This window comes from Rana temporaria, chromosome 12 (genome assembly GCF_905171775.1).
Source record: "Rana temporaria chromosome 12, aRanTem1.1, whole genome shotgun sequence".
NCBI classification, from domain to species: Eukaryota; Metazoa; Chordata; class Amphibia; order Anura; family Ranidae; genus Rana; species Rana temporaria.
In genome coordinates, this window is record NC_053500.1 from 70,740,595 (window position 1) to 71,028,952 (window position 288,358).

The following is a 288,358-nucleotide window of genomic DNA, read 5'->3' on the forward strand; positions in this document are numbered from 1 at the left end:
CCTATTGCCCTATTCTCTCCACCCGACCCGCCTTCTATTGACCACTTCTCTCCCCCCCCCCCCCCACCTTCTATTGCCTTATTATTTTACCCCATACCTCTCCTATTGCTTTCTTCTCTCCCCCACTCTCCTATTGCCCCCTTTTTCTATCAACCCTGTCCTATGCCCCCCTTCTCTAACCCCATCACCTTCTATTGCCCTCTCCCCCCCCCCTCTCTCTATTTTATATCGTACTATTCTGTCCCCCCCTCCACCGCCTCCTATCGCCCCCTTCTATCATGTGTCTCTCTATCACCCTCTATATTCACCTTTTTCTAACAATTATTTTGTACTTCATCAAAATTAAATAAGAAAAATTCTTTTTGACTATATCGGTATCACCCCCTTCGCTTTTTTCTTTTCCTCTTCTAACACATTCTTTTTAATTAGATGAAAAATAGTCCTTCATAAATCTTTCTCTACCGCCCTCTCTTTATTTGTGTTATTGTTTTTAAAATGAAATATCGAAGTGATCAATAAAATGTGTATAAATGAATAATATTTTTGTTGTTTAATCTAAATAAAAATCATTTTTATATACTTAATTTGATTCTTAATATTTTTTTTAATATGAATAATTAATTCTAAATAAATAATATACTTAAAAAAAAGGGGAAAATCTTATATATATATATATATATATATATATATATATATATATATATATATATATATATATATATATATATAATGAGATCTCTTGTGTTTAAAACTTAGTAGAGTAATTTTTCGTGTTGCACACATGTGGTATCTCCATACTCAGGAGAAGCAGCAGAATGTATTTTGGGGTGCAATTCCACATATAACCATGGCATGTGTGAGCAATATATCATTTATTTGTCATAATATCCCCGCAACTTGTGTCAAAATATAAAATATTCCATGGACTCGACATGCCTCTCAGCAAATAGCTTGGGGTGTCTACTTTCCAAAATGGTGTAATTTGGGGGGGGGGGGGGTTGTGCTATTTTGGCATTTTATGGCCTTCGAAACTGTGATAGGTAGTGAGGAATAAAATCAAAAATTTACGGTGCTTGGTTTTTGGTTGGTTTTTGGGGCCCCGTACGCGGCTAGGCTCCCAAAAAGTCCCAAACATGTGGTATCCCCGTACTCAGGAGAAGCAGCAGAATGTATTTTAGGGTGCAACTCCACATATAACCATGGCATGGCAATACTACCCAACTGGAACTTTCTTTCTGGCTCTTGGTGGGCTTTTATTCATCTGCAGTTGGAGGCTTTTAAAAGGGGAGGTCCTTGGAGTCCCTATCCTGTTACGTTTCTTGTTTGATCTACATATTGCTTTGGGTGTTTTTGGTGCTGTGATGGCAGCTACTTGCTTTAGCAAGTTTGAAATTTACTTGGTAGTGGGAGATCACTGAAGCATTTATGAAGAATTGTTACAGAAACACTGGTGTTACTGATTCATATTTATTACATCGAATATCGCATTGGAATTGTAATATTTGGACTTTATTGCAATATTTATGCTTTATGTTTTTTGAGGTGCTTCACTATTTTTTTGGTACATAAAATGCACTTACACTTATGAAGTATCCTTTCCCAGTTGATGCCTATTATGGAGAATTCATCGGGTGGAGCCATTCTGCACGAGCTGGCTGGTGCAGACCACCACTGTGCTTGTTATTGTTTGTGTTTCGCTGGTTGGATACTTCATAAGTGTAAGTTCATTTTATGCTTTTAATAAATGCTTGCTTTTAAACGTATTACACTACGAAGATTTCCTCTTTCTAAATATGTTGGGAGAGATTATAAGTTTACTATTCCATTTTGTCTGCTGTTTGAAACACTGATAGATCTTCTGGATATTCACTAGTCATGTGTTTAGGGATTCCGTTCTTGAATTGACATTAATGGATCGCTATAGTCAAATCGATATATCAGTTTTTCATTCACTTATTGATTTGAATATTGTCACACGTATCATCACAATTGAATTGAGTTATATTTAATCTATTTACTTCTTTCAAGAATTTTTGCACATATCGTTTTGATGATTTAGAGAAGTGCACTAGAACATTTTTAAAATACTTAAGAAGAATGTGTTGCCCCGGTTGCTAGTCATGTTTCAAATGATTGTCCCTTGGTGTCCCACCAGCAGGGCCGTCTTTAACCACTTCCATACAGGGCACTTATACACCTTCCCGCCCAGACAAATTTTTAGCTTTCAGCGCTGTTGCACTTTGAATGACAATTGCGCGGTCCTGCTACACTGTACCCAAATGAAATTTTTATAATTTTGTACCCACAAATAGAGCTTTCTTTTGGTGGTATTAGATCACCTCTGGGATATTTATTTTCTGCAAAAATAATGACCAAAAATTTAGAAAAAAATATTTTTTTTTGTTTCTGTTATAAAACATTGTAAATAAGTACGTTTTCTCCTTCACTGATGGGCACTGATGTGGTGGCATTGATGGGCACTAATATGCAGCACTGATGGGCGGCACATATGGGCACTTATAGGTGGCACGGATGGGCATAGATGGACACTATCGTATGTGTTATACTAATGGATGCCAATCAGTGCCAAACAATGCCTGCCAATCAGTGATGCCCATTGTGGGCACTGATTGGCATCCATTTTTTTGTGTCCTCATCCCTGGTGGTCTAGGGTGGCATACCATTTTTTTTTTAAATCCCTGGTGGTCCAGTGGGCATCCTCGGGGGGGCTGTGCTGATAATCGATCAGCACAACCCCCCCCTGTCACAGGAGCAGCCGATCGGCTCTCCTGTACTCGCGTCCGACAGACGCGAGTGAGGAAAAGCCGATTACCGGCTTTTCCTGTTTACATCGTGATCAGCCGTGATTGGACACGGCTGATCACGTGGTCAAGAGTCTCCGTGAGAGACTCTTTACCTTGATCGCTGTTGCGGGGTGTCAGACTGACACCCTGCAACAACGATCGCCGCGATGCGCGTCCCCCGGGGGCGCGCAGCTGCTCAGAATCCTGAGGACGTCATATGACGTCCAGTCAGGATTCTACAACCACTTTGCCGACGTCAATTTGTCATTGGCGGGCGGCAAGTGGTTAATATTGATTGAACCCTGGGCAAATATTTTATTGGGCCCTCTTCCTTCCATGCAATTTAGTTCTCCATCTGTTTTGAGACATATCAAAAAATAGCAGTCTACCGACTCAGATCAGGCAGCGATTGCGATTGGTTGCCAGAGGTTACAGTGTATCATTACTGCTCACTGACTGGCTGCTAGAGGTTACAGCACACATTATGGATCACTGACTATTTGCTAGAGGTTACAGCACATAACTTGTGCTTGTTTGGTTGCTAGAGATTACTCTACATCAATACTGCTCACTGGTTGCAAAAGGTTACTAGACATCCTTATCACTCATTAATTGGTTGCTGCACATTATTACTGTTTACTGAATGTTTTCTAAAGGTTACAGCACATCATCTCCTCACTGCCTGCGCAGCATTGACTGGGGAGGTGAGGGGACCCATCAATAGAATAGACAAAAACAATTAGGGATTCTAGGACTTCTGCTGGGGGGGGGGGGGGGGGTTGATGGGATCAGTGGCAGTGGTGGGGGGTGGGATTAGTTATGAGGCCAAACACTGTTGCAAATTCTGTATCATGTAGAGCAAAGCTGGAAATCTTTGGCAAGTATATAGTGGTGGATTCAAGTCTACTAGACTTGACGAATGGCGTTACATGCAATTATCTCAGTTTGTGTGCACTCTACCAAAAACCTTAAGGTCTTTCAAAGACCTCATCCCTATTGAGCACATCTTTGCCTCAAATAAAGCACCCTCCAGGGGCTTCTCTCAATTCTATGTTGCCCTTCAAGAGTTGGAATACACTGATTACCTGCCGTATTTAACAGCCTAGGTGCAGGACCTTCAACACTCTCAGAGACTCACCGGGACAAAATACTTCAATTAGCTCACATGTCCTCAAAATCTTCCAAGATGACTGAAATGAACTTCAAACTGCTAGCCCAAACTGTTGCCTTATTACCCACCTACTTGTTGGCGGAGTTGTGATTTGGAGGTCACCTATGCTTATATTTAGTGGACATGTCCTTTTTTGCAATCATAAATGACAGACATCAGATCTCTCCCCTGCCATATCTCCAGGGTCCTAATGCCTGATTTTCAGGGTTGGGCTTTCTAGCAGCTCTCTTCTCAGTGCTCAAAGCTGCCCAGCTGTCAGTTAATTACCAGCCACTCATTGTTTCCACCGTGACTCATCTGGTTACCATTACGCTGATCCCTGGCTTCCTGACTGTGTGGGTTTTTTACTGCACTTCTGTCATAGTCCGACATTAGGCAAAGGCCATGAATTCAGAAGATGCAGGCAATCCCCCTCGTTGTAATATTTTTTGCAGATTGAATAAGCAGGACCACTGATTGGATCAGTTTGCCATAGCGTTACAGACACTCCTGTTTCAAACTGCTTACCTGGATCCTCCCACTCTGGCTGCTTCGTAACAACCAGTATTGCAAGCCATTGCAATGTCTGGTTTCACGCTGCTTCCCCAGAGTTTTGGGGGCGATCCAGTTCAATGGAGAGGGTTTCTCAACCAGGTTGGAATATATTTTGAGATGCTGCCACAGGAGTTCCCTATGGACAGGCGCAAAAGTAGGCTTCATTATTTCTTTGCTTTCTGATAGAGCCTTGGCTTGGGCAAACCCTCTATGGGGGATGCAAAAATCCATTGTCTAGAATTTCCCTGAGTTTGTGGCCTCCCTTTAAAAGGGTATTTGGCGCTCCCGCTCGCTCCACTTCTGCTGCCAAAGGCCTCATGTCCATCAGAGTACGAGAACTGTTGCCGATTACGTCATTGAATTCCATACTCTGGCAGCAGAGGTTGGTTGGAACAATGAAGCCCTCGTGGCTGCTTTTTCTCATGGTCTCTGAGGTAATATTAAACATGATAGCCCTAGACATACCCAAGAATCTTGAGGAGTTGATCACGTTTGCCATGCTCATTGATTCCAGACTCCAAGAGAGACTTTCCTTTAAGGGCGTTTGCAGAGAGATTGTGCCTTTACTGTGGGCAGGCAGGTCACTTATTGAAGTCTTGTCCCAACCGTCCAGGACGACGCCCGCACCTGAGGTTCTGTAGGGGACAGACCTCAGGTGGTGTTTTTGCATGCCCAGCTGCCCTTCAGGAACCATGAATCAGATGTGCAGTAAAAAAAAATACACCATTTAATAAAATAGCCAGAGTTCGGTAACCAGGACAGGTAGTCGGAACAAGCCAGAGAAACTGGAGTCCAGAGATCATCAAAGTCGGGTGCAGCAAACAGGATCAGAAACCAGCAGGGAAGTCAGCCAAGCAAAAATCTTTCACAGGAAAACACAGCAGAGAATATCCAGATATGTTGACCAACGCAAAGACACTGAAGATCTGATCCAAGGAGTTTATATAACCATCAGCTCTAGCTGAGGAGCAGGAAACGAAGACCAGATGAGTCACTGTAGAAGAGACTTTTGCAATTAACCGCAGCTGAGCACAGAGCTCTGAGAATAAATGACCCCTCCACCTCAGAGGACCACCAGGTTTGAGGGGGGAAAAAATCTATGGAAGGCATGGTAGACAACAGAAGCATGTACATCTGAAGATGAGACCCAAGAACGTTAGTCCGGACCGTATCCCTTCCAATGAACCAGGTACTGTATGCACCCACGGGAATCAATGATAGATTGTATCTCATATTCCTCATGGTTCTCAACCTGAACTGGGTGAGGACGTGGTACCAAAGTGGTGAAATGGTTGCATACCAAAAGGTTTTAATAAGGAGACACCAAATACAAATATTAGAAGGAAGGGCTAAAGCGTACGCCACTGGGTTGATCCTACAAAGAATAAACCGCCGTGCCAGTTTTAAAGAGGGAACACAGAGTCAGAGGTTGCGAGATGACAGCCAGACCCTGTTCCAAACTTGGTAGGAAGGTGCAGGTAGGAGTCTGCGGTCAGAATGGAGTCTGTACCCATCATTGGCACATTGATTGCAATGACACTTGAGCCTGTACCCAAGTGGCACGAAGACCACGGAGATGCTCCTCCAATGCAGGAAGGCTCCGAGGAACAAATGAATCAGACAACATGAATGGTTGGAAACTATAATTTGCCATGAATGGAGACAATCTGGAAGCAGTATTGATGGCACCATTGTGAGCAAACTCCGCCCAAGGTAAGAGGTATGACCAGTTGTTATGGTGGTCAGAAATTTTGCAACAAAAAATTGCTAAAAGGACTGGTTGGCTCGTTCTGCTGCCCCATTGGACTGCAGGTGATACGCAGAGAAGAAAATTCCCAACTGTAAACGCCAAAACCTGCACACAAACTAACTACCCCTGTCTAAGATGATAACCTTGGGTAGCCCATGTAAACGAAAGATCTTCCAAGCAAAAATGGAAGCCAGTTCTTTAGATGAGGGCAACTTCTTAAGAGGAATACAATGAGACATTTTCAAGAACCTATCAACCACCATAAAGAGAATTTTGTTACCCTGAGAGTTGGGTAACTCCACAATGATATATATGTCCCCGGCCTCTCTCCATTGGATATGGGTTGTAGGGGGCCTACTGGAAAGTGTCATGGTGTCTTACTCTGAGCACACACACGGAACAAGAAGCTATGAATGCGGCTACATCAGTGTGTAGACTAGGCCACCAAAATTGTTGGGAATAGCCCAAATGAGTTGATTCTTCCCCGAGTGTGGCCAGCAGCCTTGGGAGAATGGGAAGTCTGGAGCACGGCAGTGCAGAGACTCTCAGGGACAAAGCAGCGTCACAAGGTTTCTCAGGAGGAGAATGAATCTGAGCGGCAAGAATTCTGTCACCCAAAGGTGACGCGAGACTGGTACGAACCATAGCCAGAATACAATGGGGAGGAATTACAGGAACCGATGCCATCTTGGAAGCGGAGGAAAACTGTCACGATAATGTGTGTCAGCCCTTACATTCTTAGTACTGGATAAGAATGAAACTATGTAATTGAAGCTTGACAAGAAAAGAGCCCATCGCACCCTTCTGGGAGAGAGGCATTTAGCCTCAGACAAGAATTGAGATTCTTATGGTCAGTCAGAATAAGAACCAGGACAGTGGTACCTTCGAGGAAATGCCTCCATTCTTTAAGGGCTAAAATGATCGCTAACAACTCTCTGTCCCCAATCTCATAATTGCATTCTGCAGGAGACAATTTCTTGAAAAAGTAATCACAAGGATGCATAGCGCTCTTAGTGGTAGGATGTTGATACAGCAGGGCACCAGTCTCAGATGCATCAACCTCAAGGGTGAAAGGTACAGTAGGATCAGGATGTACAGGCACAGAAACAAAAGCAGCCTTGAGACTCTCAAAAAGGTATTAATGGAACACATGACCAGAAAAGATGGTAACCCACAGAACTGGTCGCTATCAGTCAGGGTTTGACCAGAGACGAAAAGTTACAAACTTCCGATAATTGGCAAAGCCAAGAAAACGTGGCAATGGTCGTAAACCCACAGGTCGGGGGCCCACTGTAGAACTGCTGAAAATCTGGACAGTATGCCTTCCAATGAACAAGGTACATTGCAAAACCAGCAGTGGAATTTAACCTCTTCACAATGAAACTGTCACTTCTCCACATTATAATATAGGTTATTATCTCTCAACCTCTGAAGCACACGACAGACATCTGTGCTGTGCATCTCTAGGGAATTGGAAAACATGTGGATCTCGTCAAGATAAACCACCACACATAGCTAGCTGCAACAAATGAGAGGATATTGTTGATAAATTCCTGGAAAACTTCTGGAGCATTGCAAAGACCAAAACTGCATTACAATGTATTTATAATAGCCAGTTCTAGTATTAAAAACACAGTTTTCCCATCCGTCGCCCTCCTTCATCCTCACAAGATTGTATGCCCCTCTCAAATCTAGCTTTATGAAAACCGTTGCTCACTTGAGGCGGTCAAATAACTCTGTATTCAATGAAATCGAATAAGCATTCTTAATCGTAAAGCGATTGAGACCCCTATAAATCAATACAAGGTCTCAGTTCACCAATCTTCTTTTTCACAAGGAAGAAACCAGCACCAGCAGGAGACGAGGATTTACAGATGAATCCTCGAGTGTATCGGCAACATACTCCCCCATGGCTTTGTCCTCCGAGACAAAGGATAAACCCCGCCACGAGGGGGTATGGCACCAGGTTGAAGGTCAATTGCGCAATCATATGACCAGTGTGGAGGCAAACTATTGGCTTGAGCTTTGTCAAAGACATTGCTAAATTTGTGGTACTCCTCCAGCAGGGAGGAGAGAAGAAGAGGCGCACAAGACCTTAGCCACTTTCTGAAAACATGTCTTCCTGCATTGTGGTGACCAGGAAATAACCTTGGCATGAAGCCAATCAAAAGAGGGGGTTGTGCCTCTAACCAAGGATAACCAATAACCACTGGGAAATGACTTGAATGAATGAATGAATGAAAAACTTATAAAGCGCGGCGCATGCGAACTGAATCGCTTCTGTGGTGAAAAGCCCCTATGGCCAAGGTCAAGGGAGCAGTCTCATGAGCCACACGAGCTGTAGAGGTCTTTCATCAATAGCCTCAATGGCTGCAGTGGAATCGAGTGCTTAAGCACAAAGGCACCATCAATGAACAGGACTGCAGCCCCAGGGTCATTTAGAGCCTGTGTCTCGATGGACGACTCAGACCAAGAAAGGGTCACCGGAAACCAGGGGCTTATCTTTCTGGGTAACTGGGGAAGAAACAATGCCATCAAAGGTCTGTCCCCTACAGGACCTCAGGTACAAGCGTTCTGGACAGGTAGGACAAAACTTCCGGAAGTGACCTGCTTGGCCACAATAAAGACACAATCTCTCCCTCCTCCTAAAGGCCCTTTCATCTGCAGAGAGAGACGTGTGAAGCCCAATTGCATGGGTTCTACCTCACTGGCAGACTTGGCACCATGAGGTAAGGGGAGGCACAGGTGGGATTGCAAAGCTTGGAGCAAAATGTACAGGAGGCTTCCACAAGCGCTCCTTAATAGGAAGGTCTCTCGGAGTCTGGAGTCAATGGCAAACGTGATCAACCTCTCCAACTCCGTGGGTATGTCTCAGGCTGCTATCTCATCTTTGATGGTATCCAAGAGACCATGAGAAAAATCAGCCACAAGTGCCTCATTGTTCCAACCTATATAAAAAGAGATTTAAATACTATAAAAACAAGTAATTGTAAAAATAGAAAAAATCACAAACAGCGCTGATAGTAGTAGGTTCTAGCGTAAATCCCAAAAAGGAACCACTTCTACACTCAGTGCAGACTAGAAGAGTGTGTCAGTAAGATAGGGAAAAAGTCCATTGAAAAAGCGTCCAACATAAGGAGGATTAGCAAACACCTTCCACCCAAATTCCTTAGAAGACACCACGTAGGACAAAATAAGCCCCCCCTGGGGTACGCACTCACCAAAAAGCAATAAATGAAAGGCGATGTAAAAGTTACTCCAGACTGGTACTGCTCTTCATACAGGTTAATCAGAAGCATCTGTTATGAGTCTCCCAATCAAACCAAAAAAAACACAGAGAAATGCCATAGCGTAATTCCGTTTTTAATGATAATGAAAAAAAGAGCCCCACAACACAGATTCCCCTCAATCAATGCACGTACATGTAAATAAAATCAATATCGCATCATAGTCACCATCTCCAAGGACCGGAGTAGCGTCGTACTGGCCTGGTGTAATCTCGTGGGAGACAAACTGTCCTGGTTCCAGCCGAGGCTGGTGAAGCGCATAGGTCACTTCCTGAGCGTCGTGATAAGCCACGCCCTGACGCGTTTCGTCATAGACTACAGACGCTAATACAAATAGGCAGACCCATTAAACAACGCTCCAATCGCCGTGTAGTGGAGGGCGGGCAATGGTGCTTGTCCCGCCCTACCACTAATCACTGCCAGCGTATGGGAGCGAGCAAAAACGGGCTCCACACAGTGTTGTGTCTCATACCCCACTACAGCACAACTACTCAACAGAACAGAGGAGCAGAGTGTGGAGTGATAGCGGACATCAAAACACATCACATTATTAAAATGTATACCAATTATGCAAAACGGAATATCTCTCAATTGCACAGCTATACATATAAAAAATACATGTTCATATAAGGCATACTCATGGAACAGGAAGTAGCATACAATCACACTTATAAAAAACATGTATAAATCAATTAAGCATAAATATATAAAAGCCAAATAATCGATAAATATATCTATATAAATAGAAAACATACATATATATATAAAAATATCAAGATAAAAAACGGCTGTATACTGTATAACACAAAATAATCATGTTACAGATATATATAGCACACTATGTATTAGTTCACATGCTACAGCCAAAATAGCAAACAGGCTCCATCTTGTGGTGGTTTAGTATATCTACAAGCAACTTCCAATATCAAGAAAAAGCAAATCGAAACAAGTAATTTGCAAGATGCCCCACCACAGAGAGCCAACTAATGGTCAAAAAACACAGCTAAAAAAAGACCATAAATGGGCGGTAAAACTATCCCATAGAGTCAGTCAATAAAAAACGAACAAATCAGACATAACTCATAAATCAATAATCCAAAGCATTCTCTCAATAATCACTAATGAAACAATTGATATCTAAATCAATATTAAGGCCCCTTGGGGCTAGGGTATCGGCCGAGACTATCCATTGGGTCTCTCTTTTTGATAAGTCTCTGACCAAATTAGAGCCTCTCCATGTAGGTTTCAGATGATCGATGCCCCAAAACTTCAAACCCCTAGGGTCTTGATTATGGAAAAGTTTAAAGTGTAATGAGACGTTATGATCCTTGAAACCCAACAGGATATTAGCAATATGCTCTCCAATACGTACTTTAAGTTGGCGTTTAGTACGCCCAATATAAAGTAACCCACAAGGGCACTGGAGAGCATATACTACATGTGTGGTATTACAAGTGATAAACTCACTAATCGTGAATTCTTTATTATTGGCACCAGATGTAAACTTCTTTACTCCTCTCATGGGACGTGTAATTTCCCGGCATGCTCTGCACTTACGGCATGCATAAAAGCCATCACAGTCCCAGAAACTTGATGGCCTAGTAGGTGGGTCAAGTACCTTACAGACTAATTTGTCAGAAAAGCTCTGGGCCCTTCTGTAAATAAAGCCTGGTTTATCTGGTAACACTGCCATAAGAACTTTGTCCATCAACAGGACATGCCAGTGGTTAGAGAAAATTGCCTCTATCTCTTTATACTGGGCATGATACCCAGATATAAAGTTCCATTCGTGACTATTGGGAGATCTTGTCACTGTTCTATCTAGAAGTAGATGGTCTCTGGGTTGTAAAGCTAATTCTCTTATAATTGAATCCAACCTATCTTTTTTATAGCCTTTCTCTAGAAATTTTCCTTTTATGATTTCGGCCTGAGCCAGGAAGTCAGTAGTGTTGGTACAGTTCCTCCTTACTCGAGTAAGTTGACCTTTGGGAATATTTTTCAGCCACATCGGATGGTGTCCACTGCTAACAGGCAGGTAGCTATTCGAATCAGTTGGCTTGAAAAATACCTTTGTTGACAATCCCAAATCAGTCCTGGAAATTTCCAGATCTAGAAAGTTGACCTTATCCTGACTAATGGTACTAGTGAGTACAATATTTTTAGTGTTGGAGTTCAGTTCATCTAAAAATGTTTGTAAGGAGGTGAGTGGGCCGTCCCAAATAAACAACAGATCGTCGATATATCTCTTATAAAATAAAAGCGATGGACGTGGGACTGAAAAAATAACTTTGTCCTCCCACTCACCCATAAACATATTAGCTATGCTTGGAGCAAAGCGGGCTCCCATTGCTACTCCCCGGCATTGGGAGTAGAACTCTCCTCCATACCAAAAAAAGTTATGTCCGAGGCAAAAATCCAATGCATTTCTTAAAAAGACTTTTTTATGATGGGAGAGGTCTTCACGTTGACTGAGGCTCCAGTTGAGTGCTAGGAGAGCATCATCATGCTGGATCACCGTGTACAGAGATGTAACATCAGCTGTTACAAGGTGTACCTCCTCCTTACTGGTAAAATCAATGGTTTGCAATAACTGTAGGAGACTTTTAGTATCCTTCAAATATGCGCGAGTGTGTATGACGCTTTCTTGTAGATACAAGTCCAAGTATTGGCCCAGTCGTGATGTCAAAGACCCTATCCCATTGACAATGGGTCTACCTGGGGGACATTGTGTGCTCTTATGTATCTTCGGTAGCGTATAGATAGTGGGAATTCTGTTGAAACTTGGTACCAAGTATTTTTTCTCACGACTATTCAAAACTCTCGATTTAAAACCCATGTTAATAAGGTGTTCCAAATCGATCTCGTATGGGGGTGATGGATCTTTATCCAATTTGACATAGGTACTAGTGTCACTCAACATTTCAGTCAACTGATTATCATAAAATACTTTGTCCAAGATAACCACTCCCCCTCCTTTATCTGCGGGACGTATTATTAAATTCTTTTTATCTTCCAACATTTTGATACCATCCAAAATATATTGGGGGTTGACATTTTTCTTGGGGACTATATGTTGTAAGTCCCTCAAAACAAGTCCTTTGAAGACCTCTATCTGATGATTGCCTTTATTCAGAGGGTTGAAAAGGGACTTATTGCGCAAGCCACTATCCAACACTACTGAGGATGCCCCAAACGCAGATTCAGAATTTTTGTTGAGAAAATATTTTTTCATATTTATTTTGCGTACGTATTTGTGGATGTCAATAAATACGTCAAATTTATTGATGGGTCTTTTAGGACCACATTTAAGACCCAAATGTAAAATGTTTGTCTCCTTAGGGGATAGTGCAGTATTGCTTAAATTAAAAAATATTTAGACTCGCCTTCTTTTTCTGGACCTTTCGTCCCGATCTACAACCTCTCGTTCTTCCATCCTTGTATTGGGGTAATATACATAATCCTGTTCCCAGGAGGGAGGCTGTTCCCTCCATTGTTGTTCTACATAGCCTGTTGTCTGTTGGTGGTACGGGGGTGGTCTGCCTCTCCAATGAGATGCACCCCATACTCGTCTCTGACCCCCCCTGCCCCTCCCTAAAAAAGGCTTAGGGGATTGGTGGCGGCTTCTATCTTCCCATAATGGTTCAAAGCGATTTTGAACTGGGACGCGATATTGTCTTTCGCTTGATGTACTTGGATGGTCAGAGTTCTGAGGATCCCTAACTGTATTACCTTTTGCCTGATTGGCATTGGGCCGGAAGGGAGGAATCTGATTTCTAGGAGGTTTGGGAGGAAGGGCCGTCCTCACATATGGAGGTCGCAGCTAAGAATACATTAGGGGCCACACCCACCCAGAATCCCAGTGAAACTGTGAGGACGGCCCTTCCTCCCAAACCTCCTAGAAATCAGATTCCTCCCTTCCGGCCTAATGCCAATCAGGCAAAAGGTAATACAGTTAGGGATCCTCAGAACTCTGACCATCCAAGTACATCAAGCGATAGACAATATCGCGTCCCAGTTCAAAATCGCTTTGAACCATTATGGGAAGATAGAAGCCGCCACCAATTCCCTAAGCCTTTTTTAGGGAGGGGCAGGGGGGGTCAGAGACGAGTACGGGGTGCATCTCATTGGAGAGGCAGACCACCCCCGTACCACCAACAGACAACAGGCTATGTAGAACAACAATGGAGGGAACAGCCTCCCTCCTGGGAACAGGATTATGTATATTACCCCAATACAAGGATGGAAGAACGACAGGTTGTAGATCGGGACGAAAGGTCCAGAAAAAGAAGGCGAGTCTAAATATTTTTTAATTTAAGCAATACTGCACTATCCCCTAAGGCAGGGGTGGGGAACCTTTTTTCTGCCAAGGGCCATTTGGATTTTTGTAACATCATTCGGGGGCCGTACAAAATTATCAACTTAAAAATTAGCCTGTTATATTTGGTCAAACATTTTTTCAGGGGGGGCGCTTCGGCAGCAGCGATACACAGTCGCATTTAACCCTTTCTTCGACCGCTAGCGGGGATTAAACGTGCCCCCCCCCCTTGCATCACTGGACCCCTTTATATTACACAGCACCCTGCATCACTGGACCCCTTTACATTACACAGCACCCTGCATCACTGGACCCCTTTACATTACACAGCACCCTGCATCACTGGACCCCTTTACATTACACAGCACCCTGCATCACTGGACTCCTTTACATTACACAGCACCCTGCATCACTGGACCCCTTTACATTACACAGCACCTTGCACCTCTGGACCCCTTTACATTACACAGCACCCTGCATCACTGGACCCTTTTACATTACACAACACACTGCATCACTGGACCCCTTTTTATTACACAGCACCCTGCATCACTGGACCCCTTTATATTACACAGCACCCTGCATCACTGGATCCCTTTACATTACACAGCACCCTGTACCTAGGGACCCTTTACATTACACAGCACCCTGCATCACTGGACCCTTTACACTACACAGCACCCTGCATCACTAAACCCCTTTACATTACACAGCACCCTGCACTGTGCAGGACATTAATACATGAGTTACCATGATCATTGACCAGTGCAGGACATTTACCTAGGGTTGCCACCTGTACAGGATTGACCCGGACAGTACGGGGTTTGAATCATGTGTCCGGGTCTCCTTCCGCCTTCAACCCGGACACATGATTCAAACTGTACTGTGGCTTAGCTGGTGGAGGAACACTAGTAGTTAAAGTTGGTAGGGGAAAGTTCTTATCTTTATACAGCAGTTTGGACAATTTAATCTGAGCCCCAATGTCCTCTTCTATACAGATACACTGAGTAATGTAATTGCCGGGATCAGCCAGCAGCACAAGGATTACTCTGCAGGGACTATTTGATGATTTTCGGGCTCAGGCGGAGTAATCCTTGTGCAGAGGTTCTCGGCAATTACATTACTCAGACAGGGTATCTGTATAGAAGAGGACGTGGGGAGATTAGATTGTCGGGACTTAGAACTGCTGAATAAAGAAAAGAACTTTCCCCTAATGACATTGTGATTTTTTTTTTAATATGCAGCATGGGGGGAGGGGGTAAATGTCCTGCACTGGTCATGGTAACTCACAGTGCAGGACATTAATACATGAGTTACTATGACCAGTGCAACTGTGTAGGTAGGACATTTACCCCCCTCCCCCTGCCGCCATGCTGAATGTTAAATAAATCACAGAAAGTCATCACAGTTAATAGTCTTCAGACTGTACAGAATGATGCAGTCTGAAGATTATTAACTTTGATGACTGTCTGTGATTTTTTTAATATGCAGCATAGCGGCGGGGGGAGGGGGTAAATGTCCTGCACAGTGCACAGAACATTAATACATAAGTTACCATGACCAGTGCAGGACATTTACCCCCCCCCCCCCCCCGACATGCTGCATTTTTTAATATGCAGCATGTGGGGGGGGGGTAAATGTCCTGCACTGGTTATGGTAACTTATGTATTAATGTCCTGTGCACTGTGCAGGACATTTACCCCCTCCCCCCGCCGCTATGCTGCATATTAAAAAGAAATACGCCGTATGTCATGATCCAGTCAGCATATTTATGGCTTACTTGCTGCTGTAGAAATGGTTCCTCGTCGGTGGCGCTGGCTCGTCCTCTCTATGCTCCTCCCAGCCATGAATGGTAATCCCCGCCTGCCGTGAGTGACGTCACGCCGCCGCCGGGCGGGGCTGTAAACCAAGGGGAGCAGCTCATCAGCTGCAGTGCAATCATCCTATTGGCTGGAGGCTGGCGCCAGCTAACGGGGGCGGGCCGCAGGAGCGGAGTAAATGTATTGCTAAACACACCGACAATGAATGAATGATCGCCATGATCATTCATTTATTGTCAGTGTGTTTAGCAATACATTTACTCCGCTCCTGCGGCCCGCTCCCGTTAGCCGGCGCCAGCCTTCAGCCAATAGGATGTGACAATCGGCGGCGCTGTTTTACAAACCCATGGGGGGCCGGATGGAATTCTTTGGCCCGCGGGCCGCAGGTTCCCCACCCCTGCCCTAAGGAGACAAACATTTTACATTTGGGTCTTAAATGTGGTCTTAAAAGACCCATCAATAAATTTGACGTATTTATTGACATCCACAAATACGTACGCAAAATAAATATGAAAAAATATTTTCTCAACAAAAATTCTGAATCTGCGTTTGGGGCATCCTCAGTAGTGTTGGATAGTGGCTTGCGCAATAAGTCCCTTTTCAACCCTCTGAATAAAGGCAATCATCAGATAGAGGTCTTCAAAGGACTTGTTTTGAGGGACTTACAACATATAGTCCCCAAGAAAAATGTCAACCCCCAATATATTTTGGATGGTATCAAAATGTTGGAAGATAAAAAGAATTTAATAATACGTCCCGCAGATAAAGGAGGGGGGGTGGTTATCTTGGACAAAGTATTTTATGATAATCAGTTGACTGAAATGTTGAGTGACACTAGTACCTATGTCAAATTGGATAAAGATCCATCACCCCCATACGAGATCGATTTGGAACACCTTATTAACATGGGTTTTAAATCGAGAGTTTTGAATAGTCGTGAGAAAAAATACTTGGTACCAAGTTTCAACAGAATTCCCACTATCTATACGCTACCGAAGATACATAAGAGCACACAATGTCCCCCAGGTAGACCCATTGTCAATGGGATAGGGTCTTTGACATCACGACTGGGCCAATACTTGGACTTGTATCTACAAGAAAGCGTCATACACACTCGCGCATATTTGAAGGATACTAAAAGTCTCCTACAGTTATTGCAAACCATTGATTTTACCAGTAAGGAGGAGGTACACCTTGTAACAGCTGATGTTACATCTCTGTACACGGTGATCCAGCATGATGATGCTCTCCTAGCACTCAACTGGAGCCTCAGTCAACGTGAAGACCTCTCCCATCATAAAAAAGTCTTTTTAAGAAATGCATTGGATTTTTGCCTCGGACATAACTTTTTTTGGTATGGAGGAGAGTTCTACTCCCAATGCCGGGGAGTAGCAATGGGAGCCCGCTTTGCTCCAAGCATAGCTAATATGTTTATGGGTGAGTGGGAGGACAAAGTTATTTTTTCAGTCCCACGTCCATCGCTTTTATTTTATTAGAGATATATCGACGATCTGTTGTTTATTTGGGACGGCCCACTCACCTCCTTACAAACATTTTTAGATGAACTGAACTCCAACACTAAAAATATTGTACTCACTAGTACCATTAGTCAGGATAAGGTCAACTTTCTAGATCTGGAAATTTCCAGGACTGATTTGGGATTGTCAACAAAGGTATTTTTCAAGCCAACTGATTCGGATAGCTACCTGCCTGTTAGCAGTGGACACCATCCGATGTGGCTGAAAAATATTCCCAAAGGTCAACTTACTCGAGTAAGGAGGAACTGTACCAACACTACTGACTTCCTGGCTCAGGCCGAAATCATAAAAGGAAAATTTCTAGAGAAAGGCTATAAAAAAGATAGGTTGGATTCAATTATAAGAGAATTAGCTTTACAACCCAGAGACCATCTACTTCTAGATAGAACAGTGACAAGATCTCCCAATAGTCACGAATGGAACTTTATATCTGGGTATCATGCCCAGTATAAAGAGATAGAGGCAATTTTCTCTAACCACTGGCATGTCCTGTTGATGGACAAAGTTCTTATGGCAGTGTTACCAGATAAACCAGGCTTTATTTACAGAAGGGCCCAGAGCTTTTCTGACAAATTAGTCTGTAAGGTACTTGACCCACCTACTAGGCCATCAAGTTTCTGGGACTGTGATGGCTTTTATGCATGCCGTAAGTGCAGAGCATGCCGGGAAATTACACGTCCCATGAGAGGAGTAAAGAAGTTTACATCTGGTGCCAATAATAAAGAATTCACGATTAGTGAGTTTATCACTTGTAATACCACACATGTAGTATATGCTCTCCAGTGCCCTTGTGGGTTACTTTATATTGGGCGTACTAAACGCCAACTTAAAGTACGTATTGGAGAGCATATTGCTAATATCCTGTTGGGTTTCAAGGATCATAACGTCTCATTACACTTTAAACTTTTCCATAATCAAGACCCTAGGGGTTTGAAGTTTTGGGGCATCGATCATCTGAAACCTACATGGAGAGGCTCTAATCTAATACATAGTGTGCTATATATATCTGTAACATGATTATTTTGTGTTATACAGTATACAGCCGTTTTTTATCTTGATATTTTTATATATATATATATATATATATATATATATATATATGTATGTTTTCTATTTATATAGATATATTTATCGATTATTTGGCTTTTATATATTTATGCTTAATTGATTTATACATGTTTTTTATGAGTGTGATTGTATGCTACTTCCTGTTCCATGAGTATGCCTTATATGAACATGTATTTTTTATATGTATAGCTGTGCAATTGAGAGATATTCCGTTTTGCATAATTGGTATACATTTTAATAATGTGATGTGTTTTGATGTCCGCTATCACTCCACACTCTGTTCTGTTGAGTAGTTGTGCTGTAGTGGGGTATGAGACACAACACTGTATGGAGCCTGTTTTTGCACGCTCCCATACGCTGGCAGTGATTAGTGGTAGGGCGGGACAAGCACCATTGCCCGCCCTCCACTACACGGCGATTGGAGCGTTGTTTAATGGGTCTGCCTATTTGTATTAGCGTCTGTAGTCGTGAAGCCACGCCCTCTGTCAAAGTCCTATGACGAAACGTGTCATGGCGTGGCTTATCACGACGCTCAGGAAATGACCTATGCGCTTCACCAGCCTCGGCTGGAACCAGGACAGTTTGTCTCCCACGAGATTACACCAGGCCAGTACGACGCTACTCCGGTCCTTGGAGATGGTGACTATGATGCGATATTGATTTTATTTACATGTACGTGCATTGATTGAGGGGAATCTGTGTTGTGGGGCTCTTTTTTTCATTATCATTAAAAACGGAATTACGCTATGGCATTTCTCTGTGTTTTTTTGGTTTGATTGGGAGACTTATAACAGATGCTTCTGATTACCCTGTATGAAGAGCAGTACTAGTCTGGAGTAACTTTTACATTGCCTTGCATTTATTGCTTTTTGGTGAGTGCGTACCCCAGAGGGGGCTTATTTTGTCCCACGTGGTGTCTTCTAAGGAATTCGGGTGGAAGGTGTTTGCTATGTTTCCTCCTTATGTTGGACGCTATTTCAATGGAGTTTTTCCCTATCTTACTGACACACTCTTCTAGTCTGCACTGAGTGTAGAAGTGGTTCCTTTTTGGGATTTACGCTAGAACCTACTACTATCAGCGCTGTTTGTGATTTTTTCTATTTTTACAATTACTTGTTTTTATAGTATTTAAATCTCTTTTTATATGTTTGTATTTATTTAAACGACTGCTTTTTTTAATTTAATTATATACTGTGATACACAGATGTTCATGTTATTGAAAGCTATCTGTTATTGATTATTGTGCAGTCTCTGTCCATTTGCGGCGCCGGAAGGTGTATTATAGGCCCACAATACACTTCTTTCCATTGTTCCAACCTGGTTGAGAAATTCTCTGCATTAAACTGTATCACCCCCAAATCTCTGGGAGAGTGGAGCGGAACTAGACATGTCTCTTATAGGAGGTAAAATTCGAGGTGGGTGCCTGCACAGCAGGGAAGGCCTGCAACACGGGTTGTACTGGAAGAGCCTCAGTGGGAGGTTCATCCAATCTTAAAAAAAAAAAAATTACCAACAAGTGGATTGCCTGAATCTCCTGAATTCATGGCCTTAGTCTGATTCATGGTTCCTGACTGTAGGCAGAGACAGAAGTGCAGTAAAAATCACACCATTTAATAAAAATGTTTTAAATGGTATCAACAGAGCAAATGTAGTAAAAAAAAAAAAAAAAAAGCCAGAGTTCGGTAACCAGGACAAGCCAGAGAAACAGAAGTCCAGAGATCAGGAAAGTTGGGTGCAGCAAACAGGATCAGGCCAAGTCAGCCAAGAAAAAGTCTTTCACAGGAAAACACAACAGAGAGTCCAGATATATTGACCATGGCAAAGGCACTAAAGATCTAATCCAAGGAGTTTATATAACCAGCAGCTCTAGCTGACAAATAGGAAATGAAGACCAGGTGAGTCACTGTGGAAGGAAGAGACTTTGGCAATTAACCGTCAGCTGAGCACAGAGCTCTGAGAAGAAAGAGCTGAGCCCAGTCTTGACACTTGGTCCGAGTAGTCCATCGATACACAGGCTCTAATTGATTCTGGGGCTGCAGGCCTGAAAGTGCCTTTGTGTCTAAGCATTTGATTCTGCTGCAGCTTTGTGCCACTTCATTTGCTATTGAGCCTATTGATGGAAGACCTTTACAGCCTGCCCATGTGACTGCTCCATTGACCATGGCCGTAGGGGCTCTTCACCATGAGATAATCCAATTTTAAAGTGGAGGTTCACCCGGAAATGTTATTTTTAACATTAGATTCATGCTCATTTTGTCAAGGGGAATCGGGTAGTTTTTTAAAAAAATGAAGCAGTACTTACCGTTTTAGAGAGCGATCTTCTCCGCCGCTTCCGGGTATGGGCTGCGGGACTGGGCGTTCCTATTTGATTGACAGTCTTCCGACGGTCGCATCTATCGCGTCAATTTTTTTTCGAAAGTAGCCGAACGTCGGTGCGCAGGCGCCGTATAGAGCCGCACCAACGTTCGGCTTCTTTCGGCTACTCGTGACGCGATGTATGCGACCGTCGGAAGACTGTCAAATAGGAACGCCCAGTCCCGAAGACCAGACCCGGAGCGGTGGAGAAGATCGCTCTCTAAAACAGTAAGTACTGCTTTGTTTTTAAAAAAAATACCCGATTCCCCTTGACAAAATGAGCATGAATCTAATGTTAAAAAAAAAATTTCGGGTGAACTCCCGCTTTAAGTAATTTCCCCCACCTCATTGCCCGGTGGTCATTGGTTACAGATTCACAAACTTTCTTGAATGGCATCGTGCTGAGGTTCTCTCTTGGTCACCACCATGCAGTAAAACATGTTTTCAGAAAGTAATAAGGTCATGTTCTCATCTCCACTCTCCTCTTTGAGAGAGGATTACCGTAAATTTAGTGAGGTATTTGACAAAAGGTCAGGCTGGTATTTTGCCTCCAAACCGGTCTTATGATTGCACAATTGACCTTCAACCTGGTGCCATTCCTCCTCATGGCTGGGTCTACACTTTGAGGATAAAGCCATGGAGGACTATGTTGCCGATTCACTTCCCTGGGGGTTCATCTGCAAATCCTTGTCTCCTGACGGTGCTGGGTTCTTCTTTGATAAGAACGCTTATCCAATCCCATTGATTATGGAATTATTTGATCACCTCAAGGGAGCAATGGTCTTTACTAAGCTCGATTAAGAGGGGCATACAATCTCGTGAGGATTAGGGAGGGGCGACAAATGGAAAACTGCATTGAATAATAGGACTAGACATTAAGAATACCTCATAAAGCCGTTTGGTCTCTGCAACGCTCCTGCAGTTTTTCAGGAATTCATCAAGGATGTCCTCCGAGATATGTTGCAGGAATGTTTAGTGGTTTACCCTAATGATATGCTCATATATTCAAGATCCTTAGAGAACCACCACACAGATTTCTCCTGTGTGCTACAGAGGCAGAGAGAAAATAACCTGCATTATAAAGGCTGCCTTTGTTTCAGCTCCTGTGCTGGCACATCCTGATCCTAAGTTACCCTTCATTCTTGAAGTTGATGCGTCTGAGACTGGAGTAGGCACCCTCTTGTCTCAATGTTCTACCTCAGAGCGCCATGCATCCTTGTGGCTACTTTTGTCTCCTGCAGAATGCAATTGCGCGATTATGGGCCGAGAATTGTTAGCCATAATTTTAGCTCTTAAAAGAATGTAGGCATCTCCTCAAGGGCACCCACTGTGCCAGTCCTCATTTTGACTGACCGTAAGATTCTCACATTTTTGTCCGAGGCAAAACACTCATCTCCCAGAAGGGCACGATGGGTCCTTTTTCTGTCAAGCTTCAATTACATTCTCTTACCCGGTACTAAGAATTTTTCCCCCTCTTCCAAGATGGAGTCGGTTCCTACTCCTGTAATACCTGCGGTATCGCATTTCAGCCACTATTTGCACTAGTCTCATTTCACCTTTGGGTGAGAGAATGCTTGCTGCTCAGATCCATTCTCCTCCTGAAAAACCTTGTGTCCGCTGCTTTGTCCCCAAGAATCTTCACACTGCTTTGCTCCAGACCTACCATTTTCCCAAGGCAGCTGGGCACCCAGGGAAGAATCAACTCATATGGTCTATGTCTCAACATTTCTGGTGGCCTAGTCTTTGTACTGATGGAACCGCCTTCATAGCCGCTCGTTCAATGTGTGTTCAGAGTAAAACACCACAGGACCTTGGACCCACTTATCTATTGATTTTTATTGTGGAGTTACCAGGACAACAGTTATTCTTATGGTAGTTGACCGGTTTTTGAAAATGTATCGTCTCCTGCAAAAGAAGTTGCCTACATCCAAAGAACTGGCATACATTTTCACTCAGGAGGTCTTTTGGTTACCTAAGGTTATCATCTCGGACAGGGGCCGCCATTTTGTGTCCAGGTTTTGGCAAGCTTTTTTTGCACAGCTTTCCTTCTCCGCGTATCATTCGCTGGTCCAATGGGGCAGCAGAACGAGCCAACCAAGCCTTAGAGCAGTTCTTATGTTGCTATATTTCTGACCATCATAAAAACTGGTCAGACCTTGGGCGGAGTTTTCTCACACTAGCGCCATCAATGCCGCTTCCTGATTGTCTTCGTTTAAGGCAAATTATGTGTTCCAGCCTTCCATGTTGCCTGGCACATGTGTTCCTCAGGCAAATTCATGAATTAGAGGAGCATCTCCATTTCACTTGGGTGCAGGTCCAAGAGTCCATGTGACTCGCTAATAAAAAGGTACAGACTCGATTAGAAGGGTGGCGCTCGGGCGTGACCGGATGCAGGTGTGCGGTGTGTGGAGTGAAGCAGGCATGTGAGATGGGGCGGTGAGATGTGAGTTGCCTTCTCTATGTCCTTACTACCCTCAGTATGCCGCCAGGATTTCTTTGCTGACCCCCCTGCATAAATCGTATATGCTCGGCGAAATTACCGAACCCTTGCTGAACCCCTGCTGAACCCCCTGTACAATGCTGGAAGCTGATACGGGAATCCTGAACTCTTACACCTGCCTGTCTGTGGAGCGGAGGTGTCGGAGCTGCGGGGGTGTCCCTGGGAGTCCCCGGAGTGGCGTGCTGGCTGCCCGGGGGGGGGTCCCCCACCAGACCTGTACATCCATCGGTGGATCTGCCTGTAGCTTGAGTTCTGTGCATCGCGACTGGGGGCTGTGATTGGAAGGTGGTGGTCAGCTGACCGGACCACGTGAGCGGCCCAGCGAATCCTGGCGCTTTCCCGTCAGAGGCCGAGGGAGAGGGTTGCGGGGGATCTCAGAGGGTCTCCCCCCGCTCTCCCAGTATAACCAACATAACATTTGCTACAATACTCGCTACAATACACAGCATACAGCGTTTCTCGGAGAGCCCAGGATTTTGCTACATTAGGAGCATCGGCAGCGGAGGAGTCCAGGCCTAAAGAGGGAAGAAAAGATTCTGTGAGTAGCCTGCAACCTGATCGGTGCTATGGGGGAGAATCCGTAGAAAATAACCTGGACAGGACGGAGTGAGTAATCTAAAATAGCACTGATGTTCTATGCTTGGAATTGTGTAACATTTCATGACTGACTACATTAATTGAGTAAAAAATTTTCTTGAAAGAAAAATTTGGCACCAAGCACTTTATGGTGGCTATTACCCCCCTATATAAGGAGGTGCGAGGGAAGGAGCTGCTTTTCTCCTCTTCTCCTCAGAGCATCTAGCACAAAGAGCAAGAGGGTTCCCCCCTTGCTACCTCAGGGACTTTAGCTGCTGCTTTGCTTATAGCTCCCTTTTTTTTTTTTTTTTACTGACCTTCTTTGGACAATTCAATATGATGTTAATAGACGGTTAATATACGGCCAATATATACCGGCAAGTTCCATCTGAGGACGCTAAGAGGGAACTTCCTATAAAGTTTCTTGGGCTCAATATCAGGTACCCCATTTGCCTATTTATTGGACTGTTTATCTCCCCATGTCCCCCCTGGTCAGCATTTATAGGGGGAGGAATAGGAGGAATAGCTTAAAGACTCTGCCTTACAAATATTTAGCGCTCAGCGCCTGGAACAGGGAGCGCCGCTCTTGTCCCCACTATCCTCATATTACTGAATTTTGCTGGTTTATACCACTGCCTATGTTCCACTCATCCTGTACAAATTGGTTTTCTCTACCTATTGTGCTCAGCATTTATAGAGACGGCATTAAGACTAAGGTAGAGGGAATAGATCTTCTTTTGAATAACCTTCACAGCAGAGATTAAGAGACTCGGAACGGAGCAGTGTATTTTTACACCTCTCACTCCCCTCCCCTTTTCTATTCTTTTTGCTGGTCAGTGACTTGCTTTTGCATTTCCTTAAAGAATGGCAGCAGCCACAAAAAAGGGACAGTCGAATCAGGAGAGCAGTGGCCCGCAAATAACATGAGCCGCTAAAGACAAGGAAAAAGTTGCACAGGCAGCAGCAGCTGCAGCTAAATCGGAAACTGTCTTACACACTTCAGTAAAATCTCCCGGAAAATCAACCCAGCACTCACAAACACAGGTCAAAAACCAAACAGGGGTGGCAACGGACAGGAAAAGTATTGGCCAGGGGACATTAGCTCCCAAGAGCAAAAAACACCCTGTGGTAGAGCCCCAAGGGGGGGCGGCATTGGAAAAAACCTCGACAGAAATTCCTTTGGCAGGCATAGCAGATGACCCCAGGCGGGAGGAAGAGCCAACACTGAAGGAGATATTAAATGCTATAAATGTATGTAAGGGGTCACTGAATAATTTAACTGAACGGATGAATGAAATAAAGGAAGAACTAGTGACAATGGGCCAGGAAGTGCAAAAGACAGTACAAAGGATAACATCAGCGGAAGAGAGAGTGAGTCAAGTTGAAGATGAGGTGTACTCTTTAAAACAACAGATGCAAGAATTAAAGGAACAAAATGGATGGCAGGCGTCTAAACTTGATGAAATTGAAAATAGGTTACGCAGAAATAATATCCGGGTGGTGGGTCTCCCGGAACGCAGTGAGGGTACTAACCCCATAGCGTTCTTTGAGAAATGGTTCGGAGACGTTTTTGGGGAAAATTCCTTCTCACCATTCTTTGCAATTGAAAGGGCCCACAGAGTCCCGTTCAGAACACATTTCAAGGATGCACACCCTCGGCCTTTACTTTTGAAGTTTCTTAATTTTACAGACAAGGTGTCAGTAATGCAAAAAGCAAGGGAGAAGGGGGACATTTTTTACAATGGATCAAGAATCTCACTATTTCCGGACTTCTCCCCAGAACTCAGTAAACGTAGGGCGGAGTTTACACCTATCAAACGTAATCTTATAAAAAATAAAATTAAATATGCTCTATTGTACCCTGCACGTCTAAGAGTAATGACAGCAGAAGGTCCTCGACTCTTTGACTCTCCAGGAAAAGCAGCACAGTGGCTGGAAGAGAATAAAGCACAGTAGATTCTGAACGGACGGATTGGATAACTTGGAAAAGACTGTACTAAGGGTTTGGGGGGGGGGGGGGGGTGGAGAAAGGGGAAAGAGAAAAGATAAATAATTTCTTTCTTTTTTTTGGGTGGGGGGGTGGGAGAAATGGGAGGTCACTATTGAGGTCACTATTGAGGTCATTTTTGAAACACTAGGGAAGTATGATATAGGAAAAGGAAACACATATTTTGTTAAGAGTAAAATAGGGTATTAAAAGGTATAACTCAGGATATGGATAGATATGGACAGGAATTAAGGGGGTGGGGGGGGGGAGGATGGGAGGGAATCTCCCTCTGTCCCTCCCCCCTTTTGTTTTCATCTCCCTCCCTTCTTTTTTTTTTTTTTTTTTCTCTTCTTTTCTCTTTTTGTGTTTTTTTTTTTTTCCAGAAAATCCAAGTTTATTATAATGTATAAACAGGTACACAAGTATTTGTAACAATGGGTCAACATTCCCCATACATTCTTTGGCAAAAAAAAAAAACGATCATGGTTATCCAGATCTACTCCATTCCCTCTCAACAGGTGAATCCCCCGGCATGAGCATACAGAAATATACATTCCGCCCCTGTGCATCAAAAAGCATAAAGAAAAAAAAGCAAAGCAAAAGGACCTTCTATATGGATCGTACATCTGCTAGGTCCCAATTGGCTCCCCCCCCCGTCCTTCCCCTCTCATTCATACCCCCTGCTTTGACGCCCCTGTACTCAAACTGTGCATGTTTCACCATCTTCCAGCCACCTGTCCCATACTTGAGAAAATTTTTGCGGTCTCCCTCTATGTGTATAAATCATTTTCCTATAAGGGAGAATAGCTTTTACATCCTTTTTCCAATCCCTCAGCGTCGGCGCCTCTGTTTGCATCCATACCTTGGCCACTGCCTTCCTAGCCAGGAATAACGTTTCAGTCATAAAGATTGCTTGGTACTTTTCTATGTCCACCTCGGGCAACAGTCCCAACAAACACAGCTTTGGGTCCATTCCCACCGGGGATCCCATGTTATCATGCAAAAATTGAGTCACCTGCAGCCAGTATGCTTGTACATCCGAACAGTGCCATATCATATGGTAGAAAGACCCCTCCTCAACCGCGCACATGGGACACCTAGGGCTCCTATTGGTCCGAAACTTCGCCACTCTCTGTGGTGTGATGTATGCCTGGTGTATTATATACAGTTGAGTTAACCTGTCTGATAGTTTAGGGGACGCAGCTTTAACCCCCTCCAGCACCTCTTCCCATTCCGTGTCCTCTATGGGGCCTACGTCTCTCTCCCACTTTAATTTGGCTGTCTGCGCTATCTTGCTCGTCCTACGTCTCCTAATGACATAATAACAGTTGGAGGTGAGCCCAGTGGATTCCCTCCCAAAGATCACGTCTAACACCTGTGGGGCACTCACATCTATACCTGTTGGGCCCAGCTGGGCTCTAAGTGCGTGCCTGAGTTGTAGGTATCTAAAATGGAGTTGCGGGGGAAGGGAAAATTCCTCCCTGAGTCTATTGTATGGCTTTGGGCCCGTGTCCAACATGACCTGGGAGAGATACAGTATCCCATACGCAGCCCATACCCCTGCATCTGGGACCGTGTCTAACTCTGGCAAGGAACTATTTTTCCACAGCGGGGTATGTGTATGTATGTGACTCTCTCCTTGTTTTTTAAGGCCGACATCCCATACCTTTTGATGGTGCGCTAGCATTTCCGCCTCAAATCTGGTGGTCCTACATCCCCCATGACCTCTTCTAAAGATTGCCTGTATAGGAGTGTGTAAAGGGCTATCCGGCTTATTACATACTAGGGACCTATACCTCTGCGACTGACGTGTTAAAATAGTAGAAATGCGACAATTGCGACGCTATGTAATAATCCTGCAAGTCAGGGAGTGAACACCCCCCTTCTGTATTCGGATTTTGTAGTATACTCCATGCTAGCTTATGCCTGCCTGCTCCCCACACAAAAGAATTTAAGATAGCTTCTAGTTGTTTAAAAGTCTTAAGGGGTATATACAGGGGAGCATGCCAAACCATGTATAGAATTTTGGGCAGTAGGATCATCTTGATCAGGTTTATTCGTCCCATCACCCCTAGTGGTAGTTTCGCCCATGCCTGTGTTCTTGCTTTAACCACCGCAAATAGCGGTTCCACGTTCAAAGGGACATAATCTTTAAGATTCCTTGTGACCATTACCCCTAGGTATTTCACTTCAGCTACTCTCTGTAGTGGCAAGTCATGGGACACTGCGGGGGGGGGGAACTGATCCAGAGGGAGAATTTTGGATTTATCCCAATTAATCCGTAGGCCTGAGAATCTCCCTACCTCTTCTATAATAGTCAGTGCTGCTCTTAATGAGGGGCCCTGGTCCTCCAGATATAAAATTGTGTCGTCCGCATATAGGCCGATCTTTTCCCAGGTGTCTCCCTTCCTGAGTCCCACCACCTCCGAGCTATGTCTGATGGCAATCGCCAATGGCTCCGCTGCCAGCGCGTATAACAGCGGAGACAGGGGGCATCCCTGTCTCGTACCTCTCTCCAGGGAAATCTGTTCTGATAGCCACCCATTTACGAACACCCTTGCCTTGGGGGTCTGGTATAGTAACTGCACCCATTTAATAAATCGCGGACCAAAACCATAGCACTTCAGACATTCCCACAGGTACCGCCACTCGACTGAATCGAATGCCTTGGCTGTATCCAAAGCAACTACCACCCGGGTTCCTACATTGTCATGCTGCGCTTGAATGTTCATAAATAGCCTCCTGATGTTCATTGCTGTGTTCTTCCCTGGCATAAACCCCGTTTGGTCCCCGTGAATCAGTGATAGTATCACCGTATTTAATCTAGATGCCAGTATCTTAGCTAAGATTTTAATGTCCACCGGGAGTAAAGATATTGGCCTATAAGATTCTGGGTAGTGATGATCCTTGCCCGGTTTAGGAAGAACAATTATCTGTGCTTCCTGCATAGAGGAGGGGAGGGTTCCCAATTCAAATATAGAAAGGTATAATGCTCTCAATCTGGGGATTAGTGTTTCTGAGTACGTAGTATAAAACTCTAGCGGGAGGCCGTCTAGACCGGGAGCTTTGGACTTGGCCATCTGCGATAATGCCGTGGCTATGTCCTGGGTGGTGATTGGGGCTTCCAGCATCTGCACTTGTACCCGGCTCAGCTTTGAAAATTGCAGTGTGTGCAAATAGGCTTGTATTTCCTGTGGCGTGTGTGTACTTTGGGATCTGTATAGTTCCTCATAGAAATGTCTGAACCTGTCAGCCACCACTGGGGGGTCCGCAACAATCGAGCCATCCGGCTCTTTCAGTGAGACCACCACTGGTGGCCTATCCTCTAGGTGTGCCAAATACGCCAGCATCTTCCCTGCTTTCTCCCCATGCTCATAAATTCTAGCCTTACTGAAAAATATACGCTGTTTGGCCTTTTCCATATGTAGCTGCGTTACCATCCTGGTCTGCATTCTTACCTTGGTCAAATTCTCTATAGTGGGCTGATTATTAAAGACAGTCTCTAGATCCTGTAGCGCGCCTTCCGCACTATTCATAACCACTTTGGAGGTCTGTTTAAGCCTGCGTATCCTAATGTCTAGAACTTTACTTGCCTGAGTCTTGAACACATCCCATCGGGAATTGATATCTGTGTAACCCTGGCCCTCCGGAAGTATGAACTGTAGTTCCCTCTCTATGCTCTCATGGTCAGTGAGGGCTGTCAACCAAAAGGGGTTGAGCCTCCACCCCCTCACAGGGGCCCTGTCTGGCAGTGATACCTGTACCCAACATGGCGAGTGGTCGGACAGAGCCCTAGGAGCAAACCCGCCCCCCCCCACCCTCGGCAGCAGGGTTGCCGAAACCAACACGTAATCAATGCGAGACATAGTAGCATGGCTGGTTGAATGGCATGTATATGCCCTACTCTTGGGGTTCCTTTGTCTCCACACATCCACGACCGCAAATTCTTTCATCAAACGTCCCAGTCTGGTCAGACCGGGGGGCCCCACATGTCCTCCCGGCATTTCTGGTCTGTCCAGGCTAGGGTCCATGACCATATTGAAATCCCCCATCCATACAGCCGGCACCGTCGGGTGCTTAGCCATGAATGCCAACCCCTGCGTGACAACTTCCGAGCTGTATGGAGGAGGGATATAACATGCTATCAGCAACATATGCATTCCCCCTATACGTGCATATAAGAATAAATACTTCCCCTGCTGATCCGACTCCAGTGTAAGTAATTCAAAAGGGGTGGCCTTTGACACTAGCAATGAGACTCCCCTGGAGAAACTGGAATGGGTACTATGATAGGCCCATCCAATCCACGGGCGCTTCAGTGCAGACTGTAAATGACCGGTGACATGTGTTTCTGTTAAGGCAATAATGTTCGCTTTTTGCGCTTTAAGATATGCTAGGGCCGCCGTACGCTTAATTTTGTTTCTCACCCCCCTCACATTCCACGTCAGAAATTTAATAGAGGTCATGGTACCATGAAATTTAGCTTACGGGGTCGGATCTGCAGCACACCCATCCCATTCACCTGTGTATTTTCCATAAATCTTTGGACATCCCATTTTCCTGTTTTAACATATTTACTTTGCCATTTCCCTGCTATAAACCACATACTCCAATACAACAACCGTTCAGGGTCCCAACAGTGGCCCTGGTGTTTCTCAACTCCCCTCCCCCCACCCAGCCCAGCACCTCCCCAACATGGTGTGAGCATACATTTCCCAACCAACAGAACCCATATGAATAAAAAAAAGAATACTTCTTCCAGCAGATAAATCTGACTGGAGGCACGGTTCTTAGGTCCTGTGTGTATCATGGCTAAACCATTATACACTCGTCTTAACGGGACGATTGTTCACTGAGCAATTCGTGGATTCGAAACGGGGAAAACTCAACATATCCCCAATTGTTCCAGGTCCTTTGCTCCTCTGGCTCATCAAATCCAGCGCTTTTTGCCTTCCCCACCGCTTTATGAAATCCGTTGCAGGATCTTGCTCTTTTCCACCGTAGCAAAACAGCATGTCTGTGAGGGGCCATCCGTCCCCCCCCGAAAAACGAAATTAAAAAGGGATTTACACCCCCCCCCCGGAGCCCCGGGGGGGAGGCATCGCATGTTCATAGGCCAACACCAATATCATCTCCCACTCTTCCCTGTGCCTCATGTCCATGTCCCACAAACAAAATTAACTCCCCCCTTCCCCATGGGAGATGAGGGACAAACAGATAGCCAGGTCACAGTCTATGGGTCACTTAAGTCCCAGCAGCGTATCCCTTCTGTACAGTTTCACACAGGATACGGGGGGGGGGGGTCCACCATTCTCCTCTCCTCGTGCAGCCTGTCCCCAACCCCCCCGTGCGTTACTCACAAGTTGCCGATACATGCCTCACTCCTGTCTCCCCTTCCGATCCAGCCATTCAGCTGCTGCTGCCGGGGTGTCGAAAAACAGTACACGACCATCTTCTTCCACTCGCAGTCTGGCGGGAAATAACATGGCATACTTTAAGTGCAGCACACGTAGGCGGCGTTTCGCATCTTGAAAGTGAGACCTCTTTTTCTGTACTTCTGCAGAGAAGTCCGGGAACACTGCTATCTGTACATTCTCCACCCGCATGTTCCCCTTCTCTCGGGACAGTCGCATAATTTTATCCCTGTCACGGAAGTTCAGGAACTTAGCAATAAATGTGCGAGGAGGTGCCCCTTCAGGAGGGGGCTTTGCTGGAATCCTGTGCGCTCTCTCCACCGCAAACATGGCGGAAAATGCCTCTCTGCCATACACTTTTATCAGTAGCTGTTCCAGGTATTCCGCCGGGTCTCTGCCCTCTGTTCTCTCTGGTATCCCTATAAAGCGCAGATTACAGCGGCGGAGTCTGTTCTCCATTTCGTCTTGGTGCGCGTGTAATTGTTGTAATTGGCGCTGCACCCCCTCCGCCGCCCGTTGCATGGGATACAGCACATCTTCTGCAGCTCCTATGCGTTCTTCCGTCTCCTTCACCCGCTCACGGACCGCAGACAGATCTTGCCTCATGAGTGAAATGTCAATTTTCACTTCGTCGATCTTAGTCGTCAGCGTTCCCTGCAGCACCGCTATTGCCTCCAGCACTTTAGCTGTCTCTGCCGCATGGCGATTTTCTCCCGAGGCCTCGCCGGCGCCATCTTTGGCCTGCTCCTCTCCCCCATCGTGGCGGTATTTAGCCAGTTTGTCTGCCGCAGCATTTGTTTTCTTCGGTGGGGACATATCTCCTACTTATCCCTGCGCCTCCAGACGGATTTCTAGGGAGTTTAGTAGCTAAAATAGTCAGCCAGGATCCTATACAGGAGTTTCAGCCAGAGGAGCTCCTTCTACCCACGTCCTACTCCATCGCTTGCCAGGCCACGCCCCCCCCTCTTTTTGTGTTTATGTGTTTTTTTGGGGGTGGGGGTCAGAGAAGGGACTATGTGAGATCACAGTAGATATGGATGGTAAGGGGAATGCAAGGGAAGGATGGGTGAGAGAGGTCACAAGTACAGCCCTAAGGGTAGGCCTAGCTAGGCAAGGGGGGGGGGGGTAGGGAGGGGGGGGGGGGGGGCAAAGTTGTATCAGAACACGAGTATCACGTACCACTTATTAAGCATTAGGGAAGGAAAAGTACTTGATTGCACATTTAAATGTTTTTCTTTTCTAGGTATATTCAAAATAGTATATACTCCTGTCTTTGCTTTCTTGCTCTTCAGTGGGGGGGTTTTTCTCTTTTTTTTTTTTTTCCTCTGCTCGACTTGCTTTCTCTCCGGCTACAACGTCAAAATGCATCTATGGTTTTTCTCGCATAGCTTCTCTGATGGGTTGGGAAACTGAGGCTCCCATCGGGAAGCTTTACATTTGTGTAGACCCTATCAATGAAGCCGGGTATGAGACCTAAAATGATAAACATAGGTTCCTGGAATGTCTGGGGGATGGGGGACCCAGTGAAAAAAGCCGCAATTTTTACTACCTTGGAGGGGTATGGGGTGGAGGTGATATGCATTCAAGAGACTCATTTGACTAAAGAAACAAAGATAAAATTGGTCAATAAAAAAAAATATCAAAGCCAGTACCATTCTGTTCACTCCTCTTATTCTAGAGGAGTGAGCATAATGGTAAAAACAGGCGTATCATTTACATGTATAGAGTCAAGAATAGATGAACTGGGCCGCTATGTCTTTTTGCACTGTTTGATAGAGAATGTACCGTATGTTTTGGCCAATATTTATATACCTCCCCCCTTTAAGATGGAGGTTTTATATAAGTTAACAGATTTTGTGGTAAACAAGATAAATATACCAATATTAGTGGTTGGAGATTTAAATAACGTACTAAATAGAACGATGGATAGGTTCCCACCGGGGACTCGGAGCCCGGGGCCAGGAGAAGGGCATTTAAGTCAATTTTTGGAAGAGGTCGGGTGGTGGGACATTTGGAGGGTGAAATATCCAGACCTGCGGCAGTATTCCTGTTTTTCAAGTACATACTCTACACTGTCAAGAATAGATATGGCCCTGGGGAACTGTGCAAGTTTACAAGCAGTTAGTAAAATATCCTATTATCCAAGAGGGGTATCCGATCACTCCCCTCTGGTGCTATCACTGAGTACAGGGAAAAAATGTTCTCCAAGCAATTGGAAAATCAGTCCCTTCTGGCTAGAAGTGATAGGGAAGCCAGAAGAAATTAGTATCAAATTAAGGGAATTCCTGGATTTCAACGCGGGGACGGCACCAGAGGGAGTGGTGTGGGATGCCCTAAAGGCGTTCCTTAGGGGTATATTGATCCAGCAGGTAGCTAAGATCAAGAGGAACTCTAGGGAATGGGAGGAGAAAATCAGGGGAGAGGTTCTAGAGGCAGAAAAGCAATATGTGGAAAATCCAACGCCGACTAAACAACGGCTATGGTTGGAGAAGCAACAGGAATATAAGTTGGTGATCAATAAGAAAGTGGAAAATAAGCGCCTATTTCAGGAGCAGAGCACTTTCTCGGAGGGGGAGAGTGTGGGTCATACTTTGGCCCTCCTAGCGAAAACGAATATGGCACCTTCTAGTGTTCCTGCAGTTAGGACGGTAGGAGGTGGGATATCATCCATAACATCTGAAATAGTGGACACATTTGCAGTATATTATAAAGATCTATATAGGTCAAAAAAGGGGGAAGTCAAAGTACAAATGGAAGAATTCTTTAGAGAAATAGGAATCCCAGTTCTATCAGAGGAGGACAGGAATGCTATGGAATCTCCAATTACATTAGTGGAACTACAGCAGGCAGTTAAAGCACTTTCCAATCAAAAGTCCCCAGGGCCAGATGGCCTGCCAGCGGAGATCTACAAGCAATACGGTGAGGTGCTGCTCCCGGAACTACTAAAAACACTAAACTGGGCGATAGAAGGAGGAAGGTTACCTCCCTCAATGCTAGAAGCAATTATTATAGTGCTCCAAAAGGAAGGGAAGGATCAACTAGACACATCATCTTATAGACCGATATCTTTGCTTTGCTCAGATGTGAAAATCTTAGCTAAGGTATTGGCAATGAGAATAAATAAATATATTCAGAAATTAATACACCCAGATCAATCTGGATTTATTCCAAATCGGTCCACGAGCATAAATATAAGAAGGCTGTATTTAAACCTACAGACCCCGGCAGAGAATACGGGAGATAGATCTATCCTAGCATTGGACGCCACTAAGGCGTTTGATAGTTTGGAGTGGGACTATCTCTGGTACGCTCTGGAGAAGTTTGGGTTTGGCCCATCTTTTATTAAATGGATAAAGCTATTATACAATTCCCCAAGGGCCAAAATAAAAATAAACAAACAATGAAGTTTCACAGTCGTTTGAATTGGAAAGGGGAACGAGACAGGGATGTCCATTGTCCCCCCTCCTTTTCGCCCTGGCAATTGAGCCCCTGGCGACTGCAATTAGAGCTAGACAGGAAATACAGGGGTTCCAGAGAGGCGTAGAGGAGGAGAAAGTCGCGCTTTACGCGGACGATATCCTCCTTTTCCTGGGCAACTCTACAACCTCCCTCAAAACTGCAGTTCAAACAGTAGAAGCGTTCGGACGATTTTCGGGCCTGGTAATAAATTGGGAAAAATCAACACTTTTACCTGTGGACCCGGTAAGCAATATTGATGGGATAGGAATCCCTCAATTAAAAATCAGGGAGAAGATGGAGTACTTGGGAATTGTGGTAACACGTAACCCAGAACAATTTATAAACAACAATCTAGCACCACTTCTGGTCAAGTTTAAACGTAAAGCGGAAATATGGGGACATTTGCCATTGTCGGTTGCTGGTCGTAGCAATCTCATTAAAATGATCTGGTTGCCACAGTTGCTTTATATACTTCACAACTCCCCAGTATGGATTGACAATCAATGGTTTAAGAAGATAGAGACCCTCTTTAGGACTTTCATTTGGAAAAAGGGAAAAGCAAGGATCAGTCTCCGAACGCTGCAACTACCAACAAATAGGGGAGGGTTAGCGGTTCCGCACCCCCACAGTTATTATTTGGCGGCACAGTTGCAGCATTTGGGGGGCTGTGGTACAGAGGGGGGAGGAAATGCAAGCGGGAAAATGATGCTAAGAGGGTCCCCACACAGTTCTGTAATAGAGGCCTTAGAGGCCAACTCGTTCGTGGTAAAAAGCCCAACAGTAAAAATGATGGTAAGAGTGTGGCAAGCAGGAAAAGTAGCTTTGGGCTATCAAGGATTAACAGAATACTCTCCATTATGGGAAAATAAGAATTTAAAAGACATTTTGGTCATGGGGAAACTAAAAGAATGGGATAAACGTGGGATAACCAAAGTGGCACAATTGTATACAGGTTGCACATTAAAACCCTTCTCAGAGTTAAGTAGGGAATATGGTATTCCAAATAAAATAAAGAAAAAACTGCGCTAATATAAAAATAAGTGCCAAGCTGCTACAAACAAACAAACAAAGCCAGCAAGATAATAAACAAAAATGTAGCGCTAACAAACTCAAAATTATATAGTACCAAGTGAGGTAACAACTCTCATAATGTAAGAGCATAAATATAAACAATTGGCATAGATAAAAGTGACTAAAACAATGCTCAATGTAAAACAAAAAATATAAACGTATCAAAGTCTATATTATAAAGATGAGTGAACATCAGATGGAATGATTGATGCAGGAAAACAGGTGAGCTGCAATCCAGTGATTAAGATGCAACAGGTGTGCAAGTTGTCTGTAGAACCCCGTGAAGATCACAATCACATCAAAGTATGAAATGGGTAAAACACGCTTACCAGATGGTGTTGGACTCTACTACCTTACAGCAAAGAGTCAGCCAGACATTGTGGTCTTTGGAAGCCGGGACCACTAGAAACCGGACTTGGATCCTATGCGGGGCTGGAACTCCAATGGAATGGACAACAGGAACCAGCAGTGCTTGAATGATGTATTTGCGTCAATGCCACAGGCTCTGAATACGATCTTTGGACCATCGATCAGGAAATGCAGGCAGAGGACGTAGTTAGAGCTCCAAATGAAGCCATGGGGTGGATGATAGAAAAGGAAAAAAGAACTCCAATGGTGCAGGTCAATTAAAACCAATAGGTTTATTTATAAAAGTCATAAAAATGACAAAGATAAAAGTGATCACGTACAGGGGTAGCAATGTGGGGTGCTCAGAGGCAATACCCGACGCGTTTCGGCTCAGTAAGCCTTCAACAGGGGCATAAAGATGCACCCCCACATTGCTTGCTTAAATACACATAGTGGTTACAAGGCCCTCCCCCAATAGGGTGGTGCCAAGAGACAGGATATGATGTAACAAGTATGCATTGTAACAAACATATAAATAAATAAAAAACACAATAAATCTCCAATCTAATATGCATAAAATACCGATATCACATGCAACACATACAGTAAATCTCAACATAATGCATATATCATATTAGTCGGAGCTAATATTCTGCAACACTTTATAGTTCAGCAAGAGACAGCATGACTTATACTGTGTCACCAAACAGGAAATTCTCTAATTAGTGTCTAGGGGGACACTGCACCATCGCGGTATATTGTGAATGATTCACAATCGATGAAGCACCACGATAGAGCATTACAGACTGCCACCTATATATGGTAATCCTCATACTGGAAACTATAAAGTTCCCCATAGGTGAATTCACAAATGAAGACAATGCATACTATGACATGATGTAACTTTGAATGATATGCAACATTTTAAAAATCAGCAGAACCAAACATAGCTCATAGTTGTGTCACCAGACAGGGAAACTTCCTGAATGTTAAGGGACACTGCACTACCATGTTGCGTTATGGCCTTTATATAATCGATATAGTGTAAAAACAGTCCGTCAGCAACCTGTCATCAGTGGATGACAGTGCTGATATATGGAATTAAAGTCCCCCATGGATGGATGAATAAATGGGGAACAACCCCGCAATAACTCAGATCGGTGCAGCGCTGGTACATACAAACCGCGCAAGCACCAATCAGACGAGGGGGGGGCGTGGCCAGGAGCCGCGCCGGCCAGTGAGCAGATGCCTCCCGATAGCCTATCAGACGTGAGAAAATACACGTACCAATAGGGCATCAGGGGGCGTGCCTTGTAGTCATAGTGTCCGACAGAGAGCTAGGGACCTAGCCATGCCGACCGGAGGGTGGGTGTACATCACGCAGCCGCGGCCTCCAAACTGCGTAAGCAGTGGGGCCGACAGCATGTGGCGTGACGAATCACCGCCAACCAATCGGAGGGGCCATGATAGATCACACAAACTCACAAGCTGTAGCAGCCCAGGGCTGTCACACACACCCAGTGAGCAGACTCGCAACAAGACTCCAAAACGGAGTCATATATGCCAAGTGCTGAAAAAATCAGACACTTAGATATATGTCTCTAAATTAGGGTGGGATATCAACCAATAGGGCATGTAGAAAAATACTATGAGTAAATTCCCATAGAACGGGAAGTGTCAGAAAGATTTTTTACATACAATACAAAGGTGGCCTCGAATGTCCCGCCCAGACTGGGACAGCGCAGGCCACCAAATGACTCAGTGTTAAATCAGAAGACTAATAAGAGTAATCTTTACGGCGGAGAGACAACATGGATAAAAAGTTATCAACCACATTAAGTCTGCACTAGTAAATGTTGAAAATGAATAGACCTGAACCTAACAAAAATCTAAAGATAAAAAATATAAAAATATATATGAAATTCTTTCCATGAATCCATAGCAGATGGAATTACACATGGAAAAGAGTATGAAATATAGCACATATGGGGTAATATAAAGAATATATAAAGAATATCAAAAATATTCAAAAAATTATTATATAGAGTGGATACAAGAACTCAAAGTGCTCACCCCTGGTTGATGTAACAATTGACGTCCCATTCGACGTTCATACCATATGGGGTATAGCACTTGAGCTCGTGTATCCAAAAAGTCTCAAGTCTTGAGACACCCCTGATTCTGGAATCACCTCTCCAATGGGGAACGAATCTATCAATCACCTGAAATAATGATCCCTTAGGATCAGAGTGATGGTGTTCGAGATAGTGCCGTGACACCGTATGTTTGGGACAACCCTTTTTAATCTTTGCTATATGCTCATTAACCCTGATAGAAAAATTCCTTATAGTCCGTCCCACATATTGGGATTTGCAAGGACATGTTATGAGATAAACAATATAGCTTGTAAAGCAAGTTGTAAACTGCTTCATTGTATATATACGACCTGTCACTGTTGAAGAGAATGAATCCATTTTACGTCTGACTGTAGTATTAGTGACACAAACGTTGCAGGAACGGCATGGATAAAATCCATTAGCCTCGGGAAAGAAAGATACCTTTTTTGGGGGATCAATAGTGTTAGGGGCTATGTCACTTTGAACCGAGCGGGCACCCCTGAAAATGATGCCAGCTCTGTTCGGTAGTGATGGCCCCAAAATCCTGTCATTAAGAAGAACTTTCCAGTGGCGATTTAAGATTTTACTAATCTCATTATGTTGAATGGAATAACTGGTGAAAAAGGACCACTTAAAACTCTCCTGTTTGGCCATCTTGGGTTTAACCTGTAAAAGGGAAGCCCTGTCCGTGGCAGAAACAGAATTAATGGCATCATCGACCAGTGCAGGTCGATACCCTTTGTCAAGAAATCTAGTTTTTAACATATCACTCTGAAGATAGAAGTCACTGTCCCTGGTGCAATTCCTCCTAAGGCGGAGGAACTGGCTCCGTGGGACAGATTCTAACCATCTCTGGTGGTGACAGCTATCGACCGGAATGTATCCATTCCGGTCGGTAGGTTTAAAATACGTCTTGAATTCCAATCTGTCATGGGTGGTGGTGATCTCCAGATCCAGGAAATGAATTGAAGTGGGACTGGCCTCATAAGACAATACGATCCCCCGGTCGTTATCATTCAGCTGGATCATGAAAGCATCTAGAGATTCCCTATCACCCTTCCAGAGGAAGAGGACGTCGTCTATATACCTGGCCCATAAAAGGAGCTCAGGTCTCCTGAAAGCATAGACGACGTCCTCTTCCCACTGGGCCATGAATAAATTGGCTAGGCTGGGGGCATATTTAGCCCCCATCGCCACGCCCCTAATTTGAGAATAGAAAACCCCTTGGAACCAAAAATAATTGTGCTTAGTAGCAAATAACAGAAGTTCCATAATAAAATTTCTCTGCAGAATAGAAAGCAGGGAGTTTCTAGTCAAAAAAGACTCGACAGCAGCCAACCCTAAATGATGTGGTATGCATGTGTACAATGCTGCCACATCAGCAGTGACCAATAGGATGTCACCCTGATGTCGAATCTTTTCCAATAGTCTGATCGTGTCTCCTGTGTCTTTAAGATACGAGGGAACTAGCTTTACTAAAGGTTGGAGATAGTGGTCTATATATTTTCCTATTCTCGAAGTCACAGAATCGATCCCGCTGACGATGGGTCGTCCAGGGGGATTGGTCGGATTCTTATGAACCTTCGGCAGGTAATATATAATGGGGACTTTCGGAGCCAATGGTACCAAAAAATCCAATTCTTTCTTATTGAGGATATTTAAAGAAGAACCCTCCTTGACAATATCTACCAAAAGTTTCTTATATTTGGTAGTAGGGTCATTAGGCAAGATGGCGTAAGTTGTCCTATCTTCAAGTAGTCTATTCATTTCTGCAATATATGCAGCTTTATCAAGTATGACAATCCCCCCCCCCTTGTCGGCGGGGCGGATAACTAAATTATTTCTGAGGCATAATGCTTTTAAACCTGCCTCAATGGATGGATCTTGAAAGAATTTCTTGGGAGGTAGTTTATCTAAATCCTCCAATACTAAACTCCTGAATACATTTATAGATGAAGATGTACTGGGAGGATTGTATAAAGATGGATTTGACAATCCAGAATGGATGACATTGTCAGTGGGACTGGTGGTATGAATATTAGTTGGTCCAGTGGGCATGGGACCCATCAGGCTAGAACCCACTGGATTTTGACTAGGTGTCCCCAAAAAATGTCTTTGAATATTCAATTTTCTTACAAATTTTTGTATATCGATAAAGGTATTAAACTTGTTTAATTTCCTGGGCGGAACGAATTTTAACCCTTTGCCTAATACTTGTTGTTCGTGTTCGGAAAGTGTAACAGAACTTAGATTAAAAATACCTGCATCTATTTTGTCCTTTTTCTTTTTGCGCTGTAAGCGCCGCCCCCCTCTGCACCCTCGTTTTGTCTTAAATTTCTGGGTGTGTGAGGTGTGGGTCCGTGAAAATCCTGATCATAAGACTGTTCCGGGCCCTCAGAATGGTAATTGTAAGGCATTCTATGATACTCATCGGAGTCATTCCTATTAGAATGGGAATACGGTTCGTATTGTGTATCATAGGTCCTATCTGTATTAGAAGGAATAGGATAGCCTTGTTTCCTTATGGGAGTGTGATGGGAGGGGCCTTCGCTGTTGGGCCTTCCTCGACCATCATACCACCCATTTTGTGGGCCATTGGAATGGGTGTAATTCCTATCCCCATAATTTTGGCCACCACCACGGTGGGACGGGGCTCTCCCTCTATTGGGGTTTCTACCACGTCCTCCCTCACGGTTAGGTGGAACAAAATTCTTTCTGTTGCCATTATAATTAGAATGGTATACAGTAGATGTCTGTGGAGGAATAGCAGAGGGTGGTTGGAAAACCAATCTCCTATCAGGGATGGTGCCTGTGGTAGACGGAACCTCCATAGCCTGAGGGTTCTCTGCAGAATTGCCATTACTGGCCATCTTTTTTTGCCAGTTAAAAACCAATTGGGCAGTATAATCTTGTACGTCCCTATTATACTTTTTTTGTTTTTTATTTCTCTGGTCTTTTTCTTCTTTTTCAAGATGTGTTTTTAAACCAGTGGACAAGGTGATGTATTCAGAATTTGTGCTAGATGGTGCTAGCTTATCCCTGATCTCTCTTATTTCCTTATCTAATAGAGAGAGTCTTGCCTGCTTTCTCTCTACCAGGAAAGAGATCAGTTTAAAGCCTGCATCATTGAAATATTTGTACCATAAATCAATGTCGACTTCGCCCTGTTGTGGAAATAAATCCCACCTAAGGCCTCTAGGAACCATCTGTTCCTTGATATATTGGTCTAGGAAAGCAATATCCCATTGGAGATGCACCTCTGAGACCATTACATTCTTTAGGCGTATGAATAAACCACTTATCTCACTATCTCCAGTACTGGAGGTAAAGACCCCTTGGGGGTTAAAGGACCTTGATGCCCTATATTCAAAGACATCCATTGTAATCACAAAGGAATGAGAAGCAGCAGTGATAATGTGTCAGAACAAAAAAAACGTATTTTAAACCTACCGACCGGAATGGATACATTCCGGTCGATAGCTGTCACCACCAGAGATGGTTAGAATCTGTCCCACGGAGCCAGTTCCTCCGCCTTAGGAGGAATTGCACCAGGGACAGTGACTTCTATCTTCAGAGTGATATGTTAAAAACTAGATTTCTTGACAAAGGGTATCGACCTGCACTGGTCGATGATGCCATTAATTCTGTTTCTGCCACGGACAGGGCTTCCCTTTTACAGGTTAAACCCAAGATGGCCAAACAGGAGAGTTTTAAGTGGTCCTTTTTCACCAGTTATTCCATTCAACATAATGAGATTAGTAAAATCTTAAATCGCCACTGGAAAGTTCTTCTTAATGACAGGATTTTGGGGCCATCACTACCGAACAGAGCTGGCATCATTTTCAGGGGTGCCCGCTCGGTTCAAAGTGACATAGCCCCTAACACTATTGATCCCCCAAAAAAGGTATCTTTCTTTCCCGAGGCTAATGGATTTTATCCATGCCGTTCCTGCAACGTTTGTGTCACTAATACTACAGTCAGACGTAAAATGGATTCATTCTCTTCAACAGTGACAGGTCGTATATATACAATGAAGCAGTTTACAACTTGCTTTACAAGCTATATTGTTTATCTCATAACATGTCCTTGCAAATCCCAATATGTGGGACGGACTATAAGGAATTTTTCTATCAGGGTTAATGAGCATATAGCAAAGATTAAAAAGGGTTGTCCCAAACATACGGTGTCACGGCACTATCTCGAACACCATCACTCTGATCCTAAGGGATCATTATTTCAGGTGATTGATAGATTCGTTCCCCATTGGAGAGGTGATTCCAGAATCAGGGGTGTCTCAAGACTTGAGACTTTTTGGATACACGAGCTCAAGTGCTATACCCCATATGGTATGAACGTCGAATGGGACGTCAATTGTTACATCAACCAGGGGTGAGCACTTTGAGTTCTTGTATCCACTCTATATAATAATTTTTTGAATATTTTTGATATTCTTTATATATTCTTTATATTACCCCATATGTGCTATATTTCATACTCTTTTTCCATGTGTAATTCCATCTGCTATGGATTCATGGAAAGAATTTCATATATATTTTTATATTTTTTATCTTTAGATTTTTGTTAGGTTCAGGTCTATTCATTTTCAACATTTACTAGTGCAGACTTAATGTGGTTGATAACTTTTTATCCATGTTGTCTCTCCGCCGTAAAGATTACTCTTATTAGTCTTCTGATTTAACACTGAGTCATTTGGTGGCCTGCGCTGTCCCAGTCTGGGCGGGACATTCGAGGCCACCTTTGTATTGTATGTAAAAAATCTTTCTGACACTTCCCGTTCTATGGGAATTTACTCATAGTATTTTTCTACATGCCCTATTGGTTGATATCCCACCCTAATTTAGAGACATATATCTAAGTGTCTGATTTTTTCAGCACTTGGCATATATGACTCCGTTTTGGAGTCTTGTTGCGAGTCTGCTCACTGGGTGTGTGTGACAGCCCTGGGCTGCTACAGCTTGTGAGTTTGTGTGATCTATCATGGCCCCTCCGATTGGTTGGCGGTGATTCGTCACGCCACATGCTGTCGGCCCCACTGCTTACGCAGTTTGGAGGCCGCGGCTGCGTGATGTACACCCACCCTCCGGTCGGCATGGCTAGGTCCCTAGCTCTCTGTCGGACACTATGACTACAAGGCACGCCCCCTGATGCCCTATTGGTACGTGTATTTTCTCACGTCTGATAGGCTATCGGGAGGCATCTGCTCACTGGCCGGCGCGGCTCCTGGCCACGCCCCCCCCTCGTCTGATTGGTGCTTGCGCGGTTTGTATGTACCAGCGCTGCACCGATCTGAGTTATTGCGGGGTTGTTCCCCATTTATTCATCCATCCATGGGGGACTTTAATTCCATATATCAGCACTGTCATCCACTGATGACAGGTTGCTGACGGACTGTTTTTACACTATATCGATTATATAAAGGCCATAACGCAACATGGTAGTGCAGTGTCCCTTAACATTCAGGAAGTTTCCCTGTCTGGTGACACAACTATGAGCTATGTTTGGTTCTGCTGATTTTTAAAATGTTGCATATCATTCAAAGTTACATCATGTCATAGTATGCATTGTCTTCATTTGTGAATTCACCTATGGGGAACTTTATAGTTTCCAGTATGAGGATTACCATATATAGGTGGCAGTCTGTAATGCTCTATCGTGGTGCTTCATCGATTGTGAATCATTCACAATATACCGCGATGGTGCAGTGTCCCCCTAGACACTAATTAGAGAATTTCCTGTTTGGTGACACAGTATAAGTCATGCTGTCTCTTGCTGAACTATAAAGTGTTGCAGAATATTAGCTCCGACTAATATGATATATGCATTATGTTGAGATTTACTGTATGTGTTGCATGTGATATCGGTATTTTATGCATATTAGATTGGAGATTTATTGTGTTTTTTATTTATTTATATGTTTGTTACAATGCATACTTGTTACATCATATCCTGTCTCTTGGCACCACCCTATTGGGGGAGGGCCTTGTAACCACTATGTGTATTTAAGCAAGCAATGTGGGGGTGCATCTTTATGCCCCTGTTGAAGGCTTACTGAGCCGAAACGCGTCGGGTATTGCCTCTGAGCACCCCACATTGCTACCCCTGTACGTGATCACTTTTATCTTTGTCATTTTTATGACTTTTATAAATAAACCTATTGGTTTTAATTGACCTGCACCATTGGAGTTCTTTTTTCCTTTTCTATCATCCACCCCATGGCTTCATTTGGAGCTCTAACTACGTCCTCTGCCTGCATTTCCTGATCGATGGTCCAAAGATCGTATTCAGAGCCTGTGGCATTGACGCAAATACATCATTCAAGCACTGCTGGTTCCTGTTGTCCATTCCATTGGAGTTCCAGCCCCGCATAGGATCCAAGTCCGGTTTCTAGTGGTCCCAGCTTCCAAAGACCACAATGTCTGGCTGACTCTTTGCTGTAAGGTAGTAGAGTCCAACACCATCTGGTAAGCGTGTTTTACCCATTTCATACTTTGATGTGATTGTGATCTTCACGGGGTTCTACAGACAACTTGCACACCTGTTGCATCTTAATCACTGGATTGCAGCTCACCTGTTTTCCTGCATCAATCATTCCATCTGATGTTCACTCATCTTTATAATATAGACTTTGATACGTTTATATTTTTTGTTTTACATTGAGCATTGTTTTAGTCACTTTTATCTATGCCAATTGTTTATATTTATGCTCTTACATTATGAGAGTTGTTACCTCACTTGGTACTATATAATTTTGAGTTTGTTAGCGCTACATTTTTGTTTATTATAATATGGTATTCCAAATTCCATGTTCTTTACCTACTTGCAGGTTAGACATGCATTACAAGCCCAATTCAAGTTACAGCCGGTAAGATGGCAAAAGCTAACGCATTTTCAAAGACTAATCAAGACAGGGGTCCTGAAAGGTCTTATCTCAGATCTGTACGAACGAATCAGGGATCAGTTGGTAGGAAACGAGAGGCTTTGCAGGAACAAAGGTGGGAAGAGGATATTGGCCCAATAACGAATGAGCAATGGGACATGATATTGGAATTAGGGACAGTGGTTTCACTAGCCCCGTCACAACGGGTCTCCCATCTATTCCTTCTCCACAGGGTTTATTATACCCCCAAGAAACTATTTAGATTCGGATGGAAGTCAGATGATAAATGTCCCAGATGTCAAAACACAGGGGACCTCATCCACATGATGTGGAAATGCCCAAAATTGCATAGATATTGGGTTAAGATTCTGGACATTATAAATGCAACTTTTGGAATTACTCTGGAACTTGAAGCCAGGGTTTGCCTATTAGGATGCATTGAGGAGAGAATGGGGCAGAGGGATATATTAGTAGCAGTCATAAGAAGTCTGTTCCAGGCGAGGAAACTAATAGCACTAAAATGGCAAGCACAAAACCCACCTACAGTAGCAGAATGGCTCAATGCAATGAACAGCACAATAGGGAAAGAGAGGGGAACATGGATTAGACGTGGCAACCTTAAAAAATTTAATGCAATATGGGAGCACTGGTTAGTGAAAATAGGCCGCTCACTCTAATTAAGTATAGACTAGTAAAGAATAATTTAATTTAAGGACAAGAACAGGATTTAAAACGTGGATGCACTTTAAAAGTAAGATAGGGAGGGAGTGGGAGGGCTGGTAAGGATGGAGATTTTTAGTGTTTGTTATAGATCTTTTTGTACGCACATAAAATGCACTCTGTGTAAAATATGAATTTATATTTACTGTCATGTATATGGTTGGAAAACAAAAAAAAAGTACTGGATTAAAAAAAAAAAAAAAAAAAAAAAAAAAAGGTACAGACTCCATGCTGACCGTCGATGCCTACCTTCTACCAAAGTTGGGGAGATAGTCTGACTGTCTTCTCATAACCTCCCATTACATGTTCCCTGAAACCGGCATCAGGGTATATTGAGCCTTTCCGCATTCTCTCTAAGATCAACCCCAGTGGCTTACGCATTAGATCTTTCTTCCAACATGCATATTTCTTATGTATTCCATATTTCCTTACTAAAACCTTTGGTGTGCAAACACTTTACCACCTCGGTACCACATCCCCACCCGGATCACATTGACAACCATGGGGAGTATGAGATACAATCACCAACTCCTGTAGGTTTCTTGGGAGCATACAGTACCTTAGTCATTGGAGAGGTTACGGTCAGGAGAACCGCTCTTGGGTCTCATCCTTGGAAGTACATGCTTCTACCCTCCTCCCTGCCCCCGCTTTACATAGATATTTCCCCTCAAGCCTGGTACCCCTTCGAGGGGGGAGGGGTCATTGAGGAGGGGTACTGTCTGGGCTTCTAGCAGCTTTCTTCTCGGTGCTTAATGCTGCTCAGCTGTCAATTACCAGCCACTCATTGATTCAGTGACTCATCTGGTTACCATTACCTGCCTCATCAGTCCAGTCCCTTCTGGCTATTTAAGCTGCCTTGTTCATTCCTTTGGTGCCTGCACCTTGGTCAACATACCCTGAGTGTCTCTGCCGAGTTCTGTTAGACTTTGCCCAGCTGACGTTCCTGATCTTTGGCTTTCGACTATGCTGATCCCTGGATTTCTGATTACCTGTTTTGGTTTGCGAACCCTGGCTTATTTTTTGACTACCTTCTTGATCTGTCTATTTTTACTATTCATTAAAAGGTGTGATTTTTACTGCATTTTCTGTCTCACTCTGTTCCCGACACTGATGACCCTTGGGTCGTACTCTTCCCAAGAAACCATAACATTTTTAAACATTATTTTACCCCTTATCTACATAATGCTGATAAGGCACTATGCCCCCTATGTTGGAAGAAGCAACACCTTTAAACATATCTGTGTAATGGAAGTCCTCACTTTTGAATTCTGGAACGTTGAGTCCTTCACTAAAATATGAGCATGTTGGCTGACATCCACCCCTCGCTATGCAGAGATCATGTCCTCTGAATAGGGCCGTCTCTGATTCTTATAGTGCAATGCTGATGTGGTTGTTATTTGTATACTAGGATAGTCACCTACTTTCTTATTGTATTATTCATAGTTGGTATATACATCGGACTGGGATTGCATCAATTGACAAGACACCTTACTATCTCCTTCTCTCTACTTTCTTCCGATTTATCTTTCCTCTTCTTTCTATTACCTCCACCTACTCTCTACCTCTCTGTTCTATTACCTATCATAGGGGGTGAAAACACCAGAGATGACTGTAATAACCTGTCGCGACTAGCAACTTCCACTTTGTTATAATACTACTCTGACGGAATGTTTGTCTCCTTGCAGTTTTCTACCACATCTAAATAAATACTTAAAAAAAAAAAAAAAGACAAATAAATGAACACTGTAAGTAATGCCGTTTCCGTTTAATAAATACAGCTGTCAATACAATTTACTTTAATGTAAATATCTACACATATTAAAAAAAAGATGCATCATATTAAACCAGGAATCTGGGGTAATGAAAAATTAAAAAAAAAAAAAAAAAAAACATGGAGAAATAAACAATACAAAAAAAAAAAAAAAACTACAGACCATGACCTTAAGACATTAAAGAGCAGTGTATACTATAGCCTGGATTTGCATTGCTATAATTGCCTGCACACCAGAAAGTGTCTGAATAGTGTGCCAACCACTTATTAAGTATTCTAGGTGGAGTGTTCAAGTTTTTACATAGTCATGTGCTCAGGAAGCACATAGGAGATATCATCCCAAGGATGCCGGTATAATCCTTGCTTCAGCCTCTTTTGGTCCAAATAATGTCCTGTAAATGAAAACTCATTACTATAAAATTCAAAAAGCCACGAAAATTCATAGGTTTTAGATATACAACAGAAGTGGATTTAAAAGTCACCTCCAGCCAAAGATTTTTATTTAGTTTGCTACGGTTTATTTCCCTTAATAGGGAGAACCCCCACCCCAAAGCAGGAAGTAGAAAGAGAAAGGGTTTTAACTTTAGATATTTTTATTGGTATTGGTGTTGGTGTTTGTGCCTTATTTAACAGCAGCCTTTCTCAATACAAAAGGGACCTTTGAAAATACCTTTCCCGGCTCAGGGAACCTCTGCAAAAAATTACTCCATCTACAACTCATGCTCCTTACACGTGTGGCCATTGGTAATTGTGACAGAACCCACTGTCACTGTGTGTTTCAGAGGGGGCTGTGGGCTACCACTTTTACCTACAGGTAAGCCTATAATAAGGCTTACCTTTAGGTAAAAAGAATATCTCCAAACCTGTACAGTTTAGGAGATATTCCCCTCGCAATGAGCCGCTGACTGCAGCGGTGCATGCGCAGGGGGGGTTCCTCAGCCCGGCAGCCGTCGGACCTTGCCGCAAAGAAGTCTACCACGTGCATGCGTGGGAGTGACGACATTGCCGCTCCAGCCACTCGCAGCGCTGGAGCGGCAATACCCGGAAGACACGCCAAGGAAAGATGACATCTCCCTCTGCGTGGACCAGGTAAGTTCCCCACGTCTCGTTCCAAGGTAAGCGTTTCATAATGAGCTAGTATGCGGTGCATACTAGCTCATTATGCCTTTTGCCTTTATTTACCTATATTTTGACATATCTCAAGATGATGATGATGAGTAGCCTCTCACTTACCGATAAATCCCATGCTCCTGCCCAGTACGAATACGCCATTCAGGGCTCCAATTTCTATATATTCATCCGCTTCCTCTCTAATTAGACAAAACAAATGAGTCTGTAATAATTTGCATTGATATATAGAGCACAAGTTGAATCACTCAAAAATCTACAGTGTTTGCATTCAACAATCAGCTTAGCTCAGTTATTTTGTAAAAGCTGTGATATACCAACAACTGAGGCAACATATCTCCTGGCAGCCTGTGTAGCCATCAGGACTCCAACACCGGGATCCTGGTTTCAACTCAACAGTTTTGATTGTTGCCATTAAATTTCACAGAGCAATTTGGTCTTTTCTGTGACCAAAAGTAAATGGTCTGCAAGCTGCCCTGTGTATGACCACCAGTAAATTTGAGGGTGTGTAAATACCGATCAGTAAGTGAGCACTAAAAATGTATAATATGCATTAAAACTAGGGTTGTCCCGATACCACTTTTTTTAGGACTGAGTACAAGTACAGATACTTTTTCGCCGATACCGATACTTTTTTTTAAATGTGTCCCCAAATGCAGCCATGCCCCCCCCCCCCCATATCCAGCCATGTCCCCCCCATATCCAGCCATGTCCCCCCCCCATATGCAGCCATGGCCCCCCATATACAGCCAAGTCTCCCCCCATATCCAGCCATGTCTCCCCCCATATCCAGCCATGTCTCCCCCCATATCCAGCCATGTCCCCCCCCCCATGCAGCCATGTCCCCCCATATCCAGCCATGTCTCCCCCCCATATGCAGCCATGTCTCCCCCCATATCCATGTCCCCTTACCTGCATCCCGCCACATCCCCGCTGCCGCCGACTGGTTAATACTCGCGGGGAACATTACAGCTTTCATTTGAATAGCTGTAATGATTCGCGCTGCGTATAGACACTCCCCCTTGCTCGGGATTGGACAGTTCACCCGAGCAAGGGGGGGGTGTCTTTGCGCGGCGCGAATCATTACAGCTATTGAAATGAAAGCTGTAATGTTCCCCGCCCATATTACCCAGTCGGCGGTAGCGGGGATGCGGCGTAACGACGGCGGCGGTGAAAGTATTCTATTTTGGTATCGGGGGTATTTGCGGGAGTACAAGTACTCCCGCAAATACTCGGAATTGATAACGATACTAGTATCGGGACAACCCTAATTAAAAAAATATTAAAACAATTTAAAGCGGGGGTTCACCCTTAGAGGGCACTTTTCCCCCTTAGATTCCTGCTCGTTATTACTAGGGGAATCGGCTATTTATTTTAAAATATGTGCAGTACTTACCCGTTTACGAGACGCATCCTCTCCGTCGCTTCCGGGTATGGGCTTCGGGAATGGGCGTTCCTTCTTGATTGACAGGCTTCCGAGAGGCTTCCGACGGTCGCATCCATCGCGTCACGATTTTCCGAAAGAAGCCGAACGTCGGTGCGCAGGCGCAGTATAGAGCCGCACCGACGTTCGGCTTCTTTCGGCTACGAGTGACGCGATGGATGCGACCGTCGGAAGCCTCTCGGAAGAATGTCAATCAAGAAGGAACGCCCGCTCCCGAAGACCCATACCCGGAAGCGACGGAAGAAGATGCAGCTCGAAAACGGGTAAGTACTGCTCATATTTTAATATAAATAGCCGATTCCCCTAGACCGAACGAGCAGGAATCTAAGGGGAGATTTTTTTTTTTTTTTTAAATGGGTGAACTCCCGCTTTAAGTGATCAAAATATGGAGGTTAGGTCTTGGCTTCTGTAAAGGTCACCACCGTTTACGACCTTCCATCCACCCACGACAGCTCATCTGACACTCCAACCATCCAACAGACATCCCATTTCCCAGAATAACGAGACTTGCTCCGTTACTCGTTTCAAATGTATGAAACTTTAATGGCTAGTTTCAGTCTTATATACAGTACAACAGGTTATAGTAATCACAGGAACAAAACCACACCCCACCCATACATCACACAATGAGCTTCAATCACATTCTTTTAGATAATTACATAGAGGAGTTAATTATCCCCCAGACGTTACGTCTCCGACAATAAGTCATTCACCTGCACCTGAGAAGTCACATTCCTTCATTAACAGAATTCAAACAAAACACCATCACACAATTTCTTCTCAATCCACACTTTTAGACAGACGGTCCGTCTCCGACAGAAAGGTATTCACACCTTCAATAGGCTTTAAACAGTGTTATCACACAATGAAAGGCCTTTCAAGAGCCAGCCTCATGTCAACAGTCTTCACAGAGAGATGAGTCATAGAATAAACCAACACTTTGCAATATCTCAGATCCTGCAATATGAGCCATCAGTAATGTCCCCTATCCTGCAATTTAGGATATAATTTCTCAGTCACCCTATGGCCCTATCGGACATAAGGTGACCCTAGACATAAGAGTTATTAATGACGCTGGCACAGGAGTACCCCTCATCCTTCCAAAGTCTGTTTGTCCCGGGTCATTCCGTTACAGCTTCTACAGGTTTTCAAGATATCTTACCTAGTGAAAGAGCCACAGTTCCTTAGTAGATCAACAAATGCAACACCGATAAGACCATCAACATTGAGGATGAGATTTGGTTTCTGAAGGGAATAAAAAGCACAGAATTTGCAGATCAGCAACAGACAAACAGTAAAAATAAATGAACGGTTGCTACTATTCAGCAAACCCTGCAACTGTACTAAAATCAGAGTTTGAACCTTTAATAGAGGAGTTTTGGCCAAAGATTTTTTGGCCATTACTTGTTATTTAGAATAAAGTGCACTCTTGTCACCCAGATTCAGCTAAAAGTGGGTTAAAGAAGTATCGCCAAAGCTTTTTTTTGGCTATACGTCTATGGATCACAGGAGTGCAGTTCGCTGTCGGATGATGTCACTGAGCCAACCCTTTCCACCCTCTCCCACAGCTAAGTGTCCCAATGAGCACTGGAGGGGAGAGCAGAGAGCTGCTTGACAGTCACAGCTCTCTGCTCAGAGCAGAGGGGGAAAACTGAGCAATCAGTGGTGTTTGATTGCTCAGTTCTTACTACAGAGGGCAGGGAACAGATACAGAATCAGATCAAAGCTGCATCCACCTAGAGGAGTATATGGTTTGTTTTTTTGAAAAAGCCATACTTTTATATTTTGTTTGCTAATGTCACAAAGCTGGTCAAGGCTCCTCCATAATAATGTTGGGATCCGCCCAGATGCCTGACCAGAGGTGACCGCTAAGAGGTCCTCCACAGTCTGGCACTCCAGTGAGCGCTAGAGGGGCAGAGTAAAGAGCTGTGACTGACAGTCACCAGCTCCCTGCTCAATAAAGACAGAATTGAGCACTAAGCAATCTCTGATCACTCAGTTCTCAGTGCAGAGCAGGCAGGGGACAAGTGCTGCTTCAAGAGGAAGTAAACCCTGATGGGTGTTACAACCTTTACAGGGAAACAAAGAGAAAGTAACGGTACGGCCCGTGGGACCCAGAGGCTCTTGAAGGATGTGGGGTACTCCTGTGTCAGCTTCACCAATGACTCTTTTGTCTAGGGTCATCCTATGTCCACTAGGGGCATAGGATGACTGAAAACTGATATCATGGATTACATGAGATGGGAAAGTAATGATAATTCATGTATTGCAGGATATCTTGAAATATTACAAGTTGTTCATTCTGACCACAACAGGTCAATAGAGTCATTCAATGTGGAGACACATACTGTTAAAGGGGAGGTTCACCCTAAAAACGACTTTCCCTTATTACACTGCCCCCCACATTACAATACGATTATGCCTATTACTTTTTTTTTGATGCTGTACATACCTTCGTACAGCTATTCACCCGTGGCTTCCGGGTTTGCGAGTCCCGCGGGAGTGGGCGTTCCTAACATGGTGGTGATTGACGTTTTGACAAAAAACGAGCTCCCCCCGTCGCGCAAGCCGCGTCACGATTGGCGAAAGGAGCCGAACGGCGAGTCGGCGCTATACTGCGCATCGCCGTTCGGCTCCTTTCGCCAATCGTGACGCGGCTTGCGCGACGGGGGGAGCTTGTTTTTTGTCAAAACGTCAATCACCACCATGTTAGGAACGCCCACTCCCGCGGGACTCGCAATGATATTCCATTCCACCAACCCAAGACGGCTTCCGACACTCCACAATCCAGCAGACAGGATCCATAAGAATTCCCCAGACAAACGAGACACACAGCTCTGTTCTCTGGTTCCAAACAAATAGGTATTTTAATGGTAAAACTCAGGTTTTTATACAGTTAGCAACCACAAAGCATGCTGCAATAATCAAAGGGACAATGACACACTCCACCCACAACATCACACAATGGGTCCTAACGAGTCCCCCTCAATCCACATTTTAGACAGACTTTCTGGTGCCAGGTCTACATGAGTTAATTACTATAGCTGACAACACATTCCTTTAGTGAACATAAGTCAGACAGACGTCTGACCTTTAGAGTGTGTTAACTCACAACACATATCATCAATAGAACTTTCACACAATACAGGGTTAGTTAGCATAGCACCAAGAAATATCTTAGGAGCCAGGCTTCATTAACACAATAGAATGCAATCACAGCAAGCTTTCATCACTACAGCCAGGTAGCTGGAGGTAATTAACATCTTAAAGGGGAGGTTCACCCTAAAAATGACTTTCCCTTATTACACTGCCCCCCCACATTACAATACGATTATGCCTATTACTTTTTTTTTGATGCTGTACATACCTTTGTACAGCTATTCACCCGTGGCTTCCGGGTTGCGAGTCCCGCGGGAGTGGGCGTTCCTAACATGGTGGTGATTGACAAAAAACGAGCTCCCCCCCGTCGCGTAAGCCGCGTCACGATTGGCGAAAGGAGCCGAACGGCGATGCGCAGGCGCAGTATAGCGCCGACTCGCCGTTCGGCTCCTTTCGCCAATCGTGACGTGGCTTACGCGACGGGGGGAGCTCGTTTTTTGTCAATCACCACCATGTTAGGAACGCCCACTCCCGCGGGACTCGCAACCCGGAAGCCACGGGTGAATAGCTGTACAAAGGTATGTACAGCATCAAAAAAAAAGTAATAGGCATAATCGTATTGTAATGTGGGGGGGCAGTGTAATAAGGGAAAGTCATTTTTAGGGTGAACCTCCCCTTTAAGATGTTAATTACCTCCAGCTACCTGGCTGTAGTGATGAAAGCTTGCTGTGATTGCATTCTATTGTGTTAATGAAGCCTGGCTCCTAAGATATTTCTTGGTGCTATGCTAACTAACCCTGTATTGTGTGAAAGTTCTATTGATGATATGTGTTGTGAGTTAACACACTCTAAAGGTCAGACGTCTGTCTGACTTATGTTCACTAAAGGAATGTGTTGTCAGCTATAGTAATTAACTCATGTAGACCTGGCACCAGAAAGTCTGTCTAAAATGTGGATTGAGGGGGACTCGTTAGGACCCATTGTGTGATGTTGTGGGTGGAGTGTGTCATTGTCCCTTTGATTATTGCAGCATGCTTTGTGAGTGAGTGACTTATATAGCGCAACAAATGCAAACTTAATCGCCTCAAGGCGCTTGACATCCAGAGTCGTACCGGTCCTTCAGAAGAGGTGGGTATCGCCAAAGCTTTTTTTTGGCTATACGTCTTTGGATCACAGGAGTGCAGTTCGCTGTCGGATGATGTCACTGAGCCAACCCTTCTTAGTAGGAACAAACAATATGTCTCCTCTCCACGGACAGAACAGTGATCGGTGTGCTCACACACACAAATCCCCGTTCTAGCTCTCGCAGGCACGTGCATCGCGTCCCCACCCGTGCGCACCTCCGGCGGCTCTTAAAAGGAAAAGACGTACTCATACAGCGATTTGCGGAAAAGTGCAACTTTTCCAACGAATATCGTTGTGAGCTGGGCGGCAAGTGGTTAACGTTCATGTGCGTGTAAAGGCAGGTGTTCCAATACTTTTGGTAATCGTGTATTTATTGCCCAGTTAAACTGTACCAATAGATCCTGGGCTTTATCTTGAGCCAAAAGCTGAAGCTACAAAAACTGTGCTGCAAGTAACATGTTATTGGAAAGCACATACCGTATATACTCGAGTATAAGCCAAGTTTTTCTGCAAATGTTTTTGTGCTGAAAATGCTTATACTCAAGTCACCTTTTTGCGCCTGATCTCCCAGACTTGGGGACACGGTACCGGCCGGCCGTAGGTCCCCTGGACCCCACACATGTAGCACCACTCTTCCTCTACAAGTGTGCAAAGTTTGTTGTCCAGGGGACCTACGGCCGGGGAGCACAGATTTTCAAAGTTGGGCACCCCTTCTATAGACTCCCATGTTAAATGGTAATTTCTCCGGTGACTTTGGGGACCTGGTACCGGAAGGTCGTAGGTCCCCTAGACCCGGAATAGCACACATGTAGCGCCATTTCTCCTCTACAAGTGTGCAAAGTTTGTTGTCTGGGGGGGGGGGGACCTACAACCGGGGAGCACTTATATTTGGGTCAGCTTATACTCGAGTATATACAGTATAATCGGAATTTGTCACCCAGTTGGAAAGCAGGGGACAACGTTGCTAAAGTATCTGACAAAAGTAAGTACACCCTCATTATTTTATTATATCTTTTCATTTGACAACACTGAAGAAATACACTTATACAAGCTGTGCATGCACTACTTTACAAACAGTGTACATTTGTTGTCCCCTCAAAATATCTTAACACACAGCCATTAAGGTTTACACCGCTGGCAACATAAGTGAGTACATCCCTAAGTGAAAATGTCCAAATTGGAATCAAAGTGTCAATATTTTGTGTGTCCACAATTATTTTCCAGCACTGCCTTAACCCCCCTTGGGCATGGAGTTCACCAGAGCTTCACAGGTTGCCACTGGAGTCCTCTTCCACTCCTCCATGAGGACATCACAGAGCTGGTGGATTTGAGGATGCACCACAGATGCTCAATAGGGTTTAGGTCTGGAGACATGCTTGGCCAGTCCATCACCTTTACCCTCAGCTTCTTTAGCAAAGCAGTGGTCAGCTTGGAGGTGTGTTTGGGGTCGTTATATTGGAATACTGCCCTACGGCCCAGTCTCCGAAGGGAGGGGATAATGCTCTGCTTCAGTATGTCACAGTACATGTTGACATTCATGGTTCCCTCAATGATCTGTAGCCCCTGGTGCCAGCAGCACTCATGCAGCCTCAGACCATGAAAATCCCACCACCATGCTTGACTATAGGCAAGACACACTTGTCTTTGTACTCCTCTCCTGCTTGCTTCCACACACGCTTGTCACCATCTGAACCAAATAAGTTTATCTTGGTCTCATCAGATCACAGGACATGGTTCCAGTAATCCAAGTCCTTAGTCTGCTTGTCTTCAGCAAACGGTTTGCAGGCTTTCTTGTGCATCATCTTTAGAAGAGACTTCCTTCTGGGACGACAGCCATGCAGATCAATTTGATGCAGTGTGTGGGGTATGGTCTGAACACTGAAAGGCTGATCCCCCACCCCTTCAACCTCTGCAGCAATGCCGACAGCACTCATACATCTATTTACCAAAGACAACCTCTGGCTAGGACGCTGAGCATGTGCACTCAACTTATTTGGTCGACCATGGCGAGGCCTGTTCTGAGTGGAACCTGTCCTGTTAAACTGCTGTATGGTCTTGACCACTGTGCTGCAGCTCAGTTTCAGGATCTTGGCAATCTTTTTATAGATTAGGCCATCTTTATGTAGAGCAACAATTATTTTTTTCTGATCCATTTCCCCCCCCCCCCCCAAGAGTTCTTTGAGGTGAGGTGCCATGTTGAACTTCCAGTGACCAGTATGGGAGAGTGAGAGCGATAACACCAAATTTAAACACATCTGCTCCCTATTTACACCCGAGACCTTGTAACACGAACATATAAAATCGCACCGGGGACCGAAAAATGGCTAATTGGGCTCAATTTAGACATTTTCACTTAGAGGTGTACTCACTTTTGTTGCCAGCGGTTTAGACATTAATGGCTGTGTGTTGAGTTATTTTGAGGGGACAGAAAATGTACACTGTTATACAAGCTGTACACTCACTACATTACATTTTAGCAAAGTGTAATTTATTCAGTGTTTTCACATGAAAATATATAAAAAACAATTTACAAAAATGTGAGGGGTGTACCAACTTGTGAGATACTGAATCTATATAACATTTCTCAGGTGTAGTAGACAGCACATGGTATCCTTCCTAGTGCAAGCAATCAAGCTTTCCCAAAGGCTATAAAGAAAAAGTCCAGGGATTGCTGCACTCAAAATGTATTGAGTTATTGTTAATCAAATTGTTACTAATAAGGAATATTGAGACAAACACTTGGATGAAATGGAATCCCATGGAAGTTATAAAGGAAGACATGAAAAACATGGCTATTAAAAAGAAAGCCAATAGTATTATTAAAAGATTACCATGTGTGTCCCAATTCCATCCACACTCGTTCAGAATTCATAAGATCATTAAAAAAAAAAAAAAATGGCATATACTGAAAGTAAGTTTTCCTCAGATCCCCGAATTTCATAATTTTCATTATATTGTAAAGGTAGGACCATACATAGTAGATTGGTTAGATCTGACCAATCCCGACAAAAAAAGGTAAATGTAACCTTTCTGGGACCACATAGTCATGGATCATATCCATGTTTAAATTGTATCCAATGTAATGCCACTAATGTAGATGAGCACTCACAGCAAGGACATCTGTTACTGAAGGCAACAGCTTGGTGTTGGCCAAGAATAGCTTACCTTTGAAGTGGTGATTTTTTCCACTTCCAGGGCATAGTCTAGCAGAGGAGTAGCTGGGAAGTGCTGCTTTACATAGTCTTTCAAGATCTGGACTCTCATGTCTGGGTTGTTGATCTGAAAGATATTAAAAAACACACACACACACAATATCTCCGATTAGATTAAGGCAATTTGGAAATAAGACGAATAAATATGCAGAAAGACCTTATAAGAGATAACACCACAATCCATTAATATTTCAGGAAGCCATACACATAATACTTGGCACAGAAAGGCCATTTAGTTCTGTGTATAATGTTCTGTTGACCTTCCAGGATGTGACAGAAGATGTGGTGCACATATGGATACTTCCAACCTAAAAGTTTCAGGGCCCACTCACATTTAACAGGCATTACCATGTAAATCGCAGTACAGTGCCACGCTTTTAAATTGTGCCCCAACATAGGCCCCTTTCACACATACAGACCGTTCATTTCAGGTTCAGTCACATTGATTATCAGTTTTCTCATTTGTTTTTCAACAGTTTAGAATCCGTTTTTCATAAAAAAAAAATTATATCCACTACCAATGCAAAAAGAGATGAAAAACTGACCATTTGTCAGCAGTTAACATCCGTTTTTCATCCAATCCGTCTTTTTGTCAGATGTAAAATAGGGCTTTTATCAGGTAAAAAAAAAAAAAAACTGATGTTGAAGGAAGCAGATGAAAACGGATGCAAATGGCTGATCATCCGTTGTCACCTGCTTTTCCATAGGAATGCATTGATGTCCGTTTTTCAGCCGTCAACGGATGGATGAAAAACGCACGAATGGTCCGTATGTGTGAAAGGGGCATTTTTTTTCTCTGTAACCTCAGTTACACTGAAGAAGAATGAACAGAGACAGAGGCAACACAGTTTAGGATGCTTCATAAATGGACAGTCTGATCACGGACTATTCATTAAAAAAAGGAAGGGGCCAGTAAATGGTACATTTACCATCCTCTTCCTCTGTTCTCCACCCCGACAGATCCCCCCGCAGCAAACGTCAGGAGAGGAGGGAAGCTGGCAGTGCTGCAGGGAGGATGAGGGGGGCTAAGGAGCACACAGGGAACAGTCAGAGATGATCGGTGCCACGATGGTGGCAGTTACAAGCACCGATCTCCCGGTATGGATTGCCATTAAGCAGCTGAAACACGCGGAAGGGAGAGGAGGAGAAGAAGCAAGCCACTTAATTGAAAGCCATACAGGAAGATCAGTGCTTGCAACTACCCTCCCCACCGATCATCCCGACTGTCAAATTTTACCTGCTGCAGGAGGTACAAACTAGGGACGGATCATCCATGGGTGTAGTGCGAATCAAAGCACCATAGCCATAGACGTCCTCCCCTTTGCCCCTGCAGGGCGCTCGCTGTGATCACCGAGTCACCGAGACTCGGGTGATCACATATCTGAGTAAGGGGCCAGTCTTGGCCCCTTATCACGTGATCAGCTGTCAGCCAATGACATCTGATCACGTGATGAAAACAAAGTTCGATAGTCATTTTTTTTCTCCTTGCGCTGACAGCATGAGGAAATAAAAAAGCAGATCACCGGCTCCTGTGTACGGGACATCGGTCCCCAGTGGAAGAGGCACATCAGCCTCATTAGTGCACACCAGTGCCACCTGCCAGTGCCAATCAGTGCCCATCACTGGTGCCAGTCAGTGCCTCATCAGTGTCACCTAGCAGTGCTGCCTTTCAGTCTCACCCATCAGTGCCCATCACTGCCACCCATCAATGCCAATTCTCAGTGCCCACCAGTGCCACCTATCAGGGCCCACCAGTGCCGCCCTATCAGTTCCCATCAGTGCAGCCCACCGGGGCCCATCAGTGCAGTCTCATCAGCGTACATCAATGAAGGAGAAAAATTACCCGTTTGCAAAATGTTATAAAAAAAATATATAACGGTTTTGTATGATTTTTTTTTATTCAGTCTTTATTTTATTACATAAAAAAAAAAAAAAATGCAGGAGGTGATCAAATACCACCAAAAGAAAGCTCCATTTGTGGGGGGAAAAAAATATACAAAAATGTATTTGGGTACAGTGTTGTATGATCGCGCAATTGTCATTCAAAGAGTGAGAGCTCTGAAAAAAGGTCTGGGCAAGAGGGGGGTTTAAGTGGGTTGAAACAATGGAAAGGGAACCAGGGGGTAACCAAACACTATTTGGAACACTTTGTCTCGCTGTTCCATTAACGTCTGCATAGATAAAGCAAATTCCAAAATTGCTTATGTGAGATTTATTGTCAGTGCCTTAGTGCACACTTTAGGCTATCAACCCCCTTTTCTTATTGCTAGGGCTGTCCTAAATTAGGATATTTTCAGGCTTTTGTGTGAAAGTTAATCCATACAGTTTGAGGAAGAGTCATCCCTAAAGAGCTTATAGAAGCCCTCTAAAATATGTAACCATACAAAAAGACAGATCTGACTATATTCATGACTGCCAAACAAGTGCAAGTTAAAGTCTGGTGGTCAGTGACACTCATGCCGCGTACACACCATCATTTTTCGGCATGAAAAAAAAAACGTTTTTAAAAAATGTAATTTAAAATGATCGCGTGTGTGCTTCACATAATTTTTCGGGTTCTGAAAAACCACACATTTATTTTTTTTTGAACATGCTGCATTTTTTAACAACGTTTTAAACAATGTCGTTTTTCGGGTTGTAAAAAATGATCGTGTGTGGGCTAAAACGACATTAAAAACCCGCGCATGCTCAGAAGCAAGTTAGGAGACGGGAGCGCTCGTTCTGGTAAAACTACCATTCGTAATGGAGCAAGCACATTCATCACGCTGTAACAGACAGAAAAGCGCGAATCGTCTTTTACCAACAGACTGGATGAACTGGATGGAAATGTGACTTTTTTCAACCTATGTAACAGGAATTCAGATAAAGCAGCCCAAAGGGTGGCGTCATCCGCATGGAACTTCCCCTTTATAGTGTCGTCGTACGTGTTGTACGTCACCACGCTTTGCTAGAGCATTTTTTTTAAACGACCATGTGTGGGCAATGTCGTTTTAATGATGAAGTTGGAAAAACGTCGTTTTTTTCAATGCCGAAAAATGATCGTGTGTACGCGGCATCAGTGTCCATTCATTTTTTAGCGACTAAAAAATCATGCGATTTCCTGCTGTAACTTTGAATGAGTGCAACTTTGCTATGGACTTTGGCTTTGACTGATGTGATCATTTTGTTTGTGCTCTACAAAGTCGCTAGAACGAAAAAATATACAGTGGAACCTTAAATTACGAGCATAATCCATTCCAGGAGAATGCTCGTAAACCAAAGTACTCGCATATCAAAGAGAGTTTCCCCATTGTAGTCAATAGAAACGAAAATAATTTTTTCCGCATTGACTTCAATGGCATGCAATACCGCATGCGGCCAGAGGTGGGGGGAGGGGGCCCGGAGAGCCTCGGAAACAACAGGAAAGATCCAAGGACAGTTCGGCAAACCTCGGAAAGACTCTGTTTACAAGCCTTTCTGAGCTCAGCCGAACTGTCCTCTGGCCGTTTCTGAACGGCGCGGTTTGGCTCTGGCGCCTCCCACCTCAGGCCAAATGGGGTACTGCACACCGCTTTGGCCTGAATCCTGCTCGTTTAAGGAAATATAGTGCTTGCATTGCGAAACGCTTGTTAACCGTGTTACTCGCAATCCGAGGTTCCATTGTATTTAGTTTATTTTGGCTTGTTCATCAGAATGATTCAAATTGGTAGAAAATTGATCGACCGATCTTAATTCCGTGAAGAAATAGCTGGTCATTAAAGAGCAGACCGGCTGCTGCGTCCTTATCAACTGATGACGCATCAGCCGTCAACAGGTTTTCCCACTGACAGCTGAAAGTAAAAAGAATGCCGGTGTTGTGGCGAGAAATGCCCCAGTCGAATAATGCATGTCCGATACTGTGCAGGCGCAGCGCTTGCGCAGTACGGAGCCGCCAAAAGTGTACGAACATCTTAATTTAGGATCAGCTGTACACGGCACCTGCGCACAAAAGACGACATTATGCCACACGCTCCTGATGCTCCTGCAACAAGCGGATGCATTAATGATGGGAGCGTGTGAGAAGCGGATGGCAATAGAAGGGAGCGTATTTTGTAATGATGGGCAGTGCTTTTAAGAGGGGGGCGGAATTAGTCACAAAACTCAAACATATCTCCTAAACAGATCCATCTCTGCTATTCTTCCTACACATGTTACTCTTAACTTGTGTAGGAAGAATAGCTGAATATATTTGTTTAGGAGATGTGTTTGAGTGTTGTGACAAATTCTGCCCCCCTCTTAACAGCACTGCCCATCATTACAAAATACGCTCCCCTTCTGTTGCCATCCGCCCCTCACGCACCCATCATGAATACATCCGCCCCTTGCAGACTTGCACGAGTATTGGGAACGTATTCCAATGTTCGGCAGCTCCGTACTACGCAAGCGATGCGGGCATTATTCGACAAGGGGCATTTCTCGTCAGAACACCGGCAATGACAACGAAAGAAAAAAAAAAACAAGATGCTCCATCTATACCAGGCCCTTCATGTCTGGTATGGATTTAAAAGAGGTTTCTTTTTTCGGGGTCGGCTGTGGTGGCATAATGGACTTCAAATTTACACCGGAGAGGCAATTTTTTTGTTTTTAAATAAAGGAATTGTCAAAAACTGCCTACTGTAATTTTTTACACTACAAGTCGCATGTATATCATGCAGGTGTGACTTTTGAGGGTTTACATTTAAGTCTATGGCCCTTACGTTGCATGCAAGAACTACTTTAGTCGCTGGGACTTTAAAGGAACACCAAATTCACAATTTTTTTTTTTTTTTTTTTTTAATAATAACAAACATGTTATACTTACCTCCATTGTGCAGATCGTTTTGCACAGAGTAGCCCAGATCCGTGTCTTCTGGGGTCCCTCGGCGGCTGTCTCGGCTCCTCCTCGCAAAAGCTTTCCACGTTCATGCGAGCTCCCTCGCATGGTGGAAAGCTTTTGCGAGCGCGCTCCCGTGATACAGCAGCGGCCATAGCTGCCAACTGTATCACTCGGGCCCGCCCCCCGGCGCGCCGCGTCATCTGCTGTGATTAACAGCAGCGCCAGCCGATGGCTGCGCTGCTATCAATCCGCCCAGCCTAGCCAATCAACGGCCAGGCTGGGAACCGAGCAACATGACAAGCACGCGCCCGGGATTTTCGAACGGTGCGGTAAGTAAAACGGGGGGGGGGGGGGGCGGTGCTGTCAAATGTTTTTTTACCTTAATGCATAGGATGCATTAAGGTAAAAAAAAACTTTTACCTTTACAACCCCTTTAAGTCGCATACTCATTGGGAAACATGGGAAGTCGCATTACAAGTCACACAAGTGACAGGGCACTTTCCCCTCTTCCTGCCCAGGCCAATTTTCAGCTTTCAGCGCTGTCATACTATGTAAACAATTGCACTGTCATGCAACCCTGTGTCCAAACTACATTTTTATAATTTTCTTCCCACAAATAGAGCTTTCTTTTGGTGGTATCTGATCACCACTGGGGTTTTATTTTTTTGCTAAACAAACTAAAAAAGCGCACACCTCCTCTGACAGGAGTGCCGCTGATCGGCTCTCCCTGTCAGTGCGAACCGAGGAAAGCCGATTACCGGCACTTCCTGGTTACCACTGTGATAGGACACAGCTGATCACATGGTAAAGAGCCTACATAATAGGCTCGTTACCACGATCCGAGATGCGGTGTGTCACAGTGACTCACCACTGATCGCTGCTCTGCACACCCTCGGGGGCCATCACGAGAGGCTTATCCTGATGACTGTCATATGACACCCAGTCAGGATAACGGAGCCACATTGCGGATGTCAATCTGCAATAGGGTGGGCGGGTAGTGGTTAAACAGGAGTCAAACATAAAATGTCTGTGTACCCAACTAATGAAAAAACTGGTGGTGTCAGGGAAGTTTAAGCCGAGAACTTTCAATTCTGGTTGCAATAGGTTACTCTGCAGCCTGTTCTTTACGTTATGAAATAAAGCAGATTGGCTAAAGAGAAGCACAACACAGGACACTTACAGATTTGACTCGGTGACCAATGCCCATGATCAGTTTTCCTTCCTTCTTCATCTTGTTTACAAACTCCATAGGGATAAGGCCACTGTCAAATGCTTTACTGAACATTCTGGCAGCAGCATCAAGGGCACCTCCAAAACGATCTCCCTATAAAATAAAGTAGGGCAGTGGTCACAAAACATAGGATCTTGGGATACATTCTTTTTAATAACATGTTGGAGTTAGGCTAGCCATACATGTGGATTGATTTAGCCAGGTGGGCTGAACAGAAGAAATCAATTGATTGCCCCATCCATGCTAAACAGTATGGAGGAAATGCCACTGCTGGCTTATTATATTCAGACAGCTGCAGCAATCATGGCTGCCTGAATACCTGATTAGTGACTGTATCCGATAGGATGCACTGTTCTGCCGATAATTTTTCTCCTGTCTTTGTTGATTTTTAAAAAGACTTTTGTTGAGCCAAGTGGTGCCAACAGGGCATCAGCTCGGATTTTGACAAATTTAGCAGGGCTTGGCCAAATTTCAAGCTGTGTATGGCTAGCTTCACGGTTTGCAATAGACTTACAATGGTGAGGAGGCCAGAGGTAAGACTGGAGATGAGGTCTTTACCAGCTCTGGCACATACAATGGTGTTATGGGCTCCAGAAACAGCTGGTCCATGATCTGCGGTTACCATCAGGCACATTTCAATGAAGTGGGAAGCATATTTAGGGACCCTAATGGAAACAAAGATTTAATAAAATTGAAAATTAAATTCCAAGACCTCTGCCAGAAAGTGTAGTCTAATAAAGATCCCTGAATGATAATAGGGGTCTCACCGCCTCTGGAACCAGAGCAGGCCCAACACACCACCGATTCCAATATCTTCCTTGAACACATCTGTGATGGGCATGCCAGCATAGATGAGCTCCTGACCTCTCTCGTCACATATACTGGTCATGAAAGAGGCAGGCTTCCTGATTAATCCCAACTCCTGAAATGAGACACAAACCACAACGATTGTGACAGCTGGATTTACATAAAAATGCAGGCCTTGCAATTACAAAATGACATTTTTAAGCAATCCTTATTAGCTTTTAGGCTGTTCTAATAAAAAAAACAAGCAGCAGAGTGCAGAAAGCATGTGATCATACTTAGTCACATCATACAGTGGGGATCGAAAGTTTAGGCACCCCAGGTAAAAATTTGTATTAATGTGCATAACGAAGCCAAAGAAAGATGGAAAAATCTCCAAAAGGCATCAAATTACAGATAAGACATTCTTATAATATGTCAAAAAAGTTAGATTTTATTTCCATCATTTACACTCTCAAAATTACAGAAAACAAAAAAATGGTGTCTGCAAAAGTTTGGGTACCCTGCAGAGTTAATATCTTGTACTGCCCCCTTTGGCAAGTATCACAGCTTGTAAACGCTTTTTGTAGCCAGCCAAGAGTCTTTCAATTATTGTTTAAGGTATCTTTGCCCATTCTTCCTTACAAAAGTCTTCCAGTTCTTTGAGATTTCTGGGCTGTCTGTCACGCACTGCTCTTTTAAGGTCTATCCATAGATTTTCAATTATGTTGAGGTCAGGAGATTGTGAAGGCCATGGCAAAACCTTCAGTTTACGCCTCTTGATGTAATCCCCCGTGGATTTTGAGGTGTGTTTAGGATCATTATCCATTTGTAGAAGCTATCCTCTCTTTAACTTCAGCTTTTTCGCAGATGGCATCAAGTTACCATCCAACATTTGCTGAAATTTTATTGAATCCATTTTTCTTTCTACTCGTGAAATGTTCCCTGTGCCACTGGCTGCAATACAACCCCAAAGCATGATTGATCCATCCCCATGCTTAACAGTTGGACAGAGGTTCTTTTCATTAAATTCTGTGCCCTTTCTTCTCCAAGAACGTACCTTTGCTCATTCCGGCCAAAAAGTTCTATTTTAACCTCATCGGTCCACAGAACTTGTTTCCAAAATGCATCAGGCTTGTCTATATGTTCATTTGCAAAGTTCAAATGCTGATTTTTGTGGTAAGGACGTAGAAGAGGTTTTCTTCTGATGACTCTTCCATGAAGACCATATTTGTACAAGTATCTCTTTATAGTGAAATAGTGTACCACAACTCCAGTGTCTGCCAGATCTTTCTGGAGGGATCGTGCAGTCTAACGTGGGTTTTGAATTGCTTTTCTCACAATCCTGCAAGCTGTTCTGTCGGATATTTTTCTTGGTCTTCCAGATCTTGATTTAACTTCCACTGTTCCTGATGACTGCCATTTCTTAATTACATTCCAAACAGAGGATATTGACATCTGAAAACGCTTTGCTATCTTCTTATAGCCTTCTCCAGCTTTGTGAGCGTCAACTATTTTCAGTTTCAGTTTTCTAGACAACTGCTTAGAAGAACCCATGGTGCTGATTGTTGGGGCAAGGTCAGATGAGTCTGGGCATTTAAAACCTTTGAGAATGACATCACCTGCTCTTCCCAGACGATGATTGAGAACAATCCATGACACTGGCAGGTCTCAGCGTTGCAAAGGGGGCAGTGCATGCTATAAAATTCTGCAGGGTGCCCAAACTTTTGCAGACGCCATTTTTTTGTTTTCTGAAATTTTGAAAGTGTAAATGATGGAAATAAATCTCTTTTTTTGACGACATATTATAAGAATGTCTAATCTGTAATTTGATGCCTTTTGGAGATTTTTCCATCTTTCCTTGGCTTCGTTATGCACATCAATACAAATTTTTACCTGGGGTAATGCCTCGTACATACGACCGGTTTTCCCGTCGGGAAAACTGCCATGAGCGCTTTTGGCCAAGAAAACTGTCCATGTGTATGCTCCATCGCAGTTTTCCCAGACGAGAAAACTGCCGGAAAATAAAGAAAAGAGAACCGGCTTTCTTTGTTTCCCGGCGGATTTTTTCCCGTTGGGAAAACCGCTCATGTGTATGCTTTTCCGAGGGGAAAAAAAAAATGCATGCTCAGAATCAAGTATGAGAAGGGAGCGCTCGTTCTGGTAAAACTAGCGCTCATAATGGATATATCACATTCATCATGCTGTAACGGACTGAAAAGCACGAAGACTGAAAAACGCGAATCGTCTCTCACCAAACTTTTACTAACATGAGGATCAGCAAAAGCAGCCCAAAGGGTGGCGCCGTTTGAATGGAACTTCCCCTTTATAGACCGGTCGTACGTCACCGCGCTTTGGACGGGCGGTATTTGGCCTGAACGTGTGTATGAAAGGCAGGCTTGAGAGGAATCCCGGTCGTTTTATTTTTTTCTGCCGAGAAAAATGGTCGTGTGTACGAGGCATCAGAGGACTTTTTTAGTGCAGAAATTAACCAAATTAGCTGCCACAAGGCAACTTGGGAAAGCCATTCACCTTTAAGGAATGTAGACAAATTAAGGCCAACGGAATGATTAGTTAACTGATGAGAATTGATTCTTAGCCTTATCATAGCGACAACAGTTTCCCCTAGCAGGTACATGAAACAATCATAGGAATCTTGCTAAGAAATGAGGATTGTACTTAGAAGTAGGGATAAGCTGAGGAATTGGACTCATGTCCGAACATACCTGAGCTCATCCCTACTTGACAACAGAGGACACTGTATATGATCCAGATGGGGCAAGCAGATAAGATGGCTGTACAATGAATACTTGCCCTCGCCCACGAGTAATCCATAGGTACAGTAGGAGGTGGTACTTCTTCTGCTGGCACAATTTCACCCTTAGCAACCAGATCTTCATATACAGACCTTTAAAAAAAAACAGGAAAAAAGTAGAGTTATCTAACTGCTCATTAAAGCGGAGTTCCACCCAACTATACAACTGGGTCTTAAACTAAAAACTCATAACCCACACAATAGCGCCCCCCCCCCCCCCCCCGGCTCCACTGCCGGTTTCCCTTAGTTGCAATGGTGGTGTCTGCACCCCGAAGCCAAAGGATGGATCGGCTTTGGGGGGGGCAGACAACCTGGGCTCCCAGGACAGGTAAGCATCCCTAAGGGCAGCAGCTACAGTAGCATTTATTATTTTTTCCCTTCAGGAGTTCTTCACATTTTAGCCCTACAATTGTACAGGCAAACAGCTGCAGGGCTTGTTTGCAGAAACCTGACATTGCACCTCTAATCCACTGATCGCAGGTGCAGTGCTTTACAGGCTCCTGAAGGAAAAAAAAAATGTAAATGTATTTCCTGCAAAAAATATGTGCATTTATTTTTCCATTTTTTATTATTTGCATCTTTTGTTAGTGTTTTTTTATATGCAAGACGACTCTGAAAAGTGAATCACACACTTGGAGTGGTTTTCAGATTTCACTTTTTAAATTTCATCTTTTAATTTTTGCACTTTGGGTTTTCTGTTAAACTATGTAATTCTCCACATGGAATATGTAATATGTTCCAAAAGGTGAACTTGGCCTTTAAACAAGAACACTTTGTAGTGCATTGTATATATGGGTAATAGAGGTACATCCTCATTAGAGGCATCCCTAAAATGCTACGTAAAATATACATACATCTCATTACCATGATAAAATCACACTCACTGAATAACATCACCAAGTTCATCAAAGCTACGTGGCACATATACTCCAGATTCCTTCAAGGACTTATTCTTGGCAACCGCTGTCTCTGAGGCTTGGTTGGCACAAGCTCCTGCATGCCCAAACTGCACCTGTAATAATAATTTAAAAAAATGGATGAAGAATGAGACCCAGTTTAAGAAAATCAAACCTATGGCATGGTTTGCAAAATAAAGACTAATTCACTTAGCAAACCATAAGACTCAAAGACAACCCATCTCCTAGATGAGTGGCTGTCAACTTATGAGCTAAAGAGGGCCCCAAATGCTGCACCTGACTTCACCAAAGGGCCGCACATAATGTTCAATATATGTAATGCTTAAGAGAACCGTCAGAAACTGCAGAGCAAATAGGAGGAAAAGAGTGTCAGAGAGTGTGGACATGCTAAATTTTTGAATGTAGATATGCTGCAGAAGACAATACAAAACAGGGAACATGTTACACAAGACTAGTAGAGATGAATGCTATTGCTCTAATCAATATTTCCGCTGCAGACTGCTAAGATCTGTGGGCTGCACATCACATACCAAAGGGCCACAGGTTTCAGCACCAAGGTCCTAGGGTTACAAAATGATTGCCTAAGACAGGCAGAAACTCAGCAGCCTGAAATTGTATAAACATGATCAATAAAAATTATTTTTAAGCGGTTGTAAAGGGAGGTGTTTATCCTAATACATTCTATGCATTAAGAAAAAACCTTATGTGGTTATCAGTCCCCCCTAACACTTACCAGAGCCCCATCTCTATCCAGCGATTTTGCAGGAGAGACTCGGCTGCCCAGGACTCTATCTCCTCATTGGCTGTGACAGCAGTGGAGCATCATTGGCTCCCGCTGCTGTCAAAGTCAGTAAGCCAGTGAGGAGAGAGGGGGGCGAGGCCTAGTCGCGGCTGCGTGTCTGAATAGACACAGGGAGCTGTGGCTTGGGTGCCCCCATAGCAAGCTGCTTGCTGTGGGGGTACTCCTCAGGAGAAAGGGACAGGGAGCGCCAAAGAAGGACCCGAGAAGAGGAGGATTGGGGCTGCCCTGTGCAAAACCACTGCACAGAGCAGGTAGGTATAACATATTTGTTATTTTTAAGCAAAAAATAAAAACAGGACTTTAGTATCACTTTAGGATTGAACATCACTCTCTGAGCAATAAACCTGGAGTGTATCTGGCTAAACAACTAAAAACACACAAATGAAATCCAGAATAACTTGCCTTTAGACCCTATTACTCAAACCAAAATACTAAATCCTCAAATTATAGCTGACTCATTTGGAGCTTTTGTAACTTGTAATCTGGTTGCCAACCTCTCAAGACAAAAATCAAGAAATTCTTAAAACTGAAATTTACATATAGATTTTATAACATAGTATGCATGTGTCATACCTGTGGAGTCTCCACATAGAAGCTGGAAATCACTGTAGCAGGCACCATTGCTATCTTCTAGATCCCATGCCAAGCAGCTGCCCTGTTGCAAAGTAGCCACAGGTGGTGCCCACTCAGCAAAGCCGTTCGTAAATGCAAGCCATTCTCTGAATGAGGTGGAGAAGTGGTGCGACGTTGTCACAATCGCTACCACGTTCAATCAGAGAATTCCTTGCATTCAATAGGAGGCATGCAAGGCATTCTGTGAATGGAACCTGTGATCAGCAAGAAACCAAACCCCCCCCCCACTCTTTGGTTACTATGCAGCAGGACAGCTGCTCAGCATTGGGTCTGGAAGACCGCAACAATCACTGTACTAGCAGCATCTGTTACAGTGATTTCTACAGGGGTCCCACAGGTAAGGATAAACCGAACACCCCCCCTGTTCGGTTCGCATCAGAACTTGCGAACACACCAAATGTTCGTGTGAACTTTAGAACCCCGTTAAAGTCTATGGGACTCGAACATTTGAAATCTAAAGTGTTAATTTTAAAGGCTAATATGCAAGTTATTGTTTTAAAAAGTGTTTGGGGACCCGGGTCCTGTCCCAGGGGACATGTATCAATGCAAAAAAACTTTTTAAAAACAGCCGTTTTTTTTCAGGAGCAGTGAATTTAATAATGCTAAAAGTGAAACAATAAAAGTGTAATATTACTTTAAATTTCGTACCTAGGGGGGGGTGTAAAGTCAGCATGTGAAAAAGCGCATGTTTCCCGTACATAGAACTGTCCCTGCACAAAGTGTAATTTCTGAACGGAAAAAAGGCATTTAAAACCGGCTTTGCGGCTCTAATGAATTGTCGGCTCTGGCAATTACAGAGATGATTCATTCATAAAAAATAAAAAAGCTGGGGGTCGCCATTAACAGGCCCTTCAGGTCTGATATGGATATTAAGGGGAACCCCGCCGTCAATTTTAAAAAAAAATTATGTGGTTTTCCCCCCAAATATCCATACCAGACCCTTATCCGAGCACGTTAACCCGGCCGCGGAAAAAGAGGGGGGACAGAGTGCGCCCCCCCCCTCTCCTTAACCGCACCAGGCCACATGCCCTCAACATGGGGAGGATGTCCCCATGTTGATGGGGACAAGGGCCTCATCCCCACAACCCTTGCCCGGTGGTTGTGGGGGTCTGCGGGCGGGGGGCTTATCAGAATCTGGAAGACCCCTTTAATAAAGGGGACCCCCAGATCTTGCCCCCCCCTATGTGAATTGGTAATGGGGTACACTGTACCTCTACCATTTCACGAAGGAAGTGTAAATAGTTAAAAAAAAAAAACACACACAGACACCGTAGAAAAAAATCCTTTATTAATAAAAAAATTAAAAAAATCCAGCGATGTGAATCCACTCTCGGCCCAGGCCCCGCTCCAACGTTGTCTTCCATCCTGCGACGGATGATCTCTCCAGCGACGGACGGGTGATCAGCGGTCCGGTCCAACGATGAGAAGATCCATCCGTCCAGAGCGCAGCAGGCGAGCTCCACTCTCCGCTGGACACAGCCCAGCGGAATGACGCGCTCGAGCTGTGACATTTCTTATATAGGGGAAGCGGCCACCCGTCACGTGACCCCGCCCCCTCTGACGCACCCTCGTACGTCACTGGGAAAGCCCGGTCTTTCCCAGTGACGTACGAGGGTGCGTCAGAGGGGGCGGGGTCACGTGACCGCTTCCCCTATATAAGAAATGTCACAGCTCCAGCGCGTCATTCCGCTGGGCTGTGTCCAGCGGAGAGTGGAGCTCGCCTGCTGCGCTCTGGACGGATGGATCTTCTCATCGCTGGACCGGACCGCTGATCACCCGTCCGTCGCTGGAGAGATCATCCGTCGCAGGATAGAAGACAACGTTGGGGCCTGGGCCGAGAGTGGATTCACATCGCTGGATTTTTTTTTTTTTATTATTAATAAAGGATTTTTTTCTACGGTGTCTGTTTTTTTTTTTTTTTTTTACTATTTACACTTCCTTCGTGAAATGGTAGAGGTACAGTGTACCCCATTACCAATTCACATAGGGGGGGGGGCAAGATCTGGGGGTCCCCTTTATTAAAGGGGTCTTCCAGATTCTGATAAGCCCCCCGCCCGCAGACCCCCACAACCACCGGGCAAGGGTTGTGGGGATGAGGCCCTTGTCCCCATCAACATGGGGACATCCTCCCCATGTTGAGGGCATGTGGCCTGGTGCGGTTCAGGAGAGGGGGGGCCGCACTCTGTCCCCCCTCTTTTCCGCGGCCGGCCAGGTTAACGTGCTCGGATAAGGGTCTGGTGTGGATTTTTGGGGGAACTCCACGCCATTTTTTTTTTTAAATGACCGCGGGGTTCCCCTTAATATCCATATCAGACCTGAAGGGCCTGTTAATGGAATTTGGGGGGACCCCCAGCTTTTTTATTTTTTATGAATGAATCAATCATCTCTGAATTGACAGAGCCGACAATTCATTAGAGCCGCAAAGCCGGTTTTAAAGCGGAGTTCCGGCCGCAATTTCACTTTTTAAATATAAATACCCCTGTAATACACAAGCTTAATGTATTCTAGTAAAGTTAGTCTGTAAACTAAGGTCCGGTTTGTTAGGTTGTTACAGCATTTAGACACTTTATAAAATAGAAATTGACTGGGGCCATCTTAAGTGTGGGCATCATGAAGCCAGACTGTATGACTTCCTGGATTTCAGCCTTGCAGATCTCGCACATGCTCAGTGCTGCACAAGCAGTGTCAGATCAGGTTTCAGCACCTGTGCTGTCCAAGTCACATGATTCTTTGAGACTGGGGAGTGCACAGACTCCTGGAAAGTTACACCCACTACATTCCCAGGAGTCTGTGCGGTGTAGGTTAGGAAGCTTAAGCACCTAGGTGCAGGAAGTGGGAAGATTAACTATTCTGCCTAGCAACAACACTTTGAAGGCATCTAAAAAAAAAAAATTTTTTCGTAAAGGACTAATGACATTTTTTTAAAACTACTGATGTAATGTTATATTTATGGGTGGAACTCCACTTTAAATGCCTTTTTTTCTTTCAGAAATGACACTTTGTGCAGGGACAGTTCTATGTACGGGAAACATGCGCTTTTTCACATGCTGACTTTACACCCCCCCTAGGTACGAAATTTAAAGTAATATTACACTTTTATTGTTTCACTTTTAGCATTATTAAATTTATTGCTCCTGAATAAACGGCCGTTTTTAAAACTTTTTTATGCATTGATACATGTTTCCTGGGACAGGACCCGGGTCCCCAAACACTTTTTAGGACAATAAATTGCATATTAGCCTTTAAAATTAACACTTTAGATTTCTCCCATAGACTTTAACAGGGTGGTCCGCGGCTTTTCGAATTTGCCGCGAACACCCCTAATTGTTCGTTGTTCGCCGAACAGGCAATGTTCGAGTCGAACATGAGTCGAACTCGAAGCTCATCCCTACCCACAGGTTAGGCTCATGCATACTTACAATGGGATCAGAAATAAACTCCAAGCTATTATTGTCTTTATAGCAAAGCTATAGGATACATTAAGGTGAAAAAACAGGAGGGTTTACAACATCTTTCAGGTTAGTCTCATAGGTTACAAAAACTCTTGTAAGACAGAATACCACTTCCTGCAATGATGTCATGAATTGTATTGTATTCTGAGCATGCATGGTCTTGGTCACTAATTTTTTTTACAAGCGAATACTGTACTGATTAAAGAAAACTTGTTTAGTGACTTATTATGAAGCCCTTCTATATTTAAGAGTGGGGGAGAGACTTGCAGCACACTTTTTTTTGAACATGTGACCAGCAGCAGACACAAAGCTCCTCCTGCTTATGTTTCCCTGCAGACAGGCTGGGAAAGTCATGAGACAGCTGTATAATATATATAGATAAATTACCATTACAGTACCATCATCCACAAAGAAAAGGGAGAATGGTAATTAAACTGTGTGGCAGATCCACAAAGAGAGTACGCCGGCGTACTTTCAAATTTCCTGCGTCGTATCTTTGTTTTGAATCCTCAAAACAAGATACGACGGCATCTGGGTTAGATCCGACAGGCGTACGCCTTCAGATCTAAGATGCAATTCTTCGGCGTCCGCTGGGTGGCGTTCCCATCGTTTTCCGCGTCGAGTATGCAAATTAGCTATTTCCGACAATCCACGAATGTACGAGCGGCCGTCGCATTTTTTCACGTCGTCTCTAGTCGGCTTTTTTCGGCGTATAGTTAAAGCTGCTGTTCTGAGGCGTACTCAATGTTAAGTATGGCCGTCATTCCCGCGTATAATTTAAAAAATTTAACTTAGTTTGCGTAAGTCGTCCGTGAATCAGGCTGGACGTAATTTACGCCCTTGCGACGTCATTTAGCGCAATGCTACATCAATTCAATATGACACTTTATTCATATTTATTTGAATTACCTCTGATGAAAACATGGTTGCACAGGTTCCTATACACCAACACACAATGGGCTTTGTCAGCCTGCCTTCTTTAATACCATGACAAATCTTGTATTCCTCTGTACCACCAATCTGTGAGAAAAGCAAGGATGTCAATGAACGTTTACTAAAACTTATTTATAATATATGTGACAAGATATATACACATTTAGGGGTCAATAAGACCAGCGAGCCGCCTGTGTGCTGTGAAAGACAGTACTGATGCCTCATTCCAGGCACATTCCACTCTCTTCCTTTTACTCCCACAGAACATTATTTACATGTTATCAGTGACATTTTAAATACAGTTCTATTCCTCTAGTTCTCAATAACAGAGAACGCAGATTATAGACCTGCCCACCGCATATGATACAACAACCTTGAACTGACCATGTACTCCTTTCCACCTTCATACGGTATCGGTTTCCCTCTCCTCACACATAGGCCCTATACGATACTACACATGTATGTCGCCATATACCAGGGATATGCAATTAGCGGACCTCCAGCTGTTGCAGAACTACAAGTCCCATGAGGCATAGCAAGACTGACAGCCACAAGCATGACACCCAGAGGCAGAGGCATGATGGAACTAGTAGTTTTGCAACAGCTGGAGGTCCGCTAATTGCATATCCCTGCCATATACCATCTAGAATTATATATGGCGGTCTTTGGGCTGTCCATACCCATCAGTTGCTGCATTCTGCATATGCCATGCACTATATCATCTAGCATGTATAATTGTATACGGGTCATTATTTTTATTATTTTTAATAATTTTTATGCTGGTTTAGGTATACTTTTCTGCCATGTGCTATACATGCTACCAATTACATTCCCTAATTTGCATTTTATAAAAAAATGTAACAGGAACCTCACAGTTATGAAATTAGATTCTATGATCCTTCTGGTTGCAAGTATCCCCAGCCAAATTTTTTATCCTTTATTACTGCCCGGTTTAGATCGTAATATGTGAATATCGGTATATTGCCTTTGTGAGCCAAATTTGGTGTCTTTTACAGGGTTTTCAGCACAGGACCTCTGAACCTTGTTGCTTCATGGACCGCCCCTCCTTTTCAGCAATATAAATCTCACCAAGGATGACCGCCCCCCCCCCCCCCATGCCTGATAAAAGAAGCATGCATGCTCTGACCGTGAGTTCAGCCACACCCTCTGCCTGTCACAGCCAAAAGTACGTATGACGTCTCAGCACGCGCTCAGCCGGAGCCTCGGATGCTACCGGCGTGGCTGGGACCAGTAATCACCTGCGTGGAAAGCAGACACCCACGTGGACCCTGTACACTGTTAGCCAGATTCATAAAGAGTTACGCCGGCGTATCAGTATATACGCCGTCGTAACTCGGAATCTACGCCGTCGCAAATTTAAGCGTATTCTGGAAACCAGATACGCTTAAATTAGGCTAAGATACGAGCGGCGTAAGTCTCCTACGCCGTCGTATCTTAGGGTGCATATTTACGCTGGCCGCTAGGTGGCGCTTCCGTTGAGTTCGGCGTAGAATATGCAAATGACTAGATACGCCGATTCACGATCGTATGTGCGCCCGTCGCAGTAAAGTTTCCGTAAGAGGTACGCCTGCGTAAAGATAAAGCTGCCCCCTAGGTGGCCTAGCCAATGTTAAGTATGGCCGTCGTTCCCGCGTCGAAATTTGAAAATTTTACATCGTTTGCGTCAGTCGTCCGTGAATGGGGCTGGACGCAATTTACGTTCACGTCGAAACCAATACGTCCTTGCGGCGTACTTTGGAGCAATGCACACTGGGATATGTACACGGACGGCGCATGCGCCGTTTGTAAAAAAACGCCAATCACGTCGGGTCACCCCCTATTTACATAAAACATGCCCCCCTCATCCTCATTTGAATTAGGCGCACTTACGCCGGCCCCATTTACGCTACATCGCCGTAACTTAGGAGGCAAGTGCTTTGTGAATACAGCACTTGCCTCTTTGATTTACAGCGGCGTGTAGCGTAAATACAATACGCCGCTTCAAAGATGCGCCCGGCTACCTGAATCTATCTATATATGCCTTCATTGCCTCTACCCCATGTGAGTTTATCAGCATATATTAAATTTGGTTTTATTCAATGCTGACCTGCCCTTTTCTTTAGCCGCATTCAACTCTCTACATTTTCCTCCCACAGAACTTTATTTAAAATGTTAGACGCGACATTTCAATACAGTTCTATTCACTGTAGTGGTATTGGGATACAGTAATTTGGGTCTCAACCAGATGTATTGTAATAGTGTAAACAGACACCATTAAAAACACGGCATTTATCCTTGTTTGTGCATTTTATTTGCACTGGCTATACCAGCCATTATAACCCCAAAGCCTCTGGTGTGAACAAACCCCATAAAAAAACTTTTTTTTTTTTGGGTGGGGGTGTGGGCAGAGATCTCACTTCCAAACACCTAATCATAGCCTAAACATTATAAACAAACTAAAAGTAATCCTTAACCCTAACCTGACATAGCCACTAGACAAAGCCCCAAAATTTTACTTACTCCCTGAAGTTCTTTTCTGCAATGGTCACATTTACACACTACTTCGCATAATGCACTTCAAGATGGCCGAGGGGACAGAATTGCCAACACACCAATTATAAATACACGTTTATATAATGGCAATTTCAATATACATTCACTAAAAGGTGAATACCCCATTATGTTGGGCAAGGCACAATAGTCATGGAGAAATGAAATAGAACTCACCTCTCCAAGGACTACAATCATTTTAACTCCTTCTGTATCTTGATAACGTAAAACATGGTCCATAAAGGTGGAACCAGGATACCTAGCAGTGGGAAAATAGGCAGTTAGAGAACCTATTCTGTTTTACATGGTGGTTGTTCTAAATGTCCAGGAGCAGAGATAGAAATCAAACAAAAAAAAAAAAACACAACAGTATTTTTTTTCTAGAGATGCATCAAAATGTTGGTGTATGAAACATATCGGCCAAAAATTGTGTTTTCTGCATTTCGCCGATAAAAAAAAAAAAAATATTGATAATGGTGCCAACGCCGCATGAGCTTTTGACACAATTTTACTGTGCTGATGGTGCGTTTTTCACTCAAAAGCCACATCAAAATTGTAACAGGCGTGTTATTCATGCGATCTTGCTGCAATTTTAATGGGGAAGTGCATTTTTGGTGCAGTTTCTTTTTAATTGACCACAAATGCAGCAAGCAAGATTTTAACACCACATCTGAAGTGCAACACAGACTGGTGTGAAGACATACATAGAATTTAAAGGGATGCATTTTTGAGCTTGTTTTTGCGCTAAAGGTGCAAAAAATTTCCAACAATACATGTATATTAAAAAGTTGAGTATAATACAATATATATATATTTTTTTTTTTACTGTCATTTTCGGTTGTCGGCCAAGTGCATCCTGCATTTTTGGTTTCGGGACCAAAATTTCCATTCAATGCACCTCTCTTTTTTTCATATTGCACAAGTACTGTCTGCAGCTGTTAAGGTTCTCTTTTTTAGATTCTTAGAATGTGTTATAGGAACTGGGAAGGGAGTGGGGGGTGGCAAATGGACTACTATCTTCTTGTGTTCTAAGAGTTTTATTTAGTTTATTTATTTTTAAGGGATCTGCGACTTAGAATGTTTGGATGTTATGCTTAAGGGCCCTTTCAGACGAAGCGGATCAGTAATGATCCGCTCCATGTGTCCGCAAAGCTCAGCGGGGATCCTCTAAAATCTCCGCTGAGCTGGCAGCTGACAGGGCGGTCCCCGCACACTGTGCAGGGACCGCCCTGTGTTTCCTCCGCTCTCCCCTATGGGGGATCGGACGAACACGGACCGTATGTCCGTGTTCATCTGATCCGGCAGACGGAAGAAAAATAGGATTTCTTCCGTCTGCAAATGCGGATCTTTGCGGAGGCGGACAAATTACGGGTGTCAGCGGATGTTCATCCGCTGACACCCGTAATCACATAGGGACCCATGTATGTCCCGTTTTCATCCGCAAACGGACGGATGAAAATGCAGACATACGGTCCGTACGTGTGAAAGGGCCCTCCTAAAGCATTAGCGTACTATAGAACACCTGTTCATGTTTAAAAGTGATTGTAAAGGTTCGTATTACTTTTTTTAAATAACAAACATGTTATACCTACCTGCTTTGTGCAAGCGTCTTGCACAGAGCGGCCCGATCCTTTTTTCTGGAGTCCTGGCTCCTCCTCTTCATCATGTGCCCCTTTGGAGAGGTGCTATCCATGGGGGCACTCCCAAGTCCTGCTGCTGCATCCATTGACACAGACAGCAGGACTCGACTCCGCCCCCTGGCTCCCATGTCATTGGATTTGAATTGACAGCAGCGGGAGCCAGTCTATCCAATGAGGACCCGAGACAGCAGCTGGAGCTGCTGGGCTCATCGTCGACGCTGGAACGATTGGGTTCAGGTAAGTAAAAGGGGGGCTGTTGCAGCACAGGAAGTTTTTCACCTTAATGCATTTGAGACTTTACAACTTCTTTAACTTTTTGGGAAACACCCTAACCTAACAGCAGCTGCCAATAGGACAGTGCAACTTGCAGAAGCCTAATGAATGAACTGTCCAATGTAAGAAAAATGTAGGTGTGCAAAGTAATATACATAATTTAAAACTGAAAAATATTGGAAGCTTTAACATTTAGGTTAAAATATATAAAATATCTGTAATTCATCAAAGAAGTTTTTGTTTTCTTGTTCAATCATTTAAAAGGTTTTACCTGTCGCCACCAATGGCTACTCCTTCATAAACTCCATCAGTGGTCCTGGATATGATGTTGTTGAGCTCATTAGACATACCACCAGAGCGGGATACATAGGCAACACTGCCAGGACGATACAGCTTGGAAGCCAAAATGTTATCCAACATTCCTCCTGTGTTGCCAATCTTGAAGCAACCAGGTTTGATGCCTCCAACCTAAGGACAATAAGGGTAGCTCCAATATTTAACAGGAATTGGAATGACTGCGGATGCTAGCATGACATCTCTGTATTCCAGGGCAAATAAAGTGCATCTAAGCTAAAAAAAAAAAAAATTCAATGGGGACATTTGTTGCAGTGGCAATTGTCTATGGTCTTATGCACATGCCGCAGAAGGATGTACATCTTCAAGAAAAAGTGTACTTTTGTTCCCAGGAGTCCTACATCCTTGCCTCTAGTGTACAAATCCAGGCTAGCAGATGACAAGGTTGAATACAGGTAACCATACATTTGAGCATTTACATATATAGGTATGGATGCACAGTCCTGAACGCAGATAGAATGCATCCAGGGACACTCATCTGTCCCTGTAAGCATGCAACAGCTCAGATGTGCAGTTACATTCCTAGAGCCAATGTGTCTGTCAGTCTGTCATTGATTTGTATAGACTGATGGTCAAAGCTACACACAGACACCTGACGATGTACAGCTCTCTGCACCCGTACACGAGACCCAAGTGGGGATTACCCTTATTTTGGGGAGATTTCCTCTTACTTACTGCTGTGACTACAAGAAAGGAAGTTAAGGTAATTTTCCCCAATGAGACACAGACCACCTAAAACCCTAACAAGGGATGTAAAGCGGTAGTTTCCCCTCAAAACAATTTTTACCCGTAGATTGATGCTCATTTTGTCTAGGGGAATCGGCTAGTGGTTTTAAAATCGAAGCTGTACTTACCGTTGTAGAGAGCGATCTTCTCCGCCGCTTCCGTGTATGGTCTTCGGGACTGGGCGTTCCTATTTTGATTGAGTCTTCCGACAGTCGCATCCATCGTGTCACGAGTAGCCGAAAGAAGCCGAACGTCGGCGCGGCTCTATACGGCGCCTGCGCACCGACGTTCGGCTACTTTCGGAAAATCGTGACGCGATAGATGCGACCGTCGGAAGCCTGTCAATCAAGAAGGAATGCCCAGTGCCGAAGACCATACCCGGAAGCGGCGGAGAAGATCGCTCCCTACAGCGGTAAGTACAGCTTTGATTTTAAAACAACTAGCTGATTCCCCTAGACAAAATGAGCATCAATCTAAGGGTAAAAAAAAATTTGAGGGGGAACTACCGCTTTAAGCAATTCCTACCCTGTCCAAAACTGAAAAAAAAAAAACAACATTTTTGATTTCCTTTCATTAGCCATATTTTCCCCCATTTTGGATACAAACTAAATGCACTTTGGGTTTTTACTTTAATTTCTATGTAAAAATAAACATCCAATACAACTGTGACATTTCTTCAGTTACTTCCCTAGTACTGGCCTAGGCCAAAATGATGTCATACATTCCACAAGTCTTTGTGGACATTATTTCCTTTCATTGCTAAAGAACAGAATCTCTTATTTAGGTATGCAAATTAATCCTAGAGTTAGGCCTCATGCACACGGGCCGTCTGCTTTTAGCAGGAGGAATTGATGTGGGAAGTATACACCAACTTTCCTGAATGCAGTTGCTGAAAGCCTGGTACACATGGGCCGAAACTGGATGACATTTGGCCCGTGTGTGTACATCAGCCTGTCCAACCGGCCAGCTTCTGGCCAACGGGCATGCTGGAAAACCAGAACTTGATCAGCATCCAATCAGCACTGGCAGCCAACGGCTGCGAGCACTGACCGCTGTGTTCTGGCAGGCCCTCTGTGAGAACACAATAGTTCAGTGGGAAGATCACTGTGGTTGAACGGAAAAAAAAAATGGATATTCTGCATCAGGCTTAAGACCTGCATCATATGGGCACTGAGGCCCACATACCATGTACAGGCCACTTATTCCAGTATCCTGAACCTCCAGAGGAAGGCTCTGAGGAAGAGGGGATCTTCCCTCGAAACGGGTCAGCCGTTTGGACATCTTCTTGCTTCTTGAGACATGCCCAGTGGACAAGACTGTTAGGAGCATAATATGGACTGTTATGTGCTTATTTGATGTTGCCGTTTGGGAGTGTATATTTATACTTTTTACATGAATAAAGCAAAATCACAAAGATAATGCGCTAGGCGTGTGCACCCTCTGTTTGTCTTTGCAGCTCATTCCAATGCAACAGGCACGCCACTAAGCGTCCCAGAATGCAGACAGAGTGCATTCTGAACCACTCAACGACACCTCAACGCCTATCACATTACAAGCAGTTGTGTCAGTGCACCCACTATCTCCTATTAGACTTCAATGGGCTGCCCTGCATGCAGGACCTAGAGCTTAGCGGCATTGCAAAAAGTGACATATTCGTGGTATACAGGCCTCAGCGCATGTGTCAAAGTGTGAATTCAGTCATTGCAAAGCATTACATGCTTCCAGACGTGTATTCAAAATCTGCACAAATGTAGTTTGACACCCATGTGCATTGGGCTTTTTTGTCAAGTTAGCAAATGCATCTCATCTAGGCATCAATGACCCTGATCAAATAAATAAAAAAATAAAAACTTTAAAAGTCACGCCAGCAAAAAAAAAATCCACTCAAAAATGCAACTACAAAAAAAGAAAAAAAAAAAAAAAAAAGAAAAGCCCTCTTCACATGATACAATTACTACTCTCTGTATTCATAGCCATTAGCAGCAATCATTGTGTTCTGCTGGCCACATAAGGATCTCTGCAGCCCTGTGGTGGAAGCAAAGAAAATCCCCTATGGGCTGCCTTAGGCCTCACACTTACCCATTTACAGACAAACCAATACTTTATAAAGAAAGATGTGACCACAAATATTTGACAACTTTTGGGTGCTTGAGGCCAGTAAGAGTCAATATTTGGGTCAGGGATTGGGGGGAGGGGGATTTTGGGGGGGACTTTTCGCGGCACTGATACAAACAATCTGGTAAAAGGTATCGATATTTATTTAACAAAGAAAATACATATATAACACAGATGAAATTTTAAGAACAATCCCCACATCATACATCAGAAAGTGATTAACAGACTGTGTTTTAGTGGAATCGATGACCTCGACCGGTTTCGCGGTTTTACCGCTTCTTCAGGAGGAGTTTATGTTCTAAAAGGTATATATAAACAGTTGAAATAAACAAGCAGAGCATACAAAATATATATACATTATGTATAATTCAAAACAGCGCATTGTACAGTAGAGCAAAGCACTCACCCAGGCTGGTCATATGGTCGGACGTGAAACCTGGCAAAAGCCTTCTGTGGCGCGTGGAGGGGGATATTTTTATTTAGACGGGCTCTATTAGGATAAGGAGTAGAATGAATAATATATATATAACAAGGATGGCCAATTAATTATTGAAGTGTGGATCACCAGGGGGTGAGGAAGGTGTGTGAATGACCAAACAGGATGAAAAGAACAAGGAAGGGAGGGAGGTGAAGAATTGGAAAGGGGGGGGGAAAAAGAAGAAGGGAAGAAGAGAAAAGAATGGGAGAAAGGGAAAGGAAAGAAGATAGGGGAAGAGGGCGGGGAAAAACAAGAGGAGGAGCGGAAAAAAGAGTTATTGGAGCGGGACAAGGGGGGAGGGAAAAGTAGGGGGGGGGGGGGAAAGGAAAGGGGAAGAGGGGAAGAAAAAGAGAGGGTTTTTGGTTGGTGGAAGAGAGAAATGAAAAGGAGGGGAAAAAGGGGGAGGCCATGGGGGGGGGGGGGGAGGTGGGGGGTTGATGGTGAAGAGGTAGCGGGATATAGGTGAGAAGAAAAGAGTAAAAAATAAACCTGAAGTGAAAAAAAGTGAGAAAAAAAGGGGGGGGAAGGTGAAAGAAAAAAAAGGGGGGGGGGCAAAAGTATTGGTGAAGTATGAAGGGTGAAAAAGATGAGAAAGGTGAAGAAAAACAAGGGGGAAAAAGAGGGGGAGGACTGGTGAAGAAAAAGAGGGGGTATTGACTGTGATGGGGGATTAGGAAAATTAAAACGGGAAGGGAGATTTTAAAGGGCAATGAAAGAAAAAAGGGGGGGAAAAAATTGAAGATGCCAGTGAGAAGCACCAGCAAATATACATCCAAGGTGCAGTGTTGCATAATAGATGATAAAGAATAAAATTCAGAACAGAAGTGATTGATTAAAAAGATCTATCACCAAGCACTTACTGAAGTTAGGAGTACCCATCACCAGGATAACCAATAAATAATAGGGAAGTTCCCCATAGGGGCCTTACCATCAACATATTGATAGTACACACATTACTGGGGCACAAAGATTGAGGTGGAATCAGCCTTAAATAGTAGCTTTGCATTGCCAGGATAAGGGCAATCGCTGTGCAGTCAGTCCAACTGAAAATTCCAGAGAAGGAAAGATTTATCCATAAAGGCAGTTGCCAAATCAAGGGTAGAGCAGTCTTAGTGACAGGCAGTCAGATGTACTCACCTCGAATGTAAGACATTCACATGTGTCCCCAGGGAGAGCGTCCGTGCTAACTCACAGAAACGGCTGTGTGAGCCGCTTTTGTAGGTATCCCTGGACGGCGTGTGACGTCATCGAATTGCGACGCCGCCGCCGTCCAACGTCCCACCAACCCATGCACGTGAGTGCGTGGGTGTGTAGCTGCTGACCCAATGGCAATGCGCCAGGTCATAGGCTACAAGCTGAGAGCTCCAATTGGTGCTCACGGCCGGGGACGACACACCACGCGCCAATAGGAAGGGGAGAAACCAGGTGCACGATCCAATCAGCCAGCCAGGCTGTCTGAGCTCCAAGAATACGCTGTATTGTAAACAGAGGTACATGGACATTTGCATTGCAGGTAGAGTGATACACATATTCAATACTGAAATTATGAAATAGCGTGGGGTTACCCCATCACAATGCTTGGCTGTTAATTCAGAGTTAAGGGTCTTTTTTTGCCAAAATAGGTTATGGAAAAATCATCACATAGTTACCCTCTAATGTCCCTGTATATATGAATAAAAATATACTTTTTTTGGGGGGCAGATAAACGCCTCCACATTAATGCCACAACCTATTTAGGAATGATTGGCATTTAGGACATCAGTATGTTTTTCCAAAGGGGAGGAAAAACACGGGAAAAAAGGAGGGGGGGGGGGGGGGGAAAGAGAACAAAGGGAGGGGGGGGATGGGGGGGGGGGAGGAAAAATGACCGCCATCTAGGGGACTAGAGGGGGATCTCAATACTAGCGTAGGAAAGATTTGTAGGAGTTCATTTCATTTAATCCTGGAAAAGTTGTGGCATCGAGATGCTCGATCCACAGGCATTCTTTCTGTAAAATAATCCTATTCCAGTCTCCACCCCGTGGATGTTGTGGGATTATTTCCAAGATAAAAAACCTTACAACAGAAAGGTCATATTTATGATATAATCCAATATGACGCCCTACTGTTGTTAATTTCCCTACGTTTGAATCGTAGAGGTGATCACCCAAACGCTGTCGAAATTCCCTAAAGGTCTTGCCTATATAAAAGGCTCCACAAATACAAGTCATGAGATAAACAATGCCCTTCGTGCCACAATTGGCCGAGAATGGGGGGTAAAAATCCTCGCCATTGGGTAACAGAAAATGATCACCCTCCATCACCCATGGGCATCTTGGACAGCTGCCACATCTGTAGGTACCCCTAGGTGATGTGTGCGTTGTGTCTTCCGTAACATAATGACTACTGGTCAGTCGGTCGCGTAATGAATAAGCCCGACGAAATACCAGTTCGGGTTGTTGTTTAACATATTTCCTCAGGATATTGTTTTCAGCGAGGATGTGCCAGTTAGCTTGTAGTATGTTACGTAAGTCATTGTGGTGTGCAGAGTATGTTGTGATGAATCGTACTGATTCATGTATACGTTTTTTAATATTTTTAGAGGGGTCATACAACAAGGATTGCCTAGGTCGAAGGCAAGCCCTATTGTAGGCCTTTTTCAGATTAGTGTGGGTGTATCCACGAGCAAGGAGACGATCTCGTAGTTCATCTGCCTGTCTCTTAAAATCTGTAGGTATTGTACAGTTCCTCCGCAGTCGTAGGTATTGGGCAAATGGAATACTTCGAATGAGGGGCCTAGGATGGGCACTCGAGGCACACAAAAGGGTGTTTCCTGCTGTCGGCTTCCTGTAAAGGTCAGTGTATAGTGTGTCATCCGCCTGTTTGATGACAGTCAGGTCCAAAAAGGGGACCTGGCTCTCATCAAACACCACTGTAAATTTCAAATTAAACTCATTGATATTAAGCATCTGTACAAACTCGAGTAGGGACTCCTTGGAACCTGTCCAAATAATGAACAGGTCATCTATGAATCGATACCATATCAGTATCTTGTCCATAAATCTGCTGTATAATTCGTTTGCATTTAGATAACGTTCCCATGCACCCAAATATAGGTTTGCATAGGCTGGGGCACAGGAGGTGCCCATAGCCACGCCCTGGGTTTGCAAAAACAGTTGATCGTTAAAAATGAAGTGATTCCTGGTTAGGATAAACAATAACAACTGTAAAACAAAATTAACCAGCGGCCAGGAGGTGTTCTCCTGTTCGTAAAGGAAAGAGCCAGCCATCTTGACACCCTGCTCGTGGGGGATGCTCGAGTATAAAGCCTCTACATCCAGAGCCACGAGCAGGGCGCCAGGAGGGACTTGGATTCCCTCGATGTGTCTCAATAAATCCGAAGTGTCTCTAATAAAGGACGGAAGACTGGTCACGTGTGGCATAAGAAAGGCATCAACAAACTTACTGGCATGGTCTGTAAGTGAACCAATGCCTGAAACAATCGGTCGTCCAGGGGGTTTTTGCAAACTTTTGTGGGTTTTTGGGAGGGCATAAAAGGTAGGGAGACGGGGAAATCTGGGGACAAGATACTCGAGAGTGTCCTTGTCTATTAGGCCTTTGTGATAAGCCTCAATACAGATTGTTTTTAATTCAAGAGTAAATGAGTCAATGAGGTTAGGGGAAATACGACAGTACCAATGATGGTTATTTAGTATGGATAGGCACATCTCCTGATAGAACAAGTGTGTCATCAGGACAATATTCCCCCCCTTATCTGACTGTTTTATTATAATTTCGGGGTTCCTTTGTAAGGTTTTTAATCAATTGGGTGGATAACACACCCGTTTCTCATAAAGCAGGGCCCTTCTCCTTTCCCCTTGCCCCTTGCCCCTTTACCCCGGAGCAGGTCCTTGCTTATCCCTTGAGTGCCTCTAAATTCTAAATACTACACCACATCACTGTATATAGTGATTGCCTGGCTGTACCATTGAGTTTTATGGCCTTTTGCCAAGATTTGGTCCCCTACACCCCTATGATGGAGGTTCTCGGCACTGATTGGACTGGTTTCATGTCTACTATCCAAACATCTTGTCTCAATACGGTCATTGACTCATTTACTCTTGAATTAAAAACAATCTGTATTGAGGCTTATCACAAAGGCCTAATAGACAAGGACACTCTCGAGTATCTTGTCCCCAGATTTCCCCGTCTCCCTACCTTTTATGCCCTCCCAAAAACCCACAAAAGTTTGCAAAAACCCCCTGGACGACCGATTGTTTCAGGCATTGGTTCACTTACAGACCATGCCAGTAAGTTTGTTGATGCCTTTCTTATGCCACACGTGACCAGTCTTCCGTCCTTTATTAGAGACACTTCGGATTTATTGAGACACATCGAGGGAATCCAAGTCCCTCCTGGCGCCCTGCTCGTGGCTCTGGATGTAGAGGCTTTATACTCGAGCATCCCCCACGAGCAGGGTGTCAGGATGGCTGGCTCTTTCCTTTACGAACAGGAGAACACCTCCTGGCCGCTGGTTAATTTTGTTTTACAGTTGTTATTGTTTATCCTAACCAGGAATCACTTCATTTTTAACGATCAACTGTTTTTGCAAACCCAGGGCGTGGCTATGGGCACCTCCTGTGCCCCAGCCTATGCAAACCTATATTTGGGTGCATGGGAACGTTATCTAAATGCAAACGAATTATACAGCAGATTTATGGACAAGATACTGATATGGTATCGATTCATAGATGACCTGTTCATTATTTGGACAGGTTCCAAGGAGTCCCTACTCGAGTTTGTACAGATGCTTAATATCAATGAGTTTAATTTGAAATTTACAGTGGTGTTTGATGAGAGCCAGGTCCCCTTTTTGGACCTGACTGTCATCAAACAGGCGGATGACACACTATACACTGACCTTTACAGGAAGCCGACAGCAGGAAACACCCTTTTGTGTGCCTCGAGTGCCCATCCTAGGCCCCTCATTCGAAGTATTCCATTTGCCCAATACCTACGACTGCGGAGGAACTGTACAATACCTACAGATTTTAAGAGACAGGCAGATGAACTACGAGATCGTCTCCTTGCTCGTGGATACACCCACACTAATCTGAAAAAGGCCTACAATAGGGCTTGCCTTCGACCTAGGCAATCCTTGTTGTATGACCCCTCTAAAAATATTAAAAAACGTATACATGAATCAGTACGATTCATCACAACATACTCTGCACACCACAATGACTTACGTAACATACTACAAGCTAACTGGCACATCCTCGCTGAAAACAATATCCTGAGGAAATATGTTAAACAACAACCCGAACTGGTATTTCGTCGGGCTTATTCATTACGCGACCGACTGACCAGTAGTCATTATGTTACGGAAGACACAACGCACACATCACCTAGGGGTACCTACAGATGTGGCAGCTGTCCAAGATGCCCATGGGTGATGGAGGGTGATCATTTTCTGTTACCCAATGGCGAGGATTTTTACCCCCCATTCTCGGCCAATTGTGGCACGAAGGGCATTGTTTATCTCATGACTTGTATTTGTGGAGCCTTTTATATAGGCAAGACCTTTAGGGAATTTCGACAGCGTTTGGGTGATCACCTCTACGATTCAAACGTAGGGAAATTAACAACAGTAGGGCGTCATATTGGATTATATCATAAATATGACCTTTCTGTTGTAAGGTTTTTTATCTTGGAAATAATCCCACAACATCCACGGGGTGGAGACTGGAATAGGATTATTTTACAGAAAGAATGCCTGTGGATCGAGCATCTCGATGCCACAACTTTTCCAGGATTAAATGAAATGAACTCCTACAAATCTTTCCTACGCTAGTATTGAGATCCCCCTCTAGTCCCCTAGATGGCGGTCATTTTTCCTCCCCCCCCCCCCATCCCCCCCTCCCTTTGTTCTCTTTTTCCCCCCCCCCTCCTTTTTTCCCGTGTTTTTCCTCCCCTTTGGAAAAACATACTGATGTCCTAAATGCCAATCATTCCTAAATAGGTTGTGGCATTAATGTGGAGGCGTTTATCTGCCCCCCAAAAAAAGTATATTTTTATTCATATATACAGGGACATTAGAGGGTAACTATGTGATGATTTTTCCATAACCTATTTTGGCAAAAAAAGACCCTTAACTCTGAATTAACAGCCAAGCATTGTGATGGGGTAACCCCACGCTATTTCATAATTTCAGTATTGAATATGTGTATCACTCTACCTGCAATGCAAATGTCCATGTACCTCTGTTTACAATACAGCGTATTCTTGGAGCTCAGACAGCCTGGCTGGCTGATTGGATCGTGCACCTGGTTTCTCCCCTTCCTATTGGCGCGTGGTGTGTCGTCCCCGGCCGTGAGCACCAATTGGAGCTCTCAGCTTGTAGCCTATGACCTGGCGCATTGCCATTGGGTCAGCAGCTACACACCCACGCACTCACGTGCATGGGTTGGTGGGACGTTGGATGGCGGCGGCGTCGCAATTCGATGACGTCACACGCCGTCCAGGGATACCTACAAAAGCGGCTCACACAGCCGTTTCTGTGAGTTAGCACGGACGCTCTCCCTGGGGACACATGTGAATGTCTTACATTCGAGGTGAGTACATCTGACTGCCTGTCACTAAGACTGCTCTACCCTTGATTTGGCAACTGCCTTTATGGATAAATCTTTCCTTCTCTGGAATTTTCAGTTGGACTGACTGCACAGCGATTGCCCTTATCCTGGCAATGCAAAGCTACTATTTAAGGCTGATTCCACCTCAATCTTTGTGCCCCAGTAATGTGTGTACTATCAATATGTTGATGGTAAGGCCCCTATGGGGAACTTCCCTATTATTTATTGGTTATCCTGGTGATGGGTACTCCTAACTTCAGTAAGTGCTTGGTGATAGATCTTTTTAATCAATCACTTCTGTTCTGAATTTTATTCTTTATCATCTATTATGCAACACTGCACCTTGGATGTATATTTGCTGGTGCTTCTCACTGGCATCTTCAATTTTTTCCCCCCCTTTTTTCTTTCATTGCCCTTTAAAATCTCCCTTCCCGTTTTAATTTTCCTAATCCCCCATCACAGTCAATACCCCCTCTTTTTCTTCACCAGTCCTCCCCCTCTTTTTCCCCCTTGTTTTTCTTCACCTTTCTCATCTTTTTCACCCTTCATACTTCACCAATACTTTTGCCCCCCCCCCCCTTTTTTTTCTTTCACCTTCCCCCCCCCTTTTTTTCTCACTTTTTTTCACTTCAGGTTTATTTTTTACTCTTTTCTTCTCACCTATATCCCGCTACCTCTTCACCATCAACCCCCCCCCCCCCCCCCCCCCCCCCATGGCCTCCCCCTTTTTCCCCTCCTTTTCATTTCTCTCTTCCACCAACCAAAAACCCTCTCTTTTTCTTCCCCTCTTCCCCTTTCCTTTCCCCCCCCCCCCCTACTTTTCCCTCCCCCCTTGTCCCGCTCCAATAACTCTTTTTTCCGCTCCTCCTCTTGTTTTTCCTCCCCCTCTTCCCCTATCTTCTTTCCTTTCCCCCCCTTTCCCTTTCTCCCATTCTTTTCTCTTCTTCCCTTCTTCTTTTTCCCCCCCCCTTTCCAATTCTTCACCTCCCTCCCTTCCTTGTTCTTTTCATCCTGTTTGGTCATTCACACACCTTCCTCACCCCCTGGTGATCCACACTTCAATAATTAATTGGCCATCCTTGTTATATATATATTATTCATTCTACTCCTTATCCTAATAGAGCCCGTCTAAATAAAAATATCCCCCTCCACGCGCCACAGAAGGCTTTTGCCAGGTTTCACGTCCGACCATATGACCAGCCTGGGTGAGTGCTTTGCTCTACTGTACAATGCGCTGTTTTGAATTATACATAATGTATATATATTTTGTATGCTCTGCTTGTTTATTTCAACTGTTTATATATACCTTTTAGAACATAAACTCCTCCTGAAGAAGCGGTAAAACCGCGAAACCGGTCGAGGTCATCGATTCCACTAAAACACAGTCTGTTAATCACTTTCTGATGTATGATGTGGGGATTGTTCTTAAAATTTCATCTGTGTTATATATGTATTTTCTTTGTTAAATAAATATCGATACCTTTTACCAGATTGTTTGTATCAGTGCCGCGAAAAGTCCCCCCCAAAATCCCCCTCCCCCCAATCCCTGACCCAAATATTGACTCTTACTGGCCTCAAGCACCCAAAAGTTGTCAAATATTTGTGGTCACATCTTTCTTTATATTCAATGGGATGTAGGCACAATTTTCATCTATTATACCCCCATTTTAAGAGAGGCGACACTCTCCCCTTTTCTCAACAAACCAATACTTACTGTTGCAGGCCCAATAATAGTGACTCCTTTCTCATCAGCAGTTTTAATGAGCTTCCTGGTTAAAGCTTCTGGAATCCCTTCTGCAATGATTGCAATAGTTCGGATCTAAAGACAAAATGAAAATATCAAATTTTAAAGGATAGCTGTCCATATCAATCTACAATACAAAAAAGTTCCTCAACAAGATCACTTTCGCCAGGTTTTCTGTTTTGAGTTTCCCACTTTATCTCAAATCAACTGCAAGAGCAAAGCATGCTTCTAAACAGGTCTACAAACTCAGAGAAGAGGAGGAATAAACCATTACAAGATTAGCCAAGAGCAAACAAGCAAGACTGCCAGTAACCTGAGGATAATTCATGGTCTCCACACTGCTGTCATATGCCGATCTCAGAGAGGCAAAGTTGATGAGCACATCCACTTCTGGGTGTTTCCTCATAGCATCCGCCATATTCTTGAAGACTGGTATCAAGATTTCTTTGTGACCCCAGTAAAACTTCTGCTTATGATCCCCACTGGTAAAAAGAAAGATGCACAAGGTTCAGTTAAACAGACGGAAAAAGTGGTGCAAATGCTCTATATATTAATAAAAAGCCCCCCCCCCTCCATATATTGCTATTATATGGCAAAAATAGATTAGCTCCCTCTGACCATTCATTGCAGCAACATCGACAAAGCCCCCCCTCCCTGTTTTGAAGCCACAGCTTTATATAATGTGTCTGCTACATAGAGGTAGGAAGATATAATACAACTAGAATTTAAGCTAGGAAGTATCATCTACCAAAGAGTTTGGTTTGAACACGGATGTCCGTTAAGAAGCATGGGGTACCTTTTCTTCAGAATCACAATGCTATATTGATCCCAAAGGGAAATGAAGAAATATATTGTCCTTTGTGAATAAAGGACAAAGTTATTTCACTATTAAGGTGCTTGTGAAGATTGTGTTCTCCATTTGTTTGGAGATCTCAGCCTTGGTATTCAAACACCAGGCCAGGAAAAGATGGTGAAGTTCTTGCTCTATCAACCGGTTCCTAGCTGCGCACTACAACAGATAAGAAGAAATAATAGCGTCCTAGTTGCCATTGATGCCATCAATCCATTTCCAACATACAACTTTAAATACTTAAAAGGAGAAGTCCAGCCTGAGCTTTTTAGGCTGGGCTTCTCCTACAGGTCACAGGACTGCAATTAGTTTTCGGCGGAGAGTGGTCTGAAGTCCGCTCTCCGCTGACATCACTGGAATCAGCCGGGGCAGCGTGTCATCATGACTTCCAAGTCGGGATCCGCCAGCTGCCCTGATTGATGGCAGTCTCCCTGCCAATCCATAGCTCAGCACTTCAATGAGCACCGAGAAGTAGAGCAGAAGGGATGCCGACTGACAGTCAGCATCGCACTGCTCAGGGGGGAGCGAGAATCGAGCCATCGGCGGCGTTTGGTGGCTCGGTTCTCAGTGCAGAGACGGTCTGATGCTCCATCCACCTAGGCAAGTATAACTAGCTACAAAAAACAAAACATCCTTCTCTTTTAAAGCAGACATTTTTGTAATCGATCCATCTCTTAAATCTTCTGCCCTAGTTGTTTTAACTTAGAATAGTAAACTTTTTTTCTGCCAGTAAATACCTTATACAGCCTAGGATTATGACATCATGCACAGCTCTCTCGTGAGAGGTTGCCGGGGGGGGGGGGGGGGGGGGGGAGTCATAATAGGGGCAATGAGAGCTGCACAGCTGGCGGTGTGCCTCTGTGTGTCTTTGTAAATCCAGAAATTGAACAAGCAGCAGCTTCAGCTGCCCACACTTAAAGTGGAGTTCCTCCGGTGTCACATTTGGCACCTTTTTCAGGGGGAGGAGGGAGCAGATACCTGTGTAGTAGGCAATGAGCCCCTTCCTGGCATAGATCACTGCGTTGACCTACACCACTCCCTGCGCCTACTGTGCTCCCCCGCTGTCTTCTGGGAGACACACAGGTCCCAAAAGACAGCAGGGACCAGGACGCGCAGCGCGACTCGTTCATGCACAGTAAGGAACCATAAAGTGAAGCCGCACTTCCGGATTCCCTTACCGAGGATGGCAGTGGCAGCAGCTGAGGGACAGATCGGCTTTGACTGCCAACATTGCGGGCACCCAGGACAGGTAAGTGTCCTAATAGTAAAAGTCAGCAGCTGCAGTATTTGTAGCTGCTGGTTTTTAATATTTATTTTTTCGGTGGACCTCCGCTTTAAAATGATTGCAGCCAGACTTAGTGGAAGGAGATTTCTGCAGCATATTTGGCAAGTACAGAATCCCAGTATATATAAAGTAATACGTAAAGTGGTTGGAGAGAAGCTTCAGAATGGCAAAGATGTTTTTATTACAAATTAAGTGAGCAGACTGCAGTTCCTTTAACTGCATCTACTGTGAATTTTAAACCCTTTACATATACCCAATGAAGCCTCAGGTGATACACAGAGATTAAACAAATTCTCCTACATATGTTGTACCTGTTTATCTACGGCCGTCTTTCCTCTCAAAGTGCAGAATTTACACAAGATCTCTTAGCTTTGAAAAGAAGGGGCGGAAAGCTGAAGTTACATTAGTGAAGCCCTGAGAGCCGATTGGAGTGAAGGGACAAACCCTCCTACACACAGGAACATAGCTAAGGCTGTCAATCAGCAGGAGCTTCCTCCCCAGTCACCTTTTTTTCAGTATCGGGAAAACGCAGGTTACAAATCAGTGAAATTCAAAGTTTACTGCAAATCAGCAAATCTTATACCGTTCAGGCCATTCCCCAACAATAATCATCTCTCACTATACATGAACCGCAATAGATGAAAATGCCTACAAAAACTTCACTTCCTGTCTTGGGGACAATAGCGGAACTACTTGCATATAGGCAGTTTGGTACATGTGCAGCATCCAGCCCTCCTGCCAGCAGCCTATCAAAATCTGACAGGCTAAAATACACAGCAGCTGGACACTGTACTCGGCAGTCCCTAAATGCATAAAGCCTTAAATGCCAGAACCACCCAGCACAACGTCCAGGCTGCATGTGTTCTGTCAGATATTGCGACCCATCAGAATTTGTAATGGAAGTGGCGTTTCGTCGTCACCATTTTGCTACACCTCACACTCTACCATAGTAAGGATACACCGAGAAGGAGCTAAGTGGACATCTTGTTACACCTACCAAAGTCTTGCATTTTACACTTTTTTTTTTAAACAGTGGACTGAGTTGATATAGTAAAATATAGTACTTAAAAGGGGAGCTCCACCCTAAAGTGGAACTCACGCTAATCGGAACCCCCCCCCCCCCTCCCTTCGGTGTCGCATTTGACACCTTTCAGGGGGAGGGGGGTGCAGATACCTGTCTAAAGACAGGTATTTGCACCCACTTCCGGCCACAACAGTCTCGGGCAGACTGTGGTCATGACGTCACCTCCCCCCCCGTTGTGTGCTGGGAACACTTGGCTCCCAGTACACAGCGGGAGCCAATCGGCAGGCGCAGCGTGACTCGCGCATGCGCCGTAGGGAACCGAGCAGTGAAGTCGGAGCGCTTCACTTCCTGGTTCCCTCACCGTGGATGGCGGGGGGAGCAGCAGAGTGACGATCGATCGCTCGTCCTCTGCTGCGGACGGCGCTGGACTCCAGGACAGGTAAGTGTACCAATATTAAAAGTCAGCAGCTGCAGTATTTGTAGCTGCTGGCTTCTAATTTTTTTTTTTTTTTTAATGGCACTTCCGCTTTAAAACTCCATCTGGTTTACATGTTGAATTTTAAAAGCAGCGGCAAAGCCTGTTCATTTCACAGGCTTGCTAATCGGACAGAAGTTGGCTGCTTTTAAAATTCAACATGTAAAGATATACACAGAGTTGTAAGTACTGTATTTCACTATATCAACTCAGTTTATTGTTAAAAACAGTGTAAAATGCAAAACAAACATGGGTGTAACAAGATGTCCGCTTGCCCCCTTCTCAGTGTATTTTTATTGTGGTGGAGTGTGGAGTGTAGTAAGCTGGTGGTGATGAAACATCACTTCCGTTACCAATTCTGACGTGTCACCTAAACTGACGGTACACAGGCAGCAAGGCTGGATGCTGCACCTATGCCTCCTAGGCACCCAAAATCTGTGTGCTTAAGGCCCAAAACTTGCCTGGTTGTTAACCTTTTTGTAAAATGCAAAAATAGTGCTCCTACTGCAATCTGTGTCCTTGTTGGAAATATTCAGCCCTCTTCCGGTCTTGGTGATTAAATAGGAAGTATGGGAAAATTGCCTCAACAGGACAGACACGTGGTCAAATCTGGCAGAGGTTCTAACCCTTCTCCACTCTATCAAAAACTAAAATGAAACTACTGCCGATTTCCAATTCAGGCTAAGCATTTAAATATCAAGCATGCACAATTACCATACATGCGTCTTTATGAGGTGTAATGTGAAACTTACGTGAAAGGGTAAACCATAGCAGCCACCGACGGTTCGGAGCGTGAACAGACATAGTCAAAATCCAGCATGCCTTGCACAGCCCGGGTCTGCATACCCCATACAATAGATTTGGTGTGGCGGCTAAATAGCGTAGTGGCCTTTGCTGCAATAGATAAGACACAGATTAGTGAGAGAAGAGTGGTAAAATAGATAAGGGGCAACAGACACATGAATGAAACCCAAGCAGAGAGGTGGCAAGGACAATAAGCACACAGAGATCCAAAGAACATGGGCACCCAACAAAAAGGTATGCATCTACAGAATTTCAGATGGACAATCCATTTTCCTCACCGTTTCTCCACTATCATGTATGCTACATAACTGAAGTTTGAAAGTAATACTTTTTCTGTTAAGTTGCTAATTATCCTTTGTACTAAAGGAGGGAGATGGGAGGGAGGAGATTTACATTGTAGTTCAATTTGATAAACACATTTTAACTAGCACTTGAGTATAAAGAGGCCATGAATGGATGACCTGCTACCCACTGGGGAAAATGCATTGAAAAACCAAAAATCTGGAAGCCAAAAAAAAAAAAAAAAAAGATGGAAAACCTCAGATTATCCACATAAAAAAAAAAAAAAAAACTTTATATGTTGCACAACAAAACATTTAGCAAGTGCATTTTTAACCTCCTAAGGACTTGCTATGGTATACAGTTCACAGTTAAGCTTTCATGATGCTTATGGAACATCCATCCTCTGCCTTCAAGCAGATTTCACATTATTATTATTGCACTGGAGTTGGGAAACACAGAAAAACACTTATTTGGTTCTTATGTGAGAGAAAAAAAAAAAAGGCTGGGTACATTTAAATGTGGGGTGCCACCGCCAATAATAAGACAAAAAAAAATAAAAATGATATACTACAACCACACAGCCATATTGCAGACCTGGTTGTTTTTAAAGGAAAACTGCACAAAGCAAAACAGCTGTATGAGAAGTAGGGTTGCAACAATACCATATTAGATGGAGAACAAGTACCGATACTTTTTTGTTTACATCATGTGACGAATATGTAGCACTGATGACACATGGACTGTGCCAGAATTTTTTTTTTTTTTACAGTGTATTTTTATTTTATGCTTACAAAGCTCAGAGGGGTAGAGGACAGTGTCAGTTTTTTTTTTTTTTTTTTTTTTTATTATTATTTTTACAATTTAACCTTTTAAATATGTATTACAGTTTTATTTTTATTTTTTTATCAGCCCTGTTGAGGGGCTTTGGGGAGACATCAGTGGCCTGAGCAGACCCCCGACATCTCCCTTTTGAGACAGAGAAAAAGACTAAGGACACAGATTCCCCAGTCCCGTTTGCTGCAGCCTCAGCTGCACTGGATATGAATGGAGAGGAGACAAAGGCTGCTCTCCATTCATAAACTCAAGCATCGTAAGCACAGAGTCAGTGATCACGGTAAATGACATATTTACCGGGCTCCTTTCTCCACTCTATCCTGACAGATTGAGGACAAAAGGGGGCGGAGGAGCACAGAGGGGAAGCTGAGCGGAGCACAGAGGGGGACTGGAGGAGGATACAGGGACAGCCAGGAGTGATCGGTGCGTCAGTGGGGGGAGTTACAAGCACCAATCACCTTGTATAGATTTCAGTAGGAGCAGCTGACAGCCGATTTTCCTCCTCTCCCTTCTGTGCATTTCAGCTGCTTTTTTTAAACCTATACCAGGGGGATCAATGCTTGCAACTCCCTCACCGATCACCCCCGAGTCCCCAGGTATCGAATCAAGCATCGGAGCATTTGCCTGAGTAAAAGTACTCGGGCAAATGCTCAGTATTGGCACCGATAGGAGGAGGTTTTCATTTAATAATTGCTGCTTTGAGTCAAGTTGTGTCAGCCCACTACAGACATGACCATTTTTGTTGCGAACTTGAACATTTTGGAGAAATAGTCCTTCCACAAAAAAGTTTGGTAATAGTAAGGCCCCTTTCACATTGAGGGGTTTTTCAGGCGGTACAGCGCTAAAAATAGCGCTGCTATCGCGCCTGAAAAACTCCTTCACTGCAGACTCAATGTGAAAGCCCGAGGGCTTTCACACTGAGGCGATGCGCTGGCGGGAGACAAAAAAAATCTCCTGTCAGCAGCATCTTTGGAGCGGTGAAAGGAGCGGCATGTATACCGCTCCTTCCCATTGAAAACAATGGGAAACCGCGGCAATACCGCCCGCAATGCGCCTCTATAGAGGCGCATTGCGGGCGGTATTAACTCTTTATCGGCCGCTAGCGGGGGTTAATACCGCACCGCTAGCGGCTGATACCCGCGGCAATTCCGGCGGTATAGCGCCGCTATTTTTAGCGGCGTTATACCGCCACCGCAGCTCCCGCCCCAGTCTGAAAGGGGCCTAAGACTTTATTATCATCACAGCAACTCTTTATCAAAAGGCTTAGGTTCCATGCACACTGAAGCTGATAAACTGTAGTTTATTGGCGTTTGGGCTTTTTTTTTTTTTTTTTTTTTTTTAAAGCCCATAAACTGAACTCTATATTAGCCTATGTGCCCATGCACACATTGACGTTTAGTGTTAATGAGCTTTGGAGTTTATTGGCTTTTTTCTGAATGCCCGAAATTTGCGTTCAAACTGACGTTTTTCGTCGGGAAAAAACGAAAAACGCCAGCGCCAGAGTTTTTTTATCCATTGAAGAAGAAAAAAAAAAAAAACTACACTGAAAAACTCTGATTAAAGCTATTGCAAAAACGCTAAAAAAACGTTGAAAGGCTCCCTGCAAAGCTACTGGCATTTTTTGATAGCTTTTTTAGCTTCAGTGTGCATGGAGCCTTAGTTTTAGCAACGTATACAAATGGCATGGCAGGTACCCACTTACACAAAAGACAACAGAGCTTTTCCTGACTAGACTATTTCCATGGCATCCAGGAGCTGTACTAAAATACTCTGGGGGGGGGGGCGTGGCCTAGAGCATGGAGCAGTTGGTATGGTCTCCTCCGCTCCCACTAATCCTGGGTACAGATAGCCCCCACAAAGACCTCTAATCACCTCACAATGGGGAGGAAAGGTAGCGCCGCCTCATATACTTGATAGCAATTTTAATAATAGCTCAGCTGGTCTGTGACCAATTGCAGCAGATCAAGGTAATGTGCTCTGATGTTTTCCACAGATTAATGTGCGTTGCAGATTGACTGACCCCTCCCTGTGGTCTGTATTGTTGCCTTATCTTTTCATAAAATACTGTCCCCTTTCCCTTTTTCCCTTCTACCTTCCTTTTGGCTCCTCTGGTACTCTTATATGAAGATGAGTTCTCCTAGTTCATTCCATCTTATTTAATAAATGGCTGCACCAATTTCCCTGAAAGTATCCTCCTTGAACTGCAGAGGCTTTAATGTCCCTGATAAACATAGCCAGATCTTGTATCTTCGGACCCAAAATTATTTTACTGTAAGAAACCCATTTCTGTTCTGATACAATCCCTTGCTTACTTCATAAACAATATCCCACTTGGTTTCATAGTACCAATCCCTCTGCCAGATCCAACTATAGCCCGCTGCTCACAAAAATCAGGTGGTTGACCGAAGCACGGCGTGTTCTTCAATCCTCTTGGTTCGGTCAAATTAATATATTTTAAAAATGGATATACCGTACTCCCTAAATTATTGTACCTATTTCAGGCTTTACCCATAGCACTTCCTTCCTCCTTTTTTCACACCCTCCATTTCTGCATAAAACATTTAAGTGTCATTACATGAGATAATTTATGAGGGCTTGTTAAGGGGCGGAATTAGGGACAGGGCAGGGTAGGGTAGTGGTTGGGTGGGGCAACTGGTGGCGAGTAACCCTTAAGGCTTGGCTAGTAGCTCAGGTCTTGAAATTTTGAGTCCTGGTCTAGCAAAAGCATTTAAACTACTATATGCAGAAAAAAATTTGATGGGCCCTGGGCATAGTACTGAACATTTGTAGTTTGTTTCACAATTCAGACACTTGCAAAATATTAACAAACGGAAGCAATGTAAAAACATGAAACATTACTTGATATTACAACAAAAGAGATCAGTCCCACAATAACTGAATTACTGGTGGACAGCACTAAAATACTTTGTTCTTTATTGTCCGTTGTGGGAAATGGAAAGATAGAATTATTCAGAGAGTAAGGATATATGCAGCTGCCTTCAAAAGCTGCATAATACCCAACTGTCTAAGAATTACTATCTTCTTGTGTCCCTCAAAAGATTTCAAGAAGGTGGTTATGTACAAAAATCTTATTTTTGCACATACAGTAATGGTAATCTAGATTTTGCATACAGGTGGAGATGGGTGGGGACAAGGCAGCGGAATACACACACTAGGACTGTAAAGACCACAGTGCAAACAGAGCACAGCAAACAACCAGCTCTTAGCTACCAGCCTACCTTTAGCTGGTCCATGTATGGCCGCTGTATCTGTTAAAATGAGATAGTTAGGTTGCACGCCGAAAATTGAAGCTTTAAAAGTGATGCAAAAATGAAGGCCCTGTAAAATGTATCATATGCTTTCCTATAAGCTCATCAAGTTATTTATTTAAAGAGGATCTAACCCTAGGAACAAAACATTAAGTCAGCCACTACAAATACTGTAGCTGCCGACTATAAAATTTTTTTTTTTTTTTTTAAAGTGTATTTTGTGCGTGTACTCGAGAGAGGAGCCGGACTGCAGGAGTTGGGAGTAGGCAGGCCTCCCCCAGAGGCAATCTGCCACCTTTCTCCATGCCCCGGGTGGCAATGGCAGGTGTGTGAGGGGGTCCTCCCACACAGCCCGCCCTACCTGCTCCGCTTTGAAGCCCAAACGGGCAGAGGGACTCCCTATAAGGGAGTGAGAGGATTAGCCCGCTCAACCAGCCCCGTTAGTCCTTCGCCTCTCTTTTTAGAGACCGCGTGGTCAAAGTGCGTGATGTTAACCCAATTTCAAGTGCGTGTAAGTGTGGTGGTTTTTGTGGGAGGGGGGTGGGCGTACTAAGCGCAGGCTTACCTCGCATAGCACACCCACCGGGAGCCGGGCTGAGGCCACCAAACTCAATTCACATGTAGCCGAGACCGGGATCCGAACCCCTAGCTGCAGAGGTGAATGGCTTGTCAGCGCAGTGCCAATCGCGTTGAGCCACCGCAGCTCCACTGCCGACTATTAATAAATGAACACTTACCTGTCCAAGGATCAAGCACTGTCCTCGCCCGAGCCGGTTGCTCACTGGTGTTCAGGTCCCCGATGCTTGCCTCTTTAGTGTGGGAAGCTAGCTATGACTCCTTGTGGCTTCACAGCCAGCTTCTCACCGCACTTTGTAAATAGTCCTGTAGCCTTCTGGGATCTTTGATTCATCCCAGAAGGCTGCAGGCAAAGGGGGCAATCTGGAGATAGATAGAGGAGTCGGAAAAGCACAACTTCCCCTCTTGGGTGGAGTTCTAATTTAAGGAAACCTACACTCTGAGAAATGGAGGGCATTATTATTGACCTCTTCTTCAAAGAATGTTAGTTGTGTTGGTTAATCCAAGCCAAATAGCTTGAATATCACTCAAAGGCTAAATGCCAATAAGGTGCCTCAAAGAACACAAATCAGAGATGACCAGGGAAGTTAAGCTTTTTGTATCCACCCACCATGATATGACAACTTAGGCACCGCTATGACCAATCACAAGAGGTTTTCCCACTTTTCTCTCCATAACTGTAACAGTAAAGCTGGCTATACATGGTTAGTTTTGTTTTTTTCTCAACCAGCCATAAACAACTAGGATGAAGGAACCTCCTCCCGCTGGGATACTATTCTGACAGTGGGACTGGCTGCTGTTGGAATACACTGATCAGTGGCTGCAACCACCTAGCTGCAACTGCTGATCGACAAACATTTTCCAGCATGTCCCATTGACAGAAGTAGATGAAACAATTAACTTCTGGCAGGTGTGGACAGCCACACACCGATCAGAATTTGGGCATTCCCTGCTAAACCAGCCGAAACTCGATCAGTGTTTGGCCAGTGTTAATCTAAGCTTTTCAGACAGAATAATTTAACTAATGGAGGTGGCATGTAGAAATAGCACACATTATCCAACAGTTTGCTGGGATACTAAAGGTTGTGCCAGCTTCACCAGTGCCATAAAAAAAAATGTATATTTAAAATAAATGTGGCCAGCAGATGTAAACCTAACCTTATAAACATTATGGTTACTGTAAATGAAATGGAGAAATAAAGAATTTGAAGACACAGAAAAGTTATTAGAAGACTATATTACCACTAGGTAGAGTTGGCTTGGCCTTTTTAGCTGGAGTGATGTCCTCTTGTCTGGTTTCGGAGAATGATGCTGTTCTGCTGGGTGCAGGAGTCTACAAGACAAAACTTAGCTTTCAGAGAAAATACCTAAACAATATCAACAGCTGCTTAGGGAGAGTCCAGACAAATATTTTTTCCCCAGAGACACGGAGATTGATTTACTAAAGGCAAATATAGACAGTTGCTCCAGATCTGAGGGGAAGCTCTGCTGATTTCTATCATCCAATCATGTACAAGCAAAAATAGGATTTTTTGTACTCAACGTAAAATCCTTTTCTCCATGGACAGACACAGCTCCTCAAATCTTGACAAGTGGGTTACGTTCCCTGTTTACAGTAGAGGACTAGGCAGAAACATGTTAGATAATTAAATACATGTTACATTAACAGAGTTGAACAGCCCCGCCCCCTCCTCACTGCAGCATGAAGCCTCAGTTCGTAACAAGCAGTACAAACCTAAAAAGGAGGGGTGGGTGCTGTGTCCGTCCATGGACTTCAGAGAAAAGTATTTTACGGCGAGTACAAAAAAAAAAGAAAATACTATTTTCTCTGATCGTCCATGGACGGACACAGCTCCTCAAATCTTGACAAGTGGGACGTCCCCAAGCAGTGTCAAAAATGAGGAGTGGGAAATACATCAGTAAAACCAATTTTAACTTCACCCCAAAACAAGCACAGCTCCTCAACGGAGGAGGTGCAACTTTAAACAGCCGCCTGCAAAAACTAGCGGCCAAAAGAAGCATCAGAAGATGCACTCTCAGCAACCATGTCAATTCTGTTAAAGGCGTGAACGGACTACCAAGTCGCCGCCTCGCACACCTGTGAGACTTTGTCCTGGTCGAAAGAGCATTAGGCATGTATGACAGCCTACCTGATCCACCGAGAAATGGTGGTTGACAAGACCGCCAGGCCCTTTTGTGGACCAGACAACGACACAAAATAGTCAGATTTCAGAAACGGAGCCATAGCAGGGTGTCACACCCGCAAAGCATGTACCACGCCTATAGTATGAAAGGCAACCTCTGTAGGAATGCGCCGGCCGAGGACAGAAGGATGGAAGAAAATTTCCTTATTCCAACGAAAGGCCGAAACCACCTTCGAAAGAAGGGAAGGTCACGGGTGCACCACCTAATCCTTATGGAGGATCAAGCATGGCGGCTTGCAAGACAAGACCGCCAACTCAGAAACCCCTCTAACAGAGGTAAAAGCCACTAAAGGGGCCACCTTCTGAGATGGTGTCAAGAGAAATCTCTCTGATGTTTCCAAAAGGAAGGTTCCAGAAGAACCGAGAGCACCAGAGTCAAAACTCAAGGGGGGAGAGATGGGCCAAGACAGACCCGATCTCTTAAAGTCTGGCTTCCAATAGCCATGTTGAGCAAGTCAGTGACTGTACAACAGGAGGAAGTATGGGACCTCGAGACAGAGGGACCTTCTGCCCTGGCAACCTGCCAGGGTACCTCCGCTACCAGGCGCCCCGAGATCAGCATACCAAGGACGCCGAGGCCAAGCTGGAGTGATTAGAATCATCGGGATCTCCTAAGCCCCCACACTGTGGAGCAGCCGAGGAGCAACTACAATGACGGAACGGCAAAAAATTGCCAATACAGACCCCACAGGGCCACCAGCGTGACTGACGCGTCTGTACCAGATCACTAGGCCTGGCCACTAACTTTGACACCCTTGCGGTGGAGACGAGCAGCCAGGAGATCCACGCCCTGTGAGGCTCACCTACCTGCAAGGGAGCCGCAACACCCCAAGCACAGTCGCCCTGGTCCAGCATCTGCTGGTAAACCTGAAGGTAGACCGAAGCCATGGAAGTGGCGTTGTCTGGCTAAAACCAGATCAGACGACCTTGCAACCTCCTCAACCACGAGGAGAAGCATAGCCAGCTCTCCTAAAATAGTAGGGCAGAGAACGGTATACAGGGTCCACAGCAGCTGGTAGACCCAGGCGGTCTCCCACCCAGGCACTAGTCAGGCCCGACCCTGGGTAGTTACCGAGAGCGGACACATGGAGGTGTGGCCGCAGATCCACGCAAGTCCAGCGACTCAGAGCCGACTGGACCCCCCAGGTGCCCCCACAACCCTTGAGGCTGGCATCTGTCGTAAAAACACTGACCACTGGAAGGAAGAAACAACTTCCCGGACCGAAGAGTCTGGAATCTTTGTCACCAACTCAGAGAGACTCTGACTAGGTGGTGCACCGGAATTTGATGTCGGAGACAGGCAATTTTTACCACCTGGACAGTATTTCCACCGGAAAACCCAAGTGTGGACCTGGGCATACAGTAGCGCCTCGAAGAAGGCTACCCACAGGCCCAAGACCAGCAGGTGCCCGGAGAGAAGACCGATTGCGTGATGTCAATAACTTCCCCGCAGACTGAAGCATCTGCAATTTCTCCAGGGAAAGGACCTTCGCCAACGAGGAATCTGGATCAACTCTAGATACTCCAACTTTCTCCCGGAACCTAGCATGCCCAGGATTTGAACCCTGGGTCGCACACATGGAAGACGGGCTTGCTGCCACTGAGCTACACCTTCTGGCCCAATCTTCGGAGGGTCTGAATGGGAAGAACACATCCACTAGGTCTGAGACAGAAGTTGCTCTCAGAAGAACGTCGTCCCAGAGCCAACGAGGCAAAGCCTCGCTGTCCCAACAAAGTTAGGATAAGTACAAGCTCCTAGCTGGAAACCCATGGTGCCGACGCCAGATCAACAGGGGAGGGCCACAGGCTGACAGAGACCCTCTCTTACCATGAAGCACAGAAAGAACACTGTGACATGTGCAAAACGGGACATGCATGTATGCGTCCCTGATTTCCGAGGACGCCAGGACGTCCCCTGGATGGAGCGCAGCTACCAAACCAATGGATTCCATGCGGAACTAGCCAACGTTCACAAAGATATTCAGGGCCTGAGGCCCATAGAAAACCCCAAACCTCTCGTCCTGCAGGAAAGGTAAAATTACCCCGCAGCTTGGCAAGACCCACACTGCCCAAGGCAGACTGACAGGCCGGGAGAGGAAGACAGGAGGAAAGAACTTTGTTCTGTGGATAGGAGGAAACCCTATCTAGTACTCCGAAGATACCACCTCGCAGATCCACTGGTCAGAGAGCAGGGAGGTTTCACCAAATTGTGAACCTGCAACCTGCCCCCCACCCAGCGATAGGGAGGGAAGGCTACGTACAGTGGCAGGATTTGGGTGCCGGTGTGATCGGCTTACGCACCCAGGAACGGATTAGACCCCCAGCTGGGCCTTTGACGGCCTGGGAGGGTTGCCCATAAATAACACACACATAGTGTGTATGAATATTATGTAGGTGTATGCACACATGCCCTTGGAGGAAACTGAAGTACCCGGAGGAAACCCACGCAGATACAGGGAGCGACAATGCAAGCTCCAGGCAGATTGGTGTCAGTGTCCGATTCGAACCAATGACTTACTTGCTGCCAAGTATCGGAGTTAACCACTACACCACCGTGTGCATAAAACCATTCTGAAACAGACCTATATGATTACCTGGACCAGCTGGTCCGCTAGCCTAATAACTTCGGGGGAGAGTCGGCACTCCTCCGCTGTCTGGTGCAAAATGCTCACTCCGTGAGTGACTGAGACCCCAGAGTAGCGGCCGCAAGTCAGACCCCAGCATGGTAAACATGGAAAGGGTCAATACTTCGGATCTGCCATCAGTCAGATCCATACAAGCTGGGCCTCCTTCAATAGGGAGAATGGTCACCTATATATGACACCCGGAGGGTCCACCACCGGAGAAGAAACCCACCTCTTAAAGGGCTCTCCTCAAAGCCCTCAGCGGCTTTTCTCATTCCCCATCTAAGAAGTTCTCAAAGAAGGGCACAGAAGGAAAAAACCTACACAGAACGGTCTGAATTGTGAACCAAAAAAGACCAAGCCCTTGGTGGAAACCCAGCTGCGCTAACCAGCTGAAGAGAGTCCCGGACAGCAGTGAGAAGCGCACCCATAATGCCTTATCCTGCACTGACCCAGGTGTCCGGTCCGCGGCTCCATAACAGAGCATTCCCCAGGGGATAACGGGGGGAGGGGGCACTCTTTTAACCCCTGTCCGCAGTCCGCCCCCACCCTGGCACAAAAGTGTCCAGGACCAATAATAAAGCCTCTGTGGGAATCCCAAGTGCCAACACATGCTGCCATCACCAGCATGTTGGGGGAAGGACCCAGATACTGACTTCATAGCTTAAGAACATTTACATAATGTGTATAACATGTAGGTGCATGCAGCACCTGTCCTTGCAGATAAACTGAAGCTACACTGACTCCATTATTTAAAGGGGTGGTCCACTCATTTTTAATGTTTATTAAAAGTCAGCAGCTACAAAAAGTGTAGCTGCTGGCTTTTAATAAACATACACTTACCTGGTCTGCCGTCCAGTGCCTCTCCCCCCCCTCTCCGCCGGCGTCTCCATCCTAACTGTGGGCACCCGGCCGTGACAGCTTTCGGCTTCACGGCCGGGCACTCCCTTGCCATGCGCGAGCGGCGCTGCGGCATCTGATTGGACAGGCGATCGCCTGGGACCTGTCACGTGTCCCAGGCGATCGCCTACAGGAGGGGCTGCCAAAAGGCGATTAGACTATTCGCCTTTGCAGCCCCTCTGCGGAAGGAGGAAGTGGGACAGGAAGTCCCACTCCTCCTGAAGCCCCCATTCCCCCCCAAAAAAAAATTACATGCCAAATGTGGCATGTAAGGGGGCGAGGAGTGGATTAAGCTGGTGGAACTCCGCTTTAAGTAAAAAACTCCTAGGGCCCAGTTCAGACTGAACAGAAAAAAACACCACCACTCCTGCTGCGCTGACAGGGGGGGGGGATCCTCACCACACCAGAGGAGACTGCTCAGCGCCGCTGCCCGTGTCTCGCACACCGCTGTGTGTGTGAAGAGAAAACCGTGAGGTAAGCTGTGAGGTAGCCGTGGGGTGCTGTGTGAGGAGAATGGCGCTGCACGCCATAGGAATCAACACTAGAGGCCGAGGACTCAGGCAAGACGGTCGCTGAACGCAGCATATGGAGCTTGCCGTGGCCACAGGAAAATGTCCGACCGCCATAATATGCTGTATCATGGCGCAGCTACAACAAAATGGCCGCTAATGGGATTTTTAATAGAAACTGAACATCCACAAAAGAATGGCGCCAGCGCCGCCAGAACGGCAGCAAAACACAGAATTTTAAAAAGAGAAAACCTAGAAAGGCTGCCCAGCACCCCAAAACGTCCAGAAAAGCGCACCCCCAGCAGTAAAATACACATAGGCCAGGCGCACAGTCCCCTCAACCAGGTGCACCCCCACCCCGACAGCAATGTAAAACAGCAGAGGGAAAAGGGAGAAGGGAAGGGAAGATACCCAAACCCCAGGAATTCTCAGCCGTACCACCCCCCCCTAAGAGGGAGGGACTGTACTTACCCGTCCATGCGAAGACTCACTGACGCATTCCAGACAGGCGTACAACCGCAATGGAGGTAGTCCTTGGCCCGGTCCACTGTGAGGGAGACAACACCACAGCCCAGTCATGTGCGGACCTCGGAGCAAAGCTCACTGGCCACCCCAGGAGTCATGGGGCATGTCGTGGCAGACCCAGCCTCTTTACAAAGGTGTGCTCATGCTCGCCGACTTGAGAAGACTACAAGGATCTATAATATCCAGCCTGTCTCTCAGCCAACAGTTGATAGAAGTCAAAAAGACAAAATAAAATAAAATCTTTTCCTCAGGGCGCTGGGCCCAAAGGGAGCCATACGTCCTTCTCCTTTGCTAGGCAGAACGAAACGGAGGCTGCATGCTGCAGTGAGGAGGGTTATGTCTGGAGGGACCGCTCCCTGGGTGGGGCTGTTCAACTCTGTTAATGTAACATGTATTTAATTATCTAACATGTTTCTGCCTAGTCCTCTCCTGTAAACAGGGAACATACAGTGAGGAAAATAAGTATTTGAACACCCTGCTATTTTGCAAGTTCTCCCACTTGGAAATCATGGAGGGGTCTGAAATTGTTATCGTGGGTGCATGTCCACTGTGAGAGACATAATCAAAAAAAAAAAATCCAGAAATCACAATGTATGATTTTTTTAACTATTTATTTGTATGATACAGCTGCAAATAAGTATTTGAACACCTGAGAAAATCAATGTTAATATTTGGTACAGTAGCCTTTGTTTGCAATTACAGAGGTCAAACGTTTCTTGTAGTTTTTCACCAGGTTTGCACACACTGGAGAAGGGATTTTGGCCCACTCCTCCACACAGATCTTCTCTAGATCAGTCAGGTTTCTGGGCTGTCGCTGAGAAACACGGAGTTTGAGCTCCCTCCAAAGATTCTCTATTGGGTTTAGGTCTGGAGACTGGCTAGGCCACGCCAGAACCTTGATATGCTTCTTACAGAGCCACTCCTTGGTTATCCTGGCTGTGTGCTTCGGGTCATTGTCATGTTGGAAGACCCAGCCTCGACCCATCTTCAAAGCTCTAACTGAGGGAAGGAGGTTGTTGCCCAAAATCTCGCAATACATGGCCCCGGTCATCCTCTCCTTAATACAGTGCAGTCGCCCTGTCCCATGTGCAGAAAAACACCCCCAAAGCATGATGCTACCACCCCCATGCTTCACAGTAGGGATGGTATTCTTGGGATGGTACTCATCATTCTTCTTCCTCCAAACACGGTTAGTGGAATTATGACCAAAAAGTTCTATTTTGGTCTCATCTGACCACATGACTTTCTCCCATGACTCCTCTGGATCATCCAAATGGTCATTGGCAAACTTAAGACGGGCCTTGACATGTGCTGGTTTAAGCAGGGGAACCTTCAGTGCCATGCATGATTTCAAACCATGACGTCTTAGTGTATTACCAACAGTAACCTTGGAAACGGTGGTCCCAGCTCTTCTCAGGTTATTGACCAGCTCCTCCCGTGTAGTCCTGGGCTGATTTCTCACCTTTCTTAGGATCATTGAGACCCCACGAGGTGAGATTTTGCATGGAGCCCCAGTCCGAGGGAGATTGACAGTCATGTTTAACTTCTTCCATTTTCTAATGATTGCTCCAACAGTGGACCTTTTTTCACCAAGCTGCTTGGCAATTTCCCCGTAGCCCTTTCCAGCCTTGTGGAGGTGTACAATTTTGTCTCTAGTGTCTTTGGACAGCTCTTTGGTCTTGGCCATGTTAGTAGTTGGATTTTTACTAATTGTATGGGGTGGACAGGTGTCTTTATGCAGCTAATGACCTCAAACAGGTGCATCTAATTTAGGATAATAAATGGAGTGGAGGTGGACATTTTAAAGGCAGACTAACAGGTCTTTGAGGGTCAGAATTCTAGCTGATAGACAGGTGTTCAAATACTTATTTGCAGCTGTATCATACAAATAAATAGTTAAAAAATCATAAATTGTGATTTCTGGAATTTTTTGGGGGGATTATGTCTTTCACAGTGGACATGCACCTACGATGACAATTTCAGACCCCTCCATGATTTCCAAGTGGGAGAACTTGCAAAATAGCAGGGTGTTCAAATACTTATTTTCCTCACTGTAACCCACTTGTCAAGATTTGAGGAGCTGTGTCCGTCCATGGACGATAAGAGAAAATGCTGTTTTTTTTTTAATTTCCTTGCAAGGGATTGGGTGATCTTGGCAAAGTGAAGCTTTACCTCAATTACCAAGCACTGGAGCAAGTGCACGTTATATTTAGTAAATCACCCTCAATATCTATCCAAGCATGAAACATAGCACCTTAACTGTAAATCATACTATTCACATAACAAAAACATAATTTGAATGGGTGCAAGACATAAAACATAAGTAAATTGCAGAGAGTATAAAATAAATCATTTATAACATAGGCACATATTACTTTTTTGGGCTACAATAACATTTTAGTCTTGACACCTGTAAATGCACTTCTAAACATATGAAGAGTCTAGTTTAGTTCTATTGACATGTGCGACAACCTATGTCAGTTTTCAACCATCTTCTTTTATATTTGAGTCAATTGTATGATTTAATTATCTTTCAATAAAACCTTTGATTGTGAAAGAAAAGGTAAATAAAAAAAAAATTATATACAGTACAGACCAAAAGTTTGGACACACCTTCTCATTAAAAGTTTTCTTTATTTTCATGACTATGAAAATTGTAGATTCACACTGAAGGCATCAAAACTATGAATTAACACATGTGGAATTATACATAACAAAAAAGTGTGAAACAACTGAAAATATATTTCATATTCTAGGTTCTTCAAAGTAGCCACCTTTTGCTTTGATTACCGCTTGGCATTCTCTTGATGAGCTTCAAGAGGTAGTCACCTGGCGCAGCACCCCATCACTCTCCTTCTTGGTCAAATAGCCCTTACACAGCCTGGAGGTGTGTTTGGGGTCATTGTCCTGTTGAAAAATAAATGATGGTCCAACTAAACGCAAACCGGATGGAATAGCATGCCGCTGAAAGATGCTGTGGTAGCCATGCTGGTTCAGTATGCCTTCAATTTTGAATAAATCCCCAACAGTGTCACCAGCAAAGCACCCCCACACCATCACACCTCCTCCTCCATGCTTCACGGTGGGAACCAGGCATGTAGAGTCCATCCGTTCACCTTTTCTGCGTCGCACAAAGACACGGGGGTTGGAACCAAAGATCTCAAGTTTGGACTCCTCAGACCAAAGCACAGATTTCCACTGGTCTAATGTCCATTCCTTGTGTTCTTTAGCCCAAACAAGTCTCTTGTGCTTGTTGCCTTTCTTTAGCAGTGGCTTCCTAGCAGATATTCTACCATGAAGGCCTGATTCACACAGTCTCCTCTTAACAGTTCTAGAGATGTGTCTTCTGCAAAAGGTGGCTACTTTGAAGAACCTAGAATATGGAATATATTTTCAGTTGTTTCACACTTTTTTGTTATGTATAATTTCCACATGTGTTAATTTATAGTTTTGATGCCTTCAGTGTGAATCTACAATTTTCATAGTCATGAAAATAAAGAAAACGCTTTGAATGAGAAGATGTGTCCAAACTTTTGGTCTGTACTGTATATATTATATAAAACAGAAAATCCAAGCTGACCCAAGTAAAGTGATATTAAAAGGTTTGTTTTCTTATGGGAGTACTCGTGCGGGCTTGATCCTCAATCCTGAGGATAAAAAAAAAAAAAAGGAATTTTTCCAAATATCCTGGACACCCCCGAACCCTGCTGCAAATAGTGGCAGTAATGCCCTGTGCTGCCGGGTATAGCAGTCCATGTACCATATACTGCAGTACACCCCTTCAGAGTGAGCATCCATCATAATGCTCTCAATGGCAAGGGTTCATTAATCAGCACAACCACACTAACCAATGAGAAGTGCTTATTTTTTTTCTGGAACACCTTATCAAAAGAAAAAGCCTCAGATGCACTTCTCACTGGTCAGCATAGTCACATGATTGCACTGACCAAAGAGAGCTTGCCATTGCAAGTATTATGATGGATACTCACTCTGGGGCTGTGAATTTTGGTGTATAGACTGCTACACAAGAAATGCAGAACATCACAGTCGCCATGTGCAGTGGGCTCCAGAGGGGAGGCCAGGATATTTGGAGTTAGTTTACCTTTCCATATTTTTTATGAAATGAACCTACCTTTTTCTTTTTAACAGAAGGAATATTTATTGATATAACCAAGTGATTACAGGCTTACAAAGTACAGATGATATAGATCAGAGTGTCAAGGTTTTCAATAACAATCATAGAGTCAAATATCTCGTCTGAAGTGAAGAGAGGGGAGGGAATTTATATAACTTGCTTAGTACAGTACAATATTAATCAAGTCCTACAGTACACTGGATGCAAAGAAAAAAAAAAAGGGGGGGAGGGAGAGGGGAAGCGGAGAGGACCTGAACCCATCCCAGGGGAAATAAGGCAAACTGAGATCAGATCACATTAAATCGTTAACTGTCTAGCCACCACCCATGCTGCCTAAATCTTTTCAAACTTCTGAGGGCAGTTACGCCCCATGTACGTCAGCTTATATAAGGGCAAAGTGTCATTCACCAGCTTTTGCCAGAGGGACAACCCAGGAGGCTCAGAAGCCTTCCACTGAAGCAGGATTGCTTTCCTAGCATAAAAAGCAGAGTAAAAGATAAACAGCTTCTTGTGAGTAGAGGTGGGCACATTGTCAGTGATACCCAACAGCAGGGCCAACGCAACAGCAACGCCACCAATTGAGGCCATATCAGTCGCCACCCTCTGCCAAAACTCCTGAATTCGCAGGCAAAGCCAAACCATATGCATAAAATTCCCCATTTCTGACTTACATCTAGGACATTTATCCTCAGAAGTGCGATATATCACCGCCAGCCTCTGGTGTATAATAGACCCTGTGAATACATTTTCAGTTTGATAAAACGTTCCCTCGCCGAGATCATGAGGGGGATGCATTGCTGCATTCCCTCCGACCAGTCCACCGACGTGGGGGCCGGCAGATCGCGCTGCCAGGCCGAAAAGGCTTGCGACGCCCCAGGGCCCGCCGCACACGTCAGTCTGAAATATATAGACGATAGCGTCCTGTCCATTAGACGAGAGGTGAGGAGCCGTTCCACCAGAATGGGATCCGGGAACTGCGCTCGGACCGCATGCCGGAGTTGGAGGAATCGAAAGAACATCCAGGGGGGTAGCCCAAATTTACTCTTTAATGCACCAAAAGTAAGCAACCGCCCCTCCGGCATGATGTCACGCAGCGTCTTGATCTCATAACGCGCCCACAGCTGTGGGTCCGGCACAGTTCTCAGATGGGGTAGAGATGGATTCCCCCACAAGGGGACGTGGGGGGGGGGAGAACGTTCCGGGCTCAGCCAGAAGCCTCGAAACCTGTCCCCACACCGTCACCATAGTCTTCATGAGCGTGGTAATCAGGGAGTTAGCTCTGGCACCCCGATAAACTAGATTGCTCAAGTCGGCATAGGACCCCAGAATAGCTGCTTCAAGGGTGATCGCCGGATTGGCATGATCTTACGTGAACCACCACCGCACTGATACCAAGACTGCTGCCCAATAGTATTTTCTGAAGTTGGGGCGGGCCAAACCTCCCTCTGACAAGGGAAGCTGGAGTATATATGCCTATCCACCCTCGGAGCCGTGGCCTGCCAAATAAATGAACCAACCGCCTGATCAAGCTTAAGAAAGAATGCCCTGGGAATACTCACCGGCGTATGTCTGAACACGTACAAAAACTTGGGGAGTTAACTGTTGACTCTACCTACCGGTGTAAGGGGCAAGGTTTTCCAGGCCGAACACTGAGAAACTTCTGAAAAATTGGTTGTACATTAGTTTCAATATAGTCAGGTAGATGCCTCTGAACACGAATGCCCAAATATTTAAAGCCATCAACCCATTGGAGAGGGGCCGGCAGGTCAGGAGGAGGGGCTGGCCCATTCAGAGGGAAGAGGACCGATTTATCCCAATTAATCCTAATGCCCGAGAATCTACCAAATTCATTAATAAGGAGTAGGGCAGCTGACAGGGAACTGTGAGGATCATTAAGGTAAAGGAGAGTGTCGTCCGCATACATAGACACTTTCGACAATGCAGCAGACCGGCATACCAGCAACCTCAGGGGAGGACCAGAGCAGCATTGCCAGGGGCTCGATGGCAAGGGCAAATAACGTCGGGGAGAGGGGGCGCCCCTGCCTCGTGCTTTGGCAGGGTGGGAAAGGCGCAGAAAGAAGGCCATGCGTCCGAACTCTGGCGGATGGGTTGGCATAGAGCATCCGAAGCCAGGATATGAACCTCCGACCCAGGCCAAACCTCTGAAGAACCGCCCAAAGATATTCCCACTCCACCGAGTCAAAGGCCTTCTCAGCGTCCAGAGAGGCAATCACCTCCTCACCACCACCCCCCCCGGTCAATAACTGTAAACAGTCTCCGCAAGTTGATGTCCGTCCATTTGCCCGGCATAAAGCCAGTCTGGTCCCCATGAATCAGAGAAAGTATCAAGCATAAGGCAAGTCGCCAAGACCTTAGTAAAAATCTTTGCATCGACATTCAACAGCGAAATCGGCCGGTAGGATGAGCATAGGGTAGGGTCCTTTCCTGGCTTAGGGACCACAACCACAACAGCACGTTGCATGGTAGGAGGTAGTAAATGCACCTCAAGGGAGGCCAGTCAAAATCGCGGCAACAAAGAAGCGCCATGCGTTTTAAAGAATTCAGCTGGTAAACCATCATCCCCAGGAGTCTTCCCCGCCTGCAGGGAAGCCACCGCCACCTGAATTTCCTTCAGGGTGATTGGGGCATCTAGTGCCATGTGGGCCTCCCCCGATAGAGCAGGAAAGTCTAGCCTATCCAAGAAAGAGTGCAGTTTCCCAGGAGAATAATCTACTCTAGAGGAATAGAGCTGCTCATAGTAAGCTGCAAAACAGGCATTAATTTCCCCCGGGTCGGATACCGGCTCACCGGACCACCGGCGAATGTGAGCTATAGGAACAGAACTCGCTGGGTCTCTAGAGATCCAAGCCAGGAGGCACCCCATTTTCTCACCTTGCTCAAACACCCTCTGCGATTGATAAAAGGAGCTATTTCTTAGCAGCCGCCAGTCTAAGAAGCTGAACCTCCCGCACCGCCACCATTAGATCCACTCTCTGCCGCTCCCTGCCAGTGTCTACAAACTGCGCCTTCAACGACTGGGCCCTTTCCTCAGCCTGGGCTAGCGAAGCCCGAGAAGAAGCACGTACCGACCGAATAAGCGACTGATGGGAATTTTTAACCTGAAGCTTAAAATGCTCCCAGCGACCCGGAGATTCCTCTCCCGGAACATCAGTGGACCAGTACTCCGCAATAGAGGACTCCATCTCAGGCTCCACCCGCTCGTCCGACACCCAGAACCTCGAGAGGCACCAAAGGCCCCCACCAGGAGCCCTCCCAGGGTGTAACCCAAGCAGAATGGGAGCGTGGTCCGATATCCCCCCGGGAAGCACAGAAACATCATGCACTTTGGCCAAGATCAGGCTGCTGGCATAGATGAGATCAATTCGTGACATGGCCATATGCGTGGTTGAGCTACAGGTATATCCCCTAACCCCCGGATTCCTCCATCTCCAAACGTCTGTGAGGCCAAAAACCTCATCCCAGCGGGAGTGTCAAATCACTAAATTAGAGGACATTCTATCTAGGTTAGGGAAGGGCACCATGTTAAAGTCTCCTGCCAGGAGCATCGCACTGGTAGAGTAGGACACCACCAACTGCGCTTGTAACAGTCACCACCGTTTACGACCTTCCATCAACCCACGACAGCTCATCTGACACTCCAACCCTCCAACAGACATCAGAAATCCCATTTCCCAGAATAACGAGACTTGCTCCGTTACTGGTTTCAAATGCAAGACAACTTTAATGGCTAGCTCTCAAGTTTATATACAGTTTGTTCCTTTCATGCTTAATCAAACTCTCCACCCACCCATCACACCCTGGGGGGCTTCAATACACCTTCAGATGGCCAATTGCTAAACATTCTAGACATGTTGGCACCGGTCTATAATTATCATGACCTAATCACATTCCTTCATTAACAGAATTCAAACAAAACACCATCACACAATGATTTCTTCTCAATCCACATCTTTAGACAGACGTTCTGTCTCCGCATACAGCTTGACAAGTTCCATTCCACACACAACCAGTATTTAGTATACATAATGAGAGATCCTGGACCAGACTCAATTAGCATGTCAACAGTCTACTCTCAGAGATGAGTCATAGAATAAACCAACACTTAGCTCATATTGCAGGAGATATTGCAATCAGTAATGTCCCCTGTCCTGTAATTTAGGATATAATTTCTCAGTCACCCTATGGCCCTATCGGACATAAGGTGACCCTAGACATAAGAGTTATTAATGACGCTGGCACAGGAGTACCCCTCATCCTTCCAAAGTCTCTGTTTGTCCCAGGTCATTCCGTAACAGCGCTATTTTATTAAGGAGCCCAACAGTAGCCGGAGGCAGATTATAGAGGCCAACCAGAACCAGTGGCATACCAGCAAACTCAGCATGAAGTATGATATAGTTACCCTCCCGGTCCAGATGCAGGTCTAGCAGTGTGAACAACAGGGACTTGCGAACAAGAATGCTAACCCCCCCTGGCCCTAGTAGAGTGGGTGACATGATAATAGTGCCCCACCCAAGGTTTACGGAGGCTGAGGACTCTGCCACCCACAAGGTGCGTTTCCTGGAGAATGCAAATGTCCAGGGAGAGGCGCTGTAGAAATTTAAAGACTAGCGCCCGTTTGATTTTTGGAGCTAAGCCCCCGGACATTCCAAGATATCACAGATAGGGTAGCCATATGTAAGGTTAGGAGAATAGGACAGGAAGAGAAGCACCTAGACCCGGAACCTTCGAGTGCAACCACCTCGGGAGGCACCACCCGAGAGCAGCACCCCCCACCACCTGAATCAACCTGCGCAGATCTTGCATCACACACAATTGGTATTCCTTCAAACAGTAGTAAAACATAGAACAACAACAAAAGAAAAAAACAAAACAAAAAAAAAAAACACACAAAATCAACATTCCCACCCTGTACATTCATCATAACCAGAATGTACCTGGATCCCCCCAACAAAGGTGGTTATAAACCACATAGGGTCGTGAACATCAGTCAAGTAGGCAAGGTAAATCCGAGCACTAGGTGCATAGGTATATAGCAGAGGTGCCGCCAACAGAGCGGGACTCCAGAGAAAAATCTGCAATTACCTGGCATAGCCAGGGGCACAAGTCTTAATGGTGTCATCCAACGTCGAGTAGCACGCGATCAGGATCCAGGACAACCGCGTGTGGACAGGTACTACAGGGGCATGTCTCAGCCAAGAGCCCCGACAGCAGGACCAAGAATGGTGTAGTGTTCCGGCCATACAGGTGGGACAGTTCAGCATTAGCCGCCATTATGCAATAGTGAAGCAGAGCAACAGCCCCCTCCCAAAAGCAAGTCCCAGGGCCTACCAGTCTCCAAAGCTTTTAGGAAGTGCCAACAGGGCACCAACAAAAAAAAAAAGGGGGAGCAAACTGGCTCAAGTGTCCAATCAAAAGGGGAAGGGATGAGAAGCAAGCCCCAGCAGAACAATCCCCAAGCTAGGGACAGCAAAAATCAGGCACGGTAGGCAGAGCAGGAGGGGACAGGCAAGGCAGCACAATGCCGGGGAACACACAGTAGTCTCAGGGCATAATCCATGGTACAATCGGCTCATTCATGGGGCAAAGTGTTGATCCACCTAGCAGCCTCCTCAGGTGCAGTAAAGAACCGAACGGTCTCGCCATCCACCACCCGCAGGCGGGCCGGGAACATCATGCTGTACTTCATATTTCTGGCACGGAGAGACTGCTTCACCGAATCGAAGGACTTCCGTCTCTTTTGTGTATCTACCGAGAAGTCCGGAAAAAACATGAGCTTGGTGGCCTCGTATCGGACAGCATCAACCTACCGGGCCTCACGGAGAACCAGGTCCCGATCCCGTTAAATTTAGCAGCTTGAAAATGAACGTGCTCGGGGGGCACTGGGGGGACCACGAGCAGCCGGCATCCTGTGTGCCCATTCCACAACGAAGTGTGAGGAGAAGGGTGCTTGAGGGAACAGTTTGCGGAGAAGCCGCTCGGTGAAAGCCGGTGCATCCGGCCCCTCAGACCCCTCCGGGAGGCCAATGATCTGCAGATTATTGCGCCGGGTTCCGGTTCTCTGTGTCCTCGGTCCTGGCTTCCAGATGTTTTAGCCTGACCTGCACTGTATGAAGCGTAGCGGTATGGTGCCGCACCACATCTTCGGTGTCCCCCACTCTGCGCTCCGTCTCAGCCACGCGGTCCCGGATCTTATCCTGGTCTCGCCTCATGAGACCCATCGCCGCCTGGAGGGAGTCAATCTTGGCCGTAAGCGCTGCTTGGCAGCCGTTAATTGCCTGCATTAGGGCTGAGAAGTTAACATCTTCAGCAGTCTGTGTCGCCATATTGGAGGTCCTCTCCACGTGCGCGGCCGCAGCCGAGGAAGGAAGAGAAAAGGGACGATTCGCGGACGCCCGGGACCCGGTCTTGTTCTTTTTTCGGGTCTGGACCATCAGCCCATGCTAGCGGGCATTAACCTACCTTTTAATGGAACCTTAGATGCAAGGCAGTGGTCAGAGTTCAAAATAGATTTGATTTTTTAAATATTTAAGATGTAGTATGCATACAATATGTAAAACACAGATTTCATCATCTGTGAACTCTTGCATAGAAACAGACTTTTAAGCCTCTTGCACACTGCTGTCTTCAGGCATACCATTTTTTTTTATCACTGATCTAAATTGCGGCCTATAGTTTACAATGTCCTTGTACACACAGGCATGTAAACAAACATTCAGTTCACAGTCAGTATTTTGCATGAGCAAATATGACACCATAAAAAAAAAAAATGCGTTACAAAAATACTAGATAATACATGTAAAAATGCTGATGCGCAAACATCAGTACTGTGTGCAAGAGGCCTTAGGGCTTGTTCATACTGTGCATGGGAAAACACTGCATTTTAGTGAGCAGGAATTGTTCATTTTGGCTGGTGTTTTGGTCGGTGATGCCTTGCCATTGTAAAGTACGGAGTACAGTTTACTTTTTATTTATCATCACTGAAATGTCACAAATGAAAGTCAATTAATTTTTATGCACCGTAGCTCAGCTTTGGTGCATAGAAATGGAGGGAGAAATGTAGCTGTGGATGAGTTGCAGTGTGGGATGGAAAAACGCTGACCGGTTGCAGATTGCTGCGCTTACTCAAAGGCTGTGCTCAAGTGTGAACAGTGTACATATTTGGTAGCACAACACAGATCTTAAAAATACTGTCCAAGGGATTTAATTGACTAAAGATCACAGCAGAGTAAAGGAGTGCAACGTTTCCGAGCCACACAGGACCCATTAGTCAGGCAAGTGTGAACAGGGCACAACTGTTTTCTGTATTTCTATTGCAGAAAACCGCAGGTCCGCACACAGATGTGAACAAGTCCTTAAAGTTTTAGTTTACCTTTACAGAAAAATCTGTAAGGTAAAAACTTACACAGGACCCCCTCTACACCCCCCCCCCCCACCCCCACCCAGTCCCACTGACTTGGAGCATAGCGATATCCCATTGTGAGCCCTGGTATAGCCGAGTCACCGGTCCGGGGCTTAGAAATCCCCTTGGCTTTCTCTCCTCTTCCCACTCACTTAAAGGATGGGATACGTAGTTTCTGATTGGTCAGCGGCAACCAATTAGAAAGCTCCTAAAAAGTACTTCCTGACGGGGTATGTTTTGGGGATTTAGCCGAGGCCATTTCTAACCCCCGGACCGATGACGCGGCTATATCAGGGCTCAAAGCGGGATATCGCTGTGCTCCAGGTTAGCGGGACTGGGGGGGGGGGGGGGTGTTGAGGCGAGGGTCCTGTGCAAGTTCACAGATCTTTCTGTAAAGGTGAACTTACCCTTTAAGCCGGCCATAGACTATCCATCTATGGGCAGGCTGGTTGTACTGAAATTGATCTATCCATCTAGGATTACTGAAGCTGGCTTTAAGACCCATGGTTGAAGGAAAGAAAATTGCTTGCTGTACAGAATAGCCAGCCTTAGCCATATTTTTCACAAAGCCAACAGCCCTCTGCAGGCGTATCAAACTGTATATGTAGTAGAAGTTTATCTCTCACTTACTGAAGAGCTGCCACTGGCATTCAGCAGAAAGTTTGCAGTATGTGCTGCAGTGGGAGGCTGGTTTGGTATTGGTCGGTGGCCCAGTGCCATGCCCACAATGGCTGTCATGTGAGTCTCTGTGCCAAACACATGGATGGGAATTCCTGTAGTTTTTCCTGTGGGAGACAAAAAAAAAGGAAAAATATATTAGCAACAGGAGAAATTAAGCCAAATATTCATCAGTGTATAGCCAAGCTTTATATACTTTTTACTGTGCTTGGTTCCATTAAACTGTAAAGAAAAACAGGCATGTAACTGTATAGAATTGAAGGGTACTGGTGGTATTCTGGGTAGAATATTGCCCACTTACCTACTTCACCCATGACACGAAGTCCCTCCTGATAGTTTGGTCCTCCTCGCCTCACAAATATCGTGACTTCATGTTCCTTCAATGGTCCCTGGAAATCCTTAATAGCTCTTACAATACCCTAATGTACAAAAAAAAAAAAAAAAAAAAAAAAAAAAAGAAGAAAAGATCAATATTGGTTTAAGTAAAAAATTAGTCTGTCTAATTTTTATGGGTAAATCTCACCTTAAAGGTTGCAGCAACATTAGTGAAATTTGCAATACTGCCCCCTATGATCAGAATTTTACCTAGAGAGAAAAATCAGCACAATTAGAAGAATGGGTCAATATAACGATAGCAGACACATTTGCTAAAATTTACATTCACTCTCAGGAACTAAAATAATTAAAGAGTTCACCAAGTCCTGAATTTGCTCCAAATGTCCACAGAAAATCAAACTCAAAAAAAGGTGTCATTTTAATTGCAGGTTAAAATAATGAAAAAGAAAAAAAAGGGAAATAAGGATAAAATTGGTGACAGTTTGCAACAAACAAATTTTAATCCGCTCCAAATTTACAGCTTTAGTTAGTGTATTTACATGCAAAACTATACATGGCCAAGGCTGGGCATAGATAGTTCGAATTTCAGCACCTGTGGCTGCCTGAATACAATGGCACTGTCAGACAGCAGTCTGCATCTGTTCAGCCAATAATTTTCCACTCTGCTCTTTAAACTTTTGTCAAGCTGAGTGGTGCTTGTAGGGCCATACACAGCTCAAATTTTGGACAATTATGCCGCATACACACGATCGGAATGTTCGATGTGAGTGAGTGAGAAACTTATATGGCGCAGCACATGCAAACTGAATCGCCTCTGGGCGCTTGGTGTCCATTTCTTCTTTTTTTTTTTTTTTTCCTCAGAAGAGATGGGTTTTGATCTTTGATCCTTAGAATAGGTTTGATTATACCTCCTTTCAGCAGGGTAGGCACCATGCTTTCCTTGAATGATTGGTTTATAAGCTGCGTGATAGCCGGTGCCAGAATATCGGCACATTCTTTCAGCAGTTTGGTGGGGATATCATTGGGCACTGTGCTATTACGCAGGGTACCGATGATATTTTTGGTGGAATCGATGGAAATGGGTTTGAGAGTGAAATTTGTTGATTGCGGCAAATTTATGTTGGTATTGGGTGTATGATTGAGGGGGAGGGTGAAGGAGGTTCTATTTTGCTGAATACTTTCACAGATTTTGTTGATGAAATAATCCGATAGTTCGTTGCAAAATTCTTGTGAATCAGAATTCGGGGCTTCGAGACAGACTGGATTCATGGTCTGGGTGACTAGATTGAAGAGTTCACGGGGGCGGTTTAGGGCATAAGCAATGATTTTGGAAAAATGATTTTTTTGTTATCGTCTTACAGATGGTGTGGTTTTCCTCTGAAGAGCTTATTTTCCAAGCTGCTTCCGCTCGTCTGCGCTCTTGCTTTAGCAATGACAGCTGGTCGTTAAACCAGCTGGAGTTTTTTTTCCGGATGCAGGTTTTGCGTTTAGGCGCTACTAAGTCGGCTGACTGTAGTTGAGCCGTGTTGATGGCATCCAGTGTTTCTGTGGCCGTTTGATGTTGTTGGATTATTTTTATTTTGTTCCCTAGTGTAGTTTTGAAGAGCTCTGCGTGGAGCTTCCTCTGAGATCTAGTCCAGTGCGTTGTCACCGGTTTTATCATTTTTCTCAAGGGGCATTTTTGGTAATTATGAATTTAATTGCATGGTGGTCTGTCCATGGTAACGGCTCATTTTTCAGAATGTTAATTTCTGAAGATGAGATCGAGCGTGTGACCTGAAGCATGTGTGGGCCCACATACTAGTTGCTGCAGACCTAATCCTTCCAAGTGGTCAATGCAGGCAACGGGATCCTGAGAGGAGTTGGCCCAGAGGTTGAAATCCCCGAGCAGAAGGTGTTTGCTGTTTAGGGTATAAGTGGAGATGAACTCTGTCATTGATGTGAGAAGCTGCGTTTTTGGACCCGGTGGTCTATAGCAGAGTAGAATATGAACGGTCTCCTGGGGATTTGTTTGCAGTTGCAGAGTGAGGGTTTCCATGAATGAAGGTGAGTTCTGATGGTCTGGTTTAATGATCGAGAGGGGAGTCTTGTGGATCACCGCCAGGCCTCCTTCTCTTTTGCCCCACTCTGTTTTCTGTTAGAATACGATAATTTTCTGGCACCAGTTCTCCTAGAATGGTGTTACAGTCTGCTGTAAGCCAGCTTTCTGTGATGTGATGTGAGCTTTTGGTTGGATATTCTGACCGTGTGTAGGCTCCATCGGACATTTGGTGTCAGAATTTCCGACAACAAATGTTTGAGAGCTGGTTCTCAATTTTTCCAACTGCAAAAGATCCTGTCGGAAATTCCAATCGTCTGTATGCAATTCTGATGCACAAAAATCCTTTGCATGCTCGGAATGAATTTGACACATGCTTGGAATCATTGAACTTAATTTTTCTCGGCTCGTCGTAGTGTTGTACGTCATCGTGTTCCTGACGTTCAGACAACATTTGTGTGACCGTGTGTATGCAACACAAATTTGAGCCAACATTCTGTCTGAAAAAAAAATCCACGGTTTTCTTGTCGAAAATTCCAATCGTGTGTACGTGGCATTAGGCAGGAATCAAGCAAAATTCAAGCATTCTATACCCACCTTAAGAAGTCTATTTAAGTCAAGATGCCTATAATATGAACAGTTAGAAAGTTTAGGTCAACTCCATCTTTAGTAACATGTCACACCTGTATTTAGGGTGCAACATGTTGCCAAGCACCACCTGCTCAGAGTGTGTGGGGGGATCACCTAGCCACTATCACTTTTAAAATTGGTGCCTCTGTGCCAGGCTTCACCCACAGAGCTGCGTCATCCATTCACAGCGATATGTGAATTAATAAACTGTACGTTCCCTCTGCCACCATGGCAGACAGACCTGTAGTTATTATTGGAACACAAGTGAGGCAATCAGCACACTTGTAATCTGACATGTCCTCCAGCTCTCAATCTAAAAGTTGTACTGGGGTACGAGCAGAGAGCTGGCGGAAAGGTTTGCAGGTGCCTGGCATTGCACCCATGATCCATAAATTGTGGGTGCAATTATTTGCAGGCTTCTGTGGATATATACTTCCTTTTTTTTTTTTTCTGCAAAAATTTGCCAATTTACATTTTTTCTTAGCCTTTAAAATATGTTTCAGATCAACATAGGTCTATTAAACAAGGTAAGAAAACATCTCTCACACACACACACACACACACACAAACAAACAAAAGAAAAAAACAAAAAAAATAAAAAATTAAGAAGAATGGCAGACTCAATTGACTACTTGGTATTTTTTTCCACTGGTCTTCTGTTTTTAGGAGTTTTTACCATCAAGATGCTTTTCCCTTGTCATAAGGGAGAGGATTGTCTTGGCGTAGTCATAGGTCTGCTGCTCACTGGGTGCTCCAGAATACTCCCCATAGTTGGCCAGCTCGTCTACTCCGCCCAGGTCACAAATGGTGTCACTATGAAAAAAAGAATAACCTTCTAGTCACTGATAAAAAGAAAAACCACATAAACATACCAGTGTGGTGACTAAAGAGTTAATCTGAAGAGAAAAAAGTGCAATACTTAGTTAGGCCGGCCATACACAGTTCGAATCTTGGCTGGCTCAGCAGGAACTGGCCAAGATTTGAACCATTAATGTGCAGGCTGAATGTGCCAAGTTGATAGATAGATCAACTTGGGTACAACCAGCCTGCCGGATTCTCTTGCGATGATCGCTAGCGGCTACTATAGTGGCTAGCGATAATCACCGTCTTCTCCCGGTGGGGACAGCTTCCCCTGCCCAGAGAAGACAATTGCCGATTTCCTGTCAGCACGGTCTGTGTTGATGGGGGAACTGTGCAAGTTTCTTTCCTGCAACCCGTGGTTGCAGGAAAGAAATGTGCACCGGGTATGGCATGCCTAACTCTTGTTTAAATATACTGTGCTACTTCAGCCTGCATATTAATCTCTGCCTTGCCAATCACATACTAGCAATAAACTATTCAGAATTGAGACTTAAAAGTGGTTGTATAATAATTTTTGGAACTTTTACCTACAGGTAAAAATTATCTCCTAAACCTTTACAGTTTAGGAGATATTCCCCTTGCAGTGAGCCGCTGACTGTAGCGGCACATGCACACAGGGGATTCTCAGCTGAAGGCCCAGCAGACGTCGGACCCTGGCGGAAAGAAGTCTCCCGCAAGTATGCACAGGAGTGACAACATCACGGCTCCAGCCACTCACATCGCTGGAGCCGCGATACCCGGAAAGACACGCCGAGGCAACATGTCAGCTACAAGGACCAGGTAAGCTACCGATGCCTCGTTCTAAGGTAAGTATTTCATAATGAGCTAGTATGCGGCGCATACTAGCTCATTATGCCTTTTGCCTTACAGATGACAAAAAAAAAAAAACAATTTTATGGGACTAAACAACCGCTTTAACTGCCTGTATAGTTCTTGACCACAGGCTTACAATATACACAATGTATAAATCACAATCAACAGCAAGTCATATCTTTCGAAAAAAATAAAAAAAAAATAAAGTGCATTTTCAAGCCTGTGATGTAGCCCAATAAGTGGATAATTCTGTAAAGTTTATTATATGAATTTATATAGTAATTTGTGCAGCAATTTAAATACTGTACATTCACTTTAATCCCTGCATGCAACACAGACAGACATACTAGGGCCAATTAACCTATTAGCACTCAAGGTTTTTTTTTTAGCAGCGAGATAAGTAGTTGAAAAGCAAAAGATGTTACATAAAAATTGGTATTTATTTATTAGTTAAATGATATCAAAAATATTTTCCATAATTACATAAGAAGTCGTAAAAAACTGTTCTGACCCCAACATGGACAACATACCGTATTTATCGGGGTATTGCGTGCTCCGGCGTATAGCGCGCACCCCTAAAGTGGACCCGACATTCCTGTAAAAAAACATTTTAGTACTTACAGTTTTGGTGTCTTGCGCGGCGGGCTCGTCTGGTCCGGCGTCCGTCTGCGGCTTCAGGTGTCCTCTTCGTCGGGTCCGGCGTCCTTCTGCGGCGTCCTCCCCACTCGATCCCCGCGCCGAGTTTGAATACTGCGCCGGCATATACCGAGCACAGTACACTCGTGTATAGTCGGGCAGGCTCGGCTACTCTCGCGCTCACATCCTGTACGTCCAGGACGTGAGCGCGAGAGGAGCCGAGCCTGCCCCACTATACACGAGTGTACTGCGCTCGGTATATGCCAGCGCAGTATTCAAACTCGGCGCAGGAAAGCGGGGATCGGCGTATATTTTGATATTGATTTTCAGGGCAAAAAAATGCGCGGTATACGCCGATAAATACAGTACTCATAAAAAAAAATTGGAAAACTACACATAACTCATGTTGTGTAAACTCTTGTAATTTTGTAGAGCTTCACACCATCCATACGCGTTTCGACCTTTCTTGGTCGTCATCTTCTTGTTGTATGTATATTCATGGAATTTATTAGAACCAACATTTTGGTGTGTGTGCGCGCTATATATATATATATATATATATATAACACAACAGTCAGAAGAAGAGAGAGAATCTTGCCTTACCCAACCCCAAAATATGGACAGAATTATTATAATTTTTTTTAACAGCTTTTACACGATCATATGAGCATCCAAAAAGGTTTCCCATTTAGAAAAGACATATAAATATATATATATATATAATACTCGTCTGCCAACCTGTAAACAACAGATGCTCCTCCACCAGCAACCATAGTCCAGATCCTGCCACGTGGGTTTAGGATGGTAAGTTTTAAACTTGCACCACTCTTGGCATCCAAGTCTGCAATATAGGCCTCCTGCAATGAATAGATGTTTAAATGAGAAAAATCCTAATCCTAACCCAGATTAACAAGCCATAACAACAGTTTAGAAAAATGAAACATTTTAGATACTTTCATAGCAATTATAGCATGTTCTTAATGTGGAACTACACTGTATCTGAGCACTATAAACCAAAAAGGCCATTTAATTAATTTGTAATATTACAACAAACTCCCTCATACATCCATGTCTTCATTTTCTGAGAAATCACTTTGAAAAACAAACACTCTCCTAGCATTTATGGTAATGGCCATCATAGGTAAGGGCAGATGATTCATGTAGCATTTACTTCCTGGAATCCATCTGCCCTTAGCTCAGGCATGCACACAGGAGGGTGTGCGTTGCTGAGAATCCCCCCTCCCCCTCCTCCTGAAGACTCCTGGGATGTACGATTCAGTTGCCTAGCCTTGGAAACCAGGAAGTAACTGAAGAAATGTTTAAAGAAATAAAAATAAAAAAAACACACAAGCAAAAATTATATACTTTTCTATACATTTACGAATGCGAGTAGCATAAAGATTAAAATAGTCACTGTTGATTGAGAGAGTGAAGTACTGCTTTAATATGTTTAATGATGCGTCCGCAGGGGAAGTACTGCTTTAACCGCTTGCCGACCAGCGCACGACTATTTACGTTGACAGCATGCCACGTACAGGTAGAAGGACATTATATATATATATATATATACACATACATACATACATACATACATACATACATACATACATACACACACACGTCTTTTTTAAGAAGCCGGCATTGTGGGCGTGCACCGCCCGCCGGGAGCTCCATGACTCTGACTACGGGTCCCGACTCGATGTCCACAGGCATACCCGCGATCATGTCATGGTGAGGAAGAAGGGGGAAATGCTGATGTAAACAAGCGTTTCCCCAGTCTTGCTAGTGACAGGACAGTGTACACAGCTTCCTGTAATCGGAAGCTGTGATCATTGTCGTGTCACACATAGCCCAGCCCCCCTACAGTTAAAACACATCCCTAGGCACACTTAACCACTAGGTGGCGCTGAAGGGGTTAACACCTTCACTGCCAGTGTCATTTTAACAGTAATCAGTGCATTTTTATAGCACTGATCGATGTAAAAATGACAATGGACTCAAAAATGTGTCAAAAGTGTCCACCATAAAGTCACGAAAAAAAAAAAAACGCAGATCGCTGCCATTACTATTAAAAAAAAAAAAATAATAAAAATGCCATAATCCGATCCCCTATTTTGTAGACGCTATAACTTTTGCGCAAACCAATCAATATACGCTTATTGCAATTTTTTTAACCAAAAATATGTAGAATACGTATCAGCCTAAACGGAGGTGTGTGTGTATATATATATATATATATATATATATATATATATATATATATATATATATATATATATATATATATATATATATATATATATATATATATATATATATATAGCCAAAAATAAAAAAATATTGCATGCTTTTCAAAATTGTTGCTCTATTTTTGTTTATAGCGCAAAAAATAAAAAGGTGATCAAATACCCCCAAAAGAAAGCTCTATATGTGGGGAAAAAGGGACGTCAACTGTGTTTGGGAGCCACGTCGCATGACCGCGTAATTGTCAGTTAAAGCGACGCAGTGCCGAATAGCAAAAAGTGGCCCCGTCATTAAGTGGTTAATATGGTCATTTTTTTGCTAAAAGGAAAAGAATAAGACATGTAAAAATGGGGTGCACACCTAGAAAGAAAAGAAAAAGTGCCTATTGTGCTGCCTAATTTCAGCCATAAGAGCTTCATATATAAAATCAATGACAGATGTGCTCGCATTTGACCTTACGAAGATCTGTCTGCTTGGGACAACTACAAAGATGACCGCAAGTGACCAACTTCTTCAGTTTCTAATCAGAGAACACATAGGGCCTGAAAATGTTAGTGGAGCAGAGTAAGAAATTGTAACAGGGAAATATAATTGCAAAAATTGTCCCAAAAAGGTGTCAAGTTGTTGCAAAATTCTGTGCCACCTACTGCTTTGGTGTACCAATGTACTAATTCTATGTGCCCAAAATATATGCATTTTTTAATTTATACGTGTCAGCAATGACAACATTTCTGTGTAACGTTGCAAAGAGGAATTTTCCTATTCCCGACACACATTGCATTCAACAGGAACATGCAACACAGTCTTTTATTTTTTTTTACTAGTAAAAAAAAGTTGCACTATTTCAATGTTGCATTGCTGACACATATTCAGACTCAGTGGCGGCTGGAGCTCAACGCCACCCCCCTTCCCCACGTGAGACGAACAGGAAGGTGGAGATTCACCCCCTCCGCAGGAGACAGACAGGAAGGTAGCGATTCCCCCCCAAGGGAGACAGACAGGAAGGTAGCGATTCCCCCCCAAGGGAGACGGACGGGAAGGGGCAGTGATTCCCCCCCCAAGGGAGAAGGACGGGAAGGGGCAGCGATTCCCCCCCAAGGAAAACGGACGGGAAGGGGCAGTGATTCCCCCCCCAAGGAAAACGGACGGGAAGGGGCAGTGATTCCCCCCCAAGGAAAACGGACGGGAAGGGGCAGTGATTCCCCCCCAAGGAAAACGGACGGGAAGGGGCAGTGATTCCCCCCCAAGGAAAACGGACGGGAAGGGGCAGTGATTCCCCCCCAAGGGAGAAGGACGGGAAGGGGCAGTGATTCCCCCCCAAGGAAAACGGACGGGAAGGGGCAGTGATTCCCCCCCAAGGGAGAAGGACGGGAAGGGGCAGTGATTCCCCCCCAAGGAAAACGGACGGGAAGGGGCAGTGATTCCCCCCCAAGGAAAACGGACGGGAAGGGGCAGTCATTCCCCCCCAAGGAAAACGGACGGGAAGGGGCAGTGATTTCCCCCCCCCCCCCCCCCAAGGAAAACGGACGGGAAGGGGCAGCGATTCCCCCCCAAGGGAGACGGACGGGAAGGGGCAGTGATTCCCCCCCAAGGAAAACGGACGGGAAGGGGCAGTGATTCCCCCCCAAGGGAGACGGACGGGAAGGTGGCGATCAGAGGCCTCCTTACCTTAGGAGGCAGATGGGGAGGATCTGGGGTAGGGATGCTGCTCCTCGCTCCAGGGCTGTTGCTTCTCCTCCTGGCCAAACAGGAAGTGGGTCCTGAGACCAGACTGGTCTAAGTCCTAAGACTCCCGGCCAATCGGATCTCAGGACTCGCTTGACGACTGGCTGGGGAGGAGAATCAGGAAGACAATAGCGAATATTAATTTGCTATTTTCACACAACTGGGTGGGCTCAGGGAGGGCACAGTGCTCCGATACCCGCCCACCCATAAACCCCCAGCGCCAACTTTTTTTTTTAAGCCAATTAGCCTCGGGCTCTAATCATGTGCTTCAAAAAATCCAATGCATCCAGCTTCCTGCATGTAGACTAGGGGCCAGGCACATAGTTTGGGGGGGGGGGGTGGCACCCCTGCGTCCCTTATGGATGGGCCATCACTGTTCAGACTTAAATTCCAACTGCCATTATTCTGACTCTCTCCCTGCATGTCCAGGAGTTTTGTTTGTTCCCAACCACCATGTGTTTCAGCATCTCCACAATAAATATATAAAAATACGAAAGCGTAAACGTAAACTGTCAGTTATATATCAGACAGGAGGCTTCGTATCTTATGCAATATCTTTCTTTACTAAAGCTCATAGCAGAAATACATAAAAACTTTATGGTAATCTAAAAATAAAACATTCAAAGGACTACCAATCCCAGCAGTCCCTGGGGCAACGTAGCCCCTCCCAGGCCTCAGCCTATATATGGGACTGTCTGAGGTAACCACGTCCTCTTTCTTTCTGCTCATCGCAGGATTCAGATAAGTATTTGATTGACATTGATAGACAGCTGTTTTGAGTGACAGTGGGGTACCCCCCCTGCGGCCTTCCCGTTTTTTTTCCACAGCTGTTATTCACTCCTTTCACTTATGTATGCTATGTACGCGCTTTATTCACTGTTATTTACTTCTGTAATAACAATTTAAAATTCTCCTCTTTCCTGACGGTTTTCCGGGTTTTTGTGCCCTTTTTCTCCTGTGTACTCCATCTACACCTGCTGATCGTGAGGTGCGGACGCTGTCCCCTCACTCGCACACTGCATGGAGTGGTGTTCCCCCGCCCGCCCCCCCCCCTCCGCTTGCCTGTCAGCGTTCGCAGCGCGACAGGCAGCGCCATCTTCTCCCTTCTCCTCACGTTCTTTCACTGAGGAGGGGCGGGACTCGGCGGCAACCAGCCAATCAGCGCTCTGGTAGCGTAGTCTCGCGAGACTTCGCCCAGAGCGCGAAAGTAACGCGGGCTTTCTTCCTCACACCGCTGCCAGTGCAAGACGAGCGGTACTGAGGTGAGGAAGCCTGCTGAGCTACTCCCGTTTTCTCTCCCCCTATTACTTACACTTGTGGATACTTGTTACCCACAAAACCCCTTCAAACAACCTGATTACTTCTATGCTTACATAACTGTAAGGATAGAGTTTGATCCACAAAATTGTTTCTATGCTAAATAACTGTAAGGATACACTTCACTGGTACATTACAGTCTAGACTGGTGACCAACTGATTTAAATAAATATATATATTGATTTAAAGAGGGACCAGTGAGTTTTAAAACGCCGACACTTTTAAAAAGCATGTCTGAGGATAATTATACTGCCCCCCTTGCAGGGGAGGCTTTTACCCTGGATACCACTCAGTTCATGACGGCGGCTCAGATCCAAGATCTGATCAATATCTCTGTCCAAACGGCTCTGGCCTCGGCCATCCCGTCCACTGGAACACATCCCTCAAAGGCTGCTACGGCTAATCCGCCTCAAAATGGCGAACCGCCACACAAGAAAGGCAAAGTTTCTTTTAAACAGAAACACGTTCTAGCAGCACCTGACTCCCCGACAGGGGAAGAGAATAATTTGTTTCAGGCAGTTCCCTCCCCGGCCTGCCAACCACAGCATCCAACAGACTCTGACCGACCCCTGGGCCTCAGGGAGTTAAACACTAAGAGGCATCGGTCCGCTAGAAGGACCAAACCTGACTCCTATGTTGATTCCTCGGACGAGGATTCACCAGGTGCTTCAGGGAAAAGCGAGTCTGACGACTATGGGTCTGACGATGATAGACAGGATGCTGAGGATACGGCATTTCACGCCAATGCCAACCCTGATGCACAGGGAGAAAGCATTTTAGATGCCTTGGGGGAACCATTTTTTCACCCAGATGCCATCGCTCACCCACGATCCGGCGATTGGTCCCCCTTACCTCACGTATCTCAGTACGTGGAGCTCTGGGCCAGGAAATCCCTGGACAGACACGCCCGCAACAAACTACGGGCCGAGTGCCCTAGACCCTCTATCCCCAACAAGGTGGTAACCACACCTGAGGTGGATGCCATGCTGGCCAAATATTTGGCAAAATCGGGGAAACTTCCCAAAAAAGGGATTGAGCGTTCCTTTAAATCTATCCAGGAACGCATCTTAGATCTAATGGGACCCCTAACCAAAATTCTGAATTTATCAGAACAGGCGGCCGCTTCGGGTCAACCGGTAGATTTAAAGGGTCACTAAAGGAAAAAAATTTTTTTGCTGAAATGACCGTTTATTGGGTATAGAGACATAAAAGTTAACCGATTCCTTTTAAAAATGATTCAAAATTGAATTTAATCTATCATATAATGTGCCTCTAGTTTCACTTTGGTTTTAAATGTACATACATGAAGTTCCGGGTGAGAGGTGAGTCGGGAAGACACACAGAACAAAAACAAACAAATCCAGGGCAGTGTTTTGTTTTTAAAATGAATTTGATTGGTTCTGAGGAGTTTTAGACACACAGTAATGACAGCTTAGACCACCGTGAGAAAGCTCCCAGTATGATGGTTATAAGGAAACAGGCAACCATGAAGTGTGGAGATCACAGCAGAATTACAGCTACTTCAAAGCAAATACGAACAATGAGGACATGAAACCAGTACTGCAGTAAGGTAAAGGAAGCTATTTAGCTAAAAAAAAAAATTCCTTTAGTGACCCTTTAATGCAACTACGCGGCTGGGCTCAGAGGGCTATCTGCCTAGTAGGCACGGCTAACACCTCCTGCTCGGTGGAGAGACGCCGCTCCATTTTAATGCGGCTAGACCCCCAACTTTCCCACCTGGCCGAGACCGAACCCGGTCCGGCGGCAGTCGGTATGCTCTTTGGGGATAACCTCCTCAAAGACATCAATAAATTTGTGGGTTTGTTTTCAGGACTTGATAAAGCCCAAACATCTCTCAGAAAGTCAGGGGCTGTGAGAGTTTTCAACAGGGCCGGCAGAAGTAGAGGCCGATCTGCCGGCCGTGGGTCCACCTATAGGCCACAAAACAGACCAAACCCCCAATACCAGTACCAGCAGGCTCCTTCCACCTACCCCGTTCCAGTGGCGCAACCAGCTCCGTTCTTTCCACCCCGGGGCAGACCATGGCGCGGACGCGGCGGACGCGGATACTCCCGAGCCCGACCTCCATTCGGTGAGTATACCTTACACTCCACAACCACACATTCCAGTGGGGGGACGCCTGAGGTATTTTATCCACGCCTGGTCTGCGATTACGGCAGACCCATGGATATTGCAGACGGTAGAGGGTTTTCAAATAGAACTTCTGTCGTCACCGACATTAAATGTGGTCCCTCATCCTATCAAATTCACACGCCAGAACGTTACTCTCATCGAGAACGAAATACAGGACCTCTGGTCCAAACAGGCGATTTTAAAAGTAGAGGATTTTTCCCCGGGCTTCACAAGCAACCTTTTCCTTGTCAAGAAGAAAGGGGGCGGGTTCCGGCCCGTAATAAACCTAAGAGATCTGAACCAACATGTCTGCTACAGACACTTCAAGATGGAGGGCATTCACTGCCTCCGAGACCTCCTACAACCGGGGGACTGGTTAGGGAAAATAGATTTGAAGGACGCCTATCTCACCGTCCCTATCCGCACGGAGTCACAACACCTACTTCGGTTCCGCTGGAAAGACCAGATATGGCAGTTCACCTGCCTTCCATTCGGGCTATCGTCGGCACCATGGTGTTTCACAAAGTTGATGAAACCAGTGGTAGCTTCACTTCGAAGCAGAGGGGTACGTCTAATTATCTATCTGGACGATATCCTAATCATGGCCCACTCAAGGGCCCTAGTTTCCCTTCACATGACATGGACGGTCTCCCTGCTACAAACGCTGGGTTTCCTAATCAACCACGAAAAATCGGTTCTAAATCCGGCCCAGGTGTTGGAATTCTTGGGTTTCCTAGTGGACACCAAACAAGCGGTCCTCCGACTCCCAAAACCAAAATTAGCCCTAATTCGCAAAGAAATCAGGGCAGTGCTTCGCAAAGGCTCCTTATCCTTAAGGGTTCTGGCCCGCTTGGTGGGACTTTTAGCTTCATCCATACAGGCCATCTTCCCGGCCCCACTTCATTACAGAGCCCTTCAGAGGCTCAAAATTTTGCACCTTCGCCAGGGCCTCAGATATGCGGACGAGATCCCTCTCTGTTCGGAAGCAATAGAGGAATTACAATGGTGGCTTCGCCACGCAATCGAGTGGAACGGCAAGACCATATTCAATTCAGGTCCCGACATCATCATAGAGTCGGACGCCAGTCGCCACGGCTGGGGCGCCCGATGCGGGGCAGCTTCCACAGGGGGGACTTGGTCTGCCTCCGAATCGGAATTGCACATCAATGCCCTGGAACTGCTGGCGGCATTCTTCGCCGTCAAGAGCTTCATCCCACAGGCTTCCGATTGCTGTGTACTATTCCGCATGGACAATGTGGCCGCGGTTCAATACGTCAACTGCTTAGGAGGCACCAGGTCCAGGACCCTTGCAGAACTGGCAAAGGAGTTCTGGCACTTCTGCTTGGCCCGCAACATTGTCCCTATCGCGGAATATATTCCTGGAGTCTCCAACACGGTAGCCGACTGGTACTCTCGCCACCTTGTCGATTCCAGCGACTGGCGACTGGATCGCCCTGTGTTCCACCTATTGGAACGTCTTTGGGGCCCGTTGAACATGGATTTGTTCGCCTCTCGCCTCAACCACCAGCTACCCCAGTTCTTCAGCTGGAGGCCCGACCCAGAAGCATCCGCGGTGGACGCTTTCCGTCACATCTGGCCAGAGGGAACTCATTACGCGTTTCCCCCATTCCAGATGATACCCAGAGTTCTCCTCCACGCCTCGAATCAACAGGCAACTATTGTGCTGATCACACCCTGGTGGCCGACACAACCCTGGTTCCCTCTCCTCTTAGGGATGGTCGTGGATTACCCCAGACTGCTCCCTCTGTTCCCATTACTGCTGACCAACCCATCCGGGGAACCCCATCCACTAATAGTGGAGGGCAACCTCCACCTCCTAGCATGGCTGATTTCAGGATCTCCGAAGCGGATATCGACCTTTCAGGGTCAGCTAGGGATCTCCTCGACGTGGCCTGGGCCCCCGGGACTAGATCAACCTACCGGCATGCTTGGCGACTCTGGGTTCGTTGGTGTGATCAACAACAGGTTGATCCCATACATGCCCCTGTATCTGTAGTGGTGAATTATTTGGCGGAATCTTTTGATTCCGGCAAATCTTACAGCTCCATCAACATATACCGCTCAGCTATATCAGCATACCACTGTCCAGTTAACTCTTTAGCCGTAGGCAAACACCCTTTGGTCTGTAGACTTCTGCGGGGTATAAAATTCCAACGCCCCCCTAGACCTAGGTATCAGGCAACTTGGGACGTCTCCAAGCTACTTGACATGTTTGCTTCATGGGAAGACAATGATGAACTATCCCTAAGATTACTGTCTTTCAAACTCACAGTGTTACTCTGCTTGGTCTCGGTCAAGCGCGTCTCGGACGTGAGAGCGTTAGACATTTCCAGGCGCCAAATTTCGCCTCAAGGGGTCAGATTTTCGGTGGTCCGTAGGACAAAGACAGGTATTCAATCTGTCTTCTATCCCTTTTTTCCCACTCATCCGCGACTGTGCGTAGTGCGCTGTTTACAATCTTATGAGGCACACACGTCTGTTCTTCGACCACCGAACTTCTCCCAACTCCTAGTCTCATACGTAAAACCCCATCATCCAGTCTCTTCCGCTACCTTGGCACGGTGGGTACGTTCCACCATGGAGATGGCGGGCATAGACACCTCCCTGTTTGGAGCTCATTCCACTAGGGGCGCTATGGCTACGAAGATCGTCTCCTCTGGAGGCTCACTTTCTGATCTACTTAGAGCAGCCGATTGGTCCTCAGAGTCCACTTTTCGTAATTTTTATTTCAGACCGGAGGCCCATGTGTCCATGTCAATTTTATGAGGTTTATCTGCATTGTATACATTGTTAACTCTATTGTTTGCTTTGAACTTGCATAAGATACGAAGCCTCCTGTCTGATATATAAATTGAGATTTTCCTAGCATGTGAAGGAAAATATTAGTTATATGAAGACAGGAGGCGAGTATCTTCCCTCCTTTCCCATCCCTATTACGATTATTCTCTTCTCCTTGCAGGTTATTGAACAGTACAGTACTCATCCTGGAATGCGGATGGCCTGAGTTGCTCACAATCCCTGTTGGATTGCAGTTGGTATGTTTTACCTGAAGGCGGCGGCCCAGTCGGCCCAAAGGATCCGGTTTTCCCTTGATCCCCGTTGGGATGAAGTCAGTTCGTATGAAACGACCCAGTTGGGCATCCCCTGCCGTTCCAGTCAGATGCGGATAACGTGTTCCAGTATGGAAATCCCTGACCTTCACAAGGAGAGAGGATCGAACTTACTTTTCCTGATTACAAGGATTTGCACAAAGAAAGAGGACGTGGTTACCTCAGACAGTCCCATATATAGGCTGAGGCCTGGGAGGGGCTACGTTGCCCCAGGGACTGCTGGGATTGGTAGTCCTTTGAATGTTTTATTTTTAGATTACCATAAAGTTTTTATGTATTTCTGCTATGAGCTTTAGTAAAGAAAGATATTGCATAAGATACTCGCCTCCTGTCTTCATATAACTAATATTTTCCTTCACATGCTAGGAAAATCTCAATTTTAACTGTCCAGCGTCCATCAAAAACTGAAATGTTAGTTGTTGATTGACAAACCCTTTTAATCACATAATGTGGCATCATATGCATACCAACTCATCTATATATATATATATATATATATATATATATATATATATATATATATAAAACTCAACGTGTGTGTGTATGTATGTATGTATGTATGTATGTATGTATGTATGTATGTTCCAGCATCACGTCCAAATGGCTAAAGATATTAACATGAAACTTGGCACACATGTTACTTATATGTCAGCAACAAACATAGGATAGGTGGTTTAACCCTTACCCACCCCCATTTGCCATGGTCGGGGTTTTTCTTTAAAGTCCCATTCAACTCTATGGGAAATACATGTTACTTCATAACTTCCAAACGGCTGTACATATTTCGATAACACTTGGTCACATGTTGCTTATATGTCCACTTAAACTATAGGATAGTTAATTTATCCCTTAACTACCCCCATTTGTGAGGGTCGGGGTTTTTGTTTAAAGTCCCATGCAAATCAATGGGAAATGTATGTTCCCACATAACTTCTGTACGCCTGGAGATATTTCAATAATACCTGGTACACATATTACTTATATGCCAAATAAAAATATATGACAGTTAAATTAACCCTTACCTACACCCTTATATAAAAGATGGGTATATTTATATTACTATGATTTTCCTTCCCAAAAGGTTAAGATAGGAAGACCGGGCAACGCCGGGTATTCAGCTAGTGTCCTATAAAACGGTTAGGTTTGTTGCCGGATACATATTATGCAGCTGCAAATTGGTATCGATCTGCAGTCAAGGCAAAGCTGAAACACACCCATAAATGAGAAAAATGCTTCCAGGTGAATATACACACAGCCAACTATAAATCATATCTAGAAGACACATTTCACAGACTTGGAGTTTTGGTGTCATTTGATTTATGTATGGGCTGCAAATGACTTGTATGTGGACTTCATCACATTATAAACCATTTATAGAAGAGTTTGTTCTACTACATTCTACTCATAAATCACCTTGAGGCGACCTTGAAGAGTTCTGATCGCCAAGGAAAATCTTGTTAGGGTGATTTATTAAAACAAGGAAATTGAGTTTCAGCAATGAGATGGGGGTTGGAGATACAAGCTTCTACAGAATCTCTGAGCTAATGGAATGACTGCATGACAGTATACTGGGAACGCTTTCAGTAGATACGCCGTCGTAACTTTGAATCTAAGCCCGTCGTACATTTAAGTGTATTCTCAAATTGAGATGCACTTAAATGTAGCCAAGATACGACTGCCTGCACCGTCGTATCTTAGCGGTCTAGTTCCGCCGGCCGCTATGGGCGTGAACGCTGAATTACGCCTAGAATATGTAAATCAGCCTATTCACGAACGTACGCTTGCCCGTCGCAGTAAAGATACGCCGTTTATGTAAGGCGTTTTCAGGCGTAAAGTTAGTCGAACAAATAGCTGGCCTAACCAATGTTAAGTATGGACGCCGTTCCCGCGTCGAATTTTGAAAATTTTACGTCGTTTGCGCAAGTCGTCCGTGAATGGGGCTGGACGTAATTTACGTTCACGTCGAAACCAATACGTCCTTGCGGCGTACTTTGGAGCAATGCACACTGGGATATGTCCACGGACGGCGCATGCGCCGTTCGTTAAAAACGTCAATCATGTTGGGTCACGAATCATTAACATAAAACACGCCCCCTGTTCTACATTTGAATTAGACGCGCTTAGGCCGGCCCATTTACGCTACGCCGCCGTAACTTAGGAGGCAAGTGCTTTGTGAATACAGCACTTGCCTCTCTGACTTACAGCGGCGTAGCCTAAATACTAGAGTTGTCCCGATACCACTTTTTTAGGACTGAGTACAAGTACCGATACTTTTTTTTATGTACTCGCCGATACCGAATACCGATACTTTTTTTTAAATGTGTCCCCAAATGCAGCCATGTCCCCCCACATATGCAGCCATGTCCCCCCACATATCAAGCCATGTCCCCAAACATATCAAGCCATGTCCCCAAACATATCCAGCCATGTCCCCAAACATATCCAGCCATGTCCCCCCCCATATCCAGCCATGTCCCCCCCATATCCAGCCATGTCCCCCCCCATATCCAGCCATGTCCCCCCCATATACAGCCATGTCCCCCCCATATACAGCCATGTCCCCCGTACCTACTGTTATGATGATGCCGTCGCTGCCGCGTTAATCACAGCGCGGGGAACATTACAGCCATAGCCGTTTTCCCCGCCGTGCTGTGTATAGAGACACTCCCCCTTGCTCGCGATTGGACGGATCCGTCCAAGGGGGAGTGTCTATGCGCGGCGGGGAAAACAGCTATTCAAACGAACGCTGGCTGTAATGTTCCCCGCGCCGCAGTGATTAACGCGGCGGCGGCGGGGGGTGAAGTATTCTATTTTAGTATCGGCGGTATTAGCGGGAGTACGAGTACTCCCGCTAATACTTGGTATCGGGACAACCCTACTAAATACGATACACTACGCCGGCTAAAACATACGCCGCCCTACGTGAATCCAGCAGTTGGTTTAGACTTACTATGAAACATCAAGGAAAATCAGACAATCATTTGCCCGATCTTCTTATAGAATCCTTAAGAATTCCTGAGAAACAGACTTGTTGGAAAATATAGTTACTTTAGTATTGACTACCAGTGACAGCTTCCACATGATAAAATTGCTTTTATGGAATTGTATTTTATACAAGACACCGGAGATTGGGAGAAGAGAACTAGATACTGGCAAAAAATAGGGGAAATTTTAATAAAAACAGATGTCATGGACGCAACAACATATGGAACATTGAACTAGGTCCACCCTTTCCACTGAGTTAATTTACTAAAGTGCTGCAGAAAGCCATATTGATGTGCACTGCAAAGCTGGCCTAGGGAAACCAATCTGTAGTAATTTGTATTGATCCAACTACAGTAAATAAAACTCTAATTGATTTCTGTACATTACTGCACTTGAAGCCCCCAGATTTGCTCTACCACACTGCATAGTGTATACGTTCTCTGGACCAGCTCTCACCTCTGGATAAGCTTCTCTTCCAAAGGGAGGTGGGAAGTCCACATCACCCCATTTAGCTTTGCATATGTAGTCAGCAGTTGCATCTACCTTAGCTGCCATATCCAAAACATACACACCATCCTTGGTCACAACTAGAGGGGGAAACAAACATAAAATCACATTGTTAATTTGTATGGGTCTAGAAAAGAATGTATTAGCTCAGTGTCTGCTTAAGTATCTATACAAGCCCACAGTGCAGGCTGCCCTCAATGGAGCTTGGTACCAAGGATGCACACTGGTATATAAAAAAAATATACCATTGTATGCGTTATATTTCTGCTAGGAGCTAGCAGAAAATCCAGTGTTAAAAATGCTCAGCATGATGCGTATTTACACAAGTTGATGCCATTAGCCTGAAATTACGTGTATATGTGCCCATACACATTAATTACGCTAGTAAACTGTTGTGTCCCCCCCCCAGATCCACCCCTGCATACATATGTAGTCATTCATTGTAATCAGGGCTCAAGTCCTGCGGGAACGGAGTCCCTGCACTTTTTTCACAACAGGAACGCAGTTCCCTTTGCAGGACTAGAGCAGCCGAGCCGCCCGATCCAATCCTTCACTAAGCGGCGATGCCCAGCTCGAGTCACTGTCAGGGGCAGGCGAACCTTAGTAATCCTTTCGGTTACTGGCCGCTTCCTGTATATGGATTTTTCGGAATACCCGTACACTACCCGATGAATCCATATACAGGAAGCGGCCAGTAACATAAAGGATTACTAAGGTACAGTGGATCGAAAAAAACACATGCGGTTTAGTAATTATGCAAATGAACGTATCATTTTGTTTGTTTTTTTTTTGGTTGGGAGTGGATCTTGGGTGGGAGTTCCCACACTTTTTTCCCCAGGACTTGACCCCTGATTGTAATGAAAGAAGATTTGTATGCATATAAAAGGCTCCTAAGCGCGAGTACTTTCGGCACATATTTTACACAGCATCCTCTGCTAGCACTGCCAGCAAGAACCTGCATTACATCAGAATAGTTTTTTTAAATAAATACCGGTAATACACATGTGAATGAGCCCTTAACATCCAAAATTCATTTATCCGTTTACAACAATCAGAAAGATTGGCTACCCTTCTCCTTTATGCAGTGAATGGAGACTATCCTCCATTCTCTGAGCTGATGTTGCTCAAACAATGCGCAGGGATGGTGGTGTGAAAACTGGCAACGTTTGGAACTTATCTGCTACCAAATTCCTGTAATTAAAGCACATACCCAATGGGTTGATCTCCAGGTAGGTGAAGAACAGGTCCTCATACAGGTTAAAGAGTCCAGTTATGAAGCTGGCAAGGACACTGAAAACATAATACAATACAAATTGGTCAGAAATACGTTACACAATACGGAAATTTAACACATTTCCAAAAGTAGAAATGAATAAACTACAGTAATAAAAAAAAGCTCCAGTCATCAAATCATCACTGAAAGATTACTAATAATCCACACCTATCTTTTAAAGGGAAGCAGTGGCCAGGCTTTGGACATCCAAGTACTTGGTCACTTATTCTTAGCAAACAGTAAATGAGCAATAGCAAAGTATGCAATAACTGCTGTATGTGAATCAATTCAATTCACAGAAAAGGACTGAAGTCCTTCAAGAATCTCTGCTTACACTATGGCCCTCTCAGCAGTGACACATCAGCCTTCCAATTTCAAATGTAAATGCAGACCATTTTTATAAACTAACAAATTCTTTATACTTACCTGCCCTGTGCAATGGTTTTGCACAGAGCAGCCCCGATCCTTCTGTTCTGGGATCCCCTGAAAAGCACTCCTGGCTCCTCCCTGTCCGAGTACCCACCCCCCCTCCCAGAAAAAACACATGTTAAAAAGGGGGGGGGGGGAGGGAGTACTTGTGCAGGCTTGCTCCCGAGCCCTGCTGCCTGTGTCAGTTGATACAGACAGCAGGGCTTTGCTTTGCCCCCTGCTACCTCAATCAAAGATTTGATTGGCAGCAGCAGCGAATACTGAATGTGAGGAGGGGGAGAGCTTAGAGAGCTGTGGCTCTCAGGCACAGTGCTGGACTGAGATTGGACTCAGGTAATTACAGTATAAATTAATGCAGAGATTGTATTAAAAAGGAGAAACACCTAAAAAGGTTCCCTTTAAATTGTTTTATAATCCCTCGGCGGCTGTCTCTGTTCCTCCCCACAAGAACTAAACCCCTTTATGGGAGCTCTCTACCATGGGGGTTAGTTCTTGGGGGGCGCGCTCTCGTAATACAGCCAGCGTCTATAGCCGCAAACGTATCACTCGGCCCCTCCCCCCCACGTCATTGGATGTGATCGACAGCAGCGCAAGCCCATGTCTGCGCTGCTATCAATCCATCCAATCAACGGCCAGACTGAGTGGAGAAGAGGACGTCGGGGGCGAGCGCAGCAGGTGAACGGGCTCAGGTAAGTAAAATGGGGGGGGGGGGGCAGTCATTGCCAGGTTTTTATTCACTTTAATGAATAGGCTTTGAAGGCTTTAGAACCACTTTAAAGCTGAACTGTGCCCATATTGCAAGGTTTAAGTGCTCATTTTTTGTCCCTCCCCATACAGGTCCGGACCCTGCAGCACATGTACCCTCGCGCCTTCTAACCATGTGGATATACGAATTGTCAACTGCTTGAAAAAACTCCTTGTGAGGCGGGCATCTTCTTTTAAAGTGATGGTAAAGGCTTGTTTGTTATTAAAAAAAAAAATAATAATAATTATACTTACCTCCACTGTGCAGTTGGTTTTGCAGCCCATATCCTCCTCTTCTCAGGTCCTGCTTTGCTGCTCCTATCATCTCCCTCTGTTGATTGCCCCTCAGCCATCAGCTTGTTCCAGGGGGCACCCAAGCCGAGTCAGAGCTCCGTGTATCCATTCAGACATGGAGCCCAAACCTGGCCCACCCACTCTCTCCCCTGATTGGCCGAGACAGAGCAGCAAGTGCCATTGGCTCCCGCGGTTGTCAAAGTCAGGCAGCCAATCAGGAGGAGTGTCCTGGATGGCTGAGGGGATCGTGGACATCGCTGGAGAGAGAGGGGGCTCAGTTTGGTAATAATGGGGTGCTGGGAAGGCCGCTACACACAGAAGGTTTTTTTTATCTTCATGCTTTGAATGGATTAAGATAAAAAAAAATCCTTCTGCCTTTACAACCCCTTTAATGTCCCCCCCCCCCCCCCAATCTCTATAGCCTATACAATATTAAGAATGCAGCAAAATAGTAAACATTTTAAAAGGACCATTAAAAATTAACCTAAAAGCAGTATTAAACAACATAAAAAAAAATTAAATAGATATTAGACATTTTTCCTTTACTTTCACCGGGTGATCCTGTCAGTAACACTTCCTGTCCTAGTATGGCTTCATTCTATGAAGGTGCAACAGAGACTCCTTTGGACAGAAGCACTGTCAATCTGTAGAGGGGGTAGTGTTAAACGCACTAGCACATTCAGAGGGGCGACTAGAAAATTAAAGCTGAACACGTTTTAGGAAGTTCCAGAAAATTGTTTATTTTTGTCCCCCCCCCCCTTTTGAGAAAAAGGTTTTATATAAAATAGTAAATAAATAAGATAGGATATATAAATATATATATATATATATATATATATATTATATATATATATATATATATATATATATATATATATATATATATATATATATATATATATTAAAATAGGTTGGTCTCAAAAAAAAATAACTGCCACCTTTGCTGGACAGCTTGGTGTGCTAGTAGAATGGCTGCATCATTTGGTGAAAATAAAAGCGATAACAAAAAAAAAAAAAAAAAAAAGCCTGAAAAATAGAAAAATAAAAAACGAATGCAGCCACAACATCCAAGAACTGGTAAGCTTCAATATACTGAATTTCATTCTTGGATTTAATACCACTTTAAGGTAAATGCAGCAGGAAATTTAAAGTAGATGTTGAATTTTAAAAACGTAAATACCCAACACCACCCAGAAGTCTCCTTTTACTCACTCTTTCTTATCTGGCGCTGCGTGGACCAGCAAGTGATTCTTCACATCTTGCTCTGTCAAACGTTCTCCAACACCAACCAGGAACTTCTGAGCCTTGGCATCCACATCGCCAACATCCACACCGCCTTCATGGTGGAACAACACATAATCCCCTTCCCGAGCTGCATAGATACAAACATAGAACTCCTCTTCCTACAGAAAAGCAATGAGGTAATCGTAGCAATCAGTCTCCAGGGTAAATATGGTCAGGCAGATATTAAAAAGTGAAACTTCACATTTTTTTTTAATCGTTCCATCTATTAAATCGTCTGCCCTTGTTTTAACTTTGGATAGTAAAACTTTTTTTTCTGCCAGTAAATATCTTATACAGGCCACTTCATGTTTCTTGTCTGGTCATTGGCCTAGACTTATGACATCATCCACAGCTCTCTCCAACTCTCCTGAGAGTTTTCCAGGAAGGGAGTGAAGATGAGTCATAAGAGGACCAATGCCAGCTACGGAGCTGCAGGCATGCCTCTGTAAATCCAGGAAGTGAACAGGCAGCAGCTTCAGCTGCTCACAGTTAAAATGGTTGCAGCCAGACTTGGTGGAGGGAGATTTCTGCAGCATATTTGGCAAGTACAGAATCCCAGTATATATAACATAATATGCAAAGTGGTTGGAGGGAAACGTCAGAATGGCAAAGATGTTTTTATTACAAATTATGTGAGCAGACTGCAGTTCCTCTTAAATCTATCAAACAATTAGATCAAAGTTTACTTTAAGATCCATTCACAGCCGAGTCATCCAAAGCTGGGGGGGGGGGGGGGGGGGGCTTGTGCGATGCCAGTAGTTCTTAATCGGCACCCCAATCGCGATGCGATATTGCCATGATCAAAGCAGGAGCTTCTTTTAAGCAACAGCATCGCACGCTGTCATTTGCCACGAATCGCTATGATTGGGGTAAGAAGTAATGGCATCGCACAAGTGAGTCGCTGCAGTTCAGATTGCTCAGGTGTGAATGGAACCTTACAGAAAACACAGAACTGGGGGATGGTAAAATAAAATAAAAAAACAGTCAAAAGCTGATCATTCCACTTGAGGCAACAATAGACATGTAAAGCAGTTGGGAATCCCGGATTTCCATACACGATCTGAGATTACATGGCAATTAGCAGCATTATGGTCTATTGCAGAAATAATTACCCCATGCAGTGGGGCAGTGCTTGTCAATTGCTCATTTAAGTCTAAGGTAAAAGCACTTTGAAAGCAGTCCTAAGCGTGAGCGTTTAACGCCCATTTTTAACCCCTTCTGGGGGGGCTAAAAGCGCCACTAAAACTAGTGGCGCTTTACCGCCAACGCCCAGGCCACCCCAGTGTGAAAGGGGTCTTAGTCTCTGTTGACCTGATCAATAAACTTTACATCATTAGGACTGCACCTAGCTTTGGTTGTATAAAATAAATGAGATGGAAGTAGGCAGAAGCAGATTCTGTTGTGGCCCTTTAGAAGCAAAACAAGAATAGATACAGAATACATAGAATACAAAATAAATAAACACCAGACATTCTGCACTGTCTTCAATTTTAAGTTTACCTGTCCATGAGGAACAAATGGCTCGATCAAGAAATTCTTCAAAATTCCTTTTGCTTTGGCTATCTGCAAAATAAAATGAAGAAAATAATAAATATTCTATGCAACAACCAAGCAACATTCTACTTGGAGGCCATTTAACATGATATCCAACAAACTGAAGAAGTTGTATAACACAGAATTATGGGACAGGAGGATGCCATTCCAAATCCAGAATTACATGCAACAGACTGAGTCTAATGTTTCCTGGACACTGCTGGCAATTCAGTGACCCAGTGCAGATTATAATCCACTGTAATCATATACAAGCGATCCGATATGTTTGCCACCAATATATATTCTTGTTTATTCATTTTTTCTCATTATAAATACTATTCTTCTTTTTTTTTTAGAGAGATGATCACATAATCTGTTCTACACAAGGGGTTTAGAGAGGTGGGGGGTGGAGAAACAGCAGAACGTTGGTCTTCCCAGTGAATGGCTGTGGAGGGGTTATGTCAACACAAGTCTGACCATTGGATGACAGGCAGGTTGTTCTCCCAGCACATCCACAAAACTGACTACACTGAAAATATGTGCATTCTTCTGCTTAGTGTGGCCAGTTTGAAATAGAAAAGCAAGGGGACCTGCAGGAACACCAGGTATTTCACACAAAAGGAGTCAATATAAAAAGAGAACAGTTTTAGTTTATTTCAAACATGTAAAAAAAAAAAAAAAAAAAAAAGTGATCATTCAATAGTAGACAGACAATCACAAAAAAATAGTAACAAGAGAAGATAAAAAAAAAAAAAATAATAATTTAATTTAGTTTACATATCCAAAAAGAAGCTGGCAGATACTTAACACAAGTACATGTTACAGCAGGCACGTATCAAGAATATGAAATGTTGGGGTAACAAACACCCCTTCTTGGATAGAGTTTAGCATAATTTTAAGAGGGAAAGAGAAGCGGTGATGATTCCTATGTTTTGTATGATCCAAGGAATTATGGGGTGACCCTTTAACCACTTGACGACCGCCCCCAGTACATTTTAAATTTAATATGGCTAGCTGTCATAACCCCAGTATCATCTTGTTCTGTGGACCATCGGTCTCAGTGGCACATTCGCCACAAGATCACTTTTAGTGATGTGCCCCCTCTCCCACTGTTTCCCTGTTTACAGAGACCGCAGTAAAAGGCAGAAACAATCCGATCTGCGGGAGGGATGAGCAGGAAGTAGAACGAGGGCAAGATAGCCCCCACTTGACTATGCCCTTGGAGGACCAGAGCAACATCTGATGTCACTTCCACCTCACAGACTTAAAGTGGATGTAAACCCTCCATACACCCAGTGAAGTGAACAGCCTCAGATGATACACAGAGATTAACCAAATCTCCCTACATAGAATATGTACATCTGCTGTCTTCACATTTATATACAGTTTAGAAAGTTGAGATCCTGTTAGGAGATTTTCTCTTCCTGGTTAACACTGAGTGTGATGTCTGGGCATACAGCCAAGATAGCCAACATTGCTGATTGGAGGAAAGGCACACACCCCCCTCTCATCATAGGCAGAGACTCTCAGAGCTGTTTTGTAACAGGAGCTGCTCTCTGCTACTATTTTAGCAACCTCCTTTGACAAAAGATTCAGACTGCTTTTGTCTAAAAAGTCAGAATATATGTCCGGAGTTCTCAGGCTGATAAGAGCTATAAAAGACTTAGCTCGTTGTAAAGACATAACAAAATACTGCAGATATATGTGCCCAGCCCAAATTTCATGAATCCGGTTTACATCCACTTTAAAAAGAGCTGATTTTTTCTAAAGGCACTAAAAGCACTTCATGGTTCAAACAATAAAATGGCCAGGGATTTAGCCCAAAAAAAGTAGGCTCACGCAAGTCGGCCATAGACAGTTCGAATCTCGGCCAGTTCAGTAGGGACCAGCCAACATTCTAACCATAGCCGCATGGTTTTAGCCGCTAACAGTAATCACTGTGTTCTCCCGCCCCCACTGGGAGAACACAATGGTTCCATGGGGGAATTAAGCAAGTTTTTTTTCCTGCAACCACTGGAAATCTCTCAGTCTATGGTCGCCTTTACTGTTCCTGTCCAGACCAAGCCTTAGTGAGGGCAACTCAACTTAAACCAAAATTGTAGCAATGCTGGCAGCTATGCTCTCAGCTAACTAAAGCCATGTTCTAAGCTTCTTGCCTAGTGCTCCCTTCATCCCACCGGTGGCAATGCTATAATAAAGAGTTGTGAAAGCTTCACTACAGCATTAGGCTGTAAAACGCTTTTCCCCAGAGGCTACTACAATGTCTTTCTATAGTCTATCCCACACAGCTGATGGCAAGAGGAACATGAATGGAACTCAACGAGGAAAACAAACCTCTTGCCATAAACCTTCACCAATATCCTAGGTGCATGGTTATATATATTTTGAAGAGAGATTGTCAAGATAGCAATATTGGGGAGGTACAACTTGAGAAGAGTTTTTAAAAACGTGCACGATATAGGACTTTTCTCCCAATTCTGGCTTCACTACTCACACACACACACACACACACACACACACACATTATATATAGATAGACTAGTTGTCCCAACACTTTAATGGATGCATTCTTCTTCCATGACAGAAACTCAAATCAGCAGTAAAGGATTGTTGGAACTACAATTTTAAACAAACTCAGCAATGGGTGTCATCATTTCTATCCTTTAAAACCTAAGTGCAGCCAAAATCAGAGAAACACCAGCATAAGGGACAGAACTCACAGTCGGTAGGGTGTGTCCCGTGTATCAATCCTATTCTGTTAAGCCAGCCATAGATGGCAATAGCATTCCGAGATTAGAACCATGTATGGGCAGTTTGAATGTATAATGGAACCTTTGATTATGAGCATAATCCGTTCCAGGAGAATGCTTGTAATCCAAAGCACTCGCATATTAAAGCGGGGGAGCCAATGCGCGTGGTCAGCAGCTGCGATGTCCACTGGCCACCCATGATCGCGGGAAGTAGAGCCAGAACCAGGATCTGTCAATGTAAACAGACAGATCCCTGTTCCGACGGGAGGAGAGACAGATCTGCTGTTCCTAGTAATTAGGAACAGCGATATGTCTCCTCCTCCAGTCTGTCCCATCCCCTCACAGTTAGAAACACACATGAGGAAACACACATTTAACCACTTGATTGCCCCCTAGTGTTAATTCCTTCCCTGCCAGTGACATTAACACAGTAATCGGTGCATTTCTATAGCACAAATTGCTGTATAAAATGCCAATGGTCCCAGAAATGTGTCAAAAGTGTCCGATCTGCCTAACGCAATCCTGCAAAAAAAAAAAGAAAGCAGATTACCGCCATTACTAAATAAATATATATATATATATATATATATATATATATATATATATATATATATATATATATATATATATATATATATATATATATATATATATATATATATATATATATATATATATATATATATTTTTTTTTTTATCAACAATAATAAAAATGCTTATGTTTTTTTTTTTTTTTTTTTAACCAAAAATATGTAGGACAATACATATTGGCCTAAACTGATGTAGATTTTTTTTTTTTTGGGGGGGGGGGGGGGGGGGATATTTTATTATAGCAAAAAAAAAAAAAAATTCGAAAACGGTCACTCTTTTTTGTTTATATCGCAAAAAATAAAAAACCGCAGAGGTGATCAAATACCACCAAAAGAAAGCTCCATTTGTGGGAAAAATAGAACGTAAATTTTGTTTGGGTACAACGTCACACAATAGTGAAATTGTCAATTAAAGCAATGCAGTGCCGTATCGCAAAAAATGGCCTGGTCATTACGGGGCAAATCCTTCCTGGCTGAAGTGGTTAAAGAGACACTATCAACAGATCAGGAAGCGGTCACTGCAGACCAGGGACATGGACAGCCAAGACGTTCCACACCCCACAGTCGTGCGTATGCACGCCTCTCCTACGGGTGCAGCTTCGGGGTGGGGAATGCCTCAGCCACCTAGGATCAGCAGTCCGCAGTGACAGCTCATAGATCAATGGCACTGCAATGTTCTGTAAATTAAGCTCAATACAAACTCGGGAGAAATTTCTTGGTTGAACTTTTTTTCTAAACTGAGAAGTGCCTTTCATTTAAAATTCAGATCAGGTCACCGTTTTGTTTTTTTCGTCAAGAGCACTAAATCACACACCGTGTTCTGACAGCAGGCAGCCAATCAATCTTCCAGCACCAAATCAGAGCGAGAATACATCCTGTTAATTGGATGCTTTGACAGCTCAAAACAAGCAGACCCACGTATTACAGACACATATTAATATGGGTGTTCAGAGTGGAAAATATCAAGATGTTTATGTGAACTGTATATAGATCCGCTATAGGCAACCAAGCGGCACAGTGCGTTTCCATAAAATGCTCATCTTATGAAAACAGATTTATGGGAAGGATAGATCTACATAATATACAGTGGGGATCGAAAGTTTGGGTACCCCAGGTAAAAATGTGTATTAATGTGCATAACGAAGCCAAGGAAAGATGGAAAAATCTCCAAAAGGCATCAAATTACAGATTAGACATTCTTATAATTAGAGGTCGACCGATATGGGTTTTTCTCTGGCCGATGCCGATATTTAGAAAATCGGGGCAGCCGATGGCCGATATATGAGTCCGATTTTTGCGGCCGATATTTTGGGCCGATTTTTGGATTGGGATGCATTATGGAGGAGGATGGATGGTGCTGGGCGTGGGTGGGAGATGCGTTGTGGAGGGGGAAAGATGGTGCTGGCTGTGCCTGGGGGATGCATTGTGGAGGGGGGTGGATGAATGGTGCTGGGCGTGGGTGGGTGATGCGTTGTGGAGGGGGATGGATGGTGCTGGGCGTGGGTGGGTGATGTGTTGTGGAGGGGGAAAGATGGTGCTGGCTGTGCCTGGGGGATGCATTGTGGAGGGGGATGGATGAATGGTGCTGGGCGTGGGTGGGTGATGCGTTGTGGAGGGGGATGGATGAATGGTGCTGGGTGTGGGTGGGGGATGTGTTGTGGAGGGGGATAGATGGATGGTGCTGGCGGTGGATGTGTTGTGGAGGGGGATGGATGGATGATGCTGGCCGTGGGTGGGGAAGAGATGGATGGTGCTGGCTGTGGATGGAGGGAAGGGGGTGGATGGATGGAGCTGGCCCTGGGTGGGGAATGCATTGTGGAGGGGGATGGAGGGATGGAGCTGGCCGTGGGTGGAGGATGCATTGTGGAGGGGGAGAGATGGATGGTGCTGGCTGTGGATGGAGGGAGGGGGGGTGGATGGATGCAGCTGGCCGTGGGTGGGGGGATGTATTGTGAAGGGGGAGAGATGGATGGAGCTGGCCGTGGGTGGGGGATGTATTGTGAAGGGGGATGGATGGATGCAGCTGGCCGTGGGTGGGGGATGTATTGTGAAGGGGGATGGATGGATGCAGCTGGCGTTGGGTGGGGGATGTATTGTGAAGGGGGATGGATGGATGGATGGATGCAGCTGGCCGTGGGTGGGGGATGTATTGTGAAGGGGGATGGATGGATGGATGCAGCTGGCCGTGGGTGGGGGATGTATTGTGAAGGGGGATGGATGGATGGATGCAGCTGGCCGTGGGTGGGGGATGTATTGTGAAGGGGGATGGATGGATGGATGCAGCTGGCCGTGGGTGGGGGATGTATTGTGAAGGGGGATGGATGGATGGATGCAGCTGGCCGTGGGTGGGGGATGTATTGTGAAGGGGGATGGATGGATGGATGCAGCTGGCCGTGGGTGGGGGATGTATTGTGAAGGGGGATGGATGGATGGATGCAGCTGGCCGTGGGTGGGGGATGTATTGTGAAGGGGGATGGATGGATGGATGGAGCTGGCCGTGGGTGGGGATGGATATATATAAAATGTGTATAGAGTGTGTATACAGGAGAGGGGTGTGCTCTAACATGTACACACTGTTCCCTCCAGCACTGTCCATTGGATGACACCTGTGAGCTCCCACGTGAGTTGGAGAACTATGTACAATCACTAGAGAGCCGAGGCACCTATCAGAGATGATAGGAATACTGTACATTTCCCCAGTCTCCAGCAGCACGAGAAATTAATCCTTCAGCCACGCTGCTAGTAGCCTGCGCGCCGGTGCATTGCCATGAAATGCGATTTGCCATGAAATGTGATGGTCCGCCTCCATCACATCCCATTGGCTCACTCATGTCATGTGACATATAGACACGTCATCAGTCTCAGCTAGGCTATTGGCTATCATAGGGAGAGGATCTCCTCCCCCTGTAATAGCTGCACGGAGCTGTAGTAGTAAATGTAGCTTACTCGCACACCCAGGGAGGTCAACCCCCGTGCAGCTTATCAAAGGGCTAAGAGAGAGGAGAGGGGGGCAGGCAGATGGGAGGCTGCTCCATTATACAGGCTGCCCATGGTGTGTGTGTGCTGCTGGCCACACAGCGTGAGAGCAGGAGGAGGGGAGAGGCAGCCTATAGATGTGTGTGAGAGATCATTGTTTCTATACATTGTTACACCAGCAATGCACTCACTGCAACACAGGCTGCTGCTCACAGAGCTGTGCATATCACACTGGCTTCTCCTTCCTAACACTATATACCAGCTCCGTGCTTTGATTGTTGGATTCTGCACCCTGGAAATCCCCCATACTCTCCAATACGACTTTTATATTATCTTTTGGTTACACGGGTATCACTCTCAGTTCTATGGAAGGAGCAGGCGCAGAAGAGGTGAAGGGGCGACACTTCAGCCCTCATCCACATATATAACTCAAGCTATCACAGGGAGAGGAGATCCTCTCCCTATAATAGCCTAGCTGAGACTGATGACGTGTGTATATGTCACATGACATGAGTGAGCCAATGGGATGTGATGGAGGCGGACCATCACATTTCATGGCAAAACACATTTCATGGCAGTGCACCGGCACCGCCCCCCCCCCCCTACCTCGGCGGGCTGTAGCAGAAAGAAAACTTGTCACAAGCCCGAGCAGCTGCAGTACAAGTTGTCTGCGCGAAGAGATCACAAAAGCTTCCTGCATGCTGGAACAGTGGCGGGATTACTGAACATTTTTCATATATATATTATATATATATATATATATATATATATATATATATATATATATATATATATATATATATATATATATATATATATATATATATATATATATATATATATATATTTATTTATATATTTATTATAGTGTTTGGGGGTTCTGAGTAATTTTCTAGCAAAAGAATTATGATTTTTGCATGTAGTAGAAAAGTGCCAAAATAGGCCCGGTATGGAAGTGGTTAAACTTTTACCTCCCGTCTCATAACTTGCTTCTGGGCATGTGCGGGTTTAAAACGTCGTTTTTGCGCACACACACACATGATCATTTATGACACAAAAAAAATGACATTTAAAAAAAAAAAAAAAAATGACATAAAAAAATTGAAGCATGTTCCAATTTTTTGGTCGTTTTTCAGAAGACAAATAATGATGTTTTTTTGCCCACACACGGTCATTTTCCTGTTGTGTCTACAGAAAATGAAGGGAAATTGCTCCAGTGGAACAAAGGCAGCAAAAACGGAAAGGGGTTTTACCTTTTTCCTACTCTATCCAAAACACCTTTCGACTTCACACAGGCTACGCCGATCAATCAGAGTAGCCCGATCAATCGGAATAGCCGCGTGCACTGCTATTTAGCTGTATTCTCTCCTAAATTTACAACAGAGGTGTCAAACTGTAAGCCTTCACAACAGCAAGGCTGGGCTCAGGGCCGATAGCCGACATTCTGTCCAGCTGCTAAACAGGGGTAAAACTGTGAATTAACGAAACCATTGCTCTTACAATTTTCACTGACAGCAACCTTTTTGGGCCTCATTCACAAGGTTCTAAAAAGTGTTCACTGATCCGATTGCAGCTGCATCGATTTCAATTGAGACATTCACACAGGTGTGCAAACATGCAATGCATTCAGATCCATAACACAAAATCCAAAAATTGTCTGCAGAGTACATGCATATACATGAACGGCACAATTTTTACGTATTAACAAAAAGGATCTATTTACTGATCATTTATGCAGGAGCTTTTGTTCCTTGCCTTACGATCAGTGACATTTTTACGACCATGTGAGTGTAGCCTTATATGGCAGATTTGTTTGAGTATGTATCAGCACTAAGCTCAGGCTCAGGAGAGAAGCGAGATGGAGTTAGTCAGTTTGACAGGGAAAATCTTTAAACTAAAAGTAAAAGGGGTTGTAAAGTCTTAAGTTTTTTTTTACCTTAAACGCATTCTATGCAATATGGTGATAAACAAACATTCTGTGCTTTTTTTTGGTTAACAAACACTTTAATAAATCATAAAAATGCACAAAAATAAATAAATAAATAAATAAATAAATAAATAAATAAACTAAGCCTTGGGCTCTATGGGCCAGATCCACAAAAACCCGGCGCAACGTATTTTTTTCCATTTAAGTTACACCGCCGCAAAATCTCTACCCAAGTGCCCGATCCACAAAGCACTTACCTAGAAATTTTGAGCGGTGCAACTTAAAATCGTCCGGCGCAAGGCGTTTCTAATATCATGGGGCGAGTCCCATTCAAATTAGGCGCGCTCCCGCACCTGACGTACTGCGCATGCTCCCGACGTAATTTTCCCGACGTGCTTTGCGCGGTTTTACGTTACGCCGAGTTTTGTGAATCGCGCGGGGTAAAAAAAAAAGTTTAAAAAAAAAAATGACAGCGTCGCGGGAAAGAAGGGTCTACTTTTACATGGTGTACTAACTTTACACCTTGTAAAAGCAGCCTTAATTTTGCGTTTGCAAAGTAATACTTACGGAGAAAAAAACGAAGCGTAAAAGCTTTGTGGATCTCCGTAAGTGCTAATTTGCATACCCGACGCGGCATTTCGACTCAAAATGCCCCCAGCGGCGGATGCGGTACTGCATCCTAAGATCCGACAGTGTAAGTCCCTTACATATGCCGAATCTTCTGCCTAACTATGAGAAACTGATTCTGTGGATCAGTTCCATAGATAGAAACAGGGATACGACGGCGTATCAGTAGATACGCCAGCGTATCCCTTTTGTGGATCTGGCCCCATGTGTATTTCTTAAAGTGGAATTCCTTGCTAAAAACTAAAATCCCTGTATTTACAGACACCAACATTCTAACACTAATCTATCTAGCCCTGTAAAGAAGGGAAAAAAAAAAAAAAAAAACACACACACACACACACACACACACACACACACACACAACACCAGGGCTAGATTCAGAAAGAAGTTGCGCTGGCGTATCTATTGATATGCCGCGTAACTTCTAGGATGCTCCGGCGTATCTTTTTTCTGTACTCAGAAAACAAGATACGCCAGAATTTTGCCAAGATCCGACTGGTGCAAGTCTTACACCATTGCATATTTACGCTGGCCGCTAGGTGGCGCTTCCGTCGATTTACGCAAGGAATATGCAAATTAGGTAGATACGCCAATTCAGAAAGGTATGTCCGCCCGGCGCATTTTTTTACGTTAGGCTTTTTTCCAGCATAAAGTTACCCCAGCTATACGAGGCGTATCCTATGTTAATCGTTGATTACATCGTTTGCGTAAGTCGTTCGCGAAGAGGGCTGTGCGTAATTCACGTTCACGTCGAAAGCATTGGCTTTTTGCGGGTTAATTTGGAGCATGCGCACTGGGTTACGTTCACGGACGGCGCATGCCGAAAGCAATGGGAAACCGCAGCTATACCGCCGGCAATGCGCCTCTGCAGAGGCGCATTGGGGCGGTATTAACCCCTTTTTCGTCCGCTAGCGGGGGTTAAAACCGCACCGCTATCAGCCGAATACCACCGCAATTCCGACGGTATAGCGGCGCTAAACCGCCACCGCACCTCCCGCCCCAGTGTAAAAAGGGCCCAAGGACAGAAAGGGAAGACAGACAGGGCTTCCAAATCCCCAAACCTCAGCACTGGCTGTGTGGGCACTTACCCAGGAGGTAAGTGCAGCAGGGACCATGCGTGTGGGGTGTTAGATCACCTTTTTATTTTTTGCAAAAAGGTGAACTTACACTTTGAATTGAATTGGTTGGGTGTCACTTACCAACAAATTAGTATTTATTTTTAGTGTGTGTGTGTGTATATATATTATATATACATATACATACATACATACACCAAATACATGCCTCACGCCAATTATCTCATAGCTAGCAAATCTGTACAGACATATAGACACTTACTGTAGTTTCCTTTCCCAAACGTTGCTTCAGCCAACTCTTTACTTGGTCCAAATTTAAGTTAACTCCTACAAGTCCCAGTTTCCCACGACGTTTGATAAGTTGGTCAGGTTTCACCACCAGAGGCTGAAAAAGAAGTACAAAGCAATGAGCAAAAAAGATTTACCTTAGATCTAGCACAACAATAAGAAAGCTGAAAAAGCTAAAAGGGTTATGAGTCCATTAAAATATTTCAGGTTTGGGCAAATTCTACAGCAGACTAAATCATACCATGATTTTTTTTTTCTTTTTTGTATTAGATTTTTTTTGAATATTTTCATAAATATAACAATGATTTTAACCACTTAAGGACCGAGCCTCTTTTTGAGATTTGGTGTTTACAAGTTAAAAACATTTTTTTTGCGAGAAAATTACTTAGAACCACCAAAATATATATTTTATATTATATATATATATATATATTATATATTTTTTTTTTTTTTCTAACATCCTAGAGAATAACATTTCGGCCGCTGCAATACTTTGTTACACCATATTTGCGCAGCGATCTTACAAGCACACTTTTTTGGAAAAAATACACTTTTTTAAATTAAAAAAAAATAGTAAAGTTAGCCCAATTTTTATATATATATATATATATATATATATATATATATATATATATATATATATATATATATATATATATATATATTTATTGTGAAAGATAATGTTACGCCGAGTACATTAAAACCCAACATGTCACGCTTTAAAATTGCGGCCCCTCGTGGAATGGCGACAAACTTTAAAGCCCTGTACACACGATCGGTCCATCCGATGAAAACGGTTTTCATCAGTTAACCGATGAAGCTGACCGATGGTCCGTCGTGCCTACACACCATCAGTTAAAAAAACGATCGTGTTAGAACGCGGTGACGTAAAACACAATGACGTGCTGAAAAAAAAAAAACGAAGTTCAATGGTTCCAAGCATGCATCGACTTGATTCTGAGCATGTGTGGATTTTTAACCAATGGACGTGCCCACAGACGATCGTTTTTTTTTCTAACGGTTAAATTTAAAACAAGTTGGCTTTTTTTTAACCTATGGATAAATAACCGATGGCGCCCACACACGATCGGTTTGGTCCGATGAAAACGGTCCATCAGACCATTCTCATCGGTCTAACTGTTCGTGTTTACGCGGCCTTACCCTTAAAAATCTCCATAAGTGACGTTTAAAAAAAAAAAAAAATTATACAGGTTGCAGGTTTTGAGTTACAGAAGAGGTCTATGGCTAGAATTATTACTATCGCAGCGATACCTCACATGTGTGGTTTGAACACCGTTTTTATATGCGGCCACTGCTCACGTATGCTTCTGCATGTGAGCTTGGCAGGACAGTGGCACATTAATTTTTACACGGTTCTTTGTAAAAAAAATTATATATATATATATATATATATATATATATATATATATATATATATATATATATATATATATATATATATATATATATAATAAGTCACTTTCATTCCTATTACAAGGAATGTAAACATCCATTGTAATAGAAAAAAAAAAAAAAAAACACACGCATGTAGAGAAGCCTTATCTGCATACCCAATGTGAAAGCCCGAGTGCTTTCACACTGAGGCGCTGCGCTGGCAGGGCGTCCAAAAAAGTCCTGCAAGCAGCTTATTTGCAGCGCTTTAGGAGAGGTGAATACACTGCTCCTAAAGCGCCCCTTCCCATTGAGGCGCTTATTTTTTAACACCAAAGCACCTGAAAAAACACCCCAATGTGAAAGGGGTCTTAGCGGAGCTTTACCAGCGTTTTTCAGGTGCTGGCAGTGTGAAAGGGCTCTGAAAGCACTCTGGCTTTCACATTGGGATTGCAGATGAGGCTTTTCAGGCGCTTTTTTTAAATGCCCCAGTGTGAAAGGGGTCCAAGAGCTATGGGTGGAAGTGATGTTTTGACATTGCTTCCGCCCTGCTATGGTATGGAGACGGGTGGGGGCCATCTTCCCCTCACTATTGTCAATACCACACACGGAAGAGGATCCCATCACCTCCGCCGCTACCGATGGCTTCGGCAAGGGGCTGGGGACCGGAGCGAGGCAGGAGATGGGGCCCCTCTCCCACCGCCGATAAAAGTTATTTTGTGGTGAATCCACCGTAGAGGCCACTTTCACCTGAAAGCGGACCGACCGCTGAAAAAGAGGATACCGGGGTTATGGCTGCCATAACAACGATATCCCTCTTCAAATTACCGACGTATAACGACGGCGGGCGGTCCGTAAGTAATTAAAAAGGGCCCATGTGCGATTTCAGGTAAAAATTCACACCTGAACTGGTAACAGAAACGCACCGCATATGTGTGAACCCAGCCTAAAAGAAGCTTGATGTCCAGAAAAAAGTACTACAGAGAGAGAGCGCCACAGGACAAAGCGTTTCAGCATTTGGAAGTGCAAAAAATATCTAGAAATAAAGTACTTGATGAAGTGTTACATTTGGGAAAAAACTGAACTGCTTGCATGCATGAGAGTTCCTGGAGGAAAAGGAGTGCTGCTAAGGAACTTGGTGCTTTATAAGAAACAATGATTTATGCAGTGTTTTAGGTAGAATGGTTAATGGGATAAAGTAAAGTAGAGAAAAAAAAAAATCAATGGTTCCCCCTCATCCACACTAGAGAATTCTCCATTGCCAGCTTGTTATATTTCAGGCATCTGCCACACCCATATCTCGATGTAATTGTGCTGCCAAACAGTGACTACATCTGATAATTTTCCACCCAACTAAGGCTGCCCATACATTATACACATTTTCCTTTAGATTTACCATAACCATATAATAGGGAGGTCAAACCTAAACACTTTAAAATTAGTATGCAATCAGGCAGGTCCTCCTACTACATAGTTGAGTAAATCTAAAGGAAATTGAATAAGAAAATGTTATAAAATGTATGGCCAGCTTTAAGCTGCCCATGCATTATACAATTCTCCTGTTCAATTTCCTGTAGATTTACCTTCAACTATGTAGTGCAAGGACCTGCCTGATTGCATAGTGTTTAAAGTCTGACCTCATATCATATGGTTTTGGGTAGATCTTAAGGAAAACTGGACAAAAAATAACATTGTATAATGTATGGTCAGCCTTTTTGTATGCTGTTTGATGCCGGCAAGTCTGACCTGAAGTGGGGATGTCCGATTAATCACAACATTGTCTAAGTGGGATTTGAGTCACCTAGGCTGGGTTAAGTGACAAGTTAATTAACTTTTGTTAATTATGTTCTTGGTTACAGTTTCTATTGTGAGGGCAATATGATCGGGGGGGGGGGGGGTTGTGCTCTTGTGGATGTGCTCAATGTTCTTACAAGCTAGTGTTGGCTAGTGTTGTACGGGTAGCTATAACATCTGATCTCTGATGTTCAGTCTGGAGGAGGCTGTATACTGACAGAAGCACTCAAGCGGAGTGTGACAGGGTTCCGTGACAGGCACTTATCGGGCTGCATTGATGGGCATTGGTGAGGCTACACTGATGAGCTAGGCAGCAACCAGCAAGTGAGCCCATTACCCTTACAGATAAAAATGTAAAAAATGTGAACAAGCTCTGCACCTTCCCCGCAGTACTTACCGAGCCATCAGCAACCCCCAGCTGTTCCAACGGTCTGGGGATATGAATTATCCACTCTTCTCTGTGCTGCGCTTCTGGGATGGACGATATTGATTCCGATTGGCCAGTACCATCAAAATAAGTTGATCTGGTCCATCCTGGTAGCAAAGCATGGAGAAGAGGGGGAAAAGTGGGCGTTTCAGATCCTGAGATCGCTGGACCAGCTGCAAGGTGCTGACAGCTTAGCAAACCAATAGACAAATACAGCAAGGACCAGAGGCTGTGGAAGGTGTCCAGTGTTTGTTAACCTTTGCAGAAAATATGTGAAAGTATATATTTTTTTTTTGTTTTGTTTTTTAAATAACAAACATGTTATACTTGCATCCTCTGTGCAGTGGTTTTGCACAGAGCAGCCCTGATCCTCCTATTCTCAGGTCCCTCTTCGCTGCTCCTAGCCCCTCCCTCCTTTGAGTGCCCATCAGCCAGCAGCTTGCGACAGGGGGGCACCCAAGCCAAGTCAGAGCTCCGTGTATCCATTCAGACATGGAGCCCTGATCTGGCCTCACCCTCACCCCCCCGATTGGCTGACTTTCATTGAAAGCCGCAGGAGCCAATGGTGCTGCTGCTCTGTCTCAGCCAATCAGGAGGAGTGTTCTGGATGGCTGAGGGGGATCGTGGACATCGCTGGCGAGAGAAGGGGCTCAGGTAGGTAATTGTGGGGTGCATAGAATGCATTAAGATAAGGGCAGAAGGACGTATATATACGTCCCCTTTAAGGAAGCATCATTGTGGATGGGGCGCGCACCCGCCGCAAACTCAGTGAGCCCGACTGCGGGTCCCGCGGGGATACCCGCGATCGTCTCATGGTGAGGAAGAACGGGGAGACGCTGATGTAAACAAGCATCTCCCCAATCTGCCTAGTGACAATGACACTAATCACCGCTTAATCAGAAGCAGTGATGACTGTCTTGTCACACACACAGCTCACCCCCCCCCTACAGTTAGAAGTTAGAACACATCCCTAGGCACACTTAACCCCTACAGCGCCACCTAGTGGTTAACCCTTTCACTGCCATTTTCACAGTAATCAGTGCATTTTTATAGCACCGATCGCTGTAAAAATGACAATGTTCCTAAAAATGTGTCAAAAGTGTTCACCACAATGTCGCAGTCATGATTTAAAAAAATAAAATACACTGGTCAGCGCTACAGCAAATTGGCTGCATGCACTGATCAAAACACAAATGTTCCAAAGACACAATAACTAGCTCGACTCCTCTCGAACAGGAACAGCCATGGATGCTGAACCAGCTGAATTTCGATCCATCTATGGCCAACTTTAGTCAGCCCTAATAGACTACTATTGACTGCTCTCTTACATAATACACACAAAATAAAGTTTCAGAAGGCTGTATCTTGAAAAGGACAGCATGGATTAACACATTACACAAACCCTTCAGCAGAGCCATGATCAACATTGTTATCTTGATAGAAATGATTACTACCATCAAAACTTCTGAATACTAGTGTATACAGTATTGGCTAAAAGAACCACCCAATTTTTCAGACTTATATATACTTAGTCATAGAAATGAAATCTATTCCTCGTCACAAAAGTAGCAAAAAAAACGTAGAACGCATTGCAGAGCAGGGTGGAGACGTCAAGACACCGAGACACTGACCTTTCCTATTCATGCAGAAATTACTATGCATCATAACAGTTTCTCTGTGTGCATACTTCCAGGTCTCCCTGCCGCACTGCATTAACTAGATTAAACTTTGGATGATTAAATATTTCTCAATGACTTGGCCTCCAGCCAGACTGTAAATAGATATTCTGCAGATAAAGAAAGATTTAATGGCTGCGACTCCTCATTCATCAGCACTAAGTGGATGGCTCCGAGGACGTTCTTATTCAGATTGTGCGCCTTTCATACAGTTCTAGTGCCTTGGCAGAGGATTTTTGTGTACAGTGAAAACAAGGACAAGTACAAGAACACAGCTTGTACTGCCAAGGTTACCAATAGGTGTATGAGGGGGAGGCAAGGGCAAGCATAACAGATTGGAAGAAAAGCCATTATTTCAAAATGTGCAATGTGAGGAAAACCGTCTGCTTGCCGCAGGTGCTACAAGAGAGGGAATGCAACGAACATATTGAAAGGGGGGGGGGGTTCAAGATACAATCATGTTAGGTACAGTTAGGTAGATTCAGGTACAGCAGTGCAATGTTAAGACGGCGTAGCCTAGCGTGTTTACACTACGCCACCTTAAGTAAGAGAGGCAAGTACATGATTCTCAAAGCACTTACCTCCTTACTTAGGGCGGCGTAGTGTAATCGCGGCGGGCGTAAGGGCGCCTAATTCAAATTGGTTGGAGGGGGGCGTGTTGTATGGTAATGAGGCTTGACCTCACGTTTGACGTCTTTTGCTACTGCGTTTGCGCCGGTCGCCTACATTTCCCAGTGCGCATTGCGGCCAAGTACGCCGTACGGGCCTATTGATTTTGACGTGGACGTAAACTACGTAACTCCCGATTCGCGGACGACTTACGCAAACGACGTAAAAAATTCAAACCTCGCTGCGGGAACGGCGGCCATACTTTAACATTGTTATTCCACCTCATAGGTGGAATAACCTTAGGCCGCCTAAGGCCTTACGGAAACGACGTAATTTCGACTGCGGCGGCCGGGCGTACGTTCGTGAATCAGCGTACAAGCTCATTTACATAATCTACGCCGGCCGCAATGGAAGAGCCACCTAGCGGCCATCCGAAAAATTGCAATCTAAGATATGTTTAAGCGTATCTCTGTTTGAGCATACGCTTAAACATACGGCGGCGTAGATTCTGAGTTAGGTCGGCTTATCTACTGATAAGCCGGCCTAACTCTTTCTGAATCAGCCTAAGTGTGTTAGTTGCAAGGGTGGATGTGTTCTTTATACTAGTGACCTCCCCTGTGTGGACTGGCTCAGCTGGAGTATTTTTTTTTATAAAATGATTGAACAAACATTCTAAAAAATGTAATATTATTAATAAAATCCTGTTGAAAATTAGTCTTTGGAACAGAAGACACCACATACCACCAGCTCAAACTAAACTCTGTTTGGACAGTTCAGGGTGTGGTTTCAGTGGCTGCCCGATTACTCCTCTGCTGTCCCTTTAATTTAACCTACTTAAAAGAGAAAAGTGTGGGACTTTTTATTATTATACTTACCTAGGTGGATGCAGCATCGGTCTGATGTTGCATCTGCCTCCTGCTGGCTCCAAGGCGGACAACCAAGCAATCAAAGACCGCTGATCACTTTGTTCTACAGAAGCTGGTCTCATAACAGGCATGCTGGAAATCTGACCCACATACGATCAGCGCTAGTAAGTAAGGTGATGGGTTTAAAAAAAAAAAAAAGAAGCTTTACACACATGGTGTTGTGGGAATCCATTGACGGCAGGATTGCATTGATACCATTTTTTTTTTACTGGCGAGTAAGAGTATCAATACTTTCGGTCAAGTACTTACCGATACAGAAATATAAAAAATTAATGGGCTCAAATTGCACTGCAAAGAATCGCATGCGATTTAAACAGGAATGCGATGCTATTACTGTCTGAATAGCATGCGGTTTCCCCAACCGCTCCTGTGCGAACCCAGTAAAGAAAGACAGGGACGTGCCATCTAAGTGCAGCAATGGGCAAAGGGTTTATTACATTTTTTTATAACAACTCACATGTTAAAAGTACATATCTGTAAAAGGCAAAATCCAAATGTGCACACGTCCCAGGTGACCCTCCGATGATGGAAGACCACGACCACTTGCGGTGCTGGAGGAAATGTATAGGCATGTATAGGCGGTGGCCTTTAAAGAAGAAGCAAACCCTGATGGGTTTTACTTCCTCTTTTGTTCCCTGCAAAGTAAAAGCATAATGGGCTAGTGTGCATTGCATACTAGCCTATTATGTTGCACTTACATGCAAACGAAGCATGCAATGTCCCACTGGTGGCCGCATCCGTGCAGGTTTAGGAGACATTTCCAGGACCTACAAGTAATCCTCATTATAGGCTTACCTGTAGGTAAAAGTGGTGTAACTATTCAGACCATAGAGACAACAGATTCTTATTTAGATATTTTTCAGCTGGTTAAAGACCCAATGTTTAAAATTAACCTGCTAATACTACTGTCAGAGGTTTATCTAGAAGAATAGAAACTAGACAGGTTAGACAACCTTTTGTTTGTTGCCGTTTCTCTCCTAGCAGGTTGAAACTATCTGCAGTATGTGCTCCCAAACGAAGGCCCCTTTCACATGGGCCTGGCCTGTTCTGATCAGCAGATCCATGAACAAATTCCCTGCTGAATCGGAACCAAATAGAATGGATCTCCCTTTTGTGACATGCACACTCCTTCAGTTTTTTTTCCTGCTGGAGTTTAAGGCAGCCCATAAATTAATACATTGTGTAAACTGCTTGAAAATTTTTTGTTCAAGCAGCGGGTTAAATAAAAAAAAAAAAAAAAAAAAAAAAAAAAAATAAAAACCCAACCTCACACTTGATGTAGATGGGGGAATCCTCCCCACTAAGCTATTGTATTTTGCCAGCATGGATATTTCACCACCATCAGAATACATTGATCAGCATTGCCAGCTATAACCTGAAGCACTGATTGAGTGGGGAAGATCCAACCTCTGTGGCCATACATGCTGATCTGGCTGAACTTATATCCATGGACACGGCGAGTCGCACGCTCTGCAGACACCTATTACTAAATACCTTGTATTTTTCTCAATGGAGACAAGATGTTCTATTATTGTAGGAGTGGAAACTGTGATGTCTACCCCATCCAATCAAAGAACACCTTGTAATAATAATACTACAAGGCAATCTCAAGCTCTGAATAGTGTTTGATTGATTATAATCAACCACTATTCAGAGCTTGAGATTGCCTTGTATTATTATTATTACTACATTATATATGGAATTCAGCTTTAAAGTAAACAAATCCAAGTGATGAATATGAATGTTCCAAAATTGCCAAAAATGGCTTCTACTGTTTAGTAGTGACAATGATCTTTTTTCTTACCTCTGTCAACAGCCATGGATGGTCTTGCACCAGCCGGTCCCAGTCAGTGTCATAGGTCACTTGGGCATACTTGAAGCGGTTTTGAATGGCAGCTGTAGTACAGATGTACTTGTACAGGAATTCTTTCCCGGTCTGCTCTGAAATGGCTTTAGCTGACATGGTGCTGCCAGATTATGTGGAAGGATATCTGGATACAGAAGAAAGCAAACCCAAGTGAGTAATAAACAAAAAAAAAAAAAAAAAAAAAAGAGAAATCATAAAAAACACAGGAGTTCAGGTTTACAATTTAAATTCTCCATTAGTCGGACTTTTCCTAATTAAATTAACAATCATTTAAAAAAAAAAAAAAAAAAAAAAAAGGTACTGATGCGCCTGTAAAACCACTGCGCAAATACGGTGTGACAGAAAGTATTGCAACGACTGCAATTTTATTCTCTAGGGTATATATATATATATATATTCTCTAGGGTATATATATATATATATATATATATATATATATATATATATATATATATATATATATATATATATATATATATATATATATATATATAAAAAATGTCTGAAGTTTCCAAGTACTTTTCTAGCAAAATAAATAAGTAATGATTTTAACAATTTTGAAAAATAGGCCCGATCTTAAAGTGGTTACATTTGGTGTCATCGCTCTCACTCTCTCATACTGGTCACTGGAAGATCAACATGGCAAAGAACTCTGAGGATAAAAAAAAAAAAAAAAAAAAAATTGTTGCTCTACATAAAGATGGCCTAGGTAGGCTATAAGAAATTTGCCAAGACCCTGAAACTGAGCTTCACCACGGTGACCAAGACCATACAGCAGTTTACCAGGACAGGTTCCACTCAGAACAGGCCTCGCCATGGTCGACCAAAGAAGTTGAGTGCACATGCTCAGTGTCATTTGCAGAGGTTGTTTCACAATGCATTAAAATTGGTCTGCATGGCTCAGAAGGAAGCCTCTTCTACAGATGTGGCACAAAAAGCCTGCAAACAGTTTACTGAAGACAAGCAGACTAAGGCTATGGATTACTGAAACCGTGTCCTGTTTGGTTCAGATGGTGTCAGGTATGTGTGGCAGCAACCAGGTGAGGGGTAAAAAGACAAGTGCGTCTTTCCTACAGTCAAGCATGGTGGTGGGAGCGTCATGGTCTGGGGCTGCATAAATGCTGCCGCCACTGGGGAGCTACAGTTCATTGAGGGAACCATGAATGCCAACATGTACCAAGACCTACTGAAGCAGAGCATTATCCCCTCCCTCCAGAGACTGGGCCGCAGGGCAGTATTCCAACATAACAACCCAAACACACCTCCAAGATGACCAATGCCTTGCTAAAGAAGCTGGGGGTAAAGGTGATGGACTGGCCAAGCAAGTCTCCATACCCAAACCCTATTGAGCATCTGTGGGGCATCCTCAAACAGAAGGTGGAGGAGCGCAAGGTCTCCAACATCCACCAGCTCTGTGATGTCGTCATGGAGTGGAAGAGGACTCCAGCGACAACCTGCGAAGATCTGGTGAACTGGAAAATAATGGTGGCCATACAAAATATTGACACTTTGGGCCCAATTTGGACATTTTCACTTAGGGGTATACTCGCCTTTGTTGCCAGCGGTTTAGACATTAAATGGCTGTGTGTTGTTATTTTGAGGGAACAGCAAATTTACACTGTTATACAAGCTGTACACTCACTACTTTACATTGTAGCAAAGTGTTATTTCTTCAGTGTTGTCACATGAAAAAAGATATAATAAAATATTTACAAAATGTGAGGGGTGTACTCACTTTTGTGAGATACTGGGGGTATACTGTGAGTTGCTGTAGATCTGAGGGGAAGCTCTGCTGATTTTATCATCCAATCATGTGCAAGCAAAAAAGCTGTTTTATTTTCCTTGCATGTCCCCCTCGGATCTACAGGGACTGAACTTCCTAGTGCACTTGCAATGCAAAGTGGATTTTCCTTTCGTAAATAACCCCCACTGTATGCTTTCCTGTCGCTATATATATTAGCAGGGTGGCTCTGTGCCACTGGGTAGAATGGTGGTTTAGCAAGCACACTAATGGCACACAGAGCTCAGAGCCCCACCCTCCCGAGGTCAGTGTGTGAAGGGAGGCACGAGAGGTGTTGGTGTGCACCATGGTGTCCAGGTCAGGACAGAGCAAGGCCTGAGAGGCAGTCCATGAGGGACAGAACAGCCAGGAAGCTGCGTTTAAAATGCACCTTCGCCTGAGTTGGCAAAAATCCTTGCACCGGCCCTGCAGGGGGGCCCTAAAAACTATACCTGGGGTGGAGTATACTCACTGTTCCGACACTACCATGGAGCTAAGGAACCCTGACGTGTCACAGTATTTTAGAATATACACACACACACAATCCTTCAACAAACTGCATGAGATATATCGCCTTTGGCGGTCATACACACAGCTCTTCCAATTCACTTTTTCTTCTTTGTAATTTGGGAGAGGGATAGTATAAAGAATAGTGGATGAGATCTCGTCTCTATTGTGCAATTGTAAGGTTTCTATTCCACAGAACATATTTTAAAAGCAAGACGACATCTGCCTAATGCATGAAAGAATACGGCATGTGCATCAATTTCCTAACAAGCAGAACAGCCAGGGGCTGAAATAAGAAATGAAAGTGGTTATAAAAGGCAGAATTTTTTTTATCTTAATGCAGTCTATACATTAAGATAAAAAAAATAAAGATAAAAACCTGTGTGCAGCAGTATTTAATTTAAAGCAAAGAAAAATTGAGATGTTTAGCACTTCTCAGCTATGGCCCCAATTTGGGTTATAGAATTAACACTGAAGAACTTTCAGTAAACCTGTATAAAAACATACATTAGGGGCCCGATTTAAAGTAGAAGTTCACACCAACACTAAAATCTCGAAATCTACGGGCATCCACAATCTACTGTGTTTACCTGAAAATAAGCCCGGGTCTTATATTACATTTTGGCAACAAAAGACACAGTAGGGCTTATTTTCAGTGTAGGTCTTATGTAATGTATAATTTTCAAGTTCCTGTGCCCCATGTCTTCTTTCCCTCTCCCTCCCTGCCTATCAGCTCAGGAGTCATTAGCATTTAGTATTATGAATTTAGGAATCCCCAGTGTGAACTGAGTTAAAGTGGCTGTAAAATCCTAGAATGCACTCTATTACAGTATTATATAATGTACAATGTGTACGTTTTGTAATATTAGTGTGCCAAATACCTTTGTTACAGCGCCACTGGGCGCTTACATGACCTGCCAGGGCTCTCTTCCCTACTCCGAGCATTGCAGAGGGAGGGGCCGAGATCCCCGCTGATGGGACGGGTTTTAGGCATCTAGAGTGCAAAGGCCAGCAGTCACTTCCATACTATTAAAAATAGGGTGAATTTGAGCATTTATTACACCAATTTAGAAGAATTAAGTTGGGTTGGGCCGATACAAAGTATTTGTACTCGTGAAAATGCTCTGATAAGTTTTTGGAAGAATCGTATACGATTTGAACAGGAATGCGGTGGGATTCCTATCCGAAAAACATGCAGATTCCCTGTCAGTAGACATACTCTTCCGTATTACTGTGATAAATTAATTGACAGAAAAGCGTTAACTGTTATGCGGCGTACACACAACCGTTATTAATGTCATTGAAAAAAACAAAGTTTTTCTCGACGAGATTCCTCTCAAGCCTGCCGTGCATACACACGATCATGAAAAAATAAAAAATGCTTGAGAAAAGCGCGGTGATGTACGACGGCACTATAAAGGGGAAGTTCCATTCGAATGGCGCCACCCTTTGGGCAGCTTCGGCCAATTTTGTGTTATCGCGTGTTAGTAAAAAGTGTGGTGAGAGCCGATTTGCGCTTTTCAGCCTTCGTGCTTTTCAGGTTCTAAATTTTTAAACGCCCATTTTTCTCGTCAAGAAAAATGCTCTGGAGCAGACACACGATCGTTTTCCACAAAAAAAAAAAAATGGAATTTTTCTCGTCATGAAAAACGGTCGTGTGTATGCGGCATTACTCTCGAGATCTTGAGTCTGCCTTCTAGGGAGGCTGGAGGGGTACACCAAGCATGCTTGAAGGAGGCGGCGCCCTCAGAAACACGTTGCAGCACTGCCGCCTCTGGCACACCTTCCCCCAGCCTGCTGCCAATTCATCGAGATCTCCAATCATGTCACTTCCAGTTACTGTAAAGCACGAGTAATTGGAGATTTAGAGGACAATTTTGTATTTAGTCCGCCCTAGGTGGACACGTTACATCCGACATGTCATCCCATAAGAGCAAGATTTAGAGGGGAGTTGCTGTTTTGACACCAAACAACAGCAAGCATAATACACTCAAGTACAGAGTTTGACGTTTTCAAAGAACAGTGGCTAAGAAGGAAAAAGTTGTCGCCGCCTTGGAGGCGGCCATGTTGTTGGTTAGTATCAGGCGGAATAAACAATGTCCACTCATAATATCGTGTACATGCTTGCCGATGTGTCAAATCAGCAACTCGTCTAAATCTCCAGTTACTGATGCTTTACAGTAACTGGAAGGGACGTGATTGGCGATCTCAATGAATTGGTTATATTTACAGAACACTGGACTGGAACACAGGCACCAATGATTTGACAATTCACCGGTTGCTGTCACAATCAGTGGCTCTTGCTGTCCGCATTGCATCTCTTGTGGACACACTCCGGCTCAGTCTTTTCAGTATGCATCTGGAGGAATATACAGCAGCCACATTGCAAGGATGGATGGATCGGAAGGACCACAAGCTTTGTGACAGTCGTGTGTGCAGTGAAAACCCAGGCTAGCGATAGGGATCTTGGCCTGGGTTCACAGGCGCAGTGCGGAAAACTGCATGCGATTCGGACAGGAATCACAACTTAAAACACATGCGATTCTTTGCATTGCGATTTGAGCTCAAGTTGCACTGCACGATAGGTATCGGTAATTGGTATTGGCGAGTACCTGATATAAAGCATCAGTACGCGTACATAAAAAAGTGGTATTGATGCATCCCTACTTATTGTATTAAAATCCTAATCCAAATCATGCCTTCAAATAATTCAACTTTATTTTCACGTTATACTGAAGTATGAATAACAGGCAAAGTCTGAACCCAAAAACAATGACGATCTCCTTTTTCTTGTTCCTCAGTTTCTATAAAGTATTCCCATTAGATCAGGTAAGTGATGAAAAAAAGCTATGGAGACGTTCACAGCATGCTTTGTAGGCCTGTTCTGTGCACACTCTGTATACTTCACTGCCTTCTACAAACGTTCTCTACACAGGGGATTAAATGTTCGCTGATCTCACCATTACACAGCTCCCTTGTTCTGCAAGTTATCGCGCTGACTCTTATGTAGTAAGCTCCCTGCAGTGTGGAACACATTGGAGAAATGACACTGGCCTACGCATTCATTCCGTGGGTGGAACAGACAACTAAAAAGGAGCTAGAATACTTTCTGGTGGCCCTAAAATGCATTTTTTGCTAGCGATTCAGCCAATCTGAGCAACCTTAAAAAAAAAAAAAAAACACACACACACACACACACACACACACACGTGGTTAACCCGTTACCATCTGCCCCATAGCAGTTTTACGACTACAGGGCGGCAGCTGTGCACTTGCACTCCACCCCTGGCCTGCTCCTGCAGATTATACACAGCAGCGCTTTATGTCCACCGGCACCCGCCGATCATTCGGTACAGAGGCAGAATGCAAGTCTGTCTATGTAAACAAAGCAGATTGCCATTCTATCAGTAGGAAAGGCATGGATCCTGTGTTCTCGCAACACAGGGACAAAGATCCATGTTTCCCCCCCCTAGTAAAAGCACCTCCCTTAGTACACAGAAACAGTTAACCCCTTCCCATCCAGTGTCATAATACAGTGACAGTGCATAGTTTTTAGCACTGATCACTGCATTTGTGTCAATGGTCCTAAAAAGTGTCAATTACTGTCAGAATGTCTTTCGCAGTATCATAAGTTCACTGCCATTACTAGTAAAATAAAAAAAAAATAAAAAAAAAAAAACACCCCATAGTTTGTAGACGCTATAACTTTTGTCCAAACAAATTAATATACACTTCGAGATAAAAAATTTTACCAAAAATATGTAGCAGAATATACATTGACCTAAAAATCGATGAAGAAAGTTTTATTTTTTTTATTGGATATGTTTAATAGCAGAAAGTAGAGCTGCACTATTCTGGCCAAAATGAGAATCACGATTTCTTGCTTAGACTAAACATCACGATTCTCACGGCATAACATTATCTTTGACAATATACAAAAAAAAAAAAAAAAAAAAAAAAAAAAAAAAAAAAAAAAAAAAAAAAAAAAAAATCGGGCTAACTTTACTTTACTTTTACAAAAAAAAATTGTATTTTAAAGATACAGTGTGACATAAAATATTGCAACAACCTCTCTCGTTCTATCCATCTATCCATATTTTCATGCAATTGCCGTTTCTTTTTAAACTCGGCTGCACTGAGATCACAGGCAGCCCCACCCTCTTCTACACAGATCTCAGCCGTTTCAGAGGAAAAAAATTATTGTGTACGTGAGTAGCACCTGCATATGAAAACTGTGTTTAAACCACACGTGAGGTATCGCCGCAAACGTTAGAGCCGGAGCAATAATTTTAGTACTAGACCTCCTCTGTAACTCAAAACATGCAACCTGTAGAATATTTTAAACATCACCTATGGAGATTTTTAAGGATAAAAGTTTGTCGTCATTCCACGAGCAGGCGCAATTTTGAAGCGTGACATTGGGTATCAATTTACTCGGCGCAACATCCTCTTTCACAGTATAAAAAAAAAAAGGAAGGAAGACCGCTGCGCAAATACGGTGCGACAGAAAGTATTGCAATGACCGCCATTGTATTCACTAGGGTGTTCGAAAAAATACATTATATGTTTGGGGGTGCCAAGTAATTTTCTAGCAAATAAAATAGATTTTTACTTGTAAACACCAAATCTCAGAAAAAGGGCTCGGCCCTTAAGTGGTTAAAAGTGGAACTTCAGTCATTTTATTCAACTTTCCATCTCTCCTCCATCTATTAAATATTTTTTTTCTGCCAGTAAAGACCTTATACAGCCCGCATAGGCTTATGACATCATGAACAGCTCTCTCTCACTCTTGTGAGATTGCCAGGAAGGGAGGGGGGGGATGAGTCATAAGAGGGCCAATGAGAGCAGGAGGTGTGCCTCTGTGTGTCTGAGTAAATCCAGGAAGTAAACAGGCAGCAGCTTCGGCTGCCCACAGTTAAAATGGATACAGCCAGACATAGTGGTGGGAAATTTCTGCAGCATATTTGGCAACTACAGAACCACAGTATATATAAAATATGCAAAGTGGTTGGAGGGAAGCTTCAGAATGGCAAAGATGTTTTTATTACAAATTATGTAAGCAGGCTGCAGTTCCTCTTTAGGCTTGCTATCTGCAAATCTTACCGGCTCCTACACAACCGGATTAAAGTAAATGAACTTGAATTATGTGCATCTCATTCTGCCATGTAAACAGATCTAATGTAATGGATTTATAGCAGTGCAGCATTTCCCTCTATGCTAAAATAATCTGAACAATACAATAACATTTCAGGTTAACACCAGATTTTTAAAAAGGTACAAAATAGTTTATTTTTCTAAACTCTAACCACTTGGCGACCGCACGATAGCCAAATGACAGCTACAGCATGGTCGTCCAGTGGCATCCTCAAAGAAATATGTAGCCACTGCAGCGCGCTCTGTGATCGCTTTGTGCTCTTTACCACGTGATCAACTGTGTCCAATCATAGCTGATCACAATGTAAACACACCCTGGTTATCAGCATGCCTTTCCTCATGCTGTCACAGCATATGGAAAGGAGAGACCTAGTAACGGGCAAGTATGAAAGGGGACACATCTACATTGATAATCAGGGCCCTGATTATCAGTGTCCTGTTTATCAGTGCAGTGTCCTGTTTATCAGTGCAGCCCCAATAGTGCCCGTCGGTACTGCCAATCTGTGCAGCCTCATCAGCACACATCAGTGAGGGAGAAAAAAAAAAAATTACCTGTTTGCAACATTTTATAACAAATTGGAAAAAAAAATATTTCTCCCAAACATTTGTCTTTTTTCGTTTGTTTAGTAAAAAATAAAATACCCAGTGGTGATTAAATACCACCAAAAGAAAACACCATTTGTGTGAAAAAAAAAATATATATAAAAAAATGTCATATGGGTACAGTGCTGCATGACCGTGCAATTGTCACTCAAAGTGGAACAGCGCTAACAAAATAAAAAAACATGGCCTAGACAGGAAGGAGGTGAAAGTGTAGGAAAGTGATTAAAGAAAAAAATTTAAAGAAAAAAAGATAATTGAATAATTATTATTTGTATTCCTTTACAGGGCAGTTAAATGTGTCTACATTCTTAAAGCGGGGGTTCACCCTCAAAATTAACTTTTTTGCTAACCTATCTGCAGCCTTAATAAAGGCTTGTAGCGTTGTCATTTTTTTTCAATGTGTACACTTACCTGTCTTCAGCCACACTTCCGGGTCTTCTTCCTTGCGGGGAGTGGGCGTGTCGCTCCTTTTCCTCGACGGTGAGCTCTGCGCAATGTCTCCTGGCAGTGAGTGTTCGTGCGGGTAAAGCGCGTTATCGCCTTCCGAAAATATCCGACGGGGACTCGGCTCTATACGGCGCCTGCTGTGTAGAGCTGACTGCGCAGGTGCCCTAAAGTGCCGAGTCCCCCTCGGATATTTTCGGAAGGCGATGACGCGCTTTACCCGCTTGTCAATCATCTATGCGTCGTCTTAGGAACGCCTACTCCCCGGGGGAGCGAGAACCCAGAAGCCGGGTGAAAACAAGGAAAAAACGTAAGTACAGCCCGAAAAAAAAAAAAAAAAAAAAATGTGGGGGGTCCAGCAAGTTCAAGAATTGGCAAGCGCATTGATCTGGGTAGAACATCTACAAGTCTGCAGTGACACCTAATGCCCCGTACACACAATCGGAAATTCCGACAACAAAAGTCCGATGTGAGCTTTTAAACGGAAATTTCGACTGTGTGTATGCTCCATCGAACTTTTGCTGTCGGAATTTCCACCAACAAAAGATTGAGAGCAGGTTCTGAAATTTTCCCCGACTGGAAAAATTCCTATCAGAAAATCCAATCGTCTGTAGCAATTCTGACGCGCAAAATTCCAACGCATGCTCGGAAGCTTGAGTGGAATTCTGTCAGAAAAAACATCCAAGGTTTTTCCAAACGGAAAATCCTATCGTGTGTACGCAGCATAAGAGTATTCTAAATGCAGGGCTATTGAACAGACCATGCAAAGGGTAAATAGCCACACTCCAGCGAATAACAAACACCAGCCCCCACCCTTCACTTTAACTGTCATAACGGTCATACCCGCCACTATAACTTCTAGGTAGGAAACAAAGACAATCCAGGCAGAACAATGACAGAGACAAGTCTGACAGGTACATACAGGTCAAGAAAGTGTTACTTGTATCCTGTCAACGTATTGATCTCACTACAAAAACACACACACACACACACACACACACACACGAGAACTTTGCGAGCCCAAAATAAATGACAGGCTTTAAACATTGTTTTAAGCCCCACACACACACACACACACACACACACACATTTGTACTCCCCCAGATGTCAGACCAACAAGGATATATTTGATAAAAAAAAAAAAAAAAAGAAGTATTAATAAATTATGTTACATTTTATTATTAAAATATAAATTATTATTATTTTTTCTTTTTTTGTTATAATCATAATAATTATATATTCTTACCATTATGATAATAATATCTTCATTCCTAGCTACATATGTAAACTACCAAATGCCCAATGTGATTTTGGATGCATTCCAGAACACATTGATTCGCATGACAAGTGAAATAGCATGCATTTCCACGGAGGTCGTTCAGATATATACGCATAATTTGAAAAAGGATCCTGTGCGTATTTGAAACCCATACAGCTGAATGGAAACTGCTTGGAAAGGCATAGGTGTTCAAATATAATGCGATTTCAGTGCATTTAATGCCCTGTACACACGATCGGTTCATCCGATGAAAACGGAGTGATGGATTTTTTCATCAGATATCCGATGAAGCTGACTTTCATCAGTCTTGCCTACACACCATCAGTTAAGAAAACAATCGTGTCAGAATGCGGTGACGTAAAACACAACGACGTGCTGAGAAAAATGAAGTTCAATGCTTCCGAGCATGCGTCGACTTGATTCTGAGCATGCGTTGATTTTGAACCGATGGACGTGCCCACAGACGATCGTTTTTTTTTAACCATCAGATAATTTTAAAACAAGTTCCTAGTTTTTTCACCAATGGATAAAAAAACCGATGGGGCCCACACACGATCGGTTCGTCTGATGAAAACGGTCCATCAGACAAACAGATCGTGTGTACGCGGCATTAGACAGAGAGAGAGAGAGCGAGAGACATACTTAAAATCACAGTGCATCCAAATGCATTGGAATTCTAGATGAATGTGGATGAAGTTGCACCAGTTATAATCCTTCAAAACGCATTCAAATTGCATCGCATCAATGTAAACTTAGATTAAGGCCTGGTTCACATCTATGCATTTTTTAGCACATTTTCAGTTTTGCAGAAACACAATACAGTCTATTTGACATGTTATCCTATAGGTTAATTCACATCTGTGCATTTTTATGGAAGGGGCCAGGGATTTTTTTCTGGTTTTTGGTTCCATAGACTTCAATGGATCAAAAATGTGTATTGAAAAAAATGCATAGTGCACCTGGAATATGCAAACAGCAACCTGCATAGGTGTGAACCAGACTGGAATGAAAATCAGAAGAGCAACCTAGGGTGACAACCATGGATGGCTCCCTTCATGAATGAAGTGAAAGTGTGACGTAGCCACCCAGGTACATGAGTTATTTACAGGATTACCAGGAGGATAAAGCAAAGAGAAGCTTGGAGGGAAAAAAAAACAAATGCAGCTACCACACTAAGCACTAGTATTCTGCAATATATTACAATATTGGGGTTCAGATACAATATATACTTGCATAACTGTTTTTAAAGCAGGGCAAGAGGGGGAGCTGCCCTGTGCCCCATCATTGTTGTGGGGCCCAAAGCAGCTGCCTCATACTTGCCAACTATGCCAGTTTAAATTCCCTTATGCCTTGAAGTTTTAGTCCCGTGCTGTGTCCAGAAATCTCAGTGTAAAGTTCTGTTGCTGCTGTCCAGCTTTGCCCTTCTGCCATGTACAGATGACTCACCTGCAGACCCTGTATTTACATGTAAATAACCTGCATTATTATGTGAATAGTCGCGGACCACTGCATCGATATGTAAATAGAGACGGCATTCATATGTAATGTGTATCATGTCCCCCTGAGGTCATATCTGCCATAACTTCTACTGAATGCTGCTCACAGGGGAGGTAAAGGAGCGTGCTTGAAAGTCCTGCCTACAACTATAGTCATTAAGCCCAACATCAGCCTGTTCTGCAGGGAAGGGAAGCAAATTGAAGGTGGAACCCTTCTTCAAAATAACATGGTGCCAGAGCACTGTGAATTTTGGTGCATGTGAATACGCACATCTCAGCCGATGCATGAGGGTATCATTAACAATTAATGGCACTGCTGTGTATCTGCTAAAGGGACAGATTGTTTCTGTGGCATCAGGAAAGCAATTGTGCATGTATTCCCCAACACACACAAATGTGAACGCAGGCTAAATGTCTCAGGTGGTCAGTGTAAATCTTATTACATTGGAGCTTGGTGTACAAGCCTTTCATTCACACTAGTGGCCTGTGTAAAGGTCCCCCTTACATTGGTGGTCAGTGGAAATCCCTCTTTACATTGGTGGTTACTGTGAATGCTTCTATTACATTAGTGGTCAGTGTAAATCCCCATTACATTGGTGGCCAGTGTAGAAACTCCTATTTATATTGGTAATCATTAAAAAAAATCCAAACTTGCATTTGTGATCAGTTTCGAATCCTCCCTTACATTGGTGGTCCGTTTAGAAGCCCCCTTTAAATTGGTGGTGATTGTAAATCCCCCTTACATTGGTGGCCAGTGTAAAAATCCCCCTTAATTGGCTGTTGATGTAAAATCCCCCATTACATTGGTTGTCAGTTTAAATTCTTCATAACATTGGTAATCAGAGTACATTTCCTTTACATTGGTGGCAAGTGCAGAATTGCCCTTACACTGGTGGTCAGTGTAAATCCCCCCTGACATTGGTGGTCAGTGTAAAAGTGTCATCTTACATTGGTAGTCAGTACAAATCTCCTCGACAATGGTTGTCAGCACAAATTCCCCCTCACATGGGGGTCATTGTAAATTCCCCCTTACACTGGTTGGTGTAAATGCTCTCATTACATTGGTGCCAGTGTAGAAATCCCTCTTTCCTATTAGTGGGTGGTGTAAAATCCTCCGTTACATGGTGGTCAGTGCAAATCCCCCTCTCGCATTGGTAAAATCCCCCACTATATACTTGCCAAATCTTTGCTCTACATCAGGGATATGCAATTAGCGGACCTCCAGCTGTTGCAGAACTACAAATCCCATGTGGCATAGCAAGAATCTGACAGCCACAAGCAGGACACGCAGAGGCTTGATGGGACTTGTAGTTTTGCAACAGCTGGAGGTCCGCTAATTGCATATCCCTGCTCTACATGATTCAGAATTTTCCACAGTGTACTGCCTCCTAACTAATCCCATCCCCCCCACCACTGTTACTGATCCCATCAACCCCCCCAGAATTGCCACTGATTCCATGTGTCCTAGGAGGTTTCTGTCTATTGATGGGTCCCCTCGCCTCCCCAGTCCATAGTGTGCAGGCAGCGAGGTGATTATGTGCTGTAAACTTTAGCAACCAATCAATGAGCAGTATTGCTGTGCACTAACCTCTTGCAACCAATCATTGAGCTGCAAGGATATGTAGTGACCTCTAGGAACCAATCAGTGAGCAGTAATAATGTCCAGTAACCTCTAGCAATCAGTGAGTAGTATTGATGTACAATAATCTCTAGAAACCAATCAACAAGCAGAAGTCATGTGCTCTAACCTCTAGAAAATAAACAGTGAGCCATAATGTGCGCTGTAACCTCTAGCAGCCAATCAGTGAGCAGTAATGATACATTGTAACCTCTGGCAACCAATCACAATCGCTGCCTGATCGGATTCAGTAAACTGATTTTGAGTCTAGCTGCTATTTATTGTACGTCTCAAAGCACGTGGAGAGTGAAATTGCATGGAAGAGGGGGCCCAAGAAAACGTTTGCCCGGGGTCCAATCAATATTAAAGATGGCCCTGACTACTTGTCTCTGGAGACAGAGAAGGAAACCCCTATTTTATGCTCGCCATACACTAATCTAAATGTTGCGCCTCCTTTAGGTTTAAGAAAACCTTAGGCTGCATTCACACCTGGGCAAAGCAGCGTTTTCCGGCGTTTTTTTCCGGCGTTTTGTCGCGCATATTCATGCTAATATGCGCGTTTGCATACAGCGTTGTCCGACGTTTTTGTACTTTGACGTTTTTTTTTTAGCCAATAGGAAAAACTATGATCTTTTCATCACTTGTTGCTATGTTGGTAGATTTTTTTAATCTTCTGCATGGGCGACAAGTTCTATTGACAAAACGCCCGTAGCAAACGCCCGTTGTCGCGCAAGTCGCTTGAATCGAGCGTTTCCATTACTTTCTATGGGAAATGGAAACGCTCAAATACGCGCATATCGCGCGATATGCGCGACAAAAAAGGGTCCGGAACTTTTATTGACTACATGCGATGCGCGTCAGGCGCATCAGCGTTCAGATGTGAACCATGCCCATAGCCTTACATGTATTTTGGTCCCTCTGGCGTTTGTGCGCGTCGCGCTACAGGCGACAAAACGCCAAGGTGTGAATGGGCTCTAAGGGTTATACTTACACAATCCATTCAGTTAGAATCAAATGAGAAAGGCCCTTGGACCACATAGTTGATTGTATAGTGTTGGAAGGATACAAGGGATACATATATTTCTGTACGACACAAGCTAGCCAGCAGTGACATGCAGAGGAATATGGGAAGCCACATAGGAAAGCTGTATGTTTAAATTCATCCTGATCTCAAATATTGTTACAGAAATGTGGACCCTAAAGCCTGGTACACACGATCAGATTTCCATCGGACAAAGCGTAGGACTTTTGTCCGAAGGACGTGAACTTGTATTGCATACAAACTGCATAGAATTGTCGACCAACAAACACAAAACTATGTGGTTTTTCAGCTCTTTAGTGCCACCCTTTGGACAACTTCTGCTAATGTTGTGTACTTTGGGAGTTTTGTCCGAAGGACTTGCGTACACACAATCGGATAATCCGACAACACACATTTGTTGTCGGAAAATTTTAATGCATGCTATCCAACATTTGTTGGTGGAAAATCCCACAACAGCCTGCCATCACACAATTCCCGTCGGAAAAAACGATCGTGTGTACGGGCTTTAACAGGGTGTTCGCACAGGAATTGTTTTTGTATCCATGAGCCTACAGTGGGATTTTGGGAAGGACTTTAAATATAATCAGTTCTTTTTATGATCGATGGCTTTAAAAGAATGATTTTACATATTCAGCCTAGATTACGTTTTGTGGGACAACGATATACAGAGATGACTAGGCTGTAAAATATGTGCCAACACCAGACACACCTTCTGATGTCTAATAACTTCCAATGTCACTGAAATGTCAAAGATGATGAGATAAATGACTCCTCAGGCCTAGCCTATATATTTATATTATATTATATTAAAGAATTAAATGTCAGCAGCTAAAAATATCTGCTGACTTTGAATATTAGGACACTTACCTGTCCTGGAATCCAGCAGTGCCTTCACCCTAGCTGATTTTTCAATCGGCTCTCAGGTGCTGCCGCTGCCATTTCTTGCAAGGCTTCACTGTCCATTGGCCGAATGTGGCACTTGGTGTACTATTCCTTCCATTGACGCCAAAGACGGGGCAGTATTTCTTCCACTGTATCAGAGATGGGGAACTAGTTCTCCCACCGACACTTTTTTTTTTTTTTACTCCCACTTAGCACTAAGCCTGTGGCATGGTTTACTCCCACCAATGCCAGGGCATTTTCTAATCGAGTCCGGCGCAATCCTTGCCGACGGAAATCTCCGAACCTCGGCCGGCATCCAGGCTCATTCCTTAAAGCGGGAGTTCACCCAATGATGATTTTTTTTTTCTCTTTTCCCCTTAGATGGATGCTCGTTTTGTCTAGGGGAATCGGCTAGTTGTTTTAAAATATGAGCCGTACTTACCGTTTTCGAGATGCATCTTCTCCGTCGCTTCCGGGTATGGGTCTTCGGGAGCGGGCGTTCCTTCTTGATTGACAGTCTTCCGAGAGGCTTCCGACGGTCGCATCCATCGCGTCACTAGTAGCCGAAAGAAGCCGAACGTCGGTGCGGCTCTATACTGCGCCTGCGCACTGACGTTCGGCTTCTTTCGGAAAATCGTGACGCGATGGATGCGACCATCGGAAGCCTCTCGGAAGACGGTCAATCAAAATAGGAACGTCCAGTCCCGCAGCCCATACCCGGAAGCGGCGGAGAAGATGCATCTCGTAAACGCTAAGTACAGCTCATATTTTAAAACAACTAGCCGATTCCCCTAGACAAAACGAGCATTCATCTAAGGGGAAAAAATTTTATGTACGGGTGAACCCCCTCTTTACCATCTCCGTGGATTGGAGGATGTTAAAAAAAGAGCCAGGAGGCCGAGCGAGCGTAGCAAGCCGTCCGAGCGAAGCGAGGACTTGAGGCCGACTGGCCACTCACCTCAAATTCCATGTCGCCCTGGAGGTTTGGCGATTTCCGTCAGCAAGGATTGCGCCTGCGCAGTCCTTACAGGAACTATCTCGATAGCCGGAACCATATCGTCAGATCACCGGCAGGCTGGTTATACCCAAGTTGATTGATCAAACAATTTGGTACATTCAACCTGCCCATAAACAGTTCAAATTTCAGCCAGCAATAAGCAACTTCTGCCTCTTAGATGAGTAACCACTGATAACATCAATGTTTAGTTATCTGTAAGTCAGGGTTTGACAAATTTGCTTGGAATCTAGGAGCCAGCTAAAAAAGTTAGGAGCCAGAAAACGTGCCCCGTCCTGACGAGCTTGCGCGCAGAAGCGAACACATACGTGAGTAGCACCCGCATATGTAAACGGTATTCAAACAACATGTGAGGTATCGCCACGATCGTTAGAGCGAGAGCAATAATTCTAGCCCTCCTCTGTAACTCAAGACATGCAACCTGTAGAATTTTTTAAACGTTGCCTATGGAGATTTTAAAGGGTAAAAGTTTGTCGCCATTCCACGAGCGGATGCAATTTTGAAGCGTGACATGTTGGGTATCAATTTACTCGGCGTAACATTATCTTTCACAATATAAAAAAAAAAAAATTGGGATAACTTTACGGTTGTCTTATTTTTTAATTAAAAAAAGTGTATTTTTTTCCAAAAAAAGTGCGCTTGTAAGACCGCTGCGCAAATATGGCGTGACAGAAAGTATTGCAACGATCGCCATTTTATTCTCTAGGGTGTTAGAATAAAAAATATATATAATGTTTGGGGGTTCCAATTAGAGGGAAGGAGATGGCAGTGAAAATTACATATTACAATTGCTGTTTAACTTGAAATGCCAACGGCCACCACCAGATGGCGCCAGCTCACAGAAGGAAGAGCTTGGGACTTCACAAGGCCGAAAAGCCGTGGCCTCAATTACCGGCCGTTGCGGGGGAGGTGGGGGCACACGGAGACACAGGATCTCCATTACCGGCGGGTGCCAGGTCACAATTTCTTGTCTCAATTGCGACCTGGCGCCCGGATATTGTCGACCCCTGCTGTAAGGCAATCTTCTGACTGACCATCACACTAATGTATCAGGAGCTGTAGATATAGTAATTATTAGCAGGGGTTCACTGAGCCTAGAACACTATTTCAATGGTTCCTTGTAGGTAAAAAAAAAAAAAAAAAAAAAAAAAAAAAAAAAGGAGAGAAATGCTGCCCAAACATATAGATAGTCAAGCTAAATTCAGACTTGTACTGCTTTCTTGAATACAAAATGTTCTCTGTAGGCAGCAATCGTCTGTCTCCATTTAATGGGTACATTTCAGTAGAATGCCAAAAAAAATAACACTTCCAAAGTGCATCTCTTTCTGAAAATAAATGCTAGCTGTCTACTTGTCATTACTTTAAGTCTTTAAATCACTGACCTAGAACAAGTACATATATCAGAATTCTGGACTTTATTCTGACGTTCCTAATCCAGATACAGGCGGTCCCCGGCTTACAAACAAGACCGGGACTGTAGGTTTGTTGTTAAAGCGGGAGTTCACCCGGAATTTTTTTTTTTTTTAACATTAGATTGAGGCCAATTTTAGTAAGCAGAATCGGGTGTTTTTTTAAAAATGAATGCAATACTTACCGTTTTAGAGATCAATGTTCTCCCGTGGCTTCCAGGTATGATCTTCGGGACTGGGCGTTCCTATTTGATTGACAGCCTTCCGGCGGTCGCATACAGCGTGTCACCAGTTGCCGAAAGAAGCCGAACGTCGGTGCGGCTCTATACGGCGTGAAAAAATCAATCTTTAAGCTTTTCTGAAAACATAGAGAAGGGTTATCACCCCTGTAACATTTGTTTTGCTGTCTGTGCGCATCTGTTCAGAAGATTGCGCCTCACTTTCTGTCCCAATGACAAATGATTTTTGAAAAATTTGGGGTTATTAGGGAAACAAGGATTGTTGATAAAGCATCAGTGGAGACACCTTTTTGCCATATTAAAGCGGAGGTCCACCTAAAATAAAAATATTAAAAGCCAGCCGCTACAAATACTGCAGCTGCTGACTTGTAATAAGGACACTTACCTGTCCTTGGTGCCCGCAATGTCGGCAGCCGAAGCCGAGCAATCGCTTGTCTCTTGGCTGACCCTGCCGCCATCCTCGGTGAGGGAATCAGGAAGTTGAGTCGTGGTGCGAGTTGTGCTTTGCGTCCTTACCAGTCCCCACTGTGTTCTGGGACCTGTGTGTTTCCCAGAAGACAGCGGGGGGGGGGGCGTGACTCCCGCGGGTGTCTATGCGCGAAAGTGGGTGCAAATACCTATACCTGTATTATACAGGTATCTGCACCCCCCTGAAACGGTGCCAAATGTGACGCAGGAGGGTTTCGAAAAGCAGAGGTTCACTTTTTGTGTGGACCTCTGCTTTAACTCTTACAGGAGAGAATTTCCCTTCCTAGGGGTAGATTTTCTCTCATTTCCTGTTGTCTCCTTCCGTTTGTAAATAGGAGTCGTTTGTAACACTAGGGGACTGCCTGTACATGTTCTAGGTCAGAAACTCAAATTATTGTAGCCTTGCAGCTAGGGAAGGGAATGCAATAAAATACATTTCAGTTTTGGCATCATTACTTACACATGTGACAAACGCAGGTAGTTCTACCTACTGCCACTTTAAAGTGGTTGTAAAGTCAGAAGGTTTTTCATCTTAATGCATTCTATACATGAAGATAAAAAAAAAAACAAAAAAAAAAAAACTGTGTGTAAGTAGCCCCCCTTAATACTTACCTGAGCCCCATATTGATTCAGCAATGTTGCAGGAAAGACTCAGCTGCCTGGAACTCTCCCTCCTCATTGGCCAAGACAGCAGCGTATCTCCATTGCCTCCCGCTGCTGTCAAAATCAGTGAACCAATGAGGAGAGGGGGGGTGGGCCGAACCACGGCTCTTTGTCTGAATGCACACACAGAGCGGGGGCTCAGCTCGGGGGAACTCGGCAGGAGTGTAGGCGAGGGACCCGAGAAGAGGAGGATCTGGGTTGCTCTGTGCAAAAACCACTGCTCAGAGCAGGTAAGTATAACATGTTTTTAAAAGAAAAAGAAGTGAGACTTTAGTCTCACTTTAAGTACTGTACTTGTTAATAAGGCAGTGACAATTTCTTTAAAAAATTACTACCAGTTTACAGATTAGGAAACCAGCAGTAAGTAAGACCAAATTTGAGCTTGTGTACAGAGGTACTCCAGTACTCAGAGTGGACACGTCTGTGCTGGGAAGCGATCATGACTGGGACCCAGCACAGCCCCTTCAGCTGTTTGGCCAAAGGATACCCCCGGCCGAAAGCTAAATGTAAAACAAAGATGCTGGAGATATGGATGTTACTCCCCAAATATGGTAATGCCCACATTTGGGAATTTCTTGTCATTAGGTAGGCAGAGCCTGATGGGCAACTGAGAGACTAGTTCCCCATAAAGCCTGCCTAACTTTTAAATGACAATGCAGTAGATGCATTTGAAAGCTATTGAACAAAATAGCAGCTATGGATCTACCTACTGCCATGCAACAGTCCGGTGGACCTGATGGGGACCTTGTTCCTTAGTTCCCCATTAGACTCTGTCCCTTGTACAAAACGCCTTGGCCACGCACCCGTCAGTGTGATGGACTCAGTGGTTGGGAGGGGGGGTATGCACTGAGATCAGCGCAGGCACCGTCAGATTCATGCAGCCATCTCTGGCAGGCACATGAATGGACAGCAAGTGCCATCTCTTTCAGTGAGACAGCTGATGGAATTCTATGACACGGTTTATAAATTCCCCCAGCAGCACCCACATCCATCTCATGTTGGGATTGAATTAAAATCAATAGAGTATAGCAAAAAAATAGTGACAGAATTGCAGACAAGCTTTATCATATAAAAAAAAAAAAATCCCGAAAACATATCTGAAGGTAGACAGATAAATCTATTGCCTTATCCCCCCCCCCCCCCCCCATATCAACCTTCTGTCTACCTTGATTGCAGAACATGCACACAGGAAGAGGCTACTGGTATTACAGGTTTACACCAAACCATTAATGATTAACCCATAACAATGACTGACTCAAAGAGCCCGCTTTCTCAGGATGCTTCTTATCTCCATGCCCATAGACTGATCACAATTTCCCCAGTTCAGCTGTATTACAATCAGTGTCCAGCTGCCATAGCTCAATACAAGTTGATGGTTGGATTGACTTCTGTTAAAGGGACATGCTGGAAAACGTGTTGATCAGTGACTGTGCCCGCTGTCAGAATAAAATGCCCAGATGGGGGGGGATATCCTCCTCCCACCTTGTTTGTGTGGATAGAGGATTTATTTTGATCTTTTTTCCCCATTCAGCTTCCTGCTAAAAAAAAAAAACCCACACACACAGAACTGATTTGGTAGTGACATCACTCTTTACTGTAATTTCAAGTTTATGTATGTGAAGGAGACGTTATGGGTAAACAAAACACACACTCACCGCCATCAATATGATGCTGCAACTGTTCCCTGTCCGCTCTAAGCCCAAGAACATGACTGCTGATCAGCCATGTCTCAGTCTTCTTGGAGCAGAGAGGGGTGACTGTCAGTCACTGCTCTCCTCTCTGCCCCTCCAGTGCTCACTGGAGCGCGGGACTGAAGAGGAGACAGGTGCAGCTGGCTCTTTCCATAGTCTGGAGTGGCTCTGTGACTTTAGCGGACAGCAAGCATTAGCCCACTACCAGCTGACTCTGGGTCACAGGACAGCAAAAGCAATTCCCCCCCCCCCCTTTGTAACACAAGAGAAGTATGACCAAAAAAAAGCTTTGGCCTTTACTTCTCTTTTATTATATGCAATTATATTAGTTTAATGGTTAGCACCTCTGCCTTGCAGAACCGGGCTCCCCAATTCACATCCCAAACAGGAGGCTATCCGCATGGAGTTTGTATTTTCTGTGTTCATACGGGTTCTCTCACAGACTCCGAAAACATGCCGCTACATTAACGGCTCCTGTCTAGCTTGGCCTATATAATATATATGTGTGTGTGTGTGTTGTAGACTTTAGATTGTAAGCACCTTGAGGACAAGGACTGGTGTGAATGTACAATATATGTAAATGCTCTGTATATGGTTGGGGTATAAATAATAAAGCAGTATTTCTTAAAGCTTGCTTCTACTTAATGAACGTTTTACTAAGACTCAATGCAGATCTTTCTGTATCTGATATTTTCTTAAAATGCTCCTGTGTCTAGGGTTGCCATCCCATCCCTTTAAAAGCAAAAACATATTAATTTCACAGGTTCTCTGGCTGATTAAGTTGCTGCTAATTAAACTCACTTGGTGCCTTATCGACAGTAAATTAGCCCCAGAACCTGTGTAATTACTCTGTGTTCGGGTTTAAAGGGATGAGGTAGCAACCCTACCTGTGTCCATCACTCTCACCAGAGATGATCAGAATGATGGACTCAGGGGCACATTTAGTAAATATCAGATGACCCCTGTGCAGGAAGACCTGGCTGGAGGAGGAGGAGGCAGTACATACAGATCAGGGCAAAGTGACTTGGGTGTACATGTGTGTCCACCATAGTGTGGTGTACATGTGTGCCCATCATAGTGATCTGTACTTGTGTGCCCACCATAGTGGTATGGTGTACATGTGTGCCCATCATAGTGATCTGTACTTGTGTGCCCACCATAGTGATCTGTACATGTGTGCCCACCATAGTGGTATGGTGTACATGTGCGCCCACCACAGTGGTCTGTACAGGTGTGCCCACCACAGTGGTCTGTACAGGTGTGCCCACCACAGTGGTCTGTACAGGTGTGCCCACCACAGTGGTCTGTACATGTAGGGTAGCAGTAGATTAGGGCTATGATACGAGTTTTCTAGGACTCTCTATACACATACATAGCTGTGATCTGATCACTGCTCCTCATCATGACACAGCCCAATGATATCTGATGTGTCCCATGTCCACCCCCCAGACATCACAGCACACTCTCACCAAGTTCTGCATTTTCTCCTCTCATCACTGTTGCAGATGCAAACAGCCAGCCACCCAGGTGATGCCCGCCCATTCACCCACCTCAGGAGGGATTGCAGTCAGTTTTGCACTCACCCGGCTCAGCGTCCAATGTCGGTGTGCCTTGCAGTAGATTCCCTTTTTGTTGATGCTTGAGATCGCCCTCTTCCTACTGCTGCCTCTCCTCACCATCTGCTGACATGGGTACATCACCTTTACGGCCTCCTATTGGCTCAATCCCCAGCACGTGTTCCGCCTGCCAAACTACAGCCAATCCGGCAACACCGCCGCGTCAAGTCCACGCCCACCCCGGACACGTCACCCCTGGCCCCAGAGCCGTGTGGGAGATGTAGTTCGTGGGAGATATAGTTCTATGGGGGGGGTGACGAGATATGCGTCGTATAGGATTTTGAGTGAGGTGATGTGAGAGGAGGGTGTCTACGTACAAAGCTTTCCCATGTCTGAGACTTGTAGACTTATACTGGAAGGCCTGTAATTCACACTCCACATGTAATACCATCATGTTTTATGTTATCCAGGAGCCTCTGCTACATCCTGTGAGGAGAAATCCTTCTCCCCAGAGGAGATGACAGAGAACCGGGTGTGTTCATTTCATACCTCAACTTATTATGTCACCATAAACGTTATCCATGTATTTCAGGAGGACAATATTTTATAAAAGCACCGAGTACACTAGAACAGGGGCTCTTCTCATCCTTGGACCCCTTTCACTCTGGGGCCGCGTCGGCGTTAAAGTGACGCTCGTTTTAGCGGTGCTTTAGTGCTGTTTAACCACTTCAATACCAGGCACTTTCGCCCCTTCTCGCCCCGGACAATTTTCAGCTTTCAGCGCTGTCGCACTTTGAATGACAATTGCACAGTCATGCTACACTGTACACAAACTACATTTTTATCATTTTCTTCCCACAAATAGGGATTTCTTTTGGTGGTATTTAACCACTTCAGATCCGCGCTATTGACAAAAGACGTCAACAGCGCGGCTCTCAAGTGCCGGGAGGACGTCTTTGGACGTCTTTTTAAAAGCATTACACTGTCCCAGCGCATCGCTGGGGAGCCGATGCGTGTACCTGGCGGCCGCGATGTCCGCCGGGTACACGCGATCGTCGGGAACACAGCAGAGACGTGGAGCTCTGTGTGTAAACACAGAGCTCCACGTGCTGTCAGAGGAGAGGAGACCGATCGGTGTACATAGAGACACAGCATCGGTCACCTCCCCCAGTAACCCCCCTCCCCCCACACAGTTAGAACACACCCAGGGAATACATTTAACCCCTTCCTCACCCCCTAGTGTTAACCCCTTCCCTGTCAGTCACATTTATACAGTAATTAGTGCATTTTTATAGCACCGATCGCTGTATAAATGTGAATGGTCCCAAATTTGTGTCAAAAGTGTCTGATATGTTTTTATTTTTTTTTATTTTTTGTGGTTGAACTGGATGGACTTGTGTCTTTTTTCAACCCGCCGCAATTTTGCAGTCCCAATAAAAATCGCAGATCGCCGCCATTACTAGTAAAAAAAATAATAATAAAAAAAAATCATAATTCTGTACCCTATTTTGTAGGCGCTATAACTTTTGCGCAAACCAGTCGCTTATTGCGATTTTTTTCTTTAAAAAAATACGTAGAAAAATACGTATCGGCCTTAACTGAGAAAAAATATATAAAAAATAAATAAATAAATGGGATATTTATTATAGCAACAAGTAAAAAATATATATATATTTTTTTTAAATTGTCGCTCTTTTTTTGTTTATAGCGCAAAAAATAAAAACCGCAGAGGTGATCAAATACCACCAAAATAAAGCTCTATTTGTGGGGAAAAAAAGATGTCAATTTTGTTTGGGAGCCACGTCGCACGACCGCACAAATGTCAGTTAAAGCGACGCAGTGCCGGAAGCTGAAATTTCGCCTGGGAACGAAGGGGGGTTAATGTGCCCAGTGAGCAAGTGGTTAATCACCTCTGGGGTTTTTATTTTTTGCTAAACAAACTAAAAAAAACACCCGCATTTTTTTTTTTTTTTTTTTTAGTTAAAATGTTGTTTTCCCCTTCGCTGACGGGCACTGATGAGGCGGCACTGATGAGTTGGCACTGATATGTAGAATTGATGGGCACTGATAGGCAGCACTGATATGCAGCACTGGTGGGCACCAATAGGTGGCACTGATATGCAGCACTAATAGGCGGTACTGACAGGTGGCACTGATGGGCACTGAAAGGCGTCTGTGGTGGGCACTGATAGGTGGCTGTGATGGGCACTGACAGGCGGCTGTGATGGGTACTGATTGGCACTGATAGGCGGTACTGATTGCCACTGACAGGTGGCACTAATGGGCAGCACTGATGATGAGGTACTCATCAGTACTGACAGGTGTTACTGCTGGGCAGTGATTGGCACTGTAGTGGGCAGTGATTGGCACCATAGTGGGCACTGGAAGGATTTAATGTTGGTACATTGCTGGACACTTGTTTGGCAGGTGATTGATACATCTGAGGGGGCTGTGCTGATAATCAATGTGCTGATTATCAGCATAGACCCCCCCCCCTCTCCGACAGGGAGAGCCACTGATCCGCTCTCACTGTCAGCGCGAACCGAGGAATGCTGTTTACCGATGATCAGCTGTGCTTGGTCACAGCTGATCACGTGGTAAGTAGCCTCTGACAGAGGATTCTGATCATGATCAGAGATGCGGGTGTTAGAATGACACGCCACACTCGCGGGTGCGCACCGGCATGTTATCCTGCTGGACGTCATATGACACCCAGTCAGGATAACAGAACCACTACCCGGCCGTCATTTTGCATATGGTGGGCGGGAAGTGGCTAATCAGCGCTTTTCGGCCGCTAGTGGGGCTCTTTTATCCCCAAAGAAGTGATGCAGCGCTTTCAAAACGCTTTTCAGGCACTTTGAAAACGCCCATTCATTTTAATGACCAGTGTGTTTTGGGAATGCTAAATACAGCACTCCCAAACGGCCCCAAAGATGCGGCTTGCAGGACTTTTCCTAGCGTTCCCGCAAGTGCACCACGCGAGTGTGAAAAGTCACACTGAAATGAATGGGAGGCAGTTTACAGTTGCTATTTCTAGCGCTAAAATTACTAAAAACTGCCTCAGTGTGAAAGGGGTCTTACGGAGACCAAGACCCCCTCTTTCTTTTGGGGGGCACACTACTTCCTTGTGGTGTGTTAATGCACTTTGTGTCATTTGATGTGGTAATGTAGCGCATTCATTTCCAATTATCGTTCCACTTTAACACAAAGAGCGGGAAATTCTCCTCAAAGAAGACTGATTCAGACCCTCTGCCTCTTTACTGGTTCTAAGGAATCACTGTTGGTAGATTTCACTCCACCCGAGCAGAAGACGGGAGTGGCAGCTCAATACTCTATCCAAAACAAACAAAAGCTGTTTCAATCACCATAGCACCAGCCATATGGGGTGATGACAGTTAGCAATATGGGTGGGGAAAGGTTGTCCCTCAGAAAATGGCCATTTGGCCAATAGAAACTAAAATGCCTGTGGCTACCTTACCTATACCACTTGTCTAACTGGCTGACAGAACCCTCTGAAATTTCTAAAGTTCCAAAATTTGAAACCTACCTCAGCAATCTACTTTCCTGGCACCAGTATGAATACATTGGCCCAGATCCACAAAGATCTGCCTATCTTTAGGCAGGCGTAGCATATCTCAGATACACTACGCCGCCGTAACTTACAGCGTACTTTCCGTATCCAGAAATAATTTGCGCCGTAAGTTACGGCGGCGTAGTGTAAATGTGTCGGCGTAAGGGAGTGCAATTCAAATGACTAACATGTGGACGTGTTTTCTGTTAATTCAACTTGACCCCACGTAAATGACGTTTTTTTTAACGGCGCATGCGCCGTCCGTGGGGGTATCCCAGTGCGCATGCTCGAAATCACGTCGCAAATAGTCAATGCTTTCGATGTAAACGTAATTTACGCAAAGCCCTATTCGCGAAAGTTTTACGCAAACGACGGAAAATTCGACGCTGTCCCGACGTCCATACTTAACATTGCTTACGCCTCATAGACCCAGGGGTAACGTTACGCCGAAAAAAGCCTTATGTAAACTACGTAAAAAAAATGCGCCGGGCGGACGTACGTTTGAGAATTGGCGAATCTAGCTAATTTGCATACTCTACGCGGAAATCAACAGAAGCGCCACCTAGCGGCCAGTGTAAATATGCACCTAAGATCCGACGGCGTACTAAGACGTACATCAGTCGGATCGAGCCCACATTCAGTCGTATCGTGGAACTTACGCGGCGTATCAATAGATACGCTGGCGTAAGTTCTTTGTGGATCTGGGCATCTGGGTAGTATGCTAGGATGGACTGGTGCCAAGAAAAGAAAATGACGGTAAGTGATACAACTTTTTGTGTTCCTAGTGCCAATATGGCAGCATACTATCACATGTATGCTACCATGGACTGGTGCCAAGAAAAGTAAATTACGGTAAGCGATACAATCACGTCGCAAATAGTCAATGCTTTCGACGTAAACGTAATTTACGCAAAGCCCTATTCGCGAAAGTTTTACGCAAACGACGGAAAATTCGATGCTGTCCCGACGTCCATACTTAACATTGCTTACGCCTCACAGACCCAGGGGTAACGTTACGCCGAAAAAAGCCTTATGTAAACTACGTAAAAAAAATGAGCCGGGCGGACGTACGTTTGAGAATTGGCGTATGTAGCTAATTTGCATACTCTACGCGGAAATCAACGGAAGCGCCACCTAGTGGCCAGTGTAAATATGCACCTAAGATCCAACGGCGTACTAAGACGTACATCAGTCGGATCGAGCCCACATTCAGTCCTATCGTGGAACTTACGCGGCGTATCAATAGATACGCTGGCGTAAGTTCTTTGTGGATCTGGGCATCTGGGTAGTATGCTTGGATGGACTGGTGCCAAGAAAAGAAATCGACGGTAAGTGATACAACTTTTTGTGTTCCTAGTGCCAATATGGCAGCATACTATCACATGTATGCTACCATGGACTGGTGCCAAGAAAAGTAAATTACGGTAAGCGATACAACTTTTTGTGTTCCTAGTGCCAATATGGCAGCATACTACCACATGTATGCTACCATGGACTTGTGCCAAGAAAGGACATTTTTGATAAGTATTTGATACAACTTTTTGTGCTCCTAGTGCTAACATGGCAGCATACTATCATATGTATGCTACTATGGACTGGTGCCAAGAAAGGAAAATTACGGTAAGTATTTGATACAATTTTCAGTTTTCCTGGTGCCAACATGGTGGCATACTACTACATGTATGCTGCCAGGAAAATAAAAATGATTGTAGTAGTTGATAACATTTTCTGTTTTCTTCCTCCAAAGGGCAAAGCCCAGGCATGACAATTGGGCACTCAGGCATGGCAACTGGCTGCCCAAGCTTTGACCACCCAATGTTGCATAGCCAGGAGGAGTGCACCATGTTCCCCCATACCTATAGTTGCCATCTGGCTGGTATTTTACCAGCCTGACTGGTCATTTTAAAATTGTTGCCAATGGTAATAACAGAGAAATGATCATAAGCGGGGTAGGTTTTTCCATGAAATATGACAGACATACACATACCCCGAATAAGAGTATTTCTCAGAACTCCTCCAGTCACTCATTTGATATGAACTAGACCAATATTTATCAACATTTTTTCAGTCAAGGCACCCTTCAAAACTATGGATAGTCTTGAGGCACCCTATTCTAACATGTAAAAAAATATTCTGATGCCCTGTACACACGACGAAAAAATTTGGATGGTTTTTCTGATGGAATTCAACTCAAGCTTGGCCTGCATACACACGGTCACACAAAAGTTCTCTGAACTTTTGAGCGTTAAGAACGCGGTGACGTACAACACTACCATAAGCCGAGAAAAATAAGTTCAATGCTTCCGAGCATGCGTCAAATTGTTTCCAAGCATAATAGTTTTACATAATGCAACAACATCAATATTTTTTCCAAAACAAATACACTTATTCAAACTGGTGCTGACTAGTATTCCAATGTTTCTTTTCTCCCTCAGTTTTTCTCCATCACTCAGCTAATGAGGCCCCAAAGCTGATGGAGAGAGGCAAAGGAGGCTCAAACAAGGATGATATGAAGGCAACTGAGATCCTCCTTATCAACTGATGATGTCTTTGGTCGTTTGGAGGTTGGCAGCCAGAAGGTTGTAATGGTGTACAACGAAAACTTGTGGCCTTGTGTAACCAAAAGGCAGCTTTCATCCACCCACTGACTTGTATACAATTTTAGGGAAATTTTAAAGCATTTTGCCAAAACACCCCTGAAGAGGCACCCTGGTTAAAAAAGACTGAATTGGACGATAAGGCTGTACGCTGTTGTGCGCCAGGGATTATGTAAAGCATGCTCATCAGGGCCGCCATCAGGGGGGTACAGGCAGTACACCTGTAAGGGGCCTCGAGGGCCCCGGATGGCAACCCGCTTTTCAATTCGTGGCACCCCCCCCAAAATTCCTGATGGCGGTCCTGATGCTCATGGATGTGGATCTTAGTGGGCATCTGTGGGTCCAGTAGAGGAATTACACTGGCTCCACACAGTGTATTGCCCTTGTTGTGCATGAGGCCTTAGATCAGGGGTGGCAAACACGAATCCAGCCTGCCGGACCTTGTAATGTGGCCAGCAGAGCAGCCTCCTCATTTTGGCAGGTTGTGATCCCAGTCCCTCAGTCCCGCGAGCGGCGCGGCAAATTAGCGCATGCGCGGCCAGTCAGTCTGAGCGCAGGCATAAACATCTTCCCCTTACTGTGCCGCTCTGTCTCTGCCCCCGCCTCCGCCCCCACGCCACGTCTCCACCTGTCTCGGCTTAGGCTGCCACTCTGGCCTCCGCCCTGTCTCCGCCGCCACCTCCGCTCTGTCTTCAACCATGTCGGCTTACAATGCTGCTCTTGTCTCCGCCCACTGGCGTATCATGGGGGGCCGTGGCACCGGGCGCAAAATTTAGGGGGGCGCAGCATCCAGTGCCAGTGTCACTCCGTCCTATGGACGGTGTCACTCGCTGCGCTCCAGCCGCCATGTTGCGGCTCAGGGATTGGCAGCGGCTGCCCGATGACTGGACAAACGGGTGTCATGTGCGGTGGCAGGGGCTGGGTTGCTCTGGTAGTCCCGCCTCTGCCTCGCTGTGTGAACCGCCGCCGCCATCTTCTCCTCCTCCGCGCCGGACAGGATTTCCCCTTTCCTCAATGTGGCAGCCAGTCTGGGACCCCACAGGGCAGTGGTGAAATGACATCTCCAGGGATCTTCCATCCTGGCCAAGTGAACTGTGGTATGTGACAGTGACACAGATGCACAGTACAGTCACAGTAATGTCCCCCCTACAGTCAGTAATGTCCCTCCTGTCCCCCCAATAACCCCCAATGGCCCCCAATGTTCCTCCTGCCCCCCCCCCACTTATCTGCAATGTCCCTCCTGTCCCCCCAATGCTCCTCCTATCCCCCCAATTATCCCCAATGTTCCTCATTTCCCTCCTGTCCCCTCAATGTTCCTCCTGTCCCCCAATGTTCCTCCTGCCACCCCACTTATTCGCAATGTCCTTCCTGTCCCCCCAATGCTCCTTCTGTCCCCCCGCTTATACCCAATGTCCCCCCTGTCCCCCCAATGTTCCTCCTGTCCCTCTAATGTCCCTCCTGTCCCCCCAAACACCCCCAATGTCCCTCCTGACCTCCTAATGTTCCTCCTGTCCCCCCACTTATCTCCAATGTTCCTCCTGTCCTCTCAATGTTCCTCCTGTCCCCCAATTATCCCCAATGTTCCTCCTGTCCCTCTAATGTCCCTCCTGGCCCCCTAATGTTCCTTTTGTCCCCCCACTTATTCCCAATGTCCCTCCTGTCCCTCAACATTCCTCCTGCCCCCCCCCCCACTTATCCTAAATGTCCTTCCTGTCCTCTCAATGTTCCTCCTGGCCCCCCACTTATGCTCAATGTCCCTCCTGTCCTTTCAATGTTCCTCCTGGCTCCCCAATGTTCCTCCTGTCCTCCCAATGTTCCTCATGTCCCCCCCAATATTCCGCCTGTCCTCCCACTTATCTTCAATGTTCCTCCCATCCTCCCAATGTTCCTCCTGTCCCCCACTTATACCCATTATCCCACTTATCCTAAATGTCCACCCTCTCCCTCCACTTATCCCAAATGTCCTCCCTCTCTTCCCACTTATTCCCAATGCCCCTCCTTTACTCTCACTTATCCCAAATGTTGCTTTCCCCCCCCCCCCCCACTTATCCCCACTGTCCCTCCTGTCCCACCACTTATCCCCAAAGGAAGGGAGGTTAGGGGCCGCAAATTACTTTCCTCACCCCGGGTGCTGACAACCCACGCTACGCCACTTTCTCCGCCTCCTCCTCTGCCCTGTCTCCGCCTCCACCACCGCCCCATCTCCACCTTTCCAGTCCCTTAAGCCAGCGATGCCGGCTTTTTTGCATGCCACTGACTGTGCATAGTGACAGAGATTGCTGGCAGCTTTTTGGGAATTTTTTTTCCCCCATCCAGCGGGCTGCGTCCTGTGGCTTGTCTTAATAAAGTGTGTGCTGCAATTTTACAGTTATGGTGAAAAAAAGCGAAGTACTGATACTAAACACAGGAGATCCGCCCACAGAGGGATGGTACCACTATAGCCCAATAAAAAAAATGGTACTATAGCCCAATACAAAGGCAGGGAGCCACCTATACAGGGAGGTACCAGAGCTGGGCCAGATAGGAAGGTAGGAGTACAGATGTGAGGAATTTTTAGGCGCAATCCTGACCCCTACACTGTATACGTAGCGAAATCCTGACCCATGCACTGTATACGTAGCGCAATCCTGACCCATGCACTGTATACGTAGCGCACCCGGCCCATTGAGGGTAACCATACTGCTGATGCGGCCCCCGATAAATTTGAGTTTGCCACCCCTTCCTTAGATTTACCAAAACAATTAATAAGAGAACCTGTGGAAAACTATCCATACAATTTCTACCCAATCAAGCAGGTCTTACATAGTTGTTCGCAAATCATAAAGAGATTATACAGTCAGATTAGAATATGTGTTGGGCAGCACAGTGGCTAAGTGGTATGCACTTCTGCCTGACAGCACCAGGGTTGTCAGTTGGAATCCCAACCATGGCACTACCTGAACAGAGTTTGCATGTGTCATGGTCTTACCTCTCTCCTGTCTCCTTCGTTTGACATGTGCTGGCGGCCATCTTGGTTTCCAGGTCTCTTGTAGCCTCCCACCCTGCGGCTCCTCCTTCCCACTGGGAGGAGCTGGATGCCTGGCTCATATATATAGGAGTTCTGTGGCTTCAGTTCCTTGCTTGGTCCTCCTGTGTTCACATGCTTCTAAGACTGCTGCTGCTTCTGGTTCCGATCCTGGCTTCGTCTGACTTCCCTGCTGGTTCCTGATCCTGGCTTCGTCTGACATCCCTGCTGGTTCCTGATCCTGGCTTCGTCTGACTACCCTTCTGGTTCCTGACCTCTGGCTTCGCAAGACTCTGATTCGGGTTCACCATCTGTTTTGGACTTTTGCTTTAATGCTTGATATTCAATAAAGCCTTCTTATTTTTCACTTATCTCTTGTTGTACGTCTGGTTCATGGTTCCGTAACATTAGGACCAAGCCATGAATTTTGACGGTACAGAGCCATCCTTGCTACCCACGCTGGTTGCCAGACTTGATCAGCTGGAGTCCCTGTTGGGTCAGTTCGCCGTGGCGTTGCAAACCCTGCTTGAACGCATGGCTCATTTCGCTCCCGTTGCCGATGGGTCGGTCGTCGCTCCTGGGCCCGCTCCTACGGCCGATCCGACTGTTGCGCCAGAGTCTACCTCGACACCTGTTGTTGCGCCTGCGGTGTTTCGGGGTATGTCCGGTTCTGCCCCCCTTCCACATCGATTTGGGGGAGAGCCAACTCAGTGCCGAGGTTTCCTTAACCAAGTGGGCATTTATTTCGAGTTGCTGCCACATGCCTTTCCCACTGAGAGATCAAAGGTGGGGTTCTTGATCTCGCTGCTCTCGGACAAGGCCTTGGCCTGGGCCAGTCCTTTATGGGAGAACAACAATCCGGTGGTTGCCGAGTTTTCCGGTTTTGTTGCTTCTCTTCGGAAGGTATTCGATGTGCCGGCTCGCGCCGCCTCTGCTGCGAAGCTCCTTATGTCCGTCAGACAGGGTTCACGATCCGTAGCCGAATACGCCATTGAGTTTCGTACCCTGGCAGCAGAGGTAGGTTGGAATAATGAGGCCCTGGTCGCTGCTTTCTCTCATGGTCTCTCGGATGCCTTGAAGGATGAGGTTGCAGCTAAGGACCTACCAGTGGAGCTCGAGGCTCTTATTTCTTTCCTGATTTTGATTGACACCAGACTCAGGGAGAGACCTTCCTTTAAGGTGAGCCTGCGGAGGCCTCCTAACAGTTTGGCGCCTACGTTTGCTGTCCCACCCGTGCCTCCCTCTCCTCCCACGCCTCCTGGTGTTGACTTGTCTGGGGGTGAATCCTCGCAGCTGGGGTTTGCTCGCTTGTCCGAGGGGGAGAGGGTACTCCGGAGACGCGAGGGCCGATGCATGTACTGTGGTCTCGATGGGCATTTTCGGTTGGCATGTCCGAACCGTCATTGATAGTGAGTTCGCTGCCGCCAATTCCATTCCTCTACAGGCTCGAGGTTCCCCGCTGGCTCTAGAGGCGATAGACGGCAGACCCCTCCAACCGTCACACGTGACTCATGAGACCCTTCCAGTGGGGGTAGCCATTGGTGCCGCTCACAGAGAGTCGGTCTGCTTCCAAGTTATTTCGTCTCCACACTACTCGGTGGTCTTGGGGTACCCCTGGCTCCAGAAGCATAATCCGATTTTTGACTGGAGATCGGCCGAGATCCTCTCATGGTCACCACAGTGTGGGGCTAAGTGCATCCATGGGCCTGTCAAGTTGCTGTGTACTTCCTCGGACTCTCTGTTGCCTCCTGAATACGAGGAGTACCGGGATGTATTCGATAAGGTGCGCGCAGTTGCCCTACCTCCGCACCGCCCATATGATTGTGCCATTGAGTTACAACCTGGTGCCGTTCCTCCTCGCGGCAAGGTCTATCCACTGTCGGTTGCGGAGAATGAGGCCATGGAGGAGTACGTGAGGGAGGCGCTGTCCCGTGGTCACATTCGCAAATCCTCGTCCCCGGCAGGGGCTGGATTTTTCTTTGTGAAAAAGAAGGGCGGTGAGTTGAGGCCTTGCATCGATTACAGGGGTCTCAATCGCATCACGATCAAGAACGCTTACCCGATACCCTTGATTTCCGAGCTGTTCGATCGCCTTAAAGGGGCCACGGTCTTTACCAAACTCGACCTGAGGGCGGCATATAACCTGGTAAGGATCAAGGCGGGCGATGAGTGGAAGACCGCCTTTAACACCAGGACCGGTCATTATGAATCCTTGGTTATGCCCTTTGGGTTGTGCAATGCGCCCGCAGTCTTTCAGGAATTCATCAACGATGTTTTCCGTGACCTGTTGCAGCAGTGTGTGGTGGTCTATTTGGATGACATCTTGGTATATTCTGAATCCAGGGAGGCCCACATTCTGGATGTCAAACGAGTGTTGCAACGGTTACGGGAGTACAAGCTGTTCGGTAAGCTTGAGAAATGCGAATTTCACCGATCCCAGGTAACCTTCCTAGGTTACATCATTTCCGCTGAGGGGTTCTCCATGGATCCTGAGAAGGTTTCGGCTGTCTTACAGTGGCCTCAGCCCAGTGGTCTTCGTTCCTTGCAGCGTTTTTTGGGCTTCGCCAATTATTATCGGAAGTTCATCAGGGACTTCTCCATGCTGGCCAAGCCTCTCACGGATCTGACCAGGAAGGGCAGTAATTCCCAGGCCTGGCCGCTCGAGGCCATCCGGGCTTTTGAGGCCCTAAAATCCGCCTTTGTGTCAGCTCCGATTCTGTCTCATCCCAACCCTGGGTTGCCCTTTGTCCTCGAGGTGGACGCGTCCGAGACGGGAGTAGGCGCCCTTCTGTCTCAACGTAGGACACCAGAGGGTCCGCTGCTTCCTTGTGGGTTTTACTCCCGGAAACTGTCACCCGCGGAGTGCAACTATCAGATTGGTGACAGGGAGTTATTGGCCATAGTGCAGGCTCTCAAAGAGTGGAGGCACTTGCTCGAGGGCTCGGTGGTTCCGGTTCTCATCCTGACGGACCACAAGAATCTGACCTACCTTTCTGAGGCCAAGAGATTGACACCACGTCAGGCCAGATGGGCTCTGTTCTTGTCACGTTTTAATTACGTGGTCTCCTACCTACCTGGTTCCAAGAACATCAGGGCGGATGCCTTATCACGGCAGTACTCCGAGCTGTCCAGGGAGGAATCTATACCGACTTCGGTCATACCTCCGAATCAGATCCTGGCCGCCATTCGCACCAGCCTGACCTCTCCCCTTGGTGAGCAGATTTTGGCGGCTCAGTCTGGTGCTCCCTCTGGGACACCCAACGGCAGATGTTTTGTGCCTGAGGAGTTGCGCACTCGGTTGTTGCGAACCTACCATAACTCCAAGACCGCGGGGCATCCTGGTAAGAATCAGCTGTCCTGGGCTGTTTCACGTCTGTTCTGGTGGCCTTCCCTACGTTCCGACATCGCCGCATATGTAGCGGCATGCTCCGTTTGTGCCCAAAGTAAGTCCCCTCGTCACCTTCCGTTGGGCCTGCTGCAACCCATAGCCACCGGGGAGCGCCCATGGTCACACCTGGGGATGGATTTCATTGTGGACCTCCCTGCATCCCGAGGCCATACGGTCATTCTCATGATTGTGGATCGGTTTTCCAAAATGTGCCACTGTGTTCCTCTCAAGAAGTTACCCTCTGCACAAGAGTTGGCCACGATTTTTGCCCGGGAGGTCTTCCGCTTGCACGGTTTGCCCAAAGAGATAGTGTCGGATCGGGGGAGTCAGTTTGTGTCCAGGTTCTGGCGCGCCTTTTGCTCCCAGTTGGGGATTCATCTCTCCTTCTCCTCGGCCTACCACCCTCAGTCCAATGGGGCCGCAGAACGATCCAATCAGGCCTTGGAGCAATTCCTTCGTTGCTATGTCTCCGATCACCAGGACAATTGGGTTGACCTCCTGCCTTGGGCTGAGTTTGCCAGGAACACGGCTGTGAACTCTTCCTCTGGGACGTCTCCCTTCATGGCCAATTATGGGTTCCAACCTGCCGTGTTACCGGAGGCATTCTCTCCCCAGGATATTCCGGCTGTGGAGGATCACCTTTCTGCTCTACGTGCTTCTTGGGTACAGATCCAGAGGTCCCTTGAGGTCTCTGCGCAGCGCCAGAAACTCCAGGCTGATCGCAGACGAGCGCCTGCTCCTTCCTACCAGGTCGGAGACCGTGTATGGCTGTCCACTCGCAACCTCAACCTTCGAGTGCCCACTCCCAAGCTGGCTCCTCGCTTTGTTGGTCCCTTCCGAGTGCTTCGCAGGGTAAACCCGGTAGCCTATGCCCTTGCGCTTCCTCCTGGCATGCGGATCTCCAACGTGTTTCATGTCTCCCTGTTGAAGCCACTGGTGTGCAATCGCTTCACTTCCTCGGTTCCTCGGCCTCGTCCGGTCCAAGTGGGCAATCATGAGGAGTATGAGGTGAGCAATATCCTGGACTCACGCCTGGTCCGCGGTCGGGTGCAGTTTTTGGTCCACTGGCGTGGTTATGGTCCAGAGGAGCGTTCCTGGGTTCCCTCCGCAGATGTCCATGCTCCTGCCTTGCTCCGAGCCTTCCACGCACGCTTCCCTCAGAAACCGTTTTTTTGCACCGCGGAGGAGGGGCCCTTGAGGGGGAGGTACTGTCATGGTCTTACCTCTCTCCTGTCTCCTTCGTTTGACATGTGCTGGCGGCCATCTTGGTTTCCAGGTCTCTTGTAGCCTCCCACCCTGCGGCTCCTCCTTCCCACTGGGAGGAGCTGGATGCCTGGCTCATATATATAGGAGTTCTGTGGCTTCAGTTCCTTGCTTGGTCCTCCTGTGTTCACATGCTTCTAAGACTGCTGCTGCTTCTGGTTCCGATCCTGGCTTCGTCTGACTTCCCTGCTGGTTCCTGATCCTGGCTTCGTCTGACATCCCTGCTGGTTCCTGATCCTGGCTTCGTCTGACTACCCTTCTGGTTCCTGACCTCTGGCTTCGCAAGACTCTGATTCGGGTTCACCATCTGTTTTGGACTTTTGCTTTAATGCTTGATATTCAATAAAGCCTTCTTATTTTTCACTTATCTCTTGTTGTACGTCTGGTTCATGGTTCCGTAACAGCATGTTCTCCCTATACCTGTGTGGGTTTTCTCTGGGTACTCCTGTTTCTTCCCAAACTCCAAAGACACGCTGGTAGGTAAATTGGTTCCTGTCTAAATTGGCCCTAGTATGTGTGTGTGTGTGTATAAATTATGGACCTTAAAGTGGATGTAAACCCCACTCTTATCCTTTCTAAACTACTGCCATAGTGCTGATCTATAAGGATATACATGCCTCCTGCATGTATCCTTACCTGTCAAATGTCTCCCCTCTGTCTGTTATAAGAACTGAAAAACTGCAGATTCTGTGGGTGGGTCTGTTGTCTGGAGCTCTGTGGGAGGAGTCGTGATGTCAGTAGACTCCCCTCCCTCCTCTACACTCCCCTTGTCAACATGCACTAAACACAACACTAAATTCTGCTATGATCACTAACATCCAGACAAAATCCAGAAAAGTAACCACATGACTTCAGAAAAGGAGTGGGAGTGGGAATTAAAAAATAATGCCTGTCTCCAGGCTAGTCCATGAGATATGTAAATCACCCATCACTCACAGCAAGGGGACGGAACGGACTAAGGTTTTCCTCTGCAAGTCCGTTTTATTTCACTGAACCATGTTGGTCCGGGACAACTGAGCTGTGGCGGGAATCCCAGTAGTCGACTGGGTTCCTAATCCTGAAGATCTCAAGCGAGATAGCTGTTCGGATTGGGAGTCTATCTGAGGAGAGCCAATGAGAGCCTGGCGATCCAATAGGGTCTCGACAAACCACCGGGGATCAAGGTAACCGGAGACTAAGAGGCTGGTCACCTGTCAGTCGGTACCTGAAACTATCTGAAGGAGATCCAGGCGCAATTCTATAAAGGAAGATTATCTCCCTAATTATAATCACAGAGAGAACATGTGGCAGAGGCTTTCCTCTGAGTTCATTTCTGTAGGGTCTGTGGCAGAGACTTTTCCTTCAAGTTCCAAGTGATACTCTGGCTGCCAGGTCAGTGAGAGAGGCCTGTCCAGATACGCTATACCCACTCTGGCTAGAGTGGCAAAGAATACAAAGTATTGTTGGGAGTAGGGATGAGCCGAACATACCCGGGTTCGGTTCGCATCAGAACGTTCGAACAGACCGCGGGTTCGCGCAAACATTTAGAACCCCATTGAAGTCTATGGGACTCGAACGTTCGAATTCAAAAACGATCATTTTAAAGACCAATATTCAATTTAATGTTGGTAAACGTCTTTCAGAACCCGGGTCTTGCCCCAGGGAACATGTATCAATCGAAAAAAATATTTTAAAAACGGACGTTTTTCCGGAGCAGCGATTTTAATGTTTAAAGTGAAAAAAAAAAATGAAAAATTCCTTCAAATATCACACCTGCTGTGTGTCTCTAGTAGTGGCACGTGTTTAGAAATGTCACTGCACAACATTAAATTATTATAAGAACAAAGTAATTTAATACTGCTTGCGCACGTGCTGTGTGGGAACAATATCTCGATTATTTTAGGGGTGGTGGGGGGGTGGCATTATCTTTTTGGGAAAGCAAAATTGTAGAAAAAAGGGCACCCCTCAAACATACTGTAATTGTAGCGCAACAAAGAGCCACGTGCAAAGTATTGCATCAAAAATTGTTATTAAGCGCCCCTGTGGGGCATAAAAATGTGTCCGTAGGCGCAACATAACACTGCAACCCCTCCTAATATCTGTAATTGGAGCGCAACAAGGAGCCACGTGCAAAGTATTGCATCAACATTTTTTATTAGGCGCCCCTGTTACACAGGGGCATAAAAATGTGTCCGTAGGCGCAACATAACACTGCAACCCCTCCCAATATCTGTAATTGGAGCGCAACAAGGAGCCACGTGCAAAGTATTGCATCAAAAATTGTTATTAGGCGCCCCTGTTACACAGGGGCATAAAAATGTGTCCGTAGGCGCAACATAACACTGCAACCCCTCCCAATATCTGCAATTGGAGCGCAACAAGGAGCCACGTGCAAAGTATTGCATCAAAAATTGTTATTAGGCGCCCCTGTTACACAGGGGCATAAAAATGTGTCCGTAGGCGCAACATAACACTGCAACCCCTCCCAATATCTGCAATTGGAGCGCAACAAGGAGCCACGTGCAAAGTATTGCATCAAAAATTGTTATTAGGCGCCCCTGTTGCACAGGGGCATAAAAATGTGTCCGTAGGCGCAACATAACACTGCAACCCCTCCCAATATCTGCAATTGGAGCGCAACAAGGAGCCACGTGCAAAGTATTGCATCAAAAATTGTTATTAGGCTCCCCTGTTACACAGGGGCACAAAAATTGTGCCTTAGGCCACGTGCAAAGTATTGCATCAAAAATTGTTATTAGACGCCCCTGTTACACAGGGGCACAAAAATTGTGCCTTAGGCCACATGCAAAGTATTGCATCAAAAATTGTTATTAGACGCCCCTGTTATACAGGGGCAGAAAAATTAGGCCTTAGGCCACGTGCAAAGTATTGCATCAAAAATTGTTATTAGGCGCCTGTAAGAATGTAAAATTAATAACTAATATTCTTATAGCTTCAAGGGCGTATCTGAATGAAGATCATTCATAGTCAGGTTGATTTGAAAATAACGTGTGAGTTTATTGTCACACAGGTGGCATCACAAACACAGTGAAAAATAGTATAAAGTTCAGTTTAGCGTAGATGAAAATATATGGAATTGAATCGATAGAGATGTAGCAAGCTTATGAAAGCATGTGTGCTTTGTCTTCAAGCCATCTTGTCTCAGAGATTTTCCAAAGTGAAGCAGGAAATGACGTTCTTGACTTCTGGTATCAGCTGTTGTCCTTGTCAATATGTCAGTATGTCAGTGTTGTCTTTCAAAGAGGGTGTGAGTGAGTGTGTCTTAGTGTGAGTGAGTATCAGTGTGTCATGTAAGTGTGTGGTGCAAAATGTGTCCAGCCTTCTTTAAAGCAAAGCTTAAATATATGTTACAAGTGAACGTCATGACCTCATACGGCCCAGGCTTAGACCCTTGTATGGCAAATATTAATATCTGCTAGGTTCAGCAATATGAAGATCTTAGCACAGAGTCGTATGGAGTTTGATTGACAGGCACACATGTGACACTCTATACTTAGAGTAGTGTGCTTGATGATGCAATGTCATAGAACATATATTATCAGCTATAAAGCTATAACTTCATTAAGTTACTATATACCAATACATACTAGTATAAATACGTTTTTACTAAACTAGCTTAACAATAGATATGAACTAGTATATTATTGATATCACTATGTAAATACAGATCTATTCTGAATCTATTCTTGTCAACCTACACCAGGATTCCTTATAAGTCATTCTCAAATTGGCTATCCGTAATGCTCAGTTTTGGATAGAAGAATTATGTCATATCAATTGATCAAGGTCATTCATTCATACCTAATTATTATGATTAATCATAAATCAAAATATGTTTTGCAAGCTTGCCATGAATTGCCGAATTATGAATTTGGAATAATATTCTAACAATCCCCCCTGAATTATGATTAATCATACTAAATCATTTAATACACACATACATACATTCATATCTCATTTTCTCCACCTTGTATCAAACGATTGGACACGATATTCCTCAGAACTGAAGCAACTAGAAATTTTCCTTTTCCTAAATGCTTTACTCTTTACTTTTAACTCTTCTTAGATCTATCTAATCAAAATCTTACCAGAAATAATGGTATAGATTTTAAAAATGTATAACATAATGATGACTAATATCAATAATTATTAATATTAATAATAATAATAATAATGAAAATTATTATTATTAAAATAAGTAAATAATGCAATAATATATTTCCATATATGTGCTCAAATAATATTTTAGCTCTTTGGAAATATACTTTATACTCTAAAACTTTCATAACTTTCCATAGTTCTATTAATGATATCTTTCTTAAGTTATGAACAAAATATGTTCTATTAACTAGAATGAGTGTGCTAACATTCAATATGTGAATAAATAAAAATAAATAAAAATAATAATCCTAACTTCATGTGAACATTAATATCATAATAATTGGATAATCAAAAAATGTATATGTATATGTGGACAAATGTTTCAGTCCTAAATTGTTTATCTATAATAGATAGATAATGTTCCTTCCGATTAATGTTTCTTCATGAAATGTCTTTAAAATGTCTTCTTCAAGTTCCATTAGAAAAACCTTGATGAATAAGATAAAATAGTTCATAAATATGAAATATAAATCTTTTGTCAAATATTCTTCCAAAAAGGATCTCTTCTTTAACTTTGAATTTCTCTTTGCTCTTTATAGAAGCTTGTTATCCTCCATATTTGTTTGATTTTAGATGCCATATCTGTAAAAGAGAGGCAGTATCATTACTCAGGAATAAAATATTTATATTAATTCTTATACATTTTCCTTTTTTTCAACAAATATTAAAACATTATGAGACAATAACTTTGTGAATTTGTTAAAACTATATGTGAAATACTATCTCATATTTTCCTTCAAAGAGATTTTCTGTGTGACTATGTACTTCTATGTACTGTCCTTATCCTGTCTAAAAATGACCTAAATTATAAAATATATGTACTGTGAAGTTTAGATATGTCAGGACGCAATATTTCATTTTTCGGTCATGATACAAATTCTATTTCTAACGAACAAAGTTAGATTTCATATCACCCCAGAGATGACAATGGACTATGCCTTTGTTCTCACCTCTAAACGATTAGAAATATGCGTAACTGTATTCTGTGTTGGAGTTCTTACTTTAGTGTCAGAGTGTTCTGCAAGTACTTCAATGCATTTCTCAGCTCTTACGCTGGAAATCTGAGATAAAGACTTCTCAGCTACAGCTGTATAAACATGTGCTGGTGTAAATTTCTGTAGATGTCTTTCGTTCCCATCTATCTGAATGTGTATTTGTAATAAAGCTCTGAACCATAAAGGATATATTTTCTTAATTTCACTAAAATTACCTTCCTCAAAAATACCTTTTAATGAACAGTCAGGTGTCCGTACAATGGTTTTGTTTGATTTTACTATGCTCTCTGTAACTTTAATTGCATAGTAAACACTTAGAAGTTGCTTCACACCTGGCTCAAAAGTTTTTTCCAAAAATGATAAAACTCTGGAGAAATAGGCAATTATTTTCTCCTTACCTTCCTGTAACTGAAACAATGTTACTGAGATGGCATTCTCAGATACATGAGTTTTCAAAACAAACGATGTTTCAGGACAAACCTCTATTGTTTGTACATTCTGCAAATCTTTTTTCAACACTTCAAAAGCATTTTTCTCATTTGGACCCCACTGGTCAACTATATTACCTTTATTCCTTAAAAGATTATATAGTGGATTAACTTTTTCTGCGAAACAATGTACAAACTCTTTGCAATAATTTATTTTATGCAAAAATTTATGCAATGCCTTGTAAGTTGTTGGAGTTGGGATAACAGTAATATCCCTAACTGTTTCTTGCAACAATTGTCTCTTTCCTTGACTAATTTGCATGTGAAGGAATTTCACTTGACTTTTCATCAGCTGAACTTTTGTTGTGTTTAATTTTAAACCTTCAGCTTGTAACATCATAAACAATTCAGACAAAAGAGCCATATGTTCATCGATATTCTGAGTACTCAGCAAAATCGTATCCACGTGCTGACAAATGCAATCTGGCCTAGAAAATTTAGAAAGTATTGTTGCTATAGTTTCATGAACTATACCATCACCTATACCTAGATCAGGTATTAATCGAGTGAACGTATAAGTCTCTTTTCTGAATGTGAACGCAAGTTTGTATTGACAACTTTTAGTTAAAGGAATGGAAAAATGGCTACCAGCGATTTCTAGTACAGAAAACACTTTGTTCTCAACATTCAAATGTAATTTTATGTTCGATTTATCAGGAAGAACTGGGCTATTTGTGATGTGTTTATCCAATGTTCTTACGTCAACTGATAAAGAATATGAATTATCAATATTTTTGATAGGCCAAATACAGTTATTTACCACTGATTTAGCTTTCTTTACAATTCCAAGTTGTACAAATTCTTGAATAATATCAGAAAGTGGACCAATTGATTCTGGTGGTAACTCACTCTGATCAAGAGGTTCTGGATCCTTTCCTTCAATATTTAATTCGGCACTTTTCAAAGTTCCAAAGTCATTTTTGAACTTTGACCACAAACTTGGAAAAGATTGTACCACTTCCTTTAAAGCACAATTTTCATCAATATCAGGCCACTTTTGTTCTGTAGACATATTGGTAACGGAACCAACATTACGGTATACAGAGGGATCAATCAGCACTGATTTGGGCCTAGATGGATCTTTCCAAATACTTCTATTAGCCAAATCAATCACCCACTTTTGTTTATTGATTACATCAATGCCAAGTATATTCTCTGCTTCGTGACAGACCCAAATGTTAATATTAGTTTTCACTAATCCAGGTACTTCAAATGTTACATTGGATACCTGTCTAGCAGTGGAATTACCTGTATTATTAAAACCCACTATATTACACATAGGAGAATTTGGTTTCACAGGTATGTTTTCTTTGATAAGGGTAATCTCAGATCCACTGTCTAAGAGACAATTAATATGTTTACCATTTATCAAACATTGTAAATATGGTCTCCCATTCTCGTCCAAAATAATTGGTGCTACATATTGTAATGGCAGAGAAATTGAATCCGGGTGTGATTCTATTTTTGGCAATGGCAATAAACCTTCTTTTTCAGTGACAGCTCCTTCTGCCATATTGTCTGAACTACTGTGAACAGTCAAATTACTGATCTGTTTGACTTCAGTGTCATAAGGCAATTCAGTCAAAATTTTATCTTGACATGAAAAATCAGGTTGCACAAAAGCTGATTTTTCATACTCCATATCTTTAGTTCTTATTTGTAAGTCACTCTTAAACTTAAAGCAATGTTTTTTCATATGGCCAAATCCATGACAGTAAAAACACATCATGGGGTCGTCTCCTTGACTCACTTGACTGCACCTGTCCTTGTCATTCCTGCTAAGACCTGTCGTTTCTGACACGTCTGTAGCCTGACTATTTTTGTCACATTGAATAATAGAAACCTCGTGTGCGAGACTGCTTTGATTCAATTGTCTCCTAATTTTGTCAATGAAGCTTACTATAGCATTTAAATTTTGACGTTCCTGTACTATGGCCACTGAAGTTGGGTCAAGGTATTTAAATTTTTTTATGAAAGCCATTTTTAAACCTGGGTCAGTTTCATCATCTACTCCAAATATCATTTCATAAACCTTGCAAAATCTTGTTTTAAACCAAAATGGATCTTCTTCTGCAGTAGTCTGTAATAGGTCTAGCATTTCTATGGTCGGTTTTTGTTCACCGGTCATACATAGCAATAATAGTCGCAATCTATCTGTGGCGTCGTTTTGACCTTCATCATCACTAACAAGTGAATGGATTCGTTTAGCAAAATTAACAGGAATCCACAACTGAAAAATGTAATTGCGTTGATCGTTTGAAAGATTAAAACGATCTGCAAACATTTCAAATAAATCCCAATTAGAAAATACAGTAGCCTCAACGTCATAAATAGGAAAGTCTTTTAGAACCTTCATCAGCTGATCATGAATTTGCAATTTAAGTTTTGCAGTCCTACATAATAAGTTTTTATGCTTCATTTCCATTTCATCAGTAGCATCAACATTCTCTATTTCCGAACTTTCCGGAAAATAAGATTGTAGCTTTGACTTGGTTTCAACCTTTTTGCCATCTGTATTTATTACAGCAATCTGTTTACTGTCATTTTGTAACTCTGGCAAAATCATGTTTTTAGATCCTAATTGTTCCTCAAGATTTTCTATGTAATTACACAAAATCTCACAGTTAGAACAACTGAGAGCATCCTGGGACACATTTTTATGTATTCCTGTGTTCTGTACATTATTTGTCTCTGTCTGGTTTAGTGTACACACATTTTTGGCAGGTAAAATATTAATAATCATCTTATTAAATATTCTTACCAATTTCAATACATTACTTATTTTCTTACGTAATTTATTCACAGTAAACCTGGATTTGTCTATCTGGACATTGGAATTTAAGCATTCTTGATACATATACAACCACAAGTGACTGTCATTTGGATAAAAAGACACATCTTTAAATTCTAGCTTACTATCTCTAGCTATTTCATCTATAAAATTCATAATTTTTTTACTCACCGTTATTAGAAGGATTTCTCGTCATCAACCGTCTGTTACTGGACTGTTGTCCACATCTGACGCGACACAAACGCCTCTTGCTTGATAGGTTCTGAACCGTCTTTTTTCTCGAGACTTGAATATTCGCAAAGACTGCGCCAATCTCTCCCCCCCTCATCAAGGGTCGAGATTTCCGTAAAAATAGAGATAAGACAGTACTTTCTTTGGCTCGCCACTGTAAGAATGTAAAATTAATAACTAATATTCTTATAGCTTCAAGGGCGTATCTGAATGAAGATCATTCATAGTCAGGTTGATTTGAAAATAACGTGTGAGTTTATTGTCACACAGGTGGCATCACAAACACAGTGAAAAATAGTATAAAGTTCAGTTTAGCGTAGATGAAAATATATGGAATTGAATCGATAGAGATGTAGCAAGCTTATGAAAGCATGTGTGCTTTGTCTTCAAGCCATCTTGTCTCAGAGATTTTCCAAAGTGAAGCAGGAAATGACGTTCTTGACTTCTGGTATCAGCTGTTGTCCTTGTCAATATGTCAGTATGTCAGTGTTGTCTTTCAAAGAGGGTGTGAGTGAGTGTGTCTTAGTGTGAGTGAGTATCAGTGTGTCATGTAAGTGTGTGGTGCAAAATGTGTCCAGCCTTCTTTAAAGCAAAGCTTAAATATATGTTACAAGTGAACGTCATGACCTCATACGGCCCAGGCTTAGACCCTTGTATGGCAAATATTAATATCTGCTAGGTTCAGCAATATGAAGATCTTAGCACAGAGTCGTATGGAGTTTGATTGACAGGCACACATGTGACACTCTATACTTAGAGTAGTGTGCTTGATGATGCAATGTCATAGAACATATATTATCAGCTATAAAGCTATAACTTCATTAAGTAACTATATACCAATACATACTAGTATAAATACGATTTTACTAAACTAGCTTAACAATAGATATGAACTAGTATATTATTGATATCACTACGTAAATACAGATCTATTCTGAATCTATTCTTGTCAACCTACACCAGGATTCCTTATAAGTCATTCTCAAATTGGCTATCCGTAATGCTCAGTTTTGGATAGAAGAATTATGTCATATCAATTGATCAAGGTCATTCATTCATACCTAATTATTATGATTAATCATAAATCAAAATATGTTTTGCAAGCTTGCCATGAATTGCCGAATTATGAATTTGGAATAATATTCTAACAGCGCCCCTGTTACACAGGGGCATAAAAATGTGTCCGTAGGCGCAACATAACACTGCAACCCCTCCCAATATCTGCAATTGGAGCGCAACAAGGAGCCACGTGCAAAGTATTGCATCAACATTTTTTATTAGGCGCCCCTGTTACACAGGGGCATAAAAATGTGTCCGTAGGCGCAACATAACACTGCAACCCCTCCCAATATCTGTAATTGGAGCGCAACAAGGAGCCACGTGCAAAGTATTGCATCAAAAATTGTTATTAGGCGCCCCTGTTACACAGGGGCATAAAAATGTGTCCGTAGGCGCAACATAACACTGCAACCCCTCCCAATATCTGCAATTGGAGCGCAACAAGGAGCCACGTGCAAAGTATTGCATCAAAAATTGTTATTAGGCGCCCCTGTTGCACAGGGGCATAAAAATGTGTCCGTAGGCGCAACATAACACTGCAACCCCTCCCAATATCTGCAATTGGAGCGCAACAAGGAGCCACGTGCAAAGTATTGCATCAAAAATTGTTATTAGGCTCCCCTGTTACACAGGGGCACAAAAATTGTGCCTTAGGCCACGTGCAAAGTATTGCATCAAAAATTGTTATTAGACGCCCCTGTTACACAGGGGCACAAAAATTGTGCCTTAGGCCACATGCAAAGTATTGCATCAAAAATTGTTATTAGACGCCCCTGTTATACAGGGGCAGAAAAATTAGGCCTTAGGCCACGTGCAAAGTATTGCATCAAAAATTGTTATTACACGCCCCTGTTACACAGGGGCACAAAAATTAGGCCTTAGGCCACGTGCAAAGTATTGCATCAAAAATTGTTATTAGGCGCCCCTGTTAAACAGGGGCAGAACAATTAGGCCTTAGGCACTGGTGGCGGAGCACAGAAAAACAACATTTCTTACTAGCTAACAGCATGAAAAGTGAGGAGGAGAAGGATATTCCATCAGCAGCACAACAGGACAGTCACTCAGCATCAGCAGTCTCAAAGGGATCTGATATTTCAACACAAAATTCTTATTCAGTAACATCAGCATCAGGTGCTTGGTAGCCGGTGTTGATCCAAGCCTGATTCATTTTGATGAAGATCAGTCGATCAACAGAGTCGGTGGAGAGGCGTACCCTGTGATCGGTCACAAAGCCTCCAGCAGCACTGAATGTGCGTTCTGAAAGAACACTGGATGCAGGGCAAGCCAGTAGCTCAATTGCGTACTGTGCAAGCTCTGGCCAGAGATCCATCCTCAAGACCCAGTAAGCCAGAGGATTTTTCGTGGGGAAGGTGTCCAAGTCGGATCTTGCCGCTAGGTATTCCCGGACCATGTAAACCAGACGCTGGCGATGGTTGCTGGAACCGGTCAGACCTTGGGGCTGCGGACTAAAAAATTGTCTGAACGCATCGGTCAGACGGCCAAATCTCCACCGCTCCTTCTCTGACTCACCGAAGCCTCAGCAAGACGTTGTCCAGAGTCAGGTTTTGGTAATCCCCCCGGTTCTGGGAACGCATTGCACAGACCCTTCTGCAAGGCCTCCCGCAGTAGTTTCATCTTCTGCTCCCTCTGCGATGGCAACATAAGATCCGTTACCTTACTCTTGTAACGTGGATCAAGGAGAGTTGCCAGCCAGTAATGATCCCTCTCCATGATAGCACGTACACGAGGATCCTTACACAGGCTTTGCAGGATCAGGGAGGCCATGCAGCGTAGGTTTGCAGAGGCATTCGGGGCACAGTCCTCTGGGTCACTGAGGACGACAGGATCCTCAGCCACCTCATCCCAGCCACGTAAAAGTCCACGTGTTCCTTGGGACTGTAAATGATCCCTTGAAGACTGCTGCTGTTGATGCTGAGTGCTAGGCTCCACCTCCATGCTGCTGATACAATCCTCCTCCTCCTCCTCCTCCTCTTCCTGTGTTCCAGGTGGGCAAGCAGGAACAGTGTCTGGATAAAGGGGGCCTTGAGAGGTAAGGAAGTCCTCCTCTTCCTCCCTCTGTTCTGCCTCAAGGGCCCTGTCCATTATTCCACGTAGGGTGTGCTCCAACATGTGAATAAGCGGGACAGTCTCACTGATGCATGCACTGTCACTGCTCACCATCCTCGTGGCCTCCTCAAATGGTGACAGGACAGTGCATGCATCCCTGATCAAGGCCCACTGGCGTGGTGAAAAAAACCCAAGCTCCCCTGAGCCAGTTCTGCTGCTATATTGGAACAGGTACTCATTGATGGCCCTCTGCTGCATGTGCAGCAGCTGCAGCATGGCCAACGTAGAGTTCCATCTGGTGGGCATGTCACAGATTAGGCGGTTCTTGGGCAGGTTGTATTCCCTCTGGAGGTCTGTCAGCCGAGCAGTGGCATTATATGACCTCCGGAAATGCACACAGACTTTCCTGGCCTGCCTCAGGTCATCCTGTAAGCCAGGGTACCTGCCCAAGAACCGCTGCACCACCAAATTGAGAACATGCGCAAAACAGGGCACATGGGTGAGTTTTTCACATCGCAGGGCAGAGAGGAGGTTGGTGCCATTATCGCTGACCACCATTCCAGGCTTCAGCTGGTGTGGCGTCAACCACCTCTGAGCCTGCCCCTGCAGAGCTGAAAGAACCTCTTCCCCAGTGTGGCTCCTGTCTCCCAAACACACCAGCTCTAGCACCGCATGGCATCTCTTGGCCTGCATTCCTGCGTAGCCCGTCGTACGCCTACGGAGCACGGCTGGTTCTGAGCCAACATCACCACAGGAAGAGGCCACAGAGGAAGAAGAAGAGGAGGGGGTGGAGGAGAGAGGTGTGTCACAAGCAGTAGTATTGTTTTGGAGGCGTGGTGGCGGAACAACCTCCAAAACTACTGTACCTTGCCCTGCGTCCTTCCCAGCTGCCAGCAGAGTCACCCAATGGGCCGTAAAAGACAGGTAACGTCCCTGTCCATGCCTGCTGGACCATGAGTCAGCGGTAAGATGCACCTTACCACTGACCGCCCTGTCCAGCGAGGCATGGACATTGCCTTCCACATGCCGGTAGAGAGCTGGAATCGCCTTCCGTGAGAAAAAGTGGCGTTTGGGTACTTGCCACTGAGGTACTGCACATTCCACAATCTCACGGAAGGGGGCAGAATCTACCAACTGAAAAGGTAGCAGTTGAAGTGCTAGCAATTTTGCTAAGCTAGCATTCAACTGCTGGGCATGTGGATGGCTGGGAGCGTACTTCTTTCTGCGCTGCAGCAGCTGGGGCAGGGAAATTTGTCTGGTAATATCAGTAGATTGCCCGCATGTACTACCACTAATACGTTGTGACACACCTATTTCTACACCTTCGGTGCAGGCTGCAGAGAGGACTGGGGGTCTAGTGGGGTTGGAGGTCACAGAAGGGCAAGGGGAGGACCGCTTTGGTCTTTGGTGTGGGTCTTTCTGGTATGCCTGCCAACGAGCTGCATGGCAGGTCGACATATGTCTGGACAAGCATGTGGTGCCCAAGCGGGTGATGTTTTGGCCACGCGAGATACGCTTGAGACATATGTTGCAAACAGCAAAGGTACGATCTGATGGACAGGTTTCAAAAAAGGCCCACACCAAAGAACTTTTGCTGTACCGTTGAGACACAGCAGCGCCACGTAATGCAGTTGGTGTGCTGCCCTTAAGCTGACCCCTGGAGGGCATCCTGCCTCTTTGGAGATGTGCCTGTGCCTTGTCCTCCTCTTCCTCCTCCTCCTCTCTCCTATCAGGCACCCAGGTAGAGTCAATGACCTCATCATCCCCTCCCTCCTCATCATCACTGGCGACAACCTGGCAGTATGCTCCAGCTGGGGGAACATCACTCCCAGATTGTTGTCCCTCTCGGCCACCCCCTCTCCCTGGGCTCACATCAATGCCTTCCTCTATCAGTGTTCCGTCATCGGAGTCTTCAAAACGCTGCGCATCTTCAGCTAGCATGTACCCAACACTGTGTTGAAACAGTTCGGGGGACTCCTCAGGAGGACACGGTGGGATTAGGGAAGGATTGTGTGATGCCATTGTGCAGAGGGTAGAGGACGCCTTGGCAGCTGCTTTGCCAGACAAACTATGATCAGTCTGTGTGAGAGAGGATGAGGAGGATGAGGACGGCTTGGTCATCCACTCAACTAATTTCTCAGCATGTTGAGGCTCAACACGGCCAGCTCCCGAAAAGAAGGATGAGCGGCCACGTGCTGAAGAGGATGCACCACATCCATCACCAGCGTTACCTCTAGATGCAGAGCCTGCTTGCCCTCGTGACTCTTTAAACTAGCACACGTTCAATAACACAGAATAATATTTTCAAGCTAATCCCTAATGCAGGCAATACAACACGTTAGAGCACTGCATGTAGAACAATCTCCTGCCTGACAGATACTAATAGATCAACTAGATGAGCTATACAGTTTATAAATATATTGACAACGCCTAAGGATGTATATTCTCTACAAACTGTAGTTATAACTATACTGACTACACTTCCTACTCTATCTATCTATCTATCTATCTATCTATCTATATATCTAATCTATCTATCTATCTATCTGGTAGAAAAGACACGTCTCTATCTCTCTATCTATCTCTCTCTGTCTGACTGATCTGCTCTCTGTAACAAGCTGGAACACACTACACAAGGCAGCCGTGCAGGCTGCCTTTTATAGTGTGGGGCGTGTACTAATCCCCCTGAGCCATAATTGGCCAAAGCCACCCTGGCTTTGGCCAATTATGGCTCTTCTTTTTGGCCAAGCATGCGGGACATACAGCATGCTTGGCCAATCATCAGCGCTCAACGCCGCAGTGAATTATGGGACGTTTTGCGTCATTCGAATTTGGCGCGAACGACCCGTTTCGTTCGAGTTTCATCGAACGACCGATGTTCGATTCGAACATTCGTTCGAATCGAACGCGGAGCTCATCCCTAGTTGGGAGCAAGACTGTTTCCCTGTTGTTACGCCTGAGTCTGCTAATTCTCCTTCTGCTTCACCTCTACTCTTCATCACAAGTTTTGATGTTTTTACCCGGCTGGGTAATAAAGAGCACAGAAAAAAACACCTGTCGTGGACATTCCATTACTGCTATATTCACTATACACCCCTAGGATGGCGGAGGAGCCACGAGGTAACGTGCCATCCAAAACAAACCAGCAGCTCCTTCGGGGGTAGTGCTACACATGGGGGCTCATCCAGGATAGTCTGTTACCTTGAACAACCGAATTGAGAAGTTTTAATCCGCCATTAATACAAGGAATTGTCGTGGTGTTGGACTGTGCTCGTGAGGAAAGAGTTAACTCCAGAGAGTGAAGTCTGGGCGCACATGCAGCGGAGTGATGTAAGTCTGCAACGTGCGAGAAGAAGAACTCAGAGTGGGAGGAGTTACCCACCCCTGCGTGAGACATAAGGCGAGTTTGGCACCAAAGGACAGAGTGATTGCCCGCCCACGAGAGAGAGTCATGCAACCATGTCTGTGCCACCAACGCCGTTTGAAAGGCTAAGACCCCCGATGTCTGTACCGGGAACCAATCCGATGCCTGCTGCCACCGGAGTCCCCTTGACTGATACCAGGATCCGAATGAGGACCCAGGGGAAGTTTATCTTGTTCTCTAGTGGTAGTGTGGAGGCCCTTGGACTGTCCTGCCCCCGCTGTTCAGAGCTGGCCGTCCGGATCCTGCCATTTTCTTTGTGCAAAAGATGCAGAGAATACTTGTTTCATGTGGAGCCACCAACTGAGTCTTCCTGTGAGTATCGGGTAGATTGGGTCGCCGGAACAGTGACCGCCGAGGAAGAGGTCCCATGGCCTGAACCCTCTTCAACCACTTTGACCACTGATCCCGAAGTTGTGACTTTTTCCTCTACACTGACCCTCCTATCGGCTGCTACCCCGATTGTGTCGTCGGAAGTGAATGATAAGGAAAATGTGCCTGCTGCAGAGTTGAATGTTGGGGCCTACCTATACCTGGACACGACAAGGTCAGTACACTTGTGAAAGAACGATTCTGTTTGCCTGCTGAGGAGTATGATACCTCTGACATTGACTCTTCGTCTGATGTGGGGGACGATCAGTGGATGGAGCTGGAGCTGCCTGAGTTACAGTGGGGCAGAAGCTCCCGTGCTTCCAAGCCCCGCAAGCACCAGAAATGTTCAGGAAACACTGCGCGGCGGGCGGATGTTCTGCAACTGACTTGAGGAGTTATGGAGCATAGTGCCAGTGCTGCTAATGAGACTGCTCCCATACTAGCTGCATTGCCCGTAGTGAGAAGAGCACCTGACGCCATTGTCATGACAGGACTTGGTCACCCCTGTACCCTACTGAAACTGGCTCGCCTTCAGCGCATAGTTATGAAGAGGGTGGACCAGGACTACGGGTCTTCCCTTACGTGCCTCCAGCTCTCATGGCACAAATTGAGAAAATGAGAGAGGAATGGTGCAAGGATGCAATATGGGAACACTTAAATGTCCCAGTTCTGCTCGTGACACGGACTATACCTTTGTCACTCTAGGCCACCGGTTTGAAGGTTGCTTAAAGGAATGGAGCCCTGGTCGGTACATTTACTGTGATCGAGTGGTTCTCAAGAGTCCAGGAAAAGTGGAGTCTAAGATCCAGCTGGTATTCACCAGAGACTCTAGTGGTGAGGATGGCCTTCGCTGCAACTGGATCCAGGTCGCGGCCCCCGGAGTCCCCTAGGTCACGCTCCGCAGGGAGAGATGTTAAGATGTTTTAACATTTAACATTAAAAATGTTTTAACATTAGATTGGGCCTAATTAGGGGAAACAGAATCGGGTGTTTTGTTTAAAATCAATGCAGTACTTACCTTTTTTGAGATAGATGTTCTCCCGCCGCTTCCGGGTATGGTCTTCGGGACTAGGCGTTCCTATTTGATTGACAGCCTTCCGATTGTCGCATACAGCGCGTCACCAGTTTCCGAAAGTAGCCGAACGTCGGTGCGCAGGCGCCGTATAGCGCCGTACCGACGTTCGGCAACTCGTGACGCGCTGTATGCGACCGTCGGAAGGCTGTCAATCAAATAGGAACGCCTAGTCCCGAAGACCATACCCGGAAGCGGCGGGAGAACATCTATCTCAAAAAAGGTAAGTACTGCATTGATTTTAAACAAAACACCCGATTCTGTTTCCCCTAATTAGGCCCAATCTAATGTTAAAACATTTTTTTCGGATGAACTCCCGCTTGAAAAATTATGTTGCCCACACACCATCATTTTTGAAAAATGATGAACAAAGCGACGGCACTCTAAAGGGGAAGTTCTATTCGCCTTGAGGCTGCCTTTAGCTGGTTACTTGTTAGTAAAAGACGATTCATGCTTTTTTGTCTGTTACAGCGTGATGAATGTGCTTACTCCATTATGAATGGTAGTTTTACCTCCCGTCTCATAACTTGCTTCTGGGCATGTGCAGGTTTAAATGTCGTTTTTGCCCACACACGATCATTTTTTATGACACAAAAAATGACATTTTAAAAAATGACATAAAAAATTGAAGCATGTTCTAATTTTTTTTGGTCGTTTTTCAGAAGACAAAAAACGATGTTTAGCCCACACACGATCATTTTAAATTACATTTTTAAAAATGTCATTTTATTTCATCACAAAAAGTGATCGTGTGTACAGGGCATAAGGTGCAAAGAAAAACCTCAAACTCCTGATTAACCCTCTCAGTCTGTCCATTGGATTGAGGATGGTAAGAAGAGGAAAAATCCAAGACAATATTGAGGGATTTGCAAAAGGCTCTCCAGAAGCGAGACGTAAATTGAACACCCCTCTTTCGGAAACAATATGAGAAGGAACCCCATGGAGGCGGAAAATTTCTCAAATAAAAATGGGAACCAAGGCAGGGGCAGAAGGAAGACTAGGAAGAGGAACAAAATGAGCCATCTTGGAGAACCGATCGACTGCCACCCAAACGACCGTATTACCCTCAGACAGTGGGAGATCGGTGATAAAATCCATGGCAATATGAGTCCAGGGCTCTTTAGGAATGGGCAAGGGCATGAGGAGACCAGCAGGAGCTTGTGTGGAGGATTTAGACTGAGCACAAACATGACAAGCCTTGACATAGTCTTTGACATCCGAGCGGAGATTAGTCCACCAGTAGTGACGACTGATGAGTAAGAAGGACCGGAGGAATCCAGCGTGGCCTGCCACCTTGGAATCATGTCCCCAACGAAGGATCTTAGCTCCTAGTTCAGTGGGGACAAAGGTCTTACCAGGAGGAATTTTTTAGTCCAGGGTGGTAGAATGGGCAACAATGCATGAGGTTGGGATGATCGGCTCAGGTTCAGGAGTGGACTCCTCGTCCAAAGTGTCAAAGGACCTAGAGAGCGCATCAGCCCGACCGTTGCAGGAACCAGGTTTGTACGTAATCGTGAAATTAAAACGGGAAAATAAGAGACTCCACCTGGCCTGTCTGGGATTCAGACGTTTGGCATTCTGTAGGTACTGTAAATTCTTGGGATCGGTGAAGATCGCTATGGAGTTAGGGGAACCCTCCAAAAGATGACGCCACTCTTCTAACGCCAGTTGGATTGCGAGAAGTTCCCGGTCGCCAATGGCATCATTTCGCTCTGCCTCGGAAAATGTATTGGAAAAGAACGCACATGGTTGACGTCTCTTCTCAAAGAGTTGAAAAAGCACAGCTCCTGGGAGCTTTTGTCATTGTTCCCAGGAGACATTGCGGAGGTCTGCCACGAGTTATCCCGGGATTTAGAAAGAACTTTAAGCAAGTTAACTCGCGGATTACTAAGGTTCGCCTGCCCCTGACAGTGACTCAAGCTGGACATCGCCACTTAGTGAAGGATTGGCTCGGGTGGCTCGGCTGCTCTAGTCCTGCAAAGGGAACTGCCTTCCTGCTGTGAAAAAGTGCAGGGACTCCGCTCCCACGCGTTCCCGCAGGACTTGAGCCCTGGAATATGCAGTTCAGTTTTGGGCACCAGTTCTCAAAAAGGATATCGGAGAACTGGAGAAAGTGCAGAGAAGAGCAACCAAACTGATAAGAGGCATGGAGGAGCTCAGCTATGAGGAAAGATTAGAAGAACTAAATCTATTCACTCTTGAGAAGAGGAGAATTAGGGGGGATATGATCAACATGTACAAATATATAAGAGGTCCATACAGTGTACTTGGTGTTGAGTTATTCACTTTACGGTCAACACTGAGGACAAGGGGGCACTCTTTACGTCTAGAGGAAAAGAGATTTCACCTCCAAATACGGAAAGGTTTTTTCACAGTAAGAGCTGTGAAAATGTGGAACAGACTTCCTCCAGAGGTGGTTCTGGCCAGCTCAGTAGATTGCTTTAAGAAAGGCCTGGATTCTTTCCTAAATGTACATAAAATAACTGAGCACTAAGATTTGTAGGTAAAGTTGATCCAGGGTAAATCCGATTGCCTCTCGGGGGATCAGGAGGGAATTTTTTCCCCTGCTGTAGCAAATTGGATCATGCTCTGCTGGGGTTTTTTGCCTTCCTCTGGATCAACTGTGGGTATGGAGTTGGGTGTATGGGATTGTATTGTGTTTTTTATTTTGTTTGTTTATTTTTTTGTGGTTGAACTGGATGGACTTGTGTCTTTTTTCAACCTGACTAACTATGTAACTATGTAACTATGTTACCACCCCAGGGCGATGGGTGGCAGCAGTGGAGTCGAGGTTTGGGTGCTCTTCCCCAGCAGCCTATCAGGAGGGTTCAGCCTCGCTGTGTATGCTGGGGGAGGGTATTTATGTAAAGTAAGTGTATATACAATAATGCGCAAACCAAATAATAGTGTGAATCAGGCTGCCAACATACCATATGGATGTAAGGTGAAAAAAATGTGAAAAAAATGTAGCGCCCAACAAATATATAAAGAACCCTAAAAAGGGGAAAATTTCTGTGTAACCAGAGGGCGATTGACTTATGGACCAAGTCTTGCACCCCTTGATACACGATGGTGAAACATATAAGGTGAAAATACAAACATTGGGAGCTGTATTGTAATAGATGCTCCTATGTGACAAAAATGCAGACACAACTGTGCTCAAACAGAGTCGGCAAGCAGGTGCACATATGTGAATATCTGTGGTATAAACCACCAATCATGTGTTAATAAAAATATATAAGATGAAAGTAAAAAGACACTCCAAACAATTAGTGATATATATGACCAAACTGGAAGTTTGTGGTATAGAGACAAAGAGTTAGTTCTAAAAACAGTCCTGCAGAGCCAGCATTCCGCTAGTAATCAGGTGTGCCCCAATAAAGTGACATAAACCCAATGCTGCAAAGAAACAAAGTCTGCTGAGGAATGTGGAGTCAAAATACATATAAACACTTCCAGTGTTGGGTGGAGCAGATATCCTCAAATAAAACTGTCTTCAGTGCTGGACAAATAAATAGATGGGTGGGTACCCTTACCGGAACAGGTGGACCCTCTCAACCACCGTACGGTGGGAGGGTCGTCAGAGCTTGTATAGACCGGTTGTCTGGGTCCAGGGGTCCTCACTCAACGTGTCCAAACCAGAAATGGTCACTGATGCACTTGTTTATCCAGAGGAAATGACCGAGATCAGCCTATCGATGGTTGCTCAAAACACCCAAAATGGTATAGGAAAGAAAAAATAGAGGTGCTCCTCATAGTGTAAAACTCCTCTGCTGTTACTTCCAGCAATGTCTCCTCTTTCTCCTCTTGAAAGAGGAGACATTGCTGGAAGTAACAGCAGAGGAGTTTTACACTATGAGGAGCACCTCTATTTTTTCTTTCCTATACCATTTTGGGTGTTTTGAGCAACCATCGATAGGCTGATCTCGGTCATTTCCTCTGGATAAACAAGTGCATCAGTGACCATTTCTGGTTTGGACACGTTGAGTGAGGACCCCTGGACCCAGACAACCGGTCTATACAAGCTCTGACGACCCTCCCACCGTACGGTGGTTGAGAGGGTCCACCTGTTCCGGTAAGGGTACCCACCCATCTATTTATTTGTCCAGCACTGAAGACAGTTTTATTTGAGGATATCTGCTCCACCCAACACTGGAAGTGTTTATATGTATTTTGACTCCACATTCCTCAGCAGACTTTGTTTCTTTGCAGCATTGGGTTTATGTCACTTTATTGGGGCACACCTGATTACTAGCGGAATGCTGGCTCTGCAGGACTGTTTTTAGAACTAACTCTGTGGGCCTGATTTACCAAGCCTTTACTCCATGACTCATGGAGTAAAAGCAGGAGTAGCAGCCGTTTGGCCATTTACTAAAGAAATACGCTGCTAGTGCAGTGTATTTCCCTAGTTACTAATGTGCTCCGTGCGCCCAGGAGAGGGTGCATTGTGCACCAGTACAGACCTGGCGCACGGCACATTAAACTGTAAATTGCGGGGGTTCGGGCGGGAGTTTATTAGGGGGGGAGGTGGGGGGATGCAGGGGAAGTGAAGTGACATGTGTTTTAAAGTGTTTGGCGGGCCGAATTGAAAGGGAAAGTGTTTTTTGAAAACAGATCCCCGTACGCTTGCACAGTGCGCCTGAACCTCGGGAGGTTCATTTGCATACTGGGCATGCGCAGAGAGAAAAGTCAGGGATTCCCGTGCGCCCTGTCAGTACGCCGTGAAAATCTTGGTAAATACCAAGCGGCGTACCCGTGATTGCGCTGCGTGACGCGGCGCACGGGAATCTCCGAGCTGTTTTCAGCCCTGAAGGGGAACTCCGCGCCAAATTTCAAACTTGAAATCGGCGCGGGTCCCCCTTCAGGGCTACATTAGGCTCTTAGGCTTGGTCCGGAACGTGAGGGGTTAAACCCGCGCCGATTCGGCGCGGGGGTCCCCCCCAGATCCAAACCAAGCCCTCATCCCAAGCATGCAGTCTGGCCCGGACAGGAATGGGGGAGGGGACGAGCGAGCGCCCCCCCCCCTCCTGAGCCGTACCAGACCGCATGCCCTCAACATGGGGGAGTGTGTGCTGTGGGGGAGGGGGGCACTGCCCCCCCCCACAGCACTCTTGCCCCCATGTCGATAGGGACAATAGCCTCTTCCCGACAACCCTTGCCATTGGTTGTCGGGGTATGCGGGCGGGGCTAATCGGAATCTGCGAGCTCCCTTTAATAAGGGGGCCCCCAGATGCCGGCCCCCCACCCTATGTGAATGAGTATGGGGTACATCGTACCTCTACCCATTCACATGGGGGAAATGTAAAGTAAAAAAAACACACCACACAGAATAAAATATTTTATTAATCTGCTCCGGAGCCCCCCCTTTCTTCTTTAGCTCTCTTAGAAGGGGGGGTTTCTTCTCTCCCGATCTTCCGCCGGGACCCTGGGCTTCGGTGATTTCTGCCGGGGGAGGGCGCCATCCCTCGGTCCTCTCCGGAGCCTTCCGCCGGATGCCCCCACCCCATTTAAGCTCTTTTTCATTAGGGAGGGGCATCCGGACTTCGGGGTCTTCTGCCGGGGGATGGCGCCTATCCCCCGGTCTTTCCGGTGCCTTCCGCCAGGGTTCCGGTCTTCCTGGTCTTCTGCCGGGGGTGCGCCAACTCCCCGGTCTTTTCTCTTCTGTCTTCTCTGCTCCCTCTTCTGCCTGGCTCCCCCGCGGAGCCAGGGCTTTCTTCCGTCTTCTTTCTTCTCTCTTCCTTCTTCTGCCTGTCTCCTCCGGGAGCACAGGGCTTGTCTCCGCTGTCTTCTTCCTTCTCTTCCATTCGATGTTGACACGACGAGGTCCGGCGCTGGAATGCCGTCTGAGCAGTGGGCATGGACTTATATAGGGCAATGCCACCATGTGACCTCAACCCATGTGATATCACATTCCCATCATGCCCAGGGAATGTGATGTCACATGGGTTGAGGTCACATGGTGGCATTACCCTATATAAGTCCATGCCCGCCGCTGACACGGCATGTCAGCGCGGAACCTCGTCGTGTCAACATCGAATGGAAGAGAAGGAAGAAGACAGCGGAGACAAGCCCTGTGCTCCCGGAGGAGACAGGCAGAAGAAGGAAGAGAGAAGAAAGAAGACGGAAGAAAGCCCTGGCTCCGCGGGGGAGCCAGGCAGAAGAGGGAGCAGAGAAGACAGAAGAGAAAAGACCGGGGAGTTGGCGCACCCCCGGCAGAAGACCAGGAAGACCGGAACCCTGGCGAAAGGCACCGGAAAGACCGGGGGATAGGCGCCATCCCCCGGCAGAAGACCCCGAAGTCCGGATGCCCCTCCCTAATGAAAAAGAGCTTAAATGGGGTGGGGGCATCCGGCGGAAGGCTCCGGAGAGGACCGAGGGATGGCGCCCTCCCCCGGCAGAAATCACCGAAGCCCAGGGTCCCGGCGGAAGATCGGGAGAGAAGAAACCCCCCCTTCTAAGAGAGCTAAAGAAGAAAGGGGGGGCTCCGGAGCAGATTAATAAAATATTTTATTCTGTGTGGTGTGTTTTTTTTACTTTACATTTCCCCCATGTGAATGGGTAGAGGTACGATGTACCCCATACTCATTCACATAGGGTGGGGGGCCGGAATCTGGGGACCCCTTTATTAAAGGGGTCTCTCAGATTCTGATAAGCTCTCCGCCCGCATACCCCGACAACCAACGGCCAGGGTTGTCGGGAAGAGGCTCTTGTCCCTATCGACATGGGGGCAAGAGTGCTGTGGGGGGGCAGTGCCCCCCTCCCCCACAGCACACACTCCCCCATGTTGAGGGCATGTGGTCTGGTATGGCTCAGGAGGGAGGGGGGCGCTCGCTCGTCCCCACCCCCATTCCTGTCTGACCAGACTGCGTGCCTGGGATAAGGGCTTGGTTTGGATCTTGGGGGGGACCCCCACGCTATTTTTTTTTGCGCGGGTTTAACCCCTTATGTTCCAGACCAAGCCTAAGAGCCTGGTATGCACCTGGAGGGAACCCACCTTATTTTTTTTTGGGGGGGTCTGGAGTTCCCCTTCATGAACAGCGATCTGTCATTTACACATGTCAGTCCCCCCCCCTACAGTTAGAACACACCCAGGGAACATATTTAACCCCTCCCTCGCACCTAGTGTTAACCCCTTCCCTGCCAGTGGCATTTTTTGAGTAAGCAATGCATTTTTTACAGCACTGATCGCTAGAAAAATGCCAATGGTTCCAAAAAACTGTTCGATGTGTCCGCCATAATGTCGCAGTACCGATAAAAATCGCTGATCGCCCCAATAACTAGTTAAAACAACAAAAAAAAAAAATTTGTAGACGCTATAACTTTTGCAAAAACCAAACACTAAACGCTATTTGCGATTTTTTGGAACCAAAAAGATGTAGAATACGTATCGGCCTAAACTGAGGGGTTTTTTAGTTTTTTGAATATATATTTTTGGGGATATTTATTATAGCAAAAAGTAAAAATAATTTTTACATATGTGGGCGGGACTTACGCAAGTCCCGCCCACATATATAAACATCGTTCAAACCACACATGTGAGGTATTGACGCGTGCGTTAGAGCGAGAGCAATACTTTTACCACTAGACCTTCTTTGTAACTATAAACTGGTAACCTGGAAAAAAAAGAAAAAGGTCGCCTATGGGGATATTCACGGAATTCATTTTGGCCCCATTGCAGGAGTGTTTCCAATAGTAAAGCGTGACATGTAAGGTATCTATTTACTCAGTGTAACATCATCTTTCACATTATCCCCAAAAATTGGGCTCACTTTTGTGTTTTGTTAATTTTTAACCACTTGAGCCCGGACCATATTTCTGGTCAATGACCGGGCAAGTTTTTGTGATTCGGCACGGCGTCGCTTTAACTGACAATTGCGCAGTCGTGCGACGTGGCTCCCAAACAAAATTGGCAACCTTTTTTTTCACACAAATAGATTATTAAATGTGCGTGTTTACTTCTGTCTTTAACACCTCCCCTTCAGGCTGGAAAGCATCAGATCAGGGGAAACCAAAAAAAAAAAGCTCTCATTTCATTGCAGCTTGGTTCCTACATGTGTGATGAACTGAGCATGCTCAAACACTTAGAAAAAAAATATCCTTTCTTTTTAAAAGGTGAAAAACACTCATTGGATGCTCATAGAGCGTGGTTTGGATTAATTGCAGGTGTGCCCAATTACAAGCTCACCCAAACTAGAGACTGCAATTTGTTCATGTGATTTCAATTGCTTCATTACTAGCACTGTTATAAAAAGCTTGGATCGATCAGTCCTCAGCTGCCCTCAGAAGGGGCAGGCTGGCAGAAATGCTGTTGCTAAACACAAATGTGGTTTGTTGCATGGGTTTTGTTTTGCCAATGGTTTTGGTTTATTTTTAAATGATGTTCACTTTGATGTATTTGTCTATGTGGCCTTATTTTATGAAAAATGTGTAAAGCTATGGTTATTTAGAATTTTGAAATGTATTTTTGTTTGTCTTTTTTTGCTTTCCTTGTTTTGTTGACCAATAAAAATTACTTTAAAATTGTTAAGTTTGTCTTTTGTTACTTTTTCATGCTACATATGTTGACAGCTGCAGCTGAACTAGGTTTGGGCCTAACAAATTATGTGTGATTTTTGTCTAAGCTTCTTTCCTGGTGTGTAATCATGAAATGTTTGCCATGTTTATTCTCCATGACTTTAAAGACAAAAACTGGTAAGTATTTTATTTATTCTGCAGTGGTCCTCAGCCCTCAAGTACCCCCGACAGGACATGTTTTGGGGATTTCTCTTAAGAATTGCTGTCCAGACTGTATTTTAAAGCACATGTGCAAGATGAAGGAAAACCTGCAAACATGGCCTGTGGGGGGGGTTTGCTATTGGTGGACAGGCTTGACGTGCTGATTTACAGCACTGTGCTTAAATCTAGCGCAAGGCAATCCTATTCAAATTGTGGGTGTTTGAGGGAAGCCAAGTGAGTCTCAGTTAGAACCCCTGCTTTGTGTTTTTTTATTTTTGTGTTGAGCTTTGTGTCCCTTTTCTTAAAATTGGCTTCACTTCCTGTCACACAGCTGAACAGGAAGTGAGGTTAAAACCCTACCAGTGTCATTTCTTGGGGACACAGGTCAATCTAACTAGTGTCCCCATTAAGCAAATTGCACTCCAGCACTGCTGTGTACACCCCAAATCATGGGTCTTCAAACTACGGCCCTCCAGTTGTTCAGGAACTACAATTCCCATCATGCCTAGTCATGTCTGTGAATGTCAGTGCATTACAAGGCCTCATGGGATGTGTAGTTCTAAAACAGCTGGAGGGCCGTAGTTTGAGGATCCCTGCCCCAAATGATTATTTAGTTTGGGGTTTAGTAAAGGCAAAGCCACTCTGCAGTACAAGCATAGTTGCTGAAAATCAGAGAGGAAGCACTGATGGTTTTAACATCCAATCCTGTAGAAGCAAAGTTGTTTTCTTTCTTCCTTGCTTTGCACTTGTAGTGCAAAGTGGATTTGCCTTTAGTAAATGGACCCCAAAGTCCAAGATCCCTAATAATTTGGGGTGTACACAGAAAAATGCTAGAGTGCAATTTACATAATGGGAAACTATTTACATTGATCTGTGTCCCCAAGAAAAGATATTAGTAAGGTTTTACCCTCACTTCCTGTTTGGCTATGTGTCAGGAAGTGAATGAATTAGAAAGGGTGAAGACACCTCACAAATGTTGTCACTATCAGGGGTGCAGACATCCCCAAAAAAATGAGCAGATAATACTTATTTGCAAATTAATAATTTTTTAGTTAACATTGGGTGGGGTGCTCTAACGCACACATTCCTACATATTAGCAACGCTCTATCCTGGCCTATTGGCATGGTTATATTTTCTTAGGGCTCTCAATAAAACTCTATGAAATTTGTGCTTAAACTAGAACCAGGGGCGGACTGACAACTCATGGGGTCCCCGGGCAATAGAAGATTATGGGGCCCCTCTGGCTTACAGATGGCCACCACGCCAGGAGGTAGTGCAGAGGCGGGCAGCTAAAATCTTGGGATATTCACATTAAAAGCATGTCATTTTCGGACATATCAGGGACAGATCTAAAAAAAACACAGATTTTTACATACTGTCCCTGGTTTTACTGAGCCTGGCAACCCGGATGGGGCCCCCTAGTGGCATGGGGCCCTCGGGCAGTGCCCGAGTGAGTCAATGGTCAGTCCGCCCCTGACAAGAACTATAATCAACAAGTTTTATTTTCTTTAATTTTGGATAGAGTGAGGGAGGGTTATAGGCCCTGTCAGTTTATTTTGTATTATCTGTGTCCAATTGGGGAGATTTGCCTTCACTTCCTGCCCCATAGCCAAACAGGAAGTGAGAGAAAAACTATGCAAATTAACCACTTCCCGCCCAGCCTATGGCCGATTTACGTCCGGGAAGTGGTTACACAATCCTGACAGGACGTCCTGCAGGATTTCATGCGGCACGCAGCGCGGCGATCGGTGATGCGGGGTGTCAGTCTGACACCCTGCATCTCCGATCTCGGTAAAGAGTCTCTCACGGAGACGGAGACTCTTTACCACGTGATCAGCCGTGTCCAATCACGGCTGATCACGATGTAAACAGGAAGAGCCATCGATGGCTCTTCCTCACTCGCGTCTGACAGACGCGAGTATAGGAGAGCCGATCGGCGGCTCTCCTGACAGGGGGCGTTCGCGCTGATTGTTTATCAGCGCAGCCCCCCCTCGGATCACCACACTGGACCACCAGGGATGCCCACCCTGGACCACCAGGGTGTGCAAAAACAAAAAAAATGTAGAACAAAAAAACAAAAAGCAATAAAAAATAAGAAAAAAGATGCCAATCAGTGCCCACAAATGGGCACTGACTGGGAAAATCAGTGCCACCCCACAGTGTCCATCAGTGCCACCCCACAGTGCCCATCCATGCACAGTGCCCACCTATCAGTGCCCACCTGTGCCACCCATAAGTATCCATCAGTGCCACCCATAAGTGCCGCCCATCTGTGCCGCCCATGAGTGCCCATCAGTGCCGCCTATGAGTGCCCATCAGTGCCGCATAGCAGCGCCGCCAATCAATGCCACCTCATCTGTGCCCGTCAGTACTACCTCATCGATGTCCATCAGTGCCATCTCATCGGTGCCCATCAGTGCCGCCATATCAGTGCCCGTAATTGAAAGAGAAAAACTTATTTACAAAAAAATTAACCTAAAAAAATAAAAACGTTTTTTTGTTTCAAAATTTGCAGTCTTTTTTTAGTTGTTGCGCAAAAAAAAAAAACGCAGAGGTGATCAAATAACAACAAAAGAAAGCTCTATTTGTGGGGAAAAAAGGACGCCAATTTTGTTTGGGTACAGTGTTGTATGACCGCGCAATTGCCATTCAAAGTGCGACAGTGTTGAAAGCTGAAAATTGGCTTGGGCGGGAAGGTGCATAAGTGCCTGGTATGGAAGTGGTTAAGGGAATCCAGTGCCCCCCCAGAACTAGTGTGTGGGTCCCCTGAAAATTACTGGGCAGGGTTATACAAAAACAGGGTGTGACCTTGACAGGAAGGGGTGGGTCATTTTTCTATTAGGAGGTGCAGATATGTAGTCAGGCCTAGGGCAGAACCAAACCTAAATATACTACTGCATATTAGGGCTTATTTAGACCGGAACCGATTTACAGCGTGTTTTTATATTGTGGGAGGAAACCCACGCAGGCACAGGGAGAACATGCAAACTCCATGCAGATGCTGTCACGGGCGGGATTCGAACCAACGACTCTTTTGCTGCTAGGTCAAAGTGCTATACACTACACCACTGTGGTGAACGAACATGATTGCAGCTGAAAGCATGAGATCTTTTATTTTATTTTTCAATACCATGCTTTCCAGCCTTATTGACCCCGCCTCTCTCCATAAAGAGGACCTGTCACACACTAGTCCTATTACAAGGGATGTTTACATTCCTTGTAATAGGAAGAAAACTGATCATTTTTTTTTTTTTTTTATTTCAGTGTAAAAAATTATAAAACTAAATAAAAATAAATAAGAAAACCCAAAAAAAAATTTTTAAAGCGCCCCGTCCCGACGAGCTCGCGCACAGAAGCAAACGCATACGCGAGTAGCGCCCGCATATGAAAACGGTATTCAAACCACACAAGTGAGGTATCGCCGCGATCGTTAGAGTGAGAGCAATAATTCTAGCCCTAGACCTACTCTGCAACTCAAAAAATGCAACCTGTAGAATTTTTTAAACGTCGCCTATCGAGATTTTTAAAGGGTAAAAGTTTGACGCCATGCCACGAGCGGGCGCAATTTTTAAGCGTGACATGTTGGGTATCATACTCGGCGTAACATTATCTTTCACAATATATAAAAAAATTGGGCAAAATGGATTGTTGTCTTATTTTTTAATTCAAAAAAGTGATTTTTATCCAAAAAAAGTGCGCTTGTAAGACCGCTGCGCAAATACGGTGTGACAAAAAGTATTGCAATGACTGCCATTTTATTCCCTAGGATGTCTGCTAAAAAAAAATATATAATGTTTGGGGGTTCTGATTAATTTTCTAGCAAAAAAATTTTGATTTTCACATGGAGAGAAGTGCCAGAATTAACCCGGTGGGCAAGTGGTTAAAGTACTCATGGCTATAAAGAATAGTCATTGCTCATAAAAAATAAATAAAAAATAAAATAAAAAAGGGGGTCCCTCCAAATTAAATTACCAGGCCCTTCAGGTCTGGAATGGATATTAAGGGGAACCCCGCCGTAAAAAAAACCCCAAAAAATGGCGTGGGGTCCCCCCAAATATCCATACCAGACCCTTCAGGTCTGGTGTGGATTTTAAGGGGAACTCCACCCCAAATTGAAAAAAAAAATGGCGTGGAGTCCCCCTAAAAATCCACACCAGACCCTTATCCGAGCACGTTGACCTGGCCGGCCGCAGAAAAGAGGGGGGGACAGAGTGCGGCCCCCCCCCCTCTCCTGAACCGCACCAGGCCACATGCCCTCAACATGGGGAGGATGTCCCCATGTTGATGGGGACAAGGGTCTCATCCCCACAACCCTTGCCCGGTGGTTGTGGGGGTATGCGGGCGGGAGGCTTATCAGAATCTGGAAGACCCCTTTAACAAAGGGGACCCCCAGATCCTGGCCCCCCCCCTATGTGAAATGGTAATGGGGTACATTGTACCTCTACCATTTCACCCCAAAAAAAATGTCAAAGTGTTAAAAATTACAGTAGCCGGTTTTTGACAAATCTTTTAATAAAATCTTCTTTTCTTCTTTCCTTCGGGTTTCTTCCGCTGCTTCTTTCTTCTCGTCCACATCTTGCCCGACGTCTTCTTCTATCTTCTCCGTCCGTCCTTCAGCCTTCTGGTCACGCATCTTGCCCGTTGTCTTGTCCTGTCTTCTTCTCCGTCCTTCCGCCAGCCTCCTCGCATCTTGTGTCTTCTCCGGTCTTCTTCTCGGTCCGCCATGCCTTCTCGTCCCCGGACCCAGCGTTTGAATTTGAATTGGGCCGTCGTGTTCCCGCTCCTGGGACCCGCCCCCCTCTGACGCCAAAAGTAAACTCCTTAGAAGGTCATGTGCGTCAGAGGGGGGCGGGGTCACATGAGTGTGACACGGCGGGAACTTCTTCTCCGGGCGGCGCGATTGAAATTGAATTCCCCCGCTGTGTGACGCTCTGCGACCCCGCCCCCCTCTGACGCACATGACCTTCTAAGGAGTTTACTTGTTTCGTCAGAGGGGGGCGGGTCCCAGGAGCGGGAACACGGCGGCCCAATTCAAATTCAAACGCTGCGTCCGGGGACGAGAAGGCATGGCGGACCGAGAAGAAGACCGGAGAAGACACAAGATGCGAGGAGGCTGGCGGAAGGACGGAGAAGAAGACAGGACAAGACAACGGGCAAGATGCGTGACCAGAAGGCTGAAGGACGGACGGAGAAGATAGAAGAAGACGTCGGGCAAGATGTGGACGAGAAGAAAGAAGCAGCGGAAGAAACCCGAAGGAAAGAAGAAAAGAAGATTTTATTAAAAGATTTGTCAAAAACCGGCTACTGTAATTTTTAACACTTTGACATTTTTTTTGGGGTGAAATGGTAGAGGTACAGTGTACCCCATTACCATTTCACATAGGGGGGGGGCCAGGATCTGGGGGTCCCCTTTGTTAAAGGGGTCTTCCAGATTCTGATAAGCCTCCCGCCCGCATACCCCCACAACCACCGGGCAAGGGTTGTGGGGATGAGACCCTTGTCCCCATCAACATGGGGACATCCTCCCCATGTTGAGGGCATGTGGCCTGGTGCGGTTCAGGAGAGGGGGGGGGCCGCACTCTGTCCCCCCCTCTTTTCTGCGGCCGGCCAGGTCAACGTGCTCGGATAAGGGTCTGGTGTGGATTTTTAGGGGGACTCAGCGCCATTTTTTTTTTCAATTTGGGGTGGAGTTCCCCTTAAAATCCACACCAGACCTGAAGGGTCTGGAATGGATATTTGCCGGGAACCGCACGTCTTTTTTTTTTTTGGTTTTTACGGCGGGGTTCCCCTTAATATCCATTCCAGACCTGAAGGGCCTGGTAATTTAATTTGGGGGAACCCCTACACATTTTTTTGTTTGTTTTATGAATGAATCCCTTTAGAATTGTCAGAGCCGACAATTCATTATAGCCGCGTGTGAAATTTTAAATGACTTTTTTCCTTCTGAATGTCACTTTGTGCAGGGGGAGTTCTAAGTGCGGGAAAAATGCGCTATTTCACATGCTGACATTACACCCCCCCTAGGTACGAAATTTAAAGGAATATTTCACTTTTATTGTTTCACTTTAAGAATTATTAATTTCACTGCTCCCGAAAAAACGGCCGTTTTAAAAAATAAAAAAAGCATTGATACATGTTCCCTGGGACAGGACTGAGGTCCCCAAACACTTTTTAGGACAAAACTTGCAGATTAGCCTTTAAAATGAACACTTTTGATTTCTCCCATAGACTTCTATAGGGAGTTCGGCGCGGCTTTACATATTAGTTTCAATGCACCGGCTGCTACGCTGGTTCATGCGCCCAATTAAGCCTCCACCCGGAGTACTAATTAACGCATGAACCAGCGCAGCGCACAGAGCATAGTAAATCAGGCCCTTTGTCTCTATACCACAAACTTCCAGTTTGGTCATATATATCACTAATTGTTTGGAGTGTCTTTTTACTTTCATCTTATATATTTTTATTAACACATGATTGGTGGTTTATACCACAGATATTCACATATGTGCACCTGCTTGCCGACTCTGTTTGAGCACAGTTGTGTCTGCATTTTTGTCACATAGGAGCATCTATTACAATACAGCTCCCAATGTTTGTATTTTCACCTTATATGTTTCACCATCGTGTATCAAGGGGTGCAAGACTTGGTCCATAAGTCAATCGCCCTCTGGTTACACAGAAATTTTCCCCTTTTTAGGGTTCTTTATATATTTGTTGGGCGCTACATTTTTTTCACGAGGGTATTTATGTGACAGATGCCATAGTATGCCAGTAGTTAACTGGGTTCCCAATCCTGAAGATCCCAAGCAAGATAGCTGTTCGGTGGGGAGTCCATCTGAGGAGAGCCAATGAGAGGCTGGCGATCCAATAGGGTCTCGACAAATCACCGGGGATCAAGGTAACCGGACACTGAGAGGCTGGTCACCTGTCAGTCGGTACCTGAAACTATCTGAAGGAGATCCAGGCGCAATTCTATCAAGGAAGATTATCTCCGTAATTATAATCACAGGGAGGGCCTGTGGCAGAGGCTTTCCCCTGAGTCCATTTCAGGAGGGTCTGTGGCAGAGACTTTTCCTTCAAGTTCCGAGTGATACTCTGGCTGCCAGGTCAGTGAGAGAGGCCTGTCCAGATACGCTATACCCACTCTGGCTAGAGTGTCAAAGAATACAAAGTATTGTTGGGAGCAGGACTGTTTCCCTGTTGTTACGCCTGAGTCTGCTAATTCTCCTTCTGCTTCACCTCTACTCTTCATCACAAGTTTTGATGTTTTTACCCGGCTGGGTAATAAAGAGCACAGAAAAAGACACCTGTTGTGGACATTCCATTACTGCTATATTCACTATACACCCCTAGGACGGTGGAGGAGCCACGAGGTAACATGCCACCCAAAACAAACCAGCAGCTCCTTTGGGGGTAGTGCTACACCTGATATTTTTTTTTTTACATTCAGCTGTCAGGGGCATCCCGCCGACAGATGAGGACTCATCGGTTGTTAAGGACATGGTGGCTGGCTTCCCAGCCCGCTCCTTAGCAACCATCTATACACAGTGGCCTGGATTCAGAAAGGATTTACGACGGCGTATCTGGAGATACGCCGTCGTAAGTCCAAATCTGCACCGTCGCATCTATACGCCTATTCAGAAAGGCATTTACGTTAGAATTTGTCCAAGGTACGACTTACGTAAGTCTCTTACGCCGTCGTATCTTGGGTGCATATTTACTCTGGCCGCTAGGGGCGCTTACGTAGATTTATGAATAATTATAGAATATGCAAATGAGCTAGATACGCTGATTCAGAAACGTACTTGCGCCCGGCGTATCAATATACGTCGTTTACGTAAGGCGTATGACCGGCGTATAGTTACCCCCACTATATGAGCATGGACGTCGGAACAGCGTCAAATTTTAAGTGGTTTACGTCGTTTGCGTAATTCGGACGTGAATGTGGCTGGGCGTAGTTTACGTTCACGTCGAAAGCATTGAGTATTTGCGACGTCATTCTGCACATGCGCACTGGGATATGTCCACGGACGGCGCATGCGCCGTTCGTTCGGCTCCTCATTTGCATGGGGTCACGGTTCATTTTAATAAAACACGCCCACTGCCAACCTACTTTGAATTACACAGGCTTACGCCGGCCCATATACGCTACGCCGCCGTATTTTAGGACGCAAGTTGTTTCTGAATACAGTACCTGCCTCTCTAAGTTACGGTGGCGTAGTGTATATGAGATACGCTACGCCCGCCCAAACTTACGCGATTCTTACGCGATTCTTTCTTTCCGGGCCAGTGTGTTTAAGAGAGGGAAAAAAGGCAGAAAATCGAAATCGCAACACTCTATTACATGCAAAATGCAATCTGCTGCGGTAAAAAAAAGTCAGTGACCCTTTCCAGAAAACGCAGCACAGTAAAACGCACAGATGTAAATTACATCCATAGGAAATCATGTGCGTTTCTGCAAAACGCACCAAAAAAAATGCATAGGTGTGAATGTAGGGTAAATAGGTGTTTTTCTGCTAGCGTGACATGATCACCTTATTGTTAAAATACATAGCACAGCATTTTTTTACTGACTTGTGTAATGCATTTTTGGCACTCTAAGCCCTTAGTACACTTGTCTGAAAGTCTGACAGAGGATTACATAAGTAACGGTTACATATAAAAAGCACACTTCTGATTGAGTCAGATGGGGTGCACAAAGGTCCTGTCTGCCCCTACAGGCTAAAAGCCAATTGCACTATAGTAACCTATGCATGAAAGGAAGAAAATACATATATGTTACTGTTTCTATTTTTCTGCATTATGGGGCAACTCCAGACAAATCTTTTTCTGCTAGTTTTGGATAGGGTGGGGTGGGAAACACTTCCTGTTTCCCAACAACTGGAGGGCTGCTAGTTTAGGACCCCTGCGCTATAGTGCTATAATTGGTGCTCAATTAAGAGTACCAAGTGTAATTTCTCTCTACTGCTCCATTCCTCTGCTTACAACATGAATCACTTCTGACAAGTTTTATTGACACCAAGTGAAAAATGGTGACACGGGAGAGAGACCTCCAGTTGATTGACAGCCTCAGTTCTGTTACTGTGTGCTGTATGAAAGGGGCCAGGGGTGTGTCTCTTCCCTCCAATCAGCTCTGATTGGAGGTGATGAATAGTAACAAACAAGTTGGGTTTTTTAGGTTGTAACATCTGCAGCTATTGGGATGGATTTTCTGTAGTGCCGGAGGTGGCTGGCACTCTGACCTCCTTCACAGAACTTATAGAGGAGCTCTGGTCAGTTTTAAAATAAAATAAAAACCAGAAGCTACAAGTCTTGTAGTTGATGACTTTTATTATACAAGCACTTATTAGTTCAAGGATGCAGCGCTGTAGTTACCCAGGTCGGATCTTCGCCTGTCTTTGGGCCCCCGATGCTGCATTTGGTGTGATGCATAGCTCCCAACTGTCCCTGATTTCAAGGGACTGTCCCTGATTTGGAGCAATGCCCCTCTGTCCCTCATTCCTCCTAATTGTTCCCTTATTTTGGTCTGATCTATATAGTTTTATATAAAATGCACTTTTTATCTTTCAAAAGGTGTTTCCCAGAGCTAAACTTTTCATCCAAATTCTAGATTACTGCATTTGTACATTTTAAAAGCCAATACAAAAGAACAGTAGTGGTAAAAAAAAAGTCCTTGTGTATTTAATTAACTTTTTTTTTGGTTAATTCTCCTTTAAGGGGGTGTGGCAAGGGGCGTGTCCTATGCCTACATATGTTTGTTAGTAGGTGTCCCTCATTCCCATCTCAAAATGTTGGGAGGTATGATGATGTGCCGCATGCTTACATCAGCCTCAAGTGTCCCTCATTCTCAAGTTCTAAAGTTGGGAGGTATGGACATGACATCTCCCAGGAGTTTGCAGGTGGGGAAGGGGGTTGCCGATCTTCAGGATACAGTAGGTACCTGCTCCCAGAAAATAAACAAAAAACTTCTTATACATGTAGCGCCTGTGTACTTTTCGTACAGGTGCTATATTAAATTTAGTGGGGGGATGAGAGAGTTATATTACTCTCATTCATTTGATTTGTTAAATTTGGCTGTCGCCAAATCTGGATTGTCCTGTGGGTCAGTCTGTGCCCCAGAGATGCAGTCTCATCTCTGGGCGTCAGGTGGCACCAGAGGGGTCCAGGCGGAGCCGCTTCTTCCCAGCAGCCAATTGTAGGAGTTTTCCTTTGCGGGGCATGCTGGGAAGGGGTATTTCTGTGGCGTAGGCCGTTGTTCGGGGTTCTTTGCGGGTTCCTGGTTCCAGGTACGGCACCCACCTTTAGGGTGTGCGCACATCACGGGCCCCACCACTATGGCCTACCAGGCCGGGGTCGAGTGCTACGCAGAGTTCCTGACTCTGGGCTCTTATAGCCCGGAGCGACTGATGCTGTCAGGGGACCCCAGTGACTTACTGGGTTTCCATCCTTATTGAAAAGATCCCAAGCTGGGTGCTGTTCGGTAGGGGATCGGTCTGAGGAGAACCCGGAGACAGGTGATCCAATAGGACTTGAACGAACCATCGGGGATCTGGGCACCGGACACTGACAGGTTGCATTCAGGCTGTCAGTCGGTGACCCCAAATGACATACTGGGAGGATTCGCTCTACCGTTCAAACTTTCAAGTACTAGGCCTGTGGCAGAGGTCTCATCTTTAAACCCAAAAGTAAATTAGAGCCAAGTCTGTGGCAGAGACTTGTTCCTTCCCAGAAGTGGCGCTCTGGCTGCCAGGTTCGTAAGGGGAACCTGTCCAGGGGCACTTTACCCACTTCGGCTGAAGTGGCGACAAGGAAAGAGTTGCTGTAAAAGCAGGACTGCTTTTATTTATCCATAGCCTGATTCTGCGAAGTTCATTCTTCTTTCACCAACCTGACCTGTCTACCTCAAGTTGACATGTTGGTCGTGTTGACCGGAGAAATAAAGCATTTGAAAACGTCAACCAACAGTCTGGACATTCTATTACTGCTCTCATCACTACCATCACCCCTAGACACAACATAGAGGTAACTTAACCACTTCCATACAGGGCACTTACGTACCTTCCCGCCCAAGCCAATTTTCAGCTTTCAGCACTGTCGCACTTTAAATGGCAATTGCGCGGTCATGCTACACTGTACCCAAACAAAATTGGCGTCCTTTTTTTCCCCACAAATAGAGCTTTCTTTTGGTGGTATTTGATCACCTCTGCAATTTTTTTTTTTGCGCAACAACTAAAAAAAGACCAAACATTTTGAAAAAAATTAAGTTTTTATTTTTTTCTGTAATTTTTTTGTAAATAAGTAAGTTTTCTCTTTCAATTACGGGCACTGATGGGCACAGATGAGATGGCACTGATGGACATCGACGAGGTAGTACTGACGGGCACAGATGAGGTGGCACTGATTGGCGGCGCTGGTATGCGGCACTGATGGGCACACATAGGCGGCACTCATGGGCACACATAGGCGGCACTGATGGGCACTCATGGGCGGCACTGATGGGCACTCATGGGCGGCACTGGGCACTCATAGGCGGCACAGATGGGCACTCATGGGCGGCACAGATGGGCACTGTGGGGTGGCACTGTGGGGTGGCACAGATGGGCACTGTGGGGTGGAACTGATGGGCACTGTGGGGTGGCACTGATGGACACTGTGGGGTGGCACTGATGGACACTGTGGGGCGGCACTGATGGACACTGTGGGGCGGCACTGATTTACTTGTTGCCAGTCAGTGCCCATTTGTGGGCACTGATTGGCATCTTTTTTTTTTTTGCATCATTTTTTTTCCCCGGACTTTTTTTTTTTTTTTGTTCAGCCTTTTTTTTTTTTTTTTTGACTTTTTTTTCCCATTTTTTTTTGTTTTGCCCTTCCCTAGTGAGCATCCCTGGTGGTCCATGTGGCGATCCGAGGGGGGGCTGCGCTGATAAACAATCAGCGCGAACCCCCCCTGTCAGGAGAGCCGCCGATCGGCTCTCCTCTACTCGCGTCTGTCAGACGCGAGTGAGGAAGAGCCATCAACGGCTCTTCCTGTTTACATCGTGATCAGCCGTGGTTGGACACGGCTGATCACGTGGTAAAGAGTCTCCGTGAGAGACTCTTTACCGAGATCAGTGTTGCGGGGTGTCAGACTGACACCCCGCAACAACGATCGCCGCGATGCGCGCCCCCGGGGGCGCGCAGCGGCTAAGAATCCTGAGGACGTCATATGACGTCCAGTCAGGATTCTACAACCACTTTGCCGACGTCAATCTGTCATTGGTGGGCGGCAAGTGGTTAAATACGCCAATCCCAAGTCTAACCTGCGGCGCTACACGTGGGGGCTCGTCCGGGATTCAGCTGTTACCTCTAGCAACGGAATCGTGAGTAAAGACTTTATTGAGAGCAAAGAGTGTTGTGTGTGGAACTGTCTGGCAACGAGGGAGTTAACCTCAAACAGCTAAAGCTTGGGCGTACGTTCAGCAGAGCACACGCCTGCAACGTGTCCGGACAAGTTCTTCAAGTGGGAGGAGTCACCCACCCCTGCGTGAGACGTATAGCAAAGTCTTCGCGCCAAATCAGCAGAGCAACGCCCATTTGCGAGATCGACCACGTGCAGTGATGTCTGCTTCCTCGCTGCTGTTTGCTGTTTCTCAGCGGTTGAGACCCCCTACCACTTCACCAGGAGTCTCCAACATGCTCGCTTCTCCCGGAATACCCCTCACGGACACGGGTATCCGGATGTCCACAGAGGAACAGTTTGTTCTTTTATCGAGCGGAGGATCTGAGACTTTGGGACTGTCCTGCCCTAATTGCGAGGAGTTGTCAGTGCGGATCCTGCCGTTTGCCCGGTGCCAGAAATGCCGGGCCTACTTGTTCGCTGTGAAGCCACCCGCTAAAACTCCTCGGGAGTACCGGGTGAACTACATCACGGGGGTCGTCGCCGCAGAGGAGGAAGCAACATGGCCGGAACCCTCCCCGTCGGTGGAGATCGTGAAGCCGGAGGTTCCAAATCCAGAAGTCATCTCAGTGTGGTCCACCCTGACCCTGTGGTCGGCTACCTCGCCATCTCGCTCACCGGAGGTAAGCCCCATAGATGAAGATGACCACCCGACCAGTACACAGACCAAGGCCACATTTGAGACCACCACCTCTACAGCGGTCTCCGTGTGGCGCGCTTCCATAGGAGAGGGCCCTGCTCAGGCCTCCCGCGGCTGCGGTCGAGGCCTACCTGCCCGTCGCTCCTTGCCGGATTGGCCAAAAGACCCTGCAGCCAAGGCCTGCGGCTACCTGCCTGCGGAGGAGTTGAACTCTTCCGATTTTGACTCTCTTTCGGAGGACGAAGACACTCTGGAGCATCTATTTGAGCCCATGTTCCCGGAGTCTCAGGGGTTCGGAGGATTCCGTGCCCCCTACCCTACGCGGAAGAAGAAATGCTCCAGCCGGAGCGCACCGCGTGGGTCTGATGCATCGTTTCGGGATGTCCCGCAGCTGCCCTGGGGAGACGGTGAGTCAGTTTCAGTTCTTTCCCTCACCGCTCCCATCCCCCTTGCCGTGCCTGCTCTGAGAAGGGCACCGGACGCTATAGTGCTGCCGGGACGTGGAGACCCACGCACGCTGCCCAATTTGGCCAGGTTACAGCGCCTGGTGATAAGAAAGGTTGCTGCCAGCCATGGGTATGAGTACCCCTACATGCCATCCCCTCTCCTGTATCAAGTGGACCAAGAGCGGGAGGCATGGAGCCATGAAGCTATTTGGGCTCATCTGAAAATACCCCGGGTCGTGAAAAGCACGGACTTGAACTTGGCCCATTTAAACCCTTGATTTGAGCGTTGCCTCAGAGAGTGGAGCTGGGGCCGACACATCTACAGTGACCGGGTTGTGTTAAAGAGCCCTGGAAGAGAAGACCAGGTATTTTCAGGTCACTTCTACGACTGCAGAAGGTGACATTGTTATCCTGCCAGACCCGCGTTTTTATAAGTAGGTCGTACGCCTGTGTTACCTGGCCTACTCTTTTCAAGAAGTTATTGGACAAGGGTTCTCGCCCCCACTCAAGTTTGTTCTTTTGTTTTTTTTTCTCTCCTGCCTTTCCGGATCCACATTATCTTATATGTGAAGAACTTCGGGGGGTGGGTTCAGCCAGTTAGAGTGGGGCCTTGCCAACTTCTTCACAGCATCGAAAGAAGACTCAGCGAATGGGAATGCTTTATTTTTCATTTCCCTTTTGCTGCTACATCTTTTAAATTGAACTTGAACTGCCGTGTGATACCAGCGCACTGACCGCTAGGGCAGTGTTCTGCAACATTTTTATTGCAGGACTGAAATGTATGTAGTGTGTTTATTTCTTGCAATCAAAAAAAGAAAAAAAGAAATGCTCAGCACTTATGGTTAAACTCCCTGGGAGGAAGGGAAATTTCACTCTCTGACGGGAGGGTGCAGTTTCAACTCTGACCTTGGAGATTGTAAATAGAAAAGAATTATTAATATATGAGAGTACTGTATATATATTTTGTATGTATGTTTTTTTTTATATTTCCTCTGCAGGTTATTGGACCCACCTACTATTAACACTGTCGGAGAATGGACAGCATAGATAGATAGGGCTGTGTATGTGATTGTAATGTCGTGTAATGCCATAGTTGTTCCTGTAGTGTTCAAGGACACTAATATTTGTAATTTAAAAGTTTGCAATTATGTTTTCTCTCTTCTTTCTTCCTACTTTTTTTTTTACTGTTTAGCAGATATCAGGCTGGCATTCAGGCTTGAATGCCTTAGGACACTGGGGACAGTGTCATTTCAAGTGGGGGGAGTATGTAGCGCCTGTGTACTTTTCGTACAGGTGCTATATTAAATTTAGTGGGGGAATGAGAGAGTTATATTACTCTCATTCATTTGATTTGTTAAATTTGGCTGTCCTGTGGGTCGGTCTGTGCTCCAGAGATGCAGTCTCATCTCTGGGTGGCAGGTGGAACCAGAGGGGTCCAGGCGGAGCCGCTTCTTCCCAGAAGCCAATTAGAGGAGTTTTCCCTCGCGGGGCATGCTGGGGAGGAGTATTTCTGTGGCAGAAGCCGATGTTCGGGGTTCTTCGCGGGTTCCTGGTTCCAGGTGCGGCGCCCACCTTTTGGGGTGTGCGCACATGGAGTTCCTGACTCTGGGCCCTCATGGCCTGGAGCAACTGATGCTGTCAGGGGCCCCAGTGACTTATTGGGTCCCCAACTCCACTGGAGAGATCCCAAGCTACGTGCTGTGCGGTGGGGGATCGGCTCGAGGAGAACCCAGAGGCAGGTTGTCTGAGAGGCTTGAACGAACCATCAGGGATCTGGGTAACCGAAGACAGAGAGATAACCTTGGCACTGTCAGTCGGTGACCCCAAAGAGAAAGACTGGGAGGATTTGCTCTGCTGTTCACCATTGTCAGTATTGAGCCTGTGGCAGAGGCCTCATCTGGCATCCTATTTAAAATCAGAGCCAAGTCAGTGGCAGTGACTTGTTCTCCCCAGCAACTTTAAAGTGACACTTCGGCTGCCAGGCTTGTGGCAGGAGCCTGTCCGGGGGCACTTCACCCACTCTGGCTGGAGTGGCGATGAACTGTAATTACTACTACTGAGAGCAGGATTGCTTTCCTCTTATCAATGGCCTGATACTGCAAGGTTCTCTTACTTCATCAACCTTTCCTGTCCTACCTCATGTTGATGTTGGTCGTGTTGGGCCGAGAAATAAAGCATTCAGAAAACCTATTTCGCTGATTGGACATTCGTTTACTGCTCTACTCACTACCATCACCCCTAGACAACGATAAGAGGTAACTTAATATGCCGATCCCAAATCAACCAGCGGCTCCTGAGGGGGTAGCGCTACATTGAGCTTTCTGAAAGTACACCAAACCTGCAGAATATAACAGAAGTCTATTGCAAAGTGCAGGAAAGCCAAAGGTACACTGCGTTGCACCTGTGGTGTGGGTAAACTGCAGTGCATCAGTGTGAAAGCAGCCTTGGTCCCCTTGCACATGGTCAGTCCGACCAGTTGGACCCTCCATTCACCTCTAAGTAGTCGCAGACATAAACCGACTTATGTTCTACCTCCAGGGCTTTTTTTCTAGCGGACCGGAACGGCGTTCCGCGACCTATTTCCAGTTGGTGTTCGTAAGTAATATAGTATATCCTGCGGCGCACCCGTAAAAAAACTCAGTAGCGCTGTGTAGTCCCGGGCCGGCTTCTCCTCCTGCTCCTCCGTCTGCCTGAGAGCTTGTGAGAGCAGTAGGCGGAGTAATCTGTACTCCGCGGCTCTGCCCCGCCCCTCAGTGCTGTGCAGGAGATCGCCGTGAGTCAGATTTGAATGGTGATGTCCCTGCCTGTAAAAACCTCCATAGCGCCGGCTCCTCCTCCTGCTCCTCCATCTGCTCTGAGTTATCGAACAGAGCTTGCGATGGCGGTAGGCGGAGTAATCTGTACTCCGCGGCTTTGCCCCGCCCCTCAGTACTGTGAGGGAGATCACTGTGAGTCTGATGTGAATGGTGGCAGTAAGTAGCCTGTCAGACGGTCTTCCTACTCCTCACTAGCCCCAGGCCAGGTCTGTGTGTTAAAAATCATGCTCAATGCGGTTGTCCTGGGTGATCTCCTGACTGGGTTGGGCACTCTCTTTTATGGGCATTGTTTGCTGGGCACTCTCTTTCCTGGGTACTGTTTGCTGGGCAGTCTCTTTCCCTGGGCACTTTTTGCTGGGCAGTCTCTTTCCCTTGGCACTTTTCTAGGCAGTCTCTTTCCCTGGGCACTGTTCAGGCAGTCTCTTTATTGTTTATTGCTTATTGCTTGTATAGCGTAGAATCACCCGAAGGTATCGAAATGCTTCCAGACCTTAACAATTCACAACAGGACCGAGTGTTACAGGCATAAATTAACATAGTAACAATATAAAATATGTACCACAATTAAAATCAAATAATAAAACAACAATATAACACCATAAAACCAATACAGTACAAAAACCATAGAAATCACATAAGACCAAAAGAGAGACAACACACAATTCCCAACAGATCTAGCAGTGCTTCCCGCCAGAATGACCCTAACCTCACTCTTCCTATCAATCTGCCTCTGCCCACAGATAGGTTTTTAGATCCCTCCTGAATGTGGGTAGGTCAGGACTCTGTCTAAGACTTAGGGGAAGTAGATTCCATTCTCTCGGGCCAAGGACAGAAAAAGCCCTGCCCCCCCATTTTTTCAGCCGACTCTTTGGCTGTTCCAAACGGAATTGGCAGCTCCATCTAAGGGAGCGGCCAGTAACATGTCTATTCAATTTCTCACAGAGATAGGTGGGTCCTAGCCCGTGAAACGCTTTAAAAACAATTGTTAGAATTTTAAAACGCACCCTCTGAACAACTGGCAGCCAATGCAGGGCAGCCTGATGTCTCGCGGTGGGGCAGTGGCCTCTGAGATTTAATGCAAGCCTTACCGCCTGATTCTGGACTTTTTGAAGTCTCCTAATCTGGACTTGAGGCAGTCCAGCCAGGAGACCATTACAATTGTCCAGATGTGGAAGGACCAGAGCTCGCACTACCGAGATCCTTTCCAGATCTGACAGAAAAGGCAAAATGCGGTAAAGAAGCCGCATCTTAAAATGGCAGGTCTTGACAACCTGACCGACATAGGGGATTAGCGTCAAGTCGCTGTCAATTAGGACCCCTAGTGTTCCCACTGTGTCGGCCGTCCGCGGGCACACCCCTGCCCCATCGGGCCATGATAACACCCAGTGTCCCTCAGGAATATTCCCTGATCTCAGAACCTCGGTTTTGGCCTGGTTTAGCTGCAGGTAGTTAGCTGCCATCCAGTTTTTTATGATCTCTAAACCTGCTACCAACTTGGCCTCTGCCTCTGGCTCATTGGTCGAGATTCTGGAGAACAACTGGGTGTCATCCGCATAGGACTGAAATCGATGTCCCAGACTTGCGATCACCGCCAGCAGAGGGCGAAGATAGATGTTAAAGAGAAAAGGAGAAAGCGGGGACCCCTGTGGGACCCCACACGTCACCTTGATAGGCTCCGAGTAGAAGTCCCCCAGTTTCACCCTATACTCCCTCTCCTCTAAAAATGACTTAAACCATTTCAAGGCCTGGTCACTCACCCTCGCCACCTCCTGAAGCCGGGTCAGCAAGATCTGGTGATTTACTGTGTCGAATGCGGCTGACAGGTCCAAGAGAATAAGGATTGAGTGGGCCCCCCGATCCGCGTCGACCAGTAGATGGTCCATGACATCCAGCAACGCCGTCTCCATCCCATGTTTGGGCCGGAAACCGGACTGCCACTTATCAAACATGCCCTCCTCCATGAAAAGCTGCAGCTGACCACAGACAACCTTCTCCATTATCTTGGCTGGAAAGGATAGCCCTGTGATAGGCCTGGACTTCTCCGGGTCAGAGGGATCGGTACCACCTTTTTTTAAGATAGGGGTAACAATTGCCCGTTTAAAAAATCTGGGAATGGTTCCGTCCACTAGAGAGCAATTGATAAGATCAGCTAGGACTGGGGCTAAAATCACACGGGCTTCTTTAAACACCTGGCCTGGGCACGGGTCGGAAGGAGGAGCTGAAGCCTTAGATTTCGCAATTAAATCCAAGACTTCTATGGAGGAAACTGTCCTAAAATCAAATTCTGAAACCTAGAATTTCTGGTACCCTTACCGCCGACGGGGGTGACCTCGTCATCTCCAGTTCGGCACTTACCTGGCCTTCAAGGCCCTTATATATTTTAATTATTTTATTCACAAAAAAGTCTGCAAACTCTTGGGCTTTCTCTTTAGAAGCCTTCACCTCCATCTGCGCTGCCTGTGGACTGGCGAAATTCCTCACTATCCTAAACAACTCCTGAGGGTTGTTACCTGCAGCCTCAATCTTAGATGATATATAAGATCTTTTTACACGTACAATTGCCGCTTTATAACCGCGCATGAAGATTCTCCATTTTATAAGGTTAGGTTTGGACTGTTTTTTCCGCCACGTTCTTTCCAGGGCTCGTCCCTTTTTCCTTAAGTCAGCTAGATCAGGAGAGAACCAGTCTGCTGAGCCCAGTTTTCTACCTTTTTTTGCTTTTCTGGACTGTACTGGGGCTACTATATCCAGGGCTGCTGTTATACCATAATGCAGCATCTGAAAAAACTCATCAGTTTTTGTTTTACCTTCTAAGTTATTAGCTAACTCTGTTGCTAAATGTTGATTAAATAGCTCTTGGGGGAAGTCTTTAAAACTTCGGAAGGTAGCATCTTTATGCTGAACTCCTTCATTATCGCCCCCACCTGGAAGATCTATATCAAACAATAAAATTGCATGATCAGACCACGGGTAGGGGGCCACATTCCGCAGGGATATAACTATATCCCTGGAAAGTATTACATCCAGAGTGTGTCCCAGCATATGAGTAGGTTCCGTCTTCAGGATGGATAAGTCCAACTCATCTCCTTTTTGACGGAAAAGACAGGCTTCAGCTAAATCTCGTTTGTCTAACCACACATTAAAATCACCCAACAGAAGTGTGGGGGCCGAATTACAAAGGGCATTATCTGCCCAGGTCCAGAAAAACTCTAGTGCCAAAGCCTTCCTGGCAGGAGAAATATATATAATGTGTATATCATAAAAAATATTAACTGCACATTCTAATTGCAGGGATAGAATTTCACAACCCATTCCTTGAGTCTCATTCCTTTTTTTTTTATAGTAAAAACATCCTTAAAGATAATAGCAGTCCCACCTCCCCGCCCATTAACCCTATTTTGAGTAAATATCTTGTACCCCGACGGTACTGCTGCAGATAAAGCAGGAGTGCTTGCATCCGTCAGCAATGTTTCAGTTATACATAAGAAATCACAATCACGGCCCAAAGACAAAAGGAGGACTTGGTCTCCTGCACCTGATCAAATACTACCAAGCAGCTAGACTAGCACAATTATCCAGGGTGTACTCAAAACTTGAGAAGCCTGATTGGATTGAGATAGAGAGACAGGCAGTTCCTAATCACTCCTTAGAGGAACTGATGTGGTGTTCCCAGAAGTCCAGGCCTGCAATAATGTCACCTGCACTGTCACAATCCTTTAGACTATGGGACGATTTGAGGCATCTTCCTTCCTTAATATCAAATGTTCGCCCACTGGCACAAATCTTTCATAACCCCCAGTTTGTCCCGGGAATGGATGCCAAAGAATTTCAATGGTGGATAGACAAGGGGATTTACAGAATCGGGGACTTTTTCTCTGTCTCTGGTCCGCTCTCGTTGAAACACTGTGTGGAGAGGTTGAAATTACCGGACTCTGAGAAAATACGATATTCCCAAATGTATCACTTTGTATCATCGCTCTGGAAAAACAAGTCCTCTCCCCCGATCTTCACTCGCTACGAGCAATGGTGTAGCCAAAAGGCGGAGCAAAGGGGAGGCATATCTATAATATACACATCCTTATCGGAACCAACGTCCAAATTCTCGTACATGGAGGCTTGGGAAAGAGATCTACAAGAGACCTGGGACCTGGAGGAATGGCACAAGGTAGGAACGAGAGCTTTCAAAGGACTTGTTAACATTTCTCTAATAGAAGCTAATCTGAAAGTTATAATGCGATGGTATCTGGTACCTAGTAGGGTGGCGGCGATGTTCCCGACCGCCTCACCGCTATGTTTTAGGGAATGTAAAGCCCAGGGCTCCATGCTACATATTTGGTGGGAGTGTCCAAAAATTAGAGGATTTTGGAATAAAATCTTTCACCTCCTCAGAAAAGTAACGGGCTTCCCGGTGGTGAATTCCCCTCAGATAGCGTTGCTTGGTGTCCGCATCCCACAAGCCCCCAAAATTACTCAAAAACTGATTGATTTTATGCTCTTATGGGCAAAAACTACTTTAGCTGGGGCATGGAAACAACCTACGGTATCTGTCTCGGCGGCCAAGAGGAAAATATCTTGGATCATGAACCAAGAGAAAATGATTAGCTCAATTCTAAACACTACTAATCTATTTGAGGCGATTTGGGAGCCCTGGGCTAGACATATTGGTATATCCCTCACGCTGGAACCTTAGGCGAATTCTACAGTTGTTTACAGTCTGTAGCTGTCAATATCCTTCTTTCTTCTCCTTTTCTCTTTTTCTGCTCCTATATCTTTAGGCTATCTTTTCTTTTTTTTTTTTTTTTTTATATTATTTATTTCTGTTGTTCTCACTAATACAACGTTTGATAGCAGTCACTGTACCTCGGTCTGCTTTAGCTAGAACTTGATGCTCATACAGCTCTAGGACCACAGGAGCTTCTGTATGCCTCGGTAGGTATCGTTAGGATTCTCAGAGGAGGAAAGAACTACTAGATCCTAGTATTAATCTCCTCACTTTAGAGCTCTCGACCGACTCTGGAGGTTTCTGTTATTCTGGAGCCGCGAGATGAGTTCTGTATTTAAGAATGTATCTCCTGAATTTATCGAATTAGCCTGTCCCCGACACAGTTTGTGCCCATAGGGGGTGTCGGGACTGGCAATAGAATTAAGTGCACTTATAGGGGATACCTGCTTTTATGTAATTGTTAGCATACAAAGTGGGTGGGTGACCTGGGGTTTTTTTTCCTCTAAAGATGGTTGTTTATCTGACATGAATACTTTGACAAGCATTGTACGTATTTAATACTGGCCCCAGAATGTGCTGGCGGCAATAACGTGTACTGTACTGCTCTTCAATACATTTATTTTAAACTGAAAAAAAAAAAAAAAATCACAATCATGTTCATTAATTATATCAAAAATATTGTTTGCATGGGCCACTAGGGAGCGAACATTCATTAAGGCCCATTTACTATTACCCACCAGTCTCCCTGCTAAATATTTATAGTGGGCTTTGTCAGGGCCACACTGAGCTTTCCCCTCCAAACGTGCTTTCTTCCGTATACTTTTTAAATAGGTTCTAAGCCCTCGACAGGCACCATAGGCCCCCTTGGTATGTTGATGTCCCTTATTAATGCAATTGAGAAACGCAGCTTTTAATCCATCTGGCTCCACTGAGCCATTGTTGTAAAACTGTAACAAGTCCATTTCTGATATTTGTATCCTAGGGGCAAAAAAGAGTACTTTAGAGAGTCAAGATAAATGTATCGGGGTGTCACTTACAATTTTAATACTGTCTGTAATGTCTTAGATTCTTTCCAGTTTTGGGAACCATCCGCTTGGTGTACCCCCTCACAGGTCGCAGATTACACGCTGTGTTCCCAATTCCCTTCCGCTTAGAAAGATTAGTCCGGCAGCGTTTTACGCCCTCGCCAGTCGCGAACGGCCGCGGACGCCCGCAGACGCCGCGCCCTTTTGTCGCGCCCTTCGGCGCACCAAGGCGCGCCGCCGCTGCGCGTCAGCGCTCTGGCCCAGATTATGAAGGGCGGGCAGGTGGGGCTGATGAGACGAGCCACCTGCGGGGGGCGGAGCCTAGGCGGAGCCCAGACGGGGCTCTGGCAGATGAAAACGCCTGCTCCCACGCCTCCCAGCAGTTTATCACAGGCCAAGTCACAGGGGTTTGCAGAAACACAAAAAACACTGGAGAAACAGCAGGACGTGTAGACAGGCAGCGCCGGCAGGACCTGGCAGGTCTGGATAGCGCGTCAGCGCTCTGGCCCAGATTATGAAGGGCGGACAGGTGGGGCTGATGAGACGAGCCACCTGCGGGGGGCGGAGCCCAGACGGGGCTCTGGCAGATGGAAACGCCTGCTCCCACGCCTCCCAGCAGTTTATCACAGGCCAAGTCACAGGGGTTTGCAGAAACACAAAAAACACTGGAGAAACAGCAGGACGTGTAGACAGGCAGCGCCGGCAGGACCTGGCAGGTCTGGATAGCGCGTCAGCGCTCTGGCCCAGATTATGAAGGGCGGGCAGGTGGGGCTGATGAGACGAGCCACCTGCGGGGGGCGGAGCCTAGGCGGAGCCCAGACGGGGCTCTGGCAGATGGAAACGCCTGCTCCCACGCCTCCCAGCAGTTTATCACAGGCCAAGTCACAGGGGTTTGCAGAAACACAAAAAACACTGGAGAAACAGCAGGACGTGTAGACAGGCAGCGCCCAGTTTCCCTGGGCACTGTTTGGGCAGTCTCTTTCCCTGGGCACTGTTTGCTGGGCAGCCTATTTCCCTGGGCACTTTTCTGGGCAGTGTCTTTCCTGGGCACTGTTATATTCTAAAATCTAAAAATTCTATCCGGATAGAATTTTTAAGAATATATATATATATATATATATATATATTCCTGGTTAATATGAATGAATGAAAGTTTTTTTGAGCTAATAATCTCCTGATGTAACACTTGAATTCAAGTTTTAAAATTCCAGAAGCATTCAGGTTTAAGGGATCTTGTGTTTTTCCTATTGAGGTATTTCATATGTCTGTTTTAAAAGTGCATTCTAAGACAGATTAGTGCAGAATGACTATGCGGGCGGCTCAAGAATTAGGACACGCAAGTACCGGATTAAGCAAGGTAACACCGGCAGAAGCATTTAAAAAAAAAAAACGAATACCCACGGAACCCCCGCTTTAAGAAAAAAAATGTTTGAGCACAAACAAAGTTCTGTACACAAGGCTGCCTTAAAAATTATTTTGGAACGAAAAAAGCACGTGGGTAGGTATCACATGGGTAGGTACCAGAGCATGATGGGACTGTGAGGCCTATATAGGTCCGATGCACCCGCGCACCCGTCATTGCAGAGAGGAAAGGCGACGTGTCAACATCGGGAGAAGGAGAGAAGTGAAGAACATGACGTCACAGTACGGAAGAAGAACTCACAGCACGGAAGGAGAAGAAGACGTACAGCACGGAAGAAGGCACCGGACAGCGAGAGGAAGAACCGGGGTGCGCCGAGTCAACAGCGGAGAGCGGCGAACATAGAAGGAGACCCCCGGAGAGTTGAGAAGACCCCCCGGATAGCGGAGAAGACCCGTCGGGATAGCGGAAGAAGAAGCCCCCCCGCCGAAGACGCCGGAGGAAACCCGCCGGGGGGTGGGGGCTTTTTTAAAAGCGACCCCCCCCGGCGGTGGAAGAGAACCAGACGGCGGCCCCCACCCACCCGAAGACGTCAAAGAAGAAGCCCCCCCTGGTAAACAGAGCTAATAAAGAAGACAGGGGGAGCCTCCGGAGCAGAAAAATAAATTATTTTAAAAACCCTTGTGTGGTGTGTTTATTAACTTTGACATTTTTCCTACAGGTGAATGGTTAGGGGTACGATGTACCCCATATCCATTCACTTAGGGTGGGGGGCCGGTATCTGGGGGCCCCCTTATTAAAGGGGGCTCCCAGATTCCGATAAGCCTCCCGCCCGCATACCCCGACAACCAACGGCCAGGGTTGTCGGGAAGGGGCCCTGTCCTCATCAACATGGGGACAGGGTGCTCTGAGGTGGGGGGGCCGCAGTGCGCCCCCCTGCCCCAGAGCACCCAACCCCCCCATGTTGAGGGCATGCAGCCTGGTACGGCTCAGGAGGGGGGGGGGGGCGCTCGCTCGTCCCCACTCCCTTCCTGGCCGGCCGGGTAGCGTGCTTTGGATACGGGTCTGGTATGGATTGTAGGGGGACCCCCTACGCCGTTTTTTTCGGCGTAGGGGGGCTCTCCTTACAACCCATAACAGACCTAAGGGCCTGGTTTGCTCCTGAGGGGGGAACCCATGCCGGATTTTTATTTAAAATCCGGCGGGGACTTCCCCCTCAGGATTTATAACAAACGCCGCACACGTGTAGAATTGGCGGGAATCCAAGTCGGATCTCCCGTCGCTTCTATGACGGCTCTGTCTCCATCGCGGCAAGCCAGCTCGGCGCTGGCTCCCGCGATGGGGCTCGTAGGTGGTCAATCTCGCCGAGAAAGGGAGCGAGATTGACACAATATCGCGTTCACCTACTGTACTGTTAGAAATTTTTTATAGGGTGAACCTCCACTTTAAGACAACATTGATCAGTGTTACATGTGATGGTGCAGCCGTGATGTTAGGCAATAAGAGCGGTGTTGGGACATTGTTGAAGGAGAAATTTCCTTCAATTATTCTGTGGCACTGTGCTAATAACAGATTAGAATTGTCAGTTGGAGATACGGTCAAACAAACATCAGGAATTAATAGGTTTAAGGCCTTTATGGATAAATTGTATGTACTATATCATGCATCTCCCAAAAACAGCAGAGAACTGCAAGCCTGTGCTAGCTCCCTAGAAGCGCAGCTTTTGAAAATAGGATGAGTTCTCAGTACGAGATGGGTGGCATCTACTTTTCGTTCTGTGTCAGCAGTGTGGGAAAGCTACAGAGTGTTGGTTCGTCATTTTGAAGAAGCAAAGCAAGATACCGCCCGGGACAAGACTGAACGCTGTATGTATGAAGGCCTATAGAGAAAAATTACCAGCACAAACTTTTTATTAGATTTGGGACTCATGTGCGATGCTCTTCAAGAGTTGTCCGAATCTGAAGCGAAGAATAAATCTCTACAGGGAAAATAAAAAAATACAAACTGTTGTACAACTCTGAAAGCAGAAGTACAGAGCCAGGTTCTTATTATAAAGAAGCAGCTGTTGCCTCTGAAAAGCTCTGTTTCCAGGGAATCTCCCCTACAGAAAAGAAGCTAAGAATGACCCTCCCATATGTCCTGATGCTTTTTATAAAAAAAATTAATCTTCAATAGAGAGTAGACTGCTCACGGAAAATGATTCTGCTCTTGCCAACTGCACCAGAGTGCTTGACTCCAAACATTGGCCTGACAATATTGAGTAAAAGCTTACTTTTGGAGAGGAGGAAATGAGAAATGTGTCTATTAGATTCCAGTTGAATGAAAGGAAAATGATACATGCTTTCAGAGAATATTTGATTGAGAAAACTTTGCCTGATGACCTGTGCCCTCTTATAAATGCCATTGAAAGTATCCCAATTTCATCCAGTGAGTGTGAAAGAGGATTCTCACAAATGAATTTAATAGTTACTCCCAAAAGAGCTTCCCTTCTGACAACAACCATTTCAGGACTGCTGTTTATCAGAGTTAATGGTCCTCCTCTACGTTGTTTTGATGCCCCGAAATATGTTGATTCATGACTACTTCGTGGTCGTCATGCTGCTACTGATGTCAGAAGCAAGGAGAGAAGCAGAGAAGATGCATATGACAAGAACGCTGAAATCATCTGGAAATGTCTCTGAGCCTTTCGGAGGTGATGGTACATTCAAACTGGAAAGGGCTTTGTATGATACAAAACTTTTGTTTCAATTGAACTCAGGAGTGAGGTGGGGCTGAGACCTCAGTAAGCTTAAGGTGCATCAGTGTGAATGATTGAACAAATGTGTGTGTGTGTGTGACTGCTTTTGTATTGTTATGGATACCTTCCCACTGCATCCTAACATCCCTCCCGTTGGGGTTGAAAAGGCGATATTTTCCCAGGGCTCTGGGATGGTATATGTGCCTACTTAGACATGTGTAGCGCTACCCCCTCAGGAGCCGCTGGTTAGATTGGGACGGAATGTTATGTTACCTCTGTGATGTGTCTAGGGATGATGATGATGATGATGATGCAATAATGGAATGTCCAAACAGCAGGGTGTCGTTTTCTGTGCTTGTATTTCTCGCCCAACATGGGAAACAGTTAACTTGAGGTAGATAGAAATAGGTTGGTGGAAAGAGAATTTGCAGATTCAGGCCTATGGATAACGGAAGCAGTCCTGCCTCCAATGGGACTTTAACTCACGTCGCCACTCCAGCCGGAGTGGGTATAGTGTACCTGGACAGGCCTCTCACACCGACCTGGCAGCCAGAGATAACTCGGAACCTTTGAGAAGGAACAAATCTCTGCCACCGACTTGGCTCTAATGGAATTAGAATTAGGAGTGTAACCTCTGCCACAGGCCCTCTACTCAGGAACGTATATAATAGAGCAAATCCATCTCAACGAATATAATTTGCCTGAATCTCCCTCAGGTAGACTTCTTGATTTTGGGGTCACTGACTGACAAGTTGCAGCATACAACTTCTCAGTGTCCGGCCACCCAGATCCCCGATGGATTGTCTAAGCCCTACTGGATCACCTGCCTCCGGGCTCACCTCAGACCGACTCCCCACCGAACAGCATAACTCGCTTGGGATCTCCTTCATAGAATGTGGGGACCCAGTTAGTCACTGGGGCCCTTTTGCAGCTTCAGTTGCTCCGGGCCATGAGGGCCCAGAACTGGGAACTACGCGTAGATGGAAATGTATCTTTGGAACACAGAATGAACCCACAGGACAGCCCAGCCTGGCAGAAACCCAATTTAACCAAATCAACATGGATGAGAGAAAAATAACTCTCTCATCTCCCTCTAAATTTAACATAGCATCTGTACTGAAAGTACACAGGCGCTACACATGTCATTGATTTTACTGGGTCGCTAAGGCCCCCAAATATATTTGCTTAGGCAATGTGTAATTGGTTCCCTGTTATCCCCCCCCCCTTTCTTTTCATGTATTCACTTTACTATACTGTGATTGATATGTGTAACTGCAAAACTTAAAAATAAACACCTTTCAAAAAAGAAATGTCTCTGAGCTTACTTTTGGTAAATATTATTGTTTTAGCACATTTTACTGCATTGCTTTTTATTTAATTTCATACCATTACTTTTATAGCCCCCCCCCCCCCAAAAAATTTTACTTGCATCCCTGTTCTCTAGGAGGCGGTCCTAGGGGTGGGTAGGGGCGTGGCCAGGGGAGGGGGGTGAGTTCCACCACCTTATCTCTGAGAAAAAAAGCCCTGTCTACCTCCAATACGATCCACAAAAAAGGTATTGTGGGCTGTGTCCATGCCCGCTCTGCATATGCAGAGCAGACATGGACATGCCATCCACCCACTCTGCTCATTGTGGCCCGCGACCAGTTACCAAGTCGCTTAATTGGCCCTCGCTCTTCAAAAGGTTGGGCACCCCTGCTTTAGAAAGTGTTCTTCTTGTTACAGATTTTCTTTTCCTGGTCAGCACTGGGAGTGGCTTATTGGCATACAGCCAACACAGCTGATTTGAGGAAAGACACACACCCCCACTCCACATTGTCAAAGGAAGAAAGGAATGTGCAAAGCTGTGCTGTGAGACGGCAAGCTGACTGCTAATCTATTTATAGCAACCTCCCACAACACACACTTCAGGCTGCTGTCTCGGAGAACTTGTCAGAAGTTATCAGGCTGATAACAGAGTCACTGAGCAGGAAAAAGCTACATGACTTAGTGCTTTGAAGAGAGATAAGAAAACAAAACACTACAGATATATGCGCCCAGCTCAAATTTCATGAATTGGGTTTACATCCACTTTAAGTCCAATGAGGCCGTTCACATCTGCAAGCTGCATTGTAAAAAATGAGACATGTCCAAATATGAAAAGTATGAACAGTGATCTGTCATTTTTCCTAGTAAGTCCCATCCCCCTTCAGTTAAAACACAGTGAGGGAACACAGTTAACCCCTTGCTTACCCCCTAGTGTTAACCCTTTCACTGCCAGTGACATTTATACAGTAATCAATGCATTTTTATAGCACTGATCGCTGTAAAAATGACAGTGGTCCCAAAAATTGGTCAAAAGTGTCCGATGTGTCCGCCATAATGTCAGAGTCCCGATAAAAATCACAGATTGCCGCCATTCCTAGTAAAAAAATAATAATAATAAAAATGCATTAAAACTATCCCCTATTTTGTAGATGCTATAACTTTTGCGCAAATCAATCAAAAAATGCTTATTGCGGATTTTTTTTTTTTTTTCAAAGGAGCCTCAGTCCTTCTCGAATCCATGCCATAGTGGGCCTGGTCACCCCACACACCAAGAAGGAAATGCTGTCTTTTCTTGGTATGATAAACTTTTGCAGGCAGTGGATTCCTGATTGCTCCTTTTATGATAATATTCTGAGACAAGCCACTCTGAAAAATGCTCCCGAAAAAGTTGAATGGGCTAATGAAATGTTGTATGCCTTTGAGGCATTAAAGAATGCTCTGCTAATGAGTCCTGGACTGAGCCTCCCTGACTTTTCATTGATGTTTCATTTGTATGCTAGAGACAATTGTAAAACCATGGCGGGAGTGCTGGCCCAAGTACACGGGGGCAAGCTACGACCTGTAGCTTATTTTTCAAAGGTCATGCCTCTACAAGTCCAGGATTTATCGTCCTGTTTTAGGGCTCTGGCAACGTGCACTATGGTGGTAGAAATGGCATCTGTGTTCACATTAGGACATCCTACAACCTTATATACCTCACATGATGTAGTAACCCTACTTAGAGGCACACACACCCAACACATGTCAGCTAAGAGATTAAGTGAGTATGAGCTTATTCTCCTCAGTAATCCACAGCTGTACATTGAGTATAGTGCCAGTAAATCAGGCCCGGCCATGATCCTAGATGCACTTCTAGGCATGAAGTAATTTGAGGATAAAGGACCCGATTGTCATGACTGTTTGGGGGAGATTGAAATGGTTGTCTCCCCCGAACTGGACATGATGAACATACCCATCCCGGGTGCGGATGTTGTCTTTGTGCATGGTTTATGTACCAAGCCCAGTGACAACACCTGCCTAGCAGGGTATGCAGTAGTTACATTTCCTGATGTAGTTTTAGAAGCCAAATCCATCCCTTACCAGTCGGCTCAAGCAGCTGAGCTCATTGCTCTCATTAGAGCATGTGAAATTTACACAGACCAACCAGTGACTATCCACACCTTTGGTCATGGGGGACGGTTGTCCCTAGAAGTATACGTAAGAACTGATGGGGAAGGAATTTCCTACTCACAGTTCATTAACAAACTTATCAGAGCCGTCAACCTTCCCAGTGAACTTGCCGTTATACACTGCAGAGCACACACTGGGGGTACTGATGAGATCAGCAAAGGAAATGCCTTGGCTGACCAGGAGGCGAATCGAGCGGCCCAAAGAGGGGAGACCTTGTTGCAAATGCCCGCCCTGGTCCCTATTCTCCCAGAAGAAGCCGCACTGGTCGCTGATCTCCAGCGCTCAGCGTCCCAAGGACTGGTGTTATCCTGTTTTGCAGAAAAATCCTAAAACTGGATTGATCTGCAGAGGGAAGACATGCATCCCACAGTGTAGTGCCCCAATGCATCCCACAGTGTAGTGCCCCAAAATACATTACACATTATCATGGGATAGGACACCAAGGTTGAAAACATACGCTAAAATTACTAAAAAAATTAAATTTTATGTTACAAATGCCAGGCAATTGGTAGGAAGTTATGTCAAAAGGTGCATTACATGCATCAGGAGTAATCCCAATAACCCACATCGGATTGCTCCACCCCACAACCCTGTACACACACCTTCAAATTGACTTCACCCACATTTCACAGCGAAAAGGAGGACAACAACCAGTCTGTATGATTGCAGACATGTTCTCCCGCTGGTTTGAAATGTTTCCCACTAAAAGGGAAGATGCTAAAACGGTGGTGGGAATCTTCACAGGGGAAATCATCCCCAGGTGGGGAATACCACTACAAATAAATTCAGGCCAAGGCCCAGCATTTACTTCCCAAATCAAAGACAAGCTGAGGAAAGCTACAGGAGGTATGTTTGAAAACTGGAAAAGATACCTCCCAGCTATCCTTGTTGAAATAAGCATGACACCAAATGCAACCCTAGGATATTCTCCTTTTGAAATCCTGATGGGTAGGCTTTTCCCAACACCTTGGGCCAGACACACATTCATGACACAGGACAATCTTGACAACATTAGGGATGAATATATGAGAAAGTTGATTGAAATTTTAATAGAAGTCAAAGACAAAGTTACTCGCAAGTTTCCGTTTCTTCCACAGGGTAACACTCACCCTTTCAAGGAAGGAGATGTAGTGGTAATAAAACAGCTGAAGAAGGGAAAGAAACAACAAGATTTCACTGCAATCCTAACTGAACACAGTCCTACCTGGATCCATGCTGCTGGTACACAGGGGCCCTGAGTCAGAGAAACCAGAGTCAAGAAAGGAGGTGCTAACGGGGGCGGACAGCCCTGACCTCAAACAGGACAGTCAAGAAAGGAGGTGCTAACGGGGGTGGACAGCCCTGACCTCGAACAGGACAGTCAAGAAAGGAGGTGCTAACGGGGGTGGACAGCTCTGACCTCGAACAGGACAGTCAAGAAAGGAGGTGCTAACGGGGGTGGACAGCCCTGACCTCGAACAGGACAGTCAAGAAAGGAGGTGCTAACGGGGGTGGACAGCCCTGACCTCGAACAGGACAGTCAAGAAAGGAGGTGCTAACGGGGGTGGACAGCCCTGACCTCGAACAGGACAGTCAAGAAAGGAGGTGCTAACGGGGGTGGACAGCCCTGACCTCGAACAGGACAGTCAAGAAAAGGGGGTATTAACGGGGGCAGACAGCCCTGACCCTGTAAAAAAGGACAATCCTGTTATCACCGGATTCTGGCAAACTGTGGCTACTGATAGGACTGATTTCATTTCCAGTATTTTCCCTTGTCTGGATTACAGCTAACTACATATATCACCTAGAAGAGTTGAGGGTGATACAGGGAATTTGTGGGAAGCAACATAATAAGTCTAACTGCTATGTGTGTGGTAGGGCTGGGCCTCACCTGGAAACTATGCCCATACACATACCAGTGGACCAGGAAAATACTTTTTTGAGCCCATTCACACACACACACAGAGTACCCCATCATATCAAAGAATTCCAATCCAGATGATGGAATCACCATATGTCCAGGAAATTACACCTACTACGTGAGTAACACAACGAGGGGCAGAGACCTTAAGTCTTTTCCTTCAGGGTTCTGCTTTGAATATAGAAAAACAATCATAGCCAATCAGACCCGATCACTGGGAGACATTTGCTGGATATGTGGTGATATGAAAATCTGAACTAAGCTAGATACTCCTTGGAAGAGAGAGTATACATTGGTTGGGGTCAGGGCCGCTGATAGGGGGGGACCACCAGCCCTCCTGTAGGGGGCCCGGGCAAACAGGGGGGCCCGGACAGCAGAGGGAATCATTGTGATCGGATGGAGGGGCAATTACAGAATGACTTCCCCCGCACTGATCCCCCTCCCTGTTCTGCCTTCTAATGATCCTCCCTCTGTGCGTCCCTATCACTGTGCTGCCCCCCCCCCCCCACGGCACTGCTGGCTTACCTGACTCGTAAAAAAAAAATAACAAATTATAAAATAAAATACATTTTAATACATTTTAACATTCTTTAAAAAAATATATTAAAAAAAAGTTTAAAGATTTTTAAAAACTATTTTAAAAAGGGCCAATTCACACAGGTTCTCTGTTATGTTTGTGTCCGCTAATAATGATTTTAGTGTATTTTGTTTGTGAAAATATTGTTTTGATATATTTTGGGGTGGCCCTTCCAGGTAGGCTGTACAGGGGTCCCGTGATTTCTAACAGCAGCCCTGGTTGGGTTTATTATGCCCCTACACATCCTTTCTAAATGGGCAGGCTGAGTCTCATCCAGACTCCCCTTCAAGAAGGAAAAGAAGAGTCCCTATAGGTAGCTTTGACCCACATGTATACATAGATGCAATAGGGGTGCCAAGAGGGGTCCCAGATGAATTCAAGGCCAGAGACCAAGTTGCGGCAGGCTTTGAATCTCTGTTTCCCCTGGTAACTATAAATAAAAACGTAGACTGGATTAACTACATTTATTACAATCAACAGAGATTTGTCAATTACAGAAGGGATGCTCTAAAGGGAATGGCAGAACAGTTAGAGGCCACCTCTCAGATGACATTCCAGGATAGAATTGCCCTAGATATGATCCTTGCCGAGAAAGGGGGAACATGTAAATGTATTGACTGGGTAGAAGGCTGCTGCACTTACATTACGGACAATACTAGCCCTAAGGGTAAGGTTACATTAGCCTTAAAGAAACTGGAAGATCTGTCCGTTGAGTTAAAAAAGAACTCTGGTATAGAAAACCCCTGGGATCAATACTTTGGATGGTTCACCAGCTCCAAACAAGCTCTTATCCAGCTGGGGATCATTTTAGTAATCATACTTACAGTTATAGGTATCGTAGTGTGCTGCATTTTCCCTTGTCTAAGGAAGATGCTCAGTAGAGGAATTGATAATTTTTCTATGTACCCCTCCTTACTCCCTGATCAAACATCCCCCTTTGATCCCACTCCATCAAGCTATGCTGAATATATTAAGAGATACAGGCAACTAAGGGAGAAGAACCCCATTATATAAGGTGGGTGGAAAAGGCCCTCAGTAACCTTGATCCCACTTCTTTAGGGGGAAATCAAATTCTTGATTTAAGAGGGGAACTGTAAGGGGTTAAGGTTCTGAAGCTAGGGTGCTTCCTTAACTGTTGCATATACTGTAAGGCCCCGTACTCACGACCAAACATGTCTGCTGAAACTGGTCCGCGGACCAGTTTCAGCAGACATGTTTGGCCGTGTGTAGGCCCGAGCGGACCATTTTCGGGCGGATCGGACAGGTTTCCAGCGGACAACTGTTTCCTGGACTTGCTTTAAAACAGTCCGCTGGAAACCTGTCCGCCCGGACATGTACGGTCGTCTGTACAGACCTACCGTACATGTCCGGCCGCCCGCCATCCCTCGCATGCGTCGAATGACTTTGATGCATGCGTGGAAGCATTTTAAAGGCAGGCCGTCCACGTCGCCGCGTCATTGTCGCGGCGACACCGCGTCATCGACGCGGCGACACCGCGGACACGCCCCGCGTATTGTTTACGCGCGGACCTCTGTTCGATGGTGTGTACAGCCATCGAACAGAAGTCCCCGGGCAGACATGTCCGATGAAAACGGTCCGCGGACCGGTTTCATCGGACATGTCTGCTCGTGAGTACAAGGCCTAAGATGTTAAGAGGTTTTCAGAGTGAATATTATTTATTTTCTTTGTAGAATTCTAAGATAACTTTGCACACACATAATTGCTTGTTAATTCTTATCTCTGAACAAAACATTACACATGCAACATTCTTTATTAATTGGAAAAAATGTATCTTTACCCTTATTATTTTCACAGGTGTCCTTAGTAATTGTTAAAACTAATTAACTTTGTACACTCTTATCTATAACTTCAACTATGTCATATTTTACTCCTTTTTCCCCAATTAGCTCATGCAGGTGTTTCACTTAATGAATAGAAAAATCTCTATTAACCAATCACATATTGCTAACATAATATTTCTTTGTTCACTACCCAAATTAATGAATTATGTTCCCTCCCCTTTTTGTAATGCATATATCCTCATAGTATTATCAGTAAAAGCCAGAGAGATGATTTCAGCCACAATGTGTGTATGTCTTGTTTTCCTGTGCTGATATCCCTCTCTCATGGGTAGCCACCCGAACCAAACACACTGAGACTGCCAAAGGACAACCAGCGCCAGTCTGCCACCCCCACAATTGGTGAAAGGGTTAACTCTAGGGGCAATCAGGGGTTAAAACCTTTATTTAGAAAACTTATGGGGGTAACTAACGCTATAAAAACCTGGCGACGAACCTCAAAAAATAACTGGCTACCTAGCGGCACCAGCGACACTAATACAGCGATCAGAAAAACGATCGCTTAGTGACACTGGCGATAGGGGGTGAAAGGGTTAACTGGGGGGGGGCGATCAAGGGGTTAAACCTTTATTAGGGGGGGAAGGGGGCTACCCTGGACCTAAAGGGGCCTAAGACTAACTGCCCTGACACTTTTTACTGTCACAAATGACACTAAATGCAGTGATCAATAAATAAATGATCACTGCAATCAGTGACACTGTGGCTGGGGGGGGGTGATCGGGGGGTGATCTGGGGGTGACTGGGTGGGTTAAGTGTGCCTATGTGTACCTGGTGTCAGTGTACTGTTAGGTGCAACTCACGTGTGATGTCTTCTCTCCTCTCGCCGGACGAAAAGACCGCCACGAGGAGAGATGACATCACTTTCTCTGCCTGTGTTTACATTACACAGGCAGAGGCGGCAGGTGATTCGCTGGGAGCGATCGCGAGGAGGTGGCCAGAAACGAATATCTGCACCCCTCATCCCGGATCGCTCCCACAGCAAACCGGACCGCCACATGTACTGGGGGGGTCATTCTGCCGACGTATATGTACATGCGGCGGTCCTTAAGTGGTTAATATCAGATTGCCCACCACACTATCGCAGTCCCATTAAAAGTTGCTGATCGCCACGATTAGTTGTATAAAAAAACAAAATTCCAGTATATATACACCATCATTTGTAGGCGCTATAACTTTCACGCAAACCAATCAAACACTTGTTAGGATTTTTTTTATCAAAAACATGTAGCAGAATACATTTTGCCCATCATTTATGAAGAACTTTTTTTTTTCTTGATTAGATATTTTATGGCAGAGAGTAAAAAATATATACGGTATATATATATTTTTTGTTTTTTAAATGTTCTGCGTTTTATCATTGATATTTAAGAAAAAAATGTAAAACCCAGTGGCAAGTGTAATGCTTGCTGTTCAGGTGGGAGAAAGCATTCTGCATCCCCTTTAATTGCCTGATTAGTACCATCACAGTCAGATTGGATGAATTACTAATGAAAATCTCACTACATGTGGAGTTTGTTGCTTAGACAAGACCATATTATTCCTGTTTCATACACGTTAAAGCGGACCTTCAGTCATTTTTTCAACTTTCTATCTATTAAATCTTCTGCCCTTGTTGTTTTAACTTTGGACAGTAAGGCCGGGTACACACGGACAAACATGTATGGTGAAAGCGGTCCGTCGGACCGTTTTCACCATACATGTCTGCCAGAGGGCTTCTGTACGATGGTTGTACACACCATCGTACAGAAGTCCGCGCGTAAACAATACGCGGGGCGTGTCCGCGGTGTCGCCGCGTCGATGACGCGGTGTCGCCGCGACAATGACGCGGCGACGTGCGCGGCCCGCCTTTAAAATGCTTCCACGCATGCGTCGAAGTCATTCGACGCATGCGAGGGACGGCGGGCGCCTGGACATGTACGGTAGGTCTGTACTGACGACCGTACATGTCCGAGCGGGCTGAATTCCAGCGGGCTGTTTTAAAACAAGTCCAGGAATATTTGTCTGCTGGGAAAAGGCCCGGCGGGCAAATGTTTGCTGGAATTCGGCCCGCTCGCGCCCACACACGACCAAACATGTCTGCTGAAACTGGCCTGCGGGCCAGTTTCAGCAGACATGTTTGCTCGTGAGTATGGGGCCTAAAACATTTTTTTCCTTGTAAGACCACTGCGCAAATACGGTGTGACAAAAAGTATTGCAATGACCGCCATTTTATTCTCTAGGGTGTTAGAAAAAAGTATATTAGGGGCTAGATTCAGATAGCACGCCGTAAGTTTGTGCGGGTGTAGCGTATCTCAGATACGCTACGCCGCCGTAACTTAGTGAGGCTGGGGCTGGATTCACAAAGAACCTGAGCCCTAAGTTACGGCGACATAGCGTAAATCTGCCAGCGTAAGTGCGCCAAATTAAAATTCTGAAGAGGTGGGCGTGTTTTATGTAAATAAAACATGACCCCACGTAAATGACGTCTCTAACGAACAGCGCATGCGCCGTCCGTGAACGTATCCCAGTGCGCATGCTCCTAATCACGTCGCAAATAATCAATGCTTTCGACGTGAACGTAATTTACACAAAGCCCTATTCGCGGACGACTTACGCAAACGACAAAAAATTTGACGCTGTCCCAACATCCATACTTAAAGCGGGAGTTCACCCATAAAACATTTTTTTCAAAGAATCCCCTTAGATGGATGCTCGTTTTGTCTAGGGGAATCGGCTAGTTGTTTTAAAATATGAGCTGTACTTACCGTTTTCGAGATGCATCTTCTCCGCCGCTTCCGGGTATGGGCTGCGGGACTGGGCGTTCCTTCTTGATTGACAGTCTTCCGAGAGGCTTCCAACGGTCGCATCCATCGCGTCACTAGTAGCCGAAAGAAGCCGAACGTCGGTGCGGCTCTATACTGCGCCTGCGCACCGACGTTCGGCTTCTTTCGGAAAATCGTGACGCGATGGATGCGACCGTCGGAAGCCTCTCGGAAGACTGTCAATCAAAATAGGAACGCCCAATCCCGCAACCCATACCCGGAAGCGGCGGAGAAGATGCATCTCGTAAACGGTAAGTACAGCTCATATTTTAAAACAACTAGCCGATTCCCCTAGACAAAATGAGCATGAAGCTAAGGGAAAAAATTGTTATGTACGGGTGAACCCCTGCTTTAACATTGGTTACTCCTCATATAGCAGGAGTAACCTTACGCCGGAAAAAGCCTTACGTAAACGACGTAAAAAAATCTGCCGGGCGCACGTACGTTTCTGAATCGGCGTATCTAGCTCATTTGCATTTTCTACGCCAAAATCAACGGAAGTGCCACCTAGCGGCCAGCGTAAATATGCACCCTAAGTTACGACGGCGTAGGAGACTTACGCCGCTCATATCTTAGCCTAATTTAAGCGTATCTGGTTTCCAGAATAATCTTAAATTTACGACGGCGTAGATTCAGAGTTACGACGGCCATAATGTTTGGGGTTCTAAATCATTTTCTAGCAAAAAAAACTGTCTGAAAAACAGGCAAGGTCCTTAAGTGGTTAAGTACCCTAATCTCCCTACTTTGGACACAATTTCTGCATTTCCAGAGTGTATATATAAAAGTACAATAATACATATGTTTTGTATCACTTCCAATAAAGTCAGCCTCCCCTGCTCTGAATGAATAAAACATTGTATATCTGCTTTCATCCAATTGCATCCACATGACGCTCACTTTACAAGGCTGTCAGAGGTCTCACCACAGTTGTTGGGGGAGGGGAGCTGACGTAGTCTTGCTGAGATTTCTAATTAATTCAGCATGTTACCCAGCCAAGACTTGTAACATGACAGTATCTATTCAAGAGGAAAACTTGTTTTCATTTGGAAAAATGTTTCCTGTCCTGCAGGAATGAAAAGCATTCATGCCATGTATCAGAAAATATGACGGACTACAAGTGAAATATCTCCTAAACGGCGCACGTTAAAGCGGATGTGCCACGGGAACAAAATATTAAAAGTCAGCAGCTACAAATACTGCAGCTGCTGACTTTTAATATTAGGACACTTACCTGTCCTGGAGTCCAGCGCCGATCGCAGCAGAGCACGAGCGATCGCTCGTCACTCTGCTGCTCCCCCCGCCATCCACGCTGAGGGAACCAGGAAGTGAAGCGCTGCGGCTTCACTGCCCGGTTCCCTACGGCGCATGCGCGAGTCGCGCTGCGCCCGCCGATTGGCTCACACGCTGTGTGCTGGGAGCCGAGTGTTCCCAGCACACAACGGGCGACAGACGGGATGTGACGGAATGCCCGTCTTTCGCCCGTATCGTGTGGCCGGAAGTGGGTGCAAATACCTGTCTTTAGACAGGTGTCTGCACCCCCCTCCCCCCTGAAAGGTGTCAAAAGTGACACCGGAGGGGGGGAGGGTTCCGATCAGCGGGACTCCACTTTAGGGTGGAGGACCGCTTTAAGGAGATATTTCCACTACCTATAGGTAAGCCTTATTCTAGGCTTACCTATAGGTAGAAGTCCATACAAAGGGTTTACAACCACTTTAAAGAAGGCCTGGATACTTTTCTAAATGTACATAATATAACTGAGTACTAACATTTATTGGTAAAGTTCATCCAGGGAAAATCCGATTGCCTCTCAAATGATCAGGAATTATTTTTTTACCCTGCTTTAGCAAACTGTAGCATGCTTTACTGTTTTTTTTCCCCTCCTCTGGATCAACTGTGGGTGTATATTTGTGTATATGGGATTGTATTATAATTTTTTTGGTTGAACTTGACTAACTATGTAACCCATACTCACATGGGGGGCGGGATCGGAGGGGCCCCATGGTAAAGAGGGCTTCCAGATTCTGATAAGCCCCACGCCCGCAGAGTCCCAAAGCCACAGCCCAAGGTTGTGGGGAAGAGGCCCTTGTCCCCATCAACAAGTTTTTTGGTGATATTTACCGCCGCATTTTTAACTTTTTGGTAAATACCACAAAAGTGTTATTTCTTTTTTGTGAATTGGACTTTTTTTTTTACCGCATGCAATCATTTATGCAAATGAGTCACAGTAAACGTTAGTGAATTGACCCCATTGTTCCAAATCAGGGACAGTTGGGGCTATGCACCTAACATTATAGCTTTCACACTGAGGCGATGCGCTGGCGGGAGAGAAAAAAATCTCCTGGAGCGGTGTGTATACCGCTCCTTCCCATTTAAAACAATGGGAAACCGCAGCAATACCGCCCTCAATGCGCCTCTGCAGAGGCGCATTGCGGGCGGTATTAACCCTTAATTGGTTGCTAGCGGGGATTAATACCGCGCCGCTAGCGGCCAAATCCCGCGGCGCTATACCGCCACCGCGACTCCCGCCCCAGTGTGAAAGGGGCCTTAGGGCCCTCCGATAGGTAATCAATTCAATATGTCATATATTTACGTAATCCCAAAACCAGATAAAGACACCAGCCAGAGAACTACAGACTTAATTATTTAATTAATAATGACCTAAAAATATTGACCAAAATATTAGCAAATCGATTAGCGTCATTTATAGGACTATATATCCATAAAGATCAGGTCGGATTTATCCCTGTCAGACCAAGTGAGAAGAGTGGTGGATCTTATATCAATAATGCAATTGGCATGGGAGGGAGCACATAAACAAGAAGGTATGCTATTATCATTGGACCATCAGAATGCCTTCGATTTAGTCTCATGGCCATATCTCTTTGCGGTCCTTAGACGCTGGGGAATTGGCCCGAATATTCTAGGAATCCTGTAAGCTTTATATTCAACACCAGTAGCTAGAATCAGACTTCAGGGACTCTTCTCTGACCCAATTAAGATTGGCACAGGCACAAGTCAGGGCTGTCCCCTCTCTCCCCTGATATTCGAAATAATGATTCAATCCTTGGCGATAGCCATCCGTATTAATCCGAATATCAGGGGGGTTCAATGTTATCGAAAAATTCATAAATGCGCATTGTTCGCAGATAATCTGCTGCTATTTTTATCCTCCCCAATTTCCTCCTTGCCCGAGCTATGTTCATTGCTCAATGAGTTTGCAACAATATCAGGTCTTAGAGTGAATATGACTAAATCTCAAGCTCTTCATGTGTCCCTCTCAGGCTCTCTGGGAGGGACACAAAAACTGAAAACATGCTAAAAAATGCATAGGTGTGAACCAGGCCTGAAAGGTACATGACAATTTCAGTGCATCCGCTGATGGAGTTTGTAAAGGGTGCCTAAGGCATGGTTCACATTTTTTAGCACGTTTTCAATTTTTCAGAAACACACTACAGTCCATATAACATGGTTTCCTATAGATGTAGTTCACATCTGTGCATTTTATAGACTTCAATGGATGAAAAGCATGTATTGAAAAACGCAAGATGGAACTTGGAAAAGTGTGAATCAGGCCTAAGACACTCTTTATAAATCCCCCCATAAAATGCAGGGGTCAGGACTATGTAACCTATAACATATGAATTGCAGGGTCAGGACTATGTAACCTACAACTCCGCAAAAGTACAGGAATTCAGAGTGTATAACATGGTGTTCTTACAGTATATTGCTGGTCAGTGGTAGTAAAAAATGCCTCCCACTCCACCCGACATAACGTTCATAGATGGGAGTTGAGCATTGGAACACGTGTGTAGAAAGGTGTCACCTTGCAACGTAGCTAATAGACAGCTTGTGATTGAGAAGGAACTCAGCTCCCTCCGGTGGTCAATTGTTATACTGCAGCCACTTGTTCGCTTTAAAGCGGATATCCGCTGAAAAAAATAAATATTAAAAGCCAGCAGCTACAAATACTGCAGCTGCTGACTTTTAATATCGGCACACTTACCTGTCCTCGAGTCCAGCGCCGCCTGCAGCAAAAGGACGAGCGATCTCTCGTCACTCTGCAGAGGCCTAATTTACACAAATCAGCTGGATGAGAGTTAACTAACCCTCTCATCCCCCTCTAAATTTAAAATAGCACCTGGACTGAAAGTACACAGGCGCTACACTCGTATTGCGAAACGCTCATTAACTGCGTTACTCGCAATCCAAGGTATTTCTGTATTGAAAAACTCAACGAGCAACTGCAATATGCAAAATGCAACCTGCATAGGTGTGAATCAGGCCTCAGAGACTATTCACAAAGCACTTGCTGTAAAGTTGCGGCGGCGTAGCGTAAATCACCCGGCGGAATTCAAATTTGGCGGGTAGGGGGCGTGTTTCATTTAAATGAAGCGCGTCCCCGCGCCGAACGAACTGCGCATGCGCCGTCCCTAAAATATCCCAGTGTGCATTGCTTCAAATGACGTCGCAGGGACGTCATTGGTTTCGACGTGAACGTAAATGACGTCCAGCCCCATTCACGGATGACTTATGCAAACAACGTAAATTTTTTAATTTTCAATGCGGGAACGACGGCCATACTTAACATTGGCTGCGCCTCATAGACCCAGGGGCAACTTTACGCCGGGAAAAGCCTAACGTAAACGTCGGAACTTTACTGCGTCGGCCGCGCGTACGTTCGGGAATTCGCGTATCTAGCTAATTTGCATACTCGACGCGGAAATCGACGGAAGCGCCACCTAGCGGGCAAAAAAAAATTGCAGTTTAGATCCAACGGCGTAAGAGACTTACGCCTGTCGGATCTAATAAATATCTATGCGTAACTGATTCTAAGAATCAGTCGCATAGATACGACAGAGCTACGCAGAGATACAACGGCGTATCTGGAGATGTGCCGTCGTATCTCTTTTGAGAATCTGGGCCAGAGTGTCCAAAGTCCTGCCTCCCTTCCAGGCCACGGTGTCTGTCACACTGATAGGCCATGGCAATAGAGTTTTGTACTAGGGGTGGGTGTAGACCCCATCAGTTCCACCTGGCTGTTGATTGACAGCATACAGGAGTGGGCAGATCCATAGCAGCGATTCAGTCCAGATCTGTGCCTTTTGCCTGCACCAAAACGCTCACTGCCCAGGGTGCATGTGGCCCATGGAGTATTTGGTGGGTACAAGGACTGCAGATTATACACCAAGTAGGCTATTAAAATTATGCCGCCTTAGCCTGCAGCACAATGTAGCCAGGCCGAATGCAGATGTGGTGTACACTGTCATCTTCCGCATTACCTCCTTGTATTTTAAAAATGTAATAGGTATGGCGAATGTGTTACTGGCCACTATAGATGGCTATGCTCATAGATTTTCAAACAAGCATTTTTTGAACATTCATATGAAAATTCTTGGTACATTTGATGACTTTATATATTTGCTCAATTTTGGAATGAATGTCATTTCCCAAACAAAAACCACATACACTAATGGAGATTTGTTCGTTCAAGTAAAATTTTTAATTATGGCCCTTCAAAATTTCTTCAATTTGACCGCACTAGCCAACAAAACATTTTGCATGAGATTCTACTAGTACAGTGATGGTGAACCTTGGCACTCCAGATGTTTTGGAACTACATTTCCCATGATGCTCATGCACTCTGCCTGTGTAGTGGAGCATCATGGGAAATGTAGTTCCAAAACATCTGGGGTGCAAAGGTCCGCCATCACTGCACTAGTATATGGCCAAGCTACGTAACATTGTTAGGTTACATAGAGCTTGCATTAAACTCGCAGTCCAAGCTTCTCCCCTGGCTTCAAATGTTTATGTTTTAGTAGAAGTTTTTCTTATTTATTCTGTACAGCCGACAAGCAAACTAAGATCCCTTTCACATTGAAGCGCTGGTCGTTTTAGTTGTGCTTTAGCAGGTGTTTTGGGGCGCAAGTCACATGACGTAATCTTAAAAAGAAAAAAAAGCTTTCAAAGGGCTCTGGAAGCGCTGCTCATTCTTTTCAATAGGCAGGGGCATTTTGGGAGCTCTATACCACCCCAAGGATGCTGCTTGCAGGACTTTTTGTAATGTCCCGCAAGTGCACCGCCCCAGTGTGAAAGCACACATTGCAATGAATGCAAGGCAGTTTCAGCGCTAAAACACTTGAGAACTGCCTCAGTGTGAAAGGGGTCTTAAACCTCGTACACACGATCGGATTATCCAACAGGAATTGTGTGATGACAGGCTGTTGGCGGAAAATCCGACCGTTTGTATGCTCCATCAGACAATTGTTGTCGGATTTTCCATGGACAAATGTGGGATAGTGTGCTTTAATATTGTCCGCCAACGATTGTGTGTTGTCCGATTTTCTGATTGTGTGTACACAAGTCCGTCGGAGAAAACTCCAAAGTACAAAAACGCATGCTCGGAAGCAATGCTCACCATAACACAACATTAGCAGAAGTTGCCCAAAGGCTAAACAGCTGAAAACCACGTAGTTTTTGTGTTTTTTGGCCGACAATACTTTGCTGTTTGTATGCAAGACAAGTTCCTGGCCAACGCCCTTTGGACAAAAGTCCTACGCTTAGTCCAATGAAAATCCGATCAAGGCTTAAAGCGGTGTTCCAGCTGAATTTTTTGTTTTTTTTAAGTCAGCAGCTACAAACACTGTATCTGCTTACTTTTAATAAGGAGACTTACCTGTCCAGGGAGCCCGTAATGTCGGCCCGCCGAGGCCGATCCGTCCATTGGATTGGGTGCCGGCACCACCATTCTTCACTGCCCGTTTCCTACTGCGCATGCACGAGTCACACAGGTCCCAGAGGAGAGCGCGCCCCAGTTCCCAGAACACCATGCGAGGGATGAAGAGAATGAGGAGCTCTGCGGTATAGGAAGTGGCAGATTAGGACGACTGCCTAGCAACAGGCATTTCTGGTAAGTAAAAAAAATCATTTTTTCAAATGTTTAATAGATTTTAAGTAGACTGTTAATGTAAAAAAAAAAATCGGTGGACCTCTGCTTTAAGGCATCACAAATGGTGCTGATTCACTAAGGCCCCTTTCACACTGGGGCGGGAGGCGCGGTGGCAGTAGGCGCATTGTGGGCGGTATTACCACGGTTTCCCATTGTTTTAAATAGGAAGGAGCGGTATACATACTGCTCCTCTCACCGCTCCAAAGATGCTCCTAGCAGGTGATTTTTTTCTCTCCTGCCAGCGCATCGCCTCAGTGTGAAAGCCCTCTGGCTTTTTACATTGAGATGGCTGGGCAGTATAGCAGGGCTATTTTTAGCGCTGTACCGCCTGAAAAACTCCTCAGTGTGAAAGGGGTCTAACTCTAATTTTAGACAGACACAACATCATAGAGTAAATAAACAGACTTTCCCATGAAATATATCTGACTCATCATATTTAATGACATGGGTGGAGTTGATTGAGCTGAATATCCTTTACTCAACAAACAGACTTTTACTGATCTGGATTTAACCATTTCTAAACCAGGTTATGGATCAATATCTCATCTGCAGTAATTCTCATCTTTCTAAATTAAAGGTGTCTACAGATTTGTAATGATATTTGTCTAACAAAGAACGATCTCAAAGCTATGGGAGGATGGAGCTGGATGCTGTCTACAGGAACCATCAATCAGGTAAATGAAAAAACCTGCCTCCGTTGCTAATGTTTCCTTATGAGAAAAGTGGGGCAGGCGGCATCTGCCAGTGTTTTCTATCCAATCTCTGTTGCCTTTTAACAGCAACGAGCACAGCTTTTAGCTGAGCTAACACGTATCTGTGCCTGCCACCCCATCTTGTTGTTTGATTACGAATGCAAATCCAACTGCCCTTTAGTGCTCTGCTCATGTACACTTGCTTCAGCTTCAACACACATTAAGGGCTAGTTTACACTTGCTTCAAAACAAGGCTTCAGACAGGCTTTCTTAAAGCGGTAGTTCACCCTCCTTCACCCCATTATTCCATTACTTTCGGCATCGTAGCGCGAGCTACGGTATGCCGGTCTTAAATTTTTAATCCCTGTACTCACTGTGCTATTGTTGATTGAAGAATCCGACTCCCGCGGGGAATGGGCGTGCCTATGGAGAGGGAGGATGATTGACGGCCGGCTCTGGCACGTCACGCTCCCCGAAGACAGCCGGAGTAGGTCTCGGCTATTCACAGCGCCTGCGCACAGGCTATGCGCAGGCGCCGTGAATAGCCAAGCCTATTTCGGCTATTTCCGGAGAAGCGTGACGTGCCAGGGCCGGCCGTCAATCACCTTCTCTCACCGTAGGAACGCCCATTCCCCGGATTCTTCAATCAACGATAGCACAGTGAGTACGGGGATTAAAAATTTAGGACCGGCATACCGTAGCTCGCGCTACGATGCCGAAAGTAATGGAATAATAAAAAAAAACATTTTTTTTTTTTTTAACAGGGTGAACCCCCGCTTTAAAGCTTTCTGAACGCCTAAGCTCCTGTCTAAATAAAATGGTTAGCATACAGTTCTGTTTACACCTGCTTTTGCTTTGGCTTTGCTTCAACAATTATACCCCATGTCGCTTTAGTTGGTGCCTTCAAAGCCATATAAGTCTATGGCAAAGCTTGCTTGAAACCCCACTACCGTGTTTCCCTGAAAATAAGACCTACCCCGATAATAAGACCTAGCAGGATTTTCAGGGAGGGCTGCAATATAAGCCCTACCCCGAAAATAAGACCTAGTTTGACGTGGTTGTCTCCTCCTCTTCTCCTGCTTGTCAGCGGGAGATCTCGACCCCCCCTCCCTCTGCAGTGCTCGACTTGCGGAAGATTGTACAGGCGGGCTATGGAAGCCCAGAACGGCACTCTCTCCTTCTCCTGCCTGTCGGTGGGGGATGTCCACCCCCCTCCCCCTGCAATGCTCAGCAGGGAGCTCAAACTGGCTATAGAAAGCCCAGAGCGGCACTCAGATCTCCTTCTTCTGTCAGTGGGGGATTTCGGCCCCCTCCCTCTGCAAAGTTTGGCTCGTGGAAGAGAGCTCAGGCAGGCTATGGAAGCCAGGAGCAGGGCTATAATAAGGTACCTGACACAATACATTTTACTTTACTTCACACGGAATTCCTGTCAGGCAGAGAGGGGTAGAGAAGTCCACACAATAGTAAGCCCTACCCCGAAAATAAGCCCTATCATGTTTTTGGCTGCCAAAATTAATATAAGACCCGGGCTTATTTTCGGGGAAACACGGTAGGGTTGCCACCTGTCCAGGATTCACTTGGACAGTCCGGGTTTTGAATCATGCGACCGGGTTTCAGGCGGACTGAAACCTGGACACTGTCTGGGGGCAGGATTACTGGGGGGTAGTGTGATGATGTCAGCAATTTGGTCACACCCACATTTTGCTGTGGCACGCAATGCACCCTGCATGAGTTCCCACCACTGCCCATTTTTCCCTGAACAAAAAAAAAACAAGGTATAATTTACCTAGATACACAAAGTAGTTGCAATGAAATGTACAGTTATACTGAAGGCCCGTACACACGATCAGACTTTTTGACAACAAACCTGTTTTTGCAGACAATCCGACCATGTGTATGCTTCATCGGACAAACTTTTTTACTTTTCATCGGACAAATGTTCGCTGTGAGAACAGACAAACTTTCCAGCAACAAATGTCCTATGTCAGCCAATCCGATCGTGTGTACACAAGTCCATCGGACTAAAGTCCAAAATACAAACACGCATGCTCAGAACCAATGCTAAAGATCAGACAACAATAGCAAAAGTTGCCCAAAGGGTGGCGGTAAAGAGCAGAAAAAACACATAGTACATCTATTACGTCACTACTTTCGTGTTTGTTGTATGCATACCAAGTTCACGGACAATGCCCTTCGGAGCAAAATCCACGGAAAAGTCTGTTGGAAGTCCGATCGTGTGTATGAGGCTTTACACATGCCAAAGTTACCAAAATTGGCCTTGGGCATTAATGTGTTTTGACCTTGGTCATGAAAGCGTTAGACCATTAATTTTGATCACAGAACATACATAAAACTGGACATGCACCATTTTTTCAATTTTTTTTCTAAAATCCATAAAGGGCGCAGGAGTGCCGCCTCCTCTCTCCTGCACCGTTCTAATCACAATAGATAGATTCATGCATTGCATGAATCTATGGTCACTGCTAAAACCCCCTATTCAGGTGTCTGGTCCCTTTTCGGGCACCTGAATTACACCTACAGGGGTGTTTTTTGGAAGCGCCTGATTAGAGCCTGTTACCGGTCACCTGATTGGCTGAAACATTAGGCGCTGTGATTGGACGCCTGAGAGAGGACAGAAGAAGACACGGAGGGCGTGCAGGAGACCGCCGCTGACCCGCTCTGAAACAAGTAAGTTCCGGGCAGCATCTGATGGGGCACATTGGCGGCATCTGATGGGGCACACTGGAAGCATCTGATGGGGCACAGTAGCGGCAATTGATCTGCACACTGGCAGCGACTAGGGTTGCCACCTCATCCCTTTAAAAAGGAACACATCTGAATTACACAGGTTCTGTGGCTGATTAAGGTGGTAATTAAACTCACTTGGTGCCTTATCTGCATTAAATTAGCCTCAGAACCTGTGTAATTCAGATGTGTTCCTTTTTAAAGGGATGAGGTGGCAACCCTAGCAGCGACTGATGGGGGCACAGTAGCGGCAAATAATGGGCAAACTGGCAGCATCTGATGGGGCACAGTAGTGGCAATTGATGAGCACACTGGCAGCATTTGATGGGGCACAGTAGCGGCAATTGGTTTGGCACAGTGTCAGCAATTGATGGGCACAGTGGCTGTATTTGATATGCACAGTGGTGGCAATTTATGGGTACAGTGGCTGCGTTTGATGGCACAGTGGTGGCAATTTATGGGTAAAGTGGCAGCGTTTGATGGGCACAGTGGCAGCATTTGATGGGCACAGTGGCAGCGTTTGATGGCACAGTAGCTGTAATTGATGTTTTTTTTTTCAGTTTGTTTGCGCCCCCCAAAAAAAATTGAGCACCAGCCACCACTGCACCACACCCAAACACACAGGTGGTTCACATCAATGTATTGTAGGGGATGAAATGCAATAGCATTGAGGTGTGCTGGCCAATAGCAATGCAGATCATACATTACCGCAAAATATATATTTTTTATATATATTTTTGGAGGGGGGATATTTATTATAAAAAATATTGCTTTTTTTCAAAAAAAATTTTGTTTAGAGCGTAAAAAATAAAAACTGCAGAGGTGATCAAATATCACCAAAAGAAAGCTCTATTTGTGGGGGAAAAAAAGAACGTCAATTTTGTTAGGATGCAACGTCGCACGACCGCGCAGTTAAAGCGAAGCAGTGCCGTATTGCAAAAAATGGCCTGGTCATTAAGGGGGCAAATCCTTTCTGGGGCTGAAGTGGTTAATGCATGGGCCGCCCCTGGTTTCAATACCCTTGTTATGATGGAGGCTGCCTTGTGAAAATGTGAAAGCACCTGGCTGGCTATAATACTATAGAGTCATCAAGCATTCTAAAAGTAAAGTATAGTTTATTGTACAGTACAGTACTAAAACAAAAGTATTAGCATGACAACCAACATTTTCAGATGGAGGGCCGGTAATTTACATTTATATTGCTCTCATGATTTGTCTTTTCTAATTAGACTGAAGTTCTCCTTTAATTTTTTTCACCTTGCTCTAGCCGTGCAATTGTTTCTTTGTGGCTAAATTATTTACACAGCCTGCTTTGATAGGCAACCATTAACCATGCATGAACGCATACAGGTAACAGCAGGGAAATGGTTAATTCAGAGCAGGATCTGCTTAGATCCTTGTGTCATACTGATGTCGCTGGGAATTAATGAGGTTATATTTGCCACGTACACTCCACGCTTTGTTGACACAGAATAGGGAGAAACCATGTCTGTTTCAATATGATTAATATTTGACTAACTGTGTTTTTATGGAGATATAAAATCTTATCTAGAGGATTCACTGGAAAACATATCAAGCACTGTCTTCCAATACTGAAATATTTCTCTTCAATTATTTTTAGCCATTCTGCTTTATAGCTCATTTTGTCTAGGTCACAGGTGTCAATCACAAGGCCTGCGGGCCAAATCCAGGCCACCAGCTCATTTCATGTGGCCCTCACACCTCTCCTGCAGATGCAGGAGAGCTCCAGCCCTCCTCTGGTCCTCCTCCAGACCCTTAGGCCTTGTACACACGAGAGGATATCCGCTGAAAACGGTCCGCCGGACCGTTTCCAGCGGATAAATCCTCTGGCGGATTTTGATCTGATGGCTGTACACACCATCAGATCAAAATCCCTGCGTAATACATCTGCGGTGACGTGGCCGCGCCATCGCCGCGACGATGACGCGGCGACGTGCGCGACCCTGGAAGGTAAATACTTCCACGCATGCGTCGAAACATTACGACGCATGCGAGGGATGGGATCGGACGGACTTATCCGGTGAGTCTGTACAGACGACCGGATCAGTCCGCTGGACAGGTTTCAAGCGGATAGATTTCTTAGCATGCTAAGAAATTTTTATCCGCTTGAAAACCGTCGGCTGGACAAATGTCCGCCTGAAAATGTCCGCTAGGCCGTACACACGACCGGATCTATCTGCTGGAACTGATCCACGGATCAATTCCAGCGGATAGATCCGGTCGTGTGTACGGGGCCTTACTTTCTGCTTTCAAGCAATGCATCCAGCTTCTTCCCAGCAGCAGCATAAGAAAAGGGGGGTGCATTGTGATGTTAGGGAGGGTTGGGGACTCAACTTCTGATGGTGGGGTGGCTCTTGACATCTAATGTAAGGGGAGGGGATGCCATCTGGACATCTAATCTTACAGATACAACCGTCCCTTTTGAGAGCAATTATAATGCTGATGCGGCCCACAATGAAATTGAGTTTGACACCCTTGGTCTAGGTCAGTGATTGTGAACCTTGGCACCCCAGATGTTTTGGAACTACATTTCCCATGATGCTCCACTACACTGCAGATTGCATGAGCATCATGGGAAATGTAGTTCTAAAACATCTGGGGTGCCAAGGTTCGCCATCACTGGTCTAGGTGGTAATGAATCAGGTAAAATATTTTATTCTTTACCTCCCGCCATACGGTTGATCCATTGAAGCTGCTTCTGTTCATCACTCGACCAGTCACCTCTCTCCAATGTTACCCTACCCGTGGTATTTCATTTTATCTGGGGGCATCAATATCTGGCCAAAATAGAGAGATTTGACTGCCAGGAAAGTAATACCCAAAACCCTGTAGCAGTCAGTAGGAGGGAGAGAGAAGAAGCTGTCAGTGCTGCTGGAGGGTCACACAAAGCTGGCCGGCTGGGTCTTTGGAGATTTTCAGGTGCGTTTCTGTCTTAAACCCAAGCTGGCCGACCAGGACTTTGTCGTTTTTTCCCGCTGCTGCGTGGCGCCAACACAGGACCTGACAGGGGAGGAGGATTATGTACTCAGCAGACTCCTCCCACAAACACAGGCTAGCCTCCGGCCAGCCTTTACACATATCTATATGACCAGGCCCGGACTGGGATAAAAAATAGGCCCGGGCATTTTGGATTGAGCAGCCCGTGACATGTTAACCGGCCCTTTCCCCACTCTTAACCCTGACGGGATCCCGGAAGAGGTGTGTGTGGGGGAGGGTAGGCGAGGGGGGACCAGGAAAGAGCATAGGGGGGTGGAGAGCACAGGGAATAACCTTGAGAACATGGGGTGGGGTGAGAGCACAAGTGAGGCAGGGAACACAGGGAGGAAGAGGAGAGCACAGGGGGGCAGCGAGAGCATGGGGGAGGTGGAGAGCACAGGGAGGTGGCGGAGAGCACGGGGGGGGGGGTGGGGGTAGAGATTACAGGGGGCGGGGAGAGCATGGGGGGATGTGGAGAGCACGGGGGATGTAGAGAGTGGGGAGCACAGGGGGGGGATGTGGAGAGAACAGGGGGATGTGGAGAGAACAGGGGGGATGTGGAGAAAACAGGGGGGATGTGGAGAAAACAGGGGGGATGTGGAGAAAACAGGGGGGATGTGGAGTGTGGAGAAAACAGGGGGGATGTGGAGTGTGGAGAGCACAGGGGGGATGTGGAGAGCACAGGGGGGATGTGGAGTGTGGAGAGCCCAGGGGGGATGTGGAGAGCACAGGGGGGATGTGGAGTGTGGAGAGCACAGGGGGGGATTTGGAGAGCACAAGGGGGAGATGTGGAGCAAAGGGGGGAGATGTGGAGAGCACAGGGGGGATGTGGAGAGCACAGGGGGGATGTGGAGAGCACAGGGGGGATGTGGAGAGAACATGGGGGGTGTGGAGAGCTCAGGGGGGATGTGGAGTGTGGAGAGCACAGGGGGGATGTGGAGAGCACAGGGGGGATGTGGAGTGTGGAGAGCACAGGGGGGATGTGGAGTGTGGAGAGCACAGGGGGGGATGTGGAGAGCTCAGGGGGGATGTGGGGAGCTCAGGGGGGATGTGGGGAGAGCACAGGGGGGGATGTGGAGAGCACAGGGGGGATGTGGAGTGGGGAGAGCACATGGGGGGATGTGGAGTGTGGAGAGCACAGGGGTGGATGTGGAGAGCACAGGGGGGATGTGGAGTGAGGAGAGCACAGGGGGGATGTGGAGTGTGGAGAACACATGGGAGGGGGGGAGAGCTTGGGGGGGATGTGGAAAGCACAGGGGGGAGGAGGAGAGCACAGGGGGGGATGTGGAGTGTGGAGAGCACAGGGGGGATGTGGACAGCACAGGGGGGATGTGGACAGCACAGGGGGGATGTGGACAGCACAGGGGGGATGTGGACAGCACAGGGATGTGGACAGCACAGGTAGGGGGGTGTGGACAGCGCAGGTAGGGGGGTGTGGACAGCGCAGGTAGGGGGGTGTGGGCAGCGCAGGTAGGGGGGTGTGGACAGCACAGGGATGTGGACAGCACAGGTAGGGGGGTGTGGACAGCGCAGGTAGGGGGGTGTGGACAGCGCAGGTAGGGGGGTGTGGGCAGCGCAGGTAGGGGGGTGTGGGCAGCGCAGGTAGGGAGGTGTGGGCAGCGCAGTTAGGGGGGTGTGGGCAGCGCAGTTAGGGGGGTGTGGGCAGCGCAGGTAGGGGGGTGTGGGCAGCGCAGGTAGGGGGGTGTGGGCAGCGCAGGTAGGGGGGTGTGGACAGCGCAGGTAGGGGGGTGTGGACAGCGCAGGTAGGGGGGTGTGGGCAGCGCAGGTAGGGGGGTGTGGGCAGCGCAGGTAGGGGGGTGTGGACAGCGCAGGTAGGGGGGTGTGGACAGCGCAGGTAGGGGGGTGTGGACAGCGCAGGTAGGGGGGTGTGGGCAGCGCAGGTAGGGGGGTGTGGGCAGCGCAGGTAGGGGGGTGTGGGCAGCGCAGTTAGGGGGGTGTGGGCAGCGCAGGTAGGGGGGTGTGGGCAGCGCAGGTAGGGGGGTGTGGGCAGCGCAGGTAGGGGGGTGTGGGCAGCGCAGGTAGGGGGGGTGGACAGCACAGGTAGGGGGGTGTGGGCAGCACAGGTAGGGGGGTGTGGACAGCACAGGTAGGGGGGTGTGGACAGCACAGGTAGGGGGGTGTGGACAGCACAGGTAGGGGGGTGTGTGGGCAGCACAGGTAGGGGGGTGTGGACAGCACAGGTAGGGAGTGTGGGCAGCACAGGTAGGGGGGTGTGGACAGCGCAGGTAGGGAGTGTGGGCAGCACAGGTAGGGGGGTGTGGGCAGCACAGGTAGGGGGGTGTGGACAGCACAAGTAGGGGGGTGTGGACAGCACAGGTAGGGGGGTGTGGACAGCACAGGTAGGGGGGTGTGGGCAGCACAGGTAGGGGGTGTGGACAGCGCAGGTAGGGAGTGTGGGCAGCACAGGTAGGGGGGTGTGGGCAGCACAGGTAGGGGGGTGTGGACAGCACAAGTAGGGGGGTGTGGACAGCACAGGTAGGGGGGTGTGGACAGCACAGGTAGGGGGGTGTGGGCAGCACAGGTAGGGGGTGTGGACAGCACAGGTAGGGGGGTGTGGGCAGCACAGGTAGGGGGTGTGGGCAGCACAGGTAGGGGGGTGTGGACAGCACAGGTAGGGGGGTGTGGGCAGCACAGGTAGGGGGGTGTGGGCAGCACAGGTAGGGGGGTGTGGGCAGCACAGGTAGGGGGTGTGGACAGCACAGGTAGGGGGGTGTGGACAGCACAGGTAGGGGGGTGTGGGCAGCACAGGTAGGGGGGTGTGGGCAGCACAGGTAGGGGGGTGTGGGCAGCACAGGTAGGGGGGTGTGGACAGCACAGGTAGGGGGGTGTGGACAGCACAGGTAGGGGGGTGTGGGCAGCACAGGTAGGGGGGTGTGGACAGCACAGGTAGGGGGGTGTGGGCAGCACAGGTAGGGGGGTGTGGACAGCACAGGTAGGGGGGTGTGGGCAGCACAGGTAGGGGGGTGTGGGCAGCACAGGTAGGGGGTGTGGGCAGCACAGGTAGGGGGGTGTGGGCAGCACAGGTAGGGGGTGTGGACAGCACAGGTAGGGGGGTGTGGACAGCACAGGTAGGGGGGTGTGGGCAGCACAGGTAGGGGGTGTGGACAGCACAGGTAGGGGGGTGTGGACAGCACAGGGGGGACCTTTCCGAGACCTGCAGGAGGAAGATGAAGAGAATGATTGTTCTATATGCAGCAGCCCCCACTGCTCCTTTTATCCAGGTTACAGGAGGGGGGGGCTGCTGTACTCACGGTTTCTGTCATCAAGGCGGGCATTATCCTCCGGGCATCGTGGGACCTTTCTCGGCAGGAGACAGCAGCTCTAGCTCCTCCCCATTCTTAGTCACACCCCCGGCACCGACGGCTGACCAATACAGGCGGCCGTATCGTAGCTGTGTCATCTAGCTCCTCCTTCTTTGGTTCCGTCCTCCCAGCGCCGATGGCTGAGTTTAGCTGACAGCCGTGCGGCCGCGGAGAGGCTAGCTGAGTGGCGCGGGCTTAAAGAGCAGCCCAGCTCTCTTGGGCCCTGCGAGGACTTGCGGCCTGGTGGCCCTAGCGGCCGCGGCCCACCGGGAATTTGCCCGGTTTGCCCTATGGCCAATCCGGGCCTGTATATGACAGATCAAACCATTGCTGTCATAATTTTTGTGACAAGCAATTACAGTGTAATAAAGAAAATAAAATCCCTGATCACCCCCCTCCCCCAGAGTAGTACAGTATCACTAAATACTCAACTATTCTGATGACTGTATGTCTGTTTGTAAGGAAAAAAAAGTGAACACAAAATGTGTCTGTAGTGCCTGTGTACTTTTCAGTACAGGTGCTATGTCAAATTTAGTAGGATGAGAGAGTTACTTGCTTTCATCCATGTTGATTTATCTAAATTTGGCTGTTGCCAGCCCTGAACTGTTCCCTGGGTCATTCTGTGCTCCGGAGATGTAGTTCCATCTTTGGATGACAGATGGCGTCAGAGAGGTCCGGGCGGAGGCGCCCTTTTTCCCCAGCAGCCAATCAGAGGAGTGTTTCCCTCGCGGGGCATGCGGGGGGGAGGGTATTTCTGTGGCAGACACCATTTTTCGGGGTTCTTCGCGGGTTCCTGGTTCCAGGTGTGGCACCCACCTTTAGGGTGTGCGCACATCACGGGCGCCGGCGATATGGCCTACCAGGCCGGGGCGCACATGCTACGCAGAGTTCCTGACTCTGGACCCTCATGGCCCGGAGCAACTGATGCTGCCAGGGGGCCCCAGTGACTTACTGGGTCCCCATCTTTATTAAGAAGATCCCAAGCGAGTTATGCTGTTCGGTGGGGAGTCGGTCTGAGGAGAACCCGGAGGCAGGTGATCCAATAGGGCTTAGACCAACCATCGGGGATCTGGGTGACCGGACACTGACAGGTTGTATGCTGCAAACTGTCAGTCGGTGGCCCTAAGCTATCAAGTCTACCTGAGGAGGATTCAGGCAAAAACTGTTTACTGGGAGGATTCGCTCTATCATCCATGTCCACAAGTACTGGGCCTGTGGCAGAGGTCTCACTACAAAAATCTAAATCTTATTAGAGCCAAGTCGGTGGCAGAGATTTGTTCCTTCCCAGCAGTTCCGAGTGATGCTCTGGCTTCCAGGCTTGTGAGAGGGACCTGTCCAGGGGCACTACACCCACTCTGGCTAGAGTGGCGACGAAGCAAGATTAATCATTGAAGGCAGGACTGCTTCTTCTATCCATAGCCTGAATCTGCAAAGTTCTCTCCTTTTCACCAACCTATTCTATCTACCTCAAGTTGACTGTTGGTCATGTTTGACCCAAAATAAAAGCACAGAAAACGTCAGCTAATTGTTCGGAGATTCCGTCATTGCTCCCATCATCGTCATTACCCCTAGACACATCGCAGAGGTAACACAACTATGCCGATCCCAAGTCTAACCAGCGGCTCCTGAGGGGGTATCGCTACACGTGGGGGCTTGTCCGGGATTCGGCTTTTACCTCTGGCAATGGAACCGTGAGTTCAACTTTATTGTAAGAGCAAGGAATTGACGGGTGTTCACTGTGCGGTGAAGAAGGAGTTAACCTCAGGTAGACTAAGTCTGGGCGTACGTGCAGCGGAGTGCGTGCCTGCAACGTGTCCAGACAAGTATTCCAAGTGGGAGGAGCTACCCACCCCTGCGTGAGACGTAGGGCAAGGATTCGCGCCAAACTAGCAATTGCTGCCCGCCTACGAGAGAGAGTGCCACGTGAGAGATGTCCGCTCCCTCGCTGCCGCCCGCAGCCTCTCAGCGTTTGAGGCATCCGACGACTGCTCCGGGGGGTCCCCACCATATTTGCTGTAAGCGGAGTACCCCTCACCGATACGGGGATCCGGATGCGCACGGAAGGAAGATTCGTCCTTTACTCCAGCGTAGGATCCGAGGCCCTTGGACTGTCCTGCCCTTGGTGTACGGAGCTGGCTGTACGGTTCTCACCTTTTGCCCGATGCCACAGATGTCGGGCCTACCTGTTTACTGTCGAGTCACCGGCTGAAGCTCCCCTGGAGTACCGGGTGAATTGGATCTCCGGGACTGTTACCGCGGAGGAGGAAATTCCATGGCCGGAACCCTCCCCGTCGGTGGAGATTGTCGAGCACGAGGCCGCTGACCCAGAGATCATCACCGTCTCGTCCACCCTGACTCTGCTAACCGCTGCCTCACCATCCCGCTCCCTGGAGGTAAGCAAACTGGGCGAGATGGATCGTAATGATTGTGTCAGGGACCTGCCAATAGGCTCCGGCGTGCACGCATGCGCACACATATTAATGGCCAGAACCAGCAGCAATCATCTATGCCTGTGCGCAATGCGCGCAGCAAATGTGCGCGCATATGCGCCAAATACACGCTCACGACGATTGAACTCGCGCATGCTCGTTAATGCACGATTGGTGCCACTCTGCCTTTAAAAAGCCAGCAGCTGCAGTGACACTTTGCTGTCTGATCTGCAGCATTGTACCTGAAAACCTGTGACCTGTTGAATCTGTTACCCAAACCGACCCGGCTCTGTCTGACCATCCGAACCTCTCCAATCCGACCCCTGGCTTGCTCTGACTCTGCTCTGCTCTCCTGCCCACCGTTACCAGACCCTGCACCTGAAATCTGACCACGCTTACTCTCACAAGATTAACCACCTGATTACCTGCTTGACCCGGCTTGTTGACCCTGATATCAGTATTGTTCCGCACCTGACCCGGCTTGCTTCACCAGTTCCTGCTGTCTCTATCCAGTACCTGTGCCGGCTCCAGAGACGCTGTCTCCTGCACCTACCGTCCTGAAGGACCACCAACCATGCCAGACTGCTGTCATCACCAGGCACTCCTACCTTGCCAGCGCTCCCGAGCTTGCTGTCCCCACTCCAGCAGCTCCAGAGCCGGGGCTGTAAGAGAGGCCTCCTCCTGCACACTAGGCTCTGGCTACAAGGTACGTTCCAGTACATAACAGATTGTGTGTCCTGTGTGACGAGTACACAGGCCGAAGCCGTACCAGAGACCACCACAGCTAATGCGGTCTCTGTGTGGCGTGCTGTTATTGGAGAGGGCCCTACACAGGCTTCCCGCGGCTGCGGTCGAGGCCTACCTGCCCATCGTCTAACTGATTGGCCAAGAGACCCATCAAAGGCTTGCGGCTACCTACCTGCGGAGGAGTACCACTCCTCTGAACTGGATTCTTCATCCGGGGACGACCATTAGTTCGAGCCCGAGTTCCCGTAGTCACAGGGTTACGGAGGATGTCGGTCTTCCCGCACAAGACGTAAGAAACGCTCCGGCCGGAGCGCACCGCAAGGGTCCGACGCATCGAACCCGAGCATCCAGCAGCTGACTTGGGGAGTTGGTGAGTCTGTTTCTGCTCCTACCCTCACCGCTCCTCTGCCCACTGCTGCGCCTACGCTGAAACGTGCGCCTGATGCAAAAGTGAAACGTGGGTTTGGAGACCCAATATGATGCCTAGACTGGCCCGGCTACAACGTGTCTTCATGCAGAGGGTAGCCACTGAATATGGGTATGAGTACCCCTACGTACCCCCATCCCTCCTGACTGAGCTTGAAAGTTTAAGGGAGAAGTGGTACAGGGATGCCGTTTGGGAACACCTGAATGTTCCCGTTGACCAGCGTGAGACACCCTATGCTTTGGTGTGCATGGGAGATCGCCTAGAAGGTTGTCTGAAGGGATGGAGCCCCGGCAGGTACATTTTTCCCGATCGTGTGGTTCTCAAATGTCCCGGGAGGGTAGATCAAGCATTCTCCATAACTACCATTGACTCCAATGGGGACAAAGTTTGCCTGCCAGACCCACGCTTTTACAAGTAGGCCCCATGCCTATACTATTGAACCTGCTGCTTTTGAAGAAGTTATGGACAAGGACCTTTCCCCCTATTCAAGTTTTTGTTTATTTATTCTTCTCCCGGATCCACATCTTGGTGCATGTGCAGAACTTTGGGTTGGGTTTTTCGGAGTTATTTAGAGTAGGGTCTTGTCCGTTTCTTTGCAGCACCAAAAGAAGATTCAGCAAAGGAAATGCTCTGTTCCACATTTCTCTTTTCCTGATGTACCTTTTGAATTAAACTTGGACTGCCGTAGTACCAGCGCACTGACCGCTAGTGGGCAGTGTTCTGCAACGTTTTTATTTGCAGGACTTAAATGTATATATGTTGTTGTTTTTTCCCTTGCAGCTCAGGGTAAAATAAATGCTCAGCACTTATTGATAGCTCTCTGGGAGGAGGGGAGATTTCACGCTCGGGCCCGAGTGTGCAGTCTCAACTCTGACCTTGGAGATTGCAAATAGGAAGATTATTAATATTATTAGAGTATATGTTTATGTTTTTTTTTGTGTTTCTTGCAGGTCACTGATCCTACCAACTATGGGGTGTAGACTGGGGCAGATTAGATAGATAGGGATGTGCATAATATTGCTCTTATTGTAGTGTTGTGTAATACCATAGTTGTTACTATAATATTCTAGGAAGCTAATACTTGTAACTCAAAATGTTGTACTTTTATTATTTCTCCCTTTTCTTTATTACTGTTTTAGCAGATTTAGGCTGGCATTCAGGATTGAATGCTTTAGGACACTGGGGACAGTGTCATTTCAAGTGTGGGGAGTGTGTAGTGCCTGTGTACTTTTCAGTACAGGTGCTATGTCAAATTTAGCAGGATGAGAGAGTTACTTGCTTTCATCCATGTTGATTTATCTAAATTTGGCTGTTGCCAGCCCTGAACTGTTCCCTGGGTCATTCTGTGCTCCGGAGATGTAGTTCCATCTTTGGATGACAGATGGCGTCAGAGAGGTCCGGGCGGAGGCGCCCTTTTTCCCAGCAGCCAATCAGAGGAGTGTTTTCCTCGCGGGGCATGCGGGGGGAGGGTATTTCTGTGGCAGACGCCATTTTTCGGGGTTCTTCGCGGGTTCCTGGTTCCAGGTGCGGCACCTACCTTTATTAAGAAGATCCCAAGCGAGTTATGCTGTTCGGTGAGGAGAACCCGGACGCAGGTGATCCAATAGGGCTTAGACCAACCATCAGGGATCTGGGTGACCGGACACTGACAGGTTGTATGCTGCAAACTGTCAGTCGGTGGCCCTAAGCTATCAAGTCTACCTAAGGAGGATTCATGCAAAAACTGTTTACTGGGAGGATTCGCTCTATCATCCATGTTCACAAGTACTGGGCCTGTGGCAGAGGTCTCACTACAAAAAGTCTAAATCTTATTAGAGCCAAGTCGGTGGCAGAGACTTGTTCCTTCCCAGCGGTTCCGAGTGACACCCTGGCTGCCAGGCCTGTGAGAGGGACCTGTCCAGGGGCACTACACCCACTCTGGCTAGAGTGGCGATGAAGCAAGATTAATCATTGGAGGCAGGACTGCTTCTTCTATCTGTAGCGCTACCCCCGGAGGAGCCGCTGATTAGATTTGGGACCAGCGTTTTTAAGTTACCTCTATACTGTGTCTAGGGGTGATGGTGGTGTTGAGAGCAGTAACAGAATGTCCATACCGGTGTTTGACGTTTTCAAATGCTTTATTTTCCCGGTCAAACACGACCAACATGTAAACTTGAGGTAGACAGGATAGGTTGGTGAAGGAAGAGCAACTTCACAGTATCAGGCTATGGATAAAAAAGGCAGTCCTGCCCTTTAGCAATGGTTTTTTGTCTGTCACCACTCCAGCCGGAGTGGGTGATGTGCCCCTGGACAGACCCCTCTCACAGGCCTGGCAGCCAGAGCCCCACTTAAAGCTTCTGGGAGTAACAAGTCTCTGCCACCGACTTGGCTCTAATTAAGTTGAGATGTTAGGTGAGACCTCTGCCACAGGCCTAGTGCTGAAATTGTGAATGATAGAGCGAATCCTCCCAGTATGTCTCTTGGGGTTACCGACTGACAGTTTAAATGCGACCCGTCAGTGTCCGGTCACCCAGATCCCCGATGGTTCGTTCAAGCCTTGTTGGATCACCTGCCTCCGGATTCTCCTCAGACCGATCCCCCACCGAACAGCACCCAGCTTGGGATCTTCTCAATAGAAGTGGGGACCCAGTAAGTCACTGGGGCCCCTTTGCAGCATCTGTTGCTCTGGGCTATGAGAGCCCAGAGTAAGGAACTCTGCGTAGCACGCGACCCCGGCCTGGTAGGCCATAGTGGTGGGGCCCGTGATGTGCGCACACCCTAAAGGTGGGTGCCGCACCTGGAACCAGGAACCCGCGAAGAACCCCGAACAACGGCCTCCGCCACAGAAATACTCCTCCCCAGCATGCCCCGCGAGGGAAGACTCCTCCAATTGGCTGCTGGGAAGAAGCGGCTCCGCCTGGACCCCACCTGCCGCCCAGAGATGAGACTGCATCTCTGGGGCAGACTGACCCACAGGATAATCCAGATTTGGCAACAGCAAAATTTGTCAAATAAAAGAATGAGAGCAACATAACTCTCTCATTCTCCCACTAAATTTGAATATAGCACCTGTATGAAAATACACAGGTGCTACATATCCATAGCCTGAATCTGCAAAGTTCTCTCCTTTTCACCAAACCTATTCTATCTACCTCAAGTTGACTGTTGGTCATGTTTGACCCAAAATAAAAGCACAGAAAACGTCAGCTAATTGTTTGGAGATTCCGTCATTGCTCTCATCATCGTCATTACCCCTAGACATCGCAGAGGTAACGCAACTATGCCGATCCCAATTCTAACCTAAAGGGGGTATCGCTACATGTCATTAGAAGGTATTTGTATTGTCCTGACGTGTTTCATCATAGGAGATGTTTTCAAGGGGATGAGCAGCAACCTGTCAGACAGAGCGCACCTCATTTCCTGGCTGGAAAATGTCCATCATCATTTTGCACTTTCCTCCCCAGTACACCATTTTCTCTCATTGGATTTTAGTTCTTCCAATCATGGAGGCTCAGCGTCACATGTGTGTAGCGCTACCCCCGAAGGAGCCGCTGGTTGATTTGGGATCGGCCTATTAAGTTACCCTGGCGTTGTCTAGGGGTGTAATTGTAGAGACAAACAGTGAGCGAAGGTCCAGACAGTGAATAAAGGTTTTTTCCAATGCTTTATTTTCCAGGCCAACACGGCCAACATTAACATCAATTGGGAAGGACAAAGTTGATGAATAGAGAGAGAGGAAGAACCTTGCAGTATCAGGCCTGGATATTAAATAGAGCAGTCAGTACTGCTCTGCATAGTACCAATTTGTAACTAGTCGCCACTCCAACTGAGTGGGTAAAGTGCCCCCGGACAGACCCCTCTTTACAGGCCTGGCACCCGAGATGTCACTTAAGATTTCTGGGAGGAACGGGCCTCTCTCACAGACCCGGCTCCGGCCTCTGCCACAGGACAATTACAATAACTGAGCTAGATAGATAAATGGAGCGAATCCTCCCAGTAGATTTCTGCATCGGTCACCAGATGACAGCGAACATACCTGTCAGTACCCTGGTCACCGGATCCCCAATTGGTTTGTTCAGGCTCTGTTGGACGACCTGCCTCCGGGTCCTCCTCAAAAACGACTCCCCAATCGAACGGCACCCAGCCTGGGATCCTTTCAATAGAATCGGGAACCCAGCCAGTCGCTGGGGTCCCCTGGTACCTCCGGATGAGGTCCCAAGTAGTCTGCAATTATGGGCAGGTGGGCCACGCCGGCGGGGTCCATGGAATGCGCGCACCCTGAAGGTGGATGCCGCACCTGGAACGGGGACCGCGCGGAGATTTTAGAACACATGACACCTGTCACAGATATACTCCTCTCCAGCACGCCCCACAAGGGAAAAGCTCCTCTGATTGGCTGCTGGAGAAACTTACTCTGCCAGAACCCCTCTGGCGCCAACTGCTGGCCAGGGATGACATTGCATCCCTGGACCACAGACTGACCCAGTGGACATTTCTGGAATGACAGAAGTCCCAAAATTTAAACAAATAGTGAATGGGAGCAAGGTAACTCTCCCATTCCCCATTAACTTTAGCGTAGTGCCCATACTGAAGTGTGGGTGTTACCTATGGTGGTTTGTATACAAATGCAAAAACATACTTGGACGGCACACCCTAAAAATGCTATGCATCTAAGATGATGCTGCTATAAGACCAAAAACAGTACAAAACAGATTGTAGCGCACACATGCAAAAATTACATTTATCCTGCAAGGCTAGTTAAAAACACCTGAACATATTTAAAAATACGGGGGTTTGGTCACACTATACGGTCATATAGTGCTAAGCCCACTTACTGCGACAAAGTATCCCGAATTAGTGGGTCCTAACCTGTTAATAGAATTAAAGAACCTGTGTCTCAACCATGGGAGATAAACTCCTCTATGTGGGAGAACTAAAGGGATTCCTCCTATGCACTGGTGGCCACTAATGTGAGGTAATGAAGAGGGGGAGGGGTGCTCCAGCCCAAAAGACCTGGTCAGGGTCTATACAACATACAACAACATACTTGGGGGGCACGCCCTAAAAATGCTATAGATCTAAGATGGTGCTGCTATAAGACCAAAGACCAAAACCTGAACATATTCAAAACTACGGGGGTTTGGTCACACTATATGGTCATATAGTGCTAAGCCTACTTGGTCGCAGTAAGTGGGCTTAGCACTATATGACCATATAGTGTGACCAAACCCCCATATTTTTGAATATGTTCAGGTGTTTTTAACTAGCCTTGCAGGATAAATGTCGTTTTTATGTGTGCGCTATAATCTGTTTTGTACTGTATACAAATGCAGGCTTCCTAGGTCATCCCTCTCCTCCAGATGGACACTCGCCCATGTGGCATTTCAATATTTGCCTTGACGGGGGCTGCAGCTTACACATGCATTTGCAAATGCGTGCAACTAAACCTCTGTTTTTAACGCACACAGTTAGACAGGTGAATTTGGTTGGTTGCTGATTGGTCAGTAAGATTGAGCCTGGATATTCTATGTTTTTGTATGTATACACGCCCTTTCCAGCGCTCCTTATTGTATAGACCAGTCATAGGTAGGGGCAGTGACTTTGTTTGCAATATTTGCATAACTCGTCCCAAAAGTTTGATCTAAAAAATGCATTAGTATGTAGAAAAGGAGGGTAAAAAAAATAGGATTTTTTGTACTCACCGTAAAATCCTTTTCTCTGAGTCCATGGATAGACACAGCTCCTTAAAATCTTGACAAGTGGGTTATGTTCCCTGTTTACAGGAGAGGACTAGACAGAAACATGTTAGACAATTAAATACATGTTACATTAACAGAGTTGAACAGCCCCGCCCAGGGAGCGGTCCCTCCAGACATAACCCTCCTCCCTGCAGTATGCAGCCTCAGTTCGTTAACAAGCAGTACAAACCTTAATAGGAGGGGTGGGTGCTGTGTCCATCCATGGACTCAGAAAAGGATTTTACAGTGAGTACAAAAAATCCTATTTTCTCTTATCGTCCATATACACAGCTCCTTAAATCTTGACAAGTGGGACATCCCCAAGCAGTGCCAAAAACAAGGGGTAGGAACAGTATTAGTAAAACCAATTGTAACTACACCCCAAAACAAGCAGAGCTCCTCAACGGAGGAGGTGCAACTTTAAACAGCCGCCTGCAAAACCTAGCGGCCGAAAGAAGCATCAGAAGATGCACTCACAGCAACCATGTAAATTCTGGAAAAAATGTGAATGGACGACCAAGTCGCCGCCTCGCACACCTGTGAGACCGACGCATGATGTCGGAGAAAAACCCAGGAAGCACCAATTGCCCTGGTCGAAAGTGCCGTGACCGGAGAGGGGGCGCCTGCCCCCTAAGAGCATAGGCCTGTATGACGGTCTGCCTGATCCACCGAGAAATGGTGGTCGACGAGACCGCCAGGCCCCTTTTGTGGACCAGACACCGACACAAAAGGACCGTCAGATCACCGGAGCGGTAGCAGGCAGGAACACCCGCAAGGTGTGTACCACGCTAAAAGTATGAAAAGCAACCTCCATAGAATGTGCCGGCCGAGGACATAAGGATGGAAGAACAAAGTCCTTATTCAGGCAAAAGGCCGAAACCACCTTCGAAAAAGGGAAGGTCATGGGCGCACCAACACCTAATCCTTATGGAGGATCAAGCATGGCGACTTGCAAGACAAGACCGCCAACTCAGAAACCCCTCTGCAGAGGGAAAGGCCACTAAAGGGGCCACCTTATGAGATAGTGACAGGAGAAAAATCTCTCTGACGTTTCCAATAGAAAAGTTCCTGAAGAACCGAGAGCACCAGAGTCAAAACTCATGGGGGAAGAGGTGGGCCAAGAGGGGAAAGTATATGACAAACCCCCAGCACAAAAGGGTACCCACCAGGGAACGGGCCGCAAAAAGGCCACTGCAAGAACACAGCCAAGGCTGAAATCTGCCCCCAAATGGTGCTTTAAGCAATTTTTAGATCCACTCCAAGCTGTAGCAGGACCCTGGACACCGAGTACGTCCGTGGACGTCACCCGTCTCTTCGCACCAAGAGATGCAGGCCTTCCAGGTGTGATGGTAGATCCTCCAGGAAGAAGACTACCGTGCTGGTTGAGACGACCGAGTCAGACAGACCCCGGTCTCTTAAAACCTGGCTTCCAATAGACATGTCGTGCAAGCCAGCGACTGTACACCAGGAGGAAGTATGGGACCTTGAGACAGAAGGTCCTCCCGCCCTGGCAACCACCAGGGTACCTCCGACATGTTTCTGTCTAGTCCTCTCCTGTAAACAGGGAACATAACCCACTTGTCAAGATTTAGGGAGCTGTGTCCGTCCATGGACGATATGAGGAATCAGGTTTACTGCTTTGTGTTAACATACCTGAAATCTTCCCCAATACAAGAGGCAGTGCTTTTCCCAGCTACTTCTTGTACAGTAGATAATCTTCTTTAATGTCACATGTGCAATGTGGCATGAAACCCTCCCCATCAGAGGTCCCCCCTCCCCATCAGAGGTCCCTCTCCCCATCAGAGGTCCCTACATCCCCATCAAAGGTCCCCCCATCCCCATTAGAGGTCCCCCCTTCACAT

At 45.5% G+C, this 288,358-nt stretch overlaps 1 protein-coding gene and 1 long non-coding RNA gene across 3 annotated transcripts; both read right to left on the reverse strand.

Moving 5' to 3' along the window:
* Positions 1 to 47,476: 47,476 nt before the first annotated feature.
* Positions 47,477 to 184,627, reverse strand: ACLY (ATP citrate lyase). Of its 2 annotated transcripts, XM_040331686.1 has the most exons (29): positions 184,508 to 184,627; positions 162,572 to 162,758; positions 153,918 to 154,040; positions 143,677 to 143,739; positions 142,105 to 142,295; positions 139,363 to 139,442; positions 138,102 to 138,232; positions 124,849 to 124,967; positions 122,477 to 122,613; positions 119,320 to 119,381; positions 119,098 to 119,215; positions 118,749 to 118,903; positions 101,044 to 101,134; positions 99,196 to 99,225; positions 94,789 to 94,930; positions 90,716 to 90,884; positions 90,373 to 90,477; positions 78,646 to 78,842; positions 76,639 to 76,720; positions 73,888 to 73,998; positions 68,059 to 68,186; positions 67,174 to 67,267; positions 64,344 to 64,498; positions 64,091 to 64,241; positions 63,526 to 63,669; positions 57,465 to 57,578; positions 51,238 to 51,320; positions 48,737 to 48,813; positions 47,477 to 47,895 (listed from the first exon to the last, which is right to left on the reverse strand). In XM_040331686.1, exons 2-29 carry the CDS (start codon positions 162,728 to 162,730, stop codon positions 47,801 to 47,803), a joined length of 3,306 nt encoding a protein of 1,101 aa, XP_040187620.1. In that variant the 5' UTR covers positions 162,731 to 162,758; positions 184,508 to 184,627; the 3' UTR covers positions 47,477 to 47,800. The 2 variants fall into 2 exon arrangements, with proteins under 2 accessions (XP_040187620.1, XP_040187621.1); XM_040331687.1 differs by lacking the exon at positions 99,196 to 99,225 and having other exon boundaries at positions 184,508 to 184,626.
* A 16,648-nt stretch (positions 184,628 to 201,275) lies between these two features.
* On the reverse strand, positions 201,276 to 208,047 carry LOC120919500. Its single transcript, XR_005744575.1, has 2 exons — positions 206,910 to 208,047; positions 201,276 to 203,046 (listed from the first exon to the last, which is right to left on the reverse strand). It is a non-coding gene; the product is annotated as an uncharacterized LOC120919500 (long non-coding RNA).
* Between the last annotated feature and the right edge of the window lie 80,311 nt (positions 208,048 to 288,358).

Coding starts and splice junctions, on each gene's coding strand:
- ACLY (XM_040331686.1), bottom strand. CDS start 162,730: ATGTCAGCTAAAGCCATTTCAGAGCAGACCGGGAAAGAATTCCTGTAC. Junction 138,233..139,362: donor CCTGGAGATCAACCCATTGG/GTATGTGCTTTA, acceptor TTCCCCCTCTAG/TTGTGACCAAGGATGGTGTG. Junction 124,968..138,101: donor GAAGAGAAGCTTATCCAGAG/GTGAGAGCTGGT, acceptor TATTCATTGCAG/GAGGCCTATATTGCAGACTT.